At 46.6% G+C, this 277,112-nt stretch overlaps 1 protein-coding gene across 1 annotated transcript; it reads right to left on the reverse strand.

Annotated features, from left to right (window-relative positions):
* Window positions 1-63,448: 63,448 nt before the first annotated feature.
* On the reverse strand, window positions 63,449-240,654 carry MRPS15 (mitochondrial ribosomal protein S15). The gene is made up of 8 exons (XM_078681206.1): window positions 240,386-240,654; window positions 197,478-197,540; window positions 184,939-185,014; window positions 178,402-178,450; window positions 127,924-128,008; window positions 126,833-126,891; window positions 78,716-78,907; window positions 63,449-63,672 (listed from the first exon to the last, which is right to left on the reverse strand). Exons 1-8 carry the CDS (start codon window positions 240,525-240,527, stop codon window positions 63,580-63,582), a joined length of 759 nt encoding a protein of 252 aa, XP_078537332.1. The 5' UTR covers window positions 240,528-240,654; the 3' UTR covers window positions 63,449-63,579.
* Between the last annotated feature and the right edge of the window lie 36,458 nt (window positions 240,655-277,112).

Raw genomic sequence — 277,112 nt, forward strand, 5'->3', positions numbered from 1 at the left:
CCCAAACCTTGAATTGTACTACTGGGCATCGCACCTTAAGGTGATCAACCAATGGATCCATGTTGCACAGGACGACCCAGCATTCCTGGCTGATAGGAGTCAGTTAGGCTTAAACACCCTACTGGCCCCGCTCTATAATAAGGGACTGTTGACAAAGTTGAAAGGCCCAACCAAACACAGGGTGTCTATCTGGCATAAAGCTCAAAGGCGACTAGCTTGGGAGGGGGTGATTACCAAACTCACACCGCTGTGGGACGCTAAAGCCCTAGGCACTCTGCGACACAGTAAAGGGTTTGACCAGTGGGACAACATTGGGATCTCCACCGTAGGAAACATGTGGACAAGTGAGGGAGTGATCTCCTTCGCGGCCCTGAGGGAACAGTACGATATGGGATTGAACGAAATGTACCGGTATGTTCAAATTAGGCATGCCCTTCTGGCGGTACTGGAGCCAGGTACGGCGGTCCCGGACTCGGCCCCGTTAGAGGACAGATTGCTTACTGATTACATGGAGGCCAGTGCTACCTCACTCACATATCGTAAACTGCTGAACAACCTACCGGATCAGCTGGTGAAATTGAAGGAACACTGGGAGGATGAGATTGGGGAACTGGACGAGACACACTGGAACGCAGCATTGGCGTCGCCCAAGGAGGCGGGTATATCCTCACGTTTTAGGTTGGTACAATTTAAAATACTGCACAGGGTATACTACACCCGCACAACACTGCACAGAATCCACAGGGCAGATCACCCGTATTGTCTGAGAAACTGTGGGGAAGAGGGCACACTGTTCCATACATTGTGGGCCTGCCCCAGTATACAACACTATTGGGGGCGTGTGGCGCGCACGGTAGGCCAGACTCTGCACACGTCATTTACACCTGACCCCAGGGTATGCCTGCTGAATGTATGGGACCAGACCGACCTGACACAGCATGGGAAGAGATGGGTAATCATTGGTATGATGTTGGCAAAGCGGGACATTGCGATGAACTGGGGGGTGCACACCACTCCGACCTTGGCCCAATGGTGCAGAAATATGGATATGTTAATGATGACGGAAAGAGCAGTTTATCAACAGAGGCGCAACCCACGTAAGTGGAATAAGACATGGTCACCTTGGAATGTATATAGGGGGGAGATCTGTGAACCACTGCCTGAGGATGACGATATTGATAGTGCGGAGGAGGATGAGGAGATGGAATGAGCGGGAGGGTTGGCGGGAGAGGGAGTGTAGTTAAGTGTGACGGAATGTACAAGCCTCGTGAACAGAAGTGATGTAAAGTTTGCGATTGTTGAAAACCATGCATGTAGCCTTATACTGCTACCACTCACGCACTTGGTATAATTTGATTCTGCCAGAGGAACCACGTCTTGACCCTTTGTTTGTAATGTTCAAATCAGTTAAATGAAAAAATGGAAATGTTGCTTAAATGGTTGGATGCAGCTGAATGTTGAGGCTGCACTGACAAATGTCTCTCGATATATGAATATTCTTTGCCAGCAACAATAAAAACAATTTAAAAAAAAAAAAAAAAAAAGTGGAAGCACAAGCCATTTGTCTCAGAATCATGGAGTTTCTGTCATCAGCACTTCTCCCTTTTTCCACAAGAGCAGTTTCAGCATAAATGGCAAAATATCCCAGTTTGCAAACGTTTGCTATATAATTTGGGCTTTGCCATATTTGCCACATAAAACAAGATCTGCTGTATAATCGAACAATTTACTTACCTTCGGTAATGATATATCTGGAAGAAACATTAGTTAGTTATAGATTCCTTACTTTAGAATTACCCCCAGGCGTCAGATTGGATCCGGAAAGTTTTTTTGTCAGCAGTATTTCTGCGTGTCGGAAGGTGGTGTCTGTCAGCTCCACGTCTGTCGTTGGCGGTGTGGTTGCCGGAATGACGTCAGTTCTGTACACGACTTTTCACACCAGAAACGCAGAGCCATGCAAGACACTGACCACTGTGCACAAAACTAGAACCCTAAAAGGATATCCCTACCCTTAGAAATCAGTTTGCATAACAGGGAGGATGGGTGGGGTGGTAAGGAATCTATAAATAACTAATGTTTCTTACAGATATATCATTACTGAAGGTAAGTAACTTGTTCATCTGAAAGAAACACGTTAGTTATAGATTCCTTATCTTAGAATAGATACCACAGCAATACCAACCCCAGTGGTAGGGTCTGCGAACCAAGATCCCACCAGAAAGCCCTGGAGAACAGAACGGCCAAATAAGCGGTCTCTCCCGACTTGGCTGGCCAGACAGTAGTGTTTCATAAACATGTGCAGTGATGCCCACGTAGCTGCCTGACAGATGTCATGTAGAGAAACTCCTCTTCCCAAGGCAGTAGTGGCTGCCGTTGCCCTGGTGGAATGGGCGCATAGCCCCACTGGGGGCTCCTTTTTAGCCAGAGAATAGCATGCTTTTATACACAAAATGACCCATCGAGAAATGCTTTGCTTGTGTACGGCCCGACCTTTCTTGGCACCCATGTAGCCAACAAAGAGTTGGTCATCCACCCGGAACTGTTTTGCGCGATCCAGATAGAAAGGAAGCACACTTTTGGGTCCAGATGGTGGAGCCGCTCTTCCTCTTTCGAAGGAGGAGGAAACGGAAAGAAGGTGGGCAAAGTGATAGTCTGCCCAATGTGGAAGGCAGTGACAAACTTGGGCAAGAAAGATGGAGGAGTACTAAGAACAACTTTGTCCGGATGTTCAGAGAGAAAAGGAGGCTTAGAAGAAAGCGCCTGGAGCTCACTCACTCGTCTGGCAGAGGTGATGGCCACCAGGAACGCAGTTTTGAGAGTCAAGAGCCTTAAGGGAGTGCACATTAAATGAGTTAAAACTAGGTTCAAGACCCACTAAGGCATAACGAAGGGAAAAGGAGGAAACAGATCCTTCCGAGTATTCGAGGGTGAGTCTGTGTCCACTAGTAGACCACTAAGGTGCGGAGTCCCTCAGGGATCCTCTTTAAGCCCTGCACTTTTCAACGTCTATATGAGGCCACTGGCTGATGTCGTCCGTCCATTTGGGGTCAAGATCATTTCTTATGCGGACGACACCCAGCTGGTGGTTTCATTGGCGCAGGAGGCCAACACGCCAATGTCAGGCGGACTTAGAGGGTGCCTAGAGGAAGTAAAGAACTGGATGTCCTCTTCATCCCTCAAACTAAATGGGGACAAAACGGAGCTGAGGCTCCTGGGCCCCTCCAACCCCAACTTCTTTAAATCTTTGTGGCCCCCCTGTCTAGGCACCCCTCCAGCACCCAAGGATAACATCAAGAGCCTCGGGGTGTGGCTGGATAGATCCCTCTCATTTAACACCCAGGCCACAAAGCTTTCAGCCACCTGTTTTGGCCTCCTCAGGATGCTAAAGAAAATCCTCCCCCTTCTACCCATGGAAGCTAAGCAGGTAGCTATCCAGGGTCTAATACAGTCCCACCTAGACTTTAACAACGTTCTCTACCTTGGCGCTCCAGATTACACCCTACGCAGACTCCAGATAGTGAAGAACTGTGCGGCCCACGCACTGCTTGAGCTTCCTCACAGGCAATCAGTGAGAGCTGGTCTGGTCAGCCTTCACTGGCTGCCAGTGCGCCAGAGAATCCTCTTCAAGGCCATGTGCATTGCCCATCAGGCCTTCTGGGACACAGGTCCTATGATTACTCGTGACTTAGTCACCCATTACCAACCCAACAGAAACCTCCGCTCAAGCCAGTCTTTTCTGGCTATGGCCCCAAGAATAAAAAGGACTAGGACTGGCGGCAGGACGTTCTCCCATAATGCCTCCAGGACCTGGAACACTCTCCCGCCACACCTCAGAGCCAACCCCAACATCTCTTCATTCTGCAAGCAGTTAAAGACATTCCTATTCTCCTCTCCCCACTAATTCTCTGCTAGTCACGCTCCGAGGTCTCCTCTGTTACTTTCTAGCGCTTGGACGCCCCTGGGCAGCAATTCGCGCTCTATAAATTCACTTTCAAATCAATTCAATTTCAATTCAAGAGATGAGTTATGCCTTTCAAGAAGCGACTTACAACCGGGGACTTGAAAAGGGAAGGCTGATCTGGAAGCCGAAGGAAGGCAGAAATGGCCAAAAGATAGCCCTTGATAGTGGCCAGAGCAGAGCCACGCTGGGCTATAGAAAGAAGAAACAAGAGAACCTCAGAAAGAGGGGCAGAAAGTTGATCAACAGCCATTGCTGTGCACCATGCCACAAACTTGTTCCACCGGCAGGCGTATACCGTCTTAGTGGAGGGACGCCTGGCTGCCAAGATTACATCACAGACTTCAGGAGGCAGGTCAAAAGACGTCAACTGCTGCCCCTCAATCTCCATGCAAGAAGGTGGAAGCTGGACATGTTCGGGTGGAGGACAGTCCCTTGCTGCTGCGACAGAAGATCCTCCTGAAGAGGCAGTCTGATCGGAAGATCGATGGTCATGTTGAGCAGCTCGGGATACCAGACTCTTCGTGCCCAATCCAGAGCCACAAGAATGAATTTGGCCCGGTCGTGACTGATCTTCTTGAGCACTCTGGGCAGAAGTGGTATAGGCGGAAAAGCGTACAACAGACCGCAACTCTACTCACGATGAAAAGCGTCGCCTAGCGAGTGCCGCCTTGTAAATTCCATCGCACAGAATTGCTGACATTGCGCCAGTGGCGTCACTAGGGTTGGTGTCACCCGGTGTGGGTAACTCATGGTGTCACCCCCTTACAACTTACTGGATGGACCAACTCACCCTCTGCCGGCACCATGTCCCCTCTGCCGGCACCATCTCTCCCTCTGTCCGCACCATCTCCCCTTCCGCCTGCACCATCTCACCCCCTGCCCGCACTATCTCTCCCTCAGCCTGCACCATCTCCCCACTGCCTGCACATCTCTCCCTTTGTCCACACCATCTCCCCTCCGCCTGCACCATCTCTCCGTCTGCCTGCACCATCTCTCCCTCTGCCTGCACCATCTCCCCTCCGCCTGCACCATCTCTCCCTCTGCCTGCACCATCTCTCCCTCTGCTTGCACCATCTCTCCCTCTGCCTGCACCATCTCCCTCTCTGCCTGCACCATTCCTCCCCCTCCGCCTGCACCCCTCTCCCGCCTGCTGCTCTTTTAACCCTTTCCTCGTCGCCTTCTCCACCCCCCCATCTCCCCTCCGCCTGCACCATCTCTCCCTCTGTCTGCACTATCTCCCATCCGCCTGCACCATCTCACCCCCTGCCTGCACCATCTCTCCCTCTGCCTGCACCATCTCATCCTCTGCCTGCACCATCTCACCCTCTGCCTGCACCATCTCACCCTCTGCCTGCACCATCTCCCCTCTGCCTGCACCATCTCCCCTCTGCCTGCACCATCTCACCCCCTGCCTGCACTATCTCACCCACGCTCTACTTTTACGGACCACTGTGGGGAGTCTGAAGAGGAAGGGAGACAGACTATGTCTTAAACCTAATGCATGTTCTGCATATCACATAGAGGCGCGTGGCACGAGCCCTAGGACCGTAAATCTACAGTGTTACACAACGGATTCAGATCTGCGCTTAAAAGCACCAGGCTGCAGCCTGGCGAGGCGTGCAGCCTTGAACACAAAAATACAATTACGGTAACTGGGCACTGGAAAGCCAGTCAAATCATCTGGTATGTTACTGCAACGGTGCCAGACATTTTCGGCAGGCCATACATTTAAATTGGAATAGAAGAGACTCCTTTCGTGACGCAGAGATCGATGAAGCCAATGCCAAATCTGGTGTGGAAAACAGTTCGTTTACAAACTTTGTAAAGTGTCTAGATACTCTTGAGTGCATATTAGGCACTACAGAGCATTACTAAAATACATGTTGGGTTCAGCACTGTCAACAAACATCACCACACGCCGAGTACAACATGCGGCTTAATCATGGAACAGTGCAAACCCCGACAAGTCTCGACTTCCCCAGAAGAACAACGATTATTATATTTTTTATCACCATCTGGACAGAAAAGTGACCAGAAGCGCAACTTTACTGATGCTCCTGAGGGTACCTAACAGTGACCTTTGCACATCTTCAACAGGGGGGGGGTCTCTATCACCCGTGTCTCCAGGGGGCGCTCTAAACGCCACCACCCCAACCAGGTTCGGTCTGCGACTGACAATAGGCCCGGACACCGACAATAAAAGTGGCCCGCATTACCGACCCAGATAGGTAAATCAAGTGGCCCTCGTCTGCACATCTCATAGCAAATCCGGGCAGTGTGGGAATTGCAAACACAAGTTGTACAAGTGTTTTGTACGGCATGGGGGGCTGTATGCGTTAGCACTTCCTGCAGACAGTTTGTAGCAATATCTGGGATATCATTAGTATACACCTGCCCGCCAGACCACAACACAGCACAACAAACAGCCCATACATCGTCCCACACACTGACCTGTCACACTAGCCCTTCTGGCCTTGTCAGACTGGACTCTGAACCAGCCCGACCCAACCTATACAGACCGAGCTCAGATCTGCCGTTTCCAGAATTCAGAATCCACTGATTTTGGCTGATCTCAGCAGATCCAAACTACGGACAGATGTTTCCAATTTCTTAATAAACAAATACATTTTCCAGTTGCTTTGATCATAAGAAATATGGTTGGTTATTGCAAATTTCGAATGATAACATCGGAAAACTTGCATTCGATGCAGAAAATGAAAGTGAAACTTCAAAGAGTCCAACCGAGAGCTGGGTCCGAGCATTCAGAATCAGACCCCGCCCAGCTGCCCTTAACTGCCTCGTGAGAAGCTCCATGCCGGGTACAGACCTCTCTCTCCTCCGGCTCAGAGTGCAGGGGGTACCGGACACCGAATGTGCAGACCTGGGATGGTAAACATATTCAGGGGGTGATGTTTTGCCCAGCAGTGTGCCACGTCACGGCCAGGTCTTTGTACACTGGCATGTGACAGCTGCTGCCAATACAGGCCATTTTCGATGACGACAGCTGGCATCGGGCACAATCTGAGGCATGGAGCGGATCAGGCACGGAGACAGGGAGGCAACTGGCTCTTACCTGCCGAAAGCCACAGGCACACAAGTCTTTGGCAAGTGCCGGGGTAAAGTTAAGACAACAGAAGGCGCTGACCAGGGCCACCCCTTCCATTGGTGATGCTGCACTGCGCCCAGAGGCCCATGGGGCCCACTGACTGAACCCTGATTATTGTTCCTCTCTCTAGTCCTGTTCACTGCCCAACTGGTCAGTCAGAGGGTCACCTGACCCCTCCCAGTCCTCCTCCTCATCCTCTAGGTGCCATTCTGGTCGAAAAGGGACCCCAGGAGCGAACAGGGGCACAAAACCCCACCATGCGCCAGATCCGGCATCATGCGACGCCAGTCTGGCTCTGGTTTCACTTCGGGATGGAGGTCGGAGTCGACGCTGGCCGGGGTCAAATGTGGTAGTGGTGCCGGAGGAGGCGTGCTGGTGGAGGCGTAATCAGGTCAACCGGCGCCGATCCGGATCCATGCCTGGATCTAAGGGGGGCCAGCGGCGTTGGGGCCGGGTCCACCGGCGGAGAGGGCACACCGGTGGATTTGGGCTGCCCAAAGATGACATGCATCGCCTCGTAGAATGAATGAGGCTGGGTGGGAGTCGCTCCGGGTCCCGGAAAAGGAGGGAAACGAGGAGTCAATTCATCAGGCTCCACCACGCCCGGAGCTGCTGGAGGGGCACTACCTGCATCCCTCGACGGGTCGGCCGACCGATGAGGAGAAGTCGAAGAGCGACTATGCTTCTTTGACTTCTTCTTATGCTTCGACTTACCCGACCCAGAGTGTGAAGACTTCCAAGACTTGGATGAATGGTGGTGGCTCCGCGACTGGTCCCTCGACCTCCCTCACAACCGGGACCTTGAACGGCGCGGAGACGACTGCCGGTTAGAAAGCAGCTTTCAGGACCGCTCCCGCAAAGCCTTCGGTGCCATTGACTGGCAGTTGAAGAACGACTTGGGGTCCTGGTCACGCTCCAGGCAAAAGAGACACAACCGGTGCGGATTCGTCACTGACATCATCTGATGACAGGAACTGCAAGGCTTAAAACCTGGCATCCCTCGTGCACAAGGAGTCAAAGACTCAAAAAAGAAGTCGACAAAAGTCTAGAAAAAAAGTGACTGGAGGTACCTCTCTTCCCGGATCTGTGCTGGCTGGTGTGGAAAAAGAAGGAACTGACGTCAGCGCGCGAGAGCGGCATTTAAGTAGCTACCACGAAGTCATTTCGGTGACCACGACCCCAACGACAGACGTGGAGCTGAACGACGCCAGTTGCCGACACGCACAGGTACTGCTTAGGAATTAACTTTCCGGATCCAGTCTGCTGCCTTGGGGTAATTCTAAGGTAAGGAAGCTATAACTAACGTTTCTTTCAGATTAACAATTTTAACTAATACATTATTTGTACCTCAAGTAGATCAAAAGTTGTGTTGCTGCAAAGTGGACGGCCCTTTACAAAGGTTGACTGATCACTTTTCTAACTGCTGCATTTGTATGTTACACTGGTATTAATAAGGCAAAATCTTTCCAGAGACTGTTAGCATGTGTACAAATGTCAAAATATTAAAATATCAAAAAATATACTCCTTGATGTTGCAGTCTTTTTTTTGCTGCATAATTTAGTCAACACTACGGCATAATTTTGTCCTCCTTTGCTACATAATTCCAGTGGCCCGAAGCAGGCAGCACATGTTAAAAGCGCTTGTGCATGAAGCAGGAAGGCTGTGAAGTTGGTGAACTTATTTTGGTGTGCGTGCAAATCTTGCATTGCCGATCCCTGGTGAGCTGCAGCTACTACTGCTGAAACAAGGCCAATGGATGTACCAATGGATGATGCGGACTGGCCTCAAGGGCAGGACTGGCTTTAGTGCTGGTGGAACCCTTTGTGAAAATGTTTGTTGGTGCCCCCCAATGACTCCCTCCACCTCGGATTCCCTCACTACCACCCTTTAACAGTGCCCCTCAAGTCTCCATAACCACACACTCTCTCAGATGCATTTCATTTGATTCACAGAGCCACTCACTTATACCAGTGTATGGTGTCAGAGAACTTAACATCACACATGTTACACAGACAGTCAATTATGCGTGTGTAAATCACTGTATAGAAAATTTAACATAAGACTAAGGACCACAAGGTGCAGGAGTCACATGACAACCATACTAGTAGGCAGTACAGTTTAATAGTGATTGGTCTGGAGAAACACAATCTCAGAATGTATAACTTAATAACATGGTTGGGGTTCTCTTTAATAATCAGAATGTATTTCTGTCCAAATGAACACTTTTTGCAACATTACGATAATCAAAGACTGGGGCTAAAAAATATAATGCTCTAATTTTATACCTTGCAGTTTGCATGCAGCTCTCAGATGACAGTTAATAGCTCACTGTTCTATGTTAGGATTTTAACTTATAAACTGCAAGTAACAAAGGGGTCTCTGACAAAAGCAGTAACCCACTAACCTATGTACATGACGTGCACTTTGTGATCTGCATGCTACATGGTTTTTGCACCAGGCACATTAATGAACTGTGCAACCTTTCAATGATCGCAAAACTTCCTCTAGATCTCTCCCTAGGAAGAATTTAATCACTGGAGTTATCATGACATTTTTTATTGCTGCCGAAAATTGCTGAAGGCTAGGAAGGAGGCAGCAGGCGCTTTTAGAAACATAATATACTTGCAAACATGACCCCCCCACCCAAAGTTAGATCGCACTGGTCGCACCACCATAGGCCCCCTGCTCAAGGGTCCAGTGACCTCAGTTACAGAGTCACTGTTGCTCTAGGGTGTGCTGCTTTCCAGGCCTGCCCAAAAGACTGGAGGTGAACTTCAGCATGGATTATGGTGGACAAGCCTTCAAGCCTTGCCACTGCTAGGGTCGACCTCCTGGTGCTAAGACATCAGGGCTTCTAAGGTCTTGCAGCGCCTTTTAAGGTCGAGCACGGGAATGTTCTCCCTGACGAGAGTGGTCTGGTGGACTGGTCATGAAGGTTGAACCTGCTTCCCCAGTTTCAAATTTGGCAGCTCTGACCATAGTGCCCCAATCCTCTCCCCCACTAAAAGAAACTTGCACTGCCTTCAGCGACAACTCAATTGTGCCCCACTATAAACACCTGGATGTGGCTCAATTTAAATTACGCACTAGATATGAGTAATATGTTGCCTGGGGAAAAAAGCAACATCTGTGAAAAAGCAAACACTCATTGGGAATGCAAAATTAAGTAAAGCATGTGAAATGTAAGTAGGAACAACATGGTTACCTTAACGCCTTTTACACTCACTATTCAGAAATCAGTGAGTGCTTTGCCTGAAGAGTTAAGGACATGACTACAGGGCACGGAATGGACCTATTCCAATGCCCATTGCTTATATCCTTTCAAAACCTTAGCAATATGGTAAAAAGACCACATCCCTGAACACAGATCTGCAATACACACTTTATTTTCCACCCCACCCATCAGTCAGGCATTGCAGTACCTCCAGAATCGGTGCACTTCACCGCCTGGGAAAAGAAATGCTATTCAAAGACAGACAAGAAAACAAAACCATAGCTTCACTGGCAAACTCTGTAGATTGGCGCTAATGTATTTGGGTGTGAATAAAATCAATCTGGCCACTTTGCTACCACTCTGTCTTGCTTTATTTAGTTATTTATTTCTTTTTCTTATTTTGAACCTTTTATTTCTGAGGCTGCACTTTGAACTAGAAAAAATGTCAGAAAAAGATGACATTTTCAGCAAAAGTGTTTTTCTTTTTTGGATCCATTTCACATGGGAATGAGTAAACTAAAGGAGGAAAGAGAGAGTGAGAATCCTTTCTTGAAGTCACAGTTTTCAGTAAGTCAGATTGAGCTTGACAGAAAGAGAGGGAAGAAGAGGAAGAAAGAAAGGGGGTGGGCATCTGAAGCAGCAGAGCTGAAGTGGACACTGTCCCTGTCTTCTCTGGGCAAGAAGGAAAAGACAGAGACTTTTTCTGCCGCCCACCCGTGTGTCCCAGAACGGCCATGAGCAGAGCCTTATCTACAGGCCATGGCTATATCTGGCATCTTGGGACGCATTTTCAAAACAAAAAAGTAGGGGAACGGAATCTATGGTATTAAAGAAGTAGGGGCACGCCGTGCCCTGACAAGCCCACCCAGTTCGACCACTGCTCTCGGCTTAAAACTATCTTAGAATGTTCTGGTCGATCCCCCACCCCCTAAACATTTCTACTTACTCACATAAGTGAAATCAGATTCTGAACGTGACCCCCATGGCAACCAGCTGCTGCTGCGAGCGGATGCCTTCTTCTGGTTCCGATGGGGGGGGGCGTTGTTGGAAAAAAGGCATGGGGCCGCCATTGGCTACTACTCCAGGGGAAAATAAGGTGCGTGGCCGCTATAATAAAAGTGTGCCCTGCTTACAAAATAAAAAATTAAATACTAAATTGCAAAAGGAGCAAGTTCAGCAGAAAATAAAGGTGCGTGGCCGCTTGAAAGAGGAACACGCCGTAAATTAAATAAATAAGAGCGGTCTCTATAGTTGAAGCGGACCGCGACCTAAAGTAAATAAATACATTAAAGGTGCTGCGATGTCATGGGTGCAATAGAGGAAGCGCATTAAAGAAAATAGTGCTCACCAACTTATAAAGCAGACCGTGTAACACCGCCACTAAAAGGTCCAGTCCTTATGGGCGGTTGAAAATGAAGACAAGGCGGTACCAAGGAGGGACTAACGAGCCTCATAATGAATCGAAAGTCAGTTTTTACAAAGGACAATGGCACAAGGCAATTAAAAATATGAGCGGAGAGTGGGCGGGGCCTCTAGTGCACACCATAATACAGCATGCCTCGCAGAGCAAGCAGCGCATGTTCGCTACCGCTAGGTTCGTCCTAAAACCCCCCTCCTGGCTGCCTATATGGTCAACACATCAGGCCTACTTCACAGTCTGTCTTCAAACCCCCTCTCATTGGCCAGCTCTTCAACAGTTCACAGCAAAGCCCACAATAAGTGCTCAACAGTCGCCTCTTACACCCCTCCCGACTCCAGTACATATATCCCCCAAAGGTGGGCCTCCACCCACCAAACACTCTGACTTCCTCCCTGCTGCTCATGCAAACCTCCGCCTCCCTGCCATCAAAGCTAGCAAAAACAGGACTGTCCGGGCAAATCCAGGACACGTGGTCACCCTTCTCATAGCGGACATCTCTCCCATTTTTGACCCAGCCAATCGCTTTTTTCTCACAACCATGTCCACTCTTGGCATCGCTAGGACTCACTCTCCAGTTCACTGCCACCCTTACTGAGTGCACATACTCTGTCCCTTGGTGATGCCAACCGTGCCAACCTATCTCCCATCATGGACCCCCCGAAACAGGACGATCTTTGCAGCGCTCCTCTTTCCACTCTATATAACTGCCGCAGGGGGCATTTGATTTCTTCCTTCTATGGGGGTAGCTGACAACTCTTTATCTATAGTTCACCTTGTGCTGCTCTCGCTGCTTCTGGGCACTTGCAACACAGTCACCATGACGGGATATGACAGTTTTCGAAGTGCATTTAAAAATGTATTGGAACTGCAATGCCGCACGCAATGGGGTGGGGTGCAGGAAGGTGAGGGTGGGGTCAAAGGTACGGCAAACAAAATAATTCTGTTACATTTTTAGATCTTTCATCTACAGGTAACTATTCATATAATAATATATATCTTAAATGAAAATTAAATGCAAGATATGTTAATTAGTGATAAATGCACTATCCTCCATTATTAAAGCTCTATTAGTTAATGCACTGCAGAGGCCTGTGTCTGTAACCAGAGAGCAAAAGACACACAGATGGTGGACGGAATGCAGAGCAAATCAAACATTCTACCCCAGTCAATAGATCTGGGTTAAATCCATCACTCTTTTGCTCACCGTGCAACTCCAGTTTAGACCCAGCCATATGCAAATCAGTCTTGACCCTATCCCTCATGGGAACAGTTCAGACCGAACTGCCAAGCCAGGTCCTCCCTGGACCGGAAACAAGCATCCTGGGACTAGTTTTGGGGTTACACCCCTTATCAGCCAGGCTAGCTTGAATCCAGTTGCACAGTGAGCCCGAGACCCACGTCTGGGCATTCCTGGCGCACTTAGGGCAAGAAAGCAAAAGACACACAAATAGAGAGCAACAGAATTGAAACCTGGTTCCTCACCCCCTCCTGTCCACCTCATTAGTGCCCCAATGACTCATCCTTACCCAACCTAGGCATGATTCTGAACTTTGCCACCCTCCCAACCCTTAACCTTCTTCAGTTCACATCTACCTCCACTCTCTGGCATGCTGGCACCAGGCTGTGTTACCTCTGCATTCTGAAGAATATCTCATCTACTGTTAACCTCTCCCCTCCTCTCCCCATCCAACTATCTAACTTAGGCCACAGACGACCCCTCAATGCCACCCCCTGTCTCAACGCTTTCAGGTTACACACAAATCTTATTCACCACCAGCCACGCCTTGTAAATGTCCCTTGCCTCCGGGAACCACTGCACCGTAGCATCCTTTCCCCATCCACATAAAAAAACCTCAAGAAACATATCCTTACAGACACAGACTCGAAACCTAAACCCGCCCACCCATCAGTACCATTGAAATGGATACCTTTCCATGTGAGCGTTCATATTCTGAGGGGTCTTAAGATTTAGGGGACAAACTTTTGAGATGGAATGCCTCAGGCGAAAATGAATTCATTTCCAGGGTGTTGATGCAATTAGGAAGTGCCTGTAACTAACAGCACTTACAACGCCCACAACACTGGTCACCTCTAAACGTGCCGATCCATGGCGCTGATGACCACAGGTACACATACAATTGTTGTTCTCTCTGCTGCGTTTCTGGTAGAAAGTATTCTAAGGCTCTTTACATAAATACAAAAAGAAGCATGCAGAATCCATTTGCTGGTTGTTTATTCTGTGCAGTGATACCTATGAGGAAGGGCGTTGGCCCGAAACGCGTCAGGTGACTGCTGACGAGAGATGTGATGAGGCCCTTCCCTGACCTGAAAACGCCGACTTATGAGTGCGCCTCGCAAGGGGTCTTGTGGAACTGTATTTAATCCGGCCTTCCCGGTCGGGAGGCTGCACCGCTGCTGATGAGATGCGGCTCCGCTGCTGTTCGTGGTGACAGCGGAGCGGAATAGACTGGTGAGCGGCAGCATGGGGGAAGGTGCTCCTTGCACATCCTATAATGAACAGTGATATTTACAGAACAAATTGCCAGCAGCCCACAGGGGTTTTACTATTTATGGACTACCAGTCCCAGTATTCAATGCGGTATTACTCACCTGAGTGTGATTGAATTCAAATAAAAGGGAAGACGCTGGAGAATCCATTTGATGGTTGTTTATTCTGTGCAGTGATACCTATGAGGAAGGGCGTTGGCCCGAAACGCGTCAGGTGACTGCTGACGAGAGATGTGATGAGACCCTTCCCTGACCCTTTAAACGCCGACTTATGAGTGCGCCTCGCAAGGGGTCTTGTGGAACTGTATATATATATATATATATATATATATATATATATATATATTCACTGAAAAAATAAAGGTTAAAGTAACGTTGTAGTTAGGTGAAGTATGTCAGTGGTAACGTCAAAGTTTTGAACAAAAAAACCACCGAAATTCACCAGTTTTAGTTAGCAGAGCTAACTATAACTTGCACCCCCGCCATGCACTGCTTATGACCTCACATATTGCAACACTCATGACATGTTCTAAGACATCATTTATCACATCACTCATGACATTCCAAATGGCTTCATGAATGACATCACTGATGACATCTTTCAATGAATGTTAGTTTGTTTTATATTTTACATAGTAGCGAGTAGCTTCCATATTACTTTTCTACCTAATTTTGTATGGTCTGTGTCCAGCTAATGGATGTAAGTGTTTAAAAAACACATGTGCTTCTAATGTATCATAGGTGTGTAGCGGTATTGAACACATTAGACGTCTTGGTATTGAAGAATAACTCTGTGTGCAGGTGACAGTTGAATTGTTTTCATTATGTTGCAAACAAGATTTTTGGTACTGCAGAAAAAGTTTCCAGCAAGACAAAGAATCTACATACTATAGCCTTATAGCCCGCCGTAGCGGGCTTTACCGGCTATTAAAGGCCCGCTCCCACATCAATGGCCCAAGCCGAAGGCGAGGGACTTTAACAAGGGACCGGGAATTTAATAGCCGGTATAGCCCTGCAACGAAGGGCTATAAGGCTATTAGAACATTCTTTCACTAGAGGGCAGAATGTTCTAACAAATAAAACAAAGGCCCCTCGAGCTCCGAGAGGCCTTTGTTAAACATTGGTATGTTGCTCTAGGGGCCTTTACCGGCCCGTAGAAGCATGGAGCACTCCTTTGTCTACTATGGAGCTCCCAACATTCCAATGTTCTAATAAGTATTATAAGCAGCCTTGTGATATTAGAATCGTCTCAGCCTGACAATTTCTACTTTACATTGAAGACTGTGTGCACCAGGTACTAACCTATGTTCATATGCTTGTTTGATTTCAGAAGATGGGCTATCTGTAATCTTTTCACATAGTATGAAGGCTGCACGTAGTATAGTCTTCAACACCCTCAGACCGTGGTTATTTTAAGTAAATAGTCGCTGTTTGAACAAGTTTTGCATAGAGTATACACTGTTCTTACTAGTTACTTTCTAATTCACTGCCTGCAAACAGTGTGGTACAGAGTAAACTCTCTCCATAGAATAAACATTGTTAACAGTACCCACTTTTATACTTATATCCACTTCTTTCCTCAATATAGGTTCAGTGACTGTCAGGGGGGCGAAACAGGTAAAGTCTGCCTGATAGTAGGGCGTTAGTTATGCAATAGGGCTTCAGTATCCTAAGGAACTTGGTTTTCCTTGAAGAACTGTATACAGATTGAACACCATGGGCAGGATAGGTTACCCTTTCATCAGTAGCGGCTCCTGGTGGGAGTGCTGTCGGGCGGTGACGTGGGGCGTGGGAGGGGCAGGGTGGGAGGTAGTGAACACCGGAATATGGATGAATGCAGGTAAGTAGACAATTAAATCAATAAAACGAATTTAAGTGCACACACTGCATCGCCAAATGAGATGCAGCGCGCGCAACAAAATTCGTTTTATTGATTTATTTGTCTACTTACCTGCATTCATCGTATTCGGTGTTTACTACCCCCCACCCCGCCCCACGCCACCGCCCAGCAGCACTCCCACCAGGAGCCGCTACAGCCTTTCATCTGTGGTTCATAGTCAACATGAACTATGAAGAGTATGATATAGGGTCTGTGTTACGCATAACAAAAGCTTGCGTTAACTATGGGAGCTGTATGTATGATATCAGTAAGGATGCTTCATGTTATTCTCAGCCATTTTCCACGTACTTTCTTAGCTCTAATGCTATACCCCTTTATAGAGTAATGTATACAAAAGAAGCTTGGATGATGTCATCAATTATGTCCAGTGATGTCATAAATGATGTCATAGAACATGCCTTATGCCATGAGTGATGCAATATGTGAGGTCATAAGCAGTGCATGGTGGGGGTGCAAGTTATAGTTAGCTGTGCTTACTATAATTGGTGAATATCTTTTTTTTTTAAGTTCAAAACGTTACTGACATATTTACCTAAATATAATGTTACTTTAAGCTTTGTTTTTCATCCGTGAGCGGCGGGGGTTGGCCAGAGGAGCTTATGTTTTTTTAAAGGGGTGGGGTCCAAGTACTCCCCTTCTGGAGCCATATTAGGCCCTGAGGCCCATCCCTTGGATCCTTTTCTTTTTATAAGGGAGAGGGGCCTAGTGGCACTCTCTCCGATTCTCATTAGGCCCTGCAGACCCAACCCCCATGGCCTTTTAATCAAAAAGGGGAGTGAGGCTTATGTCCCCTTCATCCCCCAAGTGTTATTTGGCCCAGGGGACCCCATCCCCTAGGGCTGTTTTTTTTTTTACTTGACTGACTGAAATTAATGGGAAGGGGGCCACATTGCCACTCTCCCTGAACCTTATTAAGCCATGTGGACCCCATCCACCAGGACCCGTTCTTATTTTTATTTATTTTGACAGTGTTGTATAGCGCGACAAGACCCTTGCGGGTATCAGAGCGCTTTCCAAGGCACAAAAAGGTGATATGATAAATACATACGAATATAGTGACTTAAGCAAATACATTCCTGGTAAAAGTTAGCGAATAACTCATAGCAACAAGTATACATCTCAAAAAGTTCAGGTAAATCTCGCTAAGAGGATCGCTTTCACTTCTTTTTTTAAGAAAGCAGCGGACGGAATCAGTCTAGTTTCAGCGGGTAAGGCGTTCCGAATCCTGGGGGCCATTCCAGAGAAGGTACGATTGTAGGTTTTTTTCTTGGAGTAACGCTGTGGTTTAAGTAGAAGGTTATCAGAACTCCTAGTTGTTCTGCTACCACCCGATAGTACTAGTTTCTCCGCTAGTTATCTTGGTGTTTTTTGGCGCAATGCTCTATGAGTCATACAGGCGATTTTCAGGTGGATTTTGGCCTCAAAAGGTAACCAGTTGAGGGCACGAAGGTCGGGAGAAATATGGCAATTTCTTCTGGATCCTGTGATGAGTCTAGCAGCTGTATTGATTGAGGCTCTTAGCGGAGCGGTTGTAGATCTGGGAAAGCCTCAGAGAGCGACATTTCCATAATCCACTCTGGGAATTACTAGCGCTTGGACTGCCTGTTTGAAGTCCTTCGCGCGTATGAATGGTTTCAGTTTCCTCAGGGTGTTCATCTGAAAATTGGCTCCTTTAGTTGCAGCGCTGATGTGCTTTTGCATGTTTAGATGTTGTCCAGAGTTATTCCTAAGGATTTTGCAGAATCAATAATGCGGGGTTGACCATCTAGTGCAGTTAGGTGCTGCATCCAATCGCGGATCGTGTCTGTTTGTTTAGGGGGGAGCGATGAGGAGGAATTCTGTTTTTAGTGTGTTAAGTCTTAGATGGTTGTTTGCCAGCCAAATCCGTGTTTTTTTGGAGCATTGAGTTAAGGCATTTGATGTCTTCAGTAGTGTTGATCTTAATGTAGAGCTGTGTGTCATCAGCGTACATGTGATATTGGATGTTTGAGGAGTTGAGAAGCTCAGCGAGTAGTTCCATAAACAAATTGAAGAGTGTAGGGGAGAGGGAAAAGCCCTGGGGAACTCCCAAAGAGACTGGGGTGGGGTTAGATAAGGATTGGTTGATCTTGAAACTCTGCGTTCTGTCTTGAAGGAAGGAAGCGAACCAGTTTAACACTGTTCCAGATAGGCCCATTCTATGTTTTAGGAGTTCTAGTAGGTTGCTGTGTTTGACTGTATTGAAGGCTGAGGATAAGTCAAGTAGGATTAGCAAACAAGCTTTATTTTGGTCCAGTATTTGTAGGGCGTCACCTATGATGTGGGTCATAGCTGATTCAGTACAATGCCCAGATCGAAAACCTGATTGGAATTGATCTAGCAGATTGAAGTGGTCGATATGGTTACTGAGCTGTATGTGGACGCATTTTTCGAGCAGTTTCGCCAAGGTCGAAATGTTGGAAATGGGGTGATAGTTGTTCAGGTCTGACGGGTCAGCTGTAACTTTCTTTAGAATGGGGGTTGTCTGTCCAGTTTTGAGGATGTCGGGGATGGTTCCTTCCAAAAGAGAGGCGTTTATAATCCTGGTCCATAGGGGCACTAGCTGTGGCATGAAGGTCTTTAAGTGGGTAGCTGGGAGAGGATCTGTGAAATGGTTAGAGGGATTCAGAGCCATGAGCGTATTCAAGATGGCTTCTTCGCTGTAGAGGTTGAAGGTGGCCCAGGAAGCATTGTTCTTGAGGTCGCGTTTTGAAGAACAGTTAGTCAGGGTCAAAGGTGTGGTCAGCGTGGTGATAGATTGCGTGTGGATGTGGGATAATGGGTTGTTACTTAGGTCTGTCTTTAAGTTCTCAGTCTTTGTGGTGAAAAAGGCGGCCAGCTCCTTGCAGTTGGGGAGTGTTTCCGGGCTGGCTTGGGGGGAGTGGGATACCCCCTTTGATTGAGTCTTGATTATGTCAAAAAGTTTTTTGGGGCGATTCTTAGCTTGGACTAATTGTTTACATATGTAGTCAGCTTTTGAGCGTCTAATCTTTCTGTAGTATGAGTTTCTGGTACTCCTTAGTAATTTGAGGTGGGCCACTGATGGATCGGATCTCCATTGTCTTTCAATTACTCTCAGCGATCTTCGGTCTTCATTTAGCCTACCATGGTACCAAGAGTTTGAATCTTTAGTGGTGACTCTTTTCAATTGAAGGGGTGCTATGTTGTCGAGTATCATGTTCATAGACTTAAAGTAGTGATTGGTTAACTCCTGTACATTATCAGGTCCTTCCAGCGGTGGGGAGAGGATGTGGCTAGCGGTTGTGAGTGTGGAAGGATTGATGTTATCTAGGTTTCTCCTCCAGATTGTTGTTCTCTTAGGTTGGATAGAGAGTAATTTCGCTACTACCTTGATATGGAAAGTAAATATGTGATGGTCGGATCAGTGGCAAGGGAGAATCAATTCAAGCTGAATAGAGTCATCTTTGGAGATCACCAGATCAAGTGTTGAACCCTTATTGTGAGTGGGACTATCGCAAATTTGGGACAGGTTGAGATCAGACAGGAAAGCTTTGAGGCTATTGACCTCAGGGTCATTTAGATCGTTCCAGTGGAGGTTAAAGTCCCCTAGGAAGATCTGTGTCATCTGTTGACCGACGTTTGTTGCTAAAATATCCATGATGTGCTCAATGAAGGTAGGGTTGTCACCAGGAGGATGGTAGAAAGAGTGGAGTGAGCATATAGGTTTGTTATTGCTCGAGATGTTAAGGCAGAGGTATTCACATGAGAAGAGTACCGGGGAGCTGGAGCGGTTAACAGAGAGGTTGTTTCTACGAATGCAGGCGATGCAACCCCCTATCTTGTCTGAGCGATCAAGTCTTGTGATGAAATAATTTGGGGGAACTAAAATGTCTAAGATGGGTGATGATGATTCGCTTAGCCAAGTTTCCGTCAGGATGATAAGGTCAGGATCATTAGTTAAAATTAGGTCAGCTATATCGGCGGCATGGCACGATGCTGATCTACAGTTAAGTAGGATATATTTTAGCTGGGCCTTGGTCAGAGTGGAGCTCTGGTCGTGGGAGATGGGTATTCTCTTGAGGTTATTTTCTTTAATACCTCTGGGGGCGTGTCTTACACTTCTAGAAGCATTGGGCTGGATGGGTTGAATTAGGGATGGTGTCTGTGTGTTTTCTGTGAGTGTTGGAATAGAAGGAAGGGAGGGGAGTTCGTAGGAATGAAGCAGGGAAGTGAGCTCACTTGTAGAAAGGGTTTGCTTTTCCCTGATCGGGCGCGATGAGGCATTAGGGTAAGGTAATGTATTCCATTTGGGGAGTTGCGGTGGGGAGCTAGGGCATTTCTGGTGCATAGGGTTAGTTAATGGGAAGGGCTGAAGCCGGATCAGGTTGTGTAGCGTTTGGATGTCCTCTTTTATTTGTTGCAGAGATAAAAGTATCTCGTCGATTCTAGGGTCAGGTGTTGGAGTTACCATGCTGGTGGCTTGAACTGTGTTACGACGAGGAGGGTTATAGCTAGTGTGGTGTTCTGGGGTGATAGGTGAGCTGGTTTGCTGCGTGTGGTTTTTTCCTTGTGGTAGTCTATGGCGGAGGGCTGGGTGGAGAATGGATGTGAAGGGGTGTTGCTGTGTACTTTGGTGGAATCTAGTTAATGTGTGCCATATTTGTGGAGTCGTGATATCTAGTGAGAGGGGAGGTGAGGGGATGAGAGGGGTTATTGGTATGAGCTATGTGAGGAGAGACACTGAGATTTGTATTGCAGGGAAAGGGAGAAGATATGCCTTCAGATGGATCTAGAGTGAAAGTGTGGGAGGATGCGATTGGGGTAGCGCCCGCAGTGAGGTGGGTGGCGATGTGGTTGCTGAGATGTATAGGGGTAGTGGGGGTCCCGGGGGCATGAGGGAGAACTGGGGGCGACGTGCTGTGGGTGATAGGCAAGGTGGATATAGGGGAGATTGTGAAGGTGCTAGGGAAGGGGGAAGGGTCGACAGGTGAAGAATCTGACAGAGTGGTCGGAGAATGGTTTGCAGGGGGAACAGAATGGGATCTTGCAACCTTCGCTTTGATGCTAGGGAAGATGTTGTCCAGTAGATTCAAGTTATGGTCTGCTGCTTGCATGAGGATAATCCCCGTGTGATAAATGGTAAAAGTAGCAGTTGCTTTGAAGAAAGTGGAAGGAGTGATAGTTAGTGTGTGGCCGTGCTCGTTTATTTTGGTTGATGCAATAGAGAAAAGGGTGAGAAAGGCTTTCCGCCATTGTGCCCTCCTTTTGGTGTAGAAGATGATGTCATTAGTTATGTGTGCTGTGATATTTGAGTAGTAAGGGTCCGAAATTGGGGTTTCTGGGTGTAGTTTTAGTAGGCGATGTTTGAAGCTTTTGGCCGCCTTTTTTGTGAGGTTGAGAGGGTATTTGATGGAATAGGTGTGTGGGCCCATAGGCTCCATAATATGGTATGAGAGTTATGGAAAGGCGACGTTGAGGGCCTCTCTTTATATAACGGTTAAATAATATCAATTGGAGGGTTAGAGTGTTGTGAATTGAGAGCAGTAGATAAGCTCTGTGAACGTTGAATAATTAATCTATCGTTCCAAGATGACTGCTTCTTTAACTAGTACTGAAAAAGGAGCTAGTCCTATTACTCTTTTTATGCTACAAAACTAACCAGCGATGGTCCTTTGTCTGTTTCTATGAACATTATGGTCATTTCTTTCTGTCTGAGGGTATTCTGAGTGCTATTGGACCTGAGTTTAGCAGTGTCTAGTGGTCCTTTCTTCATGTTTTGCAGTGGCTTGAGGTGAATGGTCCTTTCTCTTTGTTACCACTACAGCCAATTAGGTAGTTTGGGGTGCCATAGTTAGAAGATGAAATAAAAAAATAAAAAATAAAAATGAAAATGGTGGGGGTTTTTTGATCCCCTTTATCAGTATGTTTCATTGCGCTGCGCTGGGTGCCCTTCCACTGCCAGTTCATCAGTGAAGTTCATGGCACTAAACAAATGGTGAAGTGCAGAGCGAGAGTTGAATAAACCGATTGTTACACCACATCGGTTATTCAGTGTGTTTGTCTCCTCGTGCAGGCACGGGCATAGCAGGTCAATAAATGAGGCTCAGGCCTGCTCAGACGTATGCGTGAGGCCAGGGAATGGGAGGGATCGCTGGGGCGTGACATTCGTGCCAGTAGCCCACACTCGCTCGGTTACCTTGAGGTTGCCGCAGGTGTCTTCTCGGGGAAATGCGGGATCCCAAGCGCCAGGGGATACCGCTCCGATGTTTCTTGCAGCTGGGCCCACAGCGACGGTCTGGACTGCTCCTGCGTTAGGATCCTCTATGCAGGGGTCCGGGTGCTCCGTGTATTCTGGCGTACAGGGACAACAGGGGACTCTGGACTTTGCCGCTCACCGTTTACTCCCGATCGCCGTTTCCTCTAGATCCTCGTTGTTGAAGGGGCTCGCCTTGCTGAATAAAGCTTGGGGCCACACAACCCCCCCCCTCTCCACAAGGAGAGGGGGGGTTGTGTGGCTCCAAGCTTTATTAGACCATTGGGGCCCCATCCCAAAGGTCTTTTATTAAATTAAAGGTGAGGAGGATCCTGTGGTTCCTGTCCCAAGCCCTTTTAGGCTCTTGGGACCCCATTCCACAGGGCCACTACTTAATGTAAAGGGGAGTGGGGTGTTGTAACCCCCCTGAGCCTTGTTAAGTCCTGGGGACCCAATCCTCCAGGGCCACTAGTACTCCTCCCGAGCCTTGTTGTGCCCTGGGGACTCCATCCTCCAGCTCCATTTTTTAAATTAAAGGGGAGGGGACAGCGTGGCCACTCCCCCTGAGCCTTCTTAGGCCCCGATGACCACATCTATGAAGCTTGACATCTTCCAAATGTTTGACTCTCCAACTTCCCTTGAAATTTGCAGCCAAATAGAGGAATGTTGAATATTAAAGATGGCAAGGCTGCAGAAAGACGGCGCTCCAGGCCCCAATGGGCTACCCACTGCTTTATTCACATCCAACCCTGTTTTTTGGTTTTAGGTGCCAACGCCCCTGTTCAAACACTGCTTGGCAACTTACACCATCCCAGACTCAGAGGAGGCACAACATCAGACCCCGCCACTATCAACTTATTGCCCTAATCAATAATGACACCAAGTTTACGCTAGCTTGTTACTCAATGATCCTAGTTCCTGGGCAGAAGATGTTGAGATCATACAAAAGCACAATGCAGCTTTATAGACAAATGCAGCACCTCTTCTAATCTGATGGCCCGGCCCTCATGTGTAACAAAGCAATCAGAAGTAAAAGGTTACTTTATTCCTGCTTTGTGGACTTCAAAGCCGCTTTTGATAGCATCCCAGAAGGTTCCCTCTGCCACAAACTGCGGGACCGGGGTCTGTCAGGTGCCATGCTAAGAGCAATAGAACCGCTGTATACCAACACGTAGGTGCGGATCAAATTAGATGAAGGCTCTTGTACCTCAAGAGGATCTCCACAAACGCTGGGCTGAAGCAAGGCTGCATGCTTGCCCCCTTACTTTTCTTATTCAATACATAGCCGACATGTCGAAGCACCTCAACAAAGCAAACTGCCACCCACCCAAACTGGGAGAACAACATATGACACACCTGCCATGCACAGATGATCCAGTGCTCCTTAGCCAGACAAAAATCGTCCTTCTATAGCAACTGACCATCTTTCAGGCCTACACTACCAAGAATATGCTAGAAATTAATCAAGCCAAGATGGTTGCATTGAGCCTAAAATCAAATCAGGTCAGTAAGTGGCAACTCAATGGTGCCTGGCTTCATTACAGCAAGGACTAGAAATATCTGGGCAATCTTCATCTAGATAGTAGGGGAGCATTCACATCTTACCCATGCCCTATATACAACAAGGGCTCCAGTTTAATGTTAGCTCTGTCAGCCGTCGCACTGAAGTTACAAGGACCAAGTCTCGATCCAATCCTTCAGGTGATGAATCATCCCCACACTAACCTACAAGAGTGAAATTACCCTGGGCAGAGAAGCTGTGTCAGTAGACAAATTGGTTACCAGAATCTACAAAGCCACTCTCTGGCTTCCAAAGAGAGAGTCACAGGCGCAAGTGAGACTCAAGTACAACATCATAAAACAGCACTGGGCCAGAGGCAGCTGCTTCCTTAACTTCAGTCATAGGTTTAAAATCGGCACCACCCGACTCCATGCCTGGTCTAATCTGATGTGAATTTGGGGGCGCCGAGTCCAGATCGTCATACAAGCGACATCTTGAGGATATATTGGTGGAATTCTCACGGAGGCTTGGAGTAAACAACTCTCTCATCAAGACCTGTCAGACTTAAGCAAGCGCTCCCATGCATGGTCATTCCTATCCTTTCAACAAGCAGCAGAATTACATTTTCTGCATCTACCCTATATGGATTAAGGCAAGGCACGTGGCATTAAGAGTGGGCTGGTGGAATCTTTGTGCTCACTTACCAACCCGGCGTTGCTCAGTTCACTTTGACACAAGATGCCGCTTATGTGAAAAGAATCCTTAATTCACATCCTAGTATCTGCCATCAATTACTGCAGCAAAGGAGAATTCTTCTCCATGCCGACTTCATCTGGCTAGGAGTGCGCACCTGCCGGCAGGCAGTCATTGCCAGCTAAATTCATCAAATCCTTTACTAAACGTCAAAGCTGTTAAGTGATGATTGTTACCAAACTGGACTCTGTCAATTCCATCAGTACCATGGTAACACGTTCTTAAATGCCGTAACTTTTGCTCCATTGCGTCACCCATCACTGCATGCCCAATATCGGGTTGGGAAGAGCCCGTTATATCAATGCTATGTCCTTCACACCACAGCTTAGATCAATTATATAGCGCCTGGCACAGCTCAGTGCACATAGGTCGGGGTCAGCTACTTCATCAGTACATTTTGCACTAAACACTCCAGCATCTATATTTGATGCTCATAATAGTTTTTAAAATGATCAAATCTGTTGTTCTACTCTCTGGGTGTGGGCATAGCCCAGTGTCTTTACATTTTATTGATTATCACTATTCTTTGTATCGATTTGTTTCAAGCGTGTACTGCCTGGCCTGTGTTAGGTCAGCCTTGAGCAAGAAATGTTTATGACCTGTTTTTGTTTAGTACCATCTGCAGACCTGTCGTTTCATAACATGCCTGCGTTCTGCGTATTTTGCACATTGCTTTATAATCTACATGTAAAAATGTGATCTGTTATTAGCACTCCCTTTAAAAATATGGTTTAACTGAATCTTTGCTTGTACTCTGCAGATCTATTGTTTGAAAACAGGTCGGTGTTTTGCGTATTTTGCACACTGTTTTAATTTCATGCGCAAAGGTCCATTTTGTTATACGCTCTAACTGCTTTCTTACCTATGGTTCCAACAGAATCCTCTCTGCTTGTATTCAGTGATGCGTGCTTTCATCATACCTTTTTATCATTTTACGCTGTATACTTTTATCTCTTTTTAGAAGTTTGTAAAGGTTTTAATTAATCATACAATAAAATTGGCTACTACATCTCTTAGGGCCACTAGTAAAAATAAAGGTCAGGGGGCCAAGCGTTCCCCCTCCCTGACCCTTGTTAGGCCCCCAGCACCCGTACCGTAGGGCCACTAGTAAAAATAAAGAGGAGGGGACTTTGCGCACCCCCCCCCCCCCCCACCCTCCCGAGCAGTTATTGGCCCCGGGACCTCATCCCCTGGGACCCACACTATGAAAGGTGGGAGCCATTGTGCCCACCCAGACCACCCACCATACCTTTGTAGGGGGCCACGGGGGGAGCCATAGTGCCCTGTGTCCCAAACTGGCTCCCCACATTCAGTGGGGGCTGGCATTGCTTCTGCCCAGAGGGAGCAAGCAATAATGCTGCTTCCTCTGGGCAGGAGCAATATTTGATCTGCTTACCTGCCTGCATCACGACAGGCAGGGAAACACATCAAAAGTCGGCTCCCAGCTGGCGAGAGCATTTTCAGAGCTCCCACAAGTTGGCAGTATACTTTGTGTTTGCTCCCGCTTGGCAGGAGATTCAGAAAAGCTCCCGCCAAGCGGTAGCATGGATTTTGGTGCAAGGTTGTCCAGGAAACCAATTAGGCCACTGCTTCAAGGTATAGTGTTGAATATGCGCCCACCACAAACTATTGCAGGGATATCTCGGGATTGAAGGACTGTAGAAATTTCCAGGTAAAGAATAGTTTCACCAAGCCTGTACAGCAGGTCCCACAAATCGCCTCAACTTTTGCCATTCAAGAGGTACAGGGTCTCAAATACATCTCAGACATAATTGCATTAAGACCATTGCTAAGGTGGATATCAGTGTGGCACAAAGGAGAGCTGACCCTAAACAGAGTACTTATTAGGGACTTTCTTACCCTGGACAATGTAAGAGCAATTCCTTGGCTACTTAAAATCAGACTTTACCAGCCTGGGTCACCCGGATTTATACCTATGCTCTGAGATGATCACCAAAGCAGATTACTTGTGGGTGAAACATAATTCTACTCTCCGTGCCGCTACATTAAGGGAAAGTAATGAACTACAGAGATCTGCTACTCATGCTTACTGTTGAATAAAAACAGTACTTTCAACTGAACCATATCTGACGTGACTAATGTTTATCACCGCTAGTTACTGACAAGGTTCAGGCTAAATCTCTTTACAGAACGGATTCATTTGCCAAATGATTTGTTAGCTCAGGGTACTTTGGGTCTTTGTGAGTGTGATAATTCATCGGCCTAAAGTATTGTTCAGTCCATACTTTATCTGGTCCAGTAAACTATTTCCAATACTCCTTCTAAAAGTTTTAAAATTCGAACAAGTGAGGCCCCCTATGTTACATCTTCTGATGCTAAAGGATGTCCATACCTGTGTGTGTCTAGGGCAACTTTTTGAGTTGCGAAATTGAGACTCAGTAAGCATAGATTTAATCTTACTGTGGGCATAAGATAGAAACCTGATGGGTAGGTAAGAAAGAAGAGAGCGAAAAGAAGTAAGAAAATGGGAGGAAAAAGATGCCGTGTCTCTTTTAGCCCAATTTATTTGATTTTTTTTGACAATCATCTGATCCACATGTTTAGTGTTTTTTAAGTAGGGCGCTATCTTATGATTGTTCAGTCAGAGCACGGTGGTCTCAGTGGAGGCCCCTTGTACTATTTGAAATGCTTGAGGTCTTTTTATGTTGCAAACAGTATTGTAATGATTGTTATAATGGTCCAAATGTGAGTCAGACCCTATGTTATGTGCTCACTGAAGTCTAATTGGTGATCTGTTTTTATATATATTTTTTAAATGTATTTTAACTTTTTTCTTTTCGTTTCTGGTGTTATGGTTTTTAGCTGTTAATATGTACCTTTTATGGAGGCGGCAATGAAAGAGGTGGAAAATCAGGAGGGGAGGCACCAGCACAAAAAGACAACTTGCCACGTAGAAGAAACACCTGACAGAGCAAGAAAAACAAATAATGGGTGAGAACAATTTAACGGTTATTAAGGTATCTACCCATGAACTTACAGTTGATGAACGTTCCTTGCTAGAGCTAGGGTTGTCTTTTTGCCCTCTTGCTAATTTTAATCATGTAGAGACATGCATTGACTTGTTTTTATTCATTAGGAAACTAAAACTACTCTAGGTGTTCATGCAATGGAAGGAAAGACATGGTACTAGGACCAGTGTGTTGGGCCAGGGTACACAAGACTTTACCTTTGACAATCTTAGGATTTGTGACATTCAAGGTTTGGCAACCATATGTGAGTTTGAACAAGGGGGCCGAGACTGGGATACTGAGAGTGATTTTCTTTGCAATCTTGGCCTAGAGACCGACACAACTAGTCGTAATGATTTTAGACCCAGGATCAGATGCAACCCCATCACACCACATGGAAATATTGACCCTGTTTTATTTTTTTTAAAACACATTTTATTTTGTCAAGTTGCACATATACTGCAGGGCTCTGCACTCCAGAGACAACTGCGCAATCCAACTATACAGTTATGATGACTTTGACTTTTGCACTTAATAACCAAACAAATACCAACAACACCTCCCACCCACTCCCACCCCCCCTGATCACACCAGATCCACATAGTCCTGTCCACCACATAGAGATACAGCAGGAAGGGTAAGTCCCTCCTGCCCGCCTGTAGCATTCCCCGACAGTCTAAAAGTTAGCATATATATTATCCCAACAGATGGGACCTCTGTCACCGGTGGCGGTTCCAACACCAGTCCCTGATAATCCGCCCACCGTTTCCAAATCTTGTAGTGTTTGCGTTGTCACCCCCTAGCAACAAAAATAGGTTGTTCTAGCCCCAAGGAGGAGTCAAGCCCATTCTTCCATGCAGGCACCGATGGGGTCCTTGGCGCCTTCCATGCCTTGGCAATATCTCTCTTCGCCAGTGTAAAGCCCAGTTGCATGAGGTGTCGCTTATAAATGTTACCACCTATCCCCTCCATAACATGAAGTAAGGCCATCTGTGGCGTACGGGGAGCTCCCACCCTAGAACCTCTGAAAGGCAGGAATATACCCCTCTCCAAAAGCGATCAAGAGACGGACAGCTCCAAACAGTGTGATGAATGTACCCACCTCTTGCCTACAGCAAAGGCACACCAGGGAGGCGATCAGCCCTGCCCTCCACAAGCGCGCTCGGGTAAAATAGACCCTGTGGAAATACTTGAACTGAACCAGGTGAAGATGTATCGCTATGGCTGCCACTCGCGGGGCTGCTAAGGCCTCAGTCTAGTCCTCCTCCTCCAGTGTGCCCACATCCTCCTCTCAAGCCCTCCCAAGCCTCTGGAGTGTGGGGGAGCAATGAGTGACCAGGGATTGATAAATTTGAGAGATTTTCCAGTCAGTTAGGTCTCCCATGAAGACCTTCGCCTCCAACAGGCTGAATTCCGGCAGAGACTCCCAGCCCTCTGAGCTAGGGGACAGGGCATGCATAAATTGAAGGTAACGATAAAACTGGGATCGTGGTATAAGGAATTCTTTCTGCAGGTCTTGAAAAGATTTGAGCGTCTAGCCCCTCATAACATCACCAAGGACCGAGATACCTATCACGTCCCAACCCCGGAAACCCTGTAAGGCCACCAGCTGAGGCAGGCGCCTGTTGCCCCAGAGGGGGTTTCCCGAGTCAGGGTGTTCCACCAGCCCATTCGGCACAGAGCCTGCCTCCAGATAAGGAACACCACCCGCGAGGCCAATGGCAGCGACCCCCGCAGCGGCGCTGAATATAATATTGTATGTAGTGAATGGCATATGCCGGGTCTCCCCTGTCACCGTACCACCACTCGTTAAGGACCAGCAAGTGTGAGGCTTGATAATACGAGAGAACATCAGAGGACACCAGCCCCCCGCAGTAGGTGGAAAGGAAGCACGTGCGCAAAGCCATCCGCACCTTTCCCCCCTCCCACAGGTAGTGTCTCAGTGCTGTATTCACCTGTCTGAACCATTGGGGCGGGATCTGATATGGATGGTTCTTTAGTTGGTAGAGGAGTCGGGGAAGCGCCACCATCTTAAATATCGCCGATCTGCCATATAAAGACAAAGGCATACAGGACCAGGACTTAAGATCTTCACGAGTCCGTTCCCACAATGGGACCAGGTTGCATTCTCAGGACATGAACCCAGGGCATGAACCCAGCCTGGTCGGGGTGCACCAGGGTGGAGATTGTGGGGCAGGAGACGATTGGCTAACGCCTTGGCCAAAACCTTCGCCTCCACATTTAAAAGGGAAATAGGACGATATGAAGCATGTTGCTCCGGGGGCCTGCCGGTTTGTGGAACACCACCACCTCTGCATGTCTCCAGTCCGGAGGAAGCGAGCCCCGCTCCAGAGCCTCTTCTATCACAGGTCGAATGTGAGGGGCCAATTGTATAAAAAAAGTCTAAAAAATTCACTGGGGAAACTGTTGGATCCCGGCGCCTTCCCGGGGTTGAGTTATCCCAGAACCGTGCCCAACTCCTCATCAGTCAGTGGTAGCTCCAATTGTTCCCGCACCTCATCTGACACGGCTTTGGGCGGTAGGTCATCAATGAATTTATATATGATGGCAGCCGATAGGCATTCTTTTGAAGCGTAAAGATCCAAATAATAGGTCAAGAGCCAGGGGGTCGATAATCGGTTCTCCCGCCGGGCCTGGGAATGGAAGGTACCCTGGCAAAGTCGATGCAGCATCTTGCTGGACTTGTCGCCCCATTGGTACAACCTAGCCAGGCTTGGCGGGCCTCATCCATTAAAAGGGCTGCACAGTTCTGTTGTGCCATTGACAATTGCCGCCTAATTTGGCTTCCCTCTACCTCCCGCCTCCTACGTTCGAGCACCTCAATTCCTGCCTCCACTCGCAGCAGCTCCTCGCTACACTCCCTACGCGCTGCTGCGCACCAGGAAATATCTGGCCCCCTCAGCTACGTTCTCAGTGCCTGCCACAGTGTCTCAGCACAAGGAACAGACCCCACATTAGTTGTCAGGAAGTGGTCGATGGCTTCACTCATGCGCTCCTTATAATCACCATTCTGCAGATGCCTCACAAACAAACGCCACCTGAACGGTTGTCGCCCCGACCTATCTGAAGCGTAAGGGCCACCGGGAAATGATTTGACAGGCCCCAGGGCAGAATGTCAGCTGACACCACTCTACCCACTTTCACCCTGGGGACAAAGAGATAGTCAATTCTGGAGTATGAATCATGAACTGCGGATAAGTAAGTGAATTCCCGACTATCCCCATGGTTGCGCCGCCAAACATCCACTCAATCAAGCCCTGTCACTAGGGAGTGCAATTTCGTGGGACGACCACTCTCCACAACGCCTCCACCCCGCCACCTATCCCGGCCCAACTCCATCGTTCCAGTCCCCACCGACCACCGAGAGCACATCTGTCATGTCGGCCCAGAGGGTCATGATACGTTCCACCAGATTCCATTGCAGGGGAGGGGGAGCATAGACACTGCCCAATACCAGGAGATCTTCCCCAGCCTTGCCCCGAAGAAAAATATATCGCCCCTGTGTGTCTGACCACTGGTTTTCATGTACATTAGGGACCCTGCGGTGTATCAATATCCCCACCCCGTGAACCCCTCGTAAAACCAGAGTGGAAGACCTCCTGGAACCCGTATCTCTGAAAACATAGGGTCTTCGTGCCCATTAGATGTGTTCCCTGTAACAGGAGTACATCTGCCCGGCCCGTTTTGCCTGTTTAAGTATGGACCCACGTTTAATCTGGTCTATGGCCCGCAAACATTCCAGCTAACAATGCGGAGGGTACCAAGGGTCACCCGCATCCTATACGGTGTATTGGCAATCCAGTCGGGCATCTATCACTATGTCAAGCATGGGGACTTTTCGGTGCATGTGTGGAAAGGTGTGGCCCCACAGCAGACACGTGATCTATAAACATGAACAACGCCCCCCCAACAAACCCCCCAACCTATACCTCAAAAACACTGAAGTATGTGTCACGGCCGGGTGGGATCCCAATCCCCAACAGGGGGATGGGAGCTGCTCCGACCGATGGATCCGCACTTCACAGTCCATGCCCCTCGGGCATGTCCCCGGCCGGCAAGGGCCTGGTAGAGAAACCAGCCCATGTCCATGTCTCTCTAATCGTCAATCCGCAGTCTAGAGCCCCGCAGCTCCGGGGTATTAAAGAAGTGTGTGCGGGAGCAGTACAGAACCCGCAGGCGGGTAACAAGAGAGCATAAGGGAGGTTGAGATCCCTCAAGCTGGCCATCGCGGTCATAAACGATTGTCGCTGCTGCTGCACCAGCCGCGTATAGTCAGGGAAGATAAGGATGCGTGCATTGTTATAAGAGGTTCCTTGGTTCGGGCCTGCTTCAAGATGGCGTCACAATCAAGATAATTCAAGAGTTTCGCTATGACTGGCCGCGGGCTGGCCCCCGGGGGAGGTCTGTTCATAAGCGCCCTATGGGCCCGTTCCACAACAAAGCAACGGGACAGAACCTCTGGGGAAGCCAGCCCTCCAATCACTGTGTAAGGAAGCGTTAAATGTTGTCCCCCTCACAGCCCTCCAGAAACCCAACGAAGCGGAGGTTGTTGCGCCTGGGCCGCCCTTCAGCATCTTCCACTCGTAGCGCTAGCCCCTTCTGAACGGTCTCCATGGCAGCAACTTTCTTCTTTAGCAAGGTGACATCGTCCTCCACTCCGGAGATACGGGTTTCGGCCTCCGTGATGCGCGACACTGCAATACGCAAGTCCTGTCGCAACATTCGAGCCAAACGCACCAATTTTTGCATCAAACATTTCCCCAGACTGGGTGATGGCTGCCATAAGTGCTGCCTTATCAGGTACCGCCCCCTGTTGTCCTTCTGATGTGCCAGCAGCCGCTCCAGCACCGGTAAATTTATCGATGGGGCCTTGCTTGGTCTGGCCTCCACCACCCTTGTCCCATGTCATGGCCGCTTTCAGGACTCCCCACACGAGCCCAAGGCACAAATCGGGAACACCCACCAGTAGGCACCCGCGGTCCGGTCTGACCGCTGAAAGGGGGCCCACCAGGAACTGCCCCCAAGCTGTGGCCAAGGCGATGCGGTTCACTCCGAGAAGTCCCCCTCCCCCGTGGCCTGATACAACCGCTGAATCCCCAGCCGGCACTGGCTCCAAAGAAAGAGGGGGAGGGAAGTAGCGTGCTGGCACTCCCAGGCTCCGTCAGCTTCCTATCCCAGCAGACCCCTTGGTGCCACAGAGAGCCCCTCTCACCCAGGAGTCCAGTGAGGTCACCTCCAGAATAAAGTTAGTGCTCCAAAATGGCAGTCAGCACTCCCAGCAACACTCCACTTCCAAGACCTCCGCCTGCTCGCAAGTCAGGGCTGCTCAAAGGGGAGATGCGGGACAAGAAAATAGTACCACGGCAGGTCCCAATCGCAGTGGCGCCCCAGTCAGCCAGCTCTTAAGATCTCTCCCCTTCTACTGCGGGCCCCTCCTTGTCCCCCGAGGCCCGACATGACCGCCGAAGCCCCAGCGTGCACACTCTTCAGTTAAGAGGAGGGGGAGAAGACAGCGGCAATGAGGCACACCCCAATAATGTATGGGCCCCAGGGAAGCCCCGGTGTCACGGAGGGCACCCCTCGCCCCCGAGATCCTGCGCAGCCGCATCCAGGTAAAACTCAGAGTCCCAAGATGACGGCCAGCCGGCCGTGCAGCTAACTCCAGCAGCCCCTTCCCTCCGTGGCCCAAACAGGCCACCGAGTCGCACCGCCACTCTGCCGGTCCTCGCCAAGTCAGAGGACACCAGACATCTGTATGCGAGCTCCACTCCACCGGCACTCGTCCGGGCTCGCGGGAGACCAACGACCAGCCTGCCGCGCGCACCACTGCTACGTCGGCACCTCAGCCCGGCCAGAGATCAGGCACCTCCCCGGCTTCTCACAGGGATCGCCCCCCACGTGCCATGGCTCCCCTCGGCGGCCGTAGCACTGTCTTCGAGCCTCCCGTGGCATCTAGACTGGCCCGGGTGTATGCCGCCGTGCTCCAACTGCAGCAGAACAGCTCAGGGATCGACACAGAGTCGGAGAGACAGGATAATTGTATGGGATATTACGGGGCTGGACAGAGCGCGCTCAGAACATGACCGCCATCATGGCTTGCCAAGCCACGCCGCCTCGAAATTTTAACCCTTTTAATGAGATTGTGATCCGGGACCTCTTAAAGCTCTGGCAGAACAGTGACAATGATTTTGCTAGGAATCTTACATCAGGCCAGCGAGCTGCCCTTACATTCCTTAGAAAGGAAACCTCATTTGTCATTAAACCATTTGACAGGGTGGCAATGACGTGAATAAATACAATCAGGAAGATAGGAGACAATTAGCATTATCAGGATGTTACGAGGGATCATCTGCTATGATGCAGGCCATCACACAATATCATACACTCCTTTCTGGTTGGAATGGACAGGGTTTAATAACCCTTAATGATTTTCAAATCTTTATCATCACGCATCCCACCACACTATGCTTTTACACGCTGCCTAAGGTCCATAAAAACAAGGCAGACCGATCATATCGATCAACAGTTTGTTGGAAAACACTTTGATTTACTGGGTATTACACGTCCAGCGTATTGCAGGGCTAGCACTGATTTACTAGCCAAAATACAAATTATCCAGTGGAAAAATAGTTACATCTTAGTCACTATTGATGTAGTATCCCTGTATACTTGTATAGATCATAAACTGGGTATTGAGGCCTGCAAGTATTTTTTTCAGGGATAAACTCATTGCGATGTACGGTCACTCCATGATGCTTCTCAGTATGTTGAGATTTTGCCTAGAGAATAACATTTTTTTGTGGGGGGGACCAGTGGTATAAGCAACTCACCGGGACTGCCATGGGAAGTTGCTTTACCCCAAGTTATGCAAGCATTTTCATGGGGTGGTGGGAGGCACAGTGTATCTGGACAGAAGCAAACACGAAATGGAAATAGCACCTGGCCTTTTGTGCGTTTTGAGAAGGCGAACTTGTACTACAGTAAAGTACACGCCCACAAGAGGGACTCACAGTTGGAGTTACCCTCATTGTGACGAAGTGGAGAGCTGGTACGAATTACTTTGGCTCCCACATGTCACTGTACAGAACACCAGTGTCTATGATAGGTGATTGATGACCCTACTGCCCTGACAAAATTGCCTTAAAGCAGAGTTGGCAATGAAACATGTCGGCCTAGTACGAAGTGGTCTGCATAAATGCAGCCGGTTTAAAATTTGAAAAGGTGCACAAGTGAATAATAAAGTTGGTAATTGTGCTACTTATTTAAATTTTATTCTCACGGGGTCCTGTTTTTGTGGTAGTTGTGATACACATCACATTGTTATTTTTCACCCTAATTATTTGGACACATCTTTATTATTTAAGGCAAGATGGCTACCAATGACAAGATAAGTGGGCATAGCTGGTGAGTACCAATCAGCAAGTTCTATTGGTGGTGCGCACATGAGGTGCCATCTTGCCCTTTCACATTTTTTCTTATGGTTCACACATAGATTGATGTAACCTTTTTTTGATATATATATATATATATTATCAAGAGTATATCCCTATATGTATAGGGGGTACTGCGCTATAGTGACTGTCATATGTAAAAGCTTTTTTAAAAAAATGTAGGCAATAAAGTGGGAGGACACTACCTCTGGTGAAAGTGAGGAGTGTTTATGGGAAAAAGAGTGATGGAACCCCCCCTCCACTTATATAACTATCCTCAAGACGAGGAGCCTAACAGGTCTATGTATTCATATTGTATGTTGAGTGGAGGGTAACCTGTTTGTCTATTCCCTCTGTAGCTACTTATTGATTGAATGGGCTTTAAATGCCAAGTCGACATGGCAGTGTCTTCAGTCTGCAATGGCAGGCCTGGGAAAAGTTTTAAAATGCTACTAGGTTGGTGGCACAATCAGTGATGAAGGTCCACAGGTAGCCTTTAATTTACAGTCACTGGGTATATGGTATACAACTGTAGAAGGTACTTTCAAGCAAACCAAATATACCAATTAGATATACATCAATCAAACCATGTTTGGGGGGTGAGCACACACACTTTAGCACTGGTTAGCAGTGGTAAAGTGCACAGAGTCCTAAGGCCAACAAAAACAAATTCTGAAAAATTGGAGGCAAGCAGGCAAAACGTTTGGGGGAACACCACTCAAAGGGTGATAACATAATTTAGTCACTATAAATACTTTGATGGTGGCACCATACTCATTTTAGGAATTGTGGTGTATTCAAAGATTATTTTAGTTAGTGAAAAATGCTGATATTTTGCTGGAATTTGATGATTTGATAAACCACGGTTGAGAGGTTATTTTGCCACAGATATTATTGGTTGTGCCCCAGAGGTTAAAAGGAGTACACATTTGATATAACTTCACAATATCATCCTCAGCCTTGTGAGAACTAAGGACCCGATTACAAACTTGGCAGACTGGTTACTCCATCACAACGGTCACGGATATCCTTTCCGCCGAAATATAAATTCCATTATATGCTATCGGATTTATATTTCAGCCAACAGGATATCTGTCACAGTTGTGACGGAGTAACCCATCTGCCAAGATCGTAATCCAGCCCAAAGTCTGATTCTAAGACATGTAGGGCCACATGCATCATTGTAGGAATTTGCCATTCCTAAATTGCGAAAATTAAAGAATCGCAATTTAGGAATTGCAAAATCCTATGCATCAAGAAATTGCAAAAGTTTTTGCGATTCCTTAATTTTCTTTATTTGCGATTCCTTAATTTTCGAATCGCAATTAAGGAATCGCATTACATTGATTCCTATGGGCCTAGAGGCCCATAGGAATCAATGGGAAGGCATTCTCATTTTGCGAATTCGCAATTAAGGAATCGCAAAATGAGAATGCAATTTCAAGGGTGCAGGGGGGGTCCTTTGGACCCCCCCCTGAACCCCTGCAATGTCACGTAAGTACATTTTACTCACACACATGTCCCAAGGGCATGTGTGTGTGTAAAATATAAGTTTCAAAAATGCACTTTTGTGCATTTTTAAAACTTTTCGCAAATTACCATGAAGGTTTACTTCATGGCAATTTTCCCCTTCCTAATTGCGAAATCGCAATTTAAAAAAAATCATGCATAGCATTTAAGAAATCGCTAAATTTGCGATTTCATAAATGCTATAGCAATTTAAAAAAAATCGCGAAAAATTGTGATTTCTTAAATTGCGAAAAATGAAAAAAAAAATTATGCATCCCAAAAATGGTTTTTGCATTCGCAAATGGCCAAATTTTGCGATTTGCACCGTTTGCGAATGCAAAAACCAATGATGCATGTGCCCCGTACTTCCCACAGCGGCAGCAACCTGTTAGTTGATTTCCTAGGGTTCTACTGAAGCTTCTCCACAGCATCCTAATGAACAACTAGAGCACTAACATTTTTTATTTATGACAAAAGTGTGGACGACTGAACGCCATTTTGAAGGAATCAAAGTAGTAAAACTGATAGCATTTCCAATACAGGATACTGTAGTGAATGAACAAAATGGCAGGGGTAAACTTCGAGGACACTGGCAGTGACTCCTGGACATCAAAAGGGTCCAGCCCCCAAAAAAAGTTCAGGGTGTGATGATGCATCCTTGAATGTGCCCATCGTCTTTCTCTCCAACATCTCAGGGGCTTTTTACAATTAAAGGCTTTGCTTGTGTATGCTTTATTTCGACAACAAGTGCCATAAAAGCTGTAGGAAAACATTTTTATGATAAAAAGGAATACAGATTAAAATGGTACAGCAGCATGATAAAAGTGATATGCACAGGCAGTCCATAAAAGTACACTATTGCACCCCCATAGGAGATGCGGTTGCCAAAGACTACATGGTAAAAGCGCTTATACAGTTCAACAGTAAAAACATAAATAAGTTACAATAAAAATAACGGAAGTGTAGCAGCATAACAATCCCTCCTAGAGTGTTATAGGCCCAGTGTAAAACTCCCAGACACACCTTGTAAAAGTTGTTTAGGCCCTCGTTAGAATAACAGGGAGAACCGAATATAAAGTGCATGTGCATAAGCGGTGAACTCAGTGAGCAGCTAAATGGCCTTCAAACACTATGGCAATTTCATCGTGGCTTCAGTTGGGGCGGTGTTAGGCCACCCTTGACAAGATCTTTTGTCTAATTAGCCAAGCGTGATATGCAAAAACAAATGGCACGGAGGAATCAATATCTCTATTTCATTTAGTCACAGGGAATTTCCAACTAAAAACATAATCCATGTGGATAACTTCCCTGACATATGGTCAGGCTTTTCTGGAAAAAGTATCTTCTTCTGAATGTACGCTATTTAGATACATTGCCAGTCTTCAAAAATACAGTAGCGAGAGCCATATTTAACTAGTCAACGTGATAGGACAAGATTTGTCAAGCAAGGCTGCTTTTTAGGTCTCGGCTAGCGTAGGCTGCGCATGCGCAGTCTCGCTGGCGAGATCTTATGTCTCACAGTAGCGAGGCTTAAACCCGCCCCTCTTCTCCATTGGCTGGCTCCCTAAACGGCGGCCAGCCATTGGAGAAGAGGTTTCTGTGATGTCATTTTTTGAAGCTAAGCCCCATCCATTTCGGATTGAGGGGCGTGTTTTTTGCTGTACTTTCTCTCCGTGACGTCTTCAGTCACTCAACAAAAAACACGCACCCCAGTCTGAAAAGGACGGGGCTCCTCACCGGGTGTCTGCCTGGTAGGTGCATGTAAACAACCAGAGTTGTTTATGCTTTTTCGGTCTGCAAGTGTCTCGCATGCTCCCTGAAGCCACGAATCGTGGCACAGTAGTCTAACCGTATGTTGATCACGGAGTCAGGGGCTTAGCTATCAAAGTTACCTCAGGTGTTGTGTAACCGACGCCCGTGGGAGTGAGCGGGTATCCATAACTGTGTTTTTTGTGTGTGTGCTTTTTAAACATGTAAAGTAGGATTTTTGGGACCTGATGCCCGTGCATGCGATATTGCATGTTGGGGTGGGAGGGGGGTATGAAATTGCACGGTGGCCACTGGGACGGGCGAGGAACAAGGTAGTTTGATCGGTGCAAAACTAACTCTAGTGAGTGGTGGTTCACCAACACCCGGTGTTCTCTACCCCTTTCTGGTGCCGAGAAGCCCGCTCCTGGTTCACTAGCGCTAAAGAAAACAAAAGCTTTTCCGGAGCAGGCAGAGGAGAAAAGCCAAGCCTCAGGCCAAGGAAAATAATCAGCTCTGGGGGAGGGGCGGACCCGGGTCTGGAGAAGGATTCGGCTCGGTGGCCAAGGAATGGAGTCCGCTTGGAAGGAAGGGGAGTGCGGCCCTTCTGGACCACAAACCGGGGAACAGTCATTACCCCTGCCATAGGTGGGGGAGAGGAGGCGGTGTCAGCGAGCCTTGATGTGCCAGGGGGCGTGGGGTATCCTGGGGCCCAGGAACGAATAACTAGCGCCTGGATTGATGAGAGGGGGGGAGGGAGAGCCTTCAGCGACCCCGGGATGAGTAGTGTTTTCTTTGGGGTGCTTCAGGTGATCTGACGAGGGCTGGCAGCGGGAGGCGGGTGCGCCTGCAGGGCGGTGGGGTGACTTGTCTTTGCGGGGAGAAAAAAAGGTGCGCGTCAGGGCATCAACGTTTCTTGTGTGTTCCTGTAGCCTCCTCGCCGTCCAATAAAGGCTTCCCGTAAGCTCTCAACCCCTCCCGGAATGTGATGGTGTGTTTGTGACTGTTCTGTAAGGGGCGGTGTGTGAGAAGAGGTGGGTCAGGAAGGGTTGTTTTTGTGCTCATGAGTGATGTGTGTACGACGGGTGCAAGGAGTAACTATTGGGACAACGTGTTTTTTGAGAGGGGTTAGAAGAGGTCGTACGTCGAAGAGAAATTGTGTGGATCATAACTGTAACTTTCCCTTTCCTGCACTTCTGTGACCTGCTCCAAGCCCAGCACTAACGAAAACTACACATTAACATCACTGGTCTCCTGCCCTGAAGTCACATTACTCCCGTTCCCCTTTACTTCTGGTCACTTCTCCTGCACTGAAGTAACATAACTCAAGGTCCCCTCCTTCCCCAACTTCTGTGCAAATGCAATTTGACCCAGGCACTATGCACACTTGAGCAGAGTCGTAATCACTCTATAAATCATACAATTATTTCATGCAATCCACACCTGTAATGTCTTTTTCCATGTATTTAAGCTGCAAATGGCACCATCTTCTGCAAAAAAGTAAACCACACCGGTCTGTCTCTGCACCTGGCACCGTGTGATTTAGACCGGTATCCCCTGCACGAATGTAACCTGGGCCCGCATTAATGTGACCTACATTTGGCTCCATCTTCCCCACGAATGTAACCTACACCTGGTTGATTTCTTCACTCCTGTAACCTACACCCGCTGCATGTTACGCACTCCTCTTTCTGTCTCCTGCTCTGACCTGACCCTCTCCTGGCTACGAGGAAACGCAGTGGTGATGGGTGGAATGACTGCAAACAGTCTCAACGCTGCCAGTGACTTGGGTCGTATTTGAGGCCATCAGTTTACTCCCCCCTGCGGCACAACAGAGACTGTCTATATGCAGAGCCGCCTTTGTTTGGCTCTAGTAGAGCGGTACAGCCCAAACTGCCAAGCCAGGCCCCCTCTGAATGGGAACACAAACGTCAGCCATTTTCGAACTTAGAAGCCCAGGGCTGTTCTGTGCAGGGGGCGCAGCGGAATGACTCGGAGCTATGTGCCGGGTGGTGATCGGCGCTGCAGCCTGTGGCTGGCGTCATTTTGGAGTGGTTCTTAGGGCTGTGGGGTTGTCGGGTGCTCCTGCGTTCTCGCCGTGGTGTATTTGCTGGCGAGCCTCCCTGTTTACAAGCCGGCTGGCGTTGCGGTACCACTGGGTCTCCCCCTACCTCTTTGGTGCCGATGCACTTCCAGGCTACCCTTCCTGCTTCGGCCCCGCCCACCCTCCTCCTGCTTCTCTACAGGGATTAGGGAGCTGGAAGACCCCGGTCCGGGATTCCCGCCTCACCCCTTGGAACTACTGAGGGCACCAGGAGTGTATTCTGGGCAGGCCTTATTCCCGGGTCACGCTGATGACTCGGGAGGAGTGGAGGCACTCACAATGGTGGCTGCCCTATGGGGCATTTGCCCTGTGGACCTGTTCCCTCTATCGCTCGAGTGTACTCTCTGCCCCGGGCGCTCTCTATGGCTGACGCTGTTCAGTGTTGTCTCCTGTGGCCTTCTTCTTCCCTCTTCTTTCTCCTCTCCTCCTTTCCAGCTCTCCTGTACCTCCTTTCCCTGTCCATCTCACCCCGCCCCCTCCCTCTTCCTCCTCCTTTCCTGGCCACTCCCTTTTCCTTACTCTTACCCTCCTTCTGCCCGCCTTTACTGCCCCCTGCCCCCTTCCGCCGCCTGGTCCCCGTCTTCTTGCTCTACTTTCCCTTTCATGCATCTCCCTTCTCTTCACTTAATTTCCTCCCTCCCCCCGCACCCTCCTCCTCTCTGAGCTCTGGACGCCCCTCTCTGCCCTCCCCGCCATCCTCCTCCTGGATGTGGTGCTGTACTTTTCAGGGTGGGGTCAGCTCGGCGCGGCTGTGAGTCAGCTGGGTGGGGCTGGGCTCACTTCCCTCGCACACCTCACTTCCCTCTCGCCTCCCCCCTGCTCTCGGCTGAGGTACTGGGTTTTTAAGAACCGGCACAGAACCGGTAACCCAGCGGTGCCAGGGGATCAACACCCAGAGACCTCGGGTTCTCCTGAGTCAGACCGACAGAAACTTCAGAGTCTTCCAGGTGAAGTCAAAGATTAGTTTATTGGCTGCAACCAAGGTGACAGGGTCCTAGAAGTACGATACAAGTATATTCAGGAGACTGCACACTTTCACAAAGTCAGGCTTCTCTTCTTATACCTAATATTCAGCCTTGAGCAATACATTCCTTGGATTCGTGGTATTTCATTTATGGTTACTGATTACAAAAGAAAAGCAGAGTCATGATGACATGTACATATTTCACGTCGTGCTGCCCATAACAAATCATCCGGCAAGACCCAACATTTCATCAGATATCGCTGGACCCCTAATAAAAACGGTCACCTCCCCATCATAAAGCAAGTGAAGGAAAGGAGTGGAGAAAGATGTGAGCGAGATATGGCAGGTGTGCGCGCTGAAATGGTTTTATGGCTGGTTGAGCCTAGATGCTATCTTGCTCGGCCACTGGGAGGGAACTGACCTAACGAGCTCGGCCTGGGGCAATGGTTCTAACTTGTACTGGGGTCAGGGAGAAGTCGATTAAGGAGTATGTGTCCTTGTGGAATCAAATTCAACTGGATTAAGGCCTATGTAAAGGGCAACATGCAGCTAAGGGTTCAGAAGGTAAATGACGATTTCGAGGTGAAATCGTCACTCGAATATGCCGAAAATACATGTACTTGACGTACTCGTCATTCTCGGTCTTTTGATACCAAATTCGTCCTATTTCGACGAAGTTTTTATTCTCGAGTCCAGTACTATTATATGAATCCAGATTTTTCAGAACCACAGACCCTCCTTTTGCCCTTACATAGGCAATTAATCTATCCTCATGTTAATCTGAGTCCAGATCTATATTCCTAAAGTCATTGAGATGTTGCTGCAACATCATTCTAGTGCTGAGCTCATGTCTTGACACAGGCTTCCTTACACATGATGTAACACAGAGGCTACATATTGCAGGAGCACACTGTATGCATAGACAGAACAGGAAAAGAATGGCTAAGACCATCCCAATGACCATCAGAATTCTCCATCCCCAGGCAGATATCAGTCCCCAGAACCATCCCATTAATGACCAATCTCCTTTATCCACATGAATATATTCGGAAATCTTATGTAGTTTGGAGATGGCCCCGTACACTGTTGGAGCATTATCTGGAATAAAAATGCAACAACTGGACTGGATCAATTTGCATACTCCACCTCGGTCCGCAAGTATTACATCCAAAGCGACCCGGTTCTGAAGGGTCATCAGTCGATCCGACTGGAGCTCAGCAGTCAGGTTACTAAGGGCACCAGCAGTTTCAATCACGGGGTATTCAACTACCCTTGTCAATTGCCTTATGTTTCTGCTGTTAACCATGGCTCCCCAGAACGGCAGAACACCCATTGCAAAGTCACCAAATTCTTGACCTGCAGTGTCTTCTTTACTCAAAACACCTCTAACTACCCTTGTCCGATGGTAATCCGCCGCTGCTGTGTAGGTGGGAGGTAACAGGAATGAAACAAAACATGAGCCCGAGAAGTCAGGAGGCAACCATGTATAGGCTCTATCATGGCAGATGAAATAAGTACCCTTTGCGGCTAAAAAGGCAGGGGAAGTCTGAGATCCAAAAACGTACGTTTCTGTACAGACACTCTTCCCTAGCTGAGCTCTGGGATTCTTACCAATACCTTGCAGACACAGGTGACCTTGATGGGGTACGATCCAGATAGGGGACGATCTCTTGGCTTGCTGTTTCTCACTTAATGTAGTGCCATATCCGGTCACATTCCAACCTACATATGCAAGTATCTCATCATCCGGGGTATCTTCGTAAGAAGTTACTTCCTTGATCATGTCAACTATACCCTTGACTAGGGCGCTAGTCTTGAGGTTGTCTTTTACAGAACGTAGGGGTTGGATTTCTCGTGCATATATGAACATTGTCCTATATGCCCATACTGACCCATTGCGACTGAATGGTAGGACCAAATAGGGGATACCTCTATCCGTGGTGTGGGGCATGAGACCACACACCCAACAGTTGGTTGTGTTCATTACAAGTTGGTGTTGGTGTAATAGCTGAACGAAGGAGTTATTAATGAACTCTAATCTCCTATTTGATTCGTGGTCAGGCAAAGAGTGGAAAGAATGAGAGGAAACAGTAGGGGGAGGTATGGGTGATGTAGTGGGCGTGAATGTCACATGAAAAGAGAATAAAACATAGCTTATCAAAAAGACCATTACGCTAAATAGCATAAAAATACACATTATTATAAAAATTCTCTTCCTCATTGTTTTCAAAAGTCTCTGCTTAAAGTTCATTTGTTTGGCAGTTCTCTCCACATCAGGAAACTCCATCCTCTCTAAGGTGCTGCCCGCGGCGGTAGGTTGTTTCTGCTAAAGGATGCTTCCGTCAGTCTAGGGTGGCTCCCTTGGACCAACTGGAACCAGCGACCTATCGTCGTCAGCTGCACCCAAAAGTCTTTAATCAACCGCGACCCTAGCAGCGGAACCCGGATGGCGGTTCAAGAAAAACAAAAATAAGCAAGTTACCTAGATGGGAGAATCTGCACTTTCAAAAATAGGATTTGGCGAAAGAAAAACAAAACTTTTTATTAGTCCACAGGTTCTTTCTCTCGAATCATAAAATAAATCACTTTTACTTTAGTCTGTTTTTCTTGGTCGCAAATTGTAGCGTCTTTTCCCGGGTACTGTCTGGTCCAGAAATAGTAGCTCAGGTTCCACAAAGTTCAATTGTCCTGATGGCGGCGTAGTTTCTTGAAAAATGTTCCCACTCTTACAATCACGTTTAGCTTCTTTTACACGTTCATCAGTTGTGCGCTCTGAGTCAGTGCCTCCTTTTCGGACCCATTGGTCATGTGGCAGAGGGAAGGGTATCTTCTTACAATGGATCCCGTGGACCCAATTTGCCTTCCCCTCCACTTTAACAGTCGACCTTGTAGACAGGAGGACGAGGTGAGGCCCGGTCCATCTGGGCTGGTCGTTTCTTGTCCTCTGGAAATTGCGGACCAACACCCAGGAACCGGGGTCAATGGAGTGACCCGGTGTCTCAGAGACTGGAGGCAAGGTGTTGTGGACCTGTTGATATAAAACACGCAATTTAGCCGTCAATTCATACAAATAGTCAAGCAAAATGGGGTGTTGCAGCTCGCTAAACTTCATGGGCCTAGGCACTCCCCATATGTTGGCTGGCCGACCAAAGATTATTTCATAGGGGCTGAGTTTCATTCGCGAATGCACAGTCATTCTGGTGGATAGGAGTGCTAAGGGTAGAGCGTCAGGCCATTTAAGACCTGTGCTCGCTTGGATTTTGGCCAATTTAAGTTTAAGCGTGCCATTGTAACATTCCACTAATCCAGCTGATTGGGGGTGATTTGCAGCGTGGAACTTCTGCCTAATGCCTAGCCCTTCACACACTCTTTTCATCACACAACCCACGAATTCACTTCCGTTGTCCGACCAGACCATTCTAGGCATTCCGAACCTGGGGAAGAACTCTTTCACAAGGGCTTTCGCTGTGGACAAGGCAGTATTGTCCCTTAGGGGATAGGCTTCTACCCATCTTGAGAAGGCACAAACAACCACGAGCACATATTTTAAGTTGTTGCACCTCTCCATGTGTATGAAATCTAGCTGCAAAACCTCGAACGGATACGTAGGAGGTGCAAAATGACCAGCTGGAGTTGGGGTTCCCCTACCAGGATTGTGCTTCAGACATACCATGCAATTCTTGACAACATTCTCTGCACACTTGGGAATCCCTGAATTCTTCCACACTGGGGCCAATGACTCGCAAATCCCTTTCGCGCTGATATGGGCCATCCCATGAGCCATTGTAACCACTGCAGGCACATATGCATCGGGTAACAACCATCTCTGTTGCTCTGTCGATTCAATCCAACAACCATTTGCATCCATTCTCCCTGTACTTTCTCTCCACATGCTTAACTCTTTCTCCGTGGCCTCAGCTTGGATGGACTTCACACTTTCTATCGTGTCTTCACATATTCCAACATCACCAGTCCATCTTTCTGGGCTCGCAACATACATTCGGCTCATCATATTCTTTGCCGTATCCTTAGCAGTTTCATCAGCAAATGCATTTCCACAACCAACATCATCAATCACTTTCTTGTGTGCACTACATTTTACGATCGCTACTTTCAGGGGCAACGTCAGTGATTCAAGAAGCTCATGCACCAACAGACCATGCTGAATCTTAGTTCCATGCGAAGTCAGGAACCCACGTTCTCTCCACAATCGTCCAAAACTGTGAGCCACTCCAAAAGCATACTGACTGTCGGTATAGACAGTCACTTTCATTCCTTTGGATAACACACATGCTCTCGTCAATGCCACAAGTTCAGCGGCTTGAGCTGAACCATGTGGTATTCGCGCAGTTTCAACGATTGTGTGCAAGGTTGTGACAGCATATGCTGTAGTCACGTTACCATTTGGGAGTTTAAAGCATGAACCATCCATCCATAGTGTACCATCACATTCAGCAAGAGGAGTGTCGAATAAATCAACTCTCCCTTTCGTCTCTTCCTCCGTTCTGAGGAAACAATCGTGCTGTTCTGAAGCATCCAATTCCTCTGTAATTGGTAACCATGTGGCTATGTTCAAGGTACTACACCTTTTGATGTGCACATGGCTCGCTAGTAGCGTCAATTCATAACTGGACAGTCGAGCACTAGTTAAGTGCTGTGCCTTGGTCCTATTTAACAATGTGTCTACTGCATGCGGGACCATCACGATTAGTGTTTTATTCATTACTAGACCTGCAGACTGTCGAATAGAAACGGCTGCTGCTGCTGTGGCCCTTAGACAACTTGGCAATGCTCGTGCTACCGGATCCAAAGTTGACGAAAAATAGGCGCATGGCCGCTGTCTATCTCCGTATAACTGAGTCAGCACGGACAATGCACAGCCCTCCTTCTCGTGGACATATAATGTGAAAGGTTTACTGTAGTTGGGGTTACCTAACACAGGGGCCGAACATAATGCTGTGCGTAATTCGAGAAAACTTTTCTGACACTCATCAGACCAAGGAATGGGATTGGGTGTATTCGCACACGTTAGTGCCAATAAGGGTTTGGCTAATAACGAAAAATTTGGAATCCACTGTCTACAGTACGATGTAATGCCCAAGAAAGCGCGTACTTCTCTCTGCGTTCTTGGCACATTCAATTTAGCTATTGCCTGAATTCTTTCTGGGATCAGTTTCCTTCCCTCCTTCGATAAGAGATGACCTAAGTAGGTCACTTCTTGTCGGCAATATTGGAGCTTGGAAAGTGACACCTTGTGATGTAGATCACATAGATGACGCAGTAATTCCAACGTGGCCATTTTACAAATTTTCTCAGTATCCGCAGCTATGAGCAAATCGTCCACGTACTGTACGAGAGTGGAACCTTTGGGCAAAACCATTGCGTCAAGCTGACTTTTCAGAGCTTGACTGTATATTGAGGGGCTTTCACAGTAGCCTTGAGGAGCGCGTTTAAAGCGGAAGCTGCGACCACCTAAACTGAAGGAAAAAATATCCCTGCTTTCCTCAGCAATCGGGATACTGAAGAAAGCATTCTTCAGGTCAATCACCGAAAACCAGGATGCAGAGGCTGGAATCATAGTCAATAATGTTGTAATGTCGGGGACAACTGGGAATTGTGGCACCACTATCTTATTTACTTCCCTAAGATCAATCACGAATCTATACACAGGTGGCTGAGAAGGGTCAGTTCGTTTTAAAACAGGCAGAACAGGACTATTGCAAACATTGCCTCGTGTTTCTTCAATTACGTCTTTTTCAATCAACTCGTAAACAATCGCTAGCAAAGCTCTTTCGCCCTCATTGGATATCCTGTATTGGGGAATTCGTGGCATTTTGACATTCGGTTTCAATGTTACAACATACGGTGGAATTTCTAAAAGACCTACATCATTCGGACCAGTAGCCCAAAGAATATCCGGAAGAAGTGCCAATTCTGCTGGAAGCGTATTTCTCGACAAATACATGGGAGAAACCACTTTCTTACCTAAAGTCAGTTGTACTCCTGAGGGAGAACAGTACAAAGTCGCATACAATCTTTTTAGCAAATCTAATCCTAGCAAATTTTCACCACAACCTGTTGTCAAAATAAGGGGTGCTTCGAATTCACAAGGACCAACAGAAATAGATAAAGGGTCAGAAATCGGATTTCTAACCGGGGCGCCAGAAAAACCTACGGAAACGTTCATTTCGCCAGACAAAGGTGCGCCAGGGAGTTTGGAGTGCATAATAGAACTCTTTGTAGCACCAGTATCCAACAGAAAAGGTTCTGACACACCCGATGTAATCACCTCAACGTAAGGTCCACTCTGATCTATTGGAACTGAAACAACTCCCTCTCCTTGTCTAAGGCTGTCCTAGCAATCATTATTCTCCCACTGCTCATTTTCTGTGTAATACTCATCAACGTAGTATTGAGCTGTCCTGTCAGATACGTTATTTTGCTGATCAAACCTGTTCATAGAGTTTTGTGGTGGAAGGGGACGTGCGTCCTGAGGGGCGTTTCCACGCCCTCTACCTCTAGGCGCTTGCTGACTACCACGACCTCTTACGCCAGAAAATCCATTCGCACGTTGTGGCAGGGCAGGACAGTCATACTTGTAATGACCCTCTTGTTTGCAGTATAAACACTGGTTGGGACCTACGCGGTTTTGATTGTAATCGAATCTCTGCAAGTTTCTCTGAGGCTGCTGAAAAGTGTTCTGGTAGTTATTCTGACCATTATTATTTTTATTACCACCACCACGTGGAGGATAGGCTTGCTGTAGCAAAACCTTCGTTTTGAGTTCTCTAGTTTTCTTCTCTACTTTATCTTTCTCATCTTTGTCTCTATTCTCGTAGTACTGTGCGGTAGCTAATATCTGGGCTGAAGATGAGACTGCCCAAGAACTTTCCGAATCTTTTAATTTTCTACACAAGTCTGGAAGTAAATTGTGCACAAATTTATCGACAAACAATCTCTGACCACCTTCTGTGGTCATATCTTGACCGCTGTGGTCAATGAATGTTTCTTCAAATCTGGTGAAGAAGTCTGAAACAGTTTCTTCTTTCTTTTGCTTGCATGCAGATAACTTATCCCAATTTACGCGTATTGCAGGCATTATCGTTTTCATGTAATCTACTATTCTACCAGGTAGTTCCGCTATCAGGGGCTCAGGCTTGGCACCACCAACTTGTCGTGCGTCTGCAGCAGTAATATTAGCCCACGTGTCACCTAATTCCTGGTCATGATCTACATGACAAATTTTTCCCCATAAAGGCTGTGGAAAAACGTTCCCGAATAACATATCGATATCGGCCAAATTCATTATACATGACCCAGCAGTTTGCGACAATTCTTTATAGTACCCTGCAGGATTTTTACGCGGATCTGGTAGTGTTTGTTTGAGTGCTAAAACTTCAGCTCGCTTCCATGGAACATGTACCCATACTCGGTGAAAGTGGGGCAGGACAGGTGGGACAGCTGTCGCGTCACCCTCTCTCCATTGTGGGGGAACTTCTCTCATAGGGTATTGTCGTGCCTTTTTCCTACTAGATGCACTAGATTCCGATGGTGACCCAGAACTACTTCCCTTACTTCGATATGATAATAGCATTTCAACTGCTTTTTCCACATCAGGACCTACAATCATACCTTGACTAAACTTAAACCTTATACGACACATCTCTTGTGGGAGGCAATCCTGATCATTGTCTTCTAAATCCTCGCAAAGAAAAACACACATCTGTTCGAACACATATCTCTGTGTCGCTGTTTCCCATTGATGGAAAACTTCCACGACAGACTGTAAATCATATTTTGCAGTGTCCAAGACCCATTTCCGAGCTAAACTATTCAGGGAATCTCTCTCTTGATAATCAGGCAGTTGACTTCGCAACTGTCTTCTTCCTATGTTAGGGGTCGTAGCAGGCGACCCGAAAAGGGGTAAAAGAAGATTAGTAACAGTGCTGGCCATTTTCTGCCGAAGGGAAGGTGAAACGGAAGAACAAACAGATGAAAAAACGGGGTGAGATAAGGCGGAGGTAGAGATGGCAGAAGAGGTATGAGGAATAATAGATGTGGTACTAGGCAAAATCATAGGAGGGGCATTAGGAGATGTAGGAAGTACAGTAGGCAAAATCGTAGAAAACACAGGAGAAACAGAAGTTGTCGGTGGGCCTGAAGGAGGCTGCACCGAAGAAGTAGGAGCCAGCTGAAGAACAGCTGGTGAGTGCTGTGGAAGAGCCAGAGGCGCAGCTTGTGCAACAAAAGGTTGCGGGGGTGCTGTAGCATTCTGCGCATAGGGGGGTGGCGAAGTTAATAATTGCGACATTAATTGGTCTTTTTCACGCTCTTTTGCTGTCCCTTGCTGAAGAGACGGCAAAACTGGATAACACTTATCTATTGCCATTTTACGTTGCCTGTGCAATTGCTCATTTATCTGCTCTTCCTCATTATCTTTAAACTGCACGGCAGCTTGCATTACTGAAAGTCCCCCTTCTCTCTTATTTTTCTTAGCTAATTTAATTTCTTTTTGTTTGGCTTCTTTGCGCCATATGCGGAAAGAGTCAAACATCGCCGGCCGGGCTTTCTTTTTGAAGAGTTTAACTTCAAGGTTGTCTAAGATTTCAGAATCAAAGCTACCATATTGGGGCCATTTTAAAACACCGTCTTTCCTAGTGTATTTAATCCATACCTCGTTGTAAACGATGGGGCCTACCCCATGTTTAACGTACAGCTCGTAAGTCGGAGTTCCAACTGGAGGAACCGGACATGAGTCCTCCAATCGGGAGTCCCTATTATTACTACCAAGACAAAACCAATTCCCGAGTCTAAGACTAGGCATCCTTTCTCTCTAGTCTAGTTCCAAAACTTCAAAGGATTTATCGACTACGATATTTCTCGTGAAAACACGAGTCCTTCGGTTATGGTGCTTGCAAGAACCAATAAAAACCTTTATGTATCTCCAAGATACCACAAAGTAAGTCCAACTAAGGACTGGGAGACGCTCCACTTATACTTAACTGAAAAATATCGATGGCTTCACCAGAAGACTCGTCTCAGCGTTTCGCTCTACCGAAAATTTCAAGGGTCCAACATCAGGGCGATAACCAGGGCAGCAGTCCTTGTAGCCGTCGAGAAGCGGGGAACCTCGCAGTAAAGACCTTCGGACCACGTCGACATGCAGGGGTCGATGAGGTGGTGGGCCCTCCTCCGGAATTTTCACACGAAGCTCCTCACGATCTTCAGGCTGATTGGTACCACTGGAATCGCCCCAAACGCTGGGCGCCAAATGAGGTACTGGGTTTTTAAGAACCGGCACAGAACCGGTAACCCAGCGGTGCCAGGGGATCAACACCCAGAGACCTCGGGTTCTCCTGAGTCAGACCGACAGAAACTTCAGAGTCTTCCAGGTGAAGTCAAAGATTAGTTTATTGGCTGCAACCAAGGTGACAGGGTCCTAGAAGTACGATACAAGTATATTCAGGAGACTGCACACTTTCACAAAGTCAGGCTTCTCTTCTTATACCTAATATTCAGCCTTGAGCAATACATTCCTTGGATTCGTGGTATTTCATTTATGGTTACTGATTACAAAAGAAAAGCAGAGTCATGATGACATGTACATATTTCACGTCGTGCTGCCCATAACAAATCATCCGGCAAGACCCAACATTTCATCAGATATCGCTGGACCCCTAATAAAAACGGTCACCTCCCCATCATAAAGCAAGTGAAGGAAAGGAGTGGAGAAAGATGTGAGCGAGATATGGCAGGTGTGCGCGCTGAAATGGTTTTATGGCTGGTTGAGCCTAGATGCTATCTTGCTCGGCCACTGGGAGGGAACTGACCTAACGAGCTCGGCCTGGGGCAATGGTTCTAACTTGTACTGGGGTCAGGGAGAAGTCGATTAAGGAGTATGTGTCCTTGTGGAATCAAATTCAACTGGATTAAGGCCTATGTAAAGGGCAACATGCAGCTAAGGGTTCAGAAGGTAAATGACGATTTCGAGGTGAAATCGTCACTCGAATATGCCGAAAATACATGTACTTGACGTACTCATCATTCTCGGTCTTTTGATACCAAATTCGTCCTATTTCGACGAAGTTTTTATTCTCGAGTCCAGTACTATTATATGAATCCAGATTTTTCAGAACCACACGGCCCTCCCTCCCTGCCTCTCTCGGGCTCTCCCTCCAGTCGGTGCCTCCTGCCTCTGGACGCTGCTGCCCGGGACCCTCAGGTGAGCCTGGCCTCCGTCCCCCTGCCAGCGTCCCCCTGGGGGGGCTTCACTTCCGGCCACCGTGGGAGAGTGCCGGGGTGGGATTGGAACTCGGGGTGGGTGTGTCGTGGGGGCCGCCGGCCTCCGTCACTGCTCTTCCGTCTCTGGTGATTTTGAGGTGGTGGTAGTGATGTGTGTGCGTGTGGCTCTGTCTGTGTGGCTCTGCCTGTGTGTGTGTGTCTCTGTCTGTGTGTGTGTGTGTGTGTGGCTGTGTGTGTGTGTGGCTCTGTGTGTGTGTGTGGCTCTGTGTGTGGCTCTGTGTGTGTGTGGCTCTGTCTGTGTGTATGTGTGGCTCTGTCTGTGTGTGTGTGTGTGTGTGGCTCTGTCTGTGTGTGTGTGGCTCTGTCTGTGTGTGTGGCTCTGTCTGTGTGTGTGTGTGTGTGGCTCTGTGTGGGTGGGTGCATGCGTGTGGCTCTGTGTGGGTGGGTGGGTGGTTGCGTGTGGCTGTGTGTGTGTGTGTGGGTGCGTGTGGCTCTGTGTGTGTGGGTGCAAATGCAATAGAGCACACATTTGTGAGAGTTTAAGCTATTGGCATTGTAAATGACAATGCCATTTATTTATATGTTTTAAAAACAAAAATAATGTCATGAGCAATGCCAATAGCTCTAACTTTAACAAAGACAAGACCATTGCATTGTAAATGCTTGTTTAAATACTGCTACAGCATCAGGAATGCTGCACGGAGAACATTGAAAATATATCTGCAGGAAAATGTTTTGAGAAAAGAATCTTGTAGACAATCTTTGGGCGCAGTGGTTTGCTACTCTATAAGGCATCTAAGAATGGAAAACATTAGGCAGGATAATGTCTTACACACATTTTTTAAATACCTGATAAGAAGTAATCTTAAACAGTAGTCATGGGTTCCGGACAGGGTACAATTTTAAGGAAAAAAACAAAACTTATTGGGTTAGACAATTTTAATAGAATACCAGGAAGCAACTTTGTAGAATGACATGGCAAAATTTAACCCACACAAATTATTTAAAATGGGTCTTCTGAACCTTCTGATTTATGAATTCATGATTAGTTGGGCTGCATAGTGATCTCACCATGGAAGCTGTAGGGTTTGTGACACAAAAATGAAACCACATTTGTAAGCTGTTGTAAAAAAGCCTAGTAAATTGAGATATGTAAAATAATTGTGATACAGTAAGCTTTTGTTTGAATAATCAAAACCCCAAAATTATTTTGGTGCTGCAAAAGAACTAGAATATACCTAGACTATTGAGTTTTATCCTATTACTTTAAGAAAAAACAATTTCATCAAATTCAAAGAATATCAAACTGTATTTGTAGCATTTTCCTTAATTTGTTATTCAAAATGATTTTTTTTTAATTCAAATCATTTTTATTGAAGAAAAGGGAAAACAAAAGAGTACAATACAATAAGGCTTTGAATGCATAGATTGAATCAGATGCGTCGTTCAAAGACAGTACATGAAACTAAAAGAAAACCAAATTCTGCTTGTCTGGCGTTGCCTGTAGACAGGACTACATGAGGATAATTACAGCACAAAATAAAGAAATAGAGAATAGAATACAATTACGGTTACATAACAGTCCAAGCTATCAACAATGAGGTCAGGTATGGGCTCCTGCTACGACTAGAACTCTCCTGAGAGTATATAGCATGAAGTAGTACATCACGGAGGGTCAAAATGAAAGGAAGACATATCAAGTGATTTCCAGAGCCTTTTGTTGGTGGGTCTCCAAGTGGCAGATTGCAGCGCCGGATTATCCGCACCCCTCAGGAAGGAAAGCCAGTCCTGCCAGATTTTGAAGTTAACCTCTGCTGTGTTTTTCCATTTACACAAAATCACTTTACATGCCAGTGTTAGCAACAAATCCAAGAGTTGACGATCTTGTGTGTGCGGCAATTGTGGATCAAGGGCTCCCAATATAACATATACAAATTCCCTCAGGATTTATATCGAAAACATGGTGTATGCAGTCAAAGATCTTCCCCCAGTAGTTCTGTAGCAAGGGACAGTGAAAAAGCATATGGGCGAGATCTCCGATCCCTGACTGACAATTCCAGCAAGTGGGGGTGTCCCTCAAATGACATCTAAAAAGTCTATCCGGGGTCCAGAACGTCCTGTTCAACAACATGTATTTAGTCTGAGCGAGGATCGGGGACACCTTGTTGGACAAGGCGGTTCTGTGGATCGTATCCCAGTCAAACTCCACCCCAGTAGAATTGGGTTCTGACTCCCATTTGATTTCAACCTGTCTATGGGATTTCCTGGGCAATGGAAGTAGGAGCTTGTACACTTTAGAGACAAAGTGGCCAGCGTCTAGGAGACTAGGCAAATGGGTCACAAGCCAGGGTGTGTGAGGGGTAAGGCCGCGGTTTGATATGATAGCTTTCAATTTCAAGAACCCATAGAAGTCCATGGGTGCTAGGTCATATGTTGCCTGTAAAGTCGAGAAAGGAAGGGGGTGAGACCCTTCATAGAGGTCCTTCACCATGTTGATGCCTTTCTTGGACCAGGTTTCCCAATAGAGAGTTTTGCCGTCAGACTTAAGACAGGGGTTTCTCCATAGGGCCAAAAATGTGGATTTTCTGATTGTTAAGTTAGTTTTGTGTGCCTGGTCGAGTCTTAATAGGGCTCGTCTGGTATTCAGCATAATATATTTGGAGTGAGGCAAGTGGGACAGATCCATAGTTAGCAGGGACGGTAGAGGTGCCGGAGCAATGATAGATTTCTCAATGTTTAACCACATTGGGACATAAGATGGGGAGTCTACCAGCCATTGCGCCCCCTGTTTGCAGAGGAATGCTGTTTGGTAATTCCTGAACGAGGGAAGACCCAGGCCGCCTTTTTCTTTTGCTAGTTGCAGCTTTTTCAGTGATACCCTGGCTTTTTTGCCCTGCCACAGGAATCCGCCAAACAGTTTATCCACCTTAGTGATAAAGTCATCAGTGAATGACATAGGGAGCATGCTGGTTAAATAATTCTCCAGCGGGGTGGACATCATTTTAAGGGTTTCAGCCCTGACCCACCAAGAGAGGAACTTGGGTGACCACCCGTCCAATAATGAGGAGATCTTTTTTAGGGTTAGTTCTTCATTGACTTTTAAAGTGGAGATTAGATCTTTATTAAAATCAAGTTCTAGGTACTTAAAACAATGTGGCTGCCAAGTGAGACCGGAGCTACCAAGGATTTCCTTATTACCGATATTATTAAGGAGTTTGACCTCTGTTTTGTCCTTGTTCAGTTTGTATCCCGACACCCGGGAAAATCCATCAATGGTTGCCATAAGTGCGGGGATGGCCTCCTCCGCCTTCTCTGACATAATAAGCACATCATCTGCATACGCGGTGAGTTTTACAGTACAATCCTGAAACGGAATACCGGCAATCGCATCATTATTCCTTATGTGATAAAGGAATGGCTCGATCGCCAACAGAAACAAAGAGGGAGACAGGGGGCACCCCTGTCTCGTTCCCTGTTTTAACCGTAAAGAGGAAGAAAAGGAGCCGCCTGCTCTGACTTTTGCAGTAGGGCAAGAGTAGAGAGACATTACTAATTTCGTAAATCTTGCCCCCAGGTTGAATACCAAGCGGCGTATCAAGTGTTGAGTGCACCATCAGAAGACATTACAGACATTACACAATCTGCTTGAACCCTGGTCAGGCTTTTTATACGTGATTCACCTCGTGTACAGCTATTGATGCACCTGATAGACATGCTAAGTACAGCAGCAGACCAACCTAGATGGTAAATAGTCATGCAAGCTTGTGAGAATGACATGCAACCGTCAAATAATATCATTACAAGAAATAAAAGAAGTAAAAGAAACGTACACATACCCCCCCCTTGGCCCCCTATCCCCCCCACCCCAACAGTAAATAGTAGGCATGGTGACTTGAGAAAAATCGCAGCGGATTCCTCCCGCGGTTATACAACATCATATAAACATTGGAACTGTTTCATCAAACGATAAACTTTGCTAAATATAACAGGATATGTAAAATAGAGACATATTCAAATACGCAAAGGTAGACGCAAGGGTCCTGCCATTTAACAAATATGGGACCAGTCTTGTGTTTAGGGTAACACAGTGGGCAGACTTGTAATCCACTCTACAAATAGAAATCCGTGTAGCTCTAGACCTGAAGGTCTATAGTTTTCAATGAGGTTTCCTGACACCTTCTACCCCTGCGGCAAGGACAACTTTTTAGACACATGCATTGGGACCGCCATGACACAGAACGAAATAGGTAATGACATGATCATAACCACCGTGTTGAATTGTACATAGAAGTCAGTAAGGCACCCATAGTTATCCATTGAAGTATCAGGAGCGCTATTCCACCATTATGATCCAAAAGTGACAATAAACCTGGCAGCGCCATATCCATGAAAAGTCTCACCAGTGATCGTAGTATAGGAAAATATCCGAAAGGGCGTCTTTACCTAGAAAGACTGTACACAAAGGATACTCATTTGTAGCCGGAAGCTGAGGCCATCATATTACCTGGGCTGTTCGTGTCCATATCTTGTTCATCGGGACCATCTAGCATCCGTTTGAGTTTCACTGGATCTGAAAAGATGTGAGGGGATCCTTGTATGATCACTCTGTATTTCGCTGGACCTATGAAACCATATTGGTATCCCTTTGATTTAAGCTGTGGACGAAGCGCCAGAAATGCCTTCCTCACCTCCACTGTGTCTTTGCTGTAATCCTGTGAGATGTATACTTTGGCGTTCTTCCATAAGATGTGGTTGTGTTTCCGAACAAAGGTAAGGATCTGCTCCACATGCTGGTATCGTAATGGCTTGCACACAATGGGTCTTGGACCTTTTTGGGTTTTAGTAATCCAACCCGGTACCCTATGCGCCCTATCAAATTCTAGAGGCTGGTGGAAGGACAAGTTGGTGGCCTGTGTAAACCATGAGTCCAGGAATTGCACACAGGAGCCCTGTGAATCCTCGGACCCTTCTGGTATGCCGAAAATTCGGAGGTTCCCCCTCCGATTCCTTCCTCCAATTCAGCAAGCTTCCTTGTTGTTAGATCCGAGGCTATGGTCAGACGCTTGAGAGCTCCGCACGTTTTGACTTCAATATCTTCCAGCCGGCTAATCCTTCATTCTGTCTCTGTGAGCCTTGCGTTGGTATCTCGTATGTCCTGTCTTATTGCCACTACCTCTTCTTTAGTTGATTTTGCCAGATCTTTTACTTCATCCAGTCTGCTTAGTATCATTTCTATTGCTTCACTAGTGTCCTTCTTGCCTTTAACGGGTGAGCTTGGGTTTGAGTGGTCAGATTTGACCCTTTTTCAGGGTTTTTTGCTCCTTGTTCTCCATTACCCCGGATCTGGACAGTAATCGCCGGATCTCGGAAATCTATGGGTCAGCACTCGCAAGTTCGTGGGAATTAGGAACTCCTCACTCGCCAGTTCGTAGATATATTATGGCGTGGCTAACTAGCCGTCAACGATTGAGTAGCAAGATCCCAGGGTGTAATTGACCACTTGATTGATAGCTAGTTCGATACACTCATAAGAAATGGTAGTAGTACAGAGTTCCGTATATATGACACCAAGGGTGTGCACTGTGCGTACTGGAGCTATCTTGCATTCTGCTCGCGCTTCTTGCTTGAGAGCACCTTCCCTCCACTATGTGACACTCTCCTTCATCCCTTGCCGTCGAATTCTGATAACGGTGTGCCATGCATTAACACACGTTCACATTGATCTGTAGCCCGGACTTATGGGAGCGAAGTTGTGGCTGTATTGGTGTCGAGCCCTGATATGTATGAACACGCGCAGCCCAGATTTGCAGCATGAGCCGTTAGACCCTCATATACTTCCGGCGGCGAATGTGCTTGTGCGAGGCCGGGTAGTTCCGTGTGCGATAGATAATGATCAAGCCCAACCTACAGCTGTAGTGCATTTGCATCACCAAGACCATCCATTTGATCACTTGTGACCACTGCTCGTGCCTTTGTATATATTTGTCCACTTATGTGTGCCTCATTCACATACAGGATCGGACTCCTGATTCGAACAAGTAGCGCCCGCCATTGTGGAAAGATTTGTGCGTGTTGTGAGCTCACGCGCAGCAGCCTAATGGTAATGGCTATAGGGGTAGATGGTGGGGTCGGATTGCTTTTAATTACTTCTGACCCATTTGTGAGCTTTTATGTGCTTTGGCCATTATGCGGGAACCAATTTCGATCATGAAAAAAGTGCGTCCGCCATGTTGAGATGTTCCGTGTATGTTATGGGCACCACGTGTATCAGCCTAATGGTGGTGGTTCCAAGGGCAGATGGTACTCACTCGTGGGCCACGGAAGCCCAGACGTTTCCCACCGCCGCCGATGAGCCTCAGTGCACGCGGGCCATGCGTGTGGGCAGATCGCTGAAGTCCCGTCAGGAATCGGCTGAGGTCGCCGTGCGTTCGCTCTCCCGCCGATGCCAGGTGCGGGAGCGCTCAGGGATATTCAGCATTAGCGTCGCTTCTCGGCCGCCTCCAGACTTGTGAAACCACTCATTGCGTTCCCCTCACATTCCGATCCTCGATTCTGGCAATATCATTGGTTTTGGACCGACGTAAGGTGTCCCAATCTCGTGAGTGAGCCTTCACCACGGGAGGAGGAAATCACTGAGCCGCCATTTCTCTCGGTGTCCAAACCACGCCCATTCAAAATGATTTTAATGAACCACACAATACATTTAACAACTATTCTTTTATGGCACCATCCATAGAGTTTTAGCACCTAAACTGCAATTTTCCATAGGATAGACAATTTGTTTCGTGTGGGGGTGGGGTGGGGTGGGTGAAGCAACATAGCACACCAGGAAGAGAGCAAGAAAACACATGCACTCGCAAGAAGTGCTTAAAGCAAAAAGATAAAAGTCATTTTCTTAATGTAAGCAGTGATGATATGTCATTCAATCAAAAGGATGGTAAATATGCTATGCTAAAGGGTGGGGGCAAACCCAAGAAGAAGAAGGAAAGTAACGGAATAAGAGGCAAGCAAATAAGACCAACAAGAAAGGCAATAAATGGCACACAATGGATTGACCAAAACCTCCTGAAATATTAGCATTATCCACAAAAGGATTTTGACAATGTGCAGCTATTTGTGGTCAAGAAGTAAGACATATGGTGCACAGCCCAATTTCAGGGGATAAGATGGTATTTAAAACAGCCAGTCCTCTTTTTTTGTATACAATATGATATCCAGTACAGCTTACATTCATTTGTATTAATCTTTACACTCAGACTAACACTGATGGGGTTGTGTGATGTACTGTGCATAATCTCGGTTTCATTCACGGTTTTAAGTTGTATTGCTACACATCATGTTCTGCATTTTATAATAGTATTGTTCATCTGAACATTTTCTAAAACATGCAATACCAAGGTCCATAAAGTGCATGCCAGGCAGGGCCGGACTGGGAACCGAAACCGGCCCTGGCAAAGTGCTCGGCCGGCCCCCCCCTCTCCCAGGGAGGGTTGGGGGTGCGACCGCGCTCTCTGCCAGGGCCGGTTTTCGGCCGTTTTAGTTACAGGGCCGTATGCTGCAAAAAACGGCGCTGTACCAAAAACGGCCCCCTGGGGCCCAAAACCGGCCCCCACCCATGCAGCCGACCGGGGGATTGCCCGGTGCCCGCAACGGCCAGTCCGGGCCTGATGCCAGGAGTGATATGGCAGTGTAATTTGTACTCTCTAGGTTGTAAATTCTGTGCAGGAGCAACCCAGATCGTTCGTGAATATAAACTTCATAGAGCGCAAGAAGGTACACCTGTAGAAAGGATTATTTTTTATGCACCGAAGTTGATGCTAGTTACACGGTAGTATTCATTTGTATTTTGTCACATATTATTATGTATGAAAACGTTAATAACCGGCTTATGTTTGAATTTAAAGTAATTACTTTATAATTCTGCAGCTCTCTATTAACAGTTACATTCCAGTAAAACAAGCAAAAGAATACCATAGCAACATAGTTTTCGTTGTTTGGGTAACGATCAGAACATATCCTTAGCATCATCACAAGGTTTTTATCTCATGTTCTCTAAGAAAATTGTACTTTTCTTCTTTTGAGAAATATATCAACTTTGTGCAAAAGTACGCATATATGGAGCATAAATAGGATGTTGAAGATGCCACAGAAAGGTGAACAAGGACTTCAATTAGTATAGTCAAATCAATACAAAATGCTAATTTAAGTTGGTCTTGCTCTGTTGGACATCAAAGTACATCATCTTTCTATGTGAATACAAGATCCTCAGTGGTTTTTGGATACAGCATGTTTATGTTTTACACTGCGGTCTTAACAGGAAGATGCTTGTAAGAGTAGTTCTCGCTACAATTTATCAGTATTAAAATGGTGTTGGGGCTGTATGCCTATGTTTGAGAAAATTCCTCTTTTTGTAGGATCACCCACATTTGGGAGGATTCTGTGCTCTGGAACCCACTGCTCTGATCCCTAGAACATTTCAACATTGGCTATACTCCAAATTGCTATTTTAAGCTACCTGTGAGTCTATAGTATGTGGTACAAAGTGTGCTTAGGGTCTGTAAGTAAAATGTCTCTGGTGAACTGCAGTACATGGGCTACCACTAGATGACAGTGAAAAACATGACTGCAGGCCTATCACTGCCTCTGCAGCTTTAAAACTGCAATTTGGCCATTGTCAAAATAACCTTTTTGACAGGCCCAATCCCTCCTTTTAAACATTATTAAGTCACCCCTAAGTAGTCCTTAATTGCCCCGTCTGCAGGGTGCATGGTATTTAAAAGTAGGGCATGTAAAAATGTATTATTAAACATAGCCTTATAGTGACAACGCCCCAAACACTTTTTTTACTGTAGCCTAATACATTTAATTTAATATCTGTCTAAACAACTCTGCCAAAATTAATTCTTGGACTTTTAAAAATCTTTATTACAAACACAATTCATTGGTAAAGTCAGATTTGTACTGAATACTTTACAAAAGGTCCCTTTAAAAGTCACCTTTTACAGGTCTTTAAGCCTCTAGAAGTCCATTTCCATGAGCGTTCACCCAGTAACTGAACAGACCCTTTGATGAGGTGTGAACTTACTCCCAGAGCTGAGATAAAGGCCTTGGGAAGGTGTCATGTTCCTGTGTCAGGATGACTATCTGGTAATTGCCTTTAACTTAATTAGGCTCAAAGGGGCCTACCCTGTCACAGGCAGATGTATTTAACATTTGGACCTTCCCTGCTTTAGTCAGCCTGGCACCAATCATGGTGGTAGAGGATCTTCCCCCCAGAACCAATTTTGATTATTCACAGAGCAGGGATAGCTCATTTACATGCCCACGCCTCTAGGTTATGCACAGGAGCGGACCTTCCCTGCTTTAGTCAGCCTGGCACCAATCACAGTGGTAGAGGATCTTCCCCCAGAACCAATTTTTATTATTCACAGAGCAGGGATAGCTCATTTACATGCCCACACCTCTAGGTTATGCACAGGAGCTCTGCATATCGAAGAAAGATTCTTCCATGTTGGATTTATGCTGAGAAGGACACTGTTGGATTGTTTGCAGCAGGGCACATATACTGCTGCAAAAGTGGGTTTAGTGACCCCAGGGAACTTCTGCATATTAGTTAGGGAGGAGTCACATGTCACCCCCACCCACTGACTGTTGGCAGGCATTAACGTGGTGACCTTTGGGCACCCCCTTCAGAACACTACTGAACCTATGGAAGTCAGAAGGATGACTGCGCATGCTGTGGAGGCCTGTGAGTAGACTTGAGAGGTGGACCTGTCCCACTTGTACCCTTGACAAAGAAGTAGACTCCAAGGATCAGTTGGCTGACCTCCTGTTAAGCTGTAAGAAGCCCCCTTTTCCTGAGGGGCCCAGCTGATGAGCTCCAATTGGACCAGCTGGTGGTTTCTGCAGAAGTGAGTCCTGACCCCTCCAAGTGCTGGTCCTGATGACCTGAGATCCTTTGCTGTGTCAAACTATAATCTTCCTAACATCCTGAAAACCCTGGGACTTTATTTTTTGGTTCCAATGAACTCTGGATGCCAGAAAAACCTGCCAAATCAGTATGACTTAGGTGCTTGACTGCTTGCCCAAAGATTTAGGATGAGGGTCAACAGGAGCTACCGGAGACAGCGACAACAGCACAGAAGCCCCAGCTGAGGCAGTTCCAGGGCAGGTCGGCTGGCGAAGAAGCCCATAGCACAAAGAAAAGGAATTGGTGGGCCACCAGGCACAAGAAGCCTCTATGTCGGCATTAGGCCATGGACACCAGATGGTGACAGAGCACCAGTACCCACACAGGGTAAGACTCGAGTGCAGCAGTGCACATGCAGCAGTTAGGCAATGCACTGTGGGAGGCACCAAGCTGTGTCTGGGGTGATAGTGTACTGGCATACAATAGTAATTTCAGTCATGCTGAATAGGAATGTGTATACAAATGTATGTATGAGTGTTTTGTGTCTGAGTGTATATGTGTGGGTGAGTGCATGCATCTTGGTTTGTTTGTAAGTTTATCTGGGTGAGTGGATATATTTGCATGTGCATGTATAACCGTTTGTGTTGTTTTGTTTCTGTGTGTATTAAATGACAATCCGCAAAATAAAATGGAGTACGCAAGATTTGGAAATACTTAGGCCTAAAAATGGATTGAAGTGATGATGCACTGTCAAACAGCTTCTTGGGTAGTGCTGTACTGTACATGAGGGGCAGAGCATGGAAAATTGGGCTGCTGGTGTGGTTGGGTCCCTGGGCTGCACAAATGTGGCAGCAACAGATGAGTCAGCAGCAAGTGCACCCTGTGTGAACTATTGCTCAAAGACAAACATTCCGATCTCCCTTGATGGAGGTTTGGATGAGCATCAGTTGTGATCACATAACGAAGATCTAGTTCCTCTGTGTCCAGGGATAGGCTGAGCAAGGCCATCAGTACTTTGTGCACAACACAAGGGGATATCAATCAGCCATGAATGGTAAAAAAAACATTTAGCAAAAGATACAGGGCTTCCAATATGTACCTTCCACATAGGTTACGTGCATGTGCAGCCATAGACCAACAGAGGATTTGAGGGACAAAGGAAGAAACCAGATGAACTGACACAGTGTGCTGAAAGAAAGAAAAAGGTTGCCGTCTGGATTCTAAATGGAAGCAGTGGAAGGATACAAGTCATCCAATCAAAAGGATGATAAAGAAGCTATGGTGTAAGAGAGGGGAAAACAAAAGAGGAAGACAGTAATTGAATAAGATGAAAGAAAACTGATGGTCAAGAAAGCAGAACAATTGTAAGAAATTGGCTCACCCAGAGCCCACTGTAATTAGCAGTATTGTCTACAATAGGTTTTTGATAACAGACAGCAAAAAGATCACGGTAGGCGAGACCTAAAAAGAAAAGCATCCTTAGCACCAAAAACAAAAGGTTACAAAAGCATCTCTAGCTAGAGTGGCACCATAAAAGCTAGATTTCCATGTGCGAAGAGCCTACAACTACTGAAACCTAGTTTACAAATTGGCACAGACTCTTAGGAATTTTCTTTTTTTCAGTGGAGCCTCTTTTCTTGAGCTGACAAACATATTCGCTCTTTCACAACATGTGTTGGTGTACAAGTGTAACTAGTAAAACGTATAAATAAGGTCCATAATGTATGCCATTTCTGTACTGAGTAACTCCCGGTGCAGAAGGCCGTCTTCAAACAAGTGCTATCATGTTGATGAACACACCTAATTAAATGTTCACCCCTTGAAAAATGGAAACAATTTTTGAAGTGTTCAAGATCAGGAGCCACCCGAAGTACTACACCTTCTTAATCGATATTAAAGCATATTGTTGATACATAATAACAAACAAATTACAGGAAATAACACAGCAATCTTCTGGTTTTTTTTAGAAAATATATTTATTATTCTTGGTCTGAAGGGGCATGTAGGTGTACTACTCAAGAAAACTACATAAAAGCCACTAACGCTAGTATCTTAAATAAGATGGTGAACATTTTACATCACAATACTTTAAACTGGCGTCCCTACACTTGGTGTATCTGCTACAACTGGACTCTGCTTTAGCCTCTCAGCCTCTAAACGTTTCTTCTTCTCCTGATAAACCTACAAGACAAAAGGTAAAAATGTTCTTAGAGCGATGTTAAAAGAGTCTCTAGAGATACTTTACATGTGTTTGGGTACATTAGAAAACAAGCATTTTCAATGCAATAGGTCTCGCAGTTGTGAGAGTTTGAGCTATTGGCATTGTAAATGGCAATGCCTTTTATTTACGTGTTGGTTTTTAAAACATAAATAAAAGGCATTGTCATTTACAATGCCAATAGCCTAATCTCTCGCAAATGCAAGACCTATTGCATTGCAAATGCTTGTTTATTATTGCTGCGCCTGAGACCTGCCAGGACCCGCCCCACTTGAAGACTTGATTTACTCTAGGTAAAGGTAAAACTTGTAAGTAGCTGGAAACGCGTTTACTACTGTATTCCATTTGCGTGGTTACCTCTGAGTAGAAGTGTGATAAATTACAAAGTTCTTTGTCACTAACTTGTGGTATTTTTAGCTTAAATTACCAAAATATGCAAAGAGGAAAGTTAAGCATTTGTATGAAATGAGCAAAGGTGCAAGAAAACCAGGACTTTTGCAAGCATATTGTATGGTAGTGTAATTGGTCATGAGCCACTCATGAGGAAAAGCTAAGCAAGGGATGTACACAAGAGTATGAAATACAGGTATATTGCTGGCGCTGTTAAGTGTTCTCATTAGAAAGATCTAAGGATGGTACTGCAAAAGTTCAATCTACTCACAAGTTTCTGATGCAACAGTCTCACAGTACTTACAATAAAAAGCTAAGCAAGTCATGCACTTGCAAACAAAACACCTGTGGGTTACCAGCACCCTCTAAGAAGCATAAGAGCAAGCAATATATGAGTGTGTAGGCCAGTGCTTCATTTGTGAAAGAGAGTGCCAGGGCCTGAAACTCTGCTCAGAAGCCCGCGGGCGGTGCAATGAAACATGGGCGCGAGGAATACCAAGGCTAGTAGTTTTAAAGCCACCTCATCCCTCTTTAATCCACTACCAGATACTCCCTCCCCTTTATCTCACTCCTTGGGGTTCCTGCATTTTCGTTTTGTGACTATTTTGCCGTCTTCCGCCGTCTTTCTGATCTGTGTAATAGGTACATAAATGATGTGGAAAAATAAGTATGGGTTCCCCAAGAATACGTGCCCCCATCAGTTCAAATTAGGCCCTGGTGGAGGCAGATGAACTGCAAACTACAGGTAGAACAACAGTCAGAAACGTCATAAGACTGCACTAAGGTGATAAAGAAACTTGCATGCACCCCTCCTGCGGCAGATTGGTTGACATTTTAGGTGTCGTATGGCATTCCACCTGCGCCAAAGCAATGAGGGTATGTTGGGTGACTCTCCAGGAGTGGTGGGGTGGTTCCAGTGCTTTAAATGGACTGAGTTTCTTACACTTTTTTATTTTGAGAGGGAGTGTACCTGCACTTCTCAAGAGTGACATAATACGTTTAATTGGAGAGTACTGGCACTTCTCAGAAGCAAGCAGATACTTTGGTACATGGTCCCAGCACTTCTGTTTTTTTTATTTCAAGCACTGGGTGGTTCAAAGGGCCAGGTTACATGTTCAAGCAGTCTGCCAAATGGCACAAAATTCAGTTTTTCGTGTTTTCAGTGACACTATGACAACAGGATATTGTAACCCATATAACAGCTAACAGAAACATGGTGCCCTAAATATCATACACAAATACCCCCGACACTGGTTAGTAATAGAAAACATGCACCCAATGTGACAAGATTTTTTAAAAGGATATTTATGGCAGGATATTTGGATGAGGCAATATTTTTGCTAATGATATTCTGACACCTAACTCTTAGAGAGCGTATCCAGGCCTCTGGACAATAAACCCACGCTCTCCAGTTTGCAGGCCACTTTGCGTGGAGTTTGCAATCTGGAAATTTGAAAAGTGTACGTTTTGCTGGAGGTGCAGCGCGCCAGGTATGTTGGCGGGCTTTATCTCAAGCTTTGTGCAGTGAACTCTTGCAGTCCTGCCCACCTCAGCCTCAAGATCTCCCTTGACACAGACCCTCGTGACTGCGCGCGCCTATTGTGCTCTGGTGCAGGAGGCGCCTCAAAGCCGAGCACAGCGAGGGAGCAAGAGGAGGCCGCACCGTGGGTGTTTGTTTATAAAGCTTAACATGTATTCTCCATCAGCTTATCCGCGGCGGCTATATTTAGAAATACGGTGAAGAGACTGCAGCTGAAAAGGCTGCATTCAGGCATGTTCACCCTTTTATCATGTAAAACACTCGGGATAAGAACGAGTGTGAAAGGGAAGAACAAAGGCAGGGGAATGACAAACGGAAGAGTGTGTAGAGGAGAAGAAAGGAAGAAAAAAGAAAAGGGGAGAATGGGCAAGGAAAGAAGGGTGGAAAGGGCCATGGATTTCAATCGTGGAAGAAGAGAAGAAACAGAAACACAAAGGTATGGAGAAATATTGGACGGAAGGCATTTGTTTGTGAATAGAAACCAAATTAAATTAAGGGAGGGAAGGCGGGATGATAAATGCAAGCAGGAGAGTGAGGGAGGGAGGCGGCCCAGGCACCACAATAAAAGTGGCCCTATTACTAAATCACATACCTAAATTTTTTTTCCCTTTTTTGCAAATTGGAGCAGTTTTTAACCTGTAAAGACACGATGTGTAAAGGGATGGAAGATTGCATGGAATTGAACTTGCTGCAGGCAATGTTTGTTTTAATATGAGGGGCATAAACAGTAAAAAACGGTCTTGCAGATCATAAAACAGGGCCACAAACAGCCCAAAATCCTGCCCACACACAGACCTTTTCAGACCAGGACACAGTCTCGGTTGTCACAAGAGTCAGTGATAAGGCAAACTAGAGGGCCCGAGCGCCTTAAAGGCGGTCTGTGCAGCTATTCATGGCACAAGAGAGAGCAGGGATAACAAGCATTTACAATGCAACGGTCTCGCCTTTGCCAAAGTTAGAGCTATTGGCATTGTAAATGACAAAATTTGTATGGAACAGGGGGCGGGCAGAAAAGCAAGCACAACGAGGGAACAGGGGGCAGAAAAGCAAGCACAACGAGGGAACGGGGGGCAGAAAAGCAAGCACAACGAGAGAACGGGGGGGCAGAAAAGCAAGCACAACGAGCAACGAGGGAACAGGGGGCAGAAAAGCAAGCACAACGAGGGAACAGATGCTAGAAAAGCAAGCACAACAAGGGAACAGTGTTGGAGTCAGCAGAACGTGCTCCCTCGCCTTGTCCACGCCGCTTGTCGCCGGTAACCTTTCAGAGCGCGATGTTTTTCGTATTCTTGCAAGGAAGAGATGCGATTGTCACCTGGCGAGCCGAGAGTTTACTTTGCTGTTGGTAGTGTCTGTTAAAGTCTGTGCTCTTCGGAAGATAGCTCTTGCGTTGCTTTTCACAGGTGAATGTTCTCCCCAGGCTGCATATTTTCAATTCGAACCCCACCAATTTACTTAAACACGAAGCAAGTGCTGCCTTGGAAGGAATGTGTAGCACAAACCGGTTTAAGTAACAAAAGACACCCTGGCCCCAAATGACCGCTTGTCTGCTATGCCAAATCCCAGTTTTCTTAGAGGAAGGGATCATTTACCTCTGGGAACTGCTTTTGCGCTGATTTCACCCGCCTACTATTCCCGAGAACTGCGGCGTCAAGGTGCTACTGCATAGCTAGAAGTTTAGTTAACAGCATCACTTGTGTTCAGTAACCGAGTCGGTCTATGCAGAAAGCCTGTCGGTAAGTGCCGAAATGAAAGCGCACTTCCGCCGTGCATCTTTATGTATGTGTGCTAGAATGTACAAACCTGGGTCGTGAATCTCTTGTTTTTGTTATTTCAAGTCCCTGCGCCGCGTGCATTTTGTGTGCGCGCAGGACCGAGCTGTGCAGGACGGTGTATTTCCCAAGCGCACCTGGGTGAGAGGCAACCCCCCGGCGCCGGGCCGTGGCACTTTAAAGCGGACACATCGGTACCCAGAGGTACCCCCGCCCGTGGAGCACAGATGCACCGGAGAACCGCACGCTGGTGAGGGCTCACTGACATCCCGGACCCTCCCCCCTCATTAAAGGCGTTTATGGGAGATTGTATGTATATCCAGCTGTCAGGCTGAGGGAAAGCTGTGACATAGTTACCTCGGACCAGACAGTCCTCTGAGCCGGAGATTGCCGGCAGATTACACCGAGAGCAATAAGGCGCATCCCCGCTAATGCCTCTGTTACCGGCCTCGTCACCTGGAGGCTCCCGACCAGGAGACTGGCAGTGCCCACATGCGGAGAGCTGGGCAGGTACGGCCGGGTGGCTCCAGGGGTGCGAGATCACCCCCTTCCCCAATTCCAAAGTGTGGAACATCCCTTCCTTTCCCCACCACAACCGGTCACGGGTGTGGGGTTTAGGCAGTATACAAGGGGCTTGTCTGAGATGGGGTTTTGAATGACTGGGACGGTGGACAGCGTCCCCGTAGAAGGCTTTAAGCACCTGCCTAGCGCTTCGAGGACTTGGCGCCTTACCACTGTGTCCATGATTTGGGAAATGACCGGATAGTGACATGGGGTAGAATTGCTGAGGTCAGGTTGCGCAGTCAGCAAGAGGCTTCATATCTACGGGACGGGCCTGGAATTGATGCGGCGTGGTTAAGAAATATGGATTCGTTTTAGGAACTCAGCTAAGGTTTAACTTCTCTGACGTGTTGTTTGCCCGTTCTACATCTGTGTGTAAAATCCCCAGTGAGGCGGTTCAACGGTGCGGGCATTAGGTTTATTGCTGCGCAGAAGCGGGTTAAAAACTCTGGTGGTGTGCAAAAAAAACGGAACAAGGTATAAGCTTTTTAAAGCAGTTTAGGAACTCCGTGGTTCATTAGAAATGCAAGTATACAGCCTGGGCATTCTAGAGCCGGTTTCTCTCCATGGGACGGGTGAACAGCTCTGTGGTAATGTCTACGTATTTTACTGTTAGGTGTGGGTCTCTGTGGCGTTTGAGTGCCATTTCATGCACCCCTAGCGCCCACACACTGGCTCGGCTGCTGCAGGCGCTGTGCTGACACTGCTGTGTGCCGTGGCACGGTCAGTGCCTGTGATCTGACACCGCCAGGCGCCGTAATTGAAAATATATTTCTGCAGGCTGTTCTCACAGATATCAGGGGTCCGGGCTTTTGATCCCCTTCTGCTGCCGGTGTTCTCCAGGAGCTAATAAAACTCGCCTTAGAGCTCCTCAGCGCCTTTATTAGCCAACAGATTAGCGGTTCAGGGGGTTTGCAACAGCTTTCCCAGCTTGTAAGGCGACTGTCGGGAAAGCCTCATCATTCTTCCCACGAAGCCAGTTTAGCATCAACGCCCTCTTCCTCCTTCCGGAAACCGCTGCAAAATAAACAAGCATTTACAAGTCGGGCCGGTACCTAACGTGTAGGAAAATTAAAAAACTTACCTCCGGGAGTCGGCTCGGAGTAGGGAGCGGGTCGGGTCTGCGTCCTCACAGGGAGAACCGTCTGGCTGGTGTGACGAAGGATGCCGAAGAAAAAAAACAAAAAAAACTCGCCCACCGCCGCATGACGTGGGCAAAAAGAGAAAAATTCTACGGAACGCCCACGAATCGCCTCGGACAATGACGGACATATCTCTGTTCCAATGGCTAGCCTCCATTTATGGAGCTAGCCAATGGAACAGAGAGGCGGGACAAAGGCCCCATACTGTAAACAAAAGTTTTTGCCTGCGTGAACGCTGCTGCGCAGCGGATCGCCAGGCGAAACCTAAAACCGGAATGGAAAGAAGGAAAGGGGACAGTACCCGAAAATGGAAGAACACAAAATATGTAGTCAAAGTCTGAGCAGGAAGGCAGAACGGAGAGAAGATCAGTTGGAAAGAGGGCAGAGGGTTGAAGAAGGTTTGCTCTTTATTCGCACTTTATTTTCTCCGCATCCCTGTCCGGATCCGGGAGCGAGGACCGTCCCAACAGAGGAGCAGGGAGTTTGTTTCATAACTTACCACAACAACATGCTGCCCCGGGGCTTGACTCTCTGCTTGGCGGCAGCAGTAGCATTGCCTGGGAGCCGTGCCAAGAACGGAATGCCACCAGAGCTGGCAGCGGCACCCTCTGAGCCCGGGAGAAGGCTGTGAGCAGCCGGGGCTGTCACCCGAAGGAAGTGAGCTCTGACCTAAGAGCTCGTCTGCTGCAGAGGGCAGGCGAAGAGAGCACGGGGCACTGAGACGCCATTACCACTAGCGATAGTAGCCCAGCTGACAGTCCCTGTCCCGCCTTCCAGTCCAACACCCAGCTGAGAGGCCAGGCAAACCTCCCATTCCATCTCTAACTCCCAGCTGAGAGGCCCTGCACCACCTTACAGCTGAGAGGCCTTGCGCACCCTCCAATTCCAGCTCTAACATCCAGCTGAGAGGCCCAGCAACACCTCCCATTCCAGCTCTAACTTCAAACTGAGAGGTCCTGCAGTGCACCCCCTCTCTAACTCCCAGCTGAGAGGCCTGCAGCCCCTACCGTTCCAACTCAAACTGCAACCTCTACACTGCCTCCCATTCCAGCTCCAACTCCCGTATGAAATGCCCTGCAACAACCCCCCCCATTCCAGATCTAACCTCCAGCTGAGAGGCCCTGCTCTGCCTCCCATTCCAGCTCTAATTGCCAGCTGAGAGGCTGTGCACCCTCTTTCGTTCCAGCTCTAAATTTCTTACAGACCCTGCACCACCTCCCATTCCAGCTCTAACTTATGGCTGAGCGGCCCTGCATCACTTCTCATTCAGAGCTCTGACCCCAGAAGAGAGGCCTTGCGGCGTTTCCCTTCCAGTTCCAACTCCAGTGTAGATGCCCCGTGTCCAGGGTCAAGCACTAGGGCATTGGTCCAGCAGCCACCCTCGGCAATATCTTAAAATAACAGGTCTCATTGCTTCCCAGGTCAACAGGTTTTAAACATACCCTCCCCCAGTGGAGTAATGCAAAATGGTGGGGCCCCACTGGAAAATGAGATGAGGGCCCCGGGCCCCAGAGTGCCTCACATCTCACAGATATAAATTGTCTTGAGCTGAATTGGGGCCCCCCAAAGAAGTGCCCCACCCTCCCAAAGGATTGGGGGTGCTGAGCCGCAGGGGCTGCGGGAGTCTTCCTTACACGCCTGCCCTTCCCACGAGGTGCGAGTCTTACGGTGAGGCTGGCTGTCAAGGAAACAACCATCTCAAGCACCCCCCATCCTCACCTGACCATTCCAGCATGGGGCATAAATTGAGTTGAAAGAAGGGTTTGTAGTTATATAGCGCTTACCCACCACTTGCGAGGTATCAAGGAACTAGCCTGGCAGGTAACCCAGGCAACAACCCCCGGTCGCCATGAGCCTGTTCGTCTCTGGTAAGTACAGAAACAACTTTGGGGGGATGCGGGCTGATTCTTCAAGCAAAAGGCAGAGTGGAGATGAAGGGGCTCTAAGCAGGGGGGGGTGTGTGAACATCAAAGCCTCATTAACAAGCAAAAGGTCTTTGAAAGACCTGTGAAGTACTCGGGTGCGGCTGTGTGTGTGCCCGGAAGCTGTCTCATCCAGGCCTTCCACACACGACAGGGGGCTGGGGGGGGGGGGAAGGTCAGAAGCCCTTGAGTCGAATGGGTGTTGCGCGCCTGCCACGGGACATCCATGATAGAATACTGTTCTCTTTCTATTTCGATTCATAGTTTATGCTACTAGCCCCAGTCAGTCCATCGTCTATCTTTATGGCGACTGCTGGTTTCGCCGCTACCGGAAGTCTGTGATAGAAGGCTGTGCCTAACTATGGGGCATTTGTTATTTAATACTGTCCTCTTTCTATTCCGATACACACTCCATGCTACCCAGTTAGTCCATTGTCTACCTTTATGGTGACTGGCTTTTGGCTCTGATCTGGGTGGAGAAGCACTCCTAATTTTAATCCTTTTAATTATTTCAATAATTTACTCAAAGCGTGCTACAGAGGTAGCACGTTTATCCTCACCCGTGCCTGCCTTACTCACACCTATCTCGAGTGGTAATCCCTCTCGACCTCTGTGCACTATAGCTGGTGTGACTCTCTTTAGAGCATCACTCCTATTTCAAACTTCTTATTAACACAATGTTTATCTGTTTGCTTCCGTGGTACATTTCACCAACTCACATAAACATAAGCATTGACCAAATCATACTACTACAAGTTTTGCTTGCTTGGTTTCTTACCAGTCTTTTAAGCAAGTTTATTCATACATTAAACTTTTCGAAATAATAATACAATCATTTACAATGTTTCAACAATGATTCCCAAATGATGCCCGATGCATTTCGAGCCCTGGTCGGCTCTTCCTCAGGGGCCTGGAACTAAACATATACATGGTTTTAATAAATGGACCAAAAATATAAAGCATTTAATGTGTACTCACTTCCTATGAATGCAAGAAATACACTAGTACCATGTTGTTCACGGTTCTATAAAAAATGTCTTACCGACTTTTCAAAGGCATCCAAGATTTTATGGGATACTGAAGATTGAAATCTAGATTTTGGTCTGAACCCTAAAAACTCAGCTTGTTCTTTCTCTTGTGGTTTAAGCACTATGTTATTGAAAAAATGCTTGAGTTTGAGAACTCTCATGAATTTAAAAAGAGCTACTTCACATTCCAAGATGTTGGTATCATATGTCGGGACAAAGCCCAACCCTTTATTGAGAACTCTTTGTTCATCTGATGACAATTCAGTTTTTGAAATGCTGATCACTAAGTTTCTTTGTGGCTCCTTGTGCGTGCGCCTTCTACTGCTTCTCCTGTTTTTTTGGGGGGTTTTGTTTGAGGTTTTGATTTCCGTGGCGGTTGACCTGGGTCCCCGACCAGGGACACAAAATGCTGAGTTGCTCCGGAACTTGTTGCTTTTTCACCGGAATCTTCCGACGCTTGTTCTCCTGAAATCTGTGTCTGTGCTGATGGTCTGTTTGCGCTCAGATCACTATCTGAAACTAAACTTTTTTTAGATGTTGTTGGTGCTTTCTTTGTTGGATATACTCTTCTTTGGGCGTACACCTCCGCCCAAGTATAAACTTCGTTTAGCTTGTAATCAAGCGTTTCTCTTTTGAATTTCCTTAATTTACCTTCTTGTAAATCTTTGGAGTACTTATCCAATTTTGTGTTGATGTCATTTAAAGCTTTATCCCAGTCGTCTTTATCCATACGACTTTCTAGGTTTTGTTTAATTTCTTCAATCTCCTTGGTTAGTTCATGAATTACTCTGGCTAATTCCTCAATTAACAATAAAATAAGGTCCAAAGAGCATTTATTCAAAATGGAGTACCACTTCTCCATAAACTCCTTGTTCATGTGAAATCTGTACAACATTGGTTTGATTGACATTCCCAATCCTCGTGGAGTCCTCTTCACCAGTGGTACTGTACCAGGGCTGATGCATGGAGTTTTTGGTTTACTTCTCTTTTTTCTAAAAATTCAAGTTGTTTAAGTTGCTGTATAATTGTGTTTCCTTGCACATCGGAAGTTTTGATTTCATGAATTAATGAATAGATGTCGGATGCTTGTTCAGTTGTGTATGCTAAAATATTAGCTCTATTGTCTGTAATACTTGAAATTTGTTCAAAAGCCATTTTTTAGGTGCTATGACTCCAATAGACAATATAATACAAGATTCTGATCTGGGTGGAGAAGCACTCCTAATTTTAACCCTTGTAATATCCTATCCCACGGTGACTAAATATCCTCGGTCCTGCGATTCATGCCGAACAGAACCCCCGTATCGGTACTACTGCATTTTTAATCAGGTACATATCTATACGGTTTATTGTCCCGTTTGGACATCATATGTAACTGTGTGAATGAGTAACGGTCCTGTACTACTATATAGTTTCATTTACACTTAACTGCATCTATTTTTCAGGCACCTGTGTATCTTCGTTTATTAGACAGATGGCCTTTTGCAATTAAGCCTTACTCGAGCCATCATTCGACATCCGAAAGTGCAATATGTGATTCTAGCCATAATCAGGTATGTAGGTTACATTAAGTTTGAACTACTTTTGCCGTGTTTAATCGAATTATGTAACTGAATTAGGCATGTGGTTTATATCCAGTCTAACCACACTGCCGTGTTGAATCTAATTGTGCCATGCATGCATATATATATATATCAGGTGCTACTTTATGTAGTGTTCACTGTCGGCGCTGCCATCTTTTTTGAAATGACATGCTCCTACTAACTTCAATACTATGCCGATATGTGGACACTAAATAGTTCCCATTGTAATACATCATCGTCTATACTACCATGTATTATCACTATCTGATAGTAATGGGCAATTGAGAATTTTCCTTATTGCCAAATATGCAGGATCATGTCGTAGACACCAATAATACTCATGCAATGTTGTTTCACCATTAGGTGTCTTTTATATATAACGGACTTGGATAAGTAATAGAATCTTGGGTACAGCGCTACGTCTGACTGCCGACACTGCCCTCCTATCATCCTTATTTTTATATCAGGTACGCTTAATGTATGGCCGTAATCGTGGTTTATAGTTATGTATAGCTTGTAGAACTTAACAGGACCATACACAAGCTATATATTTGTTTCTTATCATTAGGTATCGTATTGTGTGCTGTACATATACTAGATACAGCCACATTTGAGACAGGCAGCCCAGCCCTTGCAGTTTTTAAAGACTCACATCGTGTCTACATACTGAATCTCAGGTATTTGTGTATGACATCTATTTCTACCTTTCATGATATAGGGCCCTGTCGTACTGGCACCTACCATCGTGCTCATTATTCTAAAATGGCATAGTTATATATGCCCACATTATTATTTTTACTGGGTGCTTGATATTGATATTATTTATTATAGTATTTACTATACTCTCAGAGTGCCGAGTGCCTTTGTTATCGGCTTGTTTCATAAAGATGCATGGCATAGTGTGTAGTCAACACCTTTGGCTGCGCGCAATCCCATCCATTTCAATCTTGGTTTTTGTATGTTCTTATCCAATGAAGGGACCTTAATGTAAAACTTGGATATATATTTTAAATTGAATAGTAACATATGTGAAGGAAAAATGTTATCACAGACAGCTACACGTATCTCGAAATGTGACTGTCATACAAAGTAAGCAAGTTCATGAAAGCAATTATTACACACCTTTTTATATGTATTTGGAGGCACATCTAGGATGAAATTGAAAAGCAATGAAATGTAGATATTTTTCCCTTACCCTTGTCCTCACTCTTCCTTTTTTCCCCACTCTACCCGAACCATTACTGTATCCCACTGAGAAAAATGAAATATTTATAAGATATGTTTAGATTTAAATGGGAATTATGTAAATCCAATATGGACATTATTTCAGACTGATGTATTATTGGAGGTTACACTGCTTTGTAAATAACACTATATATTGTCAATGTGGTCATAAATATCGAATTGAAACCCATCTATGTTTGTATATATTCTATGTGGTCAAATATATGTATATATTTGTGTATGTAAAATGTCACACAAGTCTAGGTTCTTCTTATATATATATAAAAAAAGTATAGATTTATTTGATCCCACATTAATTAATTTGTCACATTTTTTCAATTTTCAATTTTTTTCCTATATTTCTTTATTTCTAGTGCAATAGACGGTAACCTGATGAAGGCCGACAAGCCGAAACGCGCGTAGTTTTATCTACCGCATTGCCTCCGTCACACACAAGTCTACTGTTAATTTGCTGTTTTTAAAGAATGTTTATAAGAAAATATCAAGTTATGAGATCAATCAGTATATTTATATAGAGTAAGAGGTCAATATATAGAATCATGACCCTTAACAAATTTACAAAATATGAAATAATAAAAGGAAAAAAATTCTTTATCAATTTTGTATGACAACTTTACAATGAAGTGGGATATAAGTATTTGTATAGCTAACTTCACAACCTAGAACTGTATGTGTGTGCTGTCAAATGTCGGACTGGCTTTACTACAGACCTTTATCTAAACTAGTTAATCTCCCTATGTGTAGTAAGTCAATCGTATATATAGGGGTCCCCATTTTGCAAAAGTACCAAATGGCTGTGATATCAGCTTACAGGCTGGTAAATCAATTAGCAGAAGCAGACGATCCCTCGCACCGCTCCTCCAAAGAGGAAACACATGGGAGAAGAGTTTGGCACGCGCGCTTTGTCCGCCAGGAAGGCTCGTCTGCTGGACTGCCAGCTTCACACCAGCATACATTTTTAAAGGAATCCCAAAACAGTTCTGTTGGGGCGCTTATATCGGCAGTGATGCAGGTTTTATGAGCAATTACATGCATTTTTGTAAATTACTCCTTGAACTAAGTAATGCTACTGCCCACCAAAGTGCCTTAAGTTTTGTCTCATTCACTTAGAATGTAATTTAACTAGTTGAGGTTAGGTTACAGGGAAACAACCTAAAGACCCCAGCGACTGAAGGGCTGACGGCCGCATGCATTATGCATTGACCAAAAAGGATGTAAATATATCCTCTGTCGGAGACTGATACACACAGACCCACCTGGACAGACACACACAATTGCACCCCCTCTACACAACGTGCTCGGGCAAGTACAGGTTCATACAGCCACAGAACAGAACTCTCTACACAAAACACGGACAACTCCTCCTCTTCCACACAACACACACAGACACGCACGAGCATTACACAGACACGCACGAGCATTACACAGACACACAGAGCCACTCAGCACATGCACTCTATAGAAAACAAGCACCAACCCTCCACAACCACACCACACCACATCACACACATTGATTGACAAGCGCAGGCTCAAAACACACAGCCACTCAGTATATACACTCTCGACAAAAACCCGCACGAGCCCTATTCACCCACATTGGTTAGCTGGCACCATATATACACCCGCACTCAGACATGTCCCTACACACAACACACACTGAAAAATGGGCTGCACATATTAACACACAGAGACGTAAAAAATAATAAGACACACGCACATATATAACGACACCCGCTGACGCGGTGTCTGGGGCTCAGCCCGGCAGCGAGGGGAAGGAGGCGGCGGAGGAGGAGGAGGAGAACATCCCGGGCTGCCTGGCGTGTGTGAAATCCGCCATCCGTGCACTCCTGCAGCCTCAGCGCCCATCTGACACACCGGCGCGCCCACACACGCACGCATCCATGGGATTAGGAGAAAAACACACACAGATACAGGGGGAGGTGAGGATCCCAGGGGCCCACCCCAAGCCTCAGTGACCTCGTATTTAAACAAAGACATTTAGTTGTACACGCATGTGACCTCAAAAAGCCAGGGAAGTTGCTTTTCCTGAAAGGTGCACATACATCAGAGTCCGGCTGTCTGAGTGAGCGGGTGCCGCGCGCCCTCCTACTCTGCAGGGCACAGCTCAATCTGCACGGATTCAGAGCAAGGAGCACACCGTGACAAGAGGCAGACAGCAGCCATGCCGAGCGGCTGAAATATTTACGCTGTCACCGGGCCGGATATGTACACGTACCTAATTGCACAGAATGCCTTAATGTGCTAATAAGACGTCAAGACCCAGAACTGGTTTTCACGTTCCTCGATCAATGGGGGGCCTGCGATTGCCTCACACGCGGTCGTGATTAATTTCCCTCCGCGATCGATTTTGGCGGCTTGAAACAGCCCCGTATAGATCCTGTTCCCTGTGAAATCGCAGTGTCAGGCCTAAGTTTAGTAGTCCGTCATCTTTTATTTTAAGGAAGGCAGTGTTATAGGTTGTGGATACAAGTGTGGTGCAGAAAGCGAAAGTAGATGTGTATGCGTGTGCAGTCGCCGGGGAGACTGGGGGTATCAACAAGAGGTCTGTGTAAATAGCTACCAACACGCCCCATGAAAACACGTTCTTGTGTAATCATGCAAAAGTACTCACTCCTCAGCAAAGAAGCGAGAAGTCTTCTCCCCCTGTGCGCAGCGCTCCCTCCCCCGGTCAACATTTACAGCGCTGACGTAGACGTTTCTCTTTTTCTGCCGTCCACTTGGACGGCCTCGGCCTGGTTTCCTTCAGCTGCAAAAGGTTTATTATCTTAATGGGGCAATCTGTTTGACCCCCATAAAGATAGAAAAACCTTTTGCAGCAGAAGGAAAGCAGGCTGAGGCCGTCCAAGTGGGACGGCAGAAAAAGAGAAAAGTGTACTTCGCCACAAGCTCTTTCCCAATGGCTGACCACCGTTTAGCATAAACGGTGACGCCGGCCAATGGGAAAAAGGGGCGAGGCTTAAAGCCCGGTAGTGAATCTCCCTCTAAATCATTAAATCTCGCGAGCGAGACTGCACATGTGCGCAGTCCACGCCAGCTCGACCTAAAAAAGTATTGAGCTAATCAGTGTTCAAGGTCACTAGTGGTCCCTGTGCATAGCACAGTATATAAATGCCCGTTTTTAGCCAACAGCGGAAGTTTGTTATTCAGCTTATGCTGCAATACATTCTATGCCCCTGCTCTCTTATTCACCTTGCATTCAACACCAACTCAAATCTATCAGGCACTCAACACACTGAATAAAGTTATTTGCAGTCTGCAGAACGTTTACATTCCTTCCTAATAATTCTGCAGAAAGAAATTGACATCAGTATTTAGATGAAAAGCGATAGACACACCTTCAGAACAAAGCCTCCTAGCAAATTGCATTCAAAACTCCAGTTAATTGATTTCAATAAAAAATGAATTAGATAAGCACCAAATACCACTGTTGTGTGTGCCAATTTGGACCGGTCAAATACTACCAACATTTGTATAGCACAATTCAGAAATTTCTATGGTTGCATAGAACTTTAAAGTTCCGGGCGCCCTTTGCGGTTGAGCCATACAAAACACCCATATCAATGGCCGACTGTCGACTATTCGAATTCCTGGCACAAAATATCTTTATCTATCCCTTGATACATCATATTTATATTCACCCCATATTAAACTATTAAAACAAAAAAACAATTAAAAAAACAATTTTAAAAAATCATGTTATATCGCAGGTATATTTAAAGCAATAACAACATCTTTACTATTAGCCTATAATTCCTGAAATCCCTGCTGAAGACACATGAATGTGATGAGTATTGCTCTATACCTTCAGACAGAAAGCCTTCTTAGCCAGCCAGCGGTGAGTGATTCGTTTATAGTACTGCGGTGGAAATGTGTACTCAATGTCCAGTTGTTGGCACACCCTCTCAAACGTATCGTACCGTGTGCGTCGTAGGTATTTAAGCAGCTTCTTCCGTCGGTCAATGGCCATCAGCATATATCGTTTGTGCACTTTGTCCTGGAAGAGGAGAAAATGTTGAGCGAAGTGATGCAAAACAGCAGCAGACAAATACAACAAGTTGACAAAATATCAGAGCCATCGCTTTTTCTTTAAACACTCTATGACAACATTGGATTCTCACAAAGATTACAAACTATCAATGGGTGCAAACTTTAGTCAGATCCTATTACCAGGTGTAGGCTTCCACTTATGCCGACGGCTCTAACATGTGGAACTAGAGACCTGAAATATGTCCCACTGGACTTCGGATACCTAGCCATCCCAGTTACCCCTGGTGTTCCCTTGTGGACCTATATTTTTTCACCTGGTTTTTAAGCTTCACATAATATCACTGAAAGTCTCTCGACCAAGAAAACATCAGCAGAAATATGGCGCAGATGAATATGTGATGGAACAAAGCATGCCTCAACAACGGTACACAGCCATTTCAACGAGTATTTTACTTCACAATACCATTACAACGCATGGATTACCAGGCATGCGTTGTACATCGCAAAGTAATTACTGCACATTTCTTTTTAACACATGCCTTTACAACGTATTTCGTTGTAAAGGTATGTATAGTAAATGATCAAGCATTCTAAAACAATTTAGACGTTCCACGTCGTTGTAAGGAAACAGAGGCTGTTCAGTTTCCTCAGACGTGCACCGCACCTCTGAGACGACGTGAAGCAGGAACCAGGAGGAGAGGGGAAAGGGGCAGGGGGTGGGGCATTGGGGGGGGGTTATTTTTTTAAGGTTTAGGGGGAGTCGGGGGTCGTGCTGGGGGTAGTGTTTTAGGGTAGTGTAGTGCTGTTTGTGTAGGGGGTCGTGCTGGGGGTAGGGTTTGTAGTGTTGTGGTGTTAGTGTAGGGTAGTGTTTTAGGGTTTAGGGTAGTGTAGGAGGGTCGTGCTGGGTAGTGTTGGGTGTAGGGAGAGGACTGGGGGTCGGGGAGTCGTGCTGGGGGTAGTGTTTTAGGGGTTAGGGTAGTGTTGTGGTGTTTGTGTAGTGTAGGGGTCGTGCTGGGGTGGTGTTTTAGGGTTTTTGGTAGTGTTGTGGTGTATGTGTAGTGTAGGGTAGTGTTTTAGGGTTTAGGGTAGTGTAGGGGGGTCGTGCTTGGTATTGTAAATGTAGTAAGAGGACTGTCACTTACCTTAGAAACTTTTACCACGACTATACCTTTACCACGCATGTTTTTGCGTTGTAATGGCATGCATGGTAAAGGCGTAGTCGAGGTAAAAGTTTGCGTTGTAATGGTATCTCATTGTAATTGACAACGCATACTAATACCCGTGTTGTAATGGTACGCGTTGTATTGGTACACGTTGTAACGAGTGCTATTCCTCAACAACGCATGAATGAACCACGCCGTCTTAACTATGAACGCGTCTTTATCACGCATGCCTTCACTATGCAATTTCATGGTAGACATGATTGGTAAAGGGACATGTGTAATAAAAAAAAATCACACTCCTGCACCTCTGCCCTTAGCCCTATAATTCGGCCCTCCTCTGGTCTATAATACCCACCCCAGCCCTATAAACTTCCCCAACCCCCTATCCTAGACCTTAATATTCAACCGCCCAGCCCCTAAAAACTTCTCTGACCACAGCTCCCCTCCCTGAGCACTAAAACCAGCCCCGCCCCCAAAATGTACTGCCCCAGCCCAACTGTCCCTCGACCTAAAACTGCCCATTTCTTGTCCGCTGCCCTGAGACCTAAAACTCAACCATTAAAACCACTCCGACCCCAGCACCCCCCTCGCCCTAAAACCAAATGGGGCACAATTGAACCACAGATCAACGACCAACTTTTTAACAAGGACGTCTTCTACCGTCTGCTAAGCCAAATACATTGGCTTCCAAGTAGGCACCACCTTAGCCAGGGGAGTACCAATGTTTAGATAACTTGGTTCATCAGCCTCCATTCTAGGATCAAACCACCCTTGTGGCACCTGGTTTCCGGAGTCCTAGGGCAGTCAGAGGTTACTGGCCCCCAAATGTAACAATTACACTTGTTTGCCAATAATGCCCTTGGGCACGACTGGACCCAAAAACTAGATGACAGAGTATTTCATTCCAGAACTTCACTCTCACCGAGTAACAAGCAGTCCAGACATAAGGAGATGATTTAAGTTACACCCGCAAAACAGTTATCAAACCTCATACTACTGTTGGGGCAGTTTTCCACATTGCTCTGCAGAGCTGTGCGGCCCTGAATCTTTTTGCCAATTTTCCCTCAGTGACCTCAACAATCATGCAAGCCCACTCAGGACCCTACAGTTTTACTAACCTGAGATCCTAGAGCCTAGCCTTTAGGTGGAGGGGCACCCAAAGGGATACCTCGTTGTAGAGGGTAGCTATTTCCCGCTCTGCCTTAGCTCTCAGAAACGGACAATGGTAGCAGGAAAGACAGTGCTTAATTTGTAGAGGTGTAAGTGCCTGGGCATAGTGCTTTGCTCAGGAGCCTTCAGCAGACGCTATCGAATGTCAGCATGCAGAATAATAAGGCTGCATTGTCTTGATTCCATCTTGTTTCTTTATTCCACCACCAAACAGTTTCTGCCACTTTATCTCACTCTTGCGGGCTCCTGCTTTCTACATTTGTCATGGGTTTTCAGTCTTTCTCTAGCACCTTCTTTCCCCTCTCTTGCTCTGGATCAAGGTCTGATGAGCAAAAATAAGTGCCAGTCCCAAGCAATGAGTGCCAGTGGGCCCCACCTGAAATCACCGGCTCAAATTAACTAGTGAGTGAAGATCATAGTGAAGAGGGCTTTTTTACCTGCACCCTTCTTTGGGAGATACCTACTAGCCTCCATCATGTCAAAGGGTATGACAGTCTCCCCTAAACGAGTCATGTATGAAGGGTGAGTGTACATGCCTGTGTAGGTTTGTGGAGGAGTGTGACAAAGAGCTTACTTACCTTCGGTAATGCTCTTTCTGGTGGAGACCATACAACTGCAGATTGCTCACATTCTGAATATTCCCCATGATACTGGGTCCAGAAACATTTCAGCAATGTCTCTGCAAGCCGGTAGGTGGCGCCGTTCTGCTCCACTTTAATGCTGTTCCGCTCCGGAAATGACATGCGGTGCCTATATAGATGCCAATCCTGCGTGCTGATATCAGTTGCTTTTGCGGCTGCCTGCACCCCAGAAGCAGGGTCCCAACAGCATATTGTCATCAACCAGTGTGCAGATTCCTAAATCTGGGATCTTATTAATGTATATAGCTCAATTCACAGAAAAGGGAGGATGAGAGGGTTAGTGAGGAATCTGTGGTTACATAGAGTCTCTACTAGAAAGAGAGTTACCAAAGGTAAGTAACTTGTCCTTCTGATTGAGACTTCTACCTGCAGAATCCTCACCTTTTGAATAGATACCAAAGCAGTACCTATTTGGAGGTGGGTCTGTGAATGGACTCAAACCGAAAGGTTCTGTAGGACTCAGTGAGCGAAATGCACCTCTTGACGAACTGGCTATCCAGACACTAGTGCTTTCTGAACGTATCGGGGGACACCTACATAGCTGCCTGCCAGAAGTCCAGGAAAGGAACTCTGCATGTCAATGCAGCGGAAGCAGCTTTGGCTCTGGTGGAATGAGCACACTGTCCTTCCAGTGGCTGTTTTTCGGCCAGTGCATAGCAGTCATTAATATGGAGCACGATCCAGCGGGAGAATCCTCTTATGCACAACCTTGCCTTTTTATGCTTTGGCAAACCCCACCAAGAGCTAATTGTCCAACCTGCCTTCTCTGGTACAATAGATGTAAATTCTAAGTGCTCTTTTGTGGTCCATGCAATGAAGTCTCTCCTCTAATGCAGATAAGTGATATTTTGACTGACGTGGAACGCCTCACAACTTTCAACTAGAAGGGTGCTCACGTCCACAGAACCATTTTGACTGAGAAGAAAGTGGTGCATTGTGGGTTGACACCGAGAGCTTGAAGCTCACTTACAGACTGCACCTATCATACGGCGAAGAGGAAAACACTCGGAGTGAGAAGCCATAAGAGACAGCTGTGAAGCAGCTCAGAATGAGTACATATCAAATATGCGAGGGCCAAGTTTAGGTTCCAATGTGGCATGACAAAGGGAGAGGGAGAAAACATGTTGCAGAACTTTCAATGAAGCACCCCAACTGATGATTTAAATAATGAGGGCTGATCTGGCAACCGCAAATTGTCTGAAAGAGGCCAAGGTACCCTTTAACTGTGGCCAAAAATACAAACAGTCAGAAAACTTTGCCTGGGGGATTTAAATCTGTCATGTGTTGAACCAAGCCATAAATGTATCTCAACAACAGTATACTGTCTTTGCCAAGGGACACGTGGCTGCTAAGATGACAACCACCGCCTCGAAAGTCGAAGGTATTCACCAGTCACTAATCCCCAAGTATGAAGGTGGAGATTGTGAAGGCTGGGGTGCGGGACCCTGCAGTTGCTGCAAAAGCAAATCAACCGAAGAGACAATCTGAAAGGAGGACAGATGCTCATGTCCCCGAGTAGTTATGGATTCCATTCTCTCCATGCCCAATCCGTGGCCACTAGAATGACTTGGACCTGGTTGGTCAGGACTTTTTTCTGAACTCGAGGCAGGAACAGTATCGGCAGAAAGGCATAAGGAGTCCTGAGTTCCCCTTAAGGCATAACTGGTCTTCGAGTAAGAGGCACTTTGGAAACTCAGTCATGCAGAACTGCTGATACTGCGCGTTCTCTGGGTGGTGAACAGACAGACTCAAGATTCTCCCCCCCCATTCACGGAAGAGATCTTGCGTCACCTCCAGGCGCAACTTCCACTTGTGATCCGCCAGATGTCGATGGCTGAGCTGATCTGTTCTGACATTCAGGATCCTGTTCGGTGGATCAACACCAGGAAATGTTCTTGATGGACCAGCCATTTCCAAAAGGTGTACATCCTCCCTAAACAGGAGCGGAGCCCCCCTGTTTGTTGCAATACTACATGGCAGTGAAGTTGTCCGTAAGCATCTGTGCCAGTCTCCCTTTTATGGCCAGAAGGGAATCTTTCAACCCTTCAACCCCAAGAGGATGACCTCAACTCCAGAAAGTTGATATGGAGCTGGGACTCTGCCGGAGACAAGGGGCTTCCGAATTCCACCTCTTTCAGGTCGCCACTCCAACCCAGAAGTGATGCATCTGTCACCAGTGTCAGCTTTGGGTGGTGTAGGGAGAGGGGTCTGACACTGACCAGATCGCAGCCCAGTGACCACCACTGCAGATCTTTTCCAGTCTCCTCCGAAATCTGGTCAAGTTTGGTGAGGCCCTCATGATGTTACACCCACTGAGACTTTAGATACCACAACAGAACCTGCAAATGTCACAAGGCATGCTTTAGCAGCAGGATGAAGGAGGAAATCAGTCCCAGCAGCAATAGAGTTAACGTATTGAATTTTAAGCCAGAACCTGAAAAATCTAAATCATAGCCTAAATATCCTGGACTCTCCTTTCCGGGGGAAAGGCATGAAAATGAACTGTGTCCAGAATGACTCAGGTGAAGGGGAGCCTCTGAGGAGTCAGAAGGGACTTTGGCAACTTAATAGTGAACCCCAAAGATGGCAGGAAGAACACCATAACTTTCATGAACATCTGAGGAGCACTGGTGAGACCAAAGGGGAGCACAGCAAACTGAAAATGCTCCTGTCTCACCACAAACCGCAGGTTGTGATGGTAGGCCTGCAGGACGAGTATATGGAAATAGGTGTCTTGCAGATCCAACACCACCATTCAGTCTCCAGGGTCGAGGGCAGAGATAAACTTGGCCATGGGGAGCATCTGAATCTATCCTTCTGGAAGAGGCATTTAGAGGGGACAGGTCCAAAAATCGGACAAAGGCTACTGACCTTATTTGCCTACACAAAAGCAGCAGGAATAACAACCACAACCCAGTTCTGGTGCACGTAACTTCCCAATAGCCCTCTTGGCCAAAGGGCTTGCACAACCTGCCGCAAAACAGACACACTGTCCTTCATCAGTTGTTGTGGGGATGACTGAAGGTGCGGTGGAGTGGCTATAAAGTCCTAATAAGGCGTATCCCATCTGGACAATCTACAGGACACACCTGTCCGATGTTATGGCCTGCCTCCCCAGTAACAATCACTGTATCCTGTCTCCACCTGGGTGGCTGTGCTCCACTGGTCATGATGAGGGGGTCATGTGATTGTGACGGTTTAGAGTTCAGCCTAGCAGTCACTCATGGCTTTCGGGTTTATTGATGCAATCACTGCACAATTTGGAGTTGTGACTACCCCAGGCACCAAAGACAAACTTTATGAGGATCTGTCACAGACCTTTGCTTCCAACAGTCCTTACAGGGATTAAAACCTGTCACTTTGGGAGGTGACATTTCCCCTACAAACTGCAAAATATGTGAGGTAAAGGGTCTCAAAGAGAAGAGAGGTAGCTCCAATCTGTATCTGATGGTATGGAAAGAAAGAAACTGACACTAAAATTCCCCTCCGAGTCAAAACACACAAATCACTCAATAAGTACATACATCCTGCAATTTGAAGAAATCCCACATCCAAATGCCACAGAAATTTTGAAAAATATACATGGCTGCAATCCTTTTATCAAAATACATTTCACATTCATACACTTCAATATCACCTTCATGTTAGAAACACATACATCACAACAAAAAGAATACTAAACAACATAAAACAAATAATAAATACAATCACAATAATGAGAACAATTAACCCCTTCGATGCTCCGGACAGCTCCTGGCCGTCATACGTCACGGTGGGCGTGTGCGGAGGACAGCTGGGGGCCGTCCAAAACCCTCCCACTCTCTAAATTGCCTGCACAGGGCGAAAATCGGCACCACGTGCAAGGGGTTAAGACAATTAGCAGTCTTCATAGAAAAGCAAATCTGCTTACTGTATCAATGAGGGTCCATGAACATATCATATCCCATATAAAAGACCCTATGTGCACTGCAGATTTTGCTTAAATGTTCAGTTGACGCATTTCAGTGAGCCCTATTATTATTATTAACCACCTTCTAAAGGACTATATACATTTTTCTCTCCAATAATTTCATATACCATCTATGAAAAAAGAGAACAATAATACATTAACAGATATCACCTAAGTCTGTACAATCGATCAGATCGCATCAACAAAAAACAGTAACATAAAAACTGTAAAACAATAATTAAAACCATATGTTGAATTTTATTAACTTTGATTAATTAAAACATTACAGTAAACGCAAAACACGTTGTTAAACAAAGAATAATAATTGAATTAGACAGTTTCTCCCTCCGGCCCCCAGCACTCTCCCCTACCCATTCTAATCCTGGCTTTGTGCTCAGCCATTTACCCTTAGGCACATTATGCAGTCTCCTGTGATACTTGAATTAAATTTTTGATTGAAAACAAATTGATACAAAATTTTAAAAGTGCTTGGACTTAATAGTTCTGATTAAAAGGGCGGCACTCCTCAGTGCCTGTCGGGGACCAGCCTTCTTCCTTCAGCGAGATTTGGCGTGTTAGTTACGGGATTGCATTCCTGTGAGTCCTTTAAGGCAATCCTGATCAGGTACGAGAATTTCCCCAATCTTTGCAAATTCATTGTCTTTGATTTTGAAAAACATAAGGCTGAGGCTGCTCTGCAGGTCTTTGCTACATTACCAAGACAGATCGGGCGAAGGAGGCGCCGACGTTCATTATTCAATTTGGGGCAACAGCACAGGAGGTGCAGCTAGGATTCCTTCAGGAAAGAGCACAGGCTGCATTTGATATTTTCCCCCTTACGTGCCCATGCTGGATTAAAATCAGAGATACGTAACATTGTAAGTCTCATAAAAAGTATTTTACTTCGGCGTAAAAAGTATTTTACTTCAGGCTTGCGGTGTCAGGGCCTTGCTTAGGTAGGGTAGGGCTTTTCCCGGCATGTATGATTTGCTCAGTGTCTCTAGGTTAGGACTTGAGCAAAAGGCTTTAATGCCTTGAGCAAAGGATATTTCACAGACTTGTTTATTTTCTGCTTTCTCCCAGGCATTAAGCGGAATTTCCAAAAGCTGTAGGCTTGCTGCCTCTATCTTCAGTGTGTTAATAGCGCAGCCAAGGCTGGCATGCCAGACGGACACCACCTCCTTGAAGGCGGATCTTAATTGATATCTTAACCCCTCCGCTGCTAGGCCTTTTCCCCTCCTGTGCTAAGCCTTTTGTTGGCTATTTGGGGTAGTGTGCGCTTAGGCCTCTGTAACTTTTTGACCACATAAGGTATCCACGCCAATTTTGCGTCCTTTTCTTCCAACATCCTGGGGATTCTAAAGATAAAAAACCTAAATCTGACCCCTGGTTTCCCTTTATTATTGGGTCAGATCGGGTTATTAAAAAATTCTAAAAAACGGGTCTCTTTGGATTTTAATGGTCCTAAGACCCAAATGCCAGTGCCGACATGTTTCAGTCCACGAGGGCCTCGGGACTACAGGTCCCATGAACCTTTACTCTGAAACTGGAAGCACAATGAATAGGTGACCGGGCATCATCACGTCACTTCCGGGTCACGCGTCTTAGCTACGCTGTTCCCGGAAACGAAGAGACGTGGCCAAAGGTGCTATAAAGACCGGTCTCCCAGCTGCTCATTCTCGTAAAGCCGGGGACCGGGACCAACATAGATGCAAAAGATCGGTGAGACCTCGAACTGAGTAAGTGATAGAGATACGCCCCTAACACGAGCTGAGCCTTTAAAACTACCATACCAGCTCGAAAATACTCACATATCTGTTTTTTTAAAGAAAGATCCCCGTATCCAACTCTTTGGGGATACAACCTCCCGCAATAATGTTTTTTGCCACACATTTCGTTTCTCTACTATATAATTAGGACCACCACACCGCATATCTTGGTCCTTTGAGACGCACCAAGCCCCCCAAAATTTGGGTAAGTGCTAATGGAAATACTAACACGTGGTATGTATGGATGAATGTTTTGTTGATAGCACAGTATGGAAATACTAACGTGCACGTGGTATGAATGTATTGTTGATAGCACGGTATTACCTGTGTGTTAATGTGTCCTCCTGCAATTGAGACTACGTTCACTGGTTTTTATTCACTATCTCTCACTATTCTAAATACCGATCTGGCACTAGAATATAAGGAATGACCCAACGAGTGTGTCACTTTTGAAAGCCTATCGCAAACACGATGTGGATGATTGGCACTGAGTGGGGTTATGTACTACACTCTTATGGCATGCGCACACAATGTAGCATGCATTATCATGGATTACGCACCACGAAGTAATATTACATTCACAATGTGAATATAATGATTTTCCTTTGTAATTTCTTGCCCAACAGATGGAGCCTGGCAATACAGAGACATTTTAACATTCACAAGGAGAAGCTACTCTTCCCCTGATATACAAATAGGTGCCTCACTTGTGTGGGTAGGCATAGTGGCTGCAACAGGAAATGGCCCAAATCTTACTGTGGAGACTTCAAAATTACCTATAGCAAAACTACCTGGTTTTGAGGGGGGCACCTGAGATTTTGGCCCGGGCTCGGCGGCCATCTTGGGAAAGTACCAAACACAAACATTTTTGAAAACTAGACACCCGGGGAAGTCCAATGAGGTGTGGCTTGCATGGATCCGCCAAAGTGTTCCTACCTAGAATGCCATGCAAACCTCAAATTTAGCAGAAAAAAAAACACTTTCCACATATTTGGGTGTGGAATCACCGTGCAGGCACAAATTTCCATCCCCACAGCATTCCCCTTAGTGTCCCAAGTAAAATGATACCTCACTTTCGTGGGTGTCCAAAGCAGAACTGGCTAACAACGTATTTAAAAAAAAATGCAGCGCTTAGGATTCTCGGTGCTATACTCTAAATCCCTATGTTTTGGGCTCTTCCTAGTCACAGGCCTTTGGCCCTCCCACACAAGTGAGGTATCATTTTACTCGGGAGAGTAAGGGGAACGCTGGGTGGTAGGACATTTGTGCCAGCACGGTGATCCCAGGCAAAAATGTATGGAAAAAGTGGTTTTTTTTAGCTAAATTTGATGTTTGCAGGGATTTCTGGGTAGGAAAACGTTGGAGGACCCACGCATGCCATACCTCGCTGGACTCCCCCGGGCGTCTAGTTTTCAGAACTGTTTGGGTTTGGTAGTTTCCCAAGATGGCCGCCGAGCCCGGGGACAAAAACCCAGGTGACTCCCTTTGCAAAACCAGGTTGTTTTGTGATAGGTCATTTTGATGTTGCCTCAATAGGGTTTGGACCCTTGCATGTCGCAGGTACTTGACCCACCCACGCTAGTGAGGTATCATTTTTATCGGGAGACCTGGGGGAACGCTGTTTGGGATGAAATTTGTGGATCCATGTAGATTCCAGAACTTTCCCACACAGACATTTGAGAAAAAAAGTGATTTTTTCAGCTAAATTTAAGTTTTGCAGGGGATTCTGGGTAGGAAAACGCTGGGGGACCCGACCCACGCATGCCATACCTCGCTGGACTCCCCCGGGTGTTTAGTTTTTAGAAATGTGTGTGTTTGGTGTGTTTCCCTAGATGGCCGCCAAGCCCGGGGCCAAAAACTCATGGGACCCTCCCTTGCAAAACCAGGTTGTTTTGTGTTAGGGAATTTTGATGTCGCCTCAATAGGTTTTTATCCCTTGCGGGTCGTGGGCACTAGGCCTACCCACACAAGTGAGGTACCATTTTTCTCGGAAGGCTTTAGGGAACAAAGGGTGGGTGGAATTTTGTGGATCCACGCAGACTCCAGAACTTTCCAACACAGAAATGTGAGGAAAATGTGTTTTTTTTGGCAAATTCTTTAGGTTTGCAAGGTATTCTGGGTAACAGAACCTGGTGAGAGTCAATCAAGTCACCCCATTCTGGATTTCCCTGTGTGTCTAGTTTTCAAAAATGTACAGGTTTGCTAGGTTTCCCTATGTGCCGGTTGCGCTAGGGCCCAAAATCCACAGGTAGGCATATTGCTAAAAACAAATCCGTGACTTGTCGGCTTTCTGCCGCCCTGGGGGGGGGGATTTCGGGGGTGAGGTTGCCCCGAAATGCCCCCATGAGGGGCAGAAACACTGTGGCTAATTTTTTTGGGGGGTGGGGGCATTGGTATGCCCATTCTAGGCAGCCCCCACCCCCACACATAAAAAAAAGCCAGCATGATCGTTGGCGTCAAGTGGGCTTTTTGCCCCCCCCCGGCGGGGCAGATTGGGTGGTAATGCCCCCATCTGCCCCCCAGGTGGGGCAGAAAGTCCACTAGACGCCAGGGAGTTTTTTGTGCAAATTTTAAGGAAGGCTGTAATTGTTGCAGGGGTGCGGGCATGGGCATGCCCGTTTTGGGCAGCCCACCCTATTTCAAATTTAGCCCCCAAAAAATCCCTGGCGTCTAGTGCCCATTTCCCCCTGTTCCACATGTTGGCTCAGTTGTTTTAGCAGGTGCGTGACATTGTCCTTGGAGACCAGATGTTTCAAATGAATGTTCGCATTGGCCTGTTCCGAGAGCCAGACCCCAAGATAGTTGTAGAAAGCCACTGTGCCGATTTGAAGATCACCCAGGAGCCATTGTGCGTGCCTTTTGAGGTGATATCTCCAGAAGATGATTACCTTGGTCTTCCCCTGGTTGACTGTCAGGGAGTCAGCCTTATTAAACCAATCGTACGCGTGTAGGGCTCTTTAGAGACCCACTTTGGTGTGATCTATTATTGCGGCGTCATCAGCATAATGCAGTACCACTAGCCTCACACTTCCCAGTCTAGGCGCTATTAAGTTGGTGCCTTGCAGAGCATCCCCCAGGTCTGCGGTGTATAAATTGAAGAGAATGGGCGCCAACACACAGCCCTGTTTAAGCCTGTGTTTGTGGCAATTTTGGGGTTCACTGTGTAGAAGCTTGTTTTGTCCCACACCCAGGTATCCTCAAATAGTGATCTTATTGCATTCAGTAGTTTAGATGTAATTCCCCAGTCGTCTAATTTCCACCATAACCTTCTGCGATCCACTTTGTCAAAAGTTGTGCTGTAATCGATGAAACAGCAGAACAATGGAAGACTTTTCTTCTTCACTGCCTGGGTTGATGAATGAGCTAACACTATCTTATTATCCAAAGTTGATGACTGTGACCTAAAGCCCGACTGATAAAATGGGATGATGTCTTTTGCTTGTGCCCAAGACTCCAGATCCTTCAGGAGGAGACACGCGTAAGCCTTTGCTTCAAGATAGAGAAGGGCAATAAGCCTGTAGTTAGATGGCTTTAAGCAGTCGCCTTCTTTAAAGAGGGGGACAAGAATTGACCCCTCCAAGAATCTGGTGTCCTAGCTGTCGAAAGGTTGCTGTTAAAGAGCAGGGTTAGAATTGCTGTCCAGAAGTAAGGTGCTATTTTAAATACAGGTGCAGGTAAACCATTTGGCCCTGGAGCTCCGTCGTTCCTCATTTTCTTGAAGGTCGTGATAACCATGTCAGAGTTTATTAATCCTAGTGACCTGCAATGCTCCTCTTCACAGGTGTGCTGAACTGTAGGACCATTGTCAAAGGGGACATTTGAATCTTGGAGGTTTATTATTTAGCCGGATCTGCCCCTCTCCCCAGCTCATCGCTTCAGAGCTACCTTTATTGGAAGGAGAATACGAGTATAATTGCGTTACGTGGTTTAACCAATCATGCTCCGCCACACTGTTTTCTCTTCGAACCCCTCGGCTGCTCAACTGATTGATGTGCCTCCACAGCCCGGAGGGGTTCTTTTCTTTTAACAGAGAGAAAGCTTTAAGCCATTCTCTTTCTGTATGTTCCTTTTTGTGTTCCCACAGTTTCTTTCTTAAGGCTTACCTTAGAGCTCAGTTGGTATGCCCCCTCTTTTCCTTGCTTCTAAGGACTTACGGAGGGCCCGTTTGCCTTCAAGTATGTCTTTTAAGGGTTGCAAAGGCTTTCTACATCTGATGGCACTTTGATGCACGGGCGTCGATGTTGAGGGTTTCCCAGCTTCAATTGGCTTCCTCTACACTATTCTCCCAATCCTTTATAGTTGATACATGCATTGGTGGAGTGCCTTCCTGCTTCAGTTCCAGCCAAGCTTGCATCTTCTCTTCTATGTTTTCAGACCATTTTATCCTCCGGAGGACTTTATGGTTTTCTTCCCTTTCTGACTCTCCTATTGGTTGAAAGATGATAGCTGTTGGCACTTCAAGCTGGATCACACCTCTCAGGGGCTTGTGATCACTTTCGGCCCTGACCTCGACTCCGAAATCTTTCTGTCTGGCTGCAGTGGTTTCACGGACTATGATATAGTCGATTCTCGAGATATTCCGAAAGGTTGGTCTCGGATCCAGGATGTCGAACGTGCTTCCTTTAGTGTGTGAGTTGTGCATACATTGTGATTTTTTAGGAGATTGTCGAGGGGTTCTGCACCGGGGAGGGAAGTTCGCTTTATCTAAAGCCCTCAGATTGAAGTTCCCCGCTATGATTACCTGATGGGATTTATATTTGATTAGTGTCCATGTCAGCGCGTCCATAGAATCTTTCAAAATGGTCTGTGCTGGATTGATGCAGCAGTTTATTAGCAGGAAATGAAGCAGATGGGAATTTAGATTCAGGCTTCTAAACAGTAAAGCTTGAATCCCAAGGGTGGTAGATTGGATTTTTGTGGCCACAGGGCTGCAGGCATGTTTTATAAGGACTGATAGTCCGCCTGACGGCCGAGCAAAGAGGTTTCTTTTTGTTGCTGCTACATGATGTTCGTAATACCATGATAATAGAGTGCTGTCTCTTGGAAGCATGGTATATCTCCCTTCTCTAGGAACTCCTTCATATGATCTCCTTTTGTGATTTTGCTGATCCCTGCGACGTTCCATGGGATTATAGTCAGTTGCTGCTGAAACAGGTTTGCTCCACTTGCCTCTGCCTTGCCAGGCACGGTGCCACGATTGTTAGGAATAGTGTTGCTGCATTCTCAATGTTCCTGTTTTATCTGGAGCAAGATGGCTTATGTGTATGGCCTGATGAATGTTGCGACATGAGATCCTAATGCCCGTGGGGGCCTGAGAGCCAGTCCAACTGCTACTGTGGGTCCCACGTCTGTTGGTCCCGTGCAGGACGGACCATGGGCCCTTGTCCACGCTATTCTCCGCTAGGACATGCGGATTATTTTGATTGTGGCAGAAGCTGGAATTCTATGCCCCACTCGGCAAGTTGTTGTGATTCGACCAGTACTATTTGTTGGAGTCTCTTTTGCTTCAGACCCACTACTGTGGAATCGCAATGGGTATCCCCCTGGAGATTTCTAAAACAAACCCATTCTAAGGCTTCCGTTTGAATTTGTTCCAGAGTGGCTAGATGTTTGAAAAGGCAGAGGATATTGCTCAGATTCAGGATGTCATGCTGTCCCGTGGTGTAGTATCTCGCGGTAAGTACCACCTCGTGGACATTTGTTGGGGAGTCTGTGGTTGAAACCACATCTCCTATTCCTGGTGCAAGGACTTCCGAGCTTAACACAGGGCTTGTACTTGCTGGATGTTTCAAGGTATATCCTGCTTGGTTCCTGTTTTTCCATCCTTGTGTGCTCACTGCTCTTGTCTGCTTCTCGGTACTTGGCTGAGATTGCGATGGGACACTCAAATGCGGCAGTGAAATAGCTGTCATTGCCTGGATGGTTATGTTCACCTGTGCGGTACATGTTCCAACTGCGGTTTCGTGCTCTGGAAAAAGGACTTGGTCTGGTAGGAGTCTTAGGGACCTTTGCATTGGTGTGTCCTGGTGGTATTGTCTGCTGTTGGGAGTCACCATGGGTCGGGCCAGATGAGGCATCCATTTTAACCCCTTTTTGGATGTAAATATTGGATAAAGCTGTCTGTTTATAAAATCACTTTCTAGGGGGAAGTGATCTGCATTCGATAGCTGTGGTTGTCTCCGTTTTGTTTTTGAGTTGTTTCCTCAGCTTTCTTTTTTCTCTCTTTGATCGGGGGGCGGGGGAGCGATCTGGCCTTTCTGTTGTGCTTGGGGCGCAGAGATCTTGAGTAATGTTTGTTGGAGCATCGCTTTCCCTGCTGTTGACCATGTGTATGCCGGGAGTTGCGTAGGGCCCTTTGACAGGGCTCCCTGGCCTTTGTACCCGACTGTGTTTGACTTGGTCTGTTAACTTTGGGCCTGGTGGGACTGCCTCTTTCTTGCTCTAAGCAGAGTGGTGATTGTTTGGGGCAGCCCGGCCATCTGATGTGCTGGAAGTCAACATGTTCCTACTTCCTCTGACTCTCTCTACTATGTCCTCTAGGACCTCAGAGATAGAAGCCCACTTATCAAGGAGTATTAGGCAGGAGCATGCGCCAGGGTTCGTATCAAGATTCCGAACTACCCTGTTTTCCAGCTCTTCCACCCTGGTGCTTAAATTAACTAGGCAGGCTGCTATTGATTGCATGAGGTCTGTTTGGACCTCCATATTTGATGATTGCCACAGTAATGATCTATTTATAGAACTGTTTATCTCATTTGTGGACATTTGTAGATTTTCATTAGCGTTTTCGTGTGCTAGATAGCAGTCACTCTTAGAGTCTCGTTGAAGCTCTAATAGCCCCATCAGTTTTGGGGTTAGCTCCAGAGTTTTTTCAATCTTTTGACCCAATTTCTGGAGGAAGGCGGCAGTAAGGTCCCCTGCCACTGGAGAATCTAAAGCCGGATCATCTATAGATAAGATGATGCTTGAAGCTAATGGAGGAGGCTCTGTGTTCTCGGTATTCTGGCCTTCTTGGTCAGGACTTTTAGTCCAGCGGATTTGTGTAACTGGAGCGTGTTCCACTTTTGTCAATCCTGCCTCATATTTCCTGTCGATGGAGGGGGTCGACGCCTTTTCTTTGGATGAGGGTATAATGTCGCCGAAATGTGACCCGGTGATAAGAAGAGTCTTCCATTTTCCTGCTCACAACAGCTTGCCGGACCTGAAAATAGTCCTCTTTTGGGAGTATGAGGGGAGGGGGAGGGCTTTCTACTCACACTTGCATTACTAATTTGCTGTAAATGCGTGTGTCTGAACCAGGAGGTGGTTCGTCCTGAGGTTCTTTCATTTGACAGCCCTGAACAGTGCCCTGGGTGGTGCTGTTTTTTTTTTGTTTTTTTTTAAAGAAGTGCATATGATCCCCTTTGTGGGGCGGCTTGAAGGGTTTTGCTAGGGCTCGATGGCAGAATTGTTCTCCTTGTGATCCTTTTTATTGGCGAATGCAAGCTGAACATTTCTTCAGGGGTCGTAACAATGTAGTGATTTAACTGTCTAAGTGGGCAGTCTGGTCTTCTAAAGTGCAGGAGTGATCGAACCACCAAGTCCTGTCTAGTGCAAGGGTTTTGTGATGATTTTATGAGACCCCTGCTTGGACTACGGCAGGTGCCTGCCCAATGCTTTCCAATTGATGGGCTGCCTGCTGCTTTTCCTTTGATTTGCCCTGCTCTTGGAAGTGGGCTCTGGTGTTCACTGCTCCACTCAGCCGTCCCAATACGCCGTCCCCATGTACTCCCCACCCCTCCACCCTACATTGCTTGAGGGGGCAGGGAGGCTTATTGCTAACTGGCAGCAGGACACAGCAGAAGGTGGGGCAGGAGGAGAGGGAGCACAGAGTCGACAGAAGACCTGTGAGTGTACCATGGCAGGACAAGGCAGGGGGGGGGAAAGTGGCTTTTCACTAGCTCGCAAGCTACACCCGTCTGACGCCAGCCACTTCCATGAGGTCCAGTGCCGCAACTCTGCCCACTGCCAGCTACTGCCTCTGCGCACCGTCACCGTAACTCTGGAGTCGGCTTAGTGGCTTGGCGGCCCTTGATGGAGGATAGTGCAGGGTGATGAAAGGCAGTTTGTCAGATTGGACCCCCACAGACAGCCGCGAAAAACACGGAGGAAAACCATATATATGTCCTATAATTTGACGTAGTACTAGTTTTCTTGTATTTAGAGCCCAAGCCTACTGTCCTTAATAGCATCCTCCAGACTAAACATTCCCCCGTTCATACTGAAAAACAAATGAATCTGTAGTGTAGTTCCTATTATCCCAATAGGCTCTGCGCATTGGAATAATATCTTCAATAGTATAGACCTAGGTCTTCTACCGACGATATTAGACTTAAAGTTTTGTGTTTGCCAGCTAGCTCAGAGTTCACTAGAAACTTTCTCGAATAGGCAAGGAGGATTTTAACCTCCCTGGATAAACAAGAAGGGATTTAGTTTCTGACAACCATAGAACATGACAACTTTGCTCTCCCCTAATCAAGAGTGTATCTCTAGAGTCGTGTGAAAACAATAGACAACTTATTTTACTCAGTCAGTACGTGCATTCTTAGTTTCACCAGTTTGTAGAGAAATAAGAGATGGGCGTGGTTCAATAAAAGATGTTATTTATTGATCAGTCTCTTTTCTCATACAAGAGAAATGAATCGCTATCATTGCAATACTTGTAGTTAAGTAAAGTGCATACAGTAGAGACAGAATTATAAAATAATACTGTAAAAGCATTGATATGGTTTCTGAGCCATATGATACTTTAAAATGGATAAAATAGATACATACATATATACATTTGACTAATCATACTCAAGTGGTGCTTCTAACCACGCCTACCCCAGTGTACCTGACCTAAGCCTAATACGTGGGCGGGAGTAGATAAGTAGCAGTTTAAGTTAAGTTTGTTTTGCCAAGGGACTGATTCGAGAATTCTCTGCAAGGGGTTATTCAGTTCTGTACCTGAGATCTAGAATGATGGAGGGCTGGTATCTCTTATCCCAGGTCTTGATATTCCAGCTGCCTGCGAGGGCTGCTTGGAAGCGCCGGAGCTGGATTTCTCGGCAGGAGAAAGGCAGCGTCTCGTTCTCAGCGCGTCAGGAAGGCGGGGCAGCGTCTGTGGGCTTCGCTCTCTGCTGGGCTCCTCAGCACGTCTCGCTGCTCCGATCTCGTCACCACCGCATGTGTTTGCTTAAGGCAATGTCGGTAATATTTATACCTGAAAGGTGCCGAGATTGACGCAAGGATGGACATATATACGTCAATAAGGATGTCATATGAACGGGCTCGTTCGCACATTCTTTGCTGAAGTTCTCGGTGAAATCAAAACAATGGCTATGGGAATTTCCCAGGTCGCTGTAGGTTTGATTTGTTTTGAGAACTCCGTATGCCTTATCAGGGGCTGGAGGAATATCGCTTGTCTAATTAGATGGCACGCGTTATGACCTAATCAGATAACGCGCTTCTGTGCCGTGGTGTGGCTTAATCAGATAACGGTTTTTGCACCGTTGGATGACTGCTAGTTAATTATTAACCAAACCAGGGTCAGGAATAGGGGAATCGATACAGTACCTATAGGAATACATCACACCCACTCCACGTAGACTATGTCCATATTTACAAATCTAGGCATAGTGAATATCAGTAGCGTTTGTGTATACCGTACCACCCCAAAATACATTTATATGCATTCCGAAAATTGGATTTTATAAAATATACGAAACACAATCACATGTACTGTCACGTATACTATAAGCACAAGCAGTCTAATAATGCTACTCATATGTTAAAAATTCAGCATAATCTAAATGCGAAAACCACACATGAAATGGCTCTTAATACAGAAAAAAAAGTGCGAGACCATTTCATCACAATCATAAATTTATGTATAACAGTGCTAGCATAGCAAATGTCTTGTGACTACCTAAAAATAGAAATTTAGTTCTCTAAGAATAACGTCTACTTTAAGCAGAAGATAAGTGTCCCAAAAATCGTAAATATTGTCGAATTGGGGAAAAAGTTCTTGCAGTCTGAAAAAAAATTATGAGAACATTTTTTTTTCATATCGCTTTTCTTTAAAAAGTTGAAGGCCAAATTCAGCATGTAGGGAACTCCAAGTGCTAGTTTGCTCAAAGTTATTCCTGCTTACTGGTGAAAACATCATATCATTTAGACTGTTGAAAAAACTGTCAACAGCTTCTTGCGTAAGTTCCACTAATTCGGAAAAGGTTGTTACCATGCATTCATGAGCCTGAGCATGTTTGCCTCCATCGATGTTTGGATCAGCATAGCTGACTGAAGGTCGTACCTGATCGATGCTGCTTTCATCTTGTACTTCACTACCCCTCAATCGTAGTGGTGAAGACTCCACGAATGCCGTCATCAGGATTGGTAGCCGCTGGGGACAGCACAATGCATGAGCCGTTACCGGACCCAACAAGGTATCTGCGTCCATTAGCACATCCGATTGTAGTGCCAGACAGGTGTCCAACACGCATTCTTCGCCGCATAGCAAGCACCTTAATACAGGCATAACACAACTTTGCCACATTGGTCTAAATGAAAGAAACCAAGTCATGTTCAGGTCTCTGAGCCGGGATAGTCCAAGGATTTTAGTTACCCGGTCCCGGTAGCCAATGGCTAGGATCATTTCTTCCCTTGTCGCAGGTGTTTTGTCTGTGACATGGTTTGCCATAGCGAAATAACAGGATCAAAAATAGAATACCTGCTACTAGTCCCAAAAGGAGTGGAAGTCCGCCAAAAATGGAATGGACAAAGTCTGGAAAAATACCCAGGATGGCTTTGAATGGAGTTAAAGCACCCGAAAACACTGCTTTCAATACACTGGAGATACCAGTGGTATCAGAAATATTTAAGATTTCGTTCAGTATTTCTGCGAAATGTATGGGGGAATTAGTTGATAATAATGAATGAATCTCTTCTGTTGTCCTTGCAACTTGGAGATCATACGTTTCTTTTGATGACGTGAGCCTTGTCGGCGTCTGTAGGAGCACAGTCTTCATTCTGCTTAAAGTATCTATTCGAATAGAAGCAATTTTCAAATCGGGCCATAACCTTGCCTCCCTGTCTGCAGACTCGCTGGGGAACAATACATGTTCACAGCACATGACCTTCCTAGTCACAGTTATGAGATAAGGTTTTCCGGGCAGCAAACTACAACATCTGCGATCTACTATTAGAATGTAACTCCCGTTCGAGAGTCTCCTAAAGAATGGTTCTATTCGTGTTGCAGGTGTGCCTAGCTGGTAACATGAAAGGTTATTTGAAGTCCCTTCACAGGCTCCGTGCAAACTAATACCCTGACACAGAAGTGTACCGCTCAGTGATCTTGCACAATTATCGCCACTGAGAAACACTTTCTGGCCTTTATTGCTGACACATTCGTGTGTATAGGGCAAGTTCCATATTGACTTAATGTATCCTTTACCCAACCTTTCATACTGGCCTGCCTGTATATATTTTTGGCAGAATTGAAACTGGAAAGTAGTTATCGGAATATTTATTATCCCATGTATTATCCATTCAATGACAGGTCGTTCTGACATTGTCAATGGTAATCTCTCAAGTTTTTCAATGCTCAGAATTGTATAGTCAGCACCCTTCTGTGCCAAACTGATTTGTTTATCAGTGAGGTTAAAGATATTAAATAATGACGTTGTGTTGATTAAACGCCAAGGCACATAGCCAGAACGCAAATTTTGTAACGTCCAGCCAAGCTGTACAATAGAACGCAATTGGGACTGACCGTGTTGTAACACCAGTAAGTCTTGCGATATTATATCGATTGCTGAAGACACAATGCTGTCCAGAGAATATATTCTGGAGGACAGAGTCATTAACCCATTGTCCACCACAGAAAGTGATTTTTCCAAATTAATACGGTCAATTTCCCGTATTTTTTCTGCGGTCTCAATTTGAGTTACTTTCCAGACTTCGTTATAAGCTGCATATATAGAGGCCGCTATGAAACGTTTTTGACGCTGTTTGCGTGGTCCCAATATGAAATCATGCAAGTCAGCACCTTCTGTAAGTAAAGTTAGGTGTTGCTTAATTTCAGCCAGTGTGGACGTTTGTAGCCATTGAAGGCAGAGCTTGCCCACGCTGTAGGTTGTTACTATCCCTGGATGTTGTCTTTGGGAATATCTAGGGTCTGGCCTAGTCAATGTGAACCCCTGTTCTTTGTTCAGGAATCTGTCTTGACAGTTATTTGTATCTGTGGGCCAGATCAACCATTTTTTCCAATCAGGATGTGTTCCGTTTTGGTTTAATATATGGTTTACGTCTATCTCAACATCTATAGAGCTATTACTGTTCACTGTTGGCTTTGGAATAGACGGTTTGTTCAAATCTTTGATTTTGGCTAAGCCAAGACAGGTAGTTTGTTGAATAGTGTCGTTCAAAAATATAATTCGTTCTGGGATCATGCAGGCTCTAAACAATGATTCTATACCTTGTACTTGCCAATCTCTTGTACCCCAAACAGTTTTTGCTTCAATATTATTGTTCCAGAAATCAAACCCAAATGTATTCATTTGTTCAAAGAATGAATCGGAATATATCAATTTTGTGTTTGTAAGCATGGTCTTCATACCTGTCTTATTTGACAATTTGAAATAAAATGTTTCTGCATTACTTGTGTTAAACCCTGAAAAATATGAATATTTATCATAAAATGTTTTTGAGCTATCTTTTGGAGGAGTAGCACAATGTTCCCATTGGTTATAATTTAAAACATTTCTAGGTTGAGCAGATTTATGTAGATAATGGTTACCATAATGGTTGTAGCAGAACATCTGATCATAATTAGACGAACCCTGCAAATAATCATGTTCTGTCAATTTAGCAGACATCACAAGATTAGACATCATATCATTAATACTTTCAAAGTCCCAATCATCCGCAAATGAGCTTGGTTTTACAAAGTCACTCAATGAGATCTTGAATTGGTGTGGATACTTCAGGATTTCAACCGGACCATATATTTCATAATCAGTTTTGTCCCATGCTACACCGCCTGGTATAGGATTGGCTGTGAAGTTCACTGAAGAAAGTTCTCTTTTCTCGATGTGTGAAGATGTGTGTGGTTTAAGGACCAAGTTGATTTTCTGGCTTGCTGTGTCCATTTTAGTATATTTCCCTTCAATGAAATGTCCCAAACATAGTACTAAGATGAGCCAAAGAATGAGGATAAATGCACCGAAGGCCACCCAAAATTCAATCCATGGAGAGATCAGATAGGTTTCTTTCAGCTGTTGAAAAAGTTCCTTAGCTTTGTCTTTAAAAGTTTTTGTTGATGGCTGTTTCTTTGTTTCACTCAGGTCTTCAGATGAATCATCGAAGTTGATGAAGTAGCCGGATGCTGTTCTGTCAATTGTTCCAATTGCTTTTGGATTTTGCTTTCTTTCATTAGCAAAGTCTGCAGTTACATCATCATAGGTTGTTGTTTCTTGATGAAAAGTTTTAATTTGGGTTTTAAGAGGTTCAAGTTCCATTGCTTTTTTGCATAGTCCTTGTTGATTCACTGTAGATTTCCCAAATGTGATCAGTCTTCCAGTTTGAGCCTCTGTATTCGTAGCAAACATTGGTGTTCTGCTACTTCTTGGGAGTCCACTTGGCCTACTGTTTGTTATCGGCCACATGATTGTGGTTTAACCAGGTCGATGGATACAACTCGGTTCTCCTTTTTACCAGCAAGAGGCGGTAGTACTACTGATCTTGTCCCATTGACAGACAAGACAGGAACTGCTTTTCTGTAAGAAGGCCCAAATTCCTTCTTTACCGCGATCTTCTCTCTGACTAGATCCCCGACTTTTGGAATCCAGACAGGCCTTGCTGGGACAGGTGGTTTCTCTTCAGTGGTTGTTGGCTGTTGTTTCAACTTTATGTTGCTCAGGTCTTTTCTTGTTTCATTTAAGTCCTGTAAAATAGCCAAACGATCTTTGATATCAAAGCTTTTGTCTTTAGCCACTGAAGTCTGACTATCAAGATCTTGGATCATCATTCTAGTCCCGAACAATAGTTCGTACGGACTGAACCCTTTCAGAGAATTCCTTGGCAGGTTATTTAGACTACGTTGGACACTTATTAGATGTTTGACCCACCCAGTACCCGAACCTAATACCTTTTCCGTTATAGATTGCTTTATGTCTTTGTTTTTTCTTTACACCATCCCGTATCCCTCAGGAAGGAAGTGAGAAGAGTCCCGCTATGCTATGCTCATTTGGCCATGCTTCCCCATAAGCTTGAAGGCTAATAGGAATACATTAGTCAAAACGTAGCATGCTCCTAGCGTATATGCCATTATAGACTCGCAAATCCTTTTATAACAGTCCAGACGTCAGCCGAGCGCTGGGGTCTACATTATAAGTGAAAATTAGTCTTTTATGTTAATATAACGTTTTTTTTTTTTTTTTTTTGATGGGGGCTTTCTTATTGTTATTGTTTATCTGGAGTGAAATGCCATGGCAATAGTCCTCCCCGCTCGCCACTGCGATCTCTATTGCAGTCTGGGCAGTTTTTTACAAAAATGTGATGATGCAGACTCATGCCTGGCCACCAGTACACTGATTGTAATTCTTCCAGAGAATCTTTTAGCTTAAGGTGTCTGAGACCCTCACCCATATGTGCGTCTGCTATTAACAAGCCTCTCCTGTCCGTGTTTGGAATCACTCTATCCCCCACTCCAGGGATTCGAGCAAAAGGGACTGAGTTTGCATCGATTATGTATGTATAATTGAGTGGATAATTGATCGGTAGTGCTGAACAGTCGCCTTTTGATGACGTTTTCACCGCCAGCACAGTTTCACCGTCAATGTATTTTACTGCACGCTTCTTTGTAGCTACGGAAGACGGTTTAGTTGCTCCCGCTGTGGCTGTCTCAGCCAATGAATTCCCTGCAACGTGAACGCCATCTCGCTGATGACTCAGTGAATGTATCACGTGAGTTTTTGGTAGTTCTTTCTGTAAAAGAACTACTTGTTCCCAAAGCACTTTTTGCTTTATTGTTGCACCTGTGTCATCTTTGTAACCGTTTTGAATCCATTTCTTCAAATCGTTATTGTATGTTTTGACGCAGTAATACGAATCGCACACAATAAGTGTCGGGAATTCGCGATCGGCATTATCTAGCGCCATTTTTAATGAAATTATTTCCGTTTGTTGTTCTGAATTATTTTCCACTGAGTGTGTTTTTGTAAGTAGAGGTTTTAATTTACCTCCGCGCCACACTTCTTTTACAATTTCGCATGTGGCCTTGTAAGCCAGCTCTCCCCAAACTGAGGGTTGAGCATGCCCGTCTGTATGTATTACACAGGCGTACTGTCGTAAAGGCAGAATGTCGATTGGCAGAGGGTATTCTTTCTCATATTCTAGATATTTTAATTCTTTCATTTCCGGGTCAAAATAGTATTTTACTTTGTCTGTAGCAACAGAATTTACCCATTGTATCCATTCTGGATTTAGTGCAGTTGTCGGTAAATTACATGGTGTTGTTAATGCCTCAAAAGCTGATTCTGCTGTTCTGACTGTAACCTGTCTACCGTCTGCTTGGTATTTTTCTTTTCCTACAGCTGTTTGAACCGCATGAACAATGTTTTCCTTAATGCTGAACCTTTTTTCAGCTTCTGTGTACAAATGCGATTTGTATGCTATTGGTACCTTCTCTCCCTCATTAGAGGTCAGGTATGTGAATCCGCATCTTCCTGGGATGACTCGAATCACAAGGTTGCGTGTGTTGTCACATGTTTGTAATTTTGTTTTAATTAACATGTCTGTTTGTAAAGATCTCAAAATTTCTGTGTGTTTTTGAGTCCAATTGATTCTTTTAAAATCTGGTTTTATTAGATCATAAAGGGGTTTAACCTTTCTGCATAATTTATAATATAAGTTCTTCCGAAATTCAGGAAGCCTAGAATTGATTGTAGGTTTTTTAGTGTTCTGGGGGATTGGATTACAGCACATTTCTCTAGGAAATTGTCAGCCAGGCTTTTGCCTTCACTTGATAGTTCATATCCTAAAAACAGGACTGTTAGATGGGCAATTCTTGACTTTTTAAAGTTGAATTTGTAACCCTCTGCTGCGAACCCAAGTATTATGGTGTTCACTCTCTTCAAGTGAGTATCCAAGTCATCGTCTGTTAGATAGATGTCGTCGACATAAGATAATGCCTCGTCATCATAGGTTTGTAGTAACTCTGTTACCCTCGCTGAGAATAACCCTGGGCTGTTCTTGAACCCCTGGGGCAAACGACAGAAATTCTTTTGCGTGCCATTTATTGAGAACGCCGTCAAATATCTGCTCTCTGGTGCTATATTTTGACAAAAGAAACCGTTAGAAATGTCTAAGGTTGTTTTGTATTTTTTGCGCACTATGTTATTCATTAGTGCAGCACTGTGCGAGTTTTGTACTGCAAATGTTTTGCAACATGAGTTAAGGTGTCTGTAGTCCAAAACAAGACGATATGAATTGTCTGGCTTGGAGACAGGAAACAAAGGGTTGTTCATTTGAGAGGTGCAAGTTTCAATCACCCCCTGGTATTCAAGTTGATCTAGGATCTCTTTTACCTGTTTTTTAGCTTCTTGCTTAATCGGGTACTGCCTCTGTGCAGTAGGTTGTGATTTTAACTGGATTTTGTGAGGAGGAGAGTCCTCATCCCATCCCACATGATTTTTATATAAGGCAGGGGCTTGAGCTACTGCCCACTTTCTTGCAAGTGTATATTTTTTATGAATTGGAATATGGTTTGAGAAGGCAGGCATAATTATTTCTTCGCCATGTGGGCACTCCCTGACAAACTCTGGAGGCCAGTCTTGTTCAGCTAGAAGGATGTCATAGCCCTTGGACAGATTATCCCAAAATAGTCCCCTTATTTTTCTAGTCTTATCCCCCTCTATACGCAATGTTATTTCATATATTTTATGAGGTTTGCTAACTCTGGTATCTGCAGTTTCCACCTGAATGTATTCATTCGTGTCCACTGTCTCCAGATGATTCATAAGGACGTTGCGAGCTATGCTCACTTCTGCTGCGCTGTCTAGCATTGTCTGAGCCCATTCTCAGTTTTTCAGCTGTGTCCTCAGTATTCTCAGCATTGTTGATTACTTTAATACTGGCTACCTTCTTTTTTGGAAATTGTAATTTTTTATTCAGATGAGCAGGTTCTTTGTCTTTGGACTTGACGTGCTCTTCCCTTTGTTCTGATCGTCCTCTTCTTTCCGATTTCTGCGAGGAAGTCTGAAAAGATTTAGAGGGACGTGTATCAATATCTTGATATCTATCAGGTTTCTTTATATTATCCCTATTTCTAAGGTTGTATTTTTTCACAGAGGGCTCCCGTTGGGGAGACTTGCGTCCTTGGTCGGGAGATCTTTCTCTCTGCCAAGGAGACTTTCCTCTGGACTGGAATCTTTTTTCTTTAGGATTGGATTGTTTATTTCCATCCCAGCTCTTTTTTTGATTGTATAAATAATTTTTTATAAATACCTTTTCAGGACTTTCAACTAGTTGGGGTTTCACTGGTATTCCACCCAAACTATCTCTTCCTAGTTCTTCATAAGATTTTTCTATGATTCTGGCAATTTCAGATGGTTGGTCTGCTATATTTGTCTCTTTTAACCTTTGGCGAATCGCCACATTTGCTGCTTCTCCCTTTATGTTGGCTAATAATATTGCCGAGACCTGCTTGAAATCTTTCAGTAGTTTCATACCGAGAGTTAAAGCGGGTTCTGGACCGTATTCATCTTGAATCTGTTTTAGCACATCTGGTATTACTGACATGGATGGTACACCATGTGTTTTTGTGTAAATGGAAGCAAAGACTGTTCCCCAAGTGTCACAGTCCTCCACATGTGGTGCGATTCCCATTGGGAGACAGATAGTCAGAATCCTATGTTTCTCAACAGGGGTGGTATCTGGAAACACCGCCTCTATTTGAGTGATTTTTTGTGCTAGCCAGAAAGGAATTTGTTCCCGTTTTGCGGATACTTTACCTAGACAGGACTGTATGTTCTGAGGTGTAATTTTATTTGTGTTCCCCTGATGAGTGGTCAGCTGTGGAATTTTAATTGCTGGTTGGATTGTTGAATTCCGCATTACATATTGGACTAATTGTCTATGTATTTTTATTAATTGTTTTAGCTGTGCTAAAAGCTCTGGTGCAGGCATTTCTTCAATGTCTGGATGTGGTGTATATCCGGCTAGGACCGGCCACGTTGCTCCTGGTCTACCTAGTGGACCGAGCCTGGTGATGTGATTATTATGTTTTAGGGCGCCATGAAACAAGAGCAGGTGCTCTTGGAATTTGAGTGGTATTTCCACTTCCTCGAAAGGAGTGTACTCACTAGGAGGTTCCTCTATTTTGTAATAGTGGAAGTCCTTTGTTACAGCGTTTGCTGCTGGAAAGTTTATCCATGAATAGAATACCTCTGTCTGCCGATATTCGTGTGCCTCAATTACGAATATGACTGTACCACCTCTTGGTGTCAGTCCATTTTCTATAAGTTTTAAGGTTATAGATTTCCTTATGTTGACCGGGATGAGTATTGCATTTGGGTCATTTTCCAGCAGAGTATTGTCTGCTTCTAGGAGTTCAGCTGCTAGTCTAACTGTCTCCCTTTCTTCTTCAGTTTCTGACATACTATTGTCAAGAAGGTTATTCTGTTTGTTTGCAGATCAGGTTTCTATGGAAACAAAGATTAGATGCACAATATTTTGGAACAGTGTATCCTTCAACGTTGAATAAACCAAGAACCATACATAGGAGTCTCCTCCTGCGAGGTTTGGCGGATATGACCTTTTACCCACTCCAGACGTCTTTGGAGTATTATGGGAAAAAAGGGGTCTGTGTGAAAAAGCACGACTGAGTTACTCTAATGTCTTGCGTTAGTTTTATCGCCTAGCCCCACGTTGGGCGCCATGTAGTGCAGTTCCTATTATACCAATAGGCTCTGCGCATTGGAATAATATCTTCAATAGTATAGACCTAGGGCAGAGGTTAACTAGGTCTTCTACCGACGATATTAGACTTAAAGTTTTGTGTTTGCCAGCTAGCACAGAGTTCACTAGAAACTTTCTCGAATAGGCAAGGAGGATTTTAACCTCCCTGGATAGACAAGAAGGGATTTAGTTTCTGACAACCATAGAACATGACAACTTTGCTCTCCCCTAATCAAGAGTGTATCTCTAGAGTCGTGTGAAAACAATAGACAACTTATTTTACTCAGTCAGTCCGTGCATTCTTAGTTTCACCAGTTTGTAGAGAAATAAGAGATGGGCGTGGTTCAATAAAAGATGTTATTTATTGATCAGTCTCTTTTCTCATACAAGAGAAATGAATCGCTATCATTGCAATACTTGTAGTTAAGTAAAGTGCATACAGTAGAGACAGAATTATAAAATAATACTGTAAAAGCATTGATATGGTTTCTGAGCCATATGATACTTTAAAATGGATAAAATAGATACATACATATATACATTTGACTAATCATACTCAACTGGTGCTTCTAACCACGCCTACCCCAGTGTACCTGACCTAAGCCTAATACGTCGGCGGGAGTAGATAAGTAGCAGTTTAAGTTAAGTTTGTTTTGCCAAGGGACTGATTCGAGAATTCTCTGCAAGGGGTTATTCAGTTCTGTACCTGAGATCTAGAATGATGGAGGGCTGGTATCTCTTATCCCAGGTCTTGATATTCCAGCTGCCTGCGAGGGCTGCTTGGAAGCGCCGGAGCTGGATTTCTCGGCAGGAGAAAGGCAGCGTCTCGTTCTCAGCGCGTCAGGAAGGCGGGGCAGCGTCTGTGGGCTTCGCTCTCTGCTGGGCTCCTCAGCACGTCTCGCTGCTCCAATCTCGTCACCACCGCATGTGTTTGCTTAAGGCAATGTCGGTAATATTTATACCTGAAAGGTGCCGAGATTGACGTAAGGATGGACATATATATACGTCAATAAGGATGTCATATGAACGGGCTCGTTCGCACATTCTTTGCTGAAGTTCTCGGTGAAATCAAAACAATGGCTATGGGAATTTCCCAGGTCGCTGTAGGTTTGATTTGTTTTGAGAACTCCGTATGCCTTATCAGGGGCTGGAGGAATATCGCTTGTCTAATTAGATGGCATGCGTTATGACCTAATCAGATAACGCGCTTCTGTGCCGTGGTGTGGTTTAATCAGATAACGGTTTTTGCACCGTTGGATGACTGCTAGTTAATTATTAACCAAACCAGGGTCAGGAATAGGGGAATCGATACAGTACCTATAGGAATACATCACAAATCATATAGATTGAGAAAACCACCACATACATATCCATCGTAACTTTGTGCCAATAGAAATTAGCAAAGCAACTCTCCTTCAAAACAAAAATAAATCATATATATAAAATGCAGATTCACCCAAAGGTCATGTCAATATTAGGCCTCTCAAACTCCTCGAAAAATTCCTCATTGAAGGGAATATAAAGAGACTGTCTCTCTTTTCATTACTGCTTGATAGGATAAGGGAGAGCTTCCATCATAAACTCTAAGAAAAACATATTTTTAAAAACCTTCTATCCCACTCAAATGGTTACCAAATCATATCTACAAAATACAATGTCACCTGGCTTACATTAGAAGATACCGTCCAAGTACTGGGACACTCCAATAAGACAATCCTTCAAATATACTCTCCCTCGAATCTATAATAATATATATATAATAATATATATATATATATATATATATATAATAATATATATATATATATATATATATATATATATATATATATATATAAACATTCCTTCACCTATATCTTAAGGAACTTATGAAGGTTTGTGGTTTCTGTCCCAACTTCAGATCCATTCAAAAATACCTACAAATTAAAAAAAAAAAAAAAAAAAAAAAAAAAAGAGCTTAATGTGACCTAAACCAGTGCACAGTAACCCACACTTTCATAGACTATGAGAAGAAACCTCAGGTCTCAGGCACAAGTCCAAAAAGAACAATTGATGGACAGAATGCAGAACAATGTCATACATTCACCCCAGGACAGAGATCTGGGCCTAAATCCATCTTTTTTTGCTCCCCATGTCATTCCAGTTTGAACCCAGTCATATGCAAATCAGTCTTGACCCTGCGCCAAATGGGAAAGGTCTAGCCCGAACTGCCTGGCGAGGTTCTCCTTGGACTGGAAACAAGCATCCTAGGACCGGTTTCAGGGTTTCACCCCTCATCAGCCACGATAGCTTGACTCCAGTAGCATGGAGAGCACGGGACCCACGTCTGGGCATACCCGTCCCACTCGGGGAGACAAATGCAAAAAGAACTATTGATGGACAGAATGCAGAACAATGTCATACATTCACCCCAGTACAGAGAACTGGGCCTAAATCCATTCGCCCCAAAGCTGGTCCCAGGATGATTGTTGTTGTTCCAGGGAAGACCTGGCTTGGCAGTTCGGTCTGGACTGTTCCCATGAGGCACAGGGTCAAAACTGATTTGAATACGGCTGGGTCTGAACTGGGACGGCGAAGTGAGATAAAGAACTATGATGGTTTCAACCCAGATCTGTGACTAGGGGTGAGTGTCTCAAAAGTTTCAGTGCTCCGTTCATCTCTGCGTTTGCTTTGTTCACCCTAAGTTGGCAGGATATGCCCAGACGTGGGAGCCTTGCTCACTTTGCCACTGGATTCAAACTAGCCTGGCTGATGAGAGGTGTTATCCCGAAACTGGTCCATGGATGCTTGTTTCTGGTCCAGGGAAGACCTGGCTTGGCAGTTCGGTTCCAATGAGGTACAGGGTCAAAACCGATTTGCATATAGCTAGGTCTGAACTGGGGTGGCAAAGTGCGCCAAAGAACGATGATGGATTCAACCCAGATCTGTGACGGGGGGGGAGTTGTCTGATAAGTTTCAGTGTTCCGTCCATCATCGCTTTGTGTTTGCTCAGGCACAAGTCAACATGGAGAAAGAGTAAGATTGGCACTTATGTATGGAGGTTGCAAAATTTGTGAACAATGCATTAGGGACGTTAATGTTTCTTGTCAGCGAGTAACAATTTTAACCAAGATTTTTACGAATAGTCCAATAAAAATTAATACATATGATCATTTGCCTCTGTGGGCTGGGGTATGTAAGTGAAACTCGTCAAGAGTTCTGAATAAGGATGAATAAATGTAAATCAGTCATCAGAATGAAGAAGAATAAGGCCGCTTTAGTGGAAAACTTCCTTGAGATACAACATGGGGAAAGTGAGTTTTGTTGGTTTATATTATAGAAATTGGTAGGTAAGAAAAGAAGAGGGAACACGGATAAAAGGAGGAAAATCAGAGAACAGTTTTATATGTTGGAGTTTACTACATTTAGATGTGGACTAAATAGTAGAGAAGAATTGGAACATTTAATTGATACATAGTTTATTTGTTTCATCCTTTGGAGCGTTTAAGGTTTTTAGGAAAGGATATTGAGGAGACTCCCATTTTTGGTGATGAGTATTGTTAATATTATTATAATTATAGGTGTGGTTTTGTGTTAGAAATTAAATGGGTTTATGCTCCCGAGCAGGGTTGCAATGTCCATTTTGTTTACTTCCTTAGGGAATGTTTAAAGATGACGTCTGTGGTAGGGTCATCCTGGATACATTTTGGTTCCATATGTTCCCGGTATGAGTAGGTTCGTTTTTATGTTTTTATATTTTAGGTAGAATGGATAGGGCAGATTGGGGTAATAAGTAATTTTTTGGTTATTTTTTAATAGGTTTTAGGTGTTTTTAAGGAATTTAATATCTCAGAAGATATTGATCGGAGCAAGGAGTGTCACATGTGGGTGGAATGGTATGGCTTTATGCTGTCAACAACGGTTAAAATGGTTCTTTATTGACCCTTATAAGGTAAGTTCAAGATGGCGGCCGAGGTAGGCCGATTTTGGAACATGTGGGTGTCATATGTCCCCTGCATTAAGAAAATTGTTTTTAGGTATTGGGTAGGGTATTGATGTAATTTTAGGTGAGTAGCCACATATTTATGTATTCACAGTGTGTGTGAGTTGAATATATATCACATTGTGGGACTTTTTAGATTGAAGATAGGATTAGTCAGCCATTTAAATATGTGGGCTGGTTAGACAGGATTTGTTGAACATTTCAGTGGGATAGAAATGTTTTTTACATGGTTTTCATACATTTCTGAGTTGTACGTGAGGCAGGTGGCCCCAAAACCAGAACTCTTGAATGAACCTTCCTAAACCAAACTCTTGAATGCACCTTCCTAACCCAAACTCTTGAATGCACCTTCCTAACCCATGATGTTCTAGAGATATTCACATTTGAACCCACAATGCAAATCTAAAAGGTACATGAACTCCAACTTGAACTGCAATTTCTTGACCTAATATGGCGATTCCTCACACACTGACCTCTGTACCATCTTGTGGCAAAAGAGTGGGTGTTCAAGTGAATTAGCACCCAATTCACTGCCTGCATTTTCAGGACTACCACTATGGGCATAGTGGGTGGACTTTCCAATGTTGGGCTAAACTCCTCGGCCTTGTGCTAAATCTGTGTAGAGACTTCCAGTGACAATAGCAGCCCCCACGGCAACAAAAACTGGCCGACCAGGGAAATGCCCGGTTCCTGCTACGGCCGGTCCGGCCCTGGTGACTTCACATGCTCTTTGATCCCAGACAGCCTCGTAGGAAGCGCTAACCATGTGGAATCACAGCTGATGTGCTACCCATCTTCAGACTCATTGTGGGGGGGGAGGGGGGTTGGAGTGTGTGTGAGGGGTGTAAGAAAGTTAGCATATTTTGTTTATGTGGATAACAGCTACATTCCACTACAGTGAGATATCCAATAGCCTATATTTTCATTAAAGTCCATTATTCCAGGATGCGTATTTACGTGCTGCACTGTGATTGTGCTGGTAATCTCTGCTGCGCAACAGACTGTTGTACTGTTTCTTCGACACATACAGCCCCAACAAAGCCAGAATGTCGCCGCGAACAAACAGCATGACTCCAGGATTTGTAAACAGCCACATTCCATGCTGTAATCATGAAGACAACAGCTCCTAACCGATAAAAGACAGAAAATGGCAGCTTTGTTGCATACCAAGAGCCTCTAACCCTTATCACCATGTATTAAGTGTAGTCAGGCATACCAGAATGATGAAAAGACTGCACTATGTGCATCAAGGTTGGTGTAGTCCAACCCACACAGTGAGTAACCATTCCAAAGTTCATGCCTCGTGATAAATGCAGGCACACTCGAAATACTGCACTATCTGCAGAATGCGACCAATGCATCCCAACACATGGACTGTAAACATTGCACTATTTGTATAATATACTTGATGCAACCAGACCCAAAACTGCACTTTTGGTTACAATATACTTGTACAGTAATACCAACTTTGTAAATGTTTCCTGGTGCAAGCTTGCATTCCCGAATCATTACTTTTCTTCTGTCACGACAAACATGTTTTCTTTCAGTCATAAACGTCGGGCAAACAGAGAATGTGAGCAAAAGTCTTTCAGCGGTAGGAACAAAAGCGACAGGCTGTTTTCACGCTCTTACATTTCCATGTTCCTTCTCTCGCATCAAAACGTTCAAAGCATAGCTTTACAACCAGTCCAGGTAACTTTGTTATGCTGATTTTTTGGTAAGTTCTTGCTATTGGTGAGCAGCGTTGCTTTGTCTTAACGCATTTCAAGTCGGTATCTCTAGATTTAGGGACAACTGTCGTCTTCAGAGTTTGTTAGAAGGTTCACAGGATAGAGCACAATTTGATTATAGTAAGCTCTATGGCATCGATCCAGCTATTTTTGATTGGGGACCTCGCACACCACATGTTTTGTAAATACAGAACTGCCGTTCCATCTTTGAGGAGTTTTCTTGGTATTACATAAAATGCTGAACCTCATGGAACTACCAAATATCCAGTCTAAATGTTTCTTTTGAATGCAGCCTACAAAACAACATTTCAAGTGTACATTCCAGTGGTGTAAATCGTACATGTGATTTGCAGCTGTTTTCAAAGTTTCTTAATATCTTACACCATATGGATGATCGGTGTCCAACACGAGTCCAAAAGAGCTGGATTCACCCCAGAATTTATGAACAATCACTATAGAAATTATTTTTGTTTACATTTATTGCATTTAAATGCATGTTTAACACAGTGCTTGTAAACCTGAGCTTTAAATGATATAAATGTGACAGTATGAAGCTTTTTGGAACGTAGTTTATGGCACTAATCACTGGTAAGTGGGAATCGCAGGCCCCGTTTGTCTTAGAGTGGTATGGTGGTGATGACAAGGTGAAAGATGTTTTCAGTGATTGCATGCACTAAGGATGTTTATTCAAGGGGCTACTGCTGCATACGCGTCAAAGTAACCACCTCTAAAATCTTTCTGAAAATAACGGTTCTGTTTCTTTGCCCATTCCATCCCTCATTTGAGATTCATACCAACAGAATTAGTTATTTCTCTGAATATAAACTCTCCACATGGCCATTCTGGCCAAGCCCCTGTATTGTACGTGGAGAAGTGTGGCTCACTGTTTAGAGGAGGCAGACCCTGATGCAGAGGTCAGACCCGGGACCAGGGTTCAATTCCCGACGCAGCAGGGTCTTGAGCTCATAATGTCCATGGACTCGATAATTCTCGCCTCGGTGCTAACTCGAATCGTGGGTTCACACTCTGCAACTCTGGGCAATTGCTTGCTTAATCTCCACTACGGCCCAGTAGGGGTAATCTCGCAGGGAAAGACCAGGACGGGTTCCCAAAGCAAGCGCCTTGAGACCTTACAGTGATAAGGCGCTATACAAGAGCGTATGATTACGATTACGATTATTATTGCAATAATTGTGACTTTCGAGGCCACTCTTTATGGACTTGTGCAGTGGATGTCAAATGATCACTCTTATAGCAGAATATTAAGTACGTCTTGTATAAGCACCACCTCAGCACCAGTGCAACTCCACTGAGCACCACCTCAGCACCACTCAGCACCAGCACTTCACCACCTTAGCACCACCGCAGCACATCAGCACCAACACAACAATACCTCAGCATCGGTCCCTGCACCACCTCAGTACCAGCGCAGCACCACCACCTCAGCATCAGCGCACCAACACAAAACCACTCAGCACCACCTCATCTCCTCAGCATCAATCAACACCTCAGCACAGTACCGCCTCAGTGCACCATCATAAGCGCAGCACCAATGCAGCTCCACCACAGTATCAGCGCAACACCACCTAAGCAGCAACTCAGCACTACTTCAGCATTCGCGCAGCACCACTTCAGCACAAATGCAGCATCACATCAGCACCAGCACCAACTCAGCACCACAAATCACACATCACTTCAGTATCACTCAGCCCCACCACTGCACAAGCTCAGTACTACCTCCATCACTCAGCACCAGTGCAGCACCAGCACACCATCTCCTCATCAGTGCAGCACCAACCCTGCATCAGCTCAGCACCAACCCTGCATCAGCTCAGCACCAACCCTGCATCAGCTCAGCACCAACCCTGCATCAGCTCAGCACCAACCCTGCATCAGCTCAGCACCAACCCTGCATCAGCTCAGCACCAACTCTGCATCAGCTCAGCACCACCTCAGCACCAGCATAGCATCACCTCAGCACCAGCACAGCATCACCTCAGCACCAGCACAGCATCACCTCAGCACCAGCACAGCATCACCTCAGCACCAGCACAGCATCACCTCAGCACCAGCACAGCATCACCTCAGCACCAGCACAGCATCACCTCAGTACCAGCGAAGCAGCACCTCAGTACCAGCGAAGCAGCACCTCAGTACCAGCGAAGCAGCACCTCAGTACCAGCGAAGTAGCACCTCAGTACCAGCGAAGCAGCACCTCAGTACCAGCGAAGCAGCACCACCTCAGCATCAGCGCAGCACCACCTCCGTATCAGTGCACCACCACCAGTGCATACCCACCTCAGTATCAGCACAGGCCAACCTCAGCAGCAGCGCACAACTCAGCATTGATCAGCCCCACCCGAGTACCACCTCAGCATCACTCAGCACCATCTAAGAATCAGTCAGCACCAGCACAGCTCCACTTTAGCACCACTGCCTCAGCACCAGTGAATCACCACCTCAGCACCAACTCCGCATCAGCGCAGTACCACTTCAGCAGTCATCACTCAGCACCACCTGACCATCACTCAGCAGCACCCCAGCACTACCTTAGCACCACCACAGCATCAGCACAAACCCATCTCAGCATCAGCACAGCACCACCTCATTAGTGCACCAACCGTTGAGATCCAACTTAGCAAATGCAGCACCAGCGGAGCACCACCTCAGCGTCACTGCAACACCAGCGCAGCTGCATCTCAACACAGCTCCAACTCAGCATCGCTCACCACCACCTGAGCCCCAGCACAGCACCGTCTGAGCACTGCCTCATCATTACTCAGCACCACCTGAGCACCACCTCACCAATATTTAGCACCAGATCAGCAACACCTGAGCATCACCTCACCATTAGCACCACCACAGAATCAGTGCAGCACCACCTTAGCATCAGTACTGCACCACCTCAGCATCAGTGCAGCACCACCTCAGCATCAGTGCAGCACCACCTCAGCATCAGTGCTGCACCACCTCAGCATCAGTGCAGCACCACCTCAGCATCAGTGCAGCACCAGTCAGTGTACCTCAGCACCAGTTCAGCAGCACCACCTGAGCATCAATCAGCAAGGCCTGAGAACCACCACGGCACCCCCTCAGCATCACTCTCCCCCAGCGCAGCACCACCTCTGCACCAGTGCAGCACTACCTCATTAACAGTTCAGCACCACCCCAGCATCAGCACACCAACACAGCACCACCTCAGCACCAGTGCAACATCTCCCCAGTATCAGCGCAGCATCTCCACAGCATCAGTGCAGCACCACCTCCACATTAGTGCACCACCAATGGTGCAGCACCAATGCAGCTACACCACAGCACCACTACAGCCTTAGCACAGCACCACCTCGGAACCAGTGCATCACCTGAGCACCAGCATCACCTGAGCACCAGCACAGCACCACCAAACATCACTCAGAACCACCTGAGCACCACCTCAGTATCACTCAGCACTGAAACACCTCTCAGTGTCCATCAGCACCACTTCAGCAGCACCACCGGAGCATCACTCAGCAGCACCTGAACACTACCACGCCCCCCTCAGCATCACTCAGCCCCAGTGCAGAACTACCTCACTACCAGTGCAGCACCACCTAAGCATCAATGCACAACCACAGAACCACCTCAGCCCCAACGCAGCTCCGCCACAGCACCATTACAGCATTAGCACAGCACCACCTCAGAACCAGTGCAGCATCACCTCGGCACCAGCTCAGCATCACTCAGCACAACCTGAGCACCAGCTCAGCATCACGCAGCACTATCTGAGCGCCACCTCTGCACAAACACACACCACCTCAGCATCAGCAAAGCACCACCTCCTCATCAGCACAGCACCATCTCAGCAACAGCACATCACCATCTCAGCATCAGCACAACACCACCTCCTCATCAGTACAGCACCAACTCTGCATCAGCTCAGCACCAGCATAGCACCACCTCAACATCAGCACAGCACCATCTCTGCATCAGCAAAGCACCACCAGCACAGCCCCACCTCAGCAGCAACAGAGCTCCCCCTCAGCATGAGCGTAGCATCACCTTTCACTTCTTCCTCTCCTCTGTTTATCTCTTTCCACTCTTCCTCTCGCCATTTCCCCTCTCCTCTTTCTCTTTTTTTCTCTCCAACTCTAGTCTTCTGCCTTTTCTCACCCTGTCTGACCATCACCCAGGCACTTATCCTCTATTTCTTTTAAACTCTCCTGTGGTCACCCTCATTCTGACGTGCTCTTTCCCCTCTCTGTTTCACTCATTCTCGCTTCCACTTCCTCTAACTCTCTCAAGCACATACACACAATTTCTTGCTCTTATTCGCTCTTATTTCTCTTTCTCTGTCACCCTTTGTCTTTCCAGTGGATATTATTCTTTCTATTCTATTGCTCTCCTCTTCTACGAACTCATGAGTAAGTATGAGAGGAACTCATGAAGGTGTGCCTACTTGGAGACGTTACTCCTACGGGAAATAACGCATGTTGTAACAGGAACTCATGTTTATCACATGTTTATTTCTTCCGCCTAAATACACACACTCTTACCTCAGTGTTTCATTCTCTATCTCTGGCCTCAATGCTTGTATATATATTATATTATACTGATTTTAGACTGTCAACACAGTTGCTAATGTGCACCATCGGAATCTGGCATCTGTTTAGTGTCTGTACGCTGCTCGTGTGGAAATGCAGCTACTATTTCCCAGCCTCTATCCTCCCATTGTTAATGTCTCTCTCCCCCCCCCCCCCCGCCCCCTCCCCAATAACAATAACAACAAAAAGTTATTACAAGCATTAGAATGGCTGGAAGAAGTTGCCGGCATTGGAAGGACAAAGAAAGCTAAACGACATTTTTTAAGTTCATTTTTTTTTCATAGGGTCGTTCGGTTGTACATAATGTCTTCTTGGTTTTATATAAGGTAACAAAGATGCTTATAACACTTTTTTATTATTACTATTCAACAAGCTGCACAGCAGCCACACTGCTCAACAACATAACTGAAAGACATTGCCAAAGACAATAGTTCTGGCTAAACACTTATAAGGTCCCAAAGGCGATACCTGTTGGCTATGCCAATACTTGTTTTTAATGCTTTCACATTTTTACATTCAACAAGGCATTCAACAAAAGCACATCACTCACAATCTGAGTGACTGATTTCCTAATGCAAGTTAACGTAGCCTTTTCTGACTAAGATCAACCTCTAGAGTTCTGCACAGCAGGTCACTACTGTAAACCCGCAGGGCCTCCCAGTAAGAAAAGAACAAGTTACTTACCTTCGGTAACGCTTTTTCTGGTGGATACAGTATCTGCCTGTGGATGCCTCACCTTGTGAATATCCACTGCGCCAGCAGCATTTGGAAATTTTTTGTAGCTCTCCACGCCGACGAGGATGACGTCACAGAAGCCCGGCTCTGCTCGCGACTCCGCTGGCGTCACTGGAGCCATAAGAGAGCCCCAAGAGAGCCTCGTCAGCGTGAGGACCTCAGCTCCGCCCTTTTTTCCGTGCCTTCGAGGCAGTCGGACGGACCGACACAAATATGTTACAGTATACATAGTACACAGGATTTTAAATACACTGTGTAAAAACAATTCAGAAAAACACTTCCAATGAAAGTAAAAGTCAACAATATCAACATTGTAGGTATACAAGGGTGGAAAACGGGGAGGCGGGTGGGTCAGTAAGGAATCACCAGGCAGATACTGTATCCACGAGAAAAAGCGTTACTGAAGGTAAGGAACTTGTTCTTCTGATGGATACATCTGGCAGTGGATTCCTCACCTTGTGAATGGAGTCCCACAGCAGTCCCCAGTCCCGGAGGAGGGTGTCCACCCTTCTATACCAAAAAGTCCTAAAGGACAGAACGCGCAAAATGTGTTCGTCCCTCCTCACTTCGGAATCTAAGCAGTAATGCTTCGCGAAAGTGTGGAGGGAGGCCCAAGTTGCCGCTCTACAAATGTCCTCAACAGGAACACCTCTAGATAAGGCAGATGTAGAAGACTTCGCCCTGGTAGAATGAGCCCTTAAACCCTCTGGAGGTTCCTTACCAGCCAAAGAGTAACAAATCTTGATGCACAAGACAATCCATCTGGAAAGTGTGCGCCTTTGCACCTCTCTGCCTTTCCTGCAGCCAGCAAAACCCACAAAGAGCTGGTCATCCACCCGACAGTCTTTAGTCCTATCGAGGTAAAAACTCCCCTCCCTCTTAGGGTCCAAATGGTGAAGCCGCTCCTCCTCCTTAGAAGGGTGAGAGGGAGGATAGAAGGAAGGAAGGGTAATGGACTGCCCCAGATGGAAGGGAGTTACCACCTTAGGTAGAAAAGGAGCCTTGGTCCTGAGAACCATTCTATCAGCATGAATAGTCAAGAATGGGGGTTTTGAAGTCAGAGCTTGAAGCTCATTTACCCTCCTTGCAGAGGTAATGGCAACAAGAAATACAGTTTTTAAAGACAATAGTCTTAAGGGACAATTGTGTAGGGGCTTGAATGGAGAACCCATCAAGTAGGTTAAGACAAGTTTAAAGTCCCATTGAGGCACAATAAATGGAGTGGGCGGATATTTGTTGATAAGGCCCTTAATGAAACGGAACACAATGGGCGATTTAAACAAAGACGGCTGGTCCGGCAAGCAATGGAACGCCGACAAAGCAGATAAATAGCCCTTCACAGTAGCCAAAGCAGAGCCCCGCTTGGCTAGAGAAAGAGCAAATTGAAGGATGTTGGATAAACAAGCCTATAAGGGGTCAATGAGACAAATTTGGACCACCTATACGAATAAATAGACTTGGTGGAGTGCCGCCTGGCCGAAAGAATCACATCCACCACGTCAGGCGGAAGAGAAAAAGAATTCAGATTGCCCAGTTCAATCTCCATGCATGAAGGTGTAAGCTCTGGAGTTGGGGGTGTAGAACCTGTCCCTCCGACTGAGAGAGGAGGTCTGCTCTGAGAGGGAGACGGAGCGGAGGGCATGAGGAGAGGTGGAGAAGATCTGTGTACCACACCCTTCTTGGCCAATCCGTAGTGATCAATATGTCTTGGGCCCGGTCTTGGCGAATCTTCCACAGAACCCGAGGAATCAGGGGTATGGGAGGGAATGCGTAAAGGAGTTGCGAGTCCCAAATCAACTGAAACGCGTCCCCTAAAGCTCCCTGCATCGGATACTGGAGACTGCAGAATGACGGGCAGTGAGCGTTCTCGTAAGTGGCAAACAGGTCCACCAGAGGAGCTCCCCACTTCCGAAAGACGTGACAAACCACCTCCGGATGAAGCCTCCACTCGTGGTCGGCAGAGAACTGCCGACTGAGACTGTCTGCACGCATGCTCAGAACTCCGGCCAGATGATTTGGCATCAGGCAAATCTGATGGTCCTGGACCCTGGACCAGATTCGCAGAGCCTCTCTGCAGAGACAATGCAACCCCACTCCTGCCTGCTTGTTGACATACCACATTGCGGTAGTGTTGTCAGTCAGGACTTGAACCGACTGACCGAGAAGGGAAGGGAGAAAGGCCTTGAGCACCAAACGTATTGCCCGCAACTCTAGAAGGTTGATGTGAAGCAACCTTTCCTCTGGAGACCAAAGACCCTTGATCTCCAGGTCCCCCAGATGAGCACCCCACCCTAAAGTGGATGCATCCGTTATCACTGTGGCCACCGATGGAAGGGCTTTCCTTGAGACAGATTGCCCTCCATGCTCCACCAAGACAGATCCGCTGCAGCTTCTCTGGAGATCCTCAAAGACTCACTGAGATCTCTGTTGTGCTGATACCGCTGCCTGCGGAGGCGCCATTGGAGCGCCCTCATGTGCCAGCATGCGTGAATGCAGGAAGCAAACAGACCGAGCAGGCGAAGGACCTTCAGGACTGGAACAACCGTTCCATTGTAAAACAAGGGAATAATTTCCTGTATATCGAGAATCCTTTGAGGTGGTGGGAATGCTCGACACACAGTAGTGTCCAGTACCGCCCCTATGAACAGGTTGCGCTGAGAGGGCACCAGGTGAGACTTGGGCACATTTATCGAAAAAGCCAATTTGTACAAGTGTGGCTCAATGGTTAGAGTGGCAGACCCTGATGCAGAGGTCTAGCCCGGGACCAGGGTTCAATTCCCTGCCTCGGCGGGTCTTGGGCTCAAAATTCCACGGACCTGATAATTCTCGCCTCGGTGCCTATTCCAATCATGGAGTCCCACTCTGCAACTCTGGGCAATAGCTTGCTTAATCTCCACAACGGCCCCCACAACGCTGAGGATGCCTGGCCTCCACCTTGGGGGTGCCCAGGAGTGGACACCTCACATGGAAAGCCAGGATGGGTTCCACAGCGGTATTCGTACAAGCGCCTTGAGACCCTTGCGGGTGAGTAGTGCGCTATACAAGTATCAATTTACATTTACAACAGCTGGGTTGTCACCTGCAGATGATGAAGCACCTTCTCTGGTGACTCTGCTTTGAGCAGCCAGTCGTCCAGATTGGCGAAAACTGGAATCCCCGATCTCCTGAAATGGGCTGCCACCACGGCTATCACTTTGGTGAAGACTCGAGGTGCAATAGTAAGTCCAAACGGGAGAACCGCAAAGGATAATGTTGCGACCCTACCGTGAAACGGAGATACTTCCTGTGCGACTTCAGGATTGGGATATGAAAATACGCGTCCTGCAAGTCGATCGACACCATCCAGTCCTCTTTTTGCAGCGCTTGAACCTGCGCAAGGGTGAGCATATTGAACTTTTCCTGCTTCAGAAAATGGTTCAAGATCCTGAGATCCAGGATTGGACGTAACCTGACATCTTTCTTGGGTATCAGGAAATACCAGGAGTAGCATCCCTGACCCCTTTAGCGCTCTGGAACTACCTCAATCGCACCTTTTTTCAATAATGTTAGGACTTCTTCCAGCAGGAGAAGAAGATGGTCCTCCGAGCAAGCACCTTGCCAAGAAGGGTAATTTGGAGGGAATGCCCGAAAGGGAAGAGCATACCCATTCTCCACAAGATTGAGAACCCAAAGGTCTGTAGTGACTGATTCCCAATCTTGCAGAAAATGAGTAAGCTGACCCCCCACAGGACCAACATGATCCAGAATGGTGGATCTAGGGCTGCTTTGCTGTGGCAAGAGGGTGAGAGGAGGAGGAGGAGGAGGAGGAGGAGGGCTGACGGACTTGTGGACGACCTCTGTTATTGCCCCTGTAGGATTTGTATAAGGTGTTTTGCTGCTGCTGTTGCTTCTGCTGAGGCTGTCTATAGGTCCGAAAGGATGACCTCCCAAATCCTCTGTACCTCCTGAACGACGAGCCTCTAGATTGAGCCTGAAGACCAAGAGATTTGGCTGTTGCTTTACTGTCTTTAAATCTCTCTAAAGCAGCATCCGCTTTTTTTCCAAAAAGTCCTGAACCATCAAATGGAAGGTCTAAAAGCGTAGCCTGAACATCTGATGAGAACTCTGATGATTTCAGCCATGCACTCATTCTAGTAGCCACAGAAGACCCCATGATTCTGGCGACAGAGTCAGCAGTGTCTAAGCCACTTTGTATTACTGGACGTGCAGCCGCTTGAGTATCTTGTAATACCTCATTAAAATTCTTTCTATCCTCTTCGGACAACTTGGGCGCAAGCTGTTTAGCCAAATCCATTAAAGCGTTGATATATCTACCCAAAAGACAGGTGGCATTAGTGGACTTTAGGGCCATGCTTGCCGAAGAAAATACCTTCTTTGCAGACTGGTCGAGTGTCTTTGACTCCCTGTCTGACGGAACTTATGGAAAGGCCCCTGAAGATCTTTTTGAATAGGCAGCTTGAACCACTAAACTCTCAGGAGAAGGATGTGAAGATAAAAAGTTAGGATCCCCTGCAGCCACCCTGTATCTCCGTGCAATGGTTTTAGAAACTGCCGGAGCCGAAAATTGCTTGCGCCAGACTTCCATTACAGGCTCAGTGATTGCCTCATTGAATGGCAGTAGAGGTTCTATTACAGAAGAAGGTGAATGAAGAACTTCTGTTAAAATGTTTGATTTAAACTCAGTAGTAGGAAGCTGAAGATCCAAAAGCTCTGCGGCCTTTTTGATCACCGTGTGATAAGGGACCACATCCTTTAAAGGAGTATCAGATGCAGGCGAAAGTTCCCACTCTGGAGAAATATCAAGGCCCCTTGCTTCCCTTAACTCAGTAAAATAGTCATCTGAGTCTTGAACTTCACCTTCCTCCATCTCCTCCAACTGATATCTCTGCTCCTCTATAACCCTCTGGGCTTCTCTCCTAGACCTTATTCTAGGTACCGGCATCGATGGAGCCAAGACCGACTCCGTCGGATTATAGCCGGTGTCATACACGGATCCGTCGGCTCAGCCTGCGCCGAACGAGGTCGAGCAGACGGCGCCGGAGATGATGGAAATGGCGTCAATGTCCTTGGCGGCAGGAAATTCCAAGACGGCGCCGCCGGATGAAATGGCATGAAGGGGCCTGGGCATAGGCCTGAGGAACCACCAAATTAAAGGCTCATGGACCCATGGGACCCGAAGGTGCTCCAGAGGGGTACATAGCTCTATGGAAAACTCAATACATAGCATTTAGATAATGCGATGGATCTTGACCCGGGCCAGGGAAAGGAGGATAGGCCCCCGGGACAGACTCTGAAGCAGGTGTTACCGTGTTCGGGCCAGCAGGCGCCGACGGTGGAGCCAATGGAGTCGCCTGCTCTTCCGGCACAATAACCTCTTCTACTGGAGCCGGAGAATGTTCCGAAGTCGGTGAAGGAACCTGCGTCGGAGATCGAGGTGGAGAGGCTGCAGGAGAAGCCGATTTTGCAGGAGAAGCTGGATTTGAGGGAGAAGGAGACACAAAGTCCTTACGGCGTCGACGAGATAGAGAGGTCGACTTCGGCGCCGCTTCTTTATCAGAATGGCGTCTTGATGAATTTCTCTTCTTCTTCTTGTGGTTCTTGGCTCTCGAGGCATGCCTCGACGTCGACTTAGAGCCTGACCTCGATCTCTACCTGGAACGAGACCTCAACCTTCTTCTACCTCTTTTCTCCTTCCTCAACCTCACCATGAAGAGCTTCGCTTCTCTCTCCTTTAGTGCCTTCGGATTTATTTTCCTGCAGCAGGCACATCCCTCGACTTCGTGATCCGATGACAGGCACCAAACACAATCCTTGTGCGGATCTGTAATGGACATATGTCCCCCGCACTCCCTGCAGGGCTTGAACCTGGACTTCCTCGACTACATCCTTGAAAGGAAACAAGAAGAAGCACAGGAATACAGCCAGAAACACAAAGTATCAAGCGAAACTACGGAGAGTCCTTGAAAAACCGTTAGCGTAGACGGCGCGGAAAAAAGGGAACTGGTGTCATCACACTGACGAGGCTCTCTTATGGCTCCAGTGACGTCAGCGGAGTCGCGAGCGGAGCCGGGCTTCTGTGACGTCGTACTCGTCGGCGTGAAGAGCTACAAAAAAATTCCGAAAGCTGCTGGAACAGGGGATATTCACAAGGTGAGGAGTCCACTGGCAGATGTATCCATCAGAAACCTGCAGACTCTCCAACCCATTTGGAAGTCACCCCGACTTATTTGGGGCGTGTTGACGGCCACTAGATTTCCCTCACGGTACCACCATGAGCATCAATAGACCCCACGTGCAGGGAGAAACTCCCTTTGCGCCAGGGTCATTTTTGGGGTATATTTGTGTTGGACCCGGGCCTTTTTGGCTGGTTCACCCCTGAACTTTTTGCTTTTGATGGTGACCTGGCATGTAGTGAGGTTGGCCTGCCCTCCCATAGGAATGCATGGGGAATGTATGTGACCATGTTAGTTCCTGACGTGTGGGGAGTGCAGGCTCGAGTTTGGTATGTGCGGACTCGTGAGATTGAATGCTGCGCAATGATGTGTGCGGCGTGAATGTGTCTAGTGTGGAAGTGCCACTTCTAGACATGGGTGTGCGTGTGCAGTGAGTGTGCTGGCGTGTGATTGGCTGGAGCTGGCTGGTGAGCCTGGCTCCAGGAGTCTGGATGGGTCTGCCCCGGTGGTGAGTGGAGAGATTAGCATGCTGATGTGAGGGAGGGGTGCACCTGGGACCTGAATAGGGCTGGGCTTTCCCCACACAATGCTGGCTCCACCCCCTGTGGTGCGACTGATGACCCTAGCCTAACTAGTGAATAGGAAGGGTGGCTGAGCACATCAAGAGTGCTCCAAAACCAGCTGCGACTAGTTTCTCTCCCACCCTGCACCCAGACAAAGGTTTTTCGATGTATAAAAAGGGGCTGTGTCCCCTTACAAGTTGTTCTCTTGCTGATCTTACTTTAGAGGTGGGGGCTGCTGCTGCTACTGGGCACCAGGAGGACCGCCACTGGGGATTGCCTCCCTGCCTAGGAGCACCCTGTGAGCTGGCACCTGGGCCCAGCACTGCCCCCCCCCACCTCCTGAAGGACCTGTTGCTGGACTCTTGTGCCCCTAGCGCTTGAGAAGCACTTCATTTGGCCCCTAGCGCTTGAGAGCGCTTTATTTTGCCCTAGCGCTTGGGAGCGCTTTCTGTTCCGGGTGCTCACCCCGCCAGGAACTTTGATTTAATTCGAGGGAGCCCACCCCTCGTTTGGCCAGAAGAAATCACCGCCGCTGCCCGGCATCTCCAGGAAGTCAGGCAGGCCGGGGGCGGGACAAGCGGGACGACCGGAAGCAGTACAAGCAGGAAGCAGCGGGAGCCTACCCCGTGCTCCTGCAGTCGAGAAGGGAAGCCGGCATATCTTCCTCCCCTGGGGCTCCCAAGAGCGAGGGAGAGCCCAGGAGAGCGCAGCAGGAGTGCAGAAACAGAGCCCCAAGGAGCGGGAGCTCTCCGGCACCAGCCAAGACCCCGACCGGAGCAACGCCAGAGGAGCCCCGCAGTCACCGGTGAGTGGGGCTCCGGGATTGCAGTGAGACGAAGGGGGCACCTTGAGTTAGCCCACGAGAGGCTCCAAAGGGGCATTTGATTATTTAGAGCCCACAAGTGGCTCTTGGGGGCATTTCTGTATTTTGGGTCCCCCAGAGAGGGACTCCAACGAAGGGGGCATTCTTTCTTCCGAGCCCACGAGGCTCCAGGGGTGCAGTGTGATTTCGAGCCCACGAGGGCTCCGGGGTCAATTTTGTTACTTGTCTCGAGTCCCCAGAGGAGGGGCTCCACCAGAGGGGCCATTTATTATTTAGAGCCCACGGGGCTCAGGGGGACATTTGTCTATGTTGAGTCCCCCGAGAGGGACTTCCCTGAAGGCGCCATTTTGTTTCTGGAGCCCCGGCAGCTCCTAAGGCCCCAGTGTTTGTTTAGGGCCACGAGGCTCCAACGTTGGCCCCATTGAGGATTCAGCTGCCCAGCACTTAGTGGGTAGCTGCCACGTTTAGGCCTGGTTCTTCTGCGCAATCTTCCTTTTGCTGCCTGCGCAGCCTGCCCTGACTGTTCTGGACACAGGGCGTTTCAGCCCCAGAGAGGCCAGTTGGCCTGGGGGTCAGTTCTTGTGTTGTGCCCTTGCGTGGGGTACATGTTTGGCCCCATGTGTTTTGCGCGGATGTGATTTCCTGCCTAATGTGATTTATGCAATGCTTTTGCTCATGCCTCTAAATATGTGTTTTTATGCCTAGGAGGTTGTTTGCCCTTGAAGAGTGATGCTAGTAAGGTCATGGTGCCCTGCGTGATATTTACCCAAGGTGTTTTAGGATTACGTTGGTGGTGTTTACCTGTTACCAGTGAGTACTGGTTGTGTACTATATGTGCTGTTTTGGTGCTACAGTTATTATATGTTCTACGTGCTAGTTCTAAAAGTGATCACTCCTGGCAGCGGTCCAGGTGGCCCTGTCCCATGTAAATAATCCCCTCTACATTCTGCCCGTGCCCATGGCACCTTGTAAAGTATATGTTTATTAACTAATGTTTGTGGTATAATACAAAGACTATTTTTTTATATACACCCTTGTGTGGAGTTTCCTTTGTGGTGGGCCTTGGGTGTTGTTGCTGGGTGCGCGCGCAAACGCATTACACATCGCCTCTGAGATAAGCTTGACTGCTCGTTTGGCGGGTAACTTCCTTGCCCTGACTAGAGTGGTGGTTTTTGCCTGGCTTTGGCGCAAGCCTCAGCCAACCAAAAATTCCCATTTCTAACAATTTGTATCAAAGAAAAACTCCTGCTTTGAGACATTGTTTCTGGAAAATATCAAAAACGTTTCCTAAGCGTGTGGTGCCTGCTTAGCAAAATATAGTGTCTTCGGTAAAGCTGCTACACTCAAGGCATGGAAAACCCTGACAGCCTATGAGGATCACTATAGTTGGTGGGCAGTCCACCACCTGTACGGGCATCAGCCAGGGTATAAATTACCCTGTAAGGTTCTCCATCACCCTTCCAATATCAAACGATGCTCTATAAAGTCCACATTGTGGCTCTTCAGGCCACTATAGATAAGAGGAAAGCTTGGTTCGCAAATATCATCGTTAATATCAACTTCCAATATAGCTGAGAGATGTACTATCCAAAACTACCCTTCTTTCAACCATCTCCCAATAAAAAAGCTTGTCTTTTCAGGGCTCTCAAAGTCAACAGTTTTAAAAAGGTATTTACCTTCGGATGTTTCTGTACATGCTCCTTGTAGTTTCGAATCTTGCCCGTCAATTTTGCAACTGTAAAGAATGACAACAGGCGGTCAGATCAGGGACATGCTCTGCTGGCCCAACTCCAACTTTGTATTCAGTTAAACATAATTCATAACCATGCAGCTATTACAAGTTTATCTCCTTTTACGATTACACACAACACTTTTTCTAGAGCCAATTTAAGTTTAGATTTTTTACTTCACATAATTTTTCATTAAATGTCTTTGAGAAGAAAAAATGCACGAGAAAATATGGTTAATGGGGGGTACACGAGCAAAACCAGACATTTGCATAACACCAACGCAGGCAAATCACTTAAGCTAGAAAAATCTTTGAAGGAGAATTTTCTCATACAATCTGATTTTTGCTATGACTATCATGATGGGATATCAGCACACACAGTATTTACTAATGTTAAGGTTTGGCAGTTATCGGGGGAAGGATAACACCAGGTACCCAGTGTCCATCAAATAAGGTAGGCTGCAGCACTATGCATACCAAAGTGAAAGTCTTGGACTTTTCGTACAACCAACACTGTAGATATGGCTGAAGAAATCTCGAATAGAAAGTAGGAAACATGAATAGTATAATACTCGTACAAGCAAAATGTATGGCTAAGGGATATCAGCACAGTGAGGGCAGAAAAGTACAGTTGAATAATTAATAATATGCAGGCAAGGCAAGGAGGAGAACTAAAGCACGAATAAATTGCATATACAGTAACTCAAGTAGACAAGGTGCCCTTGAGCACTTAATGGTGCTTAATTTGAGGCAGTGGTTTCCGGTGTTCATCGCCGCCACTTAATCAACACTTAATCGTCAAAACAAGGCTTTTCATCAGCACTTGTTAAGGACACATTCATTTACAGGGAGATTAAGTGATCTGCCCAAGACTAGACTAGAACCTGGTTCCCTAGCTCCGAAATCGGCAGCTCTGGGTATTACACCACATCCTCTCCCCATTTTCATGGTTAGTAGTCAGTTCCGTTTTATATACTGTGAATGTCACTTCTTGTTTTATCCGTGTAACACAGGTTGCCACAAAGCCACCTTACTCACTTTTCACCTCGGTGGAGCCAAAGTCATACGGATTCCTCCTCACCATATCCACCAACTGCTGGATTTTGACTTGCATCTTGTCCCTCTGGAAATTAGAATTAAAAAATTGAACTTATGTAGAATACTGTACAAATAAAATTGCCCCAAGAAACAACATTCAGATCTTACAAGCATTCCTCCTATTAATATTAGACGAATGAAAGGCTGAACATTTAATTTTACACTAACATAACTGTTCTTGCAAAGGTTGCATTGACTCTTCGAGCTCCATCATTGGTCCAAAGGAGGGAAGGGTGCACAATGACACACCACCTGCTGCTAGATAGACTATGGGAGATGAGAGAAATAATGCACCCGCTCAGGAGAGAAGCAAAAAAAATAAGGCTGCACTCTGGTAAAACCAAGTCTAGTGCTCTGTATACCTACAATAAAGATATGGGAGGCAAAATGGCAATTATTTAACCGCATATTTCTTTGTGCTCCGGAATATAACCCAAAGATATTGCGCTATTCAGTAGTTTGACAAGCCCTGAAAAAGAAAAGGTGATAACAAGCACATCAGCTACACCTATCAATGGTGCCGGAACCATTGCCGTAGTGGCGGATCTAAAATTATGATTTTTATCTCAAATTGGTGGTATATTAAGGCACCTCTGTCACCATTGGTAGAAACAGCTCAAAAGACCCAAGGTGCACATATCGCCGCCTCAACAAGGTCAATGCCGCAAGGTGTGATAATACCGGAAAGGAACATTGTGAGACTCCCGACAACACCAAACCAGCCGGGCATGTTTTAATATGATTATTGCAGTCATCAAATATTAACTGCACTTAAGACAGAAACGAGGTCAAAGTGGGTATGATGGTACACCTGGAATTTAAAGACTTAAGTTCGGGAAACAGCTTTGACTTAAAATCGCTATCTCCCCATGGCTCCAATTGCAAAAAAAAGTATTAATAATACTAGAAATAGCTGTACATTTGCCCCAAGCCATCTCTGCATCCCTCTCATTCAAGGCATTTCAACCCTTCTTTAGCTCATAAATTCTCAATTTTCTTGCACTGTAAATCAGTTTCGCCGTCTGAGAGATCCTCAGTTCAGTCGCCCAAAGAAATTAACACTAGAAATCCATGTCTTGTAGCTGCTGTTTTTGCTCTGAACTCTCTTCCTAAAACAGAACACTACCGGCTGCTCCTCGGAGTTTTCACTTCTACATTCTCTTTCTTACTTTTCTCTGACCCAGATGCCCGAAAGAGTTTACCAAATAAAACGTTTCCCGCACATGGGTGCTCCCCTCACTTCTTTGAGGAAATCAACCACATTCTTTAGCCAAGTACGGAATTTTGAATGCAACATTAGCTTTTGTAAATCTTGAGCACAGATCTTTCTTCCAGTATCTGCTTTCACTTTCCCTGCAAAGATTACGGAAATCCTTATCACCATCCGCATGCAACCCTTTCTGGGTGCAACTAATTACTACAATCACAGATTCAAGATTTTCAAATCCAATGGAATGGAGAAAGCCACAGTATTTGTAAAAGGCATTACGGTGTGAACAATTTACTTATATATATGCGCTCCACTGGGATTAACACGCTTTATATGATATTGAGATTTAAGATCTCCGGACAGCATCCATGACAAGCCCAGGAATCTGATCTCGTTTCACTTTTGTTTTTAAAGAAACAAACAAGTCTCAAGAGTGAGCAAATATTCCGTAGCTGCCCCTCCTGCATTACTGCTTATGGAGTCTTCAAGGGATCCAAACCCTTGCCTGTGCTGTTCAATGTCTATGAACAATCTCTGGGGTCAATTACGCAGAGTTCTACAATGTCAGCAGCCACAGGTCCACGCAACTCAACTAAATATTAGCTGGGCATCAATGATCGAGCTGACCGAAAACATGCACTGCTTAAACATACAAAATTGAATTACTAATACTTGCATCAACCAGAGCCATAGTTCCCTTCCAAAATCATTGCAACTATGCATGCATCTGGAACCAAAGATCACCACCTCCAAAAAACAAAAAAAGCCTTCGATATACCACCAATCTTTTTCTCTCATTCTCTGCTCTTGTGAAGAAAAGTCTCCTTTCCGGAACCTGATCCCCAGGAACGCAAAGGAACCTCATTTCAAAGCTAATCATCGGATTAGTAACAAACATTAACGATTCCAGAACGGAAGTACTTTAACACCCTCTTTGAAGGTCTTATCACGAGAAAATCAAATCAAATTCAGATACACCAGATCTCTAACGCCAGCGCTATCACAACATTTCGTACCCATGGATCACATGAAAACAATCTTGATAGCGCTCAAACAGATCTTAATACTAGACTGCATGTAATACATGCTTCTAGTTTTGATTGCTTTTGCTGTGCATAACAATGGATAGAAATATATATCCAAACTCCAAACTGCCATAAACTGCATTCATATACTAACCATCCATCAACCTAAGCAGGCCTAACGTTGCCTTCCTTTTTTAAGAAGTTAAGAAAAAGAGTTGAATTCAGTTTAATGGTAGTATCCAGTGTAGTGGTTAGCCAAGAGATAATCTGAGTTTGTGACGCTTTCTAAATAAATAGACAACAATAACTTGTACTGAAGCAAGAACATACTCAGATTATATAGCTGAAGGAATGAAAGGGGACCGCCTTTCCAACGCGGGCTGAGACAGGTGTGCAGATTCCAAGCCGAACAACGCTTGCCTAAACAACGCATCTGCCTTAACCACGCATATGCATGCTCAAGGCAGACAGCGGTTTAGATGTCAGGAGGGGCAGGGAAAGGAACAAAAAGCATTGGGACAGGATGCTCCAGGCACAACCAGGTAAGTAGGACTGGGGCTGGGGTCGGTTTTAGGGCTCAGGACGGGGTCATTTTTTAGGGCTCGCCTAGCATTGCAGCACATGCGCTGCTTGCTCTGCGAGAGATATTGAGGATGATGAGATTTCAGAATGGAACTTAAAGCTCCGCCCCTCATTTTAATTGGCTGGCGTCATCGTTTATGTATAATGGTGGCCTCCCATTGAAACTGAGGCTTTTTGGTTTCCGCCCTTTGCCCTTTTCATCCAGTCCATCCAGACTGGATTGGCTGTCGTGAAGTACTTTCTTATCTTTATGGGGCCATCGGTTTCTAATTAGTTCTTGCTCGTTTCATTCCGCAGAGCGAGCTTTAGGGGGCCACCTATTTCTAATTAGTTCATCGCTCGTTTTGCAGTTCTTAGCACCCGAGAATATTTCTTGAACCTTCAGTTCTGAAAATGATTATTATGCTCCTTATCGCTCGTTTTGCAGTTCTTAGCACCCGAGAATATTTCTTGAACCTTCAGTTTTGAAAATGATTATTATGCTCCTTGTTTTTTTTAATCAGGCTTCGACCCCTACTTGCAAAGTATCCCTTCTACCCACCTTCCTGCTGGGCTCAGAGAAAGCCCTGACATTGCAAGATGGGTCTTCCCCCGTACACTGGACTTTTGTGGGAAGTGCGTTCTAACTAGATCTGCTCCCCTGTCAGTTTGTGCCTCCCCTACATCAAAGGGGAGCTTATAAATACAGTTATAACCTGTATGTTGGTGCCTGGCCGTATATCAATGCCTCCCATAAAGCATGCAGCTGTTTCCACGTAGGGGGAGCGCTTTCCGATGGGGGCTGGAAATGACGGAACACCGGCCCCCTCTCTCTTATGTCTCTCCGCATCGTGCGCGGTTTGTTTCTGCCCGGCTGGCCGCTGCGCGTCACTCGCGTCTCTAGGGCGCGAGGGCCGGTGTTTGTAGTCAGTTTTTGAGGAGGATTGGCGCACACCGATTTCCCCTCTCTAACATAGTGCATTTTTTTTATTTTATGTACGTGCAGTTTGAAGGGACTCTAATGGCTAAGTTGAGGGCGGAGAAAACGCCACCGGTGAGCAAACTTCTAGGCAGGGGCAGTGTTTTCACTGTCACCGCAGAGCGCCAGTCTCTTACGACACAGAACCACACCGACCCTCCCTCGCACATCCCTACTTAGGGGGGGCGTAAACTTGAGTTTAATACAGTGTTAGAAGTGGGCGGGAACGGAAGAGCACGGCGTGCCCCTACTTTTAATAATTATGCTAGTCCGTTCCCCTACTTCTTGTTTTTAAAAAAGCATACCGGGAACTGTCTTTTCTTCTGCCTGTGTGATGCAACGTGCACATTGTGGAAGGCCTCTGCAGTGCGCCCGACCTCCTCCCCTTCCCCTCTGTGTCTAGCCTAGGGGCAGGCAAAGTGACACTGAAAGGGCCATCAGTGTAGCATAGCGCGAAAACGGCTATCTCTGATGGCCCTGCTGCTGCCGTGAGCCCGTGATTCACACCTCATTTTGTGAGGATGCTGCCTGCATGCCCCCACTGCGTGACCAATACAATGGTCACATCAGGAATCGTTGCTCCGATTTCGAGGGGTGCAGGACGGAAGCCTCATTGTCCTGGCAGACTGGAAGGTGCCGCTTATCCATCGCTGCTGACTTGAAAGGACCCAGGAGGATACTTTGGTGTCACGCATACTGAGGGACGCCAGCTGGGAAAGAAGACAAGCATTTGCAATGCAATAAGTTTCACATTCACATGAGTTTGAGCTATTGGCATTGCAAATGACAATGCCTTTTATTTTGGTTTTCGTTTTTAACACATAAATAAAAGGCATTGTCATTTACAATGCCAATAGCTTAAACTCGTGTAAATGCGAGACCTATTGCATTGCAAATGCTTGTTTTAAATGTCTTGGGCTGCTCACGTCCTACATCTCCTCTGAACATGAACTCGTGATCAGTGTTCTCCTGCATGTGTTTCTTCCTCAGCACCCTCCTGGCATTATATTGTCAATGAACGAGGTGTGAATGTAGGTGAATAGGAGAAAGACACTAATCCCAGCGAACATGCAGTAATTGGTGGCTGCCAATGTAGGATTCCACCTTTAAGTGATCTGAATGGTACTTATTAATTCCTGTAGTAAATTGCGTGCACTCAGTTGCTATTTTGACTTGGGCAGAGCTGCTTTGGTTGCATATTTTTGTAACATAGGCCAGTGTTTAATACCTCTCTTCTGAGCACATAGTGATAAGTGGTGTGTACTGCATATGCACTATTGGTCTATTTACTTCTGCCTCTCGCAGGACAGTGTAAAGTAAACTAGCACTAGGAATGCAGCATCAATGAACATGCAATGATTATATGCCTTAAACGTATGAGTTCACTTATACTGGTGCTTTAATTGCCACTAATTTATGCGGGGAGTGAACACGCATGAACATGTGATAGACACTGATCACAAAAGGATGACGTGAAAGAAATACATAGGTAATAATTTCTGTTGTTGTTTGATTTATAGCTATTTCTGTATTTTTGTGTATGTCATGGCGGTTCACAGCTTGGATATTGCTTAGGCCTGGGTCGATTCGGTGGGTTCCAGAGAAGTCAAAAGGTAACGAACCGCTGCATTAGACCATTATTTCTTATTAATCCAAATGTGTTTCTCTAGAGTCTCTGGCTTTCCTTCACTCATTATTTATTCTCTTTTGTGGGTTTGGTAATGTTCTGAACAGACTCGAGCTGTAAGCTGCAATGCAATCTGGGCCTGGTGTATGCAATGACCAGATAATAATTAATGTAGAAAATAAGAGTATCTTTTACAAAGCTCTATTTTTCCACACACCCTAATTATCTTACAGTAAACCTATATTTGTTGTCCAGCAGTGACCATCCAGAAATGGTCATCTACTCCAGTGTTTCCTAGTTCTGTGGCTGCGACCTTAATGGGGTCACGTCGAGGGTGCCTGCAATCACTTGCACGGACCAGGCCAGTCAGTTGTACCTCTCTAACTTCTACACTGGGGTGAGGGACTCGTATGCACCCAATAGCATCGACACTGATCATCTCATTTTTGCAAGATCACCAAGTGAAAATGTATCATCAAAGGCTACCAAGGACTTCATAGCTCCAAACAATATTTGCAACGTACTGTATAGCACATATCATTAGATTGAGGTGTCATAAATGCATGTGTATTGCAGACTCCCCAATACAACTAATGTGGTATATTCAAGATCAGCCTCGCATGGGAGTGTTGGGGGGTTTGTGGGCGGATGGGGTGGTGGGGAGAGTGTGTGTGTGCGCGCGCGTGTGTGTGTGTGTACGCGTGCCTTTATATTCTGCCGGCCTGCCCACCACCCCTCCAGAATTGTGACCTCATTTAAAACGTTTAATGTAATTTGATGCTCTCGTAGTGGGTGTGCTCTCGGCAACGGCCTTATGTTGTCTTGTCACAGACAGACAAGCTACATGTGACTCAGTGGTACGTGAAGATATGAAATTAACTGTGTTACGTCCACAGTTTGCAACCGTTTCAGCATTACGGCACACGCTTCATGTGAGGCCACAATGCTTATACGTTGCCCACCTCCCACTGTCCATGCCTCCTTCCGGGCACAGCCCCACAGAGTCGAGGGGTGCAGCTGCTCTGCAGGAAGCGCCACCCTCTCCCTCTTTAGTAAGGCCCGCTGGGACAGTGCGAGTTTCACTTAGTGGGGCAGAAGGGTGTTTGGTGGGGGTAGGATGTGGCACTATGGCCAGAGCTACAGAATTTGGAACTGGGGATCCTAGTTCAGCCTTCATGCCTAGTCCATCAGACCACTCCTGAGGGAGCACATTCCCATGATAGACCTTGGAAGGCCCCACTAGACCTTAGAAGCCCTGGTCACTTAGCACCAGCAGGTGAACCCTACCGGTGGCCAGTGTGGGCTAACCTTGAAGCCCTGTCCACCACAATCCATACTGAAGTTCACCTCCAGTCTTGTGGGCAGGCCTACAAAGCAGCACACCCTAGAGCAGCAGTGACTTTGTCACTGAGGTCACAGGATCCTTGAGGCCAGTCCACCTCACCCATTGGTGCCTCCATTGGTCTTATTCCAGTAGTACTCACCAGGGATTTGCAATGCAGAATATGCATGCACACCAGACAAAGGAGCATGTATTGAAGGGCCTTGCGTCATTCTTGCACCTTGCTATGTGGTACATGCACAATGCAGAGCTCCAAGTCCTGTTTTAAAAGCCACTTAAAGCCAATTAGCATGTCTTTAAACAACTTCATAGATATTGGGTAGTGCAACGCAGCACAAACTGCTGCATTGCCTTACTGTGTGCAAGGGAGGTGTTGCGATAGGTGTTGCATGGGAGACTGGTTTTGTAACTGGGGAATGGTTTTGCAGCAATGCTGCAACATCGGCCCCCAGTAACAAAACAAGCAGAACTGTGCAGCATTATGACTCACTTTTAAAAATGCATAAATCACTGCAGAGTTCCTTGTTATCCCAGTACTTTTCCTGCAACAATAAAAGTCTCCCACGTAACTCCCACGGTTTTTGATGCATTCACAGATTTACAAGGACTTGTAATCCTCGGAATGTGTCAAAATCTTGCGTTGCCCCAGGGGAGGCATAACTAGGAGAAATATCTTTATTTCTCCTTGGTTTTTCCTCTTTCAAAGTGTGCTTTATTCTGCAGCACACATAGAAAGAGGAAAAAGCCTCTCAAGATTGTTTTTGTGCAGGATGGTGCCCCTTCCTGCAACAAAGCATGCAACAGAGGCACCCTTGCACCATGCGGCAAGTGTGCCTGCCTTGGTGCTAGGCTGTCGAAATGGCGCCAGCGCAGGGGGAAAATACAGGAATTCACAATATTGGATAAATCTCATGCATTCTTGCCCTTTCCCTGTGATACAGGGCAGTGCAGCAAAGTAACTTGCTGTGCTGCCCAGCACCACGATTCCCATAAAAATGCCCCTAAGCTCACAAACTTCATGGTCTCTCTGCTTCATACACAAGCACTTTTAGCATGTGCTGCCTGCTTTGGGGCCACTGCAATTATGCAGCAATGGAGGACAATATTATGTTGCAGTGTTGACTAAATTATGCAGCAAAAAAGACTGCAGTGATACTTTATTATTTTTACATTTTTACACATTCTAACAGCCTCTGGAAAGCTTTCGTTTCATTGATCCCAGTGTAACATGCAAATGCAACGGTGAGAAAGGTGACCAGTCAACCTTTGCACACGGCCTTCCACTTCATAGCAACACAATTCACATTGTTTAGTAACTTTTGCTCCATTAAACAACTTATATATTAAATCTCAAATAAACATGCTTATCAATTGTTTGAATTAAATAGCGTTATAAGCTGTAACTGGTCAGTGAAATGCCAAACGTACTAAAAATTGGTATGTTTTGCTATTTCTAGCCACACCTCTGAATCTGCCCACTAATCCAATCCTCTGCTTATTCCCGCCCCCTGAGTCTCCGCCCACAGTTCCCCTACTTTTTTTCCCCCACTTCGACCACTGGTTTAATAAGGGTCTTACTGAAAGCAAAGGCTGTCTTCGTTGGACTTTTTTATTTTAATACTTGAGCAGATGCTCAGCTAAACGTAATGGAACCGGGGGTTAAGAGAGTTGAAACAGTTGTGACTTCAGTTTGTTTCATGAAGGTAAATAGGTTGTGGAATTTGTTATTATGGATCTACCGGCGACGTGCACATTTTTGTGGCCAAGTGAGTTGGAGTGTGTCTAGCGGAGACCCCAGATGGTTGAAGTGACTGATAATTTAGCATTTATTCGAAAATGCAAAGTTTGGGGCTTCAAGAGCGGTATGGAAAGCACCATATAAATACAATGTCAATGTGATGCTTCATAGCCGCTAGCTGTCCAAAAGTAGTAACCCCTCCTGCATATCGGTTCCAGTAAAAACTAGAAGTAATTAGATCAGTTTTAATATGGGCAATATTAGAGTTAGTATTTCGGGTATAGTCTGCACCTCTTTCCTCTCTTGACAAACATTTTGTATATATTGGTAGTTCGGCCCCAGGAAGATCAAGTGTTTAAAAAACACTTAATTTATGCTTACTGTACGGAAAGCGCTGCAAAAATTCTCAACGTCCAGTGAAGTGTTTTTTTTTCTAACCCCGCACCACTTCAGTGGATTGTTAACATTGTAGTGATTGCAAAACCAGTTTACCTGGACTATTTTCCTGAAGGCTGAACCCACTCTCAAGCGCATGTGATCGCTTCCTCTGATCCCGTGGCACACGTAGTGTTATCGTCAGTGATAGAAGTGGACGGGGACGGAAGGGCACGGCGTGCCCCTACTTCTAAAAAATTGTTCAGTCCGTTCCCCTACTTCTTGCTTTCAAAAAAGCGTCCCAGGACGGCTAGTCCAACTTTAAAATTATAACTTTTTTCTTTCCGCTTCCGGGGCTGCTCGCACTTCTCTGTTGTACTCCAGAGGCTGCAGCAGCCCCCGCCCCCCCTGAGCTCGCACAGACCGAGGGCAGGCCATTGTCATTCCGATTGAGGCAGATTAGCCCCTTTAGAATGACAATGCGCCCGCCCTCTGCCTTTAACATATCAAGTGCCCCTGAGATCGGAGTTGGTGATTAGAGAGGAGCTTTCCCCAAGCAGAGTACTGTGGGGAACTTGACACCTTTGTCAATGTTGTACACGGAGGAGCAGTGACCACAGTGACCGGACAGAAGAGGCGACAGGAAAGGAGAGGTACTAGGGCAGGAGAGGTGTCGGGGCAGGAGAGGTGACGGGGCAGGAGAGGTGACGGGGCAGGGGAGGTGACGGGGCAGGGGAGGTGACGGGGCAGGGGAGGTGACGGGGCAGGGGAAGTGAAGGGCACGAGAGGTGACGGGGCAGGAGAGGTGACGGGCACGAGAGGTGACGGGGCAGGAGAGGTGACGGGGCAGGAGAGGTGACGGGGCGGGGGAGGTGACGGGGCAGGGGAGGTGACGGGGCAGGGGAGGTGACGGGGCAGGGGAGGTGACGGGGCAGGGGAGGTGACGGGGCATGAGCTAGAGCAGTAACCGGGCGTGAGCGGTGAAAGGACAGGAGCGGTGAAAGGACAGGAGCGGTGAAAGGACCAGGAGCGGTGAAAGGACAGAAGCGGTGAAAGGACAGAAGCGGTGAACGGGGCAGGAGCAGTGAACAGGACAGGAGCAGAGAACAGGACAGGCGCAGAGAACAGGACAGGAGCAGAGAACAGGACAGGAGCAGGGAACGGGACAGGAGCAGGGAACGGGACAGGAGCAGGGAACGGGACAGGAGCAGGGAACGGGACAGGAGCAGGGAACGGGGCAGGAGCAGTGAACGGGGCAGCAGCAGTGAACGGGGCAGCAGCAGTGAACGGGGCAGCAGCAGTGAACGGGGCAGCAGCAGTGAACGGGGCAGGAGCAGTGAACGGGGCAGGAGCAGTGAACGGGGCAGGAGCAGTGAACGGGGCAGGAGCAGTGAACGGGGCAGGAGCAGTGAACGGGGCAGGAGCAGTTAACGGGGCAGGAGCAGTGAACGGGGCAGGAGCAGTGAACGGGGCAGGAACAGTGACTGGGCAGGAGCAGTGACTGGGCAGGAGCAGTGACTGGGCAGGAGAAGCGACGGGGCAGGAGAGGCGACGGGGCAGGAGAGGAGACGGGGCAGGAGAGGAGACGGGGCAGGAGAGGAGACGGGGCAGGAGAGGAGACGTGATAGGAGAGGCGACGGGGCAGGAGAGGTGACGGGGCAGGAGAGGTGACGGGACAGGGAAGGTGACGGGGCAGGGAAGGTGACGGGGCAGGGAAGGTGACGGGGCAGGGGAGGTGACAGGGCAGGGGAGGTGACGGGCATGAGCTAGAGCAGTAACGGGGCGTGAGCAGTGAACGAGGCAGGAGCAGTGAACGAGGCAGGAGCAGTGAACGAGGCAGGAGAAGTGACGGGGCAGGAGAGGTGACGGGGCAGGAGAGGTGACTGGGCAGGAGAGGTGACGGGGCAGGGGAGGTGACGGGGCAGGGGAGGTGACGGGGCAGGGGAGGGGGCAGGGGAGGTGACGGGGCAGGAGAGGTGACGGGGCATAAGCTAGAGCAGTAACGGGGCGTGAGCGGTGAAAGGACAGGAACAGTGAAAGGACAGAAGCGGTGAAAGGACAGAAGCGGTGAACGGGGCAGGAGCAGGGAACAGGACAGGAGCGGTAAACAGGGCAGGAGCGGTGAACAGGGTAGGAGCGGTGAACAGGGCAGGAGCGGTGAACAGGGCAGGAGCGGTGAACAGGACAGGAGCGGTGAACAGGACAGGAGCGGTGAACAGGACAGGAGCGGTGAACAGGACAGGAGCGGTGAACAGGACAGGAGCGGTGAACAGGACAGGAGCAGTGAACAGGACAGGAGCAGTGAACAGGACAGGAGCAGTGAACAGGACAGGAGCAGTGAACAGGACAGGAGCAGCGAACAGGACAGGAGCAGTGAACGAGGCAGGAGCAGTGATGAGGCAGGAGCAGTGACGGGGCAGGAGCAGTGACGGGGCAAGAGAGATGACTGGGCATGATAGGTGACGGGGCAGGAGAGGTGACGGGGCAGGAGAGGTGACGGGGCAGGAGAGGTGACGGGGCAGGAGAGGTGACGGGGCAGGAGAGGTGACGGGGCAGGAGAGGTGACGGGGCAGGAGAGGTGATGGGGCAGGAGAAGTGACGGGCAGGAGAAGTGACGGGGCATGAGCTAGAGCAGTAACCGGGCATGAGCGGTGAAAGGACAGGAGCGGTGAAAGGACAGGAGCGGTGAAAGGACAGGAGCGGTGAAAGGACAGAAGCGGTGAAAGGACAGAAGCGGTGAAAGGACAGAAGCGGTGAAAGGACAGAAGCGGTGAAAGGACAGAAGCGGTGAAAGGACAGAAGCGGTGAAAGGACAGGAGCGGTGAACAGGGCAGGAGCGGTGAACAGGGCAGGAGCGGTGAACAGGGCAGGAGCGGTGAACAGGGCAGGAGCGGTGAACAGGGCAGGAGCAGTGAACAGGGCAGGAGCAGTGAACAGGGCAGGAGCAGTGAACAGGGCAGGAGAAGGGAACAGGCCAGTAGAAGTGACGGGCCAGGAGAAGTGACGGGCCAGGAGAAGTGACGGGCCAGGAGAAGTGACGGGCCAGGAGAAGGGAGGGGGCAGGGGAATTGACGAAGCAGGAGTGTTGATCGAGCATGAGCAGGAGTACTGACTGGACTGGAGCAGTGAAAGGGCAGGAGCAGGCGTTTCCCAGGGCGACTGGAAGGGTAGGGGGCCAGTTTAGTTTGGGGGGACCGGTTTTGTACAAGTGCAGGAGTTTTAAAAACACTGCAAAGTTCTTTGTATATTCAGCAGGTTTCGGTCAACAATACAAGTGCCAAGATAACTTTGGTGATCAATGTACCTGCTGGAGAGAGATGGGAGCATGTTTTGTCTAGTGGCTGTTTTACTCATCTAAGGTAGTGCAGAGTAATATGCCTGCTGCAAAGAACATGTACCATGCATATCAAAAAGCAATATGTTATGTGCATAGTTCAGTGGGTACTGCTTTGTGTTCACTTCCCGAATGAAAAGACACTTGAATACATATGGCCTGGCAGTTCGGGAAGACACTTGAATACATATGGCCTGGCAGTTCGGGCTGGACTGTTCACATTGGGCGCAGGATCAAGACTGATTTGCATATGGCTCGGTCCAAACTGGAATGGCATGGTGAGCAAAAAACGATGGATTTAAGCCCAGATCTCTGAACTGGGGTGAATGTATGACATTGTTCTGTCTTCTGTCCATCAATTGTTCTTTTTGCATTTTTCACCCCGAGTGGGACAGGTATGCTCAGACAATAGTCCCGTGCTCTCCATGCCACTGGAATCAAGCTATCCTGGTTGATGAGGGCTGAAAGCCCAAAACCAGTCCTAGGATGCTTGATTCCGGTCCAGGGAGGACCTGGCCTGGCAGTTCGGGCTGGACTGTTCTCATTGGGTGCAGGATCAAGACTGATTTGCATATGGCTGGGTCCAAACTGCAATGGCATGGTGAGCAAAGAAACAATGGATTTAGGCCCAGATCTCTGTACTGGGGTGAATGTATGATATTGTTCTGGATTCTGTCCACCAGTTGTTCTTTTTGCTTTATTATGATTGAGCAGCTAGCTGGCTGACATGAATATGAAGGAGCCTTTGTGGGTTTCCTTGCGTCTAGATTCTCCTGAAGAGTCCCTTTCTCTTCTGAGCCCTGCTTAACACATGTGTACATAAGGAGCCCTGTATTCATGACCTCAATGTTTGAGACAAAAATAATCATGGATTTCTGAACAATGAGAGTAAAAGCATTAAGGTAACATGTTGTTCCTGTTTATATTTCACATGCTTTGCATAAACCTGTATTCCCTATGCGTGTTTGCTTTTTCCTGAATTAAACCTCAAATAAACATATCCATTCTTTTAATTAAATAATGTTATAAGCTGTAACTGGTCAGTGAAATGCTAAACGTACTAAAAATTGGTATGTTTTGCTATTTCTAGCCACACCCCTGACTCCGCCCACTGATTCAATCTTCGGTTATTCCCGGCCCCTGATTCTCCACCCACAGTTCCCCTACTTTTGTTTTCCCACTTCGACCACTGGTTATCGTAGCGAAACGCCAGCGAGTCACTTACTGTTTTTTGTCATGTACACTTTTAATTTGAGAAATGACTCGCAAGGCGTAATTTAGAAAAAATTGCTGGTTGCCCAAGTCCCTGCAGTATTCTCTGCACTAGTTGTTGGATTCGGACATCTGGTACAGTTTTACGGATTATGCAGTTTAACGTTGTTTAAAACATCCTAAATCTTCAACGACAAAAAAAGCCCTGCTGGGCCTCCCAGTGACAATACTGACGGAGAGGTGTTTATATCTGCGTGGTGGCAGGCTGTTGTGAACTGGTGCTTGCGCTGGCCTTTCGTGGGCGTGGTTTGCTGATGAGTAAATTCTCCCATGCTTGCCACATCTTTGCTCTGATGTAAATCCTGTTAGGAGTTGGAGCCACAGATATAACCATTTCAAAATCCTCCCACGTAGTTTTGTCATTCAAAACGGCCTCTGTGCTCAGCGTTGATCCCTATGCAAACTGCAGAGAGTGCTTTCTAGCTATTGCAGAGCAGTTACAGAGGCCTCTCAGTAGAACATGGCCTGTAGTAAGGTTACCTTGCCAGTCTTTCACAAGGATGCTGCGCTCTAGTAGTTCTGGAGTTTTATTTAATATCCCAATGCATTCTGCTGGGAGATGTTGTCCTGGTACACTGCAGTTGATCCAGTGGAACTCAAACTCTATATTGGTGAGAATAATTAGAACATTGTACATGTAGGATTAAGAGGTGAAGTACATTATGTGGGTGTCCACTTCTAGATATAGTGTAGATTTTTGTCATGCTTGGAAGTTATTGTTAAAATCAATTTTGGTTATAGGTTTGTGTTACGAAACAGTTGTCAAAAGGAACTTACTACACCAACACCACCAGCCCTTCTAAGAAACACTGTTGTCCATATTATACACACTATCCCATTTTTCTTTGGATTTTAATCATTATATATCCGTTTTTTCATTAAAACATGTATCCCTATTTGAAAACGTTTGCTACATTATAACACCTCATCTGCACTTAATAAACACAACCATAAAAAGACATCTTAATTTCACTGGTGACGTAGTAGGACAATAATCACAAAACTAGAAAACATTTTTATGTTAATTCTTTTTTAATAGGGCTGTTCAGTTTGACATATCTTCTAGTTTATATACAAGTTAACAAATATGCTCATAACACTTTGTTATACTAACTCTTCGACATGCTGCACAGCAGCCACAATACTCAACGACGTAGCTTGAACACAATGGCAAAGCCAAAAGCTCTGGCTAAACACTTATAAGGTCCAAAGGCGAGACCTATTGGCTATGCCAATGCTTGTTTTTTGTAGGAGGCAGAGTTTTAAGACTCAGGGCAGGGGGAAGTGAAAGGGGTAGTTTTAAGGGCAGGGTGGAGATCAGCTTTAGAGCTCAGGGCGGGGGGGCTGGGGTGAGGGTAGTTTTTGGCAGGAGACGGGGTTTTGGGCCTCGGGGGATGGGAGTGGGTAGTTTTAAGGGCAGTACGGGGTCGGTTTTAGGGCATAGGTAGGTTGGGGTAGTTTTTTTGGGCAAAGACCCATTGTTAAGGCTTGGGGTGAGGGGTCAGCATAGTTTTAAAGGCTGGGGCAGGGTGGATTACATGGCTGGGATATCGAGTGTTAGGGCGCAGGGCAGGGGGGCTAGGATATGCAATTTGCCGTGTATTTTCCTTTAGCAAACAAGCCCTTACAACGGAATTTGTTGTAAAGGCATGTGTGGTAAAGATGCGGTCGTACTTCAGACCACGTTGTTAAGGCATATGTGGTTTATGCATGCGTGGTTGTATCATACAACCGGAATGAATTATATACTATTTGTAACGTTAGCATTCAAAAAACAAAAAGTTGTGAAAAATGGCCTCTCACCCGTCATAAACTAAATATGCTATCAATTTGAATTCATAGATTACCATCGTTTGCTAAGATTGCACCTGTTCCTAGCCTGTAAAGTCGCTATAAGTTGGAAACAAGGTAGAAAGAATACTCATGAGGTATTGACCACGAGAGAGCAGCACTGAGCAGAGAGAGCTGCAGTCACCACAAGCTGCCGACCACAAGCCACGAGAGGAGCCACGAGAGGGAAGGATTTCTTTCCGGTACCGACGGTCTGTCAGTGAATCCCTGGAGCTTCGTGCCCTGACCCGCTGCAGGGTGTCGGCGCCGGAGTCAAGTAACTGCAGCTTGAAAGTACTCGGTTTCAGCTCGGTTCCAGCTCCGAGCACCGCCGACAGCGTCCCGGGCGATCTGAGGACCTGGAGAGTCCCAGGCTGGAGGGATAACTGCCTGTTGTGTGCTCCTCGGCAGTCACTAGCTGATCTGGGGTCCGAAGAAGCTGCTGTAAAAGCCCGCACGAACCCGCAGCAGAGCAGAACAGAGCAGCGTTCGCTGTAAAGAACTAGAGGGGCAGGCAGAGGCTGTCAGAGCGACGGCTTTGGCAGGGCGAGGCGAGCGACGCGGCACGAAAGGTGAGCCACCCCCCGACCCCTGGCCACGGTGACGCTGTAGCTGTAGAGCCCCAGCAGCCGAGCCCCCAACAGACCCACCAGACTCTCCAGATACACCAGTGCGAAGCGGAGGGTGGTAGAGGGGCGGCGAGTATCCCGCCGTGTCCTCCTCCCCCCCCCCCCCGCTTGTGACCAGCAAAGCTTAACCATTGGACCAAAGGCTGCTCCCAGCCCCTCACCGCATCACTGCTGTACCACTCCCCTCTTGCCTGCTAAAAGTCAATGGTTAACAGCCACAAGAGCTACAACAGCCATAATTGATGGAGTAGCACAGTTTTGGTGGTGCTTGTGAGCAGACTGAGGAGAGTGAGCAGAGTGCAGACTGCAGAGTGCAGCCAGAAACTCGCTTCGAAAGTCGCTTCACAGTTGCATCACCCAACCGGCTCCACCCCAGCATCACAGCTCTGCTGTTCAGTAAGTGTCATGCAACGCAACGCAATGCAGTGCAGCGCAGTGCTCAAAGCATAAAAGGCACAAAAAGCACAATTGACGCTCTTTAAAAGACACAAAATCACAGTCGCGAACAACTGGCATTTACACATCAGGTGAGGGGCATTGGAGGGGTGGCTTCTACTGAAAGAACAGTACAGGATCTACTGGACCCCCTCCCCCCTCTCAGCTGACATCAGCTTTTCAGCCATCATGAGATCAGGCAAAGAAAGAAGAAGCATTTCCACAGTAGTGAGTAACCGGAAGAAAAAAAACAAGTTACTTAATGCCTCCTCCGACAGACACGACAAATTAACAAAGCCAACAAAATCTGGCACAAGCACAGAGGACAATACTTTAGTTACCCTTGAGCATGAAGCGGAGGGTTTAGTTCTAGGTCAGACAGATCAACAAATTCATAACCGACAAAAATCAAAAAAACCTCTTGTACAACAAAAACTTTTCTCCAAGTTTGCCTTTGTAAAAGATGCTGGGGCCGTGCTAAACCATATGAGCCCCACTCAGAAGAGCCTTCCATCCCCTTTGCTTCCAGAAATAATCATCTTAACAAACCACGGCGTCGCAGACGCGGCAAGAGCCCTAGAACTGGCATCGGTATCGGAGAGTCATTTGGTCAATGAAAGTCCACCTAAACCTTACAAAGTCTCAACGCCCATCTCAACTACAGTAGCAAACAGTTTTCAAAGTTTTGAAACCAATGGAAATAATCCCAGGTGTCAAAATGAAAGTTTTGAAGCGACCAAGGACGCACGCGTGTTAAGAGAACATAGAACAGATGAGCCAGCAGATGAGCACGACGATCAAGCCAAAGAACCTTCTCTTAATGATTACTTAGAACATCCATCATCTCCAAACGATTACTTAGAACATCCATCATCTCCAAACTATTCATTCCACTCCACCTCAGCAAAAAAATCACAGTGGGAGTCCTCTGATCTGGCTTTGGATTTAAACAGCTTACACCAAACGAACCATCATGGTCCAAATACGGCCCAGCATGTGCCAGCAAGACCTGCACACCCCGCAGCTTTGGAGTCAAACACCTTACCTCAAGTGAGACCATCGGTTTCAATTATTACCCAGCACTCGGGGTTGGCACTAGTAAACAGCGCATTACCCTCGACAACAGAAGTACGGGAAAAAAAGGCAAACACACCTGCCCAGGGAAAAGGGGTCACGCTTCCTCACGACACAGAAATCAAAACGGCTGACTCCACAAAGACTCTAAACACAGACGAGAGCAGTCTCTGGGCATCACTGTTAAACACCATGAACCTCACGACAAAAGCAATGGAATACCACTCGGACAAGATGGACATCCAATTAAATCTGCTAACCTGCTTAACGACCCATGTCATTAACATCGACACCAAGCTATTAGATTTGAACGACCTGATCAAAAATGCTCAATCAAAAACCACAATCAACCCACCAAGCTGCACTTGCTACTCAATCATTGACAAATTATCATCCTTACCAGAGGTAATGAGTGACCTCCTAACTGATATAAAATCTATAAATAACTCCCACAGAGCAGCATGGGCAATAGCAAGCAAGGAAAGAAAAAACCCAGATTGCGAGACAACGTAAAAAATCCAATCAGTGGTTATTCCTAACGTCATAACGGCTTCAAACAACTCATCTAATCACCCTAAGGAAACGAATGAACAGAACTCGCAACAAACGGGAGGGGCACCCATGGTCCGGTATGTCGAAAACCAGCAGAGTTCAACCAGAGTGCCGTCCGCCATTGCAGAAAGCGTGGAATATACATGCAACAAACAACAGTCTGCTAAACAAAGAAGGAAAATGAAGAGAAAAGGGAGAAACAAGATGGGCACTATAAGGACATACTTCCCACAAGCAAACAAATTGCTGCTGGAATTAGAGAAAGAACAAAGAGGCACTAAGGACGACATAAGCAAAAGGTCAAGGGAAACCCCAACAACCTCCCCAGCTCATATAACCCAGAGGCAATGTCAGTCAAGAATAAAGCAACAGATGGCGATTATATACTAGGAACAGCTGAAGAAGCTCATGAACAAGATGACATAGGGGCGATAAGCAAGTGTACAAAAAACCCCTTCCACATCAACTCAATGAGACTACAAACAGCGGACAACCTGGTGGAACAAACGACCGGAGGAACCAAACCTTGGAATTCCGCCATTCGCATCCCCTCATTAGCAAAGAAAAACGAACCTAACATAATTTTGGACAAGGAACCCCTGATCCAGAGAGAGCTAAACCCAGGATCAACCCAATGCACAGCCCTAGAATTAACACCGGGCCAAAGGCAGGACAATAACAAGCACAAACCCCGGGACCCAACAGCCAACTTGGGTCAGCTGACGCAAAAAGAGCAAGCGCCTTTAGTCTACAACAATTGCAAGAATACAGCACGGGCATCAGCAGCTAACTCAGGTCCGCCGACCCTAAGAGAGCTAAACCCTCAAGAAATCTCTCAAGAACACAGTAACTGCAAGAGCATAGAATGGGCATTAAATCTAGAACAGCGGCAGGAGGCCACCAACCACGAAGAGCCCAAAACAATACTCTTCATTCCGGACTATAGATCCAAAGGCCGCGAAGATATTTTAAATCGAAGGAATATCCTACAAGTTCTGAACTCTATTACATATTTAGCTACGCTAACTACTCAAGACCTAGAGGCTGTCGACTTCATCACTCTCAAACATCTATCAGAGCAGGAAATAACAAAAACAGTCTGGATCTCTGGAGAATCGGCGAAAAAAATCTTAAGAGAGGAAAACCAACTAAAAGCATGGGGGATTCGAATCAAACCATTCCTCAACCCAGGATAACCAGCTCCACTACTCCGCAATATCCAAGAAAATACTAACTTGACCTTGAGCAAACGTCGCCCAGACATTCCCATAAAATCTATACTGAGAGGAGCACGAGGAAGCTCAATCGAACGAAAGGTTGGTGCACCCTCTCTGCAAAAAATCAATGGTCTTCCAACTCAAAATCAAGAATGGGACTGGATCGCAAAAACAATTAACTTCAGACAGTGCAGCCAATGACAATCTGCAGAGCGACTCGGTACCCTCTCAAATATAAATCGTCTGCTTAAATTGTGTTCTTGGAACATAAACGGTCTAAGAGCAAAAATTACCAACAAGGATTTATTGCTATATTTTCAGCAGTATGATTTAATCCTGCTACAAGAAACCTGGTCAGCAGAACCGCTCCATCTTCAGGGCTTTAAAACATTCCACCTCCCAGCAAGGAAAACCTCAAACTTCGGTCATGAGAAAGGTGGTTTAACGATATACACTTCGATTCAAACAATAAATCACGTAAAAGAACTGTTAAATAAAAACATTTCGGGAACAGAAAACGGGATCACTGCAGTCCAGCTGGAAATATCAACACCGGGTTCCAATAGGCAAGCACTTATTCTGGTCAATACCTATCTGCACCCAAAGGGGGGAAAAAACGGCGCCACTGCCCTGGTGACAGAACTGAACAAACTAATAACGGAAGTAGACAATCCGAACCTTATTGTGACAGGAGATTTTAATATGTTCCTCTCGAAATCATCAGGGAAGAACTATCCAATGGAAGATTACCTGCATGTCAGGGGGATCCCACCTCTGGAAGTGTGCCCCTGGGGCAAACAAACAAACTTATCAAAAAGCTTAACAGAAGACCTAACTAATCTGGGTCTGATTTCGGTAAATGGGCGATCGCCGGGGGATCGTCCACAAGCAGCAACCTTCCACAACTCGATCACATCGTCAGTGATCGACTACACCTTCTTGTCTTTTTCTCTGTTCGTATTAGTACAAGATTTCAAAATCAGAATATTTGACTGCAGCGACCACCTACCGCAAGAACTGACACTGAGGGCACAAGGGACTGCGCCAACTTTCCCAGCAAATGCCCCACAGCTAACGACCTCAGCAAAAAGCAATAGAATTAAGTGCAACACTAGCGACCCAGTTCGATTAATGCAAGAAGCAAAGTTGTGCTGGGAAAGTGCCGCTGAGTTGAACGATAACAAAATACTTGCCTGGGAGTCCTTCTTGAAATCCTTTGGCCTAAAGAACACCAAACTTAACGTCGCCAAAGAAACCGACGTACGGATTTGCCAAAATAAAACATCGCCTAGCCCGACATGCAACCCACAAAATTACCCTCACTCCTCTCTAACGCCTAATTTAAGGGCAGTAAAAACAGCCATCAACAGAACACTTCGCGAGCTGAGGAAAGACGGGAGCGACGATGACTCAGTGTTTAAATTGAGATCACTAAAGTGCAAAAAGAATAAAATCCTGTGGCGAATCAAACAAGAAGCCGCCGAAAAAACTTGGTCAAAACTTCTCTATGATTCACAAAATAATAACAGTGCAAGATTTTGGAAAACCGTTAATAAAATAGATAACCCGAATGCCCCTGGAGTAAACTCCCACATTACAGAGGCATCCTGGGTAAACTATCTGCTCAAACACTTTAATGATGAAATACCAAGCATGCGCCATCGAAATCCGGAACCCTGTATGCCGATCGCGACGGCCCTAAAGCCCCTAGCTGTGGACACCGACTTCCCAAGTTCGATTGAACAACTGAAGGGATGAATTGCGAAAGGACGGAAGGAGGGAGCCCCGGGTCCAAATGGAATCCCTCCCATTGTCTACAAACAAGATCCAACCTATTGGGCTGAACAACTCCTCCCGCTTTTTGTAGAAACATGGAAGGCTGAACAATTTCCGTCCTCCTGGAGGGATTCAATAATAGCTCCTATCAATAAAAAAGGCAAGAAGAATGAGGCCAAGAACTACAGACTCATAGCCCTAATAGATATTGATGCAAAATATTTTTCTGGGCTACTCTTGGAAAAACCAACCTCCTGGGCATCAAATAAAAAATTAATCCCTATCAACCAGACTGGATTTCAAAAAAATCTAGGAACCTCGACAAACATTCTAGCCCTTTCCCTGCTGATAGATGCTGCCATTAAACATAAAAAACCATTATATGCGTGCTACATCGACTTCACAGCCGCTTTTGATAGCATTGACAGAGGGAAACTGTGGTCAAAACTCTCAAAGTGGGAGGTGGACTCCAAGCTGCTCAATTTATTGATCTTATTACATTCAGACACCTGGATCCGAATAAAACTGGGGGCCGGCAATTGTTTATCAAAAGAAATCCCGACCACAAAAGCACTGAAACAGGGGTGCGTTCTCGCACCGACCCTGTTCAACCTTTTTATGTCGGACCTTTCTAAAGATCTGGACAACTGCAACCATCACGCCCCAAAGTTAGGGGGTTTTACACTGTCGAACTTACTATATGCAGACGATCTGATATTAATCAGTCACACCCCAGTAGGCCTGCAACATCTTATCAACTCAACAAGCACATTCTCCGACAAAAACGGCCTGACCATCAACATGGAAAAAACGAAGGTGATGGTTTTTAATCACAAATCAAAAAAGCAAACATTTCAATGGTCTCTGCATGACCTCAAAATGGATACAGTTAAAGAATATAAATATCTGGGGATAATTTTTGATTCCAACGGCTCATTCCAGCGACAAGCTACAACAATAAAAAACAGAGGAATTTCACTGGCCATCGCTTTAAAAAATATCAAGAACAAAATAGCGGGCCCAAACTTAATCCCCTTGCTGGACGTGTTTCGTGCAAAACTGTTACCATCAATAACATATGGCAGTGAATGTATGAGAGGGAGAGACAAGGTCATTCTAGACAATGTGGTCAGTAAAACACTCCGAATACTCTTCTCACTCCCCCCCTACACCTCCCCAGCACAGTTAAGGCTGGAGTTTGGACTACAGAAGCAGCAAATTGCACATAAAGGCGCATATGCAAAATGCTGGCACAAAATAAAGAACGTGTGGAGGTGCCAAATATTTTATAATTTTTGGTTTTAATGTGAAAGAATGGGCTCTCTCTTAGTGATGGAAAGATGAGAGCACGTGTGCTTTGTTAAAATACCCCTCACACACTAAAAAAATCCGTTAGTGTCATGCTTCATCATAGGGGTCTTCCCGTCCCTATAACGGGGCGGGGCGTGCTACGACCAGACGGACTACGCGGGAGCACTATAATTGTGACAGAGCTATGTGTGGGTGCAGTGGTGTCAGTGAAGTGTAGGGATCTTACTAGTGAAATGCAAAAAATACAAAAAAGTTTAAAAATTCCCTGGCTAGTAGAACAAATACATTTTATTGGTATCTCTAGCTGGAAATATTAAAAAGGGGATGGAAGGTAGAGCGATTACTGACTACCAAGTCGACATGTTTCATAGGCAGTCCCCAACTGCCTACTCATCAGGACCGTTCAATGATCCCTACTAGGAAAATAGCTCAGTTCTACAGTGGTATGCCTACTGTCCTATAAATATATCAGCAAAAATAAGCTGAATATTTCCGCTTCAGGGCATGAGCTGGCCCTAGTGAAGCAATGCACCAAAAATCAGTGCAGAAAAAGTGACCAGTGGTCTCTGTAAATCAAAAGGAAAAAGGGAGAGAAAGCACAAGCATATTCGTATTCTTACTTATAATCATTGATTGTACATCCATATTATAAGATTACATCCTACAGTTAATCAGCAGGATTTTGCTTGTTTAGCGCTAATTCTTGTGCCACAAACGTAGTGCATTGATCAATGTGCACCTCCTATTACTGGACGCTGTGTCCGACTTATTTTTCAAAAAGAAACGTCCAAATCGTAACGTTTCTTAATTCATTCCTCATCCATACATTCGTGACTCAACACATTCATTCACCCAATTGCACTGGCGGCAAAACAAGACCCTAAAATCGTAAGTTTACCAGGTCTATGCTTAAAATAACGGTATCGGTAAAGGTGGTAATCGATATATATTCTTTTCATACATACTTTTACGTTAGTTTGACTGTGCCCCATGAGCCTGCAGGCGGAGGAAGTTTTTTGCTCGGTCGACTGTAAAAGATAGATAAACATTGCCACCCCCATTAATAGATGCGGTACACTCAAGTCCTGGTATGAAATTGGCAGCCCTGTGACCCGTTTATTAGAGACTCAGGATCCGAGTCTGTTACTTACGTTACCGGCATGGCAAATCGCCTATCATCCCTACCATGCAGCTCCGAGGACGCGTGGTCACTCGTTCGTTCGGTAGATATACTCGTGTAATTGCCGTCCGTGTTGCCTCAGGCTTCCGGGAAACACGCCCCTGGAGTGAAACACTAGACCGCACAGCTTGGAAAATGGCCGCCGCTATTTGGCACACAGTGGGAAAAATTAGCGGAAGTCTTTCCTCTCTGTCTCTAGCTGGCTTGATCGAAAAGCAAGGGGATCCTATATAATGAGAGCCGATTTCAGCATTCTCGTGGATCTTTAAACAGATAAAAAAATGTAGTGTTTGTCCTTCAGCTCATTTCAGTGATTAAGCTCATTTTTGGTATATCTCCAAAAATAGAATGTTTTATCAAACTCCTGGGTTTGAAAAAATGAGGAGATGATACCGATCAGTTTCGAAGTCTGCTCATAAAATTGATTCAAAAATACAGCCGGGGGTTCCCCCGCCTAGTGGGATCAGTTAGTGCAGGATGTAGAATTTCTCTCCGAAATGGGTTCAAACAGCGCTTGTGGATCAAACTAGGTTTTGCCAAGGGTTTCTTGGTACAATATCATATCCTGGGTACTCGATATCAGCACAGTGTTGCTCTAAGGGGATGATTATTCCTGAGACAGATAACACTCCCCCAGGGGGGGGGGGGTTTGCAATGCCAGGTCCCACTCATGTAGCCCTTAATGGCACCAATGGGTTGTCCATAGATGTTTCCGGTTGGACGTGGAGTGGTTCATGTTATTGTATCTATAGATTGTATTCAGATTCAATGACCACAGTCAACCAATAATGGGTCACAGCTGTCCCCATGGTATGTCATCGTTCAGTCCCCTTTTATGAGACTGGATGCGAAACACCCATCTTTGCTCTTTTTCCAGCAGGAATCTTTCATTACTCACTTGCTCGATCACAGTCCATGTTATTTCTTCTGGTCTATGGTTCATCTCTAGGAAATGATTGGTGAGTTTCGTGCTGGTTTTCTTACACTTGATGGTGCTTTTATGTTCTCCTATCCGGAGTTTTACTGCCCTCGTCGTCATTCCTACATACTCCATTCTGCAGGGGCATGTAATTAAGTAAACAACATTGGTACTGTTGCAATTGCTGAAGCTTCTTTGCTCCCAGCTGGTACCATCACTGAAGGTTAGGTTGTTGCTTTTCTTTGTGAGACAGCAAACCTTGCAATTCCCACATGGATGGTGGCCACGTACAAAGTTGGGATTTGTTTGACCAGTGCTGCTGGTTGCTTTCGGTCTTGTGTGGACTAGGACATCCCTTATGCTCCGTGCTCTCTTGTGAGAGAACATGGGTTTAGGTATTTGTAACCCACCGCTGTTCAGGATCTTCCAGTTCCTGTTGATGATCTTTGTCACCTGATTAGAGCAGGTGTTATAAGTGGTGATGCAGATTGGTCTTTTATCCTCATCCTTCGGCACTTTTTCTTCCAGGAGACTCTCTCGGCAGTTGTTCTTAGCCCGTTTGTATGCCTGATTGATGATCTTCTCAGGGTACATTCTGGCTGCCAGCTTCTTTTCTAAGTCCTTGGACTGTAGTTTGAAGTCCTTGATCTCTGTGCAATTCCTGCGTAGGCGCAGGAACTGCCCGTACGGTAGATTATCCCGCAGATGTCTCGGGTGGAAGCTGTTATACAGTAATAAACAGTTCTTTGAAGTGTTTTTAAAATGAGTTGTAGTCATCAGTCTGCCTTCCTTGGGGTAGATGTTCAAATCCAAAAACACTAAGTTGCAGTTAGAGGTAGTGCTGGTAAATTTCAAATAGTCGTCTTGTAGATTCAACCAGCTCAGGAATTGTTTGGCAGTCCTCTCATCTCCATCCCAGATGATCAGGATATCATCGATGTATCGTTTCCATACCTTGATGTTACTTCTGTAGGGGTTGTTTGGATGCAGTATTTTGTTCACTTCTAAGTGGTGCACGTATAGACCAGCTATACTGGGAGCGAATGTGCTTCCCTTGCTGCAGCCGTGTTTCTGAAGGTAGAGGGTACCTTTGTGCTCAAAGAAGTTCTCCTTGAGGGCTAGGGAGCAGCATTCCATCACTACATTCCGTGGTGTCTGGTATTCCCAGAAGTCCTCAAACAGGACATCCTCCACAATCTCTAGTGTAGCATGATGTGGCAAACTAGTATAGAGGCTCTCCACGTCACAGCTAATTAATAGCTGAGTATTAGGATCAAAGGTAATGTCTTCCAATAGGTTCAGTACATCCTTTGTATCCCTCAAATACGTCGAGGTTTTCTGAACAATTGGCCTGAGGAAGGCGTCAGCAAATCTTGACAGGGGTTCCAGTATTGATCCGATGCCGGAGACGATGGGTCGTCCAGGGGGGTTTTGTAAATTCTTGTGTATCTTAGGAAGTGTATACAGGTAGGGGGTCCTAGGATTTTTTTGGCATAGGAAATCCCCCTCTTTCTTGGTGATCCACCCATGTGTCACTGCTTCCTCTACCATCGTGTTGATTTTGGTTGCTATCCTATTCGTTGGGTCACTGTAAAGAATTTCATAATTCCTTTCATCTTGGAGCAGTCTCATGCATTCAGTGTCATACTGGCTTGTATTCTGTATAACAGTTGCGCCGCCCTTGTCAGCCGGTTTTATCATTATCCGGTTGTTGTTGCTCAACTCTCGTAATGCTTGTCTTTCCTCTTTGTTGATGTTCTGAAAGGTGCTTCTCTCCTGTGGATCTATATCCTCAAGTTCCCTCATTACTGCTTTTTCGAAAGTAAGTAGCTCAATTGGTAGGGTGTTGTTCAGTGGTGTGAACGTAGATTTAGGTCTAAGTTTAGTATCTCCAAGTGCACTCTCATCATTCTTGTCTTTGAAAAAGACTTGTAGTTTCAAACGCCGCATGAATTCTTGGACTTCCTTGCATAGATGGAATTTGTCCATGTTGGCCGTAGGTACATAACCCAGGCCCTTCTCTAGTACCGCATTTTGCGCTTCTGTAAGTTCACAGTCTGAAAGGTTTACTACCAAGCTTACTTTTGGTTTTTCTTTGCGCCTGTCATACTTCTCGTGGCTACCCGTGGGGTCTCTTCTTCTCCTGTATTCCAGTGTACTGAGGTGCCCCTCCGGTTCCTTCCTCTGGTCTGTCCTTGGCGCGCCCCTAAAAAAGGCGCCGATTGGTCGAAATAGCCATAGTCTTGTTGTTGATAGCCCCACACGGGGAATGGACCCTGTGGGTGTTGGAAAGGGGGTGGTGGACCGTACTGCTGTTGTTGAGGATATACCATGTGGGGTTGGAAAGTGTTCCATCCTCTCGGACCACGGTAATTTGATCTGCGGAAGTTCCTCCTTCCCCCTTGAGACCTTGGGCTCTTATTGCGACTGGAATTTGACCCACTTGACCCATTATCCGATGATTCATCATCTGTGTTGTCATTAACTGATTTGTAGTCATCCTTTATGTAGGGGTAAATTCTCTCTTTAGACCAACGACTGTTGTCTTTCTTAAGTTTTTCATACTTATTGTTTTTCAGAGTGGTTTCAAAATCATTGAGGGACTGATTCATTTCTTCAAGGAATTTTCTCAGATCAGCTGGAGATTCATGGCTTTTCAAACGAACTTCAATGGTTTGTATCTCAATTTTAAGTTCGCTTGCCAGTCTACTCGCAGTTTTTATAATTAACACGATCCAGTCACGGGTACACTTCCAAGAGATTTTGGACCAGTCAATCTTAAAGGTTTTGTCATGTAAAAAGATGAAGGGTTCATTTCGAACTACCAAGCCTGCTGGGGCTGTGTTAGCCTGGAGGTATTCAGTCATCAGTAGGCCATGGATAGCGGTCTTTATTTGAGTTCTCCTCAATTCCTCTAATTCGTCCCAGTCGTTATTCCTTGTGGAGGGACCTGCGGTGTTGAGACCTTCGAAGGTTCCAAGGGTGGCTATGAGGTTGGAGATTTCATCCTCAGTGAAAGCCAGGCCTAGGTCAGCCATGGTTGTTTGCAATTCTCAAAGTCGGGGAGTGGTAAACAAAGTCTTGAAAAACCTAACAGGAGTTGGGTGACGGATGCGGAATCCCTATCGTTATGTGATGAGAGTGACAATGTCAAGTTACATTGTGTGAGGCTCCCGCAGCTGTGCGCTGCCGATAGACAAAAAAGATCAATAGAGGAAGCGTAGAGGTTGAGATAGAATCACCCTCCTGAACGATTCATATAAACATGGAGATTCTATCAATGTGTGGAGGTGCCAAATATTTTATAATTTTTGGTTTTAATGTGAAAGAATGGGCTCTCTCTTAGTGATGGAAAGATGAGAGCACGTGTGCTTTGTTAAAATACCCCTCACACACTAAAAAAATCCGTTAGTGTCATGCTTCATCATAGGGGTCTTCCCGTCCCTATAACGGGGCGGGGCGTGCTACGACCAGACGGACTACGCGGGAGCACTATAATTGTGACAGAGCTATGTGTGGGTGCAGTGGTGTCAGTGAAGTGTAGGGATCTTACTAGTGAAATGCAAAAAATACAAAAAAGTTTAAAAATTCCCTGGCTAGTAGAACAAATACATTTTATTGGTATCTCTAGCTGGAAATATTAAAAAGGGGATGGAAGGTAGAGCGATTACTGACTACCAAGTCGACATGTTTCATAGGCAGTCCCCAACTGCCTACTCATCAGGACCGTTCAATGATCCCTACTAGGAAAATAGCTCAGTTCTACAGTGGTATGCCTACTGTCCTATAAATATATCAGCAAAAATAGGCTGAATATTTCCGCTTCAGGGCATGAGCTGGCCCTAGTGAAGCAATGCACCAAAAATCAGTGCAGAAAAAGTGACCAGTGGTCTCTGTAAATCAAAAGGAAAAAGGGAGAGAAAGCACAAGCATATTCGTATTCTTACTTATAATCATTGATTGTACATCCATATTATAAGATTACATCCTACAGTTAATCAGCAGGATTTTGCTTGTTTAGCGCTAATTCTTGTGCCACAAACGTAGTGCATTGATCAATGTGCACCTCCTATTACTGGACGCTGTGTCCGACTTATTTTTCAAAAAGAAACGTCCAAATCGTAACGTTTCTTAATTCATTCCTCATCCATACATTCGTGACTCAACACATTCATTCACCCAATTGCACTGGCGGCAAAACAAGACCCTAAAATCGTAAGTTTACCAGGTCTATGCTTAAAATAACGGTATCGGTAAAGGTGGTAATCGATATATTCTTTTCATACATACTTTTACGTTAGTTTGACTGTGCCCCATGAGCCTGCAGGCGGAGGAAGTTTTTTGCTCGGTCGACTGTAAAAGATAGATAAACATTGCCACCCCCATTAATAGATGCGGTACACTCAAGTCCTGGTATGAAATTGGCAGCCCTGTGACCCGTTTATTAGAGACTCAGGATCCGAGTCTGTTACTTACGTTACCGGCATGGCAAATCGCCTATCATCCCTACCATGCAGCTCCGAGGACGCGTGGTCACTCGTTCGTTCGGTAGATATACTCGTGTAATTGCCGTCCGTGTTGCCTCAGGCTTCCGGGAAACACGCCCCTGGAGTGAAACACTAGACCGCACAGCTTGGAAAATGGCCGCCGCTATTTGGCACACAGTGGGAAAAATTAGCGGAAGTCTTTCCTCTCTGTCTCTAGCTGGCTTGATCGAAAAGCAAGGGGATCCTATATAATGAGAGCCGATTTCAGCATTCTCGTGGATCTTTAAACAGATAAAAAAATGTAGTGTTTGTCCTTCAGCTCATTTCAGTGATTAAGCTCATTTTTGGTATATCTCCAAAAATAGAATGTTTTATCAAACTCCTGGGAGATATACCAAAAATGAGCTTAATCACTGAAATGAGCTGAAGGACAAACACTACATTTTTTTATCTGTTTAAAGATCCACGAGAATGCTGAAATCGGCTCTCATTATATAGGATCCCCTTGCTTTTCGATCAAGCCAGCTAGAGACAGAGAGGAAAGACTTCCGCTAATTTTTCCCACTGTGTGCCAAATAGCGGCGGCCATTTTCCAAGCTGTGCGGTCTAGTGTTTCACTCCAGGGGCGTGTTTCCCGGAAGCCTGAGGCAACACGGACGGCAATTACACGAGTATATCTACCGAACGAACGAGTGACCACGCGTCCTCGGAGCTGCATGGTAGGGATGATAGGCGATTTGCCATGCCGGTAACGTAAGTAACAGACTCGGATCCTGAGTCTCTAATAAACGGGTCACAGGGCTGCCAATTTCATACCAGGACTTGAGTGTACCGCATCTATTAATGGGGGTGGCAATGTTTATCTATCTTTTACAGTCGACCGAGCAAAAAACTTCCTCCGCCTGCAGGCTCATGGGGCACAGTCAAACTAACGTAAAAGTATGTATGAAAAGAATATATCGATTACCACCTTTACCGATACCGTTATTTTAAGCATAGACCTGGTAAACTTACGATTTTAGGGTCTTGTTTTGCCGCCAGTGCAATTGGGTGAATGAATGTGTTGAGTCACGAATGTATGGATGAGGAATGAATTAAGAAACGTTACGATTTGGACGTTTCTTTTTGAAAAATAAGTCGGACACAGCGTCCAGTAATAGGAGGTGCACATTGATCAATGCACTACGTTTGTGGCACAAGAATTAGCGCTAAACAAGCAAAATCCTGCTGATTAACTGTAGGATGTAATCTTATAATATGGATGTACAATCAATGATTATAAGTAAGAATACGAATATGCTTGTGCTTTCTCTCCCTTTTTCCTTTTGATTTACAGAGACCACTGGTCACTTTTTCTGCACTGATTTTTGGTGCATTGCTTCACTAGGGCCAGCTCATGCCCTGAAGCGGAAATATTCAGCCTATTTTTGCTGATATATTTATAGGACAGTAGGCATACCACTGTAGAACTGAGCTATTTTCCTAGTAGGGATCATTGAACGGTCCTGATGAGTAGGCAGTTGGGGACTGCCTATGAAACATGTCGACTTGGTAGTCAGTAATCGCTCTACCTTCCATCCCCTTTTTAATATTTCCAGCTAGAGATACCAATAAAATGTATTTGTTCTACTAGCCAGGGAATTTTTAAACTTTTTTGTATTTTTTGCATTTCACTAGTAAGATCCCTACACTTCACTGACACCACTGCACCCACACATAGCTCTGTCACAATTATAGTGCTCCCGCGTAGTCCGTCTGGTCGTAGCACGCCCCGCCCCGTTATAGGGACGGGAAGACCCCTATGATGAAGCATGACACTAACGGATTTTTTTAGTGTGTGAGGGGTATTTTAACAAAGCACACGTGCTCTCATCTTTCCATCACTAAGAGAGAGCCCATTCTTTCACATTAAAACCAAAAATTATAAAATATTTGGCACCTCCACACATTGATAGAATCTCCATGTTTATATGAATCGTTCAGGAGGGTGATTCTATCTCAACCTCTACGCTTCCTCTATTGATCTTTTTTGTCTATCGGCAGCGCACAGCTGCGGGAGCCTCACACAATGTAACTTGACATTGTCACTCTCATCACATAACGATAGGGATTCCGCATCCGTCACCCAACTCCTGTTAGGTTTTTCAAGACTTTGTTTACCACTCCCCGACTTTGAGAATTGCAAACAACCATGGCTGACCTAGGCCTGGCTTTCACTGAGGATGAAATCTCCAACCTCATAGCCACCCTTGGAACCTTCGAAGGTCTCAACACCGCAGGTCCCTCCACAAGGAATAACGACTGGGACGAATTAGAGGAATTGAGGAGAACTCAAATAAAGACCGCTATCCATGGCCTACTGATGACTGAATACCTCCAGGCTAACACAGCCCCAGCAGGCTTGGTAGTTCGAAATGAACCCTTCATCTTTTTACATGACAAAACCTTTAAGATTGACTGGTCCAAAATCTCTTGGAAGTGTACCCGTGACTGGATCGTGTTAATTATAAAAAATGCGAGTAGACTGGCAAGCGAACTTAAAATTGAGATACAAACCATTGAAGTTCGTTTGAAAAGCCATGAATCTCCAGCTGATCTGAGAAAATTCCTTGAAGAAATGAATCAGTCCCTCAATGATTTTGAAACCACTCTGAAAAACAATAAGTATGAAAAACTTAAGAAAGACTACAGTCGTTGGTCTAAAGAGAGAATTTACCCCTACATAAAGGATGACTACAAATCAGTTAATGACAACACAGATGATGAATCATCGGATAATGGGTCAAGTGGGTCAAATTCCAGTCGCAATAAGAGCCCAAGGTCTCAAGGGGGAAGGAGGAACTTCCGCAGATCAAATTACCGTGGTCCGAGAGGATGGAACACTTTCCAACCCCACATGGTATATCCTCAACAACAGCAGTACGGTCCACCACCCCCTTTCCAACACCCACAGGGTCCATTCCCCGTGTGGGGCTATCAACAACAAGACTATGGCTATTTCGACCAATCGGCGCCTTTTTTAGGGGCGCGCCAAGGACAGACCAGAGGAAGGAACCGGAGGGGCACCTCAGTACACTGGAATACAGGAGAAGAAGAGACCCCACGGGTAGCCACGAGAAGTATGACAGGCGCAAAGAAAAACCAAAAGTAAGCTTGGTAGTAAACCTTTCAGACTGTGAACTTACAGAAGCGCAAAATGCGGTACTAGAGAAGGGCCTGGGTTATGTACCTACGGCCAACATGGACAAATTCCATCTATGCAAGGAAGTCCAAGAATTCATGCGGCGTTTGAAACTACAAGTCTTTTTCAAAAGACAAGAATGATGAGAGTGCACTTGGAGATACTAAACTTAGACCTAAATCTACGTTCACACCACTGAACAACACCCTACCAATTGAGCTACTTACTTTCGAAAAAGCAGTAATGAGGGAACTTGAGGATATAGATCCACAGGAGAGAAGCACCTTTCAGAACATCAACAAAGAGGAAAGACAAGCATTACGAGAGTTGAGCAACAACAACCGGATAATGATAAAACCGGCTGACAAGGGCGGCGCAACTGTTATACAGAATACAAGCCAGTATGACACTGAATGCATGAGACTGCTCCAAGATGAAAGGAATTATGAAATTCTTTACAGTGACCCAACGAATAGGATAGCAACCAAAATCAACACGATGGTAGAGGAAGCAGTGACACATGGGTGGATCACCAAGAAAGAGGGGGATTTCCTATGCCAAAAAAATCCTAGGACCCCCTACCTGTATACACTTCCTAAGATACACAAGAATTTACAAAACCCCCCTGGACGACCCATCGTCTCCGGCATCGGATCAATACTGGAACCCCTGTCAAGATTTGCTGACGCCTTCCTCAGGCCAATTGTTCAGAAAACCTCGACGTATTTGAGGGATACAAAGGATGTACTGAACCTATTGGAAGACATTACCTTTGATCCTAATACTCAGCTATTAATTAGCTGTGACGTGGAGAGCCTCTATACTAGTTTGCCACATCATGCTACACTAGAGATTGTGGAGGATGTCCTGTTTGAGGACTTCTGGGAATACCAGACACCACGGAATGTAGTGATGGAATGCTGCTCCCTAGCCCTCAAGGAGAACTTCTTTGAGCACAAAGGTACCCTCTACCTTCAGAAACACGGCTGCAGCATGGGAAGCACATTCGCTCCCAGTATAGCTGGTCTATACGTGCACCACTTAGAAGTGAACAAAATACTGCATCCAAACAACCCCTACAGAAGTAACATCAAGGTATGGAAACGATACATCGATGATATCCTGATCATCTGGGATGGAGATGAGAGGACTGCCAAACAATTCCTGAGCTGGTTGAATCTACAAGACGACTATTTGAAATTTACCAGCACTACCTCTAACTGCAACTTAGTGTTTTTGGATTTGAACATCTACCCCAAGGAAGGCAGACTGATGACTACAACTCATTTTAAAAACACTTCAAAGAACTGTTTATTACTGTATAACAGCTTCCACCCGAGACATCTGCGGGATAATCTACCGTACGGGCAGTTCCTGCGCCTACGCAGGAATTGCACAGAGATCAAGGACTTCAAACTACAGTCCAAGGACTTAGAAAAGAAGCTGGCAGCCAGAATGTACCCTGAGAAGATCATCAATCAGGCATACAAACGGGCTAAGAACAACTGCCGAGAGAGTCTCCTGGAAGAAAAAGTGCCGAAGGATGAGGATAAAAGACCAATCTGCATCACCACTTATAACACCTGCTCTAATCAGGTGACAAAGATCATCAACAGGAACTGGAAGATCCTGAACAGCGGTGGGTTACAAATACCTAAACCCATGTTCTCTCACAAGAGAGCACGGAGCATAAGGGATGTCCTAGTCCACACAAGACCGAAAGCAACCAGCAGCACTGGTCAAACAAATCCCAACTTTGTACGTGGCCACCATCCATGTGGGAATTGCAAGGTTTGCTGTCTCACAAAAAGCAACAACCTAACCTTCAGTGATGGTACCAGCTGGGAGCAAAGAAGCTTCAGCAATTGCAACAGTACCAATGTTGTTTACTTAATTACATGCCCCTGCAGAATGGAGTATGTAGGAATGACGACGAGGGCAGTAAAACTCCGGATAGGAGAACATAAAAGCACCATCAAGTGTAAGAAAACCAGCACGAAACTCACCAATCATTTCCTAGAGATGAACCATAGACCAGAAGAAATAACATGGACTGTGATCGAGCAAGTGAGTAATGAAAGATTCCTGCTGGAAAAAGAGCAAAGATGGGTGTTTCGCATCCAGTCTCATAAAAGGGGACTGAACGATGACATACCATGGGGAAAGCTGTGACCCATTATTGGTTGACTGTGGTCATTGAATCTGAATACAATCTATAGATACAATAACATGAACCACTCCACGTCCAACCGGAAACATCTATGGACAACCCATTGGTGCCATTAAGGGCTACATGAGTGGGACCTGGCATTGCAAACCCCCCCCCCCCCTGGGGGAGTGTTATCTGTCTCAGGAATAATCATCCCCTTAGAGCAACACTGTGCTGATATCGAGTACCCAGGATATGATATTGTACCAAGAAACCCTTGGCAAAACCTAGTTTGATCCACAAGCGCTGTTTGAACCCATTTCGGAGAGAAATTCTACATCCTGCACTAACTGATCCCACTAGGCGGGGGAACCCCCGGCTGTATTTTTGAATCAATTTTATGAGCAGACTTCGAAACTGATCGGTATCATCTCCTCATTTTTTCAAACCCAGGAGTTTGATAAAACATTCTATTTTTGGAGATATACCAAAAATGAGCTTAATCACTGAAATGAGCTGAAGGACAAACACTACATTTTTTTATCTGTTTAAAGATCCACGAGAATGCTGAAATCGGCTCTCATTATATAGGATCCCCTTGCTTTTCGATCAAGCCAGCTAGAGACAGAGAGGAAAGACTTCCGCTAATTTTTCCCACTGTGTGCCAAATAGCGGCGGCCATTTTCCAAGCTGTGCGGTCTAGTGTTTCACTCCAGGGGCGTGTTTCCCGGAAGCCTGAGGCAACACGGACGGCAATTACACGAGTATATCTACCGAACGAACGAGTGACCACGCGTCCTCGGAGCTGCATGGTAGGGATGATAGGCGATTTGCCATGCCGGTAACGTAAGTAACAGACTCGGATCCTGAGTCTCTAATAAACGGGTCACAGGGCTGCCAATTTCATACCAGGACTTGAGTGTACCGCATCTATTAATGGGGGTGGCAATGTTTATCTATCTTTTACAGTCGACCGAGCAAAAAACTTCCTCCGCCTGCAGGCTCATGGGGCACAGTCAAACTAACGTAAAAGTATGTATGAAAAGAATATATCGATTACCACCTTTACCGATACCGTTATTTTAAGCATAGACCTGGTAAACTTACGATTTTAGGGTCTTGTTTTGCCGCCAGTGCAATTGGGTGAATGAATGTGTTGAGTCACGAATGTATGGATGAGGAATGAATTAAGAAACGTTACGATTTGGACGTTTCTTTTTGAAAAATAAGTCGGACACAGCGTCCAGTAATAGGAGGTGCACATTGATCAATGCACTACGTTTGTGGCACAAGAATTAGCGCTAAACAAGCAAAATCCTGCTGATTAACTGTAGGATGTAATCTTATAATATGGATGTACAATCAATGATTATAAGTAAGAATACGAATATGCTTGTGCTTTCTCTCCCTTTTTCCTTTTGATTTACAGAGACCACTGGTCACTTTTTCTGCACTGATTTTTGGTGCATTGCTTCACTAGGGCCAGCTCATGCCCTGAAGCGGAAATATTCAGCCTATTTTTGCTGATATATTTATAGGACAGTAGGCATACCACTGTAGAACTGAGCTATTTTCCTAGTAGGGATCATTGAACGGTCCTGATGAGTAGGCAGTTGGGGACTGCCTATGAAACATGTCGACTTGGTAGTCAGTAATCGCTCTACCTTCCATCCCCTTTTTAATATTTCCAGCTAGAGATACCAATAAAATGTATTTGTTCTACTAGCCAGGGAATTTTTAAACTTTTTTGTATTTTTTGCATTTCACTAGTAAGATCCCTACACTTCACTGACACCACTGCACCCACACATAGCTCTGTCACAATTATAGTGCTCCCGCGTAGTCCGTCTGGTCGTAGCACGCCCCGCCCCGTTATAGGGACGGGAAGACCCCTATGATGAAGCATGACACTAACGGATTTTTTTAGTGTGTGAGGGGTATTTTAACAAAGCACACGTGCTCTCATCTTTCCATCACTAAGAGAGAGCCCATTCTTTCACATTAAAACCAAAAATTATAAAATATTTGGCACCTCCACACATTGATAGAATCTCCATGTTTATATGAATCGTTCAGGAGGGTGATTCTATCTCAACCTCTACGCTTCCTCTATTGATCTTTTTTGACAAAATAAAGAACGCCGAACCAGACTCCTTGAACGTCCACCTTTGGAAAGAGCAGGAGACAAACAAGGGATCCCCCGCCGCGGCCTACCTTCAGGCAGCTATAAAATCTCTTGCATTAAAAGACCTCTGGCACTCGAGCTGCTCACACAAGTGCTTCAAGCACCTTGTCAACAAGACAGTGAAAACTCTTTCCATGGAAGAAGACAAAGCAGCATTAACCAGGAGATCACATGGGTGGTTCGTGATTCAAGGCTACACTAGCCCCCTACCTCAGCCATACCTCAGTACCAGCTTCTCAAGGAAGGTGAAGGAAGATTTCCTGCGGCTGAGGATGGGGGTAATTCCGTCAAAAGTACATCTACCCCCATGGAAACGCCAGGAATTGAACACCAATTGCAGGCTTTGCGACAACCCAATGGAGGACGTTCTGCACTTGTTATGCAGCTGCAAAGCTCTAGACAGAGCCCGAAGGGGCCAACTAACGCAGCTCTGGAACCAAAACGGTGTGCGAACCCACAGACAAGCCCTGTTGATCAGCTTCAAGGGAGATGATATCCAATTAGCCTGCAGTCTAGTGCGCTTCATGAAAACAGTTAACACGTTCCAAAATCCAGAACCCAGCGATTGAACTTGACTCAAAAAGACCTGCTTTTGTATCTTAAGAAAACTCTTTTTTGATTAACAAAGACTCAGCAAATCTTGAACTGCTCTTTCTTACAATCACAATGTATTGCAACAGTTTGCACGGGTCTTTTGTTCACATTTTTAACTCTCTTTTATTGTTTTTAACTGTTGATCATGTATTTACTCCAATGTTTTTTCTAAAGAGTCATTGCAAAGATTTTTATTAATCACGCAATAGAGTTATTATTATTATTATCATGAGGTAGCCTTCATCACTACTCCATTTGGTGTGGGGAGTCTAAGAAACCACGCACCCTTACGAAAGTATGAACAAAACAGAAAATGCATGAGAAGCACTGATGTGTAATTGTGATGGAACAGACTGAAGTTGAGCACATAACTGCAAATATCGCGGAAAACAGATTGTTCAGAAAAGACTGGGAAATATATCACCAGAGGATTGAGCCCAAACACCAGAAATAGTTTCAATCCTGCTGGAGAAATTAACTCAGTTTACAAGTTAATGCCCACCCCGTAACAAGCATTGGCAAAGCCAATAGGTTTCGCCTATGCAAGATCTACTGGCTCTGTCAAAACATTTTAGCCATGTTGTACAGCAGGACGGCTGCTGTGCATCATGGTTAAAAATGATAAAAATAGACTTTATAATGCGACCAGCACTGGCCGCGCGATATTTTTTTTCTGGCAGGGACGGGGGGGTCAGGGGGGAAGCAAGAATGACAACATTGGGAGGGAGGGGAGGCAATCAACAACAATGGTAGTAGGTGCAAACAATGTTGATGTTATAGCAAGCAACAACAGCATGGTGAGGGAGGGAAGGCAAGCAACAACGGAAGGGGTGCAAACAACAATGAAGGTGGGATGCTAGCAACAACAACAGGAGGGTGGGGTCAAGCACCGACGACGAGGGGGTGCAAGCACCGACGACGGGATGGTGCAAGCAACAAAGAAGTATCTGAACGTGAGCAGAGAAAGGGGCATAAAGAGGAAGAGAAAGTGAAACTGCCACATACTGACCAATAAGAAGCAAGGAGATAAGACTGTCTGTCAATGAAGCCAACGAATGGTGTGCAGTGGAGGGGTTCGAAGCACTTTTTAGCTAACAAAATGTCTAGCAATCAGAGCGCATGAGCTATCTCAGGAAAGAATGAAAAATAGTAAAAAAAAGTATCAAGTGCAGTCAGTACAAGGCATTGCAAAATCTAATATGGACATTTTGAGATTCTGATCTGGAAGTTTTTAACCCAATCATTTAACTAGCCTGCAGAGTTCTATGGGTCTTCAAAATAACTAGAAGGGCTGAAGACCCATGACCGAGTCAGTGGCCAGGATTCTAAAATGTATGGAAGCAGGAACCAGCTATGGCCCCTCCGTGGGTGAATATGCAGCGTGATGGTTGAGGTGGCCGCTGGGCTCGAAATTCTACAGCTATCGAGCTCCAACAGACAGCAGACAACACGGAGGAAGGGGAATTAAGGATCCGTCCGAAACAGAAATTCACTACTACAAGGGTTGGTCGTTCCAGTTTAAAGGTACATCAGTCAAGTACCGCAAGTGATCTTCTGCAGGCTAGCAACCAGCAAGCCATCGAGACCTCGCTAGTGGATATTCTCCTGAGCGCAGTGTCTGAGGGCAAGGCAGCAGCTGGCTCTGAGCAACATTCTCTCCCCCAGCAGCCGGGTCTGAACTCCAGCAAGGTAAAAGCTTTTCGTTTTGCACCGATGTCGGGTCAAATTCTAACTTTAGCATGGCGCTGAATAATATGGAGAAGGAATTGACTCCCTTAGTTGGGGGTTCTCTTTCTGAGAAAGACTGTAATCTTTTGCCCAGGACGAACTCTGGGCTCATAAACTTCGGGGACCCACTAAGCAGGCAGATGGGGTTGGACTGAGCGGATCACCTAATTTAAGCAGAGAGGCAGTAATGGACTTGAGCTTGCGCCCTGTGAACCACAGCAATGCACTGAAGTCATAATGGGCCCAGGCTGTGTAGCAGCAGCTGATGGCACAGGGCTAGCTGTGGTAGAGGGGGCACAGCCCCACAGTAAGAGCTCGGAGGTAGGGGCGGCAGTTGCGATAGATGAGGTGGCTGCTTTGGAGATGCTACAGGGCCCTCATAAGGCAGCACCCCATGGAATTTTACTACAAGAGGATGAGGCTACAGAGAAAAAAGGTGCCCTTGATAAAAGGCAGGTTAAAACAATGGCTGGGAAAGTTTGTCACTGTGCTTGGAAACTCCAGGTGGCCCATTGCCCTGATCTCAGCTTCCTACGATCTGTGCGGGAAGCTAGGGAGAGCCCCCTGCACAAGTGGGTCACTTCTAAGGGAGAGGTAAAAACTCTGATCTCCAGGCTATCCAAAAGTGGCTCTGCTCAGTCTTATACATTTCCACAATCAGTAACAGACACTAGCTCTAATGCTAGTGCGATTATGAGCCCAGCAATTAGACTTGGATATGTAACCGATGGTCCTCTGGAATTTTCTAGCCGCTCGCAACATCAGAATACTTCCCCTGTTAATTCTGAGGTAGATGGGAAGGAGCTTACAAAGAAGGGTGGGCCTATGGAGGCAACGAAGCCCTCTTTATCAGCCATTCTGCAGCTATTAAAGATGCAAAGATCTGAGGCCTTGGAACACTACACTCAGGTTAAAGGGGACAATAGAAATATGCAGCATGCTCTTATGGAGGTCACCAGTAAAATGGCTAGTTTAACTTTGGATGTTGCCGAGCTCCAGCATTGAGTAGCAGGCGTCGATTAGGTTGGCACAGCAACAACTAAAAGTAGTCACAGAGCATGAACACCAACTGGCATGTATTCAACATAAAGTCGAGGACCTGGAGAACAAGTAACGTCGGAATAAACTTAGGTTATTCGGAATACCGGAAGGAAAAAAAGGCGATGACACCTGGGCCTTCGTGGTTAGCGTACTGCAGCTCTCCCGGACCCGGCAGATTGGGATATGGACTCCCAAATTCAGCCTGCTCATAGGATACCTTTGCACCCTAACAAGTTGCAAATTCTAAGCGTCCTTAACCTCCCCCCAGTCTTATGTGTGTTGGCAAATTTCTTCTGCGGCAGGCGATTTATTACAAAGCTTGTCCAACAGCTCCATTGTGAGCTGATTCTCTTTCTATCTAGGTCTGTTTGGATCTCTTTAAGACAACAATGGACAAGCGCTGGAAGCTGCGCCAGCGAATAGATCCATTTAAAGCTGTTGAGGTACAGGTATTCTTGCAGGAGCCAGCACGATTGAAGGTTATCAAGAATGGTCAGTCACAGGTATTTCTCACGGAACTTGAAGATTCACAAGCAGTCACCCAATGGCCACCATGGACTTTACAGTCTTCTACCTAAATCTACTTTATATGTCTAACTAGAGAGGGGCGGAGAGGCACAAATGGGATAAGTGGCAGGACTAGCCTCACGGAAGATGGACAGTTTATATATGTTTATATCTGTGTACAAAGGAAGCAGGAGCATTAAGGCATGAACTACAGATGCCCAAACTGTATTTCATATTACAGTTCCTATAATACAAAGATATCAATGTGTTTTTTACTCAACACCTAACACTGACTTATTTTGTTCGTGAAGGCTCTCTTTTTGCTATGAAGCAGACAAACGTTTAGTAGCAGTCAGCACAAAGAACTTATGCACAGAACAAATAATAAAATTCAAGATGAACCACAGGAAAAATATATCAAGCATGATCGGTCCTACCTTACAGAATCTAAAACGTGTTAGGCCCGTAAAGAATATCAAGTCACAAACTTCTGTACTAGGCATCTGGGAATGTTACTACATTAAATATAGATGTCATTAGATGACCCAAACCAGAGTGAATTTTTACAGCAACAGGTACATTTTGTATTCAATTCTTATTATAATGGTATCTTAAATAATTGTGTCTTGACAGCACAACTGAATGTCAGTTACATAAAATTTAATTATTTCTCTGTTCATACCATGTAAGGAGTAGTTTCTGTTCTGTAACTCCAGTTCTGTAGTAGGGGTATCTCTGTTATAGTCATAATCTAGTGAATAGTCCCGCCCATGTGCGTGGACCCCGGCAATCAAAAATAATCTCTTAAGTTGTCAAAAAATTGCAGAACTGCAAAGACACTTAAGAGAAAATTTAAAGACAAATAATGCAGCCTATATCCACAGGCTACACTGTCCAGTACTTCAACTAGAAATTCCACCAAAAATCCACAAACAGCAAAGCCTGTCCAGATTTCCCATGCTTTTACTGCAAAAAAAACCCTCAGAATGATAGAGAGGAAGGCCTGGACAGACAAGCCCCATAGGCTGCCATTATGTGGTTTAAACAGGATACTGTGCCTTTAAGGAAACCTTCTAGAACCTTCTCCCAGTATCCCAGAATGCATAGCAGGTCCCACTGACTTCAGTTCTTTTTGAAGGCGTAAAAAACGCCAGACCTGTAGCATTACTTACATGAACAATTCTCCACCGGGGAGGAGGGCGGGCGCTTATGACTATAACAGAGATACCCCTACTACAGAACTGGAGTTACAGAACAGAAACTACTCCTTCTGTAGTAGGGGATCTCTGTGTATAGTCATAATCTAGTGAATAGAATGGCAAGCCCATCCCCACACCAAAGCGGCGGTGGAGAAAGAACATAACGCCACTACTGTGCGAACAAATTCCGCAGCGAAGCCTGCCCAACCTGAGCGTCTGCCCTGGCATCAGAGTCCAGGCAGTAATGCTTAGCAAAGGTATGAACCGACTTCCAAGTGGCGGCCTTGCAGATTTCTGCAATCGGCACATTACGGAGCAAGGCTGTCGTGGCAGCTTTGCCCCTGGTGGAATGAGCCTTAGGCTTACCTCCTAAGGTCTTATTAGCTTTTTGGTAACACAATTGAATGCAGGACACAATCCACCTAGAAATGGACTGCTTAGAGGTAGCAAGACCCGTCCTGACTGATCCATAATTGACAAACAATTGGTCTGACCTACGAATATCTTTGGTCTTATCCAGATAAAATTTCAACACCCTCCTAACATCCAGGGAATGCAAAGATCGTTCCGCCGGAGAGGAAGGATTCTGAAAAAACGTAGGTAAAGTTATGGTCTGGTTGACATGAAAATCAGAAATAACCTTGGGAAGAAATTTAGGGTGAGTACGCATCACAACCTTAGCAGCATGAAACACAGTATAAGGTTCAGTACAACACAACGCCTGAATTTCACTCACCCTGCGGGCCGATGTAATGGCCACGAGGAACGCCAGTGCTGCAACGAAGCCTTGTGAATGGGTTCAAAAGGCTCCTTCATCAATCTGGACAGCACCACATTCAATTCCCATGAAGGCGAGGGAAGCCTGACAGGAGGGAACACCTTCTTCAATCCTTCCAGAAAGTCTTTGATCACAGGGATCTGGAAAAAAGAAGTCTGTGAAGGGCATTTCCTGTAGGCAGTCAACGCAGCAAGATGAACCCTAATGGAATGAACATTAAGGCCAGACTGCGCCAAATGTAAAAGGTAAGGAAGAATGACATCTTCCTTGCAGGTTGTAGGGTCATGGTTCCTAGACTGGCACCAGATACAAAACCTCTTCCACTTGTAAGCATATGAAGTCCTAGTGGAAGGTCTCTTAGACTCCTTCAGTATGTCCATGCAATCTTCGGGCAGATTCAGATGTCCATACTGCACTATCTCAGGAGCCATGCCGCCAAACTCAAAGACGAGAGGCTGGGGTGTAACATCCGCCCCCCGAACTTCGTGAGAAGGTCCGGCCTGCACGGCAACCGAATGTGAGGAAGGAGAGATCGGTGAAGCAGGTCCGTGAACCACCACTGCCTGGGCCACTCCGGGGCAATGAGAATCATCCGAGCCCTGGACCGGGCCAGCTTGATGAGTACCGCCGGAATCAGGGGAATGGGTGGAAAAGCGTACAGAAAGCTGTTCGACCAGCTGATCCATAGCGCATTCCCCAGCGACCCCGGCTGGTAGTACCTGGAGGCGAAGTCTCGGCATTTGCTGTTTTCGGCGGTGGCGAACAGATCTACGTCTGGAGTTCCCCACCTTGCGAAGACTTCTCCCAGTACTTCGTCGTTTATGACCCATTCGTGGTTTTCCTGAATGAGTCTGCTGAGTTCGTCCGCCTGAACATTCTGCACACCTGGCAGATGGGCAGCCGTTATCGTCAGTCCTCTGGCCAGGAGCCAGTGCCAGATCGCCTGCGCCTCCTGTGACAGAGTGCGAGATCTCGAGCCCCCCTGCTTGTTGAGGTAGTACATCGTGGTAGTGTTGTCCGTTTGCACAAGCAGGGAGCTGGTCTGAAAGGACGGAAGAAAGGCCTTCAGTGCCAAGTGAACAGCTCTGAGTTCCAGGAAGTTGATGTGATAAGTGGCCTCCACCGGAGACCACGTTCCCTGAATCTGCAGAGTCCCGGAGTGCGCTCCCCATCCCAGGAGAGAAGCATCCGTCACGACAGTCTGCGTGGGAATGTCCTTGTGAAAAGGAACCCCTCTGAGGAGATTCTCCGCCGAACACCACCACTTCAGAGACTGAAGAGCATGCAGAGACAGTCGTATCCTGTTGTCCCAGAATCCTTTCCTCTGATCCCACTGGTCCTCCAAGCACTCCTGCAGCGGTCTCATGTGCAGACGTGCGTGCGGCGTCAGGAAGATACAAGAGGCCATCGAACCCAGTAGAGAAGACACCGTCCTCACTGTCGTAGATGGAGTCGACATAAGAGCCTGAGCCTTCCGAAGGAGAGATAATCGTCGCTCTTCCGAAGGAGACACGCTTGCTGACAGCGTATCGATGGAGGCTCCCAAGTACTGTATGCATTGGACCGGAGTCGGGACCGACTTGGCCATGTTGATGTGCAACCCCAGCTTGTCCAAGAGAACGCACGTCTTCTGGAAGTGTGCTCGCGCTTCCGAGAAGGAGGATGCCTTGATCAACCAATCGTCCAGGTACGGGTAGACAAACACCTTGTTCTTCCGCAGGTGCGCTGCCACCACCGCCATGCACTTCGAGAACGTTCTCGGCGCAGACTTCAGTCCGAATGGGAGTACTGTGTATTGATAGTGATTGGTGCCGACTTGGAACCGCAGGAACTTCCTGTGTTTGCGTGCAATGGGCACATGGAAGTATGCATCCTGTAGGTCTATGGCACAGGTCAATCCCCCTGTTGCAACTGAGGATAAATCTGATGCAACGACAGCATGCGAAAGTTTTCCCTGCGAATCCACTTGTTTGCCTGTCGCAAGTCCAGAATGGGCCTGAACTCGTTCTTGTCCTTCTTGCGAACCAGGAAGAACCGGGAGTACAGGCCTCTTCCTCTCTGGGACAGAGGCACGTCTTCTATCGCCCTTTTCCTTAACAGGGTATCGGCCTCCACCTGGAGCTCTAGCAGCTGAAACCGCGAGCTGACCGGAGGAATCGATGGAGGCGGGCTGGTGAACCGAAGACTGTATCCATTGCAAACAATATTCAGCACCCACTTGTCCTGAGTAATTTTTCTCCACTCTGCCAGAAAAAATTGGATGCTTCCCCCTACCGGAGTGGGTAACGGATCCGGGGGAAGTAAGTTCCTAGGGCCTAGACCTGGCCTGGCCCTTGGGCGCCGGAGCCGACTGCTGGCCTCCCCTGCCCCTCTGGCGCTTCTGGAACGGCTTACGGAACTGCTGTTGCTGTTGCGAATGTCCCGAAGCCTGGCCACGTCCACGGCCTTGTCCACCGGACCGCCGCTGGAAAGGGCGGTACGGCTTCTTCGTCTCCTTAGGCTTCTCGAGGCCCACCGCCGTGAGCGTCTCGGCCTCCGCTTTCATGCGGGCCATCTCGTCGTCCGCATGCTGCCCAAAAAGAGACTTGCCGGAGAACGGCAGGTTGGCCACCCTCTGCTGTGCGTCCGGTTTCAGGGACGTAAGACGGAGCCAGGCGTGACGTCTCTGGTTGACCCCATGGCAAAACCCATGAGCAGCCAACAGGGAAGAGTCCGCTGCCGCACTGATGATCTGGTTGGCCACCAGCATCCCTTCACTCAGCACTTCCTGAAAATCCTCACGCTGTTCACGAGGCAAGTGCTCCGCAAAACGCTCAAGGGAGTCCCAGAGGGCGCGGGCGTACCGACCCAACAGCGCCGTGGCACTCGCAGCCTTCATGGAGGTGGCGGCTGTTCCACAGACCTTCCTCCCTGCCGAATCCATCCACCTGGACTCCTTATCCGGGGGGACCGTGGATGACGGAGCGGAGGCATGTTGTTTGCGTGCCGCCGTCACAATGACGGAGTCCGGAGGGGGTTCCGCTCTCAGAAACGCCGGATCCGAATCCGGGGCCCGGTACTTTCTCAGCAACCTAGATGGCGCCGCCTTTGCCACCGCTGGGGTGAGGAAAAGATCCATAGCTGGTTCCTCCATGCCCGGTACCAGAGGCAGGAGAGGGCGAGACGAGTGTTTTTGGTGCAATGTCTCAAAGATCACTGACGTCTTCGGCGTGGGCACCGTCAGGGGTATGCCCAGCTTCGCAGCGCCCCTCAAGAGGACATCCTGGAACGCCACCAGGTCATCAATTGGGGACACCCTCGTATCCGGTGATCCTGACAGGGTAGGGGAACGCTCCCTGGAACCAGAGGATCCCGTGCGGGAGCGAGACTCGCGCCTCCTATGGCGGCGTCTCGACCGCGTGGATGATCTGTGTCGCGACCTGTCCCGCCTCCCAGAGCGAGAGCGAGAGCGAGACCTGCCAGTCCGTGGCCTCCCCACCGGTTTCCGTGGTGGGGTCCCCCTCGGAGCCTCCTTGGGTGCAGGTTTAGGGCAGCGAAGTGGACCTCGGCGGAGGAACCTTCGGCTGCGGTGCCGGCCCACGCGGAGGGACCGGTGGCGGCGGGTCATCCGCTGGAAGTGGAGGCAGTGTCGGAGGATCCTCTTCAGGCAGATGAGGAGGAGTGACCGCCTTAGGAACAGGTGTATGCGTCGACCGAGGCCGAGAAGGAGTGTACACCGCAGAGTACACCGTGCCCTGTGATCCTTTAGGCGAAGGGGGCTGAGAGCCCGCCCCTTCAGCCGGAGACCGCTTCCTCTTGCGTCCCCCACTGGAAGCAGTGTGACTCCTGGGACTAGAATCCCTCTTGCGACGCTTTGGAGATCCTGACCGACTCCCAGACGTCGACCTCCGTCTGCTCGACGTCGAGCGTCGCTTTTCCGGCGTTGAAGGACGTTTCCTTGACTCCGGCGTCGAACGCCGCCTCCGCGACGTCGACCTCTTCTTCCTCGGCGTCGAACGCCGACCCCTCGACGCCGAACGCCGATCCCTCGACGCCGAACGCCGACCCCTCGACGCCGACCTCTTCCTTCGCGACGTCGCATGCCTCCGCGACGTCGAGCGGTCCTCCCTCGACGACGAGCGTCGCCGCCGTCGTCTGGATGCTCTCGACGTCGAGGATCCCCTCGACGTCGACCGGCGGTGTCGCCTCGACGGCGAGCGCCGATGCCTGCTCCGTCCATGACGTCGGGATGCAGCCCTCGACGTCGACGACGAAGACGACGTCGACGGCGGCTTCGTCAGCGGTGGCTTAGACGTCGAGTCGTCCCGATGTCTCGACCCGGAGCCCCGGGGAGAAGGGGAGCACACCGCCGTCATCCCTCTCGACGTCGACGCTACCGACGTCGACGGAGACCTGGATCGCTTGCTGGGCTTCCTGCCTCTGGGGAGCCCCCCAGAGGCCTCAGCAGAGGCAGAGGGAACCCTCCCTGACTGCCCAGACCCACCTGCAGCCTGCAGGCACCTCTCCTCAAGGCCAGACAGCCTGATCTTCGCCCTTTCCTTCAGAGTGCGAGTTGTAAACTGCTGGCAGATGACACACTCCTCAGGGACATGATCTTCAGGGAGGCAGACGATGCAGATCTCATGGGGATCACCTCTGGCCTTCTTCCTCTCACATGCTGGACACTTCACAAAGAGTCCAGGCATTTTAGAGCCCTAAAACACCTGAAGCAGCACACAGAAGAGAAGAGAAAACCAAGAGAGTAAACTGCAACACTTTTAGAATACAAAAGTGCCAAAACATGCAATAAACCCTTGAAACAAGGGAGAGCTCAATGCCAGGGTCCTGTAAGCAGGAGTCGGAAAAAAGAACTGAAGTCAGTGGGACCTGCTATGCATTCTGGGATACTGGGAGAAGGTTCTAGAAGGTTTCCTTAAAGGCACAGTATCCTGTTTAAACCACATAATGGCAGCCTATGGGGCTTGTCTGTCCAGGCCTTCCTCTCTATCATTCTGAGGGGTTTTTTTGCAGTAAAAGCATGGGAAATCTGGACAGGCTTTGCTGTTTGTGGATTTTTGGTGGAATTTCTAGTTGAAGTACTGGACAGTGTAGCCTGTGGATATAGGCTGCATTATTTGTCTTTAAATTTTCTCTTAAGTGTCTTTGCAGTTCTGCAATTTTTTGACAACTTAAGAGATTATTTTTGATTGCCGGGGTCCACGCACATGGGCGGGACTATTCACTAGATTATGACTATACACAGAGATCCCCTACTACAGAACTTGCAATTCACACCATTTAAAATGCTTCCATTAGACAACATACTCTTGTAAGGAGAATAAGTGAGTCTGAACTGTAGGCACTTACAATACATAATTGGTTTATAAAAAAGACAATACATAGAGAAGACTCAAAATAATTTAGGGAAAACATTTTGCTAGCTCTACCTTGAAACACTGTGTATTATCCATAAAAGTAACTACATTGAAATTGATTTGACCCTCCTCCTCCCCTGGTTTTTGAAGGAGAGTTTTTATATATAAAGGTAAACCAAGTCCCACTTAAGTCATAGACTTCCAGAAACGAATCCAAGTATTTCACATAATGGTTATGTTTACTCCCAGATATAGCTACCGAATAAAGTTCTTTAAGAGAAACTGGAATTTAATTTGAAGCTGTATGCAACTTATAAAAATACTTGCATAGATTTTACCACAGCCCCATTTTCAATCTAATAGTAGACAGAGAAGTGCCTAGTCTTAATCCAAATAAAGGCTCAAGGACTTAGCCTAAATTATGTTCCGGATCACATAGAAGTTACTGGCCACAACTTCCAAGCCATTGCATAAGACCAAGTCAATGTTTTAATTAAATACCCTAAAAACAGGTAAGGATGTTATTGCACCCACTGATCAATAAAAAAATAAAGAAAACTCTGAATACCCCTGCTGCTTCGCAAACTTCAGTTTTGATGCATCTACCTGAAAATCTTGGGATAGCTTAAGATCAAATATTAAACCGAAGTAGTTATATCTGAATCTATACCTGTCAGATTCCCATTCTTATAACATTTAAGATTTCGATTTGGTTTTCCAAAAGGACACAACCATTTTCTTTTCTACAATATTCTTAAAATGGTTTACTGTGCACCAGACACGCTATAAGGTATAAGAGTAATATCGAATACAACCAAATTTATCTGCATAGGTCAACCTGTTTACATGCTTTCTGTGCAATTCTGGACTGGAAGAGTGAGAAATTCAGCTGGTGAGACACATATACATTAAATAACACTCTTGTCCTAAGCCATTATTCAGATAATTCAAGTATACCAGTTGTTAGCATTTGAATATTACCCCAGGTCTGTTTGTGGATTAATCAAAGTAAGTTTTGGTCAATTTTACTTGTCCTTACTTTATACCACGGGGTATTTCTAGCTATGATAAACAAAGGCAGTACATTAATTATTAATCTATAAAGCAGCAACAGTGACATTTATCCTAATTTGATAGTGTTTTAGATATCATAATTTATAAAGTCAATATATTATTATTAGTGTTGTTACCTGATGTCTGATGTGAACGCTGTCCAGCTCCAACGTAAAAGTACTGAATTTTTGTCCAGTCTAGTAATAGCCTAAGTAGAAATGTTGCAAATACCTTACACAGTGAATATAAAATGGCAATTCGACAGTAATTCTTGGGAAACTCCCTTTCAACTTGCTTAAAACGTGGCACTGGTGTACTACGTCGCCACGATTCTACTTTGACCCCCAGATGACAAGATGTTGAATACTTCACACTGGTACAAAAAATATAAAAAACGGTTTTCAGTATACTAGAGAACAGAACATATGGGCCTATTCTCTCATGGTTTTCATTCCTTTTTATTAATAAAGAAAAGTGCCTCAGAAATAACTCTCATCAAGTCTGCCTGCAAGTTAACAAAATATCAATGGTGTCCATGTTAACATGACCACTGGAAACGATCCAGTGCTTTGCTAAAATGGCAAAATCCTGAACTTCATAATTTTTGCCACCAGTCCTCAGAGGCCCAAAATTGTTGGAGTTCCTGGACTGTACAGATTGTGAACAATCTGCAATTGTTCCTGTTCTTGATACTACATTTTGCTTTACAAATAGTCTTCTTATAATAATTCACCTCACTCACAATCAACCAGTCTGCTGTTTTATCAAATGTCTGGTTATAAGACCTCAAGCACCACAGAAACTAAGTATGACAAGCTTGATACTGTGCATTCAATCATTGATGTCGAGTAAATACTAGTGTTATAATGGTATTAAATGTTGTCATTAGTTTCCCAATAAGTCTCCATATAAATCACAGCCCTTTCGAAGATCGTAACGGGTTTTAGTTCGCCGACAATAGTGTGTTACGGTGAGCAGCACTGAACTACTTCTATAATAATTTATCCATTCCTTGTGTCTAATACTATGCACTTTTTCCCATGTGTTTCAGGAAAATGAAGCATTCGGTTGAATAATGCTCATATTTCAAGCTGCTGTTCCTTTCATAAAAAGGGCCACTCAGCACACTATTATCCAAAGTATAATGAGGACCTATAAAATATATGTGCATAACGTTAGTATGTGGTCCTCCTTCCAGTTTTCCATTTAAAGTCTGAAATTGAGCAGAAAGCAATTCCTTACCCAAGCCTAATCCTGGAGTTACCTTTAGTGGGTAGGATGATTAGTAGCTGAAAAACTAAAGCACAGGGAAATAAAATTATTTACCCTTGATCTCCAAAATGTTTTGTTGATGAAATCAGGATGCAAACTCAGGGCTCAAGATTGAACAGCTGACAATTTGGCCATCAGACCACATATCAACTTAGCACCTGGAAGACTACCCTTAGGTAACTGCCACTAGTTAGCAGACGAGATTGGGGTTGGTTACAAGTTTAATATATGGAAGCAACAGAAGGAGTGTTAGATTACATATGGGTGAAATAACAGCTAAATACTTGAAGAGTAGGTGTTTCAGATATTTTGAACTTGTTACGCATGGATTTGTAGCTGTCGCAATTGAGAAAACTTTTGAAATGCATATTTGCAAATTTACGAGATGCCATATTTTCAGAAAATGAACTGTTTGAATGAAGCAATTTCCAGTACTTTTTTGAACACATATGACAAAACTAGTCTAGCATCCGAAAAGAGTAGCATCTATACACAGAAACTCACCCGACTTCCCATTTCCAGTGATAACAACCGCTTGACAATATCATCCGCTCTGCCAGATGTTAAAAAAAATAGAAACATTTTTTTTAAAGTTTTATTGGATTTGAAACAAAAGCTATTTTACATTCATTGAGTAACAATATGAATAACCAATCAAGGAGGGGTAGGGAAATGAATACTTCCAAATGTGAGGAATAATCAACAGGTCTAGTAAAGAGGAGGATTAGGTAGGGCATGAATTTAGGGCATGAACTTAAAGCAAAAAAAAAACGGTTGCACTTTGCTTGCGGAAATCATGTGTAACAGGAAAAGCAGAACAACACAACTTTACTCGATACCGTCATATCAAAGAAGCACTCCTTCTTTTGGCTCCACAGCCAGGTACTACTGTGCTCTGAAGAACCTCCCTTACTAGAACGCATATTTAATGGTATGAAAACTGCAGTAAAATTAGTCACCGCATATTCTGAGCCAAGATGATTGCAGACAATAGTCCACTCTGCACTTGGCGAAATGGGGTTTGGCTTCCATTTTCTTTACGTAATTAAATAATAGGGGTTGTTCTTAAACAAAGCAACATTTACTAATCGGAGAAACTTAAAAGAATGCAATGTATGCAAACATTTGATGGTGGCTAACAGCATGTGTACTCTACTTATTTGCACCTGAAAAGATGCAGGAACAGGATTTGTGCATTTGTAAAAATAATTAGTCTTTTGATCTCTCTTAAATATCCTATAAATAGTTCCATAAGGAAATGCAACTGAGCTAGAATTGATCTATTAGGTGATACAGGAGGCCTCGCTGTATCTACGAGCACTTTTCTAAAGGCAATATATATAACTGTATGCCATGGGTCTGAGATCATGTGGAACCAGACTAACGTTTTATAGCAAACTGCACCTTGTTTGGCGGACATCAAGACAGGGCCAGTTTTCCATGTTAATTCATACTTGCAACCGCAAGAAGGCAGACAGCTGCAGCTCTGGTCATGTCCTTACATTGTGTCAACAGTGTGAGAGAATGTTACTCCAGGCCACAGCTCTGGGAGGCACAATAGGCAAGCGCGGATGCAGATACTCATGTCTGTTGGTATGTACATGCTAAACGGAATACTGACCTGCTGAGAAGTGCCAAATAGTACAAATGAACATTCAAAAGATGGTCACTCTCTGTTACTATCTCAATAGCAATGTATCGAGGGGGAGGAGGCAGATAGAACATCTAAAAATATGGCAGTACTTCATTCCCTTAAAATAAGGGAAGGGGGGAGCTAGAAGGAGCGGTGATCCATTCAGCTTCCTATCAGTACTTCAAAATCAATGGGGAATGGATCACTTGTACCTGCCACCAGGGTTCACTGGGTCCTATCTGTCACTTTAGAAAACCCTCATTCACGTAAACAGGTCGTATGGCGGTTTATCTTGGTTCTCCGCCTTTCTTAGGTATGTGACAGCATCATCATGGGTCTCTTTTTTGTATGCTTCCTCCACCTGGAGGGAACCACTGGTTTTTACAGTAGTGATCAGATATTGACGGTAAGTGAGGGGTGCTCTCGTTATGTGTGAGATTTAAAAAGTGATTCTCATACTACCTAAAAATAATACTTTTATTCCCTCCGGTTTATAAGACTGGTTAAAAGGTGAAGATTGTGCAGAGGGGGACTAATTATGAATCCACTACATTGTTATTGTCCAAAATCGATGGTCGACATGTTTCAGCCCTTTCAATGCCCTTGAGAGGTCATTGGGCTTTCTCAGGACCTAAAAATCAGAGTGTGAATGGGTATTGTCCGATTCAAATCGGTGTCAGAGTATGTGCTCTGAGGTACATTTCAATGGTACCTAAAAAAGTCGGTAGTGCCTTATGGAAGTCCCAATTCGGGCTTCTACGGGGCTGCTGACCATGCAGTGCCTGCTCCTCTGCAGGTTGCACCACTTGTGCTGGCGCTGTGGTCAAGATCCTGGCATTTTGGTACTGCCATGTCGACTTGGCAACTGCACCCACTTGCCAGGCCCTAACCTTCCCTTCTCTTACATGTTATTCACACCTAAGGTAGGCCCAAGGTACCACTGTGGGCAGGGTGCAGTGTGTGTGAAAGGTAGGACATGCCCTGATGTGTGTGGCACTTCCTGATAGTGAAATACTGCCAATTTCGTTTTTCACTAAGCATGGGCATCCTGTAAGAGGACCTCTAAGTCTGGTCAAAGAAGGCTGGGAGAAAGCTCCCTGTAGACCTCCCAGGATGTATATAGCTACATGCCGGCCTTTAGGAACCAGACTAAGCGCTTCAGGCAACTTGCTCAGGTGAATCTGGAAGCCAAGGAGAAATGAAACGGTGGTATGATCAGAATGCCACTCTGATCGAGTTTCAGCCTGGTCAAAAAGTGTGGATCATGGCCCCAGTGAAGCCTTGTGCACTCCAAGATAAGTGGACTGGGCCATTTGAGGTAGTGGAGCGCAAGAGTAAAGTCACCTACCTGGTGGACTTGAAGTCTCTAAAGAACCCTTTGTTGGTCCTGCATGTGAACCGCCTTAAGCCCAATTTAGAGAGGTCTAAAGTGAGCATGCTCCTAGCGACAGATGCTGGAATGGAGGAGGAGAATGAGCCTCTTCCTGACCTCCTGTCTGCTAAGGAACATGATTGGTCAGTGGATGGTGTAACACTCTCCCCCGCCCTGACTCCTGAACAGCAGAGTGACTGCCGCCAACTGTTGGGACAGTCTGTTGCTCTGTTCTCCCTAAGCCCTGGTGTCACTCAGTGGTGTGTCCATGATGTGGACAGTTCTCCTGTAAAGCACAAAATTTACAGAGTGACTGACCGAGTCAAGGCTTGCATCAAGGAGGAGTTCTCCAAGATGTAAGCGCTAGGGGTGATTGAGCCTTCTAACAGCCCTTGGGCCAGCACAGTGGTCTTGGTCCTAAAGGCTGCAGACCCGGTGCCACGCCAGTGCTCCGGTTGTATGTGGACTACTGAGGGCTCAATTCAGTCACCAGGACTGATGCACACCCCATCCACAGAGCTGATGAGGTCATAGACCAGTTGGGAGCTGCAAAGTACCTCAGAACGTTGACTTAACGTCTGGGTACTGGCAGATTGCCTTAACTGATAGGGCAAAGGAGGGGTCAGCATTTTCAATGCCAGAGGGGCACTACCAAATCCAGGTGATGCCCGTTGGGTTGAAGAATGTCCCCGTCACCTTTCGGAGGTTGGTCAACCAGGTGTTGGCTGGACTGGAGGATTTCAGTGCCACCTACCTGGAAGACATAGCAGTGTTCAGTGCCACTTGGGAGGAACATCTGCACCACCTCTGGGAAGTGCTGGAGGCTCTGAAAAGGGCAGGTCTCACGATCAAGGTAAGCAAGTGACAGATCGGGCAGGGTTCCGCGGTGTACTTGGGACACTAGGTAGGGAGCAGCAAGGTGGCGCCCCTACAGCCCAAGATTTATACCATTCTGGCTTGTGAACCCCCCCCAAAACCCAAACAAAGGTGGGAGCCTTCTTAGGACTCACCGGGAATTACAAGAGATTTGTCAAGGGGTATGGCACCATTGTTGCCCCATTGACAGAGCGGACTTCCAGGAAGCAGCCCAGGAAGGTGAACTGGACTGATGCCTGCCAAAAAGCTTTTGATGCCCTGAAATCTGCCATGTGCACAGCGCCCATGCTCAAGGCACCCAACTTCTCACAGGAATTTGTGGTGCAGACAGATGCTTCAGAGCATGGTGTGAGGGCTGTGCTCTCACACCTAAATGAGGAGGGCCTAGACCAACCTGTAGCCTTCATTATGAGGAGGTTACTTCCACAGGAACAGAGGTGGAGAGCGGTTGAGAGTGAGGCTTGTGCTGTGGTCTGGGCACTGAAGAAGCGGAGGCCCTACTTGTTTGGGACTCACTTCTGAATTCAGAAAGACCACTGGCCCTCAGATGGTTGATGCAGATGAGGGGTGAGAATCCAAAGTGAGGTGGTCCATTTCCCTACAAGGGATGGACTTCACAGTGGAACACCGCCCTGGTACAGAACACGTCAATGCTGACGGTCTGTCCAGACCTTTCCGCCTTAGTGAAGAGAACTCCCAAGAGGGTAGTAGTTCTACCCACAATTCAGTTGGAGGGGACACGTGTTAGACCTGGCATCAATGGCGTCGGTTTCCCCAGTATTTTTGCCTTTACCTCCTGTGTTTTTGCTGTGTGTTGGACTTCATTTTGCTGGTCTAGATGCGTTGGGCACTTTGCCACTCCCGTTCATTGCCAAAGTGCAAGTGCTTCCTTTGTAAATTATTGTTATGGATTGGTGTTTCCATAATTCTCTTATTTGAATAACTAGTCAGTCCCGAGTACAGTGTTCTGTGTGTGACCAGGGCCTGTAAATCAAATGCTGCTAGTGGGCCTGCAGCACTGATTGTTTCACCCACATAAGAAGCCTGTAAATGTAATTCACATCTGCCACTGCAGTGCTTGTGCGCAGTTTGGTACTGCCATGTCTACTCGGCAAGTGCACCCACTTGCCAGGCCCTAACCTTCCCTTTTCTTACATGTTAGTCACTCCTAAGGTAGGCACAAGGTTCCCCTGACAGGGTGCAGTGTATGTGAAAGGTAGGACATGCCCTGATGTGTGTCGCATGTCCTGATAGTGAAATACTGTCAATTTCGTTTTTCACTATTGTAAGGTGATCTGTCCCCTCAGGATAGAATAGAGAGTTTGCTTATAGCATCCTATAAGCCTAACTGCCCAGGGGACCAAGATAGGAAAACAAAGCTTGATATGCCAGAACTCAGAATGTTAAGATGCATCTTTTAGTGAGGGTGATCTTTAAAATCTGGGTTTGAAAATACCACTTTTAGAAAGTAGTTATTTGCTTGCCTAACCATCCATTGTGCCTCTGCTAGGTTGTGTATTGAGTGTCTGACTTTGGAGTGACAGGGGCTGGGGGTGTGCATTCTGTTCAGAGATCCACTTGGGGGGGTGTACCACTCCGAAGTAGGAAATCACTGCACCGATTCCGACGCAAGTCCTGCTATGCAGCTGCAAGAACCACGCATCGTCCCAGATCGTCGCTTCGCATTGAGGCGCCCGGTCTAGCGCATTGTTGGGAGATGCCGTAAGAAACCGACGCATCACCTGCGCGCGCAGTAAGAAACTGACGCATCACCTCCTCTCCGGTAAGAAGGAACCGACGATTCACCTTCCCTGAGTGCAAGGAACCGACGCATCACCTTACCTGCTACTCTGTTTGTTTGTGTGCACGACGCATCCGAGGTACTTTGTATGAAAAGTGGTGCATCTACAATTTGCTTTGAGCTGAACTATTTCTACCATTTGAAAGTCATATTTTTATTACAGTATTGTGGATTTTTTGCTGCTTTGGTCATGTTTGGTTTAGATAAAGATTACTTATTTTTTTTTTCTAAGCTGGTGTGATGTCCATTTGTAGTGTTTTCACTGTATTACTGTATGTGCGCACAAATTCTTTACACACTGCCTTTGAGATAAGCATGTCTGCTCATGCCAAGCTACCAAGGGGGTGAGCAAGGGTTATTTTAGAAGTGTATCCCCCTTACCCTGACTAGGAAAAAGGGTCCCTAATTGGACAACGGTGCAAACCATTGCCAACTATAGACCCCCATTTCTAATATACATTTTGCAAGATATATAAGTAATTATTAGCCGGTCTCACAACCAAAAGCACAATTAAGCTTAATTGGTTTGCTTAAGGCCTTGGTTATGCAATTAGCTCATGTAAGAGCACAACTTTGTTATATTTAGCCCAGTCACCACAACTGGCCACAGCCACCGCCAAAGGATGCTTCTAGAATTTCTGCACTGACCAGACACACGACATTTACACTCTGAGAACCCTCGGACCCAAGATTCCCCACTTAAAAATATGGGCTTAGCCCCATACAGTTCAGCTATATGTAGACTGCAGTATTAGATGTAGGCTCTCAAAGAACCAAATCCTTCTTCACTTTAGTACTGGTTTCTTGGTACACTGCTGAAACACCAAAACTGGGAATGGCCTTGTATCTCATATAGTTATGTGTGTGGGCCGCACAGCTTTCACGCGACTCAATGGTCAATGAAAGTTCAGTAACGAGGTATTGTGTTCTCATTTGTAGATCACAATAATTTTACTTCTGGAGAAGAGTTCAGCTTTCTTTATTATTATAGTCATGAATTTCTAAATTCTTTCCAAATGTATTTTTTAAATTATTGTACACCAAATTCTAGTGTTGGAGATATTGATTACTTTTGAGAACTGATCACTTGTTAGCAACCGTGGATTCTGCTCAAAACTTCCGGGCAGGGGTCGGAGGTGTGGAAAGACTGATCATAGATCAAAGTCTATATAGCTAGGTCTATATAGTCGAGAGCAGTTACTATTAACAACTCTCATAACTATGGCACAAGTCAGTTTTAATGGTGTGGTCGTCAAAGGAGAAGACGTCCTTCTTGCACCTATAATTTAACTCTGAAGAGCGTCCAAGGACTGAGATAATCTGTAAACAGTTATCTAGTTCATAATAACGTATACTTACGATTCCGCAATTTTTACAGCAGCGTAATCTTTCTGTAGACTTGTTGGAGGCAGGTCATCCAGCTGGCTTGGAAACTCTGTAAAACATAATTGATGGAAACAGATGAACCGACGAAAGACACACAAAGGAGGAGGCCCTAACTGACAAACCTGTTAATGCACAATTAAAAACTGTCAGAGCAAATAACTGTTGATATGATTTGATGACAGACGATGTTTTTTCAACTGGCATAGAGATATAGTTGCCGAATTGTCAATCTTATCAAATTAGCACCTTTGCTTTACCTTTAATTCACTTAACTCACGGGATCACATTTCTGCCCTGGGCCATAAATTAAACACTGCTCCAGAAAAGCAGTTGCACAAAGATACATAAATGAACTCACCATTCAAGGGTCAAAAGGCAACTCCTAATAACGTGGTATTTTCACGGGCGCTTACATTTATAGAGTCACTAAATTCTAAGAACATATATTAGAACTGTTAGATCGAGTTTATGTGCCACCATAGAAAACGTTGATTTGTTTTCCAATTTAACTAGTCTCTGGCAAATGATTCAAACGTGTGTAAGGATTACTTTACCAACACAGTAACTAGAATTTTTTTCAGAATAAAAATAGGTGTGTACATGGTTCAATTTGCCCTGAGTTATACAACACATCTCTTCACCTGAGAATGACCAGCAGGTTCAAAGTGCAAGTTAAAGTCAAATAAATCTTTATTCAGATTATTCAAATCCATAAAAGACAAGTAAAGAAAACAGAATACACATTTGTATTACACACAAATATAACATCTCATGATTCCAAATAAACACTAAAATGATTTCAATGCAAAAACAAGTATAAAATGGAATGGACACCAATAAAATATTCATAAAATACATCAGAATAAAACATGGATTCACAAAAAAATAATAATCACAATAGGGTATACAATCGATTTCTTTTCTCTCTCTCTCTCTCTTTAAAATATGCATGTTAACACATTTAGATATTTCATAAAAGAGCATAAATGTACAAAATCCGCAATCTCTACCTTAAAGGCAGAGTCTAAACAGGATTGTTATACAGGCATCCTTAATCAATTTCATAAGCCAAGCTATCATACATACATAGTGACTTTATTTTGTTGATCGCACGAGTAATAAAAGTTGACAAGGCATGACAGATGTCATCTGGGTCAAGAGTACACACAAATGTATAGGCTTCCTGATGGAATAAAAACATCTCTGATAAAAACAGGGATCATATAAAACTCTTTCTAGTATCACAATAAGACTTACAAAAGAGAATTAAGTGCATTGTAGATTGGGCATTTTGGCGAGTTTTTGGACCACACATCTTTTAGGGAATGCAACAAGTTGATGCAAAATACCCATTCAAAATCTAGTAAGGTAGAATCTCTTCTGTACATCAGTGACTTTTATCAGATACATAGGAATAGGAAAGTGATTTATTAGTGCAAACTAAAAACCAATGGCGTCTTGGCGCTTTTGAAACGGGTATAGCTACAGATCTGATAATTCCTACAAATACTCTGATGTCTCCTAGTACTGAGAGAAGAGCCTGGTTTTCAAGGCCTTTCTATATGCAAGTAGAGAGGGAGCAGCTTTTAGTTGTTCCAAAGGTAGGCTATTCCAAAGCAGGGCTGCGGTCCTGAAGACCCTCTTCCCACCCTGGGTTGTCCCCCTAAAAGGGGGACTACCAGGTTCATAGCTGAGCCTGAGCAAAGCGTCCCCCTTGGGATGTACCATTTGAGCTTATCTTTGATCCGAGTTGGCCCCAATCCTTGCAATGATTTGTAGGCCATGCAGAGAGCCTTGAGCCGAACACGTTGTTTAACTGGGAGCCAGTGGAGTTTCCTAATGGCTCCCCCAGCAGATTCAAATTTAGGGTTTTTAAAGAGAAATCGTGCAGCTGCATTCTGCAGAATCTGAAGCGTATTCATAGAGCGTGAGGCAAGATTAAGATATAGGCTATTACAGTAATCGAGCCTTGAGAGTACCAGTGTGATAAGTACTCTTTTAAAAAGCTCTGGTGGCAGGAATTTTTCAATCATATTTACAAGCCTCACTTGGTCTTTAAGCCCTAGTTCCTTGTCTAGTAGGAAACCCAGATTTGTAACTTTATTTATTGGCTCAGAAAGAAGGCATAACTCAGGAGGCCACCATTCCGGTGTCCAGAATGAAGGGTTGTTGCCAAAGATGATGACCTCTTTTTTGGCAGCGTTCAATATAAGTCAATTGTTGTCCATCCACTCGCTTACATTGCTCACGCAAGTTCTGAATGCAGATCCAGAGTTGAACACAGACCTACCATGGGTGAATCCGCTGTTATTTCTTTTAACTTCCAGTCAACCCCCTTTATATAGAGAGAAAAGAGGAGGGGGCTAGAACGCAGTCCTGCCTTATCCCTCTGGTAATTTTAAAGCTTGGGGTACATTCTCCCTCTAACTCAAATCTCATGCGAGCAGTTAGAGTGGCATACATCTGGGACAGGAATGATACTATTTTCACTGTAGTGCCCATATCGACCAAAGTCTTCCACAATTTGGCATGATTAACGCAATCAAAAGTGCTGCTTAGGTCAGCAAAACAGAGATCTACATTTTCCTGCTTAGCTGCTGTGCATTTGGAAATTAAGAGAGGAATGTTTATGCACTGTGTATCAATATCTTTCCTAAACCATACTGGGAGTATGTTTAAATAAATTGTTTTCGGCCACCCAAGAATCATATCCATCGAAAATAATTCTCCCCAAAAGCTTTGCAGATGAATCTAAAAGCGATATCGGGCGATAACACTTGGCGTCTCCCATGTCCCCCTTTTGAAAAATAGGGACCATTATAGATTTGGTCCAAATGGATGGAATAGGCCCTTTCGCCGCAGCATTAGACACCTACATCAAGATTGGTACCCACACTGCTCAACAAGATTTAAAGGTATCTACAGGGACCCCAATGGGGCCAGGGGCTTTACTGGTGGATGACTTTTCAATAGCAGTTTCCACCTCAGTTAGGCGAATTGCCTGAAGGGGAATTGGTGTTAAAGTGTACAATTAATACCCTCAGTAATAATAGATTGATCATTCGTGGGCTAAATCTACCTTCAAAATGACTTATCCAGTCCATGGGGAAATTAAAGCCTCAATTCTCAGGTCTGTGTTGTTTTTAAGAAATGGGGAATTAATTATAATCCAGAATAATAAAGTACTCTCTCGAGTTACCACGGCCTGCTCTAAGCTTACCCACGCCTGTTCTTGCAATACTTTTCTTTTTTTGCTTGTTGTCCGCTTATAGTTCAATAAAAGTAACTTCACTTCCTTTTTATCCCTCAGTGTTCGCTGAATGGCCTTTTTGGGTTTCGCCTGCCGAAGGCTGCGCTCTGCGCAGCTCTTCAGCGCAGGTGAAATCCTATGTCGACAATAAGCACTTCGGGAACGTCCCCCGGCTCTCATTGGCTAGCTCCATAAATGGAGGCTAGCCATTGGGTGCCGGATCTGTCCGTCAAGGCCGGACCAGATTCGGGGGCGTTCCCGAGATTTTTTCCCTGGGCGGAGTTTCGTTTTTTCCCCGTTCCCTCCCCTTTCACTGAAAGTGATTTCAGATGCGCTGTCCATTCCCGCCCCCCTCCGTGTGCCTCCCCGCCCCCGCTGTCCTGTGCACGTTTCCCGCCTCCCTCCCGCCGTCCGTGTCCTCTCCCGCCCCCCCTGTCCTCTCCCGCCCCCCTCCCGCCGTTCGTGTCCTCTCCCGCCCCCCTCCACGCCCACAAATCCTCAAAATCCGGAAGCTTGTGTCCGCCATTTTCTCTCCTTGCAGTGAAGGTAAGCCCGTGTTTGTTTCCCTCCGTGCCTTCTTCCCCCTGTCCGTTTCCCGCCCCCCTCCCGCTCTCCGTGTATTTTGTTTCCCTCCGTGCCTTCTTCCCCCTGTCTGTTTCCCGCCCCTGTCTGTTTCCCGCCCCCCTTCCGCTCTCCGTGTATTTTCGCTGTCTGTGTCTCCCCCTGTCTGTTTCCCGCCCCCCTCCCGCTCTCCGGTGTGCCCCGCTCTGAAATCATGCTAATGTAACGCCAACCCCTTTCGTATACAAGTTCTACTGTATCTATTCTACTGCTGGGCCGCGATTCTACACCCTTGTGGCCCGGTTCCACTGCTTCAAAACTACGCAAATACAAAATGTATGGTTTGGTACACAGGCTTGGGAATTTCTCTGTAAAGCAGCAGGGGGCTGTGTGAGTTTAAGCGTCCTGTTTGGGTGGGCGTGCCTGTTATGTTGGGCGTGTCCTGTATCGAAGTGCGGGGGCTGCTTCAAGGGAATTATGAAGTCAAGGGCGGGGAGTCGTTGGGTGAGTAATGCAGCGAGGGCGGAGCTCGGTCGTCGAGGCCCTGCCCGCTCCGCGGGAGCTCCGCCAGCCCTGCTGCTCTGAGAGGCGGTGGCAGTACCAGCGCGAGCCCCGGCGGAGGCAGCGCGAGCCGGGAGCTACGGGGTGCTGGGGCTCCAGAAACGGGACTGCGGGAGCTGCAGCTGGGGAAGTCGGCCGTGGCTCATGGACCCGAGCCATGGGCAACACGGCGCACAAGACCCTGCCAGGTATGGGGCAGGGCGGGCAGAGAGGCACACGCGTGGGTACCTCCTGGTCACTGGAGTACCAGATCCCACGGGACAGTGCCCGGGCAGGCCTGTGCCATCCGGGGGACCCTTCAGCGAACCGGGATGTAGAGCGTCCTGCCCACCGCGAAAGGTGCAACGGTGGCTTCTCCTTCCCGTGCAGTCCGAACAGGGTGCGACCCTGGGGTGCTAGGGATGTTTGCGCTCGGCTGGTCCTTCAGAGTGTGTGGGCTGGGGTCGGTCGTCCTCTGCCAACCCTTTTGCTTATCCGGCTGGACCCCCTCACTGAAGTCTGTAGCGCGGGGTGTCGGGTGTTTATTATAGTGCATTTGGTATAGATAGGAGTGTCAGCCTCGGTCCCCTCCTCTCCACAGCTTTGAGTGAACAGTGTGTACTCTTGGGCAGGGCTCGTATGTGAGTTTCGGTTTTGCACGACTGGTTTATGTTCGCTGCTGTGCTCTAATGGTGTGTTGAGTGATGGTGAGAGGGTGCGGGCAGTGTTTGCTGCGCACATCACGCTTACTTATTCTCTGTCCGAACTCACGCATGTAGTGTTACTTTTACCAGTACTGTCGTCCAAAGGCGTGTGAGTTGAGGATACCTGAATTTTGTTGGATAGCAGTGATGTCGGTTTTCTGTACAATTTGACTTCCACTCCCTTGTGACACGTTCCACCTGCGGGTTGATTTATTTGCCCTCTTTTGGTGCGATTGGCAGGTGTGATGTGCGGTTTAATCCAATGTCCTTTTCGGTAAATGCCCCAGGCCGAGTGACTGGCTCCCCGCAAAGGCTCGAGATGGCAGGTGCACGTGGTGCTAGGGTGCCGTGCCGGTGCTCTGTCTTTGTATAGTCTGTGGTCCTCAAAAGAGGCACGCGTGTGCCCCGGTGCCTCTCTTCTCCCCTGCTGTTCGCATGTGTTTGTGGACGGCTGCTTTTGTTAGCCATCCTTGTGGCCTCGCCAGGCGGGCGTGCTTTTCGTTTTGTCTGCTTTGGATGGCGGGTGGGGGGCTCAGGGTGGCCTCGTCTTCCTGTCTTCTTCCGCGGAGCTGGGAAGGAGAGCGAACAGAGACACTGAGAGGCGTGTTTGTGATAAGGTTTTTAGTCTTTCTGTAATGTATATCTGATAAGTATATCCTAGCACTTTCGAATGCTGATTATGTTTTTTTGCACTATGTTGGGCGTTTCTATGTATGTGTCGCCGTGAATAGCTCCAGCCTCCAGGTCAGATATTTTGCTGACTGCTGTCTGCATCTTTTGTTAAGGGGGACTGGAAGCCTACATTGAAGCGATGGGCGGGGCCTAGTCCTCAAGGTCAGTGTTTCTATATATTTCTTTCACTGGGTGTACTTGCGCTGTCAGATCCTTTACTGTTGGTCTGAGGAGTATACTGGGTGGGGAACGAGAACAAAGATGTTTGCCGAGGATCACACAACTGAGTGAAACAGAGGTGCCCTTATTTGAAAGAAGTTTATTTCACTATGTTAGAATCCTGTATATGAATACCAATGTGTACATTTGTGCTGCGAAGCGATGAGTGGGACTGCGACCCCCAACTTTGACCAGATTTGATCCCAGGCGCAACAGCAAACTGCTCCAGGCTGGGCATGTTTTGATACTTGTGTGAATCGTCTGAGTTTTAGATCCATCCATATAACTCGTGCACCCAGCACTGACTATCCCTATAGGGCTTACTGAAAGTGACGGCAATTCCTAGACGTGGGTTTTAACTGTGCGGCACCGGTCACAATTGTGCGGCACCGCTCTACTCGGGAGCAGAGCTGCTTTGATAGGCTAACACAATGCAGACATTTGTCGGGTGTAAGCTGCAGCTTTAACGCAGCACGGCAGGCACTGCCGTGCTCTTTCAGTTCCAAGCGCTAGCACAAAAGGCACTTTGTTGTGTAATACAAATATTCCTGGAATTACCTTTCTAAAAGGGGACCCGGTGTGCATAGCGGCACGCAAACCCCCGCCCCAGCCGCTTTATAAACATTCATTATTGCTACTGTGCTATCAGTCACGATTTGCACCATGTCGGCGCTTTACCGTCCAGATATTATTAGAAAAATATCAGCTCGTGTGGAGCCTGCTAATGGGAACTTTCCTGCCTGAGTGGGCCTGCTTGAGTAGATGGTTTCAATTTAAGGAGTCGGTCTGCTTACCGTTCTTATGCAGCCCCACCCCGTTCTAAAACTAGTATTCTTTTTATTTTGGCCAGTCCTATAGGTCTCTGTAAATTGAATGGTCGCCTAGCGCCAAAACAAAAACAAGCGTGTAGTGCGTCCAGCAGCCACAGTGGCCTTTGTTCTTCGCCAGCGCACGTAGGCATGCTCTTTTTGGGGTCTGCACAATGGGACCTGCGACAGCTGGGGAGCCTCCTTGGACCCCACTGACACATAGTGTGTGGTACTAGAACAGGCCTGGGCACGTGCGCCCAGCCCATTTACCTCCATACACCCACCCATCACGGGTGGGTGTATGGTGTGGGTTACAAACAGGCAGAACACTAGAACTACAAGAAGGAAAACAAGCATTTACAATGCAACGGTTTCGCCTTTGGAAAAGTTAGAGCTATTGGCAATGTAAATGACAATGCCATTTATTTATCTGTTTTCAAAACCAACACATAAATACAAATTTTGTAATTTACAATGCCAATAGCTAAAACTTTTCCAAGGCGAAACCGTTGCATTGTAAATGCTTGTTAAACTTAGTTTGCTCGTGTGCAGCAATAATCAAACCAGATTAAATTCTCTTACTTTTTCTCTTTATTGTTCTTTTTTAGATTTTCTGCGATGGCTATTGTAATCTTTCTAAAAGAATACACAATATTATCTGGGGTGGCCTCTGGGTCAGTGCAGACTAAGAAATCCTCATTATTACTTTTCACCACATTTTCCAGGAGGGCTGCTTCATTGATCCCTTGCAATTTTAGGCTGAATCCATTTTTCTTACCATCATCAATGTGGTCAGCCATCTGAGGTATTTCTCACTATTATCTGGTAAGATCAGGGTAAGCATAAGTGGGAGATGATCACTGAAATGTGTAACTTCTACAGTCAGTGAGATTAGCGACATTTGCGGAGAGCATAATGTGATCTATAAATGAGCTAATCCTATGCCTTTCGAAAGGTTGGTAAAGGGACTTTTCCTCTATCTTCACTTTGCTGAAACAAATCTAAGCTGTACTTATATAATAGTTTGCTTATTTGATCACCATATCTGTTATGAGAAAATATACCAATGTATATTACCTACTGGCGGTCGCCAGTAGGTAGTTATAGTTAGGATCGTTTTCCATAGGAAATCCGCAACATTCTATTGGGAATAACTTTGGCGCCGAATGAGGGATCTGCCTGTAATTTTCCTTAACTTTGCCTCGCTGCGCTCCGCTCCTTCCCTGAACGTTTCGGGGGGATCCGTCAAGCGGGGGCCGAGATAAAAGGGGGGTCCCAAAACGTGTTTTCCCCATGTTTATTTCCATAGGGCGGTTGGACTCACTTTTAGCCCGAACGGCTGAATGGATTTCCACCAAACTTGGCAAAATTGTAGGGACTGGTACCCCGATGTGCCTTTGCTATGTCTCAAGATATATGCTCCAGTGGTTTTTACGAAAATTAACTTTGAAAAAATATATATGGGGCTACATTGGGCTATATATATGTTAGAGCCCTAATGTAGCCCAATGTAGCCCAAAGATTGCCACCAGAGACAAAAAAAAACAAAAGTAGCCCAAATATCAGCCAGATGTAGCCCAACTATAGCCCAATGACAGAATGTCCCAGAGTGTTCTAAAGAACAACTAGAGCGCTAACAGTCTTACTTATGACAAAAGTATGGCACACCTGAAGTCATCTTGATTGGAATAAAGTGTTAACACTTAAAACATTTAATTTGCAAAGGAACAAAATGAGGGGGTTCATTTTGCCATAGAAATTATGATTAGTGCTGAAGAAAGAAAAATTAGGGCACATTTTGAGTGACTTCTCAAATCCTCTTATATTTCATTAAAAAAATTCTGATATGCAGTCTCCCAAGATGGCCACCAGAGACAAAAGAGCCCAAATGTAGCCCAAATATCAGCCAGATGTAGCCCAACTATAGCCCAATGACAGAATGTCCCAGAGTTGTCTAAAGAACAACTAGAACGCTAACAGTCTTACTTATGACAAAAGTATGGCACACCTGAAGTCATCTTGATTGGAATAAAGTGGTAACACTTAATACATTTAATTTGAAAAGGAACAAAATGAGGGGTTTCATTTTGCCATAGAAATTTTATATATATATATATATATATATATATATATATATATATATATATATATATATTCACTGAAAAAACCATAGGTTTCACACCAGTTATAGTTAGCTGGAAATTTTACTCACATAAAACCATTGAAATTCCCACGTTATAGTTAGTTGGACTCACTATAACTTGCACGTCTGCAATGCACTGCTGATGACGTCACATATTACATCACTCATGCATATATTTAAATATTTAAACATTACTCGCTAATATATGTATTCACTAAGATACACTTAATAAGCCAGGTAACCAATCAATTTTTTTTTTTAAACACTGAAAAAACCATAGGTTTCAGGCCTTATATAGTTAGGAATTAGCATTTAAAAAACCTTTGAAATTCACTGAAAAAACCATAGGTTTCAGGCCTTATATAGTTAGGAATCAGCATTTAAAAAACCTTTGAAATTCACTGAAAAAAACATAGGTTTCAGGCCTTATATAGTTAGGAATTAGCATTTAAAAAAACCTTTGAAATTCACTGAAAAAAAACATAGGTTTCAGGAGTTATATAGTTTGGAATTAGTTTTTAAAAAACCTTTGAAATTCACTCAAAAAACTATAAGTTTTAGTGGTGTTATAGTTAGCTGGACATTTTACTCATACAAAACCAATGAAATTGCTCCTATATAGTTAGTTGTACTAACTATATTTTGCGCACCCGCAATCCACTGCTGATGATGTCACATATTAGATCATTCATGACATGGTCAGTGACATCACTGATGACATCTCAAATGACATCACTGATGACATCATCCACGTGACAATCACATACACCTTTTCATACACTATTACAATTTTTCATCACTGTTTGTAAAATACAGAGTATCATGTTTAAATCCATTGTCACAGCAATAAAAGTATCTAAAAATCCACTCAGTGATTCATAGATGTATACACACATCTAATCACTTACCTATGGATTCACTCATACATGCTGTCAATGAACAATAGAACACTATCAAAAATACTTATACATCTATATCGACATTAAACAACATCACGCATCCTATTCACATATGAAGTCATCCTACTCACTTATGCAAACAATGGATCATACTTAAATATTTACTTAGCAAAACACTTATACAAACACCACTTCTTCTATTCATTTAGATAGTAAGTCATACTTAGTGAATTATAAAATCATTATTATAAGTATACAGTTATCCATACAGTCACTCACACAATCATTGTGTCTTATGTATACTTATTTATATACAACAACTGACACATACACTGCTTTTATTTTTCTAGTTTGTTGGACCTGTACCTTTGAGAAATATATTTGCTCATCACCACACCCATAAAGAGTTTCCCTCACCCAAACTGTTAGAACATGTAGTTTTAACTTCATATATCTACTGAATCAACTAGTCACACATCTTTGGACAGTCACACACCCCCCACTGAACCACACACACTTTCACACTCCCATACAAATACTCAGTTAACTAATCAATAACTAATATAGACTTTCACATAGCTAGTAACCAACTGTAGAATCAGTTTACACAACAACTGACAAAGTGATACAGATATTCACACAGTTTAGTCACTATCCACTATATTTAGTGAGACATTATAAATTGGTCAAGTAAACAGTCAATTACACTGCTACTAAATCCTCCATCCAAATATTTATTTATATATATCCACTCATTCTTCAATGTAAATTGCTATATATATAATGCATATTTAAATAACGAAGCAAACCACATTCACTGGATGATGTCATCAGTGATGTCATTTGAGATGTCATCAGTGATGTCACTGACCATGTCATGAATGATCTAATATGTGACATCAGCAGCAGTGGATTGCGGGTGCGCGAAATATAGTTAGTACAACTAACTATATAGGAGCAATTTCATTGGTTTTGTATGAGTAAAATGTCCAGCTAACTATAACACCACTAAAACTTATAGTTTTTTGAGTGAATTTCAAAGGTTTTTTAAAAACTAATTCCTAACTATATAACTCCTGAAACCTATGTTTTTTTCAGTGAATTTCAAAGGTTTTTTTAAATGCTAATTCCTAACTATATAAGGCCTGAAACCTATGGTTTTTTCAGTGAATATATACACACACACACACACACACACACACAGCTTCGAAACAGCCAATAAATGTATTCAGTATATTATCCAGGTCCTCCACGAAGACATGGCGATTCTGGTTAAAGATATTGTTATAATAGTTCATCAAAACAAAAATATGGACTCACATTGGACTCCAGCAGAACCAAAGAGAGAGAATTAGTGTACATTTTTTTTAACAGACACCAAGGCCAAAGTAGACACCAGGAGTGCCAGGCCACCCTTTGCCCGCCCATGGGTTGATGATACTTCTGGGGTTGTACTTGATACATAGCGGAATTAAAAGGCAAACATAACTGGATTATTAACACTTTCTTCCTTAGCTTTTTACATTGGAAGAAGGGGTATGAACTGTTTTGAAAGCTGATTTTCTTTCTTTGTACTTAGATAGGAGGTCAGGAGAACTTATTAAGACCTATGTGTTTGGGAACGATATTATACAGACGAAAACACACTAGTGAAGTATAAGGTAACCATGGATTGTGCATGATCTATTACACGAGTAATTGAACAAAACATTTACTCAAGCATCCGGTTTAGAATTTCACTTTCTCTGTGAAACCAGGTATTCTCTATTTCCAACCCAGTTTTCCAAAAGTTAGCAAACACATACCACACTGTCCTTGAGTGAGTTTCAAGAATAAAAGCGAACAAAGCCATTGAAACAAGAACCATACAGTCTGTGGGTGACTGCCTATAAAGTCAGACCTTGTCCTTCAACAGAGTACACAAAGTCAAATTGAGAATCAAGATTAAAACCAGGGCAATTATGCACAATAGTTTTAGGAATTGACCCTAAACAAAGATTAAAGCCCCTCAGCCCAAGACACAACCCAGAGAGGCAGCAAATCAGAAGGAAGAAAGGACTTGCTGCTTGAGGGAACAAAAAGGAGAACCAGAACTTTTAGTTTCAGGTCAATGACTGATCCGCAGAAGAAGCACACACCTTATGTAGTTCCGCAGTACGATAAATTATCCCAGTTCTTACAACCAATTCGATTTTTCTGCTGGACTGGTAAATACCATTCCCCAGTCCGTTTATGTACACCTGCCTCATGTTATTTTTTTCTGTTCACATCCAACTATTTTCGTAGAATGTGAATATTCAAAGTTGATAATCATTGATCTAACACTTGTAGGAAACTTGAATACCTAGATAGAGGGGTAGTAAAAACAATATGGGATCTAGGCCCTGAAACCATAGTATTTTCCAACACCGTTTTTTTAAATATAAAAACAAAAACAAAAAACCTACAAGCAGTTCTCCCACGGTTTTTAAATTCAAATCTCGCTACTGCTTTGTAATCAGATGTTAATATGTGGAACAATTCTCAACAACATCCAAAAGCTGTCATTCACAGCTTCGGCAGAAACATGTCTGTTCAGACTTTAGTTTAACATTAAGGGCTTTTTACAGCATATTCAAGCAGAAGTGTACATTTTTATCTCAATTAATCTCATTTTCTCATTATTTGTGCGGGAATTAAAACTTGTCGAGAAGAAACCATATACGCCCTCCTTACCAGGCTTCCTGCTTGTGACTTTCGCATAATGTCGGACTGACAGAAGCAAACTGCTGCAGTTACCTTAAAATCGAAAGAGAAGGTGTCATATTGTAAAAGTAATAAAATCAATAACAAAGAAAACAAACGTGAAAGCACTACAAATGTAACTTTAATTATTCTCCTCATGAAATGTTTACATTTAATCTACAATGTGAACATGCTTTAATAACACAAATGTAAGGATTAGAGTCAGCGCCTGAATTGCTGCAGTGCATTTTGGCACCTGAAACATGAAACAATAATCATGGCGCCTACCCACAAGGACTTACCAGGGCTTCACTCTCGTATCCTTCAACCTCCCGCACACAGCCATGTCGATTGCAGCCATTTTTACCCGGCAGTAATAGCAACCGAACGCACAAATAGGACTGTGCCAAGCCCCCATTTCCTTAAATCGTTGCCATTCAGTCACTCCGTGCCCCGACATGCCCCCTCCCCACATGCTCTCTGCGCCTTTCTCCTTTTTGCCTACCCGCCCAGTCTCCGGCTGTGGGCCCAGCACTCCTTGCTCAACGATTCTTGCATACGTTTTCGTTCCACTTCTCAACTGGGCCATCTGCTCCATGTCCCCTGATAATGTTCGAGGTTTAAGTTTGACTACCTTTTCTTATTTTAAAATATTTTGTGTTTATTTTGAAAGCTGTAATACAGTCAAACACAGTATCCCCAGGACTAAAAAACAGGACTGACATAATTTTCTGACTTACAACCGTTTGTTAGGGATAATTTTATCACAAGAAATTGAAGATAACAATCAGTTGTTATCCTCCCAGTATTCAAGATGCCAAAAAAGACAAAAAAAGGTGTTTTTTTTTAGAAGAAAAATTAAAAATGAGCACATTACATTAGTGCAAACCTTTATTTTTCTGCACTTATTCGTAGACATGCATCACGCATTTTCAATAAATACAGATTTAAAAAACAGCCTGCGTCATTGGCATAAGCAACAGATGTAATGAAAAGAGGGCCTCGCACAGCTGGTAGGAAGATTAAAGAATTGCAGTGCAGTGCTGAAGTCCTGATGTTTTGGAGTTGCACTATAAAAATCAGAACCCTCGTTATAATTGGAATTTCATCCACTGCAGATAATATTCACTACTCGTTCTGAAACCCCGAGCATTCACTAATCTGTAGTTAAAAAAAATAAATTAAAAAAAACGGGAACAGGAGTGGGTCTATGGTCGAAGGATACTTTAAATGCATTTACATGTTACTCTGAGAACGTATCAACTAAATCCAGGCAGGCGAATACCTAAAAGCTGCAACTGACATCTAGTGAAGTAAAAGGAAGGGGCTAGTTGACAGTGGCGTAGCTAGTAGGGGACGGTCCGCCCCAGGCGGCACTATTTTGGGGGCGGTGGCCGCGCGGCACTGGTGGCCCGTGGTGGCTGCCTTTATAATTTATTTGGGGACACTCACTGACACTACTGTCAGTGACTACAGGGTCACCAGGCACGCTAAGGGCCTGCTAGCCTATTTCTAGGCAGACCTGGAAATCAAAGTATAAAAACAGGATCTGTTAGCAAAACACTATGGATCTTAAAAAGATTAAAGTCCCTTTCTTTATCACTGTATCATATGTGAAGCAGGAAGGAGAATCTATGTCAGATACTGCAGTTCAAAATTACTGATTTTCACATACTAGTGATGAACCACAGTTTCAAATCTTCCTAGATAAGAACCTCAGATGGCAAAAAATCCTGCGGAATACTTAATACTGTCAGAATTCAATGCACCTACAAGCCCACACAAGAAAACCTTATACTAGCCAGACTAGAAAACGTCATATAGAGTATAGACTCTACACAAGAAAGAAATAATTCTCTTCTTTCAATATACATGTAATAAATACCGTCCACAGGACATATGATTGTTGAAAGGCACCAACACATTCCATGACAGCATTATATGGGACAGTAGCTGAAGTTGTTGCATACTGTATATGGTTAGGTTATTCCTTATAATATGTAGTCATATCATCACCCTCCCTTCAATCAATCAAGTGATCTTATAGATCGCGGCTAATCACCAGTTAGGGATGCAAGGCGCATTGGTGGGGGTTCTGCAAGTTAGTCGAAGAGCCAGGTCTTGCGGTTCCTCCTGAATTGAGGCAGTGAAGGTGATTGCCTGAGATGTAGAAGTAGAGAGTTCCAGGTCTTCGCAGCGAAGTAGGAGAAGGATCTTCCTCCAGTCAAGGTCTTGCAGATCCGTGGGATAGAGGCCAGTTTGGCAAAGCAGGGATGTCTGGTGGATATGTAGAAGGAGAGGCGGTGGTTGAGGTTTGCAGGTCTGGTGTTGTGGAGGGCTTTGCAGGCGTGCATGAAGAGCCTGAAGGTGTTTCTTTTGTTGATCAGGAACCAGTGAAGGTGGCTGTAGCGGGGATGTCCAGGATAAGTCTGCCGGAGGCGTTCTGGATTCTCTGCAATTTCTTTTGGAGAGTAAAGTGCGTTGCTGTAGGCAAGCTTGCTGCTGACGAGTGCCTGGGTGACGTTCTCTTAGACTTGCTGAAGATCCACTTGAAGATCTTCTGAAGCAGGTGAAGAGTGTGGAAGCAGGACGATGAGAAGGCGCTAATTTGGCAGTTCATGCAGAGCGAGGAGTCTAGGATGATGCTGAGGTTACATGTGTTGTCCGTGGGTGCATGTGTGTGGGGGTTCCGAGCACTGCGTGCCACCAGGAGTCATCCCAGGATGAGGACTTCGGTTTTGTCTGAGTAGAGCTTGAGGCAGCTGTCCTTGATCTAGGAGGCGACTGGCTTCATCCTGTTGTGAAAGTTCCTTTTAGCTGCTGTAGGTTCGTCGCAGATGGAGAGAATCAGCTGGGTGTCATCGGCATAGGAGATAATGTGGCTTCTGTGGTTTCTGATGGTAGCTGCAAGTGGGGCCAGATAGATGTTTAAGAGGGTGGGGCTCAGAGGGGAGCCCAGAGAAAATACACAGCTGATCTCTATATGTTCAGGGGAGAACAGTGGGAGCTTGACTCTCTGGGTACCACCGGTGAGGAAGGAGAGGATTCACTCGAAGGCTTTGCCAGAGATGCTGGTGTCGCGAAGTCTTGTGCAGACAGTGTGGTGGGAGATGGTGTCGAAGGCGCAAGAGAGGTTCAGGAGAATAAGGGCTGCAGTTTCGCCTTGGTTGAGAAGATTGCGGATGCAGTATGTTGCAGCGAGAAGTGCAGTCTCGGTGCTGTGGTTGCTTCTGTAGCCTGATTGGGAGGGGTCCAGGGTGTGGTTTGTTTCGATGAATTCAGCGAGTTGGACGCTGATGGCCTGTTCGATTACTTTGGCTGGGAAGGGGAGCAGAGAGAGTGGTCTGTAATTCTTTCGGTCCGTCGGGTCGGCAGAGGGCTTTTTAATCTTTTATTTAAAAATATTCTCTCTGACCCCTTTACATGCAACAAGAAACCAGACAGAGTTGCCCACTGTAGCCGGCGCTTTTCTTACTGGCCCTTGAACCCCTCCCCCAGGACATAAAGCTAAACACTAGAGTAAAAGGGGTCGAGATCAACGGAGTCAAAGTAAAATTACCTGCCTACACAGATGATATATTGATTGTAACGGAACTGCCAATGACCTCAATCGGGGCACTGATGACCACGATAGCAGAATACTCCAGACTATCAGAGTATATGCTAAACAAGGACAAATCTGAATGTAAACTGCTAAACATTCACTGCACGAAAGACATTCTCAGAGACTCGGGTTGACCTGGCAGACGGGGATATATTAAATACCTAGGCATATATTTCGGTAGCGACCTAATAAACACACTACACTACAATGAGAAGACACTACTAGATAAAATTAAGAAAGTTCGGGACTCTTGGTCCCCAAAATTCAAAACGTGGTGGGGAAGAATCGAAACTATCAAAATGATGATCACCCCAGTAATTAACTACCTGATAAGCATGCTCCCACTCCTACTCACAGACGATTTTCACCGGAAAGTCGATATCATGTTCACTAAATTCCTCTGGCGCTGTAAAAAGGCAAGGATAAGCATTAGGAAACTGAGATTGGATAAAAACCAAGGAGGGGTAAACCTAGCAGACTTTAGGTTGTTCCAACTAGCCTTTCTTGCAAAACAGGGATCATACTGGGTTTCCCCGCCGACCCACTACATACCGGAATTGCTTCAGGTAGAGAAGGCCATCCGGAAAAACCTGAGCCCACTGGCCCTTCTAACAGCAAACACATATCCCCATTCATCCAAACCTATCTTTAAAAACACAAAAATCGCACTTCTAAAAGTAGACAAGAAGATGGAGGTTAGCATCAAAGGGTCCAAGATAGAATCACTTTGGGCAAACAACAAGGTTAAGTGCAATGAGAAAAGCCTTACCTTCGATACCTGGATAGAGAAAGGTATTTATTACCCGTACCAACTTGAAAATGGGGAAACCCAATTACTTTCTCAGCTCTCAAAGCTAGACACCACCTAAAAGACATCGAACTTTATAAGTTCCTGAAAATAAGAGAGGCCTTATCAAAAACGAAACTATCTACCCCACAACCCTCAATCTTCCGATACGTGTCAAACATTAACAAACTAGGGCACCAAGTCTCTCAGCTATACAAACTCTTATGCCCCAAATCCACCACACTTAATGAAAAAACAGTCGCCTATTGGGATAAACAAGCTAACGCACCACTCAACGAGCAGGAATGGGCAACACTGTGGTCCTCGGCCTCGCGTAATAAGATTACCCCAGTACTAGCACAAACTAAATTTTGGCTGCTTCACAAGGCATTTTGGACCCTATTGCGTCTTTACTGATTGGGTCTCAGGGAGTATTCACTCTGTTGGAACTGTAACAAAGGGAAGGGGGACCTAGCACACCTTATCTTCCAATGCTCAACTCTCAAGGTATTCTGGGGAAAAATCTTAGATTTCATTAACGATATGTTTGAATGCAAACTAGCAATGGAATTCTCCACCCTCACTTCGGCATTTATACGCACAGAATTGAGAACTGAAGATAAGGACCAAATGGACCTTTCACTGACAGCAGCTATAAAAATGGTCCTAACCAACTGGAAAGACACGAGCAAAATTAGCTACAAAGGCTGGATCAACTGGGTCATGCATCTCAGAGGAGCGGACAGTATTGCGCTACAATACTCACCATAGAAAGCATCCTCTAGAGGGATGTGGGAAGCTCTTGATACTTACCTTGACTCCTATGAACCCCCATAAACAGCTGGTATGAACAAACAATGGATCGGTCTTCGACCCATAGAGTTGTCCCTATTATAGCCCGGATGGGCCTGCATGCGGACTCAAGCATCCTGAAAGTGTGTCAAATGTAATGTAGAGTGTATAGCTCATGCCAATTGTAATGTACAGCGAATGTTCCTCTCTATGTGCCTGTCTTGTCCTATTAATCTTTTGTTTCACCACTAAATTTTCTGTCCTTTCCTACTTACTTTTCTTACACTCTCAAAGTACAAAAGTAGGGGCTAGCTATGTAAACACCAATGTATAAACGACTACTACTCATCTAGGCTAACCCTGTATCAACGGTTGTGATTGTACTCTTTATAAAAAAAAAATTTTAAACATTAAAAAAAAAAATATATATAAATAAAGAGATACTATGGCTGTAGGTAAGTTGAAAAAACGTGTAATCGGTATTGTGAAAATAAGCATGTATAATTAGTTGTAAAGTATTTTAAACTGTTTAGTGGGTGGCTGTAGTTAACTGTGGAAGGAAATATGTAGTCTGTTTCTTTCTTATAGCGACCACCAGCATCACAATAAACATACTGTCAACAGTTTTTTTTATCTAGTGACGGTGAATTGTAAGGGATGGCATGGAACTCGCAGAGAGCTTCAGAAGAAGGAAATCAAAAATCTTGAGGTCAGGGAAAAAATCACACAAGTTATACAGAACGTGCATATGCACTTCTCCTTTTGCAGTTTCTTTAATGCCGACATACAGTCATTAAATGATTTACCTCTTTCATGCTTTCTGTAAAAAAAACAAAAAACCGAAAAGGGTTGTACCCATACAATGCTAGGAGTAAAATGAGTGTTAAAATCAGCTAAAGGTTTGCTAAAACCGTTGATATCCTATGTACCTCTTTTTATGGCGCACAATTTGTTAATTCTCAATCCTTTCGGTCCTAATGAATGTAATTAAGTTGTTTTTCCGTTCAGCAGATAGTTTGTTTTCCACGCCCTTTGTTGATCCGCAGTTAAAAATAATACTTCCATTCCAACTATTTAATATTTGGTTTTCCTGATATTGCATAAAACAGTTGCAGAGGGTTGACGTTGAATTATCGGGTGCACATATATCACAATAAAAGTGGATCTAGTTCTAAGTCCCTTTAACTGGGTAATTTGGTCAAGTTCTTAGTCTAGTTCACTGATATGTCCTTATACTCAGGCCCTTAAATCTGCAATTCTGTGCTAACACTGAATTTATTATGTTGAATTCAGTACACAATAACCCACTGGTGAACAGATAAAAGGTTGCTTGATGCGAATCACCCAAAAATAAACTGCCCATCCAGCAGCCAGAGATTTTTGCAACCTTGACCACCAACCATTGCAAAAGGAGAAGTGCATATGCACGTTCTGTATAACTTGTGTGATTTTTCCCTGACCTCAAGATTTTTGATTTCCTTCTTCTGAAGCTCTCTGCGAGTTCCATGCCATCCCTTACAATTCACAGCAACTACATTAGAAAACTGTTGACAGTATGTTTATTGTATATAATATAATCACATATATAGATTGAAATATTCAAATATAGAAAACATTACGGGCTGATAGGACTACATGCAATACTGTGACAGGTCGCAGTCCCTTTGACATTATGAAAGGATGATTTTCTAACTTAAAAAGTAGTACTGGATGTATGGTCAAGTCTAGAGCAGTCCAGTGGTCGGTTGAGGAAATTTGAGAAAACATTGAGTAGGCCCCTGTGGGTTCTTCTCTTCAGAGGATCGCCCCCTTGAATTGATCAAGGAGTTGCCTGTCACAGTAATCTGGAGAGCTATGCTGGCAGGAGCGTAGTCTCCTTGCAGGGTCGCCCAAGATGGATAGGTCCAAGGGTAGAGATCAAACGAAGTCCGATCCACTGGTCCTCTAGGATGGGCACTAGGCTAACAACCTTGTTGTATAAAAAAACATTTATTATAGAAACGGCAGCAAGAACTACTAAATCTTCTGGGCACAAGTGACTTTCAGAGTCTCTGCATCAGACATGCATGACTGACAGTAATCAAATCCACAAGGAAACTACTTACAGGATGACGCAAATTACGTTTACCAAGTGCAAGACCAAAATCAGATTCTTAAACGTACTATGTATGATACCAGAAAGCTGTCTCAAGTAAGATAAGAGATGAGGTACTACACCCTGCACATTCTGGGGGTCAATTAAAGCATGTGGACTGGTCCTGGTAGAATAAAAGACACCACAGGAGAGACAGTATTGCACTCAGGAATGGAGAATATCAAACATCACAAAGGTGTTGCCATCATCCTGGGCAAGGGGACAGAGAAATGCCCAATTGATTGGAAGACAGTCAACAGCAAACACATCAAGGTTAGAAAAATCATAAACATGTTACTAGACCTGCAGGTCTAGTAACTTTAATTATCTACTCAACCTAACTGTAAAGTACTTGACCCGTAAACTGGTCTCAAATTGTGGGATCCTCAGCAAATATTTTGTCTTATGGAGCCTCATTTTTCTTCATGATCACATAGGAGAGAACACTCAAATATGTAAATTCACTATTTTGGGTGTACAAAAAAAACCTCTTTATTTACTAGACTAAACGTTTGCTGCATGTATGATAAGAATAGAGCCCACATATATGGTACACATGATTCCTGGCTTGCCTCTTTCCTCATTAACAGCATTGTCATCTGGGGAGGAGCAGGAATATTTCCCAGTTCATGTTTAAAAAATCACTTTACATAAATATATTACTAAAGCATGATGTGGTAGTGCACTGTCATTTAGAGATAGCATATTTTCCATCGAAATGGCCACAAAACGTTCCCACTAACATGTAGTTTTACTGATAAAACTAAATAGCCCATAAACAATGGGCGGAAATTGGGCTTTAGCAAAAATATTTAGAATTTGCACATCACCAAGTAAAGTGTTCCAATTTGTTTTGATCCTATAAAAATCTTTTTATTTTCAACCACAGGATTACAAAATTGTGTCTTTATACCTTTAATATATTTGAAATGATTGAACACTTCACTTATTAGCTAATTCAGTGTTGTATTAGGAAAAAAACCTGAAATCTTACAGCCTTTCATTTCACATGCTTTGCACTGCGTGATTGTCAAACAGTTCACTTTGCAAAATCATCTAATTTTGATCAAAGAAAAGTAAATGTAGGAAGACAAACTAAATGTTTGAAGACAAACTGACTTTTGACCTTTGTCTGGAAAGCCGAGCAAATGAGACATGATAATAATTAAAGGCATCTTTATTGCTCACCCTGGTGAGTAGGCACTAACAATATCTCGTCCTGATTAAATCTGGGTCGCCATAGCAAATGGGCAAGTGGATTTTCTGAGTCCTGCACAGGACAGCCAGGTTAAAAGACAGATACATAAACGCCACCATTATCCAGTGCTATGCATTAACAAATGATGCAGAGGAAATATTCTACCAACAGATGCAATCTGAAGTTGAAGCCATGCCACAAACTAACTTGGTGCTCAGCCAATGGCAGAGACAGATAATGGATTGACCATCTGAGAAGCAGCGGCTGGATACGCTCACTGCAGGATGTCAGAGTGGGGAAGGGAGCAGACATCGGCAGGGATAACCATCTAGTGAGCGCTCCTGCGTTTAATCTCAGAAAAATTGAACAAAAAACATCAGGACAGCTCTGTGATGTGGCAAAATGACAGGACCCTAAGACTGAGAAGGCATTAGTCTTACAATTCAAAAATAGGTTCCAAATCCTGGCAGACACGGAAGTTCAGTCTAAGCCAGCTGCAGATTCGGTCAACAAGAAATGGGAAGAGGTCTCATCACTAAATGTGAAGTGCAGTGAAACAGGCCTGGGAACCAAGACGTGGAAGAGGAAGGAATGGATAAGACCAGACACATGGCAAGCTATTGAAGACAGTAGGGAAAAACAAGCATTAAAAATGCAATAGGTCTCGCAATAGAAGAGTTTGACATTTTTCGTTTTGCATATGGATGAGTGGCGTTGCGTGGATGAGTGGCGTTGCGTGGGTGAGTGGCGTTGCGTGGGTGAGTGGCGTTGCGTGGGTGAGTGGCGTTGCGTGGGTGAGTGGCGTTGCGTGGGTGAGCGGCGTTGCGTGGGTGAGCGGCGTTGCGTGGCTGAGCGGCGTTGCGTGGGTGAGCGGCGTTGCGTGGGTGTGTGGCGTTGCGTGTGTGTGTGGCGTTGCGTGTGTGTGTGGCGTTGCGTGTGTGTGTGGCGTTGCGTGTGTGTGTGGCGTTGCGTGGGTGTGTGGCGTTGCGTGGGTGTGTGGCGTTGCGTGGGTGAGTGGCGTTGCGTGGGTGAGTGGCGTTGCGTGGGTGAGTGGCGTTGCGTGGGTGAGTGGCGTTGCGTGGGTGAGTGGCGTTGCGTGGGTGAGTGGCGTTGCGTGGGTGAGTGGCGTTGCGTGTGTGAGTGGCGTTGCGTGTGTGAGTGGCGTTGCGTGTGTGTGTGGCGTTGCGTGTGTGTGTGGCGTTGCGTGTGTGTGTGGCGTTGCGTGGCTGAGTGGCGTTGCGTGGGTGAGTGGCGTTGCGTGGGTGAGTGGCGTTGCGTGGGTGAGTGGCGTTGCGTGGGTGAGTGGCGTTGCGTGGGTGAGTGGCGTTGCGTGGGTGAGTGGCGTTGCGTGGGTGAGTGGCGTTGCGTGGGTGAGTGGCGTTGCGTGGGTGAGTGGCGTTGCGTGGGTGAGTGGCGTTGCGTGGGTGAGTGGCGTTGCGTGGGTGAGTGGCGTTGCGTGGTTGAGTGGCGTTGCGTGTGTGAGTGGCGTTGCGTGTGTGAGTGGCGTTGCGTGTGTGTGTGGCGTTGCGTGTGTGTGTGGCGTTGCGTGTGTGTGTGGCGTTGCGTGGGTGAGTGGCGTTGCGTGGCTGAGTGGCGTTGCGTGGCTGAGTGGCGTTGCGTGGCTGAGTGGCGTTGCGTGGCTGAGTGGCGTTGCGTGGCTGAGTGGCGTTGCGTGGCTGAGTGGCGTTGCGTGGCTGAGTGGCGTTGCGTGGCTGAGTGGCGTTGCGTGGCTGAGTGGCGTTGCGTGGCTGAGTGGCGTTGCGTGGTTGAGTGGCGTTGCGTGTGTGAGTGGCGTTGCATGTGTGAGTGGCGTTGCGTGTGTGAGTGGCGTTGCATGTGTGAGTGGCGTTGCATGTGTGAGTGGCGTTGCATGTGTGAGTGGCGTTGCATGTGTGAGTGGCGTTGCATGTGTGAGTGGCGTTGCATGTGTGAGTGGCGTTGCATGTGTGAGTGGCGTTGCGTGTGTGTGTGGCGTTGCGTGTGTGTGTGGCGTTGCGTGTGTGGCGTTGCGTGTGTGGCGTTGCGTGTGTGAGTGGCGTTGCGTGGCTGAGTGGCGTTGCGTGGCTGAGTGGCGTTGCGTGGCTGAGTGGCGTTGCGTGGCTGAGTGGCGTTGCGTGGCTGAGTGGCGTTGCGTGGCTGAGTGGCGTTGCGTGGCTGAGTGGCGTTGCGTGGCTGAGTGGCGTTGCGTTGTTGAGTGGCGTTGCGTGTGTGAGTGGCGTTGCGTGTGTGAGTGGCGTTGCGTGTGTGAGTGGCGTTGCGTGTGTGAGTGGCGTTGCGTGGCTGAGTGGCGTTGCGTGGCTGAGTGGCGTTGCGTGGCTGAGTGGCGTTGCGTGGCTGAGTGGCGTTGCGTGGCTGAGTGGCGTTGCGTGGCTGAGTGGCGTTGCGTGGCTGAGTGGCGTTGCGTGGCTGAGTGGCGTTGCGTTGTTGAGTGGCGTTGCGTGTGTGAGTGGCGTTGCGTGTGTGAGTGGCGTTGCGTGTGTGAGTGGCGTTGCGTGTGTGAGTGGCGTTGCGTGTGTGAGTGGCGTTGCGTGTGTGAGTGGCGTTGCATGTGTGAGTGGCGTTGCATGTGTGAGTGGCGTTGCATGTGTGAGTGGCGTTGCATGTGTGAGTGGCGTTGCATGTGTGAGTGGCGTTGCATGTGTGAGTGGCGTTGCATGTGTGAGTGGCGTTGCATGTGTGAGTGGCGTTGCATGTGTGAGTGGCGTTGCGTGTGTGAGTGGCGTTGCGTGTGTGAGTGGCGTTGCGTGTGTGTGTGGCGTTGCGTGTGTGTGTGGCGTTGCGTGTGTGTGTGGCGTTGCGTGTGTGTGTGGCGTTGCGTGTGTGTGTGGCGTTGCGTGTGTGTGTGGTGTTGCGTGTGTGAGTGGCGTTGCGTGGCTGAGTGGCGTTGCGTGGCTGAGTGGCGTTGCGTGGCTGAGTGGCGTTGCGTGGCTGAGTGGCGTTGCGTGGCTGAGTGGCGTTGCGTGGGTGAGTGGCGTTGCGTGGGTGAGTGGCGTTGCGTGTGTGAGTGGCGTTGCGTGGTTGAGTGGCGTTGCGTGGTTGAGTGGCGTTGCATGTGTGAGTGGCGTTGCATGTGTGAGTGGCGTTGCATGTGTGAGTGGCGTTGCATGTGTGAGTGGCGTTGCATGTGTGAGTGGCGTTGCATGTGTGTGTGGCGTTGCGTGTGTGTGTGGCGTTGCGTGTGTGTGTGGCGTTGCGTGTGTGAGTGGCGTTGCGTGTGTGAGTGGCGTTGCGTGTGTGAGTGGCGTTGCGTGTGTGAGTGGCGTTGCGTGTGTGAGTGGCGTTGCGTGTGTGAGTGGCGTTGCGTGTGTGAGTGGCGTTGCGTGTGTGAGTGGCGTTGCGTGGGTGAGTGGCGTTGCGTGGGTGAGTGGTGTTGCGTGGGTGAGTGGTGTTGCGTGGGTGAGTGGTGTTGCGTGGGTGAGTGGCGTTGCGTGGGTGAGTGGCGTTGCGTGGGTGAGTGGCGTTGCATGGGTGAGTGGCGTTGCGTGGGTGAGTGAATGGTTAGCTGTTGCTTATGCGACGTATAGCACTTAATACTAAAGTAGGCAGACCTTCTTAGCCTTTGTGAGAATAATAGCAAAATAAAAATAAAAACCAGATCAAGTCAAGGACGCAAACGGCACCATGCTATTGTTTATTTACTCAGATGATATGCATAAAAATGTAACTTGTGAGCACGTTTCTCTAACTCTCCAATAATCCCATTACAACACTTTGTACAAATGAGATTGGGACTCATCCTTCCGAAGTCGAGAAAAATGTGCAACGCTGTGTTGAAGTTAATTTTTTTAATTAACAAAATGCAAATAATGTGGAGAGATTTCAAGTGATTCAGGAATGGGGGCCCTTGTAAAGAGAAAGTACGGCCGGCCTGGGCAGTGATAGGGGAGGAGGGAGGAGAAATGCGAGTCACGGCAGCAGCAGCCTTTGATGTGCCTGCCGGCCGGCCGTGAATAATTAGGGGGTGAGAAATGCGCTCGGAGGGCTGCCTTTGATGTGGTAATGCGAGGCAGGCAGGCAGGCGGCTGGTGGCATTGTGCACGCGCTTTTTAGGGCTTGCGCAAGCGCAATGACCTAAAAAGCACATGCACTTGAAGGAATCGCCAGTGGAATCGCCAGTGGATAAACACTGGATAAGCCCCTATAGAGCTTCGCCAGCTATGCGCTGAAGCGCATCAGCAGGCGAGCCCTAAAAATACAAACAATACCTCATGGACGCCAAATCTGAGAGGCTGCAGGAGAAGTACAAGCAACAGCACATAGGTGCAAACAGAGCAGCCAAAAGAATGACAAGAGGAGCCAAGCACGTGTACGTGGATCACCTTGCCCGCTAACAGAGGAGGCAGCCAGCAGAGGAAAACAGGGGCAAGTCTTGAAGATCATAAAGATAGTTAGCGGTAAATCTCATGCAACATAGGGGGAGGAGCTTCCCACGCTGCGAGATGGTGGCATACTAGGAGAGCTCCTCGCGAATGCCCGAAATAATGCATCATTATCCTAAAAATTAGAGACTCAACTCTGTTACCGGAGTGCGGACTGCCGCCACTGACTGTCCGGAACCTGTGCCTGAGCGATTCTGGCTTGTCCGGGCTCGGAAATAACGGGTGTTTAGATCGCTCCTCGAGAGGCCTGGAGAGATGAAACCGAAAGTGCAGCCGGGACCCGAGGTGAGCGGCAGGGCCGCGACGCACAGCACGTACAGCGAACTCGCATGAAGCCTGCGGTCCGCTACGCCGGGAGCACCAAACAGAGGAGAGACAGCCCCGAGTCGACGCTCTGCTGGTGAGAGGTGGAGAGGGGACCGGTAGAGAGAGACTGCGTCACCGTGTCCGGCGCCACCTTTGGGGCCGAGCGTTGGTGGGGATGCTGCCCAGAGTCTACCACAAAGACTGCTGCTGTCCTATGCGGATGGCTGCCGGGGGGAGCGGCTGCGGCCCGGGAAGGTGAGGGAAGGCTGTGCAGTGGCCCGCATTGGGAGCGACGCGCTTGGATGCCCCCCCGCTGAGTGCTGAACGGCGCGATCGGAGAGGCCCCCCCCCAAACAGAGAACGGCAAGGCCCGGTAGGGGGGAGAGTACATTAAAATTCTGACCCCACTGTGATGGTGGGGGAAGATTGAGGCCCCCACAAGGACGGCTATTGGTGGGCTTCAGATGCACATTGACTCTGCCAGGCTCACACGCGCAGACACCAGGCGAGAAGCTATGGGCCCGAAGAGGAGCTGCTATCCATGCTGGTCTGCGAGGTGGGGCGTGCAGGAGTCATATAGCCTCGGGCGCAGGACGCAGTAATAGATCAAAGCTGCGATCAAGACAGGCCAGTGGCCTTCTGAAAGCGCAGGTAACAAGGGCGGCCCAACACAGAGCTTGAGAAAGCGCTCTTGGGACATAATGGGACCGCTCCCGGTATAAATAGAGGAGATCAGGAGGAAGCGGAGCACCCACGAGGCTTGGGAAACCTGTGGGACCAGATAGCATTCTCCATAAGTACAGCTCAGCGCAGGGGCCAAATTTAATCTGAGTACCCTACACCGGACGACAGCGTTCCAGCCCTGCACTAGGTCAACAATGGGCAAACCGGACAGAAACTAACCAAAAATCAACTTTGATACTACTAAAAAACCCTCAGAACAGAGTACTGAAGAACAACAACCAGTACAAGGGAACTCAGGTGCGACAAGTGGAATTCCAACTGGTGACGTGCAGGCTTTGTTCGCCACAATACAGGCGGCATTGACGAATATCGATAGGAAAATAGACTCTCTTACGTACAGGGTCGATAGGATGTCAGAACGCCTGGACAGACACACAGAGAGGCTGGATATGGCGGAACACCGCATATCCGAAGCAGAAGATGCACACGCACAGATGGATTCCAAACAGGTGAGAATGGATAAACAGATGGCTGACCTCACGGCTAAAGCAGAGGATTTGGAAGCGAGTTTTTTTTTTTTTTTGATTTTCAAAACCTTTATTGTTCTTATCAATGTGTACACTGCTATACAGCCAACAACCCGGAGGCAGCCAGCTTGTTTACATAGCATTACCCCGCCGAGGCGGATTCATGACGTACACTTGTGCAAGTTCTCATCATTTGTATATAACTTAGTAACCAATAGAAACAACTGTAAGCGAGTGTCATAGAATAGCGAGCATTGCCCAGAATGAATGTACACGAATACGTCTCCCACCGTCCGCATATGGCTGGTCACGCACTATACTCCATGCACACACATCTCTCAGACCAACCTTCTCTTCACTCCTCAATCACTGTCATTCTCTTCCGCCCCAGCCAGCCAGTCTACCAGTGGTTGCCATATGTCCACCAGCCGTGAACGCTGCGGCATCATGTCCCAGTAGGCAGTCAGTTGGTCCTCACAGTACATTGCTGATTTTACCCAACTTGATATTTTCGGCGGAGCCCTTTGCTTCCAGTGTATCGCTATTTGCCGCTTGGCCAGCAACAAAAGAAGAGCTACCAACCTCCGGGATGCACTTGGCACTGGCATTACAAATCCCAGGAGTGCCACTAGCGGGTCTGGGCCCATAGTTGTGCCTACTGTCTGCCCTATGTTACGGAAGACTGTCTCCCAAAATCTATGTATTGGTCCACAAACCCAAGCTAGATGATAGAACGTAGCCTCTCTCTCGCCACATCTCCAACAAGTCGCATCCGCCTGTAGACCCATTTTAAAAAGCTGTTTGGGTGTGCGGTATGTTCTGTGTAAGTAGTTAAAGTGTATGAGCCGCAATCTATAATTATGCGATAGGTGTTCAAGTTGTGTGCAGCAAAATGTCCATTGTTTTTCTGTGATACTAATGCCTGCTTCTGCCTCCCACTGCGACCTCGAGTCTATGTGCGGAACAGGTGTTGCATTCTGTGTAGCCCTATAGATACGTGTTATCAGTTTATGCGAGGAGTTATTCGAGAGTATGTCCTCCAGAGCTGCCAACGATGGTGGGGCCTCCGGGAACATAGGGTACCTGTGCTTACATGCCGCCCTCAGTTGATAGTATAGTAGAAGCTCTGAGGCCGTCGGCTCAGGCGATGCAACCATGTTTTGTAGTGTAAGGAAGATGTCGTCTGGATACAAATCGCCTGCTACCTTCAGGCCACAGTCATGCGCCCTCCGTACTACTGCCGCGTCCGTCAATGGGCCCAGCAGTGGATTTCCCTCCAAGGGCATGCTCGGGGCATATAGTTCAGTTATACCCGCTCCTTTTGCGATGTTCGACCACGCCCAGCGCACCACCTCTACAGTGTCAATGTCCTCCTGTGACCGTTTGTATTTCTGGTACGCCGCTGTCTTTAGGGGGCAGGGTGATGCCACGTCAGTCTCTATTGCCACGTGAGGTTGGTAGGGGATTGGGTGTTGCCAGTAATGTTAGTATTGGGCCTGTGCACTATATGCATACAGCTCAAAATCCGGGGCTGCCAGACCTCCTTGGTGGAAGGGAAGTGTGAGGAGATTCCAGGCAACTCTGGGCTGCCTGCCCGCCCAAACCAGTTCAATGATAGCAGACCTAAGTCGGCGAAAAAACGCCATTGTTAAAGGCGAGGGGATGTTTACAAATAAAGAAATTTGGGGACCACCACCATCTTTGTAATAGCTATGCGGCCCGTCAGAGACAGCGGCAGTTTTTTCCAGTTCTTCACTTTGCTTTCAAGCCAATCCATGGCCACCCCGAAATTCGACAGCCATATATCCTGGATAGTGCGGCTTATTGTTATTCCCAGGTATTTGACTTCATCTGCAACCCAATCAATTGGGAATTCAGTGTGGCATTTATTTGTACCATCAGTTAATGGCAGCATCGTTGATTTCGACCAGTTTATATTTATACCAGTGAGACCACTGTATCGCACCACCTCCCTCATCAGCGGGTCAAAATTCTCTGCCGGATTCACCATTGTTAGACCTGGCATCATTGGCATGAGTCTCTCCTCCATTTTTTCTGTTTGCCTCCTCTGTTTACGATGTTTTTGCTGGTATATGCTTTGGGCACTGTGCCACTGCTGATCAGTGCCACAGTGCAAGTGCTCCCTATGTGAAATTGCTGTATTGATTGACTTCCATGTTTGGCTTATTTGGTTTACTATCAGTCCCTAGTAGAGTGCACCAGGAGTGCCAGGGCTTGTAAATACAAATGCTGCTAGTGGGCCTGCAGCACATGTTGTGCCCCCCACAAGAGCGGCCTAGTAAAAGTATGTCTGAAGGTCTGCCATTGCCAGACCACGTGCAGTCTGACTGTCACGAGGACTGCGCAAGTACACCTACTTGCCAGTCCCTAAACCTTCCCTTAACTTCATGTTAGTCACCCCTATGGTAGGCCCACGGGCAGGGTGCATTGTAAGCATAAGGTAGGACAAGCCTGACAAGGTTGGCATGTCCTAATAGTGAATTACATCCATAGTCGTTTTTCACTATTGTAAGGTAGCCTGCTCTCCATCAGTTAGAATGGGCTGCCAGGATTATTAATGTTATAATCCTAGCGGGCTCGGGGAGCATGGTGCAATGTCGAGTTTGGTATCCCTGAACTCAGGGTTTAATAACGCATCCGTTTGTGTGGATGGTTTTTGGACTCTGTGTTTGAAAATAGCACTTTTAGAAAGTAGCTATTTTCTTGTCTAACTGTCTACCGGTCTCTGCTGGTTCTGGTGTGTGTGTGACAGGAGCTGGGTGGCTCCAGAGAGTCTGAATGAGTCAGTGTGGGATGAGTGGGGCATTTGCATTTAGAGTAGGGGAGAGTAGCTCTTGATAGCCTGCCCTGCCTGATACAATGTTGGCTCCGCCCCCCTGCCAGGCGACTGATGACTCTGTGCTTGCCTGGGACTTTCCTGGCCCGCCTCCTGCCGGGCAGCTGATGGCCCTGCCCCTGCCAGTAACAATGCTGGCTCCGCTCCTGCTGAGCGGCTGAGGACTCTGCCCTGCCCAGTGAATAGGCCAGGTGCTCTGGCCTGGCAACACCCACAACAAATCCAGGATGGGGGGAAATTCCCCTGCATGGACAAAGGGATCAAAGCCAAAAAGGGGTATAAGAGAAGGACCCCTGAACCAAGAAATCAGATCACTTCTGACAAGGAAACCTGAACCAAGGACAAGAAGCCTGCTGATCTAAGGACTGCCTACCCCTTCTGCCAGAGTGCTGTTTGTTGGGGGAATCCTGCATTGCTTCTTTATTTTTGCCAAGGAACCAGGAGAGAGGAACTTTGTGTGTACTCTCACTCTTTGCTGAGAAAATCTCCAAGGGCTGGAAGAGTGCCAGTCTCCTGTTGAAGTCACAGGGCTAAAGGACTTCATCTGCTTAAAGTGCTATTTGCTGGGATTTGTGAATCCAGCACCTCTGAAAGAATCCAGCAATCTCGACGCCGACGGACGCCGCCGAATCCAGCTCGACATCGTGAGTAACGGCTCCAGTGTCCCGCTTCCTCGACGCCGGCCGCCGGGCCCGATCGACGCCAGCAGCAACGCAAGTGAGTAGTGAGTTCGGCTCCAGCTCCAAGTGACCCCGTGTCTGCACCGCTGCTGATCGCATCGACTTCGAGCCCTCTCGACGCCGTGAGCGCTGCTCACTCTTGCAACATCGACATCGACGACGCCGTATCCTGCTTCATCCCGTGAGCGCTGCTCCCGCCTGACTTCGGTCGACGCCGCTGCAGATCGCCCCGACTCCGAGGCCCGATCGACGCCGAAGACGCGACGCCGGACATCTCGACGCCGCTGATCATCGAGTGCTTCACTTTTCCAAGGTACTGTGTTGTTGGGGTCTGTGCGACTCCGGGCTCGACGTAGCGCTCCTCGCGGTCGACGCCGAACCTTTGGATTAACTTTGCCTCGACGTCGTGTGACTCCCGTGTGGGTTACATTGTTGCCAAGAACTGTGTTTTAGAGAAGAAGAGTTGCTTTTGATACTAAAGACTTTGTGCTAAGAAGAAACCGTGCTTGAACTATTATTTTTCCTTCCAAGAGTATTTATTAAGATTGTGGTATATTTTTGTCGTTATTTGGTCTTGTGCTAAGCCTTATATAAAAATACTTATTTTTATAATACTACTGTGTCGTGTCCATTTGTAGTGTATTCACTTTATTACTGTATGTGGTCATAAATGCTTAACGCACTGCCTCTGAGATAAGCCTGTCTGCTTTGCCAAGCTACCAAGGGGGTGAGCAGGGGTTATCTAAGTGTGTGATCTCCTTGCCCTGACTAGAAAAGGTGTGTCCCTATTTGTCAGAAGTGTATACCTCTGCCAACTAGAGACAGCCGCTTCTAACATTGGTGGGTCAGCGGTGGGATTTTGAACTTTGCATTTATGACCCATGTGCAGTGATTAGTGTGCGCTACATAGTGGAAGCAGACCATAGCGCAGCCACAATCTGTTTTGGTTGGATATTCTATTTTTGTTCTCCGCTTTTCCTGAAGCTTGATTTTTGAAACTGCCAGTTTTAACCATGAGTGATACCGGAGTCACTCCCCTTGTTGTTGTTGTGGAGGAATTTGATAGAGCCAAGATAGGGACATACGAAAAGAAGCAACTGCAATACTTTTGCAAGCAGTTTCAAGTTCCTACCAAAGGCATCTCCCGGAAAGGAGACTATTCCAAAGCATTGGAGGCCTGGTTAGAGGCCAGAGACCCCTCTGCCCCGGTGGTGGTACCGACAGAGGAAGGGGAGGAGGAAGTGCCCGTGACTGGGCCTGTATCCCCTCCTGGCAGCAGTGTTTCCTCCAAAGGTCTTTCCCCTGAAGAAAGAGAAGAAAGGGCGAAGGAGCGAGCCTACAACGTGGAAATGGCAAAACTTAAGATAAATGGGCAGTTGGAGATAGAGAATGCAAGAGGCAGGAGAGAAGCTGATTTGGAGATCAAAAGATTAGAGTTTGAAAGAGAGAAGTTAGCTTTTGAGCGTGAGAGAATGGTGAGGGACATGGAGCTCAAAGCTAAGGAGTTAGAATTGAATCCCTCTGGTGGCAGCGTCCCATCTGTGCCTGCAGAAAGTAGGTTTTATTTTCCCAAAGATGTGATCAAAGATTTTCAGAAGAATGAGGATATTGGTCAGTGGTTTAAAGCATATGAGTTAGCATTGTTGGCCCACCGGGTCCCTGAGAAGGATTGGGGAGCGGGGTTGTGGGGTCGCTTTGTGAATGAGGGAAGAGATACCCTGTTAGACATGCCTGTTGAGAATAGGACGTCTTATGCTCATATGAAAGATGCTTTAATGTTAAGGTATGGCCTAACCCCAGAAAAGTACAGACAGGCCTTTAGAGAATGTAAGAAGTTGCCTGGTACCACGTGGGTGGAGTATGTGTCATATTTTTGCAGAGCCATGGATGGTTGGGTAAAGGGCAGCAAAGTGGAAAGTTATGATGCTCTTTATGATTTATTTGCTTGGGAGCACTTGTCTAATAACTGTTTTCCAGAGCTGCGCCAGCACCTTATTGATAGCAAGATATCTAACCCTAGAAAACTTGCTGAAGAGGCGGACCGCTGGGTCAGTACCCGGGTCCACAAGGGTCCAGTGGGAGACTCAGCCAAAGGTGGGCAGGGTCCCCAGCAGAAGAGTGGGGGGGACAAGGGTAAACAGAAGGAGTCCCAGAAAGGGCCCCAAAGTAATCCCCAAGGGAACCAAGGGAAAGGTTCCCAGCCTCCCCCTGTGAAGAAATCAGAGGCCCCGCCAGGTAAACCTGGTCATAGGGGCCCACTGACCTGCTTCGTTTGTAAGCAGGTAGGACACCGTTTTTATGACCCTCAGTGTCCCTTGAAGAAGTCTGGTGCACTACCCAGTGCACCACCCCGTCAGTTGGCTAGTGTAGCTCTGGGAGGGGAGGAGATGGTTGCCCATGGTGGGGAGGGTCCCGCGGAGATGTCCCTGGTCTCTCTAGGAGACATGGAATTGGTCCCTCCACCCCCTCTGCCTAGTAACACTAAGAAATATAGGCAGTGGGTGACCATTAATGGCCATAGAGTGGAAGCTCTCAGAGACACCGGAGCGAGTGTGACAGCTGTCAAGTGTCACTTGGTGTCCAGAGAGCAGGTTGTTCCCCACGCATTCTACCCTGTGATAGCTGCTGACAACTCCCAGAAAGAGTGTGAGGTAGCTCAAGTTTCCTTTGAATGGGGGGGAGTTTCAGGTACTCTTCAGGTTGCTGTGAGGCCCGCCATGCCTGTTGATTGTCTCCTGGGCAACGATTTAGAAGACTCCCCTTGGGCTAAGGTGGAGAGGGAGACACATTTGAAAATGTTGGGTGTGCCAGAGTGGGTGTGTGCAACCACTCGATCCATGACAGCAAGTAAGGGTGTTGATGGGGTTCTGGAGCCTGAAAGTATGGCCCAGGACCCAGCTGTGAAGAGAAGAGGCAGGGGGCGCGGGAAACCGTCCCCCGTAGTTCCCGTGGTCCAGGAGGAGGCAGACCTCGAGGGGGATGCCCGGGAACCCACAGGTGAACAAGTTGCCGAACTGGGAGACCTGCCCGAGCTGACCCATTGGCAGCAGGATGGTGGTCCCTCCAGGGAGGAATTCTGTGCAGAACAGAAAGTGTGCCCTTCTCTTGTGGGTATGAGGCAGCAGGCCTCAGCCCAAACCTCAGGTGATCAGTCAGGGTCACATTTTGTGTACTGGGAGAACGACCTCCTGTATAGCGAGCCTAAGGCTGCTGAGCCTGGGTCAGCCCGTGTGCTGGTGGTACCCCAGCGCTTCAGAGCCTTCCTACTGGGTTTGGCTCATGACGTTCCTTTAGCTGGACATCTGGGGCAGGACAAGACCTATGACAGGCTTGTCACCCATTTCTATTGGCCTCAGATGCGAAGGGACACAGATGTCCATTGCAAGACCTGTCAGACTTGCCAGGCAAGTGGGAAAAGCGGGCGGAAGCAGAAGGCTCCCCTCCAACCTTTTCCCGTGGTCAGTACCCCCTTTGACCGGGTGGGGATTGACATTGTTGGGCCACTGGACCCCAAGACAGCCCTGGGCAACAGGTTCATCCTGGTCTTGGTGGACCATGCCACACGGTACCCGGAAGCCATCCCTCTCAGAACAGTGACTGCCCCCGTGGTGGGACGGGCGCTGATGGGTGTTTTCTCCCGAATGGGGTTCCCCAGAGAGGTGGTGTCAGACCGGGGCACCAACTTCATTTCCAACTATATGAAGTCTCTGTGGAAGGAGTGTGGGGTAACTTATAAGTTCACCACTCCTTACCACCCTCAAGGTAATGGGTTGGTTGAAAGGTTCAACCGTACCCTTAAAGGCATGATCATGGGTCTTGAAGAACCAATGAGGCGTAAATGGGACGTCCTCTTGCCATGCCTGTTGTTTGCTTACCGTGAGGTGCCACAGAAGTCTCTAGGGTTCAGCCCCTTTGAGCTTTTGTATGGTCACCCGGTAAGAGGACCTTTAAGTCTGGTCAAAGAAGGCTGGGAGCAATCTCCCAGGAAACCTCCCCAGGATGTATACAGTTACATGCTGGCCTTTAGGAACCAGACTAGGCGCTTCAGGGATCTTGCTCAGGCAAATCTGGAGGCCAGCCAGGAGGAGATGAAGCGGTGGTACGACCAGAGGGCCACTCTGGTAGAGCTTCAGCCTGGACAGAAAGTTTGGGTCATGTCCCCTGTGGAACCTTGTGCGCTCAAGGACAGGTGGACTGGACCATTCGAGGTTGTGGAGAAGAAGAGCGATGTCACCTACCTGGTGGATTTAAAGTCTCCCAGGAACCCCTTGCGGGTCCTGCATGTCAACCGTTTGAAGCCCCACTTAGAAAGGTCCGAAGTGGGCATGCTCCTAGCTACAGATGCTGGAATGGAGGAGGAGAGTGAGCCTCTTCCTGACCTCCTGTATGCAAAAGAGCAAGATGGGTCAGTGGATGGTGTTGTCCTCTCTGACACACTGACCCCTGAACAGCAGCAGGATTGTCGCCATTTGTTGGGGCAATTCCCTGATCTGTTTTCCTTGATTCCTGGTGTTACTCAGTGGTGTGTCCATGATGTAGACACCGGGGACAGCACTCCTGTCAAGCACAAGGCTTACAGAGTGACTGACAAGGTCAGAGCATACATCAAGGAGGAGGTCTCCAAGATGTTTGCCCTAGGGGTGGTTGAGTCCTCTAGCAGTCCTTGGGCCAGCCCCGTGGTCTTGGTTCCAAAGGCTGCAGCGCCTGGTGCTTCACCGGAACTTCGGTTCTGTGTGGATTACCGAGGACTCAATTCAGTCACCAAGACTGACGCGCACCCCATCCCCAGAGCTGATGAGCTCATCGATCGGTTAGGGGCTGCCCAGTACCTTAGTACGTTTGATCTAACGTCTGGGTACTGGCAGATCGCCTTGACCGATGGGGCAAAAGAGAGGTCAGCATTCTCCACACCAGATGGGCACTACCAGTTCCGGGTTATGCCCTTTGGGATGAAGAATGCCCCTGCCACCTTCCAGAGGTTGGTCAACCAGGTCTTGGCTGGACTGGAGGATTTCAGTGCCGCCTACCTGGACGACATCGCAGTGTTCAGCGCCAGCTGGGAGGAACACTTGTGCCACCTCCAGGAAGTGTTGTTGGCCCTGCGCAGAGCAGGCCTCACAATCAAAGCCAGTAAGTGCCAGATTGGGCAGGGTTCAGTGGTGTACTTGGGGCACCAAGTAGGGAGCGGCAAGGTGGCCCCCCTACAACCCAAGATTGATACCATCCTGGCATGGGCACCGCCCAAAACCCAGACTCAGGTGAGAGCCTTCCTGGGTCTCACGGGTTACTACAGGAGGTTTGTCAAGGATTATGGTAACATTGTGCACCCCTTGACTTCGCTGACTTCCAGGAAGCAGCCACGACTTGTGAACTGGACTGACGCCTGTCAGACGGCCTTTGACACCCTGAAAACTGCAATGTGCACCGCACCCATACTCCAGGCACCCGACTTTTCTAAAGAATTTGTTGTCCAGACGGACGCTTCAGAGCATGGCGTGGGGGCTGTTCTAGCTCAGGTGAATGAAGAGGGCCGAGACTTACCTGTAGCCTTCATCAGCAGGAGGTTACTTCCCAGGGAACAGAGGTGGAGTGCGATAGAAAGAGAAGCATTTGCTGTGGTCTGGGCACTGAAAAAGCTGAGACCCTACCTGTTTGGGACTCACTTCCGGGTGCAGACAGACCACCGGCCCCTCAGATGGTTGATGCAGATGAGGGGTGAGAATCCAAAGCTGTTGAGGTGGTCCATTTCCCTACAGGGGATGGACTTCACGGTGGAACACCGCCCTGGCACAGATCACGCCAATGCTGATGGTCTGTCCAGATTTTTCCGCCTTAGTGATGAGGACTCCCTAGGGTAAGGGTAGTTCTCCCCACATTTCAGCTGGAGGGGACACGTGTTAGACCTGGCATCATTGGCATGAGTCTCTCCTCCATTTTTTCTGTTTGCCTCCTCTGTTTACGATGTTTTTGCTGGTATATGCTTTGGGCACTGTGCCACTGCTGATCAGTGCCACAGTGCAAGTGCTCCCTATGTGAAATTGCTGTATTGATTGACTTCCATGTTTGGCTTATTTGGTTTACTATCAGTCCCTAGTAGAGTGCACCAGGAGTGCCAGGGCTTGTAAATACAAATGCTGCTAGTGGGCCTGCAGCACATGTTGTGCCCCCCACAAGAGCGGCCTAGTAAAAGTATGTCTGAAGGTCTGCCATTGCCAGACCACGTGCAGTCTGACTGTCACGAGGACTGCGCAAGTACACCTACTTGCCAGTCCCTAAACCTTCCCTTAACTTCATGTTAGTCACCCCTATGGTAGGCCCACGGGCAGGGTGCATTGTAAGCATAAGGTAGGACAAGCCTGACAAGGTTGGCATGTCCTAATAGTGAATTACATCCATAGTCGTTTTTCACTATTGTAAGGTAGCCTGCTCTCCATCAGTTAGAATGGGCTGCCAGGATTATTAATGTTATAATCCTAGCGGGCTCGGGGAGCATGGTGCAATGTCGAGTTTGGTATCCCTGAACTCAGGGTTTAATAACGCATCCGTTTGTGTGGATGGTTTTTGGACTCTGTGTTTGAAAATAGCACTTTTAGAAAGTAGCTATTTTCTTGTCTAACTGTCTACCGGTCTCTGCTGGTTCTGGTGTGTGTGTGACAGGAGCTGGGTGGCTCCAGAGAGTCTGAATGAGTCAGTGTGGGATGAGTGGGGCATTTGCATTTAGAGTAGGGGAGAGTAGCTCTTGATAGCCTGCCCTGCCTGATACAATGTTGGCTCCGCCCCCCTGCCAGGCGACTGATGACTCTGTGCTTGCCTGGGACTTTCCTGGCCCGCCTCCTGCCGGGCAGCTGATGGCCCTGCCCCTGCCAGTAACAATGCTGGCTCCGCTCCTGCTGAGCGGCTGAGGACTCTGCCCTGCCCAGTGAATAGGCCAGGTGCTCTGGCCTGGCAACACCCACAACAAATCCAGGATGGGGGGAAATTCCCCTGCATGGACAAAGGGATCAAAGCCAAAAAGGGGTATAAGAGAAGGACCCCTGAACCAAGAAATCAGATCACTTCTGACAAGGAAACCTGAACCAAGGACAAGAAGCCTGCTGATCTAAGGACTGCCTACCCCTTCTGCCAGAGTGCTGTTTGTTGGGGGAATCCTGCATTGCTTCTTTATTTTTGCCAAGGAACCAGGAGAGAGGAACTTTGTGTGTACTCTCACTCTTTGCTGAGAAAATCTCCAAGGGCTGGAAGAGTGCCAGTCTCCTGTTGAAGTCACAGGGCTAAAGGACTTCATCTGCTTAAAGTGCTATTTGCTGGGATTTGTGAATCCAGCACCTCTGAAAGAATCCAGCAATCTCGACGCCGACGGACGCCGCCGAATCCAGCTCGACATCGTGAGTAACTGCTCCAGTGTCCCGCTTCCTCGACGCCGGCCGCCGGGCCCGATCGACGCCAGCAGCAACGCAAGTGAGTAGTGAGTTCGGCTCCAGCTCCAAGTGACCCCGTGTCTGCACCGCTGCTGATCGCATCGACTTCGAGCCCTCTCGACGCCGTGAGCGCTGCTCACTCTTGCAACATCGACATCGACGACGCCGTATCCTGCTTCATCCCGTGAGCGCTGCTCCCGCCTGACTTCGGTCGACGCCGCTGCAGATCGCCCCGACTCCGAGGCCCGATCGACGCCGAAGACGCGACGCCGGACATCTCGACGCCGCTGATCATCGAGTGCTTCACTTTTCCAAGGTACTGTGTTGTTGGGGTCTGTGCGACTCCGGGCTCGACGTAGCGCTCCTCGCGGTCGACGCCGAACCTTTGGATTAACTTTGCCTCGACGTCGTGTGACTCCCGTGTGGGTTACATTGTTGCCAAGAACTGTGTTTTAGAGAAGAAGAGTTGCTTTTGATACTAAAGACTTTGTGCTAAGAAGAAACCGTGCTTGAACTATTATTTTTCCTTCCAAGAGTATTTATTAAGATTGTGGTATATTTTTGTCGTTATTTGGTCTTGTGCTAAGCCTTATATAAAAATACTTATTTTTATAATACTACTGTGTCGTGTCCATTTGTAGTGTATTCACTTTATTACTGTATGTGGTCATAAATGCTTAACGCACTGCCTCTGAGATAAGCCTGTCTGCTTTGCCAAGCTACCAAGGGGGTGAGCAGGGGTTATCTAAGTGTGTGATCTCCTTGCCCTGACTAGAAAAGGTGTGTCCCTATTTGTCAGAAGTGTATACCTCTGCCAACTAGAGACAGCCGCTTCTAACAACCATGTATATGGTAACATCGTCGGCGTACATGGATATGAGCAGGCCGCGTGACGTGAAGCCAATGCTTCGCTGAGTATGGTGTTGTCTCATGCGTGCTGCAAGTGGTTCAGTTGCAATAGCAAACAATAACGGTGACAGTGGGCACCCCGGTCTAGTCCCTCTGGTGATAGAGATAGGAGCGGAGATCTGACCATTCACCCGCACTCTGGCGGTCGGGTTGTTATATAGTATGCTGATTCTTTTAGCAAACAGCGGACTGAATCCCATACGGGTAAAAAGTGTAAGCAGAAACTTCCACTCAAGGGAATCAAATGCCTTTGTCGCATCCAATAATGCGGCTTCGGCTTGCACCTTAGGGTCCAGGTAGTGCAGGAGCCCAAACAGTACCCTTAAGTTATGCGAAGTGGATCCCTCCAATACAAATCCTGATTGATCAGAGAGCGCTATTTGCGGCAACATGTATTTAAGTCGATCTGCAAGCAACTTCGCATATATTTTGGCATCTAAATTTATTAGTGAAAGTGGGCGATAAGAATCCGGGTTAGTGGGGTCCTTATCGGGTTTAAGTAGCGTGATTATCATTGCTTCGCGCATCGATTGTGGGAGTATGCCTGATTCAACCGCTTCCTCAAAGACCCTGTGCAGCTTAGGGACCAGGATGTCCGCATATTCTTTATAGAAGTCTGCCGTCAGCCCATCAGGGCCTGGTGCTTTGCCTAGCGGCAGGGCAGATATTATCGCTCTTATGTCATCTTGTGTAAACGGTAAATCCATATACTGTCTGGCCCCATCATTAAACCACGCTAAGGATATAGTGTCCAGATAGTCTGTTAGAACCTGGTCATCTGGCGTCACCCTGGAAGTGTATAATGTCCTATAGTAATTGGTCATGGATTCAAGTATGGCCTGGGGCTCCCTGACCGTATCGCCTTATGCGCCCTTTAGTTCCAGGACATAGTCCGTCCCTCTGGGCGTTCGCAGCATGTTCGCCAGTGTGCGCCCAGCTCGGTCGCCTTCCCCATATCGTCTAGCTTGACTGTCCTTAGCCAGATACGCAACTTCCCTGTCCGCCTCCTCTTGATATTGATTAAGTTTCATTCTGAAATCTGCACGTACTCTATCTGTTGGCGCTTCTGTTAATGCAGATTCAATCGCAGCTAGTTCCGCCTCTAATTTGCTTAAGGTATCTCTTATTGATCTTAATACCCCTGTTTTCAGTGACATGCAGTACCCTCTCGTCACCACCTTGCAAGCCTCCCACAGTGTGCCCGGGGAATCTACTGTACCCTCTTTGAGCTCGAAGTACTTCTCCAATTTTTATCTCAGCTCCTGCTTGAAGACCTGGTCTCGCAGTGCCCGGGAAGGGAACCTCCAACTAAATGGTTGGACATACTGTGATGGCGTAGTCAGTGTCAGACAGACCGGGGCATGATCAGACAATGACCTTGGCAAGTGTGTTACCTCAATTGCCAAATTATGGATGTCCCTGGATATTAGCCAATAGTCCAGCCTGGACCACGCAGCCCTATGTATCGTTAAGCACGTACCCTCCCGATCCCCGGGGTGTAACGCCCTCCATGAATCTACCAACTGTGCATCTTTTATGATATCGCCTAGCGCTTCAGCTGCCATAGGGTGGTGTTCTCTGACTGCCCCCTGCCTGTCCATTGTGTCCGAGAGCACAACATTATAATCTCCCCCCCCACATGATCGCGGCCGGGCCACAAGCCTGAATCTTATGCCATAGATCACAGTAAAAATCAGGGTTGTCGTCATTTGGGCCATAGACATTTACCAACACCATTCTCATACCACACAACGACCCCACCAACAGTATGTATCTCCCTCCATCATCTCTGACTTCCTCATATGTTTTCCATTGTAAGCCTCTTTTTACCATTATCACCACCCCGTGTGAGTAGTTAGAATATGATGCATGTATAATCTCACCCCACCTATTGTGTCTGAGCAAGCGTGTGGCATTAGTAGTCAGGTGGGTCTCTCTTGTAGGAAGCATATATATATCTCCTTTCTTAGTAGGAAAGCTTGCACCAATCTGGCCTTTCGTCTGTCATTCATACCTCTCACATTCCAGGTGAGATATTTTATTTGCTTCACGTCTGTATTAGTGAGAGATATGTTCCCCACATTATATCAGATCCACACAACTTCCCATATACCCGTCCCCATGTGGGTGGTGTGGCACATCTTAACTGTCTTTCTGGCTTCAACGTGTACGACCAGCCATAGTACATTGCATGATGCTGTTGCCGACCGGGCAACTCAATTTCCCCAGCATCTGGCGCAGCGCAGCTATTCGCTTCAGTTGACATATCGCTTGGAAACAAACATATAACATCAGAACACCCCGAACTTGAGTCATCGCAGTCCCCGCCCGCTCCAACCCCCCAATTAGGTTGTGCAATTCCCCCCCTGTTCGCCCCCCCAATTACCAAAACAGTATCGAAAGACTTTCTCAGTAACCAAATAATGGGAATCATCCCCTGGGGTACGCAGGTTGGTCTACTACTGACCCTGTACTTTTGCCAGGGTGATCGAGCGCTGGCCTGAGTGTGAGCACTCGAGGACTCCCCACCCCCCAACGCGCGTACCTTTGCATATTCTCTCCTCAACACCTGATTAAACTTCAGTACTCCAGTCAGGCATTCTGGCCCTTTTCCGGCTGTTACAGTTTAGTCACAGTTCAATGTCTGAGCCGTACCTCCAGCCGTCACTCTATGTCACTCAGCCTCTCCTGCGATTCCGGTTCCTCAGAGTGCGCCTGATTCTTTTGGTCTCTTGCCAGTTGTTTCGCATATTGCAAAGCCGCTTTTGCGTCAACGAAGAAAGATGGTCTGCCTGGGCCCTGTACTCTAAGCTTCGCAGGATAAATTAGCGAATATTTAGTACCTATTTGCTGGAAGATCTTCTTTGCTGGTATTAATTCCCTCCGAGCTGCTTGTACCAGTATGGTGAAGTCCGGGTATATTGCGATGTGATTGCCTTTATATTGCAGATCTTTCATGTCTCTCGCCATGCGCAATATCGTGTCCCGGTCTCTATAGTTCAAGGCGCGTGCTATAATGGGCTTAGGCGGTGCACCTGGTTTGGGTTTGGGTCCCAATGTCCTGTGTGCCCTTTCCACCAGGAACATCTGTGACAGTCCCTATCCAAAAAGATCCTTCATCATCTCCTCGACAAACAGTTCCATGCTGGTAATATCTGTCGATTCCGCCACGCCCGTGACACGGATGTTGTTGCGCCTCGAGCGCGCCTCCAAATCCTCGTTCTTGTGTTGGATTAGCGCCAGCACTTTGTCCATACCACGTACTTTTTGTCCATGTCAGTTTGGCTTTCTTCTATTTCGGTCACTCGCGTTTCCAGCACCCCGACTCTCCCCTCCTGTTTGTCCATTCTTTTGGTGATGCTGTCCATGCGTGCGGCCAGGTCATCCATCTTGTGGTCTATGCCCTGTAAGCTCGTTTTTAATTCCTAGAACATAGATTTTATGTCCGCTGCCTGTGAGCCACTTTGGTCTTCCTTTGACGTTTCATCCTCTTGCTGCTCTTGTCCAGCCGTTCTCTGTTTGGATTTATCAAAGGTGAGTCTCGGTTGTCTCGTGTCCGGCTTGCCCATTGCCGCTTACCAATGCAGCTTTTAGGTAAACGTGACAGTGCCTCCGCAGCGTATCGCAAGGGTACCGTCTTGTCGTAGGTCTCTTCACACACGTCGCCTCTAGGGTTCAACAGCAGCGTCTTGATCACCCAACAGTCAGCAGGGCCATCCACCCCTTTACCCACGCAGCACGGCACCTCTACCATATTACACGTGTTCGCGGTGTGGCCCCGGGGCAGCCTCTTCGTCTCAGGCAGACCTCAGCGCAGCAATTCGTGTTGTTCCACACCGCACCCAGTGATGCAGCCCTCTAGTGCGCCTAATGGCACACACTGCGTCCCAGTTCACCTCCACATCTGCCAAGGTGCAAGACAAAATGGTTGTTCGCGCCTTTTTCCCGGGCGCCGTGCGTATGTGATCTTTGCCGCAGTAAACAGAGTCTCCGTCTGCCTGGGTGCCACGCTATGTCAGATCGCCGCTTTTATTTCAGCCCCAGCGTGTCTGTTTCAGACTTCTAGTGTTATTCTGCTTTGGGTTGGCCGCTGTGTGTACCCGCCGACAATTCCACCGCCTCAGCCAATATGGCCGCCTGATCTTCTTCCTCCCAGGGTCCGGCTCTGTCCCGATGCCCCAGCGCAGATGCAATTGTCCCGTTAGTGTAGGGCTATACAGCAAACTGCGCCCACCGGCGTGGCTCCAATTCAGGTCACTAGCCAGCAACCACCACAATCCGCGGCTTGGGCTCTTACCGCGTATCTGCTGTGGCTCGTCTGGCTCCTCGGAACGCAGTGCAGGGTCTTCACCGCTTCATTCCGCCTTCTTTTCACCCGGTATTTGTAGCGCCGTATGCGCCTCTGGCTGTCGGTATCTTCGACGGTGGGGTGTGTTTCGTTAGTCCGGGGCCGCAGAAACCACCCGTGCGGCAGTCTGCTTCTCCGCAGTGCAGCTCTTTCCCGGGCTGTGGTCTCACGCCAGCCCCCGGCTTCTGCTAGTGTGCCAGGCCTCCTCACCGCTCGTGACACGGCAGTGATTTCCGCTCGTTAGCTCTCGCTGCAGATCCCAGAGTTTTGCCAGGCAGTCCCTATGGCTCGCGCTCACTCCTGGGGTCTAGGGGTTCGAGTCTCCACACCAGAGTCCCCGATAAATAACGGATTTATTAGCTCGATCAGCGGAGCTGCAGTTTCAGGCAGCCATTCCGCTCTGCAGCCAAGCCACGCCCCCTGGAAGCGAGGTTAAGGAGAAACAATATACGCCTGATGGGTATTTCCGAGATGACAAACACGGGACCCATGGAGAGATATGTTGAACAGCTGCTAATCTCGCTGCTCGGAGGGGACACATTCTCAGCGGTTTTTATAGTGGAAAAGGCGCACAGATCCCTGGCGCCAAAACCCCGACTGGCTCGTGTCCGAGGCCGATCATAGCCCGTATACTCAATTATAGAGATAGAGACGCTGTTCTCAGAAAGGCCCGAGAATTGGGGAAACTAACTCATCAAGGCATGGATATATCCATATACCCGGACTTTACTATGGCGGTGCAAGAAGCCAGGAAGAAATTCCTCACATCGAAACAGAAACTGAGAGAACTAAATGTACCATACGCCATGCTTTACCCAGCACGGCTCAAGATTACGGACGATGGGAAATCAAAAATTTTCAATGAGCCTAAAGACGTGTTGAAGTTCATTCAACAAAGACACAGCCGAGGCACCAGACGGAAATCCCCAAGGACCGACCAGGACGGCCAGGCTGCAGCGTCGGACACAGCAGAGTAACAGCTGGGACACTCAAGACCTTTTTGTTTTACTGGGACACACATCGAGTACGGGAATGGATGTCTGTGTAGAGTACTCGGCGATCATGGCAGCAGTACATCAAGATCTTGGAAACCGCTGGGAGAAAGGGGTTGGCCAACATTATGAAAGATTTCTGAACCATACGAACACCTGTGCCTCAGCTGAACCATGAGGGAGGAGGTCAAAGAAGAGCTTTGTGATGACGTATTCGACAGCTGGTGATCATCCCCAGATAGGTGACAATATAACTGTGGATGGGTTGACCAGATATATCATGGCCAGAGTGTCAAAGACTGTAAAGTTATCTATCATAATTACTGTTGTTGTTTAACACACATGTCGTAGTCCTGCACATGTACTCATCAACATACGCTAGGAGTAGATGGTTTCTAGATATATTAAGATTAGTAGGGCATTAGCCCATGTAGATTGGATTCACAGGAAATGGGCTGGCAGCTACAGCCCCTTGGTGTGCACCATGCATGTTCTTTCCTCCTGTGTTTGTGGGGGCTTTTTTGTTCTTTGTAAGGGGGACAGGGAGGGGGGGTAACGGGATGGTTAACTTTGGGAATGTCTCCGCAATGGGATACAAGTTGGAGTGGGTGGAGGAGGGGGGGACAGTTTGGGGTATGCAAAAAAGTCTGGTTGACAAGAGGAGAAAATGGTACAGTAATCTCACAACTTTTGCCGTTTGCGAACCTGAAATGCACTTGATGGAAACAAATTTAAATGTCGCCTGACGATAGACTGACTAGGAAATTAACATTTGTCAAATGGAATGTCAGGGGGCTGCACAATCCTCAGAAAATAGGTAAGGTATTTGTATATCTAGACAGACACGGGATAGATGTAGCATGTCTACAGGAAACACACCTTACCCCCACCGCTGACACACGTATAGGTACACGTTGGGCAACCTACCGTATAGCAATCTCCTATTCCACATATGCCAGGGGCGTGTTGCTGCTTGTCAGGCGTACTGTTCCCCAGGGCAGATACGTTATTATACAGGGGAGCTTTGGAGGCACGGTGCTGATAGTCGTAACCTCGTAGGGCCCCAATACAGACGACCCGGGCTTTTATGTCGATATATGGACCAAACTCAGGCATTTCCAAAGCGCCCCAATATTGTGGGGAGGGGACTTTAACACCTGTCTGGACCCAGCCCTTGATAGACCTACGGGTAACGAAAGATATGGAAAGCGTTCTGCCGTGGCCTTAAAAGAAGGTATGGAGGTCTGGGGAATGGCCGACAAATGCAGAATGAGACATGTGGGCTGTAGGGAGGGCACGTGCACGTCAACCACACACAACACATGGTCACATATAGACTATTGGTTACTTACAGCAGAAGCATGCACCTGGACGACATCCATTAGACAGCTACCCAAAACCTTATCAGACCACTCCCCGGTGTATAATACAAGAGCAAAAATCAAGGGGTAAATAGGGCAGCCCTGACTCGTGCCACCTCGTAGAGGGAACAGTTACGGATGTACCTACATACCTCTATTAACTGTTACCGGGGCAAGAGGGTCCCAGTATACAAGTCGGATCCAGGAGAGAAAGCAAGGGCCAAATCTGAGCTTCTCCAATTCTGCATAGATAAAAGGCCACTCCTGAGTGTCAACGATCACGCCACAGTGTCAAAGGCCATATGCGCACCCAAACGCCATATAAGAGCATCCCCTAGGATCGGCTCACCTTGACCCAAGAACCTATGCAATTAACACAATTTAAGTGCTGTACTCCTGGATTAGTCCAGGTGTAATAGTGGTCGAGTTATTTGAATCAGACGTGTAGCCAAGAGTTTCACTAATATTTTGACCTCTGCATTTAGTAATGATATGGGTCTGTACGAGGCACAGTCCTCCGGTGGTCTACTTTACTTGTGAATCACTACTATATTGGCGGCTATTTGGTCTCCGGAAAGCATACCCATCTCACAACTTTCCTGGAACATGGATTACAGATGGGGAGCAATTTTGGGCCCCTTTAGCTTATAAAGAAGCTCCTAGCAACAGTGACAGTGCCTCCATATGAGCAGAGGAGCATCACCCCCCCCACACTGCTGCTAGAAAGCTGTAAAAATAAAATGTTTTTATTACTATTTTACTTTTCAAGCTTTCTGCGGAACGGAGTGTGGGGGGCTAGGTTAATGCTTCATTGTTGCCAAGTGATTGGCAGCAAAGAGGAGTGGCCCCTTAAGAGTGAATTGCGCATGTAGGTTTGGCTGGCTACCAGGCTATGGCCAAACCGACATGCTCAATTCAAATTCTCCAACTGAGCTGTCTTAGACAGCTGGGTTGCAGAGCAGGCACAGGACTCCAGTGCCTTTTGGAGCGCTGAGGCAGCCTGCTCCAGCCAATCCAGATGCTGCTCATAGCAGCATCTGGATTGTAAAAGGTGAAAGATGTGCCAGGGCAAGTAGATATATTTATAATCTTTTAAAATCCTTTTATTGATTTCAGTACATTTTGTGATCAAGACTCTTCTTCAGAGTCATTCAAAAGACGTAGAATAAACAAAGAACAAGATATTTACAGCACAGCCGCCAACTGAACACACATCCTGGACAAACAAATCAATATTCTGCCCACAATTACATGCGGGCAACAGTATAGGTGCATTTCATCTAGCAGTGAGACATGACCTGGAAAAAGAATACCAGAAATACCTCAGAATAAAACGTTTTTTGCCACAAAACACAATCTCAGAAGAAAGAAAGGCGATAAAAGCACTGCAAGAGAGAAGGACTTGATCCTCGAGGAAGCGGATAAGGAGGTAACACTGTAGCACTACACATTGATGATTACATCTTAAAAGCACATCGTCAACTATCAGATACAACATGCTACCAACTGCAAACTCAGGAACTAACTCCAGAAATTCTACATATGATAAAATACAAATTGGAAAAGTGGTATACATCTGAGCTCCTTTTTAACGAGTAAACATGCATCTTTATCGACCATCCACAATGCCAACCTTCTATCTATTGCCCAAAATACATAAAAGGAACCACCTGCACCCAGGAAGAACCTATTATATCGGGCATCAATCCACCCTGCTGCAGACTAGGTGAATACATTAATGGAAACTACAAGTACTAATGAAGGATATACCTTCATTCATACAAGACAGCACAGATATTCTGACAAAGCTAAAAACGTCATTTGGAAACCGGATTTCTTCCTAGTATCCATTGAACTTGTCAGCCCATACACCTCCATTGAACATCGAGAAGGGCTCAAATCAGTTAAACAGTATCTTTGCACACAACCAGCTAACTTTCTCAAGGCAAATGAAATGCTACCAGACATGTTGGCATCCTGCTCGACACATAACATCTTTAGCTTCAACCAAAGAATATATAAACAAGAGGCGGAACCGCGATGGGCGCAAAATTTGCGGCCACTTATGCCTGTGTTTCATGACCTATGTCAAAAAATATTGGTATGGGATCCAGTCTTCTCAGACTTCACAAAACATCATATCTTCTGGCGTCGATATATTGACGACCTTCTCTGCATTTGGCAGGGAGCACAAGATCACCTACTGAGATTCTTACAGAAATTGGAAGATAACCCCTGCAAGATTAAAACAACTTACAATTTCTCCAAAACCGAAATCAACTTTTTGGACCTTACATTCTATGTCAAACATAAATTGTATAGCAAACTTTACAGAAAGGACACAGCAGTAAATGCCATCCTACTGGCCGACAGCTGTCATGTACAATAAACCATATGGCCAAAATATCCCGCTTTGCATGTGTGGCTCCCTCAAATTAGTTACACTAGGGCACCCATATACTATTTAATTATGCCTGACTTTAGATTTTCTCACGGGCAATCCTCTATATAAAGGACCGCATTTCAAGGTCTCACACCTTTGAAAATATTTTCTTTTGCACTTATAGAAATACCTGACTAAGCTAATATCACTTATTCACCGGACATAATGGTTTTCTCCGCACTATGAAGGGGCAATTGTTACCTATATTTTAACTTAAACACATGGAATTTTGATAAAATACATGTGCTAATGTTTTGGCATTTTCAAAATGTTTTCTATTTCTATGTATGGACTTATGCCATCACTTCCAACTATACCACAACCTAACTGTATCTATATATTCATTTAATTAATTATTCCATTTGTATGTGACTCTTACTTGACTATTTTGACGGCTGAATAAAATTGATATATACCTTTTTACTGTCATCTTTTTCCTTCCTCCTTCTTTCTGGATGGAACGCTCAATTATGAATCATATCTTATCCTTTCCCTTTTCTTTCTTTACCTACCTGTTTTTTCTCTGATTCTCTCTTTATTTTGAACTAGCAGCCCATCCCGACGTTGTCCCAGTATGAAATAGAATGTGTGCATGAAAGCCTGTTATTTACAGTGAGTACACAAATGTAAATGGTCACGTATGCAGCATTAGGTAAGTATCACAAAAGCTAAGATGAGTCAGATGCCTTCTTTAACAATGACCTTGCACGTCGTCTTTTACCTGTTCAGTTTAGTTGTGCATATAGGGTAACGGTACTTGTCCATTGCTGTGCAACATGGGCGTCCGAGGCAGTGTCTTTCATGCAATTTGTGAAGGCGTCTGCTCCATCCGCGAAGGTGATTGTTCGCTCCACCTGACGCCACTTAGAGGCACCACATCGCGCCAATGGCCAACGCCCCCAACAATAGTAAATGCAACGCCCACTGGTATTGTAAACTGGTATTGTAACGCTAGTACGCCTCTTGCAAGTGTTATAGTATTTTACCGAACGCCCCGCCCACACACCAGCGCATAACCCGCCCACTGATATCCTAACGCCCCGCCCATCGCTGTATGCACGAACGCCGCGCCCATAACGCTGTATGCAGACGCCCATCACGACGCCGCGCCCATATCGCTGTATGCAGACGCCCATCACGGCCCCAACTTGCAAGCGTTATAGTCTTTTACCGAACGCCCCGCCCAGACGCCAGCGCATAACCCGCCCACTGGTATCCTAAGGCCGCGCCCATCGCTGTATGCAGACGGCCATCACGCCGAGCCCATATTGCTGAATGCAGACGCCCTTCACGCCGAACGCCGCGCCCATATCGCTGTATGCAGACGCCCATCACGCCCCTAATGGACTACTTTTCCCCTAACGTTATTTTACCCCTCTAATGTATATGGTGGGCTGCTGTATAGCCTATGTCCATCTGCTGATACTGTGTTTTGCAATGGTGTATTGGGTGTTCCGATTGGCACTGTGGTTCTGGAGCTTACCCGCCTCAAAGGTTTGGGCTCTCTCTTTATAATATTAGTATGGATTACCTTTTGTGACTAAATCTGTCCTTGATGGCCAAACTTTGCTGATTTGTGTAAAATGATTTTGGCCTCGCAGTAAACCTGTATATTGCCTATGCATGTTAACCCTTGGAATAACAATTGATTTAACAGCCCTGAGGAAGCCCCAGGCTGAAAAGTCAACTTTTGGGGGTGAAACACGTGTGGGCGACTGTGTTATAAATCTCTTGTTCTTTGTTTGTACTATGTCTTTTGAATGACTCTGAAGAAGAAAGAGTCTTGATCACGAAATATACTGGATTCAATAAAAGGATTCAAAAAGATTATAAAAATATCTACTTGCCCTGGCACATCTTTCAGTTTCCTAATTAATGGGGAAGGGGTCTCCCATTCCCAAGGACAAGTAAAAGCCCCCAAAATATCCTCCAATGCACGCAGGAGTGCACAAAAATCTGGATCCACTAACCCCTTTCTATTTTCCTTGTAGTGGATAAGGTGCAGTTTGCTTTCCTACATCACCTCGTCCTTGGATAGTCAGAGCCACAAACTTGAGAGCGTGAGGACGTGCTGCAAGGCAACTGAAACTTATGTATTTTGCCTTCCTGACTCGCTGTGTGATTGATTATGTGCGAGTGTTTCTGATTGTGACTGTATGTGTGTTGGCAAGCTTGTCTGTGTGCCCCATAATTTTTTTATGTTGTCAACCACCACTGCCTAGCAAATGTGATCACTGTAAAATACTTACCACGTCTGTCAACATTAGATAATAACCATCCTAAGCAAGTTTATCAGCAGTGATCACCCAAGTACTTTAGGCAAGGTTACCAGCAGAAACGCCTAGAACAAGCATTTACAATGCAATGGTCTCTGCATTATTAAAGATAGAGCTATTGGCATTGCTCAGGACATTTTTTTTTTTTTAATCATAAATAAATGGTATTGTCAATTACATTGCCAATAGCTTAATCGTTTGCATATGCGAGACCTATTGCATTAGCACCCACACACAGGGAGCAGGGGCAGGAGAGCAAGCACAACGAACGAGGGGGCAGGGTAGCAAGCACAGCGAAGGGGTAGGGGAGCAGGCACAGCGAGGGGGCAGTGGCAGGAGAGCAAGCCCAAGCAACGAGGGGGCAGGGGCAAGAGAGCAAGCCCAAGCAACGAGGGGGCAGGGGCAAGAGAGCAAGCCCAAGCAACGAGGGGGCAGGGGCAAGAGAGCAAGCACAAGCAATGAGGGGACAGGAGAGCAAGCACAACGAACGAAGGGGCAGGGGCAGGAGAACAAGCACAACGAACGAGGGGGCAGGGGCAGGAGAGCAAGCACAAGCAACGAGGGGGCAGGAGAGCAAGCACAAGCAACGAGGGGGCAGGAGAGCAAGCACAGCCAGGGGGCAGGAGAGCAAGCACAGCCAGGGGGCAGGAGAGCAAGCACAGCCAGGGGGCAGGAGAGCAAGCACAGCCAGGGGGCAGGAGAGCAAGCACAGCCAGGGGGCAGGGGAGCAAGCACAGCCAGGGGGCAGGGGAGCAAGCACAGCGAGGGGGCAGGGGAGCAAGCACAGCGAGGGGGCAGGGGAGCAAGCACAGCGAGGGGGCAGGGGAGCAAGCACAGCGAGGGGAGCAAGCACAGCGAGGGGGCAGGGCAGGGGAGCAAGCACAGCATAGCCATTACTCTGCGCCTCCAATGCCTGCCCAGAGTGGAGGTTGATGAGGCTCCCTTAGCTCCAGTACCACAGCTGCAGGTCAGTCTCGTCCTCCAGGAATGGTCGAACCTGGACAGGCCCCCCCTCTCGGCTGCCAGTGAGTAGAGAACAGGGGAACGTGTCGACTTGTAGGAAGAAGGGGGAATCACCGATGAACTGGATGTAAAGAAGAGGTGGTGTGGGCTACCCCAGAGGTGCAGTATCAGTTAACTGAACATCAACTCCACTGAAAGCGCTGCGCATTTTGGTGATCAGGCTGGTGCGGTTGCATCTCAGCTGTCTTGCAACAATCGCAACGACTGGGGCACTCAAATGAAATAAACGGTTCCGCTTTGGAGGGAGGGGTGATTGATGGAGGGAATTTGTGTCCTCATTACCGGTTGTAACGCATTTATTTTTGCCAAACAGGAGCCGTAATGAGGAAATCTGAGCGAATATGGCAGATTACTCCACCATAAACATGTGGGATGGGACTTGGGGCTCTGACTAACACGCAATGGGGCTCAGATGTCACCCCTGAGGCCGACTGTCTGATCAAGCACTGAAGCATCACAGGGGCCATCAGAAGCACATTGACCAGGTCACTCCGAGGTAAAGGGATCAAGTCCCTGCTAAAGAACAGAGGGCAGCAGTGACCCCGATCCCACCACTCTCCACAGCCTGCGTCATCACCACAGTCCATGCCTTTCTGCCCACCTTGGAGCCTTCCTCCAGAAGTTATGTTTCCAGCCCTTTGAGACGGTCAACATGCATTCAGCTGCTAAGCGTAGTCTATCCAGTCGGGCCCCCACCCCGGGAATTGTTGCTCTCTGAGGGGGCGGCTTTAAAACACATGCTTGGTGCGCCTGAGCCAAATCTGACAGCCGGTGGCGGGTCACTGGCTATGCAAGACCCCTGTGAACATGATCCCGGCAACAACATTGTGTTTTCTGGTTCTCTTCCGACAGCCTTTTACAGAGCCCAGTGCAAGCCCAAACAGGGTGCTTGTGCGTGGCGAGACGGGGCCGAGGCATGTTTATCTGTGTGGCGAGGATGGGGGCTAGGGGGAGGTTTGAGCGATACAGTTCTCGCGCGGGGTGCGCACGTCTTGTTTCACACTGTTAGTTAGTTCTAAATGTATGTGCTTTGTGCGGGAGAAGGTCCCGAAGTGTTGGTGTGCTTTCCAGGTGTCTCGTGTGGGAATCTGCGTGTGCCTTGACATGTTTTTCTGTGAGTGTGCTGTCTGTGTTTGAGAAGGTCAGCGTGGTATTTATGGCTGTGTTGTGTGGGTGTTATCGTCTGCCCAGAGACAAGTTCCCTTGACAGACATTTCTCCCCTGAAGAGAAACATTAACATGACTCCAAGGAAAGGGAAAGGCCGCAGCCCAACAATGCACAGCCGTTTCCGGACATATATTATTCAGTGGCAGAGAAAGGAGTAACCAGGCCCCGCCCTTCAAACAGAAAATTAACTCACCCCTATCGGCGTGGTGTGTTCAATTTAACAGGAAACTAGCGTTACCCTATGTTAGGATAATTTGCGTGCAGCACCCCAGCAAGAGCTGCATTCAGACAGACTAGATTTACCCTGTCGCGCTACATAATCACGGTATACCATTTATTTATATACACGTGCATCCTATTTTCAAACAACTAAAAAACGCACACAGCAGCTAAATAGCTGAATGTAAACAGTATCAAATTCCCAAGGTCCATGTGTGAGTAGGCCTTCCAATCCTGGTTTTCCGCTTTCCATTCCTGGACTTCGACGAAACAGGACTGCAAGACATGCCCTGCTCACACGAGGGCCAGGGAAACTGGAGAGCTTGGAGGTAAGGCCGTGAGTGCACGCCCCTCGGGAGGCAAGCGCTTCAAAGGATGCCTTCTAGCCGCGTCGCATCCTCCACAGAATAAAGCAGATATGGCGGGTTCCTTCCAAAGCAGTGGAGTGCTCGATGGAGGCAAGGCGCCCTTATCAGGGCGCGCAGAGGCCGGGGGAGTCACATACGCACAGGCCTCGCCCTGCCGCCGTACATGCTAGCGCCTGACAAAGGGGGCATGCTTCTTCAAGGCGGTGAGGCGGCCTGTGAAGAAGTACTACAGAGCTCTCGCCATGCAGCGTTCTTGTCACCAGACTGCACGCATGTCGACCAACAGACATGCATACAGCTCTCTCCGTGCAGCCATCTCTACAAACATCTGCACAGCCCTGCGAGAAGCTTGCACTGGCGTACACAGCACACAAACATTGGGCATTGCAACACACAGCTCTTTCCGTGCAGACAACCTTACACAACCCTAGGAACATCCTACAAACGGTGCACAGCTCTCGCCGCACTACCGTCCATGCTCGCAGAGACAGGGCCACTCGGCCTGCACCCACTCTCGACACAGACCCCAACAGTGAGGAGAGCAGACCCTCCCGTCACTGGCGCGCACTGGGGGCATCTTACAGACCAGGCATAGTCACTGGGGGCAGGACAGCAAGCACGAACAAGCACTCACCTGAGGACGACTTCTTCCGGCGGCGGTCGGGCTGAAATGGCTTCAGCAAAGCGCCGACATTTTCCGATTCGGGGGCGTGGTTTTCGTTCTCTCCTCTTCCCATTGGCTGGAAAGTAAAATTCCAGCCAATGGGAAGAGGAGAGAACGAAAACAAGAAAGAAGAGAAAAAACACGCCCCGAAACCGAAGAAGACGGGGCTTAAACGAAGTGACGCCCCTCTCCTCCAATGGCTGGCCAGCATTTACGAGGCCAGCCAATAGAGAAGAGGGGCGGGTTCAAGCCCCCTAACCTAAAAACATTAAATCTCGGAGCTCCGCCCACACTGCTATGCAGTGCGACGCAGTCCTCGACCTAAAAAGCTCATTAATATTCTAACTAACTGATGACTAACCAATATGACTGCCAAAGCATCACGTGCCCTCTGACAAAAAAGATATAATAACCGCAGTAAGTCTCTCCAATTTAGCTTCAATTATAATTAAACTATCAATTAAAAATGCGTATTCTATTTGCATCCTTTTGTATTCATCAGCAAACCAATTTCTGAAAATACACATCTTTTCCCATCAAATAATACTTTCCTATTTTAAGGGAGCCTCGAAACGGGTCTCTATCGGGCTCGGTTTTGTGCCCTGGCACAGGTGGTCTGTTTTTTCCCGGACTGTAGTGACAGCAGGCACATCAATGTGCACATTTTCACTTCTCTCTAGTGGAAAAGTTTCGGCATGACGTCATGCCAGGTGAGCGTTGCAGGGGAATGGAAATACTTACTTTAAAGAGTCATTTTCTCTCTGGATTTCTCTTCTTGAAAATCAGGAGCAGCAACATTGTTGTGGTGTCACCAGGGCTTTAAGTCGAAGCTTTTTCAATAATATATACAAACCATAGTTGCTGCTTCTTTATCTTATAAAACTAACAACCACTGACAAAGCCAATAGTACTGCCTTGATGTCGGTATGATGTTACTTGTTGTATCATATATCCGGATGCATTGACAGAAGCTGCAAAATTTAAGTCGGGCGGCACACTATTGAGCACAGATTTTTCGATTACGTGTTTTAAGACCCGCCCTTAATTCCATTGGCCACGCCCCTTTGAGAGACTCCCCAGTTTTCTTCATCCAACTTAAAGCCCTGACCACAGGTATTCCACTGCCATTATTATGTCATGAACTGAACAACTGTGCCAGGAATAAGCCTCTTATGATGAAGAGTAGCATATGCTTTTGGTGGTCCTTGGCATAGCTTCCAAGGAGCAACACTGGTTATTAGGAGGAGACACAATGTCATAAGCAGACCGATGCACACAGATAAGTGCACACAGATAAGTGCACGAGGCACCAGCTTTTCTCAATTTCAAACAAACGATTTGAGGGAATGTCAGATTTGTTAAGAGTAGTAATGTCTCCGTTGTTATAAACTATAAGTCCCATAAACGATGTATCCATAACAATGTACATACTACAACATAACACACTCGACCCGAAGGAATTGGAGAGCTTTGCATGAGCACCAGTTACATTACACAAGCACACATTCACTGTTTGAAGGCACGGGGAGAGTAAGTGATTTGCCTAGAATCACCGAATGAGCAAACGCAGACACTCAAACCCCGTTCCCCAATTCCAAAGGCGGCAGCTCTGGTTGTTATGCCTTTTATCCTCGTTGACAGCCCTTATTAAGGATTAAAGTACTCTTAAGAGCTATGACAAATTGCCATGCTTCCAGTGAATGTATTACCGCCCCATAGTAATGTTAGCATGTCTCCATATCAACACACATCCAATAGTCACCTCGCTCCTCGTTTGTCCTTCCATTAGAGCCCGACCCTGTGCGTGCAGCAGAGATCTGGGGACTATTCAGGAAGTGAACCGAAAGATAGCGGCTTCCGTGGGGCCGGCCGATCGCAAACAACGCTCTTCGGGCGAGAAACATCTTAACTGTCAAAAGATACAGCCAGAGACACAACCTAAGGTTGCATGGAGGCTGCCATATTTAGTGAGGCAAACGGTGTGAGACTGCTAACCAGAGCAGAATTTTAACCAGCACTTAACATGGCCGCCGACGTAATCTAGAACCACCTTCGTACTGTAGACTTTCCTAGTTTTAATATGGCCGTCGGCAGCGATCCTATCCTTCTAATGAAAGGGTTTGCGGACTATACCCACATCCAACATGGCCGTCGAGGAAGTAGCGTAACCGCTCTATCCTTTGCAGGATCGAGCGTGTATTACCCTCACCTAAGATGGACGTTCGCTAAATCCTTTTGCGTATTTTTAATCGCACTAACGCGTCTCACGCTCGACAGAAGTTTTAACTTCTAAGAGGTGGGTGGGAACGCAGCAATTTAGGTTTTGTGTCAGCAATCTGCATTCGGCGTCGCGAATTTTTTACGATTGTGAGCGTTCTCAAGGTTCTCTATGCCATGACCAGACATTGCCGCTTATTTACAAGACCCTTGAGCGGCAGGTGCGTCTCTTTTAACTTAGAAAAAGTTACATATGGGTTGCGCAAGGGGCTTGTAAATAAGCCCCCATATTTTTTAATAGGTCTTCGGGTTCAATTCTAATTTATTTGGATCTCTTTCCACCTTGCAGCATTTTCTCCAACATTATTCAACAATCTCCAGCACATTAAAAATAAGAATTTGCAGTGCAATGACTGAGGCATGCATTCCAAGAGTTTAAACTACTAGCATTGTAAATGACAATACTTTTTATTTATCTCTTATGAAAACCAACACATAAATAAAAGGCCTTGTCAGTTACAATGCCAATAGCTCAAACTCTCGCAAATGCGAGACCTATGGCATTGCAAATGCTGGTTAATCTCGGCTCCAATTTGGCCAAATTGTGTGTTCATTGGCATTCATTTTTTAAACCTATTCCTCTGCTCCCTTTTTGGAAAGATGGGGAGTATTTAAAAACAATGTATAAGCTGCTAGTAAACACGCAGTTAAAAAAATTGACTTGAGAGGAAAAGTTCCCAATCCGGAGATGAGACGTGCACAATCGCACAGTATATTCCTCAAAATGTACTTCAGTGGTAAACGTATAACCTTTGCGGCAAGTAGGATTATGAGGTAGTCTCTGGTCTACTATTCATAACAACTGATTGATCCTGGGGAAATCATATTCTCACTGTGCCTCTGTCTGCTTATCTCACTTATGTCAGCACTTTGAAACAGGTTTAATCATTACATTTTGATGGAAGAAATAAGAGTGTGCGACTGAAGCTGCATTGTTCTGTTTTCCAGCTTTTCCAGCCTAGCCACAGATTTGTACCTCTTTCACAGCCCAGAAAGGGCTAAAAGAGTGAGAGTTACTTTCCCTGTGAAACAGTTAAAATTATCAGGTAACTAATATGCTGAATGGGCAGTTCCTATGTCTCGACTTCACAACCCGGCTCACCCCCAGTTGTAGTGTTGTCGGCAAATTAGTAACTGGAACCAGAATAAGTGTTTTTAGGTCTGACTTCTTCGTGCAACCAAATTGATTGGTCTTGGACAATCACTTTTTCACAAATATTGCACTGCTCTCATGTTTTTTTAACAAGTTTATTTTTTTGGAGTGATTCTAAACGATACCACTGTGGGCTAAGAATACTGAACTGAAACCCAGTGCACATTTATTTTTACTCCTGGGGAGATCGCGCCTGTTCTCACGGTCTGTCCCGTTACGTGGTTTCGTTGGAGAGTAACAGCACTTGAAAATGAGTATTGTGTGTTTTGCATTTTGGTCTTCGTATGTGACTTCCATGTTTTCCCTATGCCATGCCATCTATCTGCCTTTATGTGAGAACTTAAAAGCAAGCTTAATCCAGGAAATAATCACCACTGATATATTCACATTAGGAGCCTCCACTACATTTTTAATTCATACGTTGGTATGATTGCCACATATTTTTGGGACTTAGTGGGGGATAGTTGACAGGTAGTTGCCTTCTGGTTTAGGATAACTTACCTACTGGTTCTGGACTCTTTCACTACAGGTGCTTGCATTACACTGTATGAGCATATCTGAAGGTAAATGAATTGTTAAAGTTTCTTGGGCAGGACATCTTCAGTGCTGCAGCTCCTACCAACCAGTTACCACGTAAACACATCCTGGCAACCGCTGGGTTTCTCCGAATAGCTGTTGTTCATAACCAGGGTTAGGACATTGAATTGCAAATATTTTTTGACCTCATTGTGAATCACAACTTGGAGGATGAAAGAAGGATGCGTCCTCCCTTATTTGCAATTTGTGGGACGTATCATTAGTTTGAGATTGCAGTTACTGTCACAAATAATTTACCAACACCTCAACGAAAGTGGTAAATGATTCACAGAGGGGAAGCTGTCCCCTCTAAACAGCTACCCTTTTGAAAATCATACCATTGGGAAGAGTAGACAGTGGTTCAGCGGAGCAAATAGGAAATGTATATACATATCAAAGCAGCATCACTTCTTTTAGACAACACAGGCTACTTTAAGAAAAATGTATCCCATTTTGGAGTGCTAACACTCTGGTGGTGGTCTGCTATTCAACCATCCATGCACAGGTAACCCTCACCGGAGGCGGCAAATAGCAATCTGCATAATTAATGTAAATTAGGCCGGTCATTCTGCTACTAACCTCTTCTTACTGGACATTTTGTGATGCAACTTATTAGTACACAGATGGCTCCTCAGAATGAATGAAAAAATGAAATTTTCTCCCTCTGTTTGTGACCTGCCTGAAAACAGGCCCTACATTCCTGATTAGTACTGGAAAATAACACCTTTTAAATGAAGGACCTCTGTGTTTGTTGGAATTCATAACCAGAATGTTGCTTCTGTAGGCGGCGGCGGCGGAGATGCAGCGGGGCTGCTGTGCCTCTCTGCGGCGATTGCCCTCTTTGATTGCGGACCCGGAGGACTGTAGGGCCCCCCACTGTGGCTCTGTAACGTCGGGGAGGGCGCTCTCCGACGCTTGTTCCGGCTGGACCTCGGGGCTGGGTCTACCTGCCTCACTGGTGGACCCCTGGGCCCTTCCATAGTGGTCATGGGTGGACCCTGACCGGGAGGCTCGTCGCTACCTGCGGATACATCCGCCATTGGGATTTCGGGGCTGGGCCCTGACTGCTGATGGCCTGCTCGGGCTCTGGGTGGCGGACAGCAGTGACGAGTCCTCACGGACGTGCCTGGACCCTGCCCCTCCTGCGAACAGGGACCACACTTTGGGGTTTGTGAGGGAATCTCTGGTGGGAGCAATAGCCCCTTTGCCTGGTGCTGGGCGGCGACGGAGTGGAGCGCGACCTGGCTGGGGCCATGCTGGTGAGGCGTGGACTAGCGGAGCGGCCCCGGATTGTGGTCGCCTGAAGAGCGGGTGACACCCCCTCGGGCCTACGCGGAGGCTGACGGCTGCCCCACGATAGTGGCACTTTCACAATTTGGGGCCGGAGACACCTTCGGGGGAGACGGATACCGGAGTCCGCGCCTGACGCTGGCGACACCCACCGACCTAGTGGCGCGGCGACTGGCATGGACTGGTGACCCTGGCCTGGTCTGAAGTGGGGAGCCGACCACGTGCTTCTCTTGTTGCCACGGCTGGGTGTGCGCTGTGCGGTCGCCGCCTGCCCGGTCTCGAGAAGTGCAGGGACCTTGTGAGACCATGGGGAAGCCGAAGGCGACGAAAGGGGTGCCGCCTCCTGAACCTGTAGAGGAGATGTCGGTGGACCAAGATCAGGACTCTGCTGGGGCACAGGCGCCGGGGCTACAACAGCAGCAGCTGGAGCAGATCCTACAAGCCATCACGGCCACGAGAGAGGCGTTGCATCACGACATCACGCAAGTATCCGTGAGCTTGGGCCTGCTGAGGGCGGATCATGGCAAGCTGGCTGATAGAGTTAAGGCCACGGAATTGACCTTGGAGGTGCTGGAGCCTGCACATAAGGCGACTGATGCAGCGATGGGGTACCTGCTGCGCAGGGTGCAACAGTTGGAGAAGAGGGCAGAGGACGCTGAAGGCCGCAACAGGCGGAACAACGTCTGGGTAGTGGGCCTACCTGAAAAAGTTGAGAGGGACGATACGGTTGCCTACCTGGAGACCTGGCTGCGTGAGGTGGTGGCTCCTGAGGGACTGTCACAGTTTTATACACTCGAGCGAGCCCACCGAGTGCCTGCCCGTCCGCCGGCCGCCGGTCGCCTTCCACGACCTGTGGTGGCACGGCTGCTGCATTTTAAAGACCGGGATGTTATTCTGCAGAAAGCGCGAGCACTGGGCCCTTATCGAATGGATAACGCGTCAGTGTCCATTTATCCTGACTATTCGTATGATGTACAGCGCACTCGCTCCACTTTCCTCTCAGTTAAGAGGGCTCTTCGGGAGGAGGGCATACGGTACTCTCTCCTCTTCCCTGCACTACTGAAACTATTGGTGGACGGTAAAACTTACTTTTTTGACTCACCTGAGGATACTTGGTGTTGGCTGGAGACATATAAGGCTGGCAGAGATGGCGACGAGGCGACGGAGAAGGTGGTGGAGAAGGCAGCGGAAACCAGCCCGAAACCACGACGGATGGCTTCCACTCGGACACCATCGCAATCCCAGACCGAACTGGACCGCCGGGCGGCCCTTCAGGCGGTTTCCGCCATTTCGGGTGCAGTGGACGTAGATCCTGTGGCGGAGTTGGGCTCCCTGCAGGGTTCGGAGGGCCCAGGAACTGAGGGTTCTGATGCAGACAGTCGGGCCCTGCCGCATGTCACGCCAGTAACCGCAGATGGCCTCATGGATGAGTGACTCTTCTCTATCCGGCTTGTGTACAGTAAGGGGATGCTGGGCTGGTGCTGGGTTGTCCTGTTGGGTTGAGAGCCGGGGGGGACTGTCATCTGGTTGGGTGCATGTTCCTATTGTTTATTTGTGTTAGGAAAGGGGGTCTGCTGTCGAGGATTGTTGGGGGGTCCCTCCGGGGCGGGGCGCTCAGGACCTAGGGGATCTATTTTGGAGGCTGGGCGCTGATGGAGTCGGGTATTATTACCGCCTAGCTCGTTTAGGTGTAGAGGCACCCCCCCATACTCACGTTAGGTGTGAGACTCTGGTAGTTGCCAGAGAGTTCCCGCTTTTGGGATCAAGTTTGGATGGGTAACTGCAGTTTAGCACCTGTTCTGGGGAAGAGAGGGAGGGGGGTTGGTTGGGGTAGTTTGGGGTGTTGGGGAGCTGCCAGTGTGCCATCTTGGGGGAGGGAGAAATTGTTTCTTGCTGTATTCTACTATGGGGACCCGCCTTGAATTGAAATGCATTTCCTTGAACGTACGAGGGCTGAACTCCATGAGGAAACGGTATAAGGTACATGCATATCTAGTGCGTAGGGGGATTCAGGTCGCTTTTCTGCAGGAGACCCATATTGTTCACTCTGAAGGCCGAGAACTGCAGCGCAGATGGCGGGGTCAATTGTTTTATACTACATATTTCTGCTTATGCGCGCTGTGCATTGACCTGGGTGCGTGCGGATGTGCCTTTCCAGCCATTGACCACGGCGATGGACTCGGAAGGGAGGTTTGTAGCAGTGCAGGGGTGTATGGATGGAAGAGATGTGGTCCTGTGCAGTGTGTATGCTCCGAATGTGGATCAGCCGGCCTTTTTCTCGCGCCTGTCTGGAAAGCTAGCGACCCTCCTGACTGGTACGGTGTTTTTGGGGGGCGATTTCAATTCGGTCGCCGATGTGGGCTTCGATCGCTCCCATCCTCCATTGGCCCAATCGCCGGTACATAAGATAGCGAAGGTGCGGCGGGAATGGCAGAGCACGTGGGGCCTGGTGGACGCGTGGCTGACCCACCACCCAACGGATAGGGATTACTCGTTCTACTTCGTGCCGCATGATTTACATGTGCGAATGGATGGTATCTTGTGCTCACCGGAAGCCCAGGGCATGGTCTATCACAGTGAGTATCTGGCACGGACGCTATCAGACCACAACCCTTGTTTGATTGTGGTGCGGTGGACGTGGCGGCACCAGGTGATCCCCACGTGGCGACTGAACCCCACGGCCTTGGATGACCCTATTTTTAGCGCTGAGGTCAAGAATAGCGTGGAACTTTACTTTGCTGAAAATACAGGTACAGTGTCTAGCAGGGCCCATGAGTGGGACACGTTTAAGGTGGTGATACGAGGGGTGTGCATTTCGGCTACAGCGGGAGCCCGCAAGATGTTGCTGCGGGATATTACACGAGAGGAAGACCGGCTGCGATGCGCTGGAAGGGCAGGGCACACAGATGCGAGGGGTCGAACAGCAGTTTTGGAAGCGCGTGAGGCGGTGGCCACTCAGGTGGAGCGCCTGCGTTGTCTTGATTACAAGGAGTATCTGGTGAGGGCACATGCAGAAGGGGACAAGGTGGGTTCTTTATTAGCGTGGTTAGCGAATCCGGCAGCCCGGGGCACTCCGATCCTATCATTTGGCACGACTATTGGGGACCTCGTATATTCACAGTCGGAGATTAATGACCAGTTCCTTAGCTACTATAGTGCGCTCTACCACAACGCGATGCCGGACCTGCCGGAGGAAACCCAGGATTTCCTTTTGGCGGCTCGGCTCCCACGGTTGGCTCCAGATCAGGGTGACAAGTTGGGGGAGGCTATTTCCCTGGGTGAAATTCAGACTGTGATCAAACACATGGCGCGGCGGAAGACACCGGGGGCTGATGGTCTCCCGGTGGAGTTTTATGCTAAATATGTGGATCTCCTGGCGCCCAGACTGCTCTCGGTATATAGGGAGGCTTGGGATCTGGGGAGACTGCCTGCATCTGCCAGATAAGCAATTATCATACCATTGCTAAAGAAGGGTGGAGACGCCACTATGCGCTCAACGTATCGCCCGCTCTCCATGCTTACAGTAGATTATAAAATACTCAGTAAAATTCTTGCGACCCGGCTTCTGGAGCACATGACGACCTTGGTACACCCAGACCAGGCGGGCTTTATCCCTACCAGGAACACGGCGACGTGTATACGCCGATCACTCCGAGTTATGGAGGGGGGTTGCCAGGATGATCCGAACGCTGTTGTGCTTTCGGTAGATATTGAGAAGGCCTTTGATAGCGTGGAGTGGCCGTATATGTTTCAGGTCTTAAGAGAGTTCGGCTTGGGAGATCGGTTTGTGCAGTGGACAGCGTTACTGTACAACTCGGCCTCCGCCAGGGTTTATTTATTATTATTTTTTTTAACACTTATAAAGCGCGAACGAAGGCCCTTGGGCATCTCGGCGCTGAGTTACTGCAGTGTTCAACCAATGGGGGAGCTGGAGGTTCATTGATTAAAAAGCCAGGTCTTAAGCTGCTTACGGAAAGACAAAAGGGAGGTACTTGTTTTAATAGAATGTGGCAGGGTATTCCAAAGTTTTGGTGCAGCCACAAGGAATCTTCTATCTCCCCATGAAACCAATTTGGTACGTGGTACCACCAGATCATGTGAGCTAGCGGATCGTAGCGTTCTGGAAGGATGGAGGGGATGAGATTTTTAGTGAAAAATGCAGGTCCAACATTATGTAAAGCCTTGTATACTAGGCATAGAGACTTGAATTTTATTCTCGTTCGTACTGGTAACCAGTGGAGCTGTTTTATAATGGGTGACACCGATTGGTATTTGGGGATGCGTCCTAAAAGCCTGGCAGCGGCATTTTGGATAGTCTGCATTTTCTGCAACACTCTCTCTTGGGCACACAAGAACAGAGCATTGCAATAGTCTAAAGTAGACAAAACCAGGGAGCTCACCAATGTTTTGCCAGCAGACTCGGGTAAAAAAGGTAAATTTTTTTTAATAAGCCGTAATTTATGGAAGGCTGAGGAAGAAATCTGATTTGCATGTGGCAGAAAGGTCAGGTGATCGTCAAACATGACTCCCAGGTTCCTTACCTTACAGATTGGAGCCGGGGGATGGCCCATGGATGACGGCCACCAGCTAGATGACCACGCCGGGGATAAATTGCCGAAAATGACAACTTCCGATTTATCGGAATTCCATTTCAAGCAATTTGAAGACATCCAACTCCCAATTGCCGACATGCCTTGATTAAAACTGCTAGCGATTTTAGGCCCATCATTCTTGACGGCGAGTACCAACTGGGTGTCATCAGCGTAAGATGTGAGGCTCATCCCATGTGCCCGGATGACTTGGGCAAGGTCCGACACATAAATGTTAAATAGTGTCGGACTCAGGGATGAGCCTTGAGGGACACCACATGGTAGTGACAAAGGGGATGATTTAAAGGATCCGACAGTCACAACCTGGGACCTATTTGCAAGAAAAGAGGCGAGCAGTCTCTTGGCATTACATTGAACGCCCAAGCCCTCGACACGGTCGATCAAAGTGACATGGTCGACCGTGTCAAAGGCTGCTGAAAGGTCCAACAGAATCAAAACTGCCGTTCCTCCCCCATCCCGGATAGCTCTGATATCATCCGCCGCTTTAACCAGGGCAGTCTCTGTTCCGTGGAATTGGCGGAAGCCGAACTGAGATTCGTCCAGAAGTTTGTGTTCCTCGAGAGAGGAGGATAATTGAGAATTCATAATTTTCTCAACTATTTTCGCCAAGAGTGGAAGATTGGCAATTGGGCGGTAGCTTTTAGGTTCTTCCCTGTCCAAGTTGGGTTTTTTGAGGAGAGGTTTTATGAGGGTCTTTTTTAAAATCTCTGGGTAGATACCTGTGTCAACATCGAGTTACAGATTGTGGTCATGGCCGGAAGAACCGCTTCCATGATTGGGCGCAGGACCTTCAGCGGACATGGGTCTAGGGCTGAGCCTGATTTTATAGAAGATGAAATATTATGTATCTGCTCACAGGTGACCTCTTTGAACTGAAGGAAGGTAGGGCCCTGACAGGGGATCGGGGGTTTCGGGAGGACATTGATGTTATTGGCAAACACCCGATAAATGTCATCAACTTTGCTGAAGAAAAAGTTAGACAGATCATCGCAGAGGGCTTGGGAGGGGGGAGGTGTCAGATCTACAGTTAAACCAGCTAACTGTATGGTGGTCTCATAAAGTAATTTATTTGAGTTTTTTGCTAGTTCTATTCTATCACAATAATATTTTCTCTTGGCTTCAGAAATTAAAATTTTGTATTTGGTCACTGATTCTTTGTACTTGGATTTGGCTTCCTCTGTATAATCTTTTCGCCAGTGCCTCTCTCTATTCCTACACTGTTGCTTTTGAGTGCGTAGGGCCTCTGAGTACCATGGGGCTGAAGGACTAGGTCTGTTTCGAGACCGTTGCTTGACTTGGACCAGTTCGGTGGCTGCGGAGCTCAACCAATCGTATAATTGGGAAGTAGAGGTATTAGGGTCGGATGAGAACACTGGGATGGTGTCAGCCAGAAGAATTTCCAGCCTTGAGGTATCTATATCATCCCAGGCCAAATAAGGTTGACCGGGATTGGGGCACCGTTTACTAGTCGATAGATCATGCGCTGATAAAGATGCCATGATAAGATGGTGATCGGTCCAAGTGAGGGGAAGTATTTGAGTGACTTGTAGGCCTGCTACGTTTGTGAAGATGCCATCCAAGGTGTGGCCACCTTCATGCGTGGGGGAATGAACCAGGGGATGAAGACCAAAGGTGGACATATCTGCTAAGAGAGTAGCAGTATCAGGGTTATCTGGTAGGTCAAAATGAAAATTAAAATCTCCTAATATTGTGAGAGAGTTATCGAGTGCTGATTCTTCCAATGTTGTCCTAAAGTCAGAGATAAAATCATTCCTGGGCCCCGGAGGACGATAAAGAAGGATCCCCTTAAGAGTATAGGTTGGGGACAACTTGATTTTGTATTCTAGGGCCTCGCAGGAAGATCGGGTGATAGTTCTTGTCCTCACCGAGAAAAAAACGAGGTCGACCATATTGGCGGGTTGCCAGGTGGGGAGGGGCACCCGGCAGGGCTGCTCGTTATCCCCGCTATTGTTTGCACTTGCGATTGAGCCGCTGGCTGCGCATGCTAGGTTGGGGAGGTCATATGAAGGCCTGTCGTTGCGTGGAGAGCCCATTACATTTCTCTATACGCCGACGATCTACTGATGTTCTTGTCCGGTGAAAATGAGGCCATACGGGGCGCCAGAGAGCTGCTCCGGCGGTTTGGTCGGCTGTCAGGCCTGTGTGTGAATTGGACCAAATCCTGCCTATTCCCTTTGACCCCAACTGGGCAGCAGCCTTCAGCAAGGGAGGGCCTGAGGTGGGAACCCTGCTGCCTGCCTCATCTGGGCACCCGTATTTATCATACACAGTCTGATCTCTTGGACGGTAATGTGCACAAGGCGATAAGAGGCCTGAAGGGAAGTATGGCCTTTTGGAGCTCTCTCCCTCTGTCGGTTGCGGGCCGAGAGGCACTCTTAAAGATGGTGGCGCTGCCACGTTTGCTTTACTTTTTCCGCACATTACCTGTGTGGATCCCGACCGCGGTCTTCCGGACTCTTCGGGCCATGATTAGGGGTTTCCTCTGGGGTGCAGGTAGGCGGCGTGTTGCGCTTGCCACCCTGATGCGTCCGCGGGCTGATGGGGGACTGGCGGTCCCTGATTTTAAATGGTACTACCTGGCGGCGCAGCTTCAGTGGCTTACGTTGGCGGTGGCTCAGGAGTTCCGGGGTCCTGAGGGTCCCTGTGGTAGAGTGATCCCCGACACGTATTGTCCTTCATAATTCTCCAACAGAAGATCGAACTTAGCCAGCTCACTCTTGAGGAGCGCACTCTCCGCCCATGCTGGAACCGGTGTCAGAAACGAGTGGGTTGTTCCTCTCCGTATGCCCCGGAGATACCGTTGGGCATGTGCACGGCCCTCCCCCACGGGGGTGATTGGACTGCGCTGGCAGTTTGGGAGGAGCTGGGCCTACATATGGTGGGAGACCTGTATGGAGATGGCGTGTTGCTGTCCTTTCAGGAACTACAAACCACGTTTGGGTTGCCACGAGGAGATTACTTATTGCATGCTGTGTTGGTAGCGGGACTGCAGCGCCGCTGGAAAACGGGGCTGCAGGAACCTCGCTGGGCTGCCAGTATGTCACCATGGCGGCGGGCACTTTTAAGGCCGTCACTTGCCTCCACCGACGCCTATCGACTGAACGCTTATCGTCGCTAGATACCTTAATAGGTAAATGGGAGACGGACATCGGCAGGCCCATACCGGAATCAGCGTGGCCCCACCTATTGCGGCGAGCCTGGAAGGGTACGCGCAATGCCCGGTTCCAATTGGTACAATTTTTCACCCTTCATAGGGCGTACCTGACTCCGGCTAAGATCTTGAGGTACTTTGGGGTATCCCATTCAACATGTCCGAGGTGCGCTGTGGATGGTGCCGATTTCCGGCATATATTTTGGACCTGTGCAGGGCTAGGATCCTATTGGGAAGAGGTCGTGACGTGTCTGAATCATGTGACGGGGCGGACGCTGGAGGCTGAGATGGCCAATTGTTTGCTGCTTTGGTTTCCCCATACCTCCCGTACCAAAGTTACTAGTAAATTCTGCGACTTGGGGCTGATCATGGCAAAACGGGAGCTCACCATGCATTGGAATTCTAGGACGGGCCCCCACTACCAGAGGTGGCGGTCGAGCTTCTTGACCTGGGCGAGCAGCGAGGGCACCCTCTGCCTGCAGTTAGCTAGGCGCGCGAATAATGAAAAGGCATTGGAGACGGCGAGAGCGTGGGAGGCACTGGTGACCGAACTGCGGACCCCATCTGCAGATTCCGAGGAGGAGGAGGGAGGGGAGAGTACTGACACTGAGACTAGTCGAGGGGACTCTGCCAGCGCCAGACAGGTGGAGAGAGTGTTGAGTGAGACTGAGGGGTGCGGGTAGATTGGTGGAGTGCCCTACGACGAACTAGGACTGATTGCGTTTGCAGCTTTGGAAGGGGCTATAGGGCTCTAACTCACTTATGGAAGCACTTTATCATATTGGTATATTTGATCTTAGGTGGTTACACGGCTGTACAGATGGGTAGTTCACTACTAAACTCCCATTCGACCTACATAAGGCCCACTGGCGGGGGGTGGGGGGCAGGGAGGGGGAGACAGGTATTTACGGGTATTTAGAGGGAAGATGTGTATTCAATGTTTGCTTTTATCCTGTGGCAGCATGAGCCATCTGCGATATGGCGGCCTTTTCAGGGTGGCTTAAATGGTTTCTTGGAAAACTAAAAAAATCTGTTACAGAATGCTGCTTCTGTAACATGTAGTTTTTATCTACTAACAATGGGGCAGATTAGGATACCGGTTTTTCCGTATCCTCCGGGCCGGCGGAAGCCACCGCCGGCCCGGAGGATACGGAAAAACCGCAGCGGACCCACCAAAGACCCACCGCCACATTAGGATGGCTGGTGGGTCCAGGTTTACGTCCGCAGCTTTTCCGCCGCGGTTGGCTTACAACCGCGGCGGAAAAGCCCTAATATGGTGGCGGTGTCTCTCAGACACCGCCAGCCATATTAGGATGCCCAAAAAGAAATGCTTTTCCACGGCGGGTTTTCCGCCGTGGAAAAGCATACGGAGCTTCACTGCGGGGGCCCGTTGCAGGTCCCCTGGGTGAAGGGGGGTGCACATGGGGGGCACCTATGGTACCCCCCTGCATATGTATGCAGTAATCGGCAGGCACCGCGCGGTGCCTGACGCTTTCTGCATACAAATGCAATGTATGCATTTTTAACATTGCGGCGGGTGCAGCTTGAAGCTGCACCCGCTGCAATGTTAAAAATAGAGGATGTGACCGCCAGGGTGGCGGTCACATCCTAATTGGACAGGAGAGAACTCCGCAGGCCATGCGGAGGTTAGCTCCTCCTCGATGGTCGCGGACGGACTCAAGTCCATCCGCGATCATAATGGGCCCCAATGTGTCGACAAAGAACAGTGGTCAAAGCTGCTGCTAAAGTAAGTTGAGCAGATTTAGCTGGGCATTGCGATCTTTACTTGTAATGTTCATAAAAAGGGAGATTGTACGCAGGCCAGGGGATGACATAAACAATGACCTTGAGAAAGATCCTTCATAATCTGATGTTTTGTCTTTGGTAAGCCATATTCCCAGGTGGCAGAACCAAGTGGAGTATAGACATAAACAGACCCATCTCTCTGTATGGTACGGAGAGACTGATCTCTAAAGACAAGTGTCTTAGTGGTAAGCTTACACTCTGAGAATTTGAAGACAAAGGACATTCCGCAAGTAGTCATATCTTTGGTTTTTTTCTATTTTTACTGAGCAGACCAACTTGTGGCCTTCTTTTGTTGTAATACTTTGGATATGTGTTCCATATTTTTTATATATTTTTTCCAATTTTTGCTGAGCTGATGTAGATGTTTGGAACTTGTAGTTGACTTGAAAAATACATGGCGCTAACAAGCTCGTAGAATAAATTGTGCCCTACTCATGGACTGTTTCTGGGAGCTAGTTTGAAAGTAGCTGTGAGCTTGGTTCATAAGCTCTTAAGGATGTTCCGCATCTGGCATAGTGAGTGTCGAGAGGGCCTTCCTGTATGAGAGTAAGGAGTTTGGAAGATGAAATGGCATCTGCTTTTCTAGAAACGTGGAGATTTGAAGCCAATAACCCATCGTGTTTCTAGAAATAGATTTTTTAAGGCTTAGAACCAGCATTTCTTTCAAAGCATACCTTACAATATTTTTAACCATTTTTTTACTTAAAGACTTTCTGAAAGCCATACATGTAGGTGTATTTTCACCTTTAAGTCTCTCAGTCAGCTTGCCTTAGTCTGTCATTGAGGAAATGACTCATGTATGTTGAGGGCAGTTGCAAGTTCAAGCCTGAACAGATATGATTGGTAAAATATTTTTTTCACATTTGCACAAATCTAGTTTTCACACCTGTCATAATGTACAGTGAGCAACAGGGCTCAATAGACTCTTGCCCCATGTATTTCAAACCCTACATTTGCTCCCAATAACATCAATATTTTGCATTGTCTGCAGCATTTATTTACATGTATAATATCTAACATTTTAACTAATTTCTAAGCTTCTTTCCTTTTTTTCTACATTAATAGACAGAGGTGGTACATTACATTTGCTTTGAACGAATGAACCAAGGGAGTAAATATTGCAGTTTTTATTTTTACTTTATTTAGTTTTCTTTTCCATTTTATCTGCATGTATGAACTATGTTTAAGCCAAAGGACCCAGCAACGATATTGATTGAAACAGTTAAAAACATTTACAAAAGGTTAATTGAAAAAGTAAAATTATAACATCATTTATAAAAAAATACAGAATATTTTATAGTCCTTTGAAATATATTAGAGCATGTGAAGGAACCCCCAGCTGTACATGTGGACAGTACATTGTATCAACATTTGGATGTACAGACAGAAACATAATATAAATGACTGGTCTGATCTTTCTTTCCTTTCTGGGTCTTGGACACTTAGATTTTTCTAATGGCTAGTCAAACTCGGTGCTACCATACCAATAACCTAACCATACTAAAGGCACAGGCAGGTCTCCAGTTTGACGCGGAAGTAGTTTAGTCCCTATTTTTGGAAGTTGGGGGTAAAAAGTTTTTCAAGGAGCAAAGTAAGTCTAAATCGCCAAGGGTATTGTTATGCAAGTGAAGGTTTATTTTATACATTTTAAAATGTTAAACTTTGATATGAAGTACATTTTGTTTGTAGAAAGAGATTTATTTAGGTAAAACAGGTACTTTTGATCTGAAGTTATTCTTCAGCCCAGGAAGCAACAATAGTACAGCCCTCTTTTATGTCCTTGTGCTGCTCATGCCACAGATTTAAACAAAAAGCAGTGCTGTTGGACGCAGGGATTGCCTCCAATGTATGTTCCGCACTATTTGTGGGTCAGTATGCTGACATTGTGGTTTCAAAGAAACCCTTTGGATATTTCTAAGAAAAGTGAAAATGAAGACCGGTATCAGCCCTCTAAAGGAGGAGAGTGATGCAGGCAAAATAATTAACAAAACCTTCAAAACGTTAAAATTCCTTCTTAACAAAGCAGCTACAGATTTTGCATGATTGTGAAAAAGACTCTTTGCTACTTTCTCCTCTGCGCTAACCACATCCTCATCCCTGGGCTTACAGAGACTGATGAACACGGCAAGTATATTACTAATACTGCAACCAACAATTGTGTAGTCATTTTTTTCATCAGCTTCAAATATGATTTTGCAAAGTGCAACGATTATTTAATGAGAACTATCAAAGATTTACGCATATTGCAAAGGAGGCATTATGTTGTTTTAGAAGCCAAATTTGGAGGCTACAGCAAGAATAACATTGCCTGTTTTAAACTGTCTGTTTTTGTTAGGCCTTTTCTTTATTTGTGCATTGTCTCTCTTCTGCAAACATGCCGTCAGTGACTTAGGCTCTATTACACGCGTACATCCATCTTCCAGTCTCTCAACCAGCTGGTTTCCAACTGTAGCTTGATTAGCTGACTGGTTATTCACGGTCTACAGAGGACTTCCCTCCCACCCAACCGGAGTGTTTACCCACTACACTCAGGATACCAGATAAGGGGTGAAGGGTATAATGGTTAAGAGTGTCCATCCAATGGCATTCTATCTGTTTGGGCGTGTCAGGGCTTGAAAAGGTCTAGAGCCCAAACCACTGCCACTCAAAAGAAAACACTGGGTAGCTCAAAGGTGGACTTCACATTCAAACAAAAACAGGTTAAATCCAGAGTCAATTTCTGTTGGGTGGATTTTGTTGCCCTGTGGTTGAACCTCTGCCAATTTCATCTGGGAGCGATAATTCACTCTCCGGCTGAGCCCACAGCCAACTGTCAGGTGGTTTTATTGGCCCATTTAATCTCAGGCTCATCATCATACCTCTTATTCAAATGGAAAATGGCTTAGCAATGATAACTATCAACCTGTCATGAGGCCATCCCTACTGGCTATGGGATCAACTGCTGCACATGCACCAGGAAAACAGAAGGCGGACTAAAAGTTGTATAAAAACACATTAAAGCAACAAATATTGGAGACTTCATGCTGACAGAATGTAAAGCTTATATGGCATGATGATTCCCAACCTCAAAAACTCCTGTTCATTCTATATGATATATATACCAATTCAAACAACCTACTAATAAAAAAATAAACTTCAGAGTTTAATTTTTTCCTTTTAAACACTTCCTGTTTTCCTTTAAGAAAAAAGGCCTGCATAAAAAAAAGTGATTGCTTCATTTAAAAGTTGTCACAGGGATAGTGGCCTGTTGACCCCAGAAAGGCACATCCCTGTGATGGCTGTGATTCCTAATGGGTCACAAATTGTGACCTACCTCATTAATATTCACGATAGGTCATTTGCGACCCTCAAGGAATCTCTATTTCAAAGTTGTAAGCTTTCTTACATCAGGAATTACGATGTCCTAATTGTGATTTACTAAGATTCGCAATTAGGAAATCACAATTCTAGAATTTTGTACATGTGGCCCCTTGTCCCTTGTATCCAGTCCTGCGTCTCCAACAAAGTACAACAATAGGGGTCCCGTTATTTGATAATGTCTGATTATCAAACCAATTGGGGTTTTTCAGAGTGCTGCTTTAAAGAATCTATGGAAAAAATAATCCACTCTCCTTAGGAACAACATATGTAAGGCCATTTTCATGGTCTTGCTCGATATCGCAGCTGCTGCCAGACAATTCTGTGAGAACCATTAGGAGAGGGGATTTTGCTCCGCCCACATTTTTGTAGTCATGAGTACAGCCCTTGAATGGGCAGTACTTGCGTTGCTCCTCCAAAAAAAAGAGTGCTAACTGTACTAACATTGGCTTCCTAGTGGCGTTTCCTCAACTAATATGGCTGTTGCTTTGATCATAATGACGTGGCTGTTGCAGGCCCATTCAGTGCGTCATTCCGCATGTGCAGAAGCAGAATGAGGGCTCCTGTAGGATAGGACTGTTGTCTTTGTATAGTAAGCCATTTATCTTACACAAATAGTGCTTTATCATTAAAAAAACGTTTAGTGATGTTTGATGAATTAGCAGCTGTGAGGGACGTGCTGAAAGTTCTATGCAACACAGATTGTTAGGACCTTATCAAACTGGGCGTTTTATCTCAGACCTGGGTTTGCCTGTCATGCCCCCAAAAGGTCTGTAGCAAGTGGTGTATGCGGCAGCTGTGTTTACCTGCTCACTGCCGCAAGCTAAACTGAAGATTTCAGGCGAGGCTCTGACAAAAATTGAGCAGGAGGTCTGACCCTTGAGGCAAGGCATAAAAATGTGGCTGGGAACTTATGTGTTCCAGGCAGTGACGGCCCATCACTTATGGAAAGAGGTCGCTCTCTCACGTGCGGCAGAGGGTACAAGGGCAGGAAGTTGGGGAAAACCAGTGTCTCTTGCAGCAGCACTGTGTTAAAGGTGGGTGAAGCAACATCCAACAAAGTGGAGTGAGGAAGAAGCTGGAGGCTTTCAAAAGAGAAGGGCAAGCACGTGCAAGCATTTCCAGATGCAACGAAAAAGCTCAGATCAAGTGAGCAACAGTGGTGGAGTAGTTGGGAGTGGGGCAGAAGTAAGGAGACAGCATTGGTGGACAAAGGGGTGGGAAATATACAGTGGAAATGGGTGTGGGTACAGACCCAAGTCCAGAGGAGGTGAGAGTAACGGTTGCAACTGGTATGGAAGACAACAAAGAAATAAGGGAGGAGACCAGCAGTAAAACCGAAGTATCGTCAGAGAAAGCACAAGAGAAAGAAACAAAGTCGGAGGAGACTGAAACTAAAAGTAAATCGGAGGGGATAGAGAAATTGCTATACATGGGGTATATCAATGCCTCTGATGTTGCATTTGTCTAATGCACCAAAGGAGGAAATTTGATGTTTACAACTCGTTGCACAGAGAAGTACAGTCAAAAGAGGGGTCAAAAGAAGAAGCGTGGGAATTAGCTAGGAGCCTCGCATAACTACAACAAATGACACATGGATGTCAGCATTTTTGATTTATGCAACAGTCTACTGTGGAAAGATTCCTGAGAGATCGGTGTCAATATTTAAATATATGGACACCATTAGAAAAGGACACATGGATTTTGGATGGTTTGCCTGGTTATGTTACGATGAGGAGTTCAGGGCACTGATGGTGCTGAAGCCAGACAAGCCATCGGTAGAGGTAGACAACGAGCTATGGCTTCTGAATTGCATACAGCGAGTGGTTTGGTGGTGCAGTATCGACTCTTTCTTTGGTGACCCACCTTGGGGAGGAGGGTGGGGGCCTGGAGTAGGGCACAGGATCCTATACCAGGCCCTGTTGGAGTTTTAATAGGGCTTATTGCCAGAGGAGTCCTTGCAGATATAAGCAGGAGTGTGTAAAATGTGTAGGGAAACATGCAGTTTTGCAGTGTTTTTGGGAAGAAGGCACATTTCGCTGGCAGTGGAAAAGGCAGGGGTTGGAGGGTCATTTCAGCCTGATAAGAAAGGCTTTTTTCCAGTTATGATTGATAAGTTGAGTCATTGAGTTATGTTTTATCCCAACGGAGAAGATGTTTTGGTTTTGAAATGGGGGTTTGGAGAAGGTTTTCATTTGGGATATCAGGGTCCCAGGAGATGGAGGTTTGCAGATAAATTGAAATCAGCCAGGGAACAGCTGCAAATTGTGAAGCAAAAAATGGCAAAATAAGGTGGCGGAAGGGAGGATGGCAGGCTCATTTGCAGACTGGCTTTTGCCAGATTTGATGGTATCCCTGTTGGGTGTGGTGCCTCAGAAAAATGTTGGAGAATTTCAAATGATGCATCACCTGTCGTGGCCTAAAGGGTAGTCATTGAATGATTTCATTGCTAGAGAGGATACAGCAGTGCAATTTGCCCCAGTAGATGTGACTATGGCTTTGGTGCGAAGGGTGAGCCCAGGTGCTGAGTTTGCTAAATGTGAAATCAAATCAGCTTTAAGGCTACTCCCCGTTCATCCTAGATATTTTTGGGTTTCGCCTGCCGAAGGCTGCTGCGCAGCCTTTCAGCGCAGGTGAAATCCTATGTCCCCAATAAGCACTTCGGGAACGTCCCCCGGCTCTCATTGGCTAGCTCCATAAATGGAGGCTAGCCATTAAGTGCCGGATCTGTCCGTCAAGGCCGGACCAGATTCGGGGGCGTTCCCGAGATTTTTTCCCAGGGCGGAGTTACGTTTTTTCCTGTTCCCTCCCCTTTCCAGCCGTCTGTGTCCTCTCCCGCCCCCCTCCCGTCGTCCGTGTCCTCTCCCGCCGTCCGTGTCCTCTCCCGCCCCCCTCCCGTCGTCCGTGTCCCCTCCCGTCGTCCGTGTTCTCTCCCGCCCCCCTCCCGTCGTCCGTGTTCTCTCCCGCCCCCCTCCCGTTCGTGCAACTCGAGTCAGGGACCTTGCCGCTGTTGTGGTACCCCGAGCGAGTGCCCACCTCGCTTAATATTTAGATTTAAGGCCGGTGCCCACCCGGCATTGCTCCGTGTATTCACCGCCGCGGCCCCGAGTGAGAGGAGGAAGCAGCGCCCGCCTTCAAGCCCGGGCCGCGCTGGGATTGGCCCAGCCGGTCGAGCCCCCTTCCGCGTCATCGCAGGAGGAGGAGGAGAGAGCCGGAAGGAGGAAGCAGCCTGCATCGACCGTCCCGAGGCTCCCGAGCACAGGAGGAGCCCCGGGGAAAGAGAACGTCCCTCCGCGGCCCCGGAGAGTCCCGAGGAGCGGGAGCTCTCCTCTGCACTCCCAACCCACCCCCCCCCCCTCAAGTGCCTGTGTAGTCTTCTCCCCTCTATTCCAGCCAGCTTGCCATTGGGAGGTCTGTCGGGCACTTTGCACGCTTTGAAAAATGGACTTAGCTTCGTCTCTGATACTGTATCCTCTGTGCTCTGCCACTATCTTGGCGTCCTTCCCCTCGCCTCGTAGTCTCGCCGTGCTTCCTCTGTTAACCCGGAAGCCGACCGCCAAAATCGCCACTCTAGTCTTTCTCCATATTGGGGCAGCCCAACGCCAGGCTCCATGTTCTTTCACCACCACTGTACTCATATGACCTGGAGCATGGTACTGTATACTTTAAATCCTCACGCTATGTTGCCGCGCTTCCTGCATAGTACAATCTGCGCAATTTTATCAGTTTTTAGTATATGCCTCCTCTCCACCTCGTGCAAGAGCTCCCGCGACCAGCGTCAGCCCGACGCCATGTTTCCCTCCCTGGCGTTACAGCTATAATGATGGTGATACTTGGATCATCTTAAAACTGAAACAACTTTCTAGTGTCAAGAATTATGACCTCAACAAATATCTAATGTGTTTCTAACAGTGGATGCAAGAGAATCACGTCAAACCGAACATGAAGATGTTACTGAAACACAACATAAGCTCAACCCTTTTTTTGAAATGATGGACAGGATGTTGATTGTGCTAGCCATTCTTTTATTGGGCACACTATCATGTTAAGCTAAAAAGGTAGCTTGTTATTTAAAATCTCATTGGAGCTGGAAAATTGTAATGCAGGGATTGTGATCTGTGTTGATAGTTAGGTAGTGTGCTTACTACCCTGACCTTTCTCCTCATGAAGAAAAACTTGCTCTAACGCACTGAAAGTCTACATGAAATGTAATGCACTTCAAGAAATATGGGTGATCATAGAATATTTTCCCTTATTTGTAGTGAATCTATGTTGGAGAATTTGTGAAGGGTCATGACCTTCGGCAACAAATTGAAGAATTCATTCCACCCTATTACAGATATGATGTATTTGGACTGGCAGCTTTTCATGCTGGTTAATACACAGTTTTGTTTTGTTGGTGAAGAAAGGCAATGCTAAATATGTCAAAGGTAAAGGGAGTTTAATGTGTATTTTTGGGGAGGACTACAGGTATTCAACATTTATTTGCTCGTCCCTAAAGAATTTGGTATCAAGGGGTTTAGAGACATAATAATGTTAAATAACAGCAATTATTTTTGTCGATAATTAGCAAAGTTAGCAATAAAACACATTCTTCTGGATTTCAAATTATTTTTGGATGATCTTAGAACATGGCTGAGCTCAGTTTTTTCTCAAATAGGGGATGCACACTTGCCAGAATGCTATTAAGTTAATTGCACAGATGCATTTTTGTACGTTTGGATCTGGGGCTCATTTATTAAACTGAAGTGATGTTGTAAGTGTTTTAAAATGTGCTTAAAATGATATATCAGTTTGTGGCAAATTGCCTGAATGAAGTACATTGTAAACAAGCATTTACAATGCAACGGTTTCGCCTTTGGAAAAGTTTGAGCTATTGACATTGTAAATCCCAAAATGTGTTTTTATGTGTTGGTTAAGAAAACAGATAAATAAATGGCATTGTCATTTACATTGCCAATAGCTCTAACTTTTCCAAAGGCGAAACCGTTGCATTGTAAATGCTTGTTTCTTGTTGGGAATTCAGTTTGAGAATTAGTTGTATGTTGACAAAGTTCTGCCAATGGGTTGTGCGATAACTTGTAAGCTTTTTGAAACAGTCAGTACTTTCTTACAGTGGTGTTTTACATTCAGGACATGTCACGAGTTAGTCCCTCATTATTTAAATGACTTCTTGTTTATTGGTGCAGGTGGTACAAATGCATGCAAACAAGCACTGCAAAGTTTTCAGAACATGGCAGATGAGCTGAGAGTTCCATTGGCACTGGAGAAGACTGAGGGCCCAAGTACCCACTTGGTCTTTTTAAGTATACGAAATGGATACCATGAGCGTGGAGGCCAGGTTGCCCAGTAAGAAAGCCAAGGAGCTAGTGGCCTTGTTGGAAGAAACAATTGCAGCACATGAGCTCCAGATGCGCTAGATCCAACAATTGTTGCATCATTTCTATTTTCCATGTTGAGTTGTGAAGGCAGGTAAGGCGTTTTGTCGCCAGCTTGGTTTTGCCATGGCAACAGCAAAGTTGCCACACCACAGAATTCAGATTTCGAAGGCAATGCGGATAGATTTTGAAGTTTGGTTAATGTCCCTTAAAGGTTTTAAAGGTGTGACAATGTTGTCACTGAATGATGACTTTGGTTGGTTGGTTCAAATCTTTTCGGATGCAGCAGGATTGGATAGTTTTGGTCTGTTCTGGGAAGGCAGTTGGTGTGCAGAGAAGTGGCCCACAAAATGGATGGAAGAAGGTAGGAGCATTGCCTTTTTTGATTTCATGTCATTACTGATGGCGCTTGCCATTGAAAATGTCTTGTTGACTGCTGTGTGCTGCTAGAGAAGGAAATTGGCATTCACATCTTAAACCCATATGCTCTATGATCCCATGGTGTTTTGCTTATGACAGGATGAGCAACGCTAGATATCTTCCTATATACTATGCCAAAATGATATTACTCGCAGTGAAACATCCAGAGATACACCACAACTACATCAACTGATGCTTTTCAGTTCAACTGTCAGATGTTAATGCATTTGGATGAATCCCGGTTGATCAAGTGATAGAGGTAACAGTTAACGAAGACACACAGCCTCCGGTTGGTACGACATGGTTCAACTTCAAGTGGGGTTCTGTGAAAAGATATTATATGACGGCTGCACACAGAAGTGCATTTTTGGGTCAGATAAGGCAAATGGTTCATCCGCCTAACTCCAACAATAAATTGGGCGGCACATATTGAACAGGTGAAGATGCAACTTAAACATCAGACCACTAATATTACCAAAATACAAAGGAAAACATTATCAAGACAGTTTGCACCCGCTCTGGAAATTTATAACACAAAAGTATTAGGTGGTGCCCTCTATGGGGTGAACTGTGGGGCACAGGTTTGTCAAATTGGTTTTCCACTATCAAAATCGCTTCCTTAGATCCCTGGTAGATCTACCTGCTAGCACCCCGCTGGTGCCTCTACACTTGGATCTTGCGCAAAAGCATCTGGCACATAAAGTGAGCTATAAACTCCTGATGTTTTGGCACAGGTTGTGGACTGTGGATGAACTCTTACCATATAGGTAGCCCCTCTCCGAGCTATTAAAGTCTTCGTCGACCACCTTGATTTCCTGGTTTAGAGTACTAAAATAGCTACTGGGTAGGCTTGGGGTGGACGGGTTCTGGTCTGACCCAGATGGCCAGGCAACTGTATCCTGATTGAAGTTGACAGAAATGTTTTGGGAAGCAATATTATTGCAAGAACTGACAAAAGCAGAGTGCCACTTGACTACTGAATTTCTTAATTTTAAATGTGACCTCTGTTTTGAGGACACACTGGATGAAATTGTCCCTCCTCTGGCCCGGAAAACTATTTTTTCAGTTTCGGTACAAGATTATACCTACAAAACGTTTTTGTAAAAAATGAAGCATAGATATTTTCATTGATGATCTCTGTCCTGCTTGTAACGCAAGCCCTGAATCCATTGTGCATTTTCTATTTTTCTGCCCTAACTACAAATCTCTCAGGGAAAAATGGATAATACCACTTTGTAAATTAGTTGGACCCGGCCACTATCAAGAGGTGCTAAGAATCTTGAGTACGGATACATGTAGAGTTGTGGTTTTTGGTTTGTCCAGATATTGGCATGCACTGTGGATAAAACGAACGAAATGCACTTTATGATGGGCCTCGACCTGTCTAAAAATCGATATGTACTGTAGATCAAGCACAGAGTAAGCACCCTATGATGAAACCTCCTATTAATTTTATGTGTTTTTCTACAAACTTTGATATGAAATGATCTTATCTATGTTTACCTATTCAACACTCTTTTATTGTATAATGTATGTGCTGTGTACTTTTATGATCTTTTATGATTGAAATAAAGTGATGATGATGATGGTTCATAATAACAGATCACATTTTACTCACGCAGACCTACATAAGTCATGAATTGGATAATATACTATTGCAAGAGCTGTTAGTCTGGTTCAAAGCTGAATAAACCCATTTATTGGGCCACGTGATCTCATTAGTCTCTCCTTTTAAAAAAAATATATTATTGTCAGTAAGGGAGCAACATTACACATTCTCTATCAAATAGCTTGTCATATTCAATATGGAGATATCATTTCATTCAAAGTATATTACAGAACAGACATAATTATTCCTTGAACTGTACAGTATCAGTATTTTATTAGTAAACTGTGCGATTACTTAAAATCATTACAGTATAAAATACAATGAACTTCAATAAAATACAATAAAATACCCCCCCCCCCCTTCTCGGCCAAAACCAGGTAAAACCTTTGGTACAGCTATATTGTCGCAAAACTAACTGTGTTCACTACTATTATACTTTGTTAAGGTAATTAAGGTTTTGAATACACCAAGAGACCACGCTTACTAGAGTCTGAGAGACATATAAAAGTTTGGCATCATCAGACCCTTAGTCGACCCGGGTTAAGTACCTCAGTCCGATGGTACCAATTTCTTTTCGGCATCTCCCTGAGTTAACTGTGGGCTGCCAACTTTGGGGCGACGAGGAAAGCGCTAAGCCCACTATCGGGGCCCATCGGAATAGTAGCCTTTGGTTGGGAATCGAGTGCCATGTTAACTTGATGGATGAACTTGCCTACCCTGGCTAATAAGCAGGTCGGGGGTTCTGAGAAACACCAGTCCGAGGCCTCTCTGTATGTTCTATGGCCCAGAATCCGTAATGCCGGACGCAACAATCGCTGTCGGTCGCTGGCCAACTTTGTGCAGCAACATAGCAGATGTAGCCAGGATTCTCTGCGATAGTTGCAAAGTCGGCAGGCAGTGGCTCCGTCCGTGCGTGCCCAAATTGGTTTGAAATCCGCAATCCTGAGGGCCAAAAGGCGCATAAACAGAATTTTCTGTCTTGCTTCAATTGTTAATGAATCTTGCAGGTATGGTTGGGGTTTACCGGGGATGTAGGACTTGTCCAGGGCCAGCGTTAGTGGATTATGCCGGAGCGAGGAAAGGTCAGACTCAAAGGAAATAGACTGGACTTGGCGCTTAACGGCTTTGGCCCAAGCGGAATATGGAATTTCGTGAAGATGCAGGCTCCTTCCCTCGATCTTCAGAACTTCAATGGCTAGTTCCACCTTGGAGTGCCATGGGGAGCCTGCATCGCCGAAGATGGTTTTTAGCGAGTGCTTTAAGGTGTTTTCGGGCGATTTCAGAACTCTAATGTAATATTTTAGCAAGTCCCCCAATAGTGCCAGCTCAGGACGATTCAGGCCTATTTCTAGTCTGAGCCTGTTGTTCTGTGCCTATCTAGGGGCCCGTAGCACCAACTTATATGCTTTCACCTGGGCCGCTTGGACCACTTTCTCAAAAGCCCCTGGGTAGGCTATATGGCCGTACGTGATGGCGGGGATCAATTTAGCTCTAAGTACTGTCAGCATCGGATTTGCGGAGGGACTGGCCAAGCCATGGCATAAACGTCTTAAAGATGAAATTATTTTGTCTATTTTTGGTTTAAGCTCCTTCAGGTGTTTAACTGCAGTGGCCCTCTCTGATAGCCATGTACCTAGATAGTTATAGGATGGGGCCGTGGTGATTCGGTGCTCCCCCAGGGACCATGAAGCTTTTGTTTTATGATGGTATTTGCCAAAGATTACTATCTTGGTCTTACTCACATTGATACGTAGCTCGTTCTCCTTGTTGTAGGTGGCAAGACTATTTAAGGCTCTTTGAAGGCCTACCCTGGTGTGGTCCATAATTACTGTATCATCTGCGTACTGGAGCGTTCCCAGGACCAGCTTCCCCAGTCTGGGGGGTGCTAGGTTGGCATCTTTCAGGGCATGCCCCATGTCCGCTGTGTACAGATTAAAAAGTAGGGGGGCCAAAACACACCCCTGCTTTAAACCAGAGTTGGTGGCAATTCTTGTGGTTGCAATTGTGGAGCTTAGTTTCACCTGGACCCAGGCCCCCTCATAAAGTGCTTTTATGGCTTTTAGAAGATCTTTGGGGATCCCCCAGGACTATAGTTTTGCCCAGAGCCGATTTCTGTTCACTCGGTCGAAGGCCGTTGAATAGTCTATAAAGCAACATAACAGGGGCCGCTTATTCCTCGTGTTGGCCTTCTTAGCGAGGTACGAAAGCGCTATGATGTTGTCCAGCGTGGAACAGTTAGCCCTGAAGCCAGTCTGTGAGGGTGGCAGAATACCATTCTTGTCCACCCAGGTCTCCAGGTCCTTTAGAAGAAGGCAGGCATATACCTTAGCTTCAATATCAAGAAGGGCTATCATTCTGTAATTAGCCGGGTTCGAGTGGTCGCCTTTTTTATAAATAGGGAATAGGATTGAGCCTTTCCAGGAAAATGGAAAGATTGCGGTTGCGAATGCGTGGTTAAATAAAGGAGTAAGTTTGGTTGCGAAGAAGGCTGGAACGGTCTTGAAAACCTGGGCCGGGATCCCGTTTGGGCCGTGGCGCCGTCGGTTCTGATGGCCTTGATGTACTTTACTATCTCCGCTTCCGAGAATTTTCCGGGTCGGGTCGGTCTTAGTTCTTCATTCAGGGCGCTTTCAGTTTTGATGGTGGCAGCTGCCGCCTTGGACCACCCGGTATTGCAGTGAGACGGCCGATTTGGCTCGCAGGTATACAGCCCCTTTGCATACTGTTCCCACACTTTTCCTGCAACACTGTTAGCCTTATATGCGCCTCCTGATGACAAGCTGTTGATGTAGCGCCAGAGCTTGCTATTGTCTTTTCCTTTAATTAAGGAAAACACTGTCAGCCAGTTCTGTTCGGTCCGCTTTCTTTTCAATTCCCAGATGTTCTTTTTGTAACTGGCTCGCAAAACGGCAATGGGGGGGCCCCCCTGGCAGGTGGATACCTTTCTTTTTTGCCCTAACTGCCTTGTTGAGTGCATGCTTGATCTGAGTAAGGCTCTGGGTTTTTAGGCGGCCTGGCCTGAAGTTTTTTTGACTACTTCTTGATTGATGAGTGTTGCCCAGGCTCTTCAATATATCCTTGGTCAATGATTCCCATAGATGTATGGTGTTCTCAGTGTCTTGTGGCCTTAGTGCTGCCACCCTGTTGGCTACAAATGCCGAGAGTCTGTGGCTAAGATTGGTCGACCATTTTATTCTTTTAAGGACTAGATGGTGTTCTTCGCCTGTGGTCGTACCAATTACTTCGTAGGGGTCTGCCTGTTCTCGTGTCAGATTGAATGTGGCACGGAGGGGCCTGTGGTCGCATTCGGCTCTGTCATCCACGGTGAAATTGCAAAGTTTGTGAGCCAGTCCTGCATTGATGAAAATGTAATCTATAGTGGAGACATTCCTGAAGGTCGGATAGGCAGTCCATGCGGGGTGGCTCCTTTTTTGTGTCCCGTGGGTGGATTGCAGATTGTAGTTTGCTAGAAGTTCAATCAGTTGAACTGACTTCTTACTAGGGGGTGCCACGGGAATCAGGTCCAGGCCTCTCAGATTGAAATCACCCGCTATGATTACGTCGTAGTTCAAGCGGCTTATTAATAGGTCTTCCAGGGCGATGGTAAGTGATTCCAAGGCGTGAGGGGAATGAAGTTTTGCTGGGTTGAGATAGCAGTTGATTAGTAAAAGCGGGCGGAGTGTTTGATCCGCTCTCAACCCTTCTATTGTGATGGCTTGCAGGTCAGGTGACTCCAGATCTAGTTCTTTTACATTAAATTTGCAGGCATGGCTTATGAAGATGGAAAGACCCCCTGACGGGCGACCAAAGATCGTCCTTTTGGTTGCTGATTTGAAATATTCGTAAAAGCCAGCTATTGGGGTCATTGACCTCGCCCAGGTCTCCTGGATGCATAATATATCCCCCTGTGCAAGATAATCAAGAGTGGACGTGTCCCTGCGGATATTATTTAGCCCCGCAATGTTCCATGAGATGATGGTAAGCTTGCGATCTTGGCCCCTTGATGGATTTACGCGTGCACTGTTTCCATTGTGTCCTCCGTAAGAGCCAGTCCTTGCTGAGGCCGCTGCACACTGCGCTGCTTTTCTTTTAGCAGGATTTTTATTTTTAGCGGGGTTCTTGGCCTCCCTGATATCAACCCCCCGTCTGGACTGGTGGATTTTGTGCCTTTGAGGACAGAGATAGGTTCTTGAAGGCCATAATGAGGTCTAAGGAAGTGCGGGTATTTTGGAGCCCTCGGGGCGGTGACTTCTATGCCCCATTCTGCCAGTAGTATTGCTTCGTGGAGGACAGCTTGCTGGGCTTGCTGATTAGCAAGTCCGACTATGGTGGAGTCACCGTGGGTATCTGTCTCCAGGCTCTTGAACATCACCCATTCGATCATCTCCGAGGTGATATGTGCCAGGGAGTCAATGTGGCCGAAGAGTCGAACGATATTGGACCTGTTCAGGATGTCAAAGGAACCTATGGCTTTGTATCTAGGGGTAAGCAGCAGCTCATGTATTACTGGTGGCTTTTTATTTTCGGGGGAGCGCCGTTGTACCCCTTCTCCCAGGGACATGTGCCTCTGATGAATTGGGTGTGAAAGGTTTTTATGGGAGTCTCCTGGCCACTGTCTGTCTGAAACCACGGTTGATGGTCTTACCTCTCTTGACAGTCCTTGCCACTCGTCATTGATTGCATTCAGGTGTGGGAGGTTATTGTATTTAACTCCTGGTTGCTGGCTACCAGGTACCTCAGTTGGTGGACCTACCAGGCAAGGCGGTCCCAACTGCACTCCCTGATGTAGTGAACGGGTTGTTTCTGTCTTGTGTTGGGGTGCCCAACCAGTTGGGCCGTTGGTGCTGGGTTGTCCACCAGTGAAGGCCTTAATTGAGGCTCCACATTCGATTGTTCCTCCAGGTGAGGGATTAAATATCTGAAGGTCTCGCGTGGGGCGAGAGGTGCGTCACTAGGCTTGACGGTCTTGGATGCGTATTTGGGGATGAAGTTGGGAAAGGGTGGTTTAGGGCTACTTTCAGTTACAATGGCGCCAGAGGTTATTGTGGCTGGTGATATGATCCTGCTTTTGACTTTAGTTTTCTTTAATTGTTTCTTTAGTCATTTTTTAGCCCTCCGTGATAGCGGAGCATTTACACTAGCCGATGCGCCTTCAGCCTTCTCCAAGAGAGGTATACTGACGGATGAGTCGTCACTTTCGGTGTCGGGGTCCAAAACCTCAAGGTCCCCGCTCCCTTGTTCTGCCAGGATGAGATTACTGCATGGCCCTACCAGTGGAACTTTTGGTAAGCTGGTGACCGCGGTGCAAAGGTCGGTCGCTGCGTCATGCACTTTCGTCAGAGCAGGTAACTTTTGTGCCGCCTGTGTTTGGGGAGACCTCTCTCCCAGGCCCTTGGCTAGTGCGAGCATGTCTTTTAGAACTTCGGGTAGACTTGCTCATTTTTCTATGATGGCGGCACAAGAGTTGATGTTAACCGCGTGGGCTTCGAATAGCACCTCTAACTTTGCTAATTTGTCATCTTGGCGCACTAGGTGCTGGGCAATTGAGTGCAGGAGGTCGACTTGAACCTCCATCTTCGTGGACTGCCATAGTAAGGCCCTAGCCATGGTGTCTTGAACTTCTCTTATTACGGTCAGGTTTAAATCTTTGACCGTGACTTCATCGATAGAGACTTGGTGTTGTGTCAAGGCCAAGGGTCTCCATGCCTCCATCTGCGATGATCTCCTGGCATTGATTCTACCTGAGTTTATGGGTGTGTCTTCTAGTGTGCGTTCTATTGACTGTTCTACTTTTTGGAGGAACGATGCCGTTAGCGCGACCGTACCCGGAGTGGTCGACTTCGTTGTTGACCGGGGAGGCACCGTTGTGCACGGGTGCATCCCAGTGCTCGTTGGGGGAGAGGGTGCAGTAGCCGTGTTTTGCTTTGCAATGCCTGTCTCCACCTGTGCACCCACAATGGGTCTCATGTGGACGTCTGCTAAGATCCTTAACGGGTTCTTCACCCTAGCAACCAGATGGGGTCGTGCTTCCGGCCTTCGGACTTTTTCCGGGATTTTTTGTATAGGCAGGCTCGCTGGGGTGACAGCCGATTTGATCTTGGTTGGGCTTTGGCGACCCCGGTTTAGCACTGCCCTCGGGTCCTGGTTGACTCACGTCCGTGGCTGTCGGTCCATAGGGGGCCTGAAAGAATTGCGTAATGAGACCCTGTGGGAGAGAATTGCCCGGGACTGAGTCCTGAGAATTTTGGGTGCTGGTGCTTCTAGTACTTATAGTTGCTCTTCTTTGTGCCGTGTTTTCAGGGTTTACCTCCACCCCCACCTCCTCCTCCTTCGTGCTGGACTTGATCTTTTTGAGCATCATCCTTTAAGCACCGTGAACTGGGGCTCTACGTGGTGAAGTGGTGAAGTGGTGCAGTTTGTTTACTTGTGTGCCTAGATGCTGGGGTGTCTCTCCAGTGGGGGTCTTGTATTACTTGTATGAGTCTAGTTAAAATTTCTAGCTCTCCACGTGAGCTGTACTGTACTGGGCGGCGTCTTTACAGGGGGAGAGGGAGGCGGCAAGCGGTGCACACAGGGGGGCCGCGGGCTTGGAGACCTAGTCAAGCAGCCTCTTAGTCCGCGCCCTCGGCTCTTACTTTGCGCCTGCCTCTAATGGCGGCCGCGCTCGCCACTGCCACTTACCTCCCGCACTGGCTGCTCGGGCAGACTCCAGACTCCAGGCTCCAGACTCTCCAAATGCCTCGGCTCCAGATATGTTTCCAAAGTTGCCCGATGCTCCAGGCACCTCCAGGTACCTCCCAATGAGCAGCACAGCACGGCACACAGCTCAAGCACTCGAGCGCGTTTGAAATGACTGCGCTGTACAATACCGCACATTGGCAGCCGCCCCTCCACTCGCCGTGCTCCACTCCGGCGCTACGCTGTACTGCGCGATCGTAAGCTCAGGACACCAGACCCTGTGCGGTTTTCTAACAGATTAACGATTTAACGGCGGTCACAGGGACTGCCTCCGGCTCTCTGACTTCTGGCGACGGAGAAGCCCCGGACTCGGTTTTTCGGCAAGACACGGCTGTCGCAGCCACACAGCACACCGCTTGCCACCGCCGTCGTCGTCGCTCGAGCACAGTATCAGTAATGCTATAAATAATATTAATAAAAAACTTAAATCTATTTCCATATTACAAGAAATATTCTCTTCAAATACCAATTACCCCTAACTTTAATTTATTCTATTGAGCTCATGAATTAAATGCCATTTGTCCCCAAATAGCCTCCAGTTTTATCAATGAGCGAGTACCTCTTTCTCTAGCTAGTGCTTTCTCCATTTTAAAAGTCTCCCTTACAATAACCCACCATTCACCCATTGTGGGAGGTGTAGGGGAGATCCAGGCCCTTAAGATGGTAAGCCGAGCAGCCACTAATAGGATTGCAAGAAGCCTGTTCAACCCTTGATCCTCTTCTCTGTACCCCAACAACAGTTCTGTAATTGTAGGAGGAGAGTCTACCCCTAGTCACTCTCTCTTCACCTGTGCTATCTTCTGCCAAAAGAGTTCCAACTATGGGCAGCTAGCGAACATATATACCAGGCCTGCAGCATGTAGCCCACAGTTAGGCCATTTTCCCGGTTTCCTCTATGGCCCTGCCGAGCCCAGCTGGCGATCTTCTTTGGAGTGTAATAGAGCATACATACTCTTTGAAATTGTTGTAGTCTTAAATTAACAGAGTGAATTGACACTCCTACAGTTGCTAGTGCCTGAGTGATAATTGTGGGTGTTAAATTTGTCCCCACAATCTTAGTCCATCGTAAGGCAAGTTTTTCACACCGGTTGTGTCTAGCCGTGCTAAGACATAGATACGTATTACTAATTATTGACTTTAATTTTTCTGCATGTAAGCAATCTCAAATCTCTGACCTAGACACTCCATTTAATGCTAGATGTTTCCCTAATTTGGAAATACTTAAACAGCATTTGGGTTCGGGGTTATACAATAACTGCAGGTTCTCAAATGTATTGAAACCGTTATTATCATACAGATCCCCCAGGTGTAGAATCCCAAGTCTAGCCCAACTCCTACCTACAGGGTCATGAAAAACAGGCGGTAGCATGGGATTACCCCTTTGTGGGAGTGTATCATGAAACAGGGAAGGAGAGTATGTAGCAGCTATAGCACGCCATATATACACACTATCTCTTATGGTCTTAAACTTTACCCGTTTTAAATAGTTGGAGTAATTAGTTTTATATAAAAAAAATTGGCATGCAGATCCCAACAAAAGCTGATGAAAGAAGTTTTGATTGTCAGGTTCTAGGAGGCTAAGGAGACGTCCCGCAAATGCTGCAAAAAATAAGTTTTAAAATCTGGAAAACCAAGCCACCCCTGACTGTATGGAGAATTCAATAAGTCTATTGCCTGTCATGCTTTTTTGTACCCCCAAATAAAGCTACATGATATACCTTCTAGCTTCCGAAAAAACCCATTAGGAACAAGGAGAGGGATTGAACAAAATAAATACAAAAACTTAGGATGTTACACCTACCTACCATTCCAATTGGAAGCTTATGTCAGATCTTAAGTCGCTTAGCTGTAGCTTCTAACAAGGGCTCAGAGTTTAATGTCAGTATTAGCTCGGTCTGAGCAGATATCCACACCACAAGATGTGTAGCCACTGAACATACTCCTACCACAGGTCTATCTGGCCGAAAATGAAGAATTATTTTAGTTTTTTTAACATTTAGCTTGTAGCCAAATAGTGAGCCAAATTTACTTGCCTCTTTGTCAATAAAGCATATAGCTGTCAAGGGATCAGTAGGAAAAACAGCAATGTTGTCCGCATAAACAGTTACCTTAAGTTGACATGCCCCAGATATCAATGGAACGATTCGCACATTAAATTGTAGTGCCCGACTAAATGGCTCAATATATAAAGCAAAAAGCAAGGGAGAAAGAGGACATCCCTGTCTAGTGCCACTTAATATAGGGAAAGATAATGATCGCAAGTCTGCATAAAGCAATTTTGCCTCCGGTTCCCAATATAAATCCTGTATCCATTTATTAAATTTCCCTCTTAACCCAAAAGCTGCCAATGTAGCCCATAAGTAATCTCAAACCACCCTGTCAAATGCCTTCTCGGCGTCTAAAAGAATCATACCAGGGTTTGTTGTTGACTTTCTAACAAGATCAAAAGCCCCCACTGATGTGTTAACGTGCATGGTTGTGTACTTCCCTGAATGAAACCATGCTGTTGATTAGATACTAGCCTGGGCATTATCGGGGCAAGGCGGGTAGCAAAAATGTTAGCAACATTTTTGGCATCTGCATTGATGAGAGAAATGGGTCGGTAAGAGCCACATTCCTCTGGTGGTTTACCTTTTTTTTTTTTTAAAAAGACTATATATTCATGTTCCAAGTTTCTGGAATCCTGCCACTGGATCCAATATGTTGTATAACCGCCTCCATAGGCGGAACTATAAGGCTTATAAAAGTTTTATAAAATTCAGCAGGTATGCAGTCCTCCCCTGAAGCCTTCCCTGAAGGAAGAGAAGAAATTGCCTCTTTTTATTTCATCTTGTGAAATTTCCTACTTGAATAAAGCCTTTTCTTCCTCGCTCAAGGTTAGTATACCACTACATAGTAGGTATTGCTGCAAGTCGTTCTGCTCTGGTACTATGGGTTGAGCATAAAGTTTCTGGTAGAACCTTGTAAAGTGATCAAAGATTGCCTGCGACGATGTCTGTAGAACGCCGCTTGTCCCTTTTATAGCTTTTATCTGGGTTTTAGCCCCCTTATCTGCTTCCTGATAGATAAACACCACCTGCCCTATTTGCTCCCCATACTCATACTGTGATGCCCTGTATTTATTGTATTCTACCGCGGCTTCTCCTTTAGTGAACGACTCATAACTGCCCTCAGGAGTATTGCCTATGCGGGGCACAATAATATGTATAGCCTGGGACACTTGGGTCGAGATGTTGCCAGGCATCCTTTATATCATGTAGCCTTCCCATTTATAATATCGCAGACCTCACCTTCCCCATTCTAAAAGTAGCAGTTCTGTTTGTTGAGTCGATCAAATAATACATTACGCAGTTGAAGTCCCCCATAATCAAACATTCGCCCTGCCAATCCTAACAGTTCTGTATTTAAAAAATCAAAAATAGTGGGCTCATCAGTATTAGGACCATATACAACACAAAAACATATCTCTTTACCCTTATCTCAACATGTACAAGTACCCACCTCCCCCTTTGGTCAGCCAGGGTTTTAATAATTTTGCATTCGAATTTTGGATCCACAAGTATAGCCACACCCCTTATGGAAGCATTCTGGGTTGTACATACAGCTGTCGGATACCCTAAATTCTTAAAAAGGCCCGATCTTTATAAGCTAGGAGTGTCTCTGTAAGCAAAACAATTTGAGGCTTATACATTTTCAACTCCTCCCGAACCAATTGTCTCTTAGATCCACTATTTAGACCTGAAACATTCCAGGCCATACACCTAATCCACGCCATATGAAGTGATACTCCTATCCTTAGACTGTTCAATCTCCCTACCTCACATCCTGTTATGTCTATTTACTCTACTTCGAAAACTATGCCCCTTATTGCAATCAGTTACCTCTTTCTCATAGAGTTTCTGTGCCCTCCTGCTGACATTTTCATTTACCTCCCTCCCCATCGTGACCCCCAGTAACATGAAGAAGGAATCGTCCTTCTTAAAAGCTACTGTTGACTTGGCAGCTATCAACACACAGCCCCCCTGAGCATCTCTCCGTCCACCCATCACCCACCACCAAAGTACCCTGTGGAGAAGAAAGGTTGAGCCTTGCCAAAAATCAAAAAATAATGGTAGAAACAGGGAAAGAAGAGAATGAAAAAACCAAACAAAACACTAGTACATCAATTAGCCTTATTTCAAAACGATAGCACTATTCGTCTCAGGCTCTAGTTCTTATTAGGAGTTCTCTCAGACTGCCACAGACTTAGAGCTTGCTTAGCCTCTTGGTCTGTAGAAAAAAATTGCAAGTGTCCATCTTTTATGATCTTTAGCTGAGCGGGCTCTTAAAGAAATACCTGGGCCCCTACCGCTTTTATTGGATCAATGTGTTGTCTTCACTTCCAGCGTCTATCCATAGTGGCCTTACATAAGTCTGATCTAACAAAGATAGAAAAAGATTCCACCGTTACTGGGGTACTAGGCAGAGGTTTGATAGATATTGCATGCCTTAATAAAAATTACCCAAAAAAATCTGAAAAGGTCTGGGATAGCGAGAATTCGGCTTATGCAAAGCTATGGGCCGTCTATGTACTCTCTGGACTTGGCAGCCCAATACCAGTCCAACAGATCTGAAATGGCCCTCTGGAGAATCTGGACCACGTAGGCACGAGGTTCAGAGCCCCCCTTGCCTTCTGGGACCCCAAACAACTCAAGTGATTGCGGCGTTGCCGGTTTTCCAAATCTTCTATTTTAGTTTGCATAGCCAATATTTGCTCGCCATGAACTTGTACAGTTCTAGAAGCCACTGTGGTAGTCTCTTCTGTCTCCATTACTCATGTTTGCCGCTCAGCAGTGTCTCTCGTTAGCACCCCCTCTGTTCTGGTCACCTCACTTAATGAATGTTGGATACTAAGGTTGTCTGCCATGGCCTGTGCGTAATGTCCTTGTGCTTCCAGCCTTTGATCCTGCAGCACCTCCAGGATTAAGGAAAGTGTTGGCTCTTTAGAGCTTGTAGAACACCCTGGAAGTTGTTGTGCCATAATATCCTCCCCCTCACTTGCCAAGTCAGGGTTTGATGGAGACTCAAGTGATTCAAGTGTTTGCTACTGATAGACGGACAGAGCCGACATATCCAACTGTGCACCGGTGAGTAAGCCAAGAGAATCCCTCCCAGAGCTGGCTAGAGCTTTATAGTCCAGTCCGGGTCTCATACCTTGTACTTGATAGCCGGGAGATCAGGGATTTCACTTCCCACTTTGATGGCACCCATTTACGAAGGGGGCTCCCATCTGGTGTAACTTTTGTACAGCTGTTAGCGTTATTTTATCAATGACTTTCATACAAGTCTGTACTTTTCTTCCTCAGTCTACTCGGCTTTGTTTTACAGCCAGGGGATGGACTTGACCCAGATCGTACATCTACATTTGTTTTCACCATGTCCAGAGAAGGTACCCTTCCTCGTCTTGTTCCTGTAGCTAATACTGAGGAATCCTTATTGCACTCCTTATTGGCCTCCTGTGACACATTGTCAACAGATTCCTCATGACCTCCTCCATACGCCTGAGAGGGTCTCCTGGCAATTGTTTGAACTAGGAGGTCGAGGCTCTTATTAGGTGAATCATTCACCTCCATCCTTTCTCAATCCTCCCAGCTCTGATGTGAATCTGTCTGTTCTTGCCAGTCCTGATACAAGTGTCAACGCCTCTGTTAAAACCCTCACCTTAGAGTGAGAGTTACAGTTACGATCATCCTTGTCTCCAACATTGTTGCCTTTCTCCGCCAGCTCTTCAATTATATTGCTGGTTACAGCCTTGTCTCCTATGCAGCCATTGTTCTCTGCTCGTTCATCATTTTTCGTAAGCCACGAGGACACCCAGGGCTTCCTACCGCACCTGCGCGAGCCACTGGTATCGCACTCGTTAATGTATCAATAATCTTAGCCCCCTCCATCCGATCCGTAACCTCACTAGTCATAAGCAAATCTGCTGCTTTCACAGATTGCAGCAATCGTAGCATTGGCTTACCGATCCATGATGGGCCTCCTTCGGCCGCAGCTCCCCTCGGTGCTCCAGTCCTCTCCCCCCTCTGGCGGTCCGGTTCCTCCTGAATTAACTAAAGCTTTG

This window comes from Lissotriton helveticus, chromosome 3_1, assembly GCF_964261635.1.
Source record: "Lissotriton helveticus chromosome 3_1, aLisHel1.1, whole genome shotgun sequence".
In the NCBI taxonomy this organism is placed as follows: Eukaryota; Metazoa; Chordata; class Amphibia; order Caudata; family Salamandridae; genus Lissotriton; species Lissotriton helveticus.

What these genes read in the sequence shown, in the direction of transcription:
- MRPS15 (XM_078681206.1), bottom strand. Translation starts at nt 240,527, where the DNA reads ATGTTTCTCGCCCGAAGAGCGTTGTTTGCGATCGGCCGGCCCCACGGA. An exon ending in AGTCACAAGCAGGAAGCCTG is followed by an intron (nt 185,015 to 197,477) that starts GTAAGGAGGGCG and finishes TATGTTTTACAG; the next exon opens with AGTTTCCAAGCCAGCTGGAT. An exon ending in GCTGTAAAAATTGCGGAATC is followed by an intron (nt 178,451 to 184,938) that starts GTAAGTATACGT and finishes AACATCTGGCAG; the next exon opens with AGCGGATGATATTGTCAAGC.